Here is a 288358-nt window from a genome sequence, read left to right as displayed (position 1 = left end):
TATATATATATTAAGCCTATGGGATGAAAGACTATGGGGAAAATTTAGAACGTTTTGTTTTTCAGCTAAGTTGAGAAATAATCGACTGTTATAGTGCAAATACATGAAGCAAACCAGAAATTTCGGTCAAAAATATATGATTATCGAGTAAGTATTTTATATGAGGACGTCGTAACTTATGCCTCTGCCTCTATAAGTTTTTTTTTATTTTTATTTTTGTTCCGCAAGTTTAGCCATGACCCGGATGTTCTTTAGAAGAGGATTGCACATGCCTCAAGTATAAAAATACCTCATGATTGTTTTCAGCGTTGCGGCAATTACTCTGATGTGTAAAGCCGTCATTTATACCTCGATTCTCAGATTAATTGTGTGGTTCTAACAAAGAGTATATGCATGTATGCTGTATTCATTTTGTAGTGTCTTAATAAAGAAAACTAGGTCGATTATGTTCACCTCAATGCTGAGTTCATCTGACGCATTAAAACTTTCTGCACGTGATTGATTGACACTGTGCAGGACCGTGAGCACACGCGCGCACACACTCACACACACGCACACGCTCGCACACACAAGCACACGCGCACCCGCACACGCGCAAGCAAACGCACACACACACACACACACACACACACACACACACACACACACACACACACACACACACACACACACACACACACACACACACACACACACACACACACTCGCACACGCGCGCACACACTCACACACATGCACACGCTCGCACACACAAGCACACGCGCACCCGCACACGCGCAAGCAAACGCGCGCACACACACACACACACACACACACACACACACACACACACACACACACACACACACACACACACACACACACACACACACACACACACACACACTCGCACACACAAGCACACGCGCACCCGCACACGCGCACGCAAACGCGCGCACACACACACACACACACGCACACACACACACACACACACACACACACACACACACACACACACACACACACACACACACACACACACACACACACACACACACACACACACACACACACACACACTGCGCTATATGTTACATACTTGTGAACTTCGCGCCTATATACGACAACTAGAGCAACGAAATGGTTCACCGCGTAAACTGCGAATGTGAAAGCGTCCTTTCCAAAAAGCAATAATTTCATAAACCGCTATCTATTTTGCGCCCGCCGCGTGTCACGTGTTTCGTAGCGCTTAGTTAATGTTGCAAGCAACTTAAGAATTTAAGCTCATGCTCCAAGACATTCGGCTACGACCTTGTTTGTTGTAAAAAAACGGAATTGTGAAATGTGAAAAAATGGAATTGTGAAACGGCTGCGTTTTTATGGAGGAAAAACGCTAAGGCGCCCGTGTGCTGTGCGATGTCAGTGCACGTTAAAGATCCCCAGGTGGTCGAAATTATTCTGGAGCCCTCCACTACGGCACCTTTTCTTCCTTTCTTCTTTCACTCCCTCCTTTATCCCTTCCCTTACGGCGCGGTTCAGGTGTCCAACGATATATGAGACAGATACTGCGCTATTTCCTTTCCCCAAAAACCAATTATTATTATTATTAAATGTGCCGAATTGCATTTTGAGAGCCTTCGAACGCTCGACAATAGGAATTGCCTAACTATAGTGTAGTCAAAGGGCACTTACCTCACCGTTTTCTACGGTGCCCGTGAGGATAACAATCTTGCATACATTTTCCTGCCAAATCATGCTCCAAAAATTTTCTGCTGTGTTCTCCATCGCCCCTGCAAGAAAATATTTCAAATTTGAAGCAGCGGCTCCCGCTCATTTATTTTTCACGTAGTAGTATCGCTTAAAATTCATTTGCACTGGTAATCTATGTGTTCTTGCGGAAACTTTTTGTCAATCATCCGTCGCAGTCTTGGGGACTAGTGAATCCTGAGATGTCACTTTCTAATCCACGAGCCATCGCCCAGTGTTAGGTAAGACCAGAAAGTATTTGTCAGTTATAAATAAGTTACGCAATACCTTTAGTCGCGATGCAGTTTCTTTGGCCTGTAGCAGCCCTGAAAACAAAAAAAAATGACGTGAAATACAGGATTAGTGATCCAGCTAAACACTGATGGATGCATACTTATGTAAAGGTAGTTGGCATTGATGTAATCTGAATATGGAACACCAGGTATTATCTTAAGCTTGCCGCGGCCGTGGTCATCTAAAAGGCATGGAACATCGCCAGGAGTAGAACGGCTAGTTGTGGCCAGGCGTCCCAGTTTAGGCAGACAATCGGAACATAGGCGATAAATCAACGATTGATTCCGTGTCCCTACGCCATTATTGTCAGTTTTTGTTCGTTTCCGAAAACTAAAATAGGTAGCTTCGATGGTCTACTGTGTGTTCGATATTTTATAGCAGTAATTACCATTGCAGTCACATGCACAAAAACGTCTTGGCTTCCAGCTCATCAACTCCTCTGTTATCACTTTATTGTTTTGTTGTCAGCTGCGTTCCTTTAAATATCCCAACAAGCACTGTAGATACCGCTCTCGAATATTCTCTGTGAATTCAACCCCCCTACCTGCCCCTTGAATCAGTTCGTTTTTTTTTTTTGCGTCAAAAATTTATTGTCCTCTACAACAAACATATTTGTGATTCAAGACCACGTTTTTAATCTGTCCAATTTTTCTACGATGCTGCCTAAAAAAGGAAGGACGCCATACGAACCAGAGAAGGCATGTACTACAGCCACAGGTGGGCAACCTCATGAGGTCGACCTCAACCTCTAAATGACCTCAACCTCACGTCGTGAGGTGAGGTTGAGGTGAGGTCTCGAAATGTTGTGAGTGAGGACAGCAATTCAGACCTCAACCTCACGCGTGAGTTTGAGGTTGAGTGAGGTCGTCATTCAGTGATGTCGAAATTTTGAGGCCGAGATTTTTTGCAGTTGTCACGTCTTACTCCGAAGAGTGCCGCTTCCGAAGCGGTGTTGCAGCGCTTCACGCAATAAAGCTTGGAGCTCGGTTTTTCCTATTTGGACAACCGGATGCCACAGTTCTCAGCTTCCGGTGCTGCGCCGTAATGTCCGTTCAGACCGAGCCTACAGGAAGACGCACCCCTCTGGTCTTACAGGAAGTAGTGTTACTGCCAAAGAACGCCACTCTCCCTCCCCCTTGCTTCGCTGGAGTAGCACCCGGCTGGCAACCCGTCGGCTCAAACTCCCGGGAGCGCGCAAACCATGTAACTCACGTTTACCCGCGGAAGCTTTGTCTTATGCCGCAGACAAATAAGTTCAGTCCATCAAGCACACACTAAATTCGTCGCAGTGCGAATGGCCCTAAGCAAAACTGCTTCATGTTCATGCTTGTGTCCGGCACTGACGTCATGGCTCTTGCCTTGCCGTGGAATAAAGGGGATCCTGCTGCACGTTACCAGCTGGCTTAACAGAAACTGGAGTAGTCTGCACAGATGAGAGGATGTGATTCAGGTTCTTCCTATCAAGGACAACTGCTGATTTAATAAAAAAGCACGAAGAGAGAAAAACCTGCATAACACCGTCGAAACTTTTGATCGGCGGCTTCCCCTTTCGAATCTCACTCTAATTCTGAATATTCTCGTTCCGCAATGCAAGCATTTCCAAATATAATTTCGGCTTCTTATCCTTCCGAATAACCTCTCCTTGGTATATCGTTCATTGTTTCTTCTCGAAATTCGCTTATTATGCAGAAACTCCGCACTGCATATATCGGTGTCGCAGCGGAGAAAAAATGCAAAACTATAAGGAATGTATGCGGATGTGGCAGCTGATTCCTTTTCCTCTTTTTTTTTTGAATGAAGATGTGTGAACTGAAGTCATTACACGATCGCGCTGTGCTGCTGAGTCGAAGTTTCAAACCTTCTAATATGACGTTTAATGGTGCACGCTTTTGGTAGCTTCTGTTTTTAGTGTGCGATTTTCGTTTGTATGTTTGTAATCATTCTCTTTTATTTCTATTCTCGTATGGGACAAGTTATGTTGAAGCCTGCCTTGCATACGACCAGGCACTACACGTTATCTTTCCTTTAACTATTTTGCACAGACCTATCGTTCACCTTAAACGGCTTCGCAGAATGCTCGCATGGTGCTCGTGGGCAAAAAATGTCGAGGATGCTGGCGTACCATTGATTAATTCAGCTTGAAAGGAAAACAAGGGATTGACTTCAAGCAGCTTGTCTAAGACTGGTTGACGAAATGGTACCCAGAATTCTGTTGAGGCGTTTGAGTTTAGGCGGTTGTTTTCCCCCGCGGGGCTCTGAAAAAGATATCGCTGCGGGGAAATTTCAGCGGAAAGCCATGGTGCTCTTCACAGAGAGAGCGGTTCGCGCTGCATACTTGTGACCCAAAGTGTGCCCTATGTGGGAAAGGGCACATACTCGGAGACAGGAAGTGCCGGGAACTGTACAGAACCCCGCACATAATTAAGAAGCGACAGTGGAAGGAACGAACGCAAGACAATGAGAGCAAGGCAACAACAGACAGCGAGAACAACGCATCTGGACGACAGAGCAGACCAAGAACCAGGGCAGAAGGGGTATTTCACATGCGACAGGACTCCTTCCCGCGCCTGGTGTCGGGGACAGGCTCTGGTGGTCACGGCCAGTCCACGGGACGCTCCAACTCCCGAGGTCGCTCGGGTTCCCGGGACCGCCTCAGCTGCAAGGGCCCTTCCAGCTCCCAGGGTCGTTCCAGTTCCCGGGGTCGTTCCGGCTCCCGGGGTCGTTCCAGCTCCAGGGGCCACTCCAGCTCTCGCAAGCGCTCCGCTTCCAGGGGACGGGACAACACTGGCAAGAAATGGAACATCGGAGCCCGGCCCAAAATTGAGGGACGCTCTGAGTGTCATCAGCAAGGGTCAACGCCGCCCACGGACAAGACCAACGTGCCGGATGACCACAAGAGGGTGAGCTTTGTAGATAAGGTCTCCCATACTCATCCACCCGGTGGGTCTGAGGACATATTACAACTTAAACGCATGGTGGAAAAATTAACCGGGGCGGTTACGGCCCTTCAAAATGAAAACGCGGAACTTAGGAAGCAGCTGCCGCTTAAGATCCAGATAGATAAGAAACGACAGGAAGCCGAAAATCCTCCACATAATACCCAGGAGAGTACGATGGTGGTGGAGAAATCCCTACCATCACCCAGCAAGAGAAAATCGTTGGAGGGCGCACAACCCGAACTTACGCTGGAGGAAGTCTGCCATAAACTGGAGACCAACATTCAGACCCAGATTCAGGCCCTGGATACCAAAATACAAGCGCGATTTCAGGCATTGGAAACTAACATGCAAAACCAAATTCAGTCGATTCTCTCCGCAATACAGGGACTCACAGACGTAACACAAGGACACAGGAATGAGCTCTTAGCCATCAATATATGGCAGCAAAGTGTGGAACATACCATTCAGCAAATTCAACATGGCCATATACACAAAGAATAACAACTACTTGCTGTGGCAATGGAACTGCCGGGGGTATCGGCGGAAAAGGCCGATCCTCCAGCAGCTCCTTGCGTCTCTGAAGGTCCACCCAGAGGTTATCGCCCTCCAGGAGACTGGAGGCGCGTCAAAATTAATTGGTTATCAAGCTTTTAACGCCATAGGCGACAAACCTAATGTTACCACATTCGTTAGAAGGAACATTACGGCAATTGAACATGACACGGGCATCCGCCACATAGAGCACGTCCTCGTCGAACTTATTCCGGCCACAAAGACTCAACGCAGTCTTTTTATTCTGAATATTTATAGCACTCCAAGTCAAAAGAAAGTTAAATTCGACTCCCTCTTCAGGAAAGTGATGCGTATCGGCAACAAGCACGCACTGGGTATTCTAGGTGACTTCAATGCCCACCACCCAGCGTGGGGCTACCCGCGGCCCTGTACGAAGGGGAGAGAGCTATGGCTAGACATACAGCAAATGGGCTTCACCCTGCTCACGGATCTTCTTACCCCCACAAGAATGGGTAACAGCGTGTGCGCTGACACGTCCCCAGACCTCACCCTGGTGAAGAATGCGGGTACAGCTAATTGGTCCAACTCCTTGCTAAACCTAGGCAGTGACCATTACATACTTGTCACGGAAACTGACGTTGGCCCTGCCGAGCGCCAAACGCGCTCCCCGCATATTATCGAATGGGACGCTTTCCGCGACGCTCGTAACCAGGACGGGAGAAAGGCAGAAATCACAAACATAGAACAATGGGCGGAGGAACTCCGCAGGGATCCCAAGAATGCGACTAAAACGCTCGACGACAACGCGGAACTTGAAGTACTAGACAGCCGCCTTCTTCATATGTGGGAGGCCAAGGCTAGTATGGAAAAGCGATTAAAGAGACAAAAGTGGAATAGCAATCTCAGAAGACGCCTAGCGCGCCACAACAAAGCGATTGAGGCATATGCACTTAGCCTCTGCGATCAGAACTGGGAAACAATGTGCGACCAGCTTGAAGGCAATATCGGCCTCGCCAAAACATGGAACCTCCTTCGGCACCTCCTCGATCCAGAAGGTAGCAAATTAACACAGCGACAAAATTTACAGAAATTAGGTTATAAATTTGAAGGTTCGGAGCAGGAACTCCTCGATGCAATTCGTTGTCGATATATAGGCTCCGCCACCAAAACTACCTTACCGCGCTATGAGGGTAAATCCAACAGCGAACTAGACGCCCCTATTCACGAATTCGAGGTTCGAGCAGAAATACTAAAACTGAAAACCAAATCAGCCCCCGGACCCGATGGTGTAACCAACAAAATGCTTAGAAACCTAGATGACAAATCTATAACGGCGCTGACCAATTTCATGCAAGAATGCCGGGAGAAGGGTGAGATTCCCCAACAATGGAAAACCGCTAAGGTAATTTTCATACCTAAGCCAGGGAAACCTCTCAATCTAGAAAATCTAAGGCCTATATCCCTCACCTCTTGCGTTGGAAAACTGATGGAACATGTCATACAAACGCGACTAAACAATTTCGTGGAAGACAACGACTTATACCCCCATTCGATGATAGGTTTTAGATCGCATTTGTCCACGCAAGATGTCATGATACAGCTCACACATGACATATTAGACACTAAGTCGCTGGATGCGAAAGTAATAGTGGGACTTGATCTCACTAAAGCTTTCGATAATGTAAAACACGAGGCGATACTAGAAAACCTGGCTCTTTTAAACGTCGGGGAGCGCACAAACAACTACATTGCCATTTTCCTTTCGGACAGGATAGCGCGCATCCACTTTGGTGAAAGTCAGTCTCAAGGCATACACTTGGGCAGCATAGGCACCCCTCAGGGTTCGGTACTTTCCCCTATTCTCTTCAACGTGGCCATGATACGGCTCCTGACGAGACTGGAGGGGATAGATGGCTTGAATTTCTGCATGTATGCGGACGATATCACCATGTGGATGACCCGTGGCCACGACGCGCACATCGAAAGTACGCTACAGAAGGCCATAAATGAGGTCGAAAACTATGTAAGCCGTAGGGGCTTGCAATGCTCGCCGCAGAAGTCTGAACTTCTTTTTTATAGACCTCTGCATCAAAGACAAACTAGAACCATCCCTAACATCAAATTACAAACTCAAGGGGCGGAGATTCCTCATGTTGAAAAAATCAAAATTTTAGGAATGATTATAAAAAGCAACGGGTATAACGGTGATGCAATAACTAAGATGGAAAACTGCGCGCAACAAACTATGCGGCTCATACAGCGGATATCCAACAGAAGACACGGCATGAAAGAGCAGAATCTCCTACGGCTGGTACAGGCGTTCGTAGTAAGCCGCATCTCGTATGCTGCCCTCTTCCTTGATCTTAACGTTTCAGAAAAGGAAAAGATAAATAGAATTATCAGGCGATGCACGAAACAAGCTCTAGGATTGCCCATCCGTACATCCACTCACCGCCTCCTAGAGCTGGGAATGCATAATACCCTGGAAGAAATTACGGAAGCAGTGAGAACGTCCCAAATCGAACGCTTAGCCGGGACCACCACCGGCAGGGCCTTTCTAGAAAAACTCAATCTTAGCCGAGATAACAGAACAACCGCCAAAGTTGACATGCTCGGAAAAATTCGAGACAATATAGTTGTACCCCCATTACCCAGGAATATGCATCCTATTCATCACTCAGTGCGCCGGGCCAAGCGGGCAGAGGCGCTAGAGAAACGCTTCCGCTCCTACAAAGACGAGGACGTGGTCTACGTGGATGCCGCTGAGTATGGTAAGAACACGATGACCGTCGCGGTCGTCAATAATAAACAACTCCTCAAAATCAGTGCCCCCATACTCTCGGGTAACCCAGAGACTGCAGAGGAAGCTGCCATAGCACTAGCTTGTGTAGGCACAAAAGCGAGATACATCATCAGTGACTCCAAGGTTGTCATACTAAATTTCAGCAGGGGCCGGGTCTCCCCTCTAACGAATACAATTCTAAGCCGTCATGTAATAGACCGGAAAATTACGCTAATCTGGACAACAGCACATGCATCCCTGCCTGGTAATGAGACGGCCCACGAGTTCGCCCGAGGCTTTTCTTTCCGGGCGGACCCGAGCGAGGTGGTCTTTACAGACAGGAATCGCATGGTGACCTACAGAGAAATTACACAACACTATCGTTTGCAACGAGCTAGACTTCCTCCAGCGGATAGATCCTTGTCCAGATACCAAGCCATCAACTGGCGCCGGTTACAAACTTACACATTTCCAAACCCGGCCCTCTGGAGTCTTATGTACCCAGGGCAATTTTCAGAAAAATGCGCGAACTGCGAACTTAGGGCCACCTTGGACCACATACTATGGGAATGTCCTCATGCTCCCCGGGAGGGACGAGGTATTAACACAAAAGATCAATGGGAGACCTTACTACTGAGCTCCGACCCGGCGACTCAGTTACAGCTCGTCCGACTGGCCGAAGCCGCCGCCGAGAGTCAAGACCTTTCGGCCGTCGTCTAGGCGGGTAGCCCTCTGGCTACCCTCTTTCTGTTGGATATTAAAAGTTTTTCTATCCTATCCTATCGCGCTGCTTACTCTAGGCCAGTTATTTTGACCCGTGTGATTTTAATTGCTGGCACAGTTTTCGAAGACGCAATGTAGCCCTTTCTTTCAAGATTACGCGGGTTCATCGAGTCGTCGGAGATTTTCACGATTTCGAAACCATTATACCATCGCCACCTGGAGGGAAGTGGCGGAAAGGGGGGAGGGTCTTAACCTCCCAGGAACATCAACATCATCATCCTTAATTATCACCTGCAGGTATTCCTTTTTTCCGCTGAATAATTATATTCGGTGGCTTGGTAATGTAAAATATTTAATCAATATTATGGAAACTTTTAATTTGGTGGCGGATATCAGACTTCACCGGGCTCATGAGGACACATTGTTAGCATCATCATCATCGCCATCATCTCGAGAATCAAAGGCATGTGTCGTTGCATGATCTTGGCAGTATGATGTACATGAGAATTGGCACGTTTACCTGCTGGACAATCCGAATGTTATTAATGTGGACAACGTTATGGGCACTCTTTGTAATGCGTCATGCACGCATGTGTAGTAATGTGGGATGCGTATGGATTTTGAAATGGGGTGGAAGGGGGATAGATTGGGGCCAGGTATGACGAGAAATTACGTCGTTGGCACGTGAGTAGCCTATGATGTCATATTACAGTGTCGTCACGTGACTAGGTTTGATGGCACATTACATCGCTGTCACGTGATCTGATATGACGTCACACTCACATGACGAATTAAATAATTACACTTATTAGTCTTAGCGTTACCTAGTTATATTAATTAGCATTAATTTATTATGTGACGTCATCACCAGCCTCGCGTGACTCGTCGGCTCGTGACGTCCCTTGCCGCCGTGTTTTGCGGAAACATTTTTGCGGATACGAGCTTGAAAGTGAGCCATCTAATGCTTACGCATTAATAAAAGAAGCCGCTCGCTTCTACACAGACATAAATACAACATGTCTGTTTGTGTCGCAGCTTCTTAAGTGTTTACGAAGGCATCATATAGAGGACTGAAATGAGCATTCTCGCTATGCCGGATAGAGCCAGAAAATCGAAATATACTGATATGCGTCTGCATAACCGTCGCATTGGAAAGTACTTCGACGACCAGTCTCTTATATTTGGTAACTATTCTCAAGCCTGAAAAGGGTGTCGAGAATACCTCCTCCTCTTCCCAATTTTTGGTTGATGGGGTAGAAGGGCTGTGTTTGTCAATTGCCGGTTCGTGCGTGAATGACTGCGAGGCTTCCAATACGAACAAATATACACATATAAAGTACTCACCGACGTACTGGTGGTAACCGCGTATGGGACGCCCCTGCCCGCAGGCCATATACTCTATGAGGGTTCACCGCAGATTATAAGCTTCCCCTATTGCGTGCACATCAATAGTGCCTGTACACACATTAAGTAATAGCAACATTGTTTTGCTTTGCTCTGTCACAGGATTCTCAGAATTGGTTTTAACTGAAAAACTTCTGAATCGTTTTTTATTTTGTTGTTCGTTTGTTTTCTGAGGTCGAGCAGCCGACCTCAACCTCACAACTTGAGGTTTTGGTGAGGTTAACTGAGGTCAGCAGTGCTCTCGGGACAAATAAGGTGAGGGCGTCTAAGGAGACCTCAACCTCAACTGATGAGGTTGAGTGAGGCCGGCAAATTCTTTTTGAGGTTGAGGTGAGGTCCAGATTTTTGAGGTCAAATGTCGATCTCTGATTTCAGCGTATTTTGTCAGTGCCTAACTTGAGCAGGGCTTCTAGGTACCGAATAGCGAAGAAACCGGACTTTTACCGCTGTGGTAATGGCACTCTTTATCAGCCATAATGGCCATTAGAGTACCCGAAGAGTTTCATTTAGGAAAGATGTACTGAGAAGCGCCAGTCAATGAAAGTCGAGGAAGCTGCGCTTGACCCAGCTCTACAATCCTTGCAAATTTAAATGAATTCAGTAGTAGGAGCCTCAAAAGGAAAGCTGTGTTTAACAACGTTAAGCACTAGTCAGGTTTGGCAGGTAATCCTCAATTTTTGACACCAAACAGGGACTTTTATACACATGTCCGATGCTTTCTCTACACTTTAAAGCATGGCTTACAAGATTATAAAATTTCTCACCTTCTTAAGCGTCTGTGTGTTGAATGCTGTCGACCTTTCGTAAAATGCACAACTGTGCCTTTTGATCAGCGCCGTGCCATGGCACGTTCAGTCTTAGGCATCCACAGAGGCCATACTTTGTTAAGTGCAGCAGTTGCCTTATCCGAAGAAATGACAATCCGGTGACTGCGCAGTGACGTCAGTACCTATTTCTCAGAGCTAATGACTGTAAGCGCGAAGGGCTGCATGTAGAACAGGCAAATGATGATAACTTCGCCCGCAGTGTGAACAGGGCGCTAGGCAGGCAAGCCGTGCAATGAGCCGTTTCACTGGCTACACAACTGGCGTCCCTCTGGAGTTCGATATCGCGACGCCTTCATTAAAAGCGCAGGATGTGAGGGCCAATGCACAGTAGAGCCGTAGTGGGCGCTTCAAAGAAAACTATTGCGCTCTTGACCCTCACGCCTGTTTTTCACGTCGCAAGACAAACGGAGATAAAAACTGGAGCTCTTTCAGCGGAAATGAGCACGGCGATGTCGGCAGCATTTTCTGAAGAAGTAAATTATTTGGACTCACAAGCGAGTAAATTGCCGTAGCCATTCTTCTCAATGTTTTCCGTTCTTTGCGATCCTATCGTTGGATAGAGAAGTCCCTTGGGTAGGCTCGGAAATCAGTTTGCACACAATAACAAGTCAAAGATAGCTCTGGCCTGAAACAATATCAAACCACTTACCGTGCTCTAAAAGAGGTCAGGGCAAAAAGTAATAAATTTACAAGTGTGCAACGCGAAGACATACGCGAAATACAGAGGCAGTATATGTTTTGCCTGTACTGGTACCACTGTTTTTGCGCGTGCGTTCTTGTGTGTGGTTGGCTGCGTGTGCGAGTGCGTTTGCGTGCGTGTGTGAGCATGCTTGCGCCCGTGTGTGTGTGCGAATGCGCGTGCGTGCGTGCGTGCATAGTACGCTATCACTCTACTGTCGGATACATGTTCTGAGCGAAGCGGCTAATACCCACCAAACAAAGCTCTTCAATCAATAGCGCGAAACAGAGAGGAGATTCGGCCCGTGTGGTGGTATACAGACACTGGGCGCTTTGTTGCGCTTGGTACACGAGGCATCCATAGCCGGCAACATATGCACTACGTGTTCTCGCGAAGTTGCTTACGCAAGCTTCGCTCTACAGAACAAGACCAGTACAGGCTTGCCTCATGGGCACGTCTTGTAGGATATACAGGAAAGAAATTACGCCAAACTTTGCGCCCCCTAATGAGTATGTCGAGGGGCCGCTGCCACGACCACCTCTGCTCCCGAATATGCGCAAGCCTGTGCTTCGACATAAACTTTTCAATTCCAGGGAAACGCCAACCCGTTGATTAAAAAATTTCCCCTTATCTGCTCATTCTACTATTCGAAGCTCATTAAAAGAAGCCTAGCTATTTCTTTCCTTTCTTAATGTTTTAACACGTCATGTGCCCACAGAAAAAAACATACATCTTCTGTAGGCTAGAGGATATATTTAGGAAAGCTTCATTTTCATGCTATATTTCCTCGTAAACTTCTGAGGGTTTTTCTGCGGCCGTAAAATGCCGTTAAAGGCACACAGCCTCGCATTCACAACGCGCCTTTGCTCTCGAAATTTACCTGTAAGCTATACAATATTGGCTCAAAAATGTTGCCCCAGACACGGGGTGAGAGAATTATTGGGCGCTTAAAATTTTGGACGCTCTTGGCTCGGTTTTGAAAAATGAAGACGTCGAAAGCTACTCGACAAACCAGCGATGTCAAGATCGGCAGAATTTGTATTGAATGCAGAATTTCGTTGCCGTGTGGCAAAACAGACACAGGGTACTCTGGCTTGCCTTCCACACATCGTTCGGCACTATAATACTCTGACCCTAGCTTTGCAGACAACTGCACTTTTTTTAAGCACAAGAAATAAAAAAGAAATGGCACATGAAATTACAGAAGCGTACTAAAGCATGACATAAAAGAGTGCGCGCGGACACCAATCATCCACTGCGTTGCACGAGGCGGAATGCATGTACTTGATCGCTCTAAGAGAGAACGAGCTAGTCCGCATATATTGTACCTTGATCTGTTGTATTCTTATTGCGTACTTCCGTACATAACTGTTAAGATATACTGTACGGAATTTCAGCAGTGGGAGTCAGAGCTGGTAGGCACTGCTTTTGCCTGCCACTCATCTTGCGTGCACTGTTTTGCTTGCGCCATGAAACAAGGCGTTGCGACATCACTGCACTGCAGTGAAGGAGTTGCCATGTGAACTCTTAAGTGTTTACGATGTGACACCAGTAAATGTAATGCGCTACTCGCACGAAACTTATTCGTCTGGCCAGCAGAGGCCAGCATTCCATGCATATGTAGTCGTGCAAGTGCGACAAGGGTGGAGGATTCAGATTCATCTTGATGCCGCTTGTGGGTTTCATCTCCAACTAAACGTCGTCAGCTTCTTGCACTACAACAGACCTGCAAGTGTGAGAAAAAACAATTTACGTAATGTATTAGGGGATAAGAACGTTTATAACCATGAGCGCAAGTGATGCTTTCTCACGTGAATCGCGGGAATTTTATCGGTTTTTGAACAGAACAAAATCATGAAGGTTGCCGAGCATACTATTTCGTTCCTCTTAAATAATAGCAGTTAAATTTAAATAGGTTTATCAAGTTGCATTGACACAATCAAGGAAGGCTCACCATCACTGGCAGGCGCCGCATGCTTCTGAGGACACAACCGAGGCAGTTTTCCGATTATTTTCTTCCGCCACTTCCTAGGTTAGAAAAAGCATTAGCCTGGTGGTGCTATCTCTCCACCCCGAAGAGGACAAAAACTGGGTTCCAAAGGCCAGAAGAGCAGCTGACATACCAGAGTGCAGCCATGGTTGCAAGTATCAGAATGGGGACGCAAATGATGACTGCAGACGGTGTGGACCAACCAGGTACTTGCCTTCGCACTGAAATTGTACCGGGTCAGTCTTTACCTCATTAGCACCGGTAGGCACACTGCCCAAAAAGGGAGGCTGTCACTCGCATTTCACTGGAAATATGAAATGCTCATCCGCATTGAATAGAATCCAGGAAGGAAAAACGCAAGCTGCCTGTTCAATGCCGCCTTTTCGCACAAGGCAGCTAACGTACGTGTGATTATTATTAATAACACCCTCCAGACGCATTGTCCCTCGAGGTCCTCGCCATTGCGCATGCCCTCCAGTCATTTGCCCTCCTTCCCTCTCTCCAAGAGTACACAGTCTATTCAGACTCACAAGCCGCTATACACCACATACAGAAACGCACCCTGACCCCTTCTCTCCAACAGGAGGTCGAGCGAGCGGTCTCCGCACTGCAGCCTTCCATCGTTTTCCTCCGCTGGGTCCCTGGGCATTCAGGGATTGACGGCAATGAGCTGGCTCATCAGCTCGCCCGCGACACACTTTTCCGGGCACCGTTGATCCCCTGGCCCAAGCCCTTGGAGGACGGTGGGAGGCTCACCCTTCGCCGCACCATAAAAGAGGTCTACCTTGAGCTCCGCCTCGACAAACGCCTTTACCCTCCTCCTCATCCATCACTCACGGTGCCGGAGTCTCGCCTTCTTCGGCACATTCAGATGAATGCAGTTATCACCCCGTCCCGCCTCTTCCTCTATCGCTATCGATCGGACCCTTCCTGTCCCAACTGCCCCTGCATCTATGCGGACCTGGCCCATTGCCTCTTCTATTGCCCGGCTGCTCAGCAGTCGGGTTCCTTCCCCCCACCCTTTCTATCCATCACCACCTGGCTCGACTGGCTTGGCGCTGAAGGGGAAGAAGAACAGCGGCTTCTGGTCGCCCAGGCGGTCGACATGCTCGGCCTATAAATTATGGTCGAATAAAAGTCTTTACTACTACTACTACTACTACTACTACTACTACTACTACTACTACTACTACTAACAAAAAAGCTGTTATTCCTGAACGGTTTCTTTTAAAACGCTGTTTGCTACACAAAACTAGCCTTTAGTCTCATAAGGGACCACGTTCGGACTGAAAGACTGACTTACGCTTAAGAAATGTACACATAGGTTAACCTTATCAGGACATTGAAACGAAGGAACTTCACGATCGCAGTGCCTGCAATTTCTGATATGCAGTCTGCAAGTTGCGTATATTCATTGCCTTTTATTTAATTTTCATCAAGATAGACTAAACAAGAAAGCGTGTTTTCTTTAGGCTAACTAAATATACTATAAATATAAATAACTAAATATACAAAGCTCATGAGCCAATTTCAAAAATCAGCCGAGCTTTTCTGCTACCGTCTGTATGGTCCACTGGTCACATTGGCCGTAGTCATGCTTCAGAAGAAAAAAAAATGACCTCCTACGTATTAAGTAAGGAAATGAAAAGAAAAAATATGGGAGAAACGATACATTTGCTTGGCGGTTTAATTTGCGCTATAATGATTCTAAACTCAAGAGCTAACGAAACAAGACTCGCTCACCAGTGATCGGATCAGGCAAAATTCGATAGAAACTTCTGCTATCCTGAAAAGGAAAAGTTGAGTGAATAATTTTTGTGGATATTTTGAAAGGTTCTTGCGCGGCATCTTTGCATTTGCTTTCATGCGTTGCTACTGTGGGAAGGGAGCGCCCGCAATAAATGGTGATACACTCTCCTCTGTTGCAGCCACTCACATTTCTACCCTTGAGTGAATTTGAAAAAAACTTTAGTGCCTTTTTTTCGCCACTATTTGCAAATGAGCTTGCCGCAATGTAAGTAAACTTCTAGAACCTTAAAAAAGCTTAGGGCACGAGGCTGATAGTCAGGCAGGTTCCTTCCTTTATTTTGTTTTCCTCTCCTCCCGATTCAGCCAGACCACACCGAACAGTCCGATTCTACAGTGGCTAATTTATTCACATCTATTCACAACTGCGGTGACACGACTCTGCCGTCGGGATGCGGCCTCTCGTCTCGGCATCCACGACCCGTCTGTCCAGTCCTTCTTGGTCGTCTCTCCTCTCTTCCCGATCCTCCTTTCCAGCTCGCTCTATCTCGTCCTTGCTTCCCCGCTTCTACTTTCGATCGGCTCCCTGTTAAGGCATCTTAGCTGGTTCCCGTCGTTACGGAGGCGGCGCGCACACCTTGGTCTTATCGGATGATGCCCCCGTAACTGCTGTTCGGGGGGGTCTCTCGTCCGTCGCCGCTGAGCGGCAAGCACACACATAGGAACACAAAGCACCGGCTGTTTCCTGGGCGCGCCGAATCGCCCGCGCGTACACGCACGTAACCGCGGCGGCCGTTTCTTCCGGCTACTTTTGGATGCGATAAGGCCGCGCGCCCGACAGCTCCACCGCCACTGGGATGCATGCCTGCACGGAACGCATCACACTTCACACCACAACCACGTGCAGCCGGTGTACCGCGATCCGCCCGCGGGCACTACGACACCATTAAAACAAAGGACTAGGGAACAGCGTTACCCCTTTCACCCCGCTCCCCTTAGTAATGGAGCTGGTGATATAGGCGTCGGCAATCGCCCTTACTGGTCCTCTGCCACGGCGCGTACCTCCTGACGATTAGTGCAATTGGCCGTCCCCTGTCATACAGGGCGCCATCTGACACTCGTTACAATTTTGACCACGCGTTCTCTCCATAGAATCGCCAGTCGCGTCGATTTTATTTGTTGCGTCTCCCGCGACGCCATTTGCACACATGGTCGGCCGCTTCCACTGTCAAGCAAAACTTCACCTGCTACCGCATCATGAGCACGGACTCTCGCGCGTTTGCCAGTCTCTCTCGACGTAGCGCCGCCAGTTTGCTCGCGCCTCGGCTTTTCGCGCTCTGGGGCACTTGTATGCCTGCGGTACCCTCTTTCAGCATCAGCGCTACCGGTCTGGTCTACTGCGGTGACCGTTACAGCCGCAGCTGCGTCTGCGCGCTCCTCTTTGTTGTCACTATCCTCCTTCAGTGCAGTCACCACTTCTGACACGGCGGTTGCCCCTTCCCACCACTCCGGAGGTGTGACATCCTAGATGACCGCATCATCCCCAGATACTAGCCTGCTCGCTTCAGCGCAGAGATTTACACTGCCAAACTTTTCCTCAGTTCGCTTCAAATCATCAGAGCGTTCCTCTGACACCTTGACGCCTGCCTCCTGTTTCTCTATCGCGGCCGCCTTGTCACCACTCGAGCTTTCCAGTATCGCTCTCTGGCCTACCTCCTCTCTCACAATTGCGACCTCAGTGCCGCCACTCGAGCCTTCCGGTCTGCGGACTGTCTCTACCGCTCTCTGGCCTACCTCGAAATGCTCCGCGATGCCCGCCCCATTCTCCGGACGCACCCCCTCTTGTATTACATCGTCCACCGCCTCCCCAACCTCTCTCTCGTACCGCAATATTTCAGTTGCCAATTCTGCTTCTGAAATTTTCAATTTTAATTCCAACAACGCCATCTCATCGGCGAAAGACAACCCTGACCCTCCGCTGACGCGTGCTACCTCGGCGTTCGCAACCAGCTCCATCTGCCTCCCTCCTACTCGTCTGTTCCCGTCTTCCCCGCTCACACGACTGTCACAGTGCCCAGCGGAAGGACCTACAAGACACCAACCTGCTTCCCTGTAGGAGATGGCTTGGCCTGCTGGTCCACGCCCGGTACGGTCGCTCAGCCCTCGGCCCTTTGTTGCCGTCTCGATGAGTCCAGTGGTCGGTCCGCTTCCCGTCGGGAGATCCTGCCGACTGTGCCAGTCAGGCAGGTTCCTTCCTCCCTCCCCTATTTTGTTTTCCTCTCCTCCCGATTCAGCCAGGCCACACCAAACAGTCCGATTACACAGTGCCTAATTTATTCACATCTATTCACAACTGCGGTGACACCACTCTGCAGTCGGGATGCGGCCTCTCGTCTCGGCATCCACCACCCGTTTGTCCAGTCCTTCTTGGTCGCCTCTCCTCTCTTCCCGGTCCTCCTTTCCAGCTCTCTCTCTCTCGTCCTTGCTTCCCCGCTGCTCCCTTCGGTCGGCTCCCTGTGAAGATATATTGAGCTGCTTCCCGCCGTTGCGGAGGCGGCGCGCAGACCTTGGTCTTATCGGATGATGCCCGAAAACACATAGGAACACAAAGCGCCGGCTGTTTCTTGGGCGCGCCGAATCGCCCGCGCGTGCACGCACATAACCGCGGCGGCCGTTTCTTCCGGCTACGTTAGGATGCGATAAGGCCGCGCGCTCGACACTGATATTAGCAGCCACTGAAGCACCGATAAAAGATGCTTAACCAAGAGCGTTATTTTGTTATAAATGGCGGTTACCGGCAGGCAGTAAATCATACCTCAGGGTAAAAAACACTACTATTTCCAGGCCACGGCTCTAAATCTCATTTTTAGCTGCTGAATGCTGATAATCGCTAAGCAAGACTTTTATGGATGCCTCTTCACACTCTGCGAACCAGATGGGCTCAAGTATATGTCCCGGCGGTCCCATCAGCAGCGCCAGTAAAAAATGTCCTTTACGCGTCGTATTTTTGAAAGATTTATTCCACTTTCGCTTCATTGGATCTTCTGCCATCGGTCACGGCTATGTGTGACGCCGATCGTTACGCATAACGACACGCTGGCCTGCGAAGAAACGCGCCCATGACGCCACTTACTTTCATAAACGTAGTTTACACTCAAGCCACACTCGCGGGCAGGCACAGGCGCCGACAAATTGCAGCGAACGACGATGCGTTTCACATGCCTGATGAGTTTTTTGCGCGGTCCATCTGTCTTGAGAAAGAAACTGTGCGGTGATTGTGCGAAGAACTAGTGCATCATGGACCCCTGTGTCACGGCCGAACCGCATGCGGCGGCGTTGAGTCCAGACCAGCTGTGGCGGGTGATTGGTATTTTGCTTCTCCACCTTCCGTTGCTTTAATCACGACTGATGTCACGACCAGAAAAAAAAAATTGCTGTGGTTTAGCTCTGGTTAAACCAGGAGTGACGCGATAGCTACAGGTGGCCGAGTGGAACTTGGTCAGTTGAATTGCAATGCCAGTGTTTCGCCGCTCAGTTTCGCTCGGTGTTCCTTCTTCATCTTCGTCGCACTTGACACGGCGCATGCGCACAGCTGTGACAGCTAGGTTTCGCCGACGCACCGCGGCGCAGCAGCTACTCCGCACCAGGTGGCTGGTCACGTGAGCAACCAGGTGATGAATCACGTGATCAGCCCGGGCGCAGCGCCGCCGGCAGCTGATCCGCACCACGTGACCAACCACATGACAGCGTAGCGGCGCAGCCACAGGGTGGTGGAGCCGCCAGGCTGATGGGTCGAAATGCTACCGTACCGTAGCTATTGCTACAAAAAAAAAACGGTGTGAAATGAAACGCTACACAATGATCCATGCGCACTACTGTAACTTTTCCTACTTGTCTAAGATAGCTACAGAAAATCCTTCCTACATTGATCATTATAGCTGACAAACTGTTCTCAGGAATAGGGGTTGTTGAACCTAAGAAGGTGTAGAAAGAAACCTCAACTTCTGAGCGCCTTTTAACAAATTATCGTGTATATAGCGGTCATGTAAAATGAAGCAACAAGCTCATACAAACAGCTGGTTCTGCCCAAAGCAAACTCACGCCTTCGAAGTCGAACTCGGCGGCCAAGCCAACGCTGTAAGTGGTCTCGGGGACCAGAGGCGCGTTGTAGTATACGCCGCAGTAAAGGCCGTCTCCCACTCTGAACTCCCTGCCCGTACGCACTTCGTCGGGAGCCATCTTGGCTGCCATGTAGAAGGAGAGGTTCATGGCCACCGACTCGTTGTAGTCCGGGGTGCCGCCCGTCCATTCATTGAGGGCTCCATTGGCGGCTTGGCTGGAGCCGTCGATAGAACGTTTCGTGCGACTGCCATGGTCGTGCCTCTCTACCAGCACGTAGTAGGATCTGGAAGCATATCATGTGCGTCACCCTTGGCAACAGTGACGCGGCGACGTAAGACGACTTGAGAATTGCATGCTGTGATATGGTGGGTATGGTATGGTTTAGTATTATGTTAGGATGTGGTATGGTACGGCATGGCATAGTACGATAAAGGACGGGGCGGTAGGAGGGGTTTTATTTACCAAAGCAGCAGGTACTTGCGCGGCGTGTTAAAGGTGCCGTAGGGCCGCCGCGGTGGCTCAGTGGTTATGGCGCTCGGCTGCTGACCCGAAAGACGAGGGTCGATCCCGGCCGTGGCGGTGGAATTTTGATGGAGGCGAAATTCTAGAGGCCCATGTACTGTGCGATGTCAACGCACGTTAAAAGAACCCCAGGTGGTCGAAATTTTCGGAGCCCTTCACTACGGTGTCCCTCATAGTCTGAGTCGCTTTGTGATGTTAAAACCTCATAAACCAAACCACCGGCCGACCTCTCCGCCTTTCTTTCATTAAAATTCCCTTTCTTCTTCTTCTTCATAAACCAAACCAAAGGCGCCGTAGGAAAGAGCTCCGGTTTAATGTGGACTGCCGGGGTTTTTGAATGTGCTCTAACATCGCACATAACACGGGTTTCTGCATTTGTCCCCCCTCGAAATATTCTCGCCGCGAACAGGTTTCGATCACACGACCTATATGGGTCAGCAGCCGAATGTTAAAGCTAGAGCCACCGCAGCGAGTGGCTTGAGAGTCATGTCGACGTTTTACAGGTGACAGGTTGCATGTGACCCGTCATCTAGAGCCCTCAACTGTGCCTCTCTATGATCAAAATACGTGCCTAGAGGATCTTTGTTAGGACGAGAAGCACAACGTCAACGTGGTAGAACATTGAGTGCGTTTTTTTCTGTCTGTGCGTTTGCTGTCAAGGAATCTAAATGTGCAGTCAGCGCGAGGAGACCAGAAAGCGAAGCTATTTAAGCAAACTCCACGTAACATTTTTTGCATTGTCTCTGCTACGTCGATATTTCAATGTAGGGGTGATGGCACTCAGGCAAAGAGAGGCGCTGACTTGATGAAATATAAACTTGTTTTTTTTTGGGAGGGTGTGACGGGAGGTGTTCTAAAGTTTCGAGTTTTGCCCTAAGTTGTTCCCTAAAAAAATCTGGACTTCTCGGTTGCTGACGATAGCAGAAACGGCATCCTTTAAAGACGGAGGCAAACTTCTGACATAACTCGCCGGAATACACTGACAATCGTTTCGAACATTGTAGGAGTAGACCAGCATGTTCACGATTTTCCACAGTGCTCTGACGCTGTTTCGCGTAGCCAATAAAATGATAAGGACGCGTTCCGCTGGACTTAAAGAAAGGATGTAAGAAAAGAGCAAATAACAACAACGCATAGCCTGAGTATGAAGCAGGGCATGAAGTTATATATACGCAGTGTTTTAAAATGCAGAAAACCTTCACCGAATGGAACTGAAAAGAGTTATTCCGAAGAGCTTGAGTACATGTCTGTCGGGGCGCACAGGTTGCGAATTTCAGATTTGTATCGGCGGTTATTCAATACGCCCTATTTCTTTAGAACATCTGGGGCCTTTTTTTCACACCTTTATATGGTCTTAAGAGCCACGGTTCTGAAAAAAAAAGCCAGAAACCAAGGTGCGTTCACTGCAAGTACACTATAATGTTTCGTGTCTCCTTTGTAATCTCGTCATGAGCAGCGTTATACTTCCGTACTTGACAAACCCGACCACTGCGACTGGCGAATAAAACATACACCTTGAGGTAACGTACAAGTGGCCGACCTAAAATAGAATTTCGTTTGGTTTCATAGGCAGCCCCAGACATAATTTCCAACTCGAGCTAACTCCGTCTTACGGGAGTTACTTGATGTCCCAAGGTTCGTCTTCAACTGGCGCTAGCTGGAAGGTGATTGCAGTTTCATCCACAGTCTTAAACTCAGCCTTCATTCCGATGAATGGGACTGCGTGAAAAGCAAAAAAAAATAGCGACCTGTAAATCAATCTACTGCCTCCTGCCTCCGAGTGGAAACATGAAACTTCACACAAGCGTTCACGGTAGAATAGTTGAGAGAAGGTGGGCTTCCGGCCCACCACAGACTGCGACAGAATGCACACCAAGGATAAGTTAATCTGTTGCTTCGAATCTCTCGCCGTTTCCGAACACCTTGTTTTGTTGCCAGTAAAGCGACCATGCTTTGAAATTTCGGCTTTTGGACTTTTCGGCTTCCTCTTTTTGTACTGACTTTCGCACGGACGGAAGGTGAGGAAGCCAGAAACATCCAAAGCACAGCTCGAGTGGCTGGCTGTTTAACACGCGGGATGGGTTGCTGCGCCGACGGCGTCAGCACCAGGCTTGGATGGTTCGATAACTTTCGCTGTTTTCTCGGGCGCAAGTACGTTAACATGTTGCTTTCGAAGCTTGCCTACGTCCCACAAATTCTGCATTTTGTTAGGGAGAAGGTGCAGGTAAAGCACAGAATATCTGGGACCTTCGCGTGGCACTCTGAATGGGACCCCACTTGCTTTTTCAAAATGGCAAGCCACTCATTTCTACTTAGCTGCGTTTATCAGGCGTCTCAGTGCTCATTTGCCTTACCTATTCTCACCGACTGGACAGCTCTTGTAAACCAGCGCAACGGCTCGAAGCCAAAGGGACAAAACACAGCGCTGTACTAACAACAGAATATATTTATTCAGGGCACCATGCAGTGGTTAAATACACGCTGGTATCACAGAATAACGGAAAAACAGAGAAATACAAGACAAAATAAGAGAAAAATATCGTTTCACAGCCTATCATTGTGATTGTGCGAAAGCTTTGCCGAAGCACGTAATATATGACATTAGGTATCCGTGTTCCTTTTCCGAGATGGCAACAGAAGGGGTGCTTATGCATTGCGTACCTATCCTCATGATTTCTGATGTATTTAACCACTGCATGGTGCCCTGAATAAATCTATTCTGTTGTTAGTACAGCGCTGTGTTTTGTCCTTATGGCTTCGAGCCGTTGCGCTGGTTTACAAGAACTATGTCTGACCAACTCGCCCACCAGTTCATGTTGTACGACTGGACAGGCTTCTGAGGGGACTCTATGGCGATTCCTGAAGGAGGTTGCTGACACCTGCCATTTTCCTCACTGTGCACTTTTCTTGATATACCCGTGTAGCCTTTACAGAGAAGGCGGATGGCTTAGGCTCTTACTGAGTCGTTGTTCCCTATATCTATCTTTGTATCGGTATCGGTACCTGGGGTTAGTTCGCACCACTGTTTTAAAGCGTGTTAAGGAAGTCTTCATTCAGTCAGCTGCAAGAACATATTTCTTCTAAATTAAACACATTTAAGCTTAACGCTAAAGAGATGTTTCTTCTATGGACGGTGAATTGCCACCTGTGTACTACGTCAGAGGCCATTGATCACTGTTTTATTGAGGGCGTGATGCTACGTTGTGCTGGGACACATTACAACCAAAGCTTAAGGATGACATCGAAATGAATCCTAACAGAATCAGATTTCAGCCTGCTGAGAACAACCGTTTTATGGCTAGGGATCTCTTTGTGTTTATGGGACTATTAATTCATGGGAAGAGGCGTATGATTGACCGCCATGCAGAATCATCACGTTCACCGAAGTCGGTGTTCCGAGAGCAGTGCGCTTTAGTGCCCGGAATGTACGCTGCGCTGGAAGAACCTCCCAGCTGGCTGCCCTATATTGATGCATGTGTGTGCTTGCCATAATTTTGATGTTTTTGGTGGTGGTGAACAGGGGGTATGGGGGGGCTCGTGTTATGGGTTCCGGTGATTTGAGGCATATGGATGCTCGACTTTTTTCGTTTTAGACAGTTTTCCCACGCAACAAAGAAAAAAACTGCGGCGATGGCGCCGCCGTCGTGGATTTGAATCCCGCCCACGGCCAGTTTTTTTCCCCTTTTAGTTCGGATCCTGACTAAGTGCGACACCCGACGCCGCCAAACGATCCGATGAACTCCGTATGGTATCGCGTAATAGTTAGTCGTTGTGTTCCGCTTTTCTAATGCTGATACTACTGATTCTAGATAAATTGAAATAAAAGTAATTTCAGCGCTTCTTGAGATCAATATCTTATTTTTTCGAATAAAAAACACTGCGTCCTCTGCACATCGTCGTCCGGGTATGAAGAAGTTATACATATTATATATATATATATATATATATATATATATATATATATATATATATATATAAGAATAATTAGCAAACACTGCTTCAAAAAATGTATTTCACAACTTATGTAGCGTCAACTATTGTATCTCTAAACGCTGTTGCTGCCTGATGCTGTGACTCGGTATACTTTTTTCAATGAGCCATCTAATATGATATAATACTGTTGTTTTATAAATACAGTGCAGCTCGACCGTCATCCTAACCTAAAACAGACTGACGAAGGATGTCTTCGAATGCCACTTTGTCGGCAAAACAAACGCCTAATGTCATAGGCAACATAGTTTGCATCGGTCGCTGCATACTGATTTTTGGTTGACTGGAAGATTCATTAGATTAACTGATGGATTGACTCGTTCGTTGGGCTGATTATTGATTTAATAAATAATTGTTTATTTGATTGATTTCTTTTTTTATCGTGTGACAGCGACACGGTGGGCTGTGAGACAAGCCGTAGTGGAGAGCTGAAGTTGAGTTGAGTTGAGGTGTTGAATATTACGGGTGGGGTTAGCCTTGTTTTATCTGCCGGCAATTGCTCCACCGTAGCGTTCCTTCTATATTAATAATGTCCTAAAGCCTGTCAAATCTACCCCGCTATGCGCACAGTCTCTTATAATAGCACACATTGTCTCCCGCAGTCACCATCTATGCACAGAATCAATCCACACAGTCCACTCCAGGTGTCAGCATCTATGCGCATATCCACTCACAGTAGAACATAGGCCATTGCAGTGCCACAATCCATACACACATTCACTCACAGTACAACGTAGTCCATTCCGGAAGACACCATCTACGCATACATTCAATCACAGTAGGCCATAGTTCGTTCCCGCTGTCACCATTTAGAAACAAGATCCGTGTTTTGCAGAAATGTATCAAGAAGGCGTGCAGCCTCTCTTCTGCATGTCTGGTTTCCACTCGGGTAGACAATGTCCTTAACTGTGCTGTGACGGGTTCCTGTCTTCTAGAAGGAAGCGAATATCAAATACCTTGCCGCGTTGTACTCTGGGCAGTACATAATATAATGTTCGATATCCCCGCATACACCACATAAAGAACAGAGCGGAGACGATCCGTCTTCCAGGCAGGAGTGTGAGCAGAGGCCGTGCGAATTCGATGTAGTAGAGTCGCCTGGGATCTTCTCAGTCCCTTGGTCACACATGGCTTGTGGGGCGCCCTCCTGATCGAGCACCGTTTTCCTGTAGAGACTTTTCCAATCTTGAGATACTTTTTTTGGTGGACTCCTTGAGAGAGCATTATAAGCGAGATTGTCTGCCACCTCATTACCGTTGACTCCTATAAGAGGGGGCACCCATTGGAAATATAGAGTAAAGCATCTGCTGTGCAGATTCTGCACCAAGCGCAGGGAGCTTATAGAGAAGGCATCAGTAGGGAATCCGCGCTCTAACCTCTGAAGGGCAGATTTTGAATCAGTTAGGATGACAACAGGTTGAGCCGGACAAAACCCTAACTACCTTAAAGCCGCCTCAATAGCAACACTTTCAGCCGTTGTGGAGGATACGACAGCAGTAAAGCGTACGGACCACTTACAGTCCAAAGAAGGAATGTAAAAAGCCGCTGCGCTAGCTTGTTTGACTTTGTCCACAGAACCATGGGTGAAAATTTGAAGATAGCGGGCATACTTTGTTTCCAAATGTTCAAGTACCAGCGAACGCGTTGCTGCCAAAGGAGACCTGCGCTTTGCGCTCACATAGGGAATTGTGACCTTATAGTCGAGGGTCGGAAAAGACTAGGGGGGTTACAACGTTTCCTTTGCCTTCGGACATTAAGGCCTAAAGATCTAAGAGTATTGAGTGCCAAGTAAGCCTTCGACTCATATCTCTTGCAGAGCCGTTGGAGAAGAGATCGCCCAGCTACCGTCTCTCCTAGGCGGCCAAGATGCATTAGTAATCTCTGAGAAGCGACAACGCTAAGAGGTTTCGATGGAGACTCATGAAGTACTGCCTCATTCGCAGCCGCCTGAGGAACTACAATGGCTCTTCATATGCCTTTTCTGTGGAAAACTTCGAGACGTTCAAGTTGTGATGCCGAGGGGGAAATTAAAGGTAATTGATACATTATGTGACTGACAACCAGCGCTTCATGAAGTTTGACCATTGAAGAAGGATGGTTTCCCCATTGCTGACGTGCAATTCTACGAATCACATTGAGACGCGGAGATATAGATGAATCAATCGCGTCTACAGCTTTTCGCCACTGTAGACGGGAGTCAATAATGACGCCCAGAAAACGCGTGTGGTTGAATTGTCGGATGCAAGAGTGACCGATGTCTATCTTCAACCGTGCTTGACGTCTCCCTACACCTGGAAACAGAACAAAACCGGATTTTTCCACTGAAAGAGACAGTCCCCCACCTTGATGGTAAGCTTGGGCCGAAAGTAGAGCCTGTTGAGCTATCAGGGCTAATCGCTTGTGTTAGTCACCAGTAATCCAAATACAGATGTCGTCAGCATATATTGACATACGCACTTGCCTGCAATTTGTTTGCAACGAATCGGGAAGGCCAGCCATTACGACGTTAAAGAGCGTGGGGGAAAGAACACTTCCTTGCGGCACACCTCGTGATAGAACCCTTTCGGTGCTTAACGTACTCCCTAACCGCTCACGAACCGCGCGATCATTTATAAACTTGTAAATGAATCTTAACATATGGCCCTGTATCCCCATGCCTTGCAAACTGTTTAGAATTGAGCTCTGAAGCACGTTGTCGTAAGCTTTCGCAACGTGAAGAAAAATGCCTAAGGTGAAAAGACCGAAAGCTCTCTGGTGTTCAATGTGACTAACCAAGTCTTAAGACACTATCTTGGGCACTAAGACCTCGGCGGAATCCTGTCATACAAGTTGGCAGTACCTTGCTGCACTCAAGCCACCACAATAAGCGCTCATTTACCAGCTTCTCCATCAAATTAGCTACACAGGAGGTCAATGACAGGGTAGATACGAGGCAAGGTCTGTCATGTCTTTGTCAGGCTTCAGTACTGGAACTACATGTGCCACCTTTCATGACGGAGGAACATCGCCAGTCTCCCAAACTCGATTGATGAAGTTGAGGAGCTCCTTCCTGAGTTGCAAGGGCAGATTATTCAGCATTTGATTGGTGATGCCGTCAGGACCTGGTACACACCGGCGCCGCAGGCCACTGAGCGCATTCTGAAGCTCACGAAGCGTGAACGGGACGTCCATGATATACCCAGAGGAAGCAGGTGGTGTACATATATCTATTCCAGAATTAGCACGTACGAGTGCATCTGCAAATTCCTCTTCCAAGGACGCAATAGGTTTTTCCTTGCAAATTGCAAGAGCTTCAAAAGGCTTCGAAGGGCGAAATTCTCCAGCAAGGCTGCCAATACCTCGCCATATTCTCGTCATCGGTGTGAACACAGTCAAACTAGCGTAGAATGACGCCCATTGCGACCTGTACAGCTTGTTCGTGTGCCGTCTAATGGCAGAATTCAGCCTATTGAAGGTCGTCTTCAATTCTCTGTCGTCCTTCTTCCACACGAGTTGGTGCTCCGTCCTTCTCGCAGCGCAAAGGTTTCTGAGTTTTAAATCCGGGGCCGGAAAATGATCAGGTAACTTGACCGCCGTAGTTGCTGCCAGCTTACTAGAAATCATTTTGTCAAGAACATCACCAGAAACACGTTCTAAGTGCTCTCTGTACTTGTCCCAGTTGACCACATTGCTAATTTTAGGACCATGCATATGTCTGCAGAAATCACAAAAGTCGGATAATTATCACTTCCCTTGCGGTCAGGCGCTGTTGACCACCTCACGCGGACGTCAGGTGAATGCAGTGTCAGGTCTATAGCTGTCGCTGAGGCTGGAGGTCGGAAGAAAGTGGGGCTTCCGTCATTGGCAACACACAGGTCCAAACTGTCAATAACGTCTACGAGTTTGTGTCCATGGGAATCCGTGTTCCTGTCACCCCATACAGCATGAGGGCGTTGAAATCACCGCAGATGATTCGAGGAATTGGGCAGCGGTCACAGAGCTGCTGTAGAAACAAATCCAATGCTACCTTCTTCCCAGGGGACACGTACACGGATGCAATAGAAAGGATTCGAGAGCCGAGCTGTATTCTCAGAGCCGCTACCTCAATGTCATCCGTGCAAAGATCGGCAACGCTTAGAGAAACATGTGGAATTTCCCTTCTTATGTAAAGCGCGGCACTTCCTGCAGGAAATGTCTTTATGCTGCAGTTTTTATGGGCGACATATTCATTCAAACATCCCCCGCTTGGCAGGCCAGCTTCTGACAGGGCCAATACTGGAACACAAGTCTCTTTCAAGAATAGTTTTAGTTCAGCTAACCGACTTAAAATCCCAGCGCAGTTCCACTGCAAGAAAAACGGCACTTTTCGGTGCATATGAGATCCACGAGGTTTAACTCCATCCATATTAGATCGCAAGGAAGTTCGCTGCGAACGTGGTAATTAGGGACTCAAAAGAAAGCAACCCAAACAAAACATGAAAATGGTCAGACATACCTTGATTTTTGAGCTCCTTATTTTGCGCTACGCACTCACAACGTAGACAAAATATGCCGACGGGGCACAGTCTTGGCCGCAGTAGCTGGTTTTTTTGCCCCTTGTGCATATGAAAGTCCCCCTTGCCGTCGAGTCTGGCTGTGATCCGTTCACTCAGGAACATGGACACTTTTGCTGGAGGTCGAACAACCCACTCGAACGGTATAGACCTTGGCGTCTTGCTGGACTCAGGTCTCTTAGGGACCTTGTTGGGTAACGCAGCAACATCAGACTCAAACACTGGGAACTCGTGTAATCCTGGCGCAGGCGTCTCGGTCGGTTAGGTTTTGGGACCAGCAATAAAGGATATTCGACGGTGCAGTGCGTTCACACGGAAAGGGAAGCCTCCGAAACTCGCTGGATGATCGCCACCGCAATTGACGCAAGCAAAATCTGCCCTGCAGGTTTTAAAGTCGTGGTCGCCTCCACACCGCTTACAGCGTCGATCCTTTGTCCAAACTTTGGCCGCGTGCCCGAACCGTTGGCATCTATTAATACACCGTGAAGGAGCTTCAGTGAAGTCGGCAACTGCGTGTTTCGTGAATGCCAGGTCAATTTTTGCGGGGCGCTCTGAGTAAGGAGCGAATTTCAACCCGATAGTGTTGGTACGTTTCGCAGCCCATTCTTTTCCTGGAGACTCCACACGACGCACAAATCGTTTCACTTGCAGAATACCTTGTGGTTTCAGATAATCAATTAGGTCGCGTTCTGAACACCAATTTGGTACAGCCTTAATAACACAGGTGTTCTTCATGTAGAAATAAGGCAACCGCACGTTAACTTTGATGCCAAAAATCTGAGAGCTCTGCTGAAGCTTGTCAACCTTCTCTTCCGTCGAGACATCCAGCTGAACAGCCCCGTGCATGGTGAACCGACTTCGAATCGGAGCTAATCCCAGCCGTGATTGAATGGCCGCGAAAAGTAAGAGGGGATTCTTCTGTCTTAAATCAACCCCTTTCCCTGTGGGCTCAACCACTAACGTGATCCCGACCGTTCATTGCTTGCGATCACTCACCAACTTGAAGCCCTCGTTGTCCACGTCAGCCATATCGGCCACTGACTCGTCACCGTTCACAATCGTTGACTCATCCCCGCTGAACGATGAGGTCTCGCTGGACGGGTGGTCGTCTCCCTGTTCTGGTCGCTCCACAGCCTGCGAAGCTATGACCGCCTCTTCCGAACCAGCCTCCTTAGATTGGCGTGGTTCCTTTAGACTTTCCGGCTCCAGAGCAGCCGTACTTTTCCCATAGGGACAGTGCCACCTTGAAGATGCTGCCGTCCTCGAATATTGAAATAAAACTACGTAAATCAGGCCAAATAAACTAAACAAACAGAGCTGAGGCGACAGTAGATCGAACAACGTCTTCGTTTTCCTATTCCTCCTTGCCAGTGTCTGGAGAGCTGAAGAAAATATCCGACCAAGTGAGGTTCCATAGCATTCAGATGAGGTCGAAAGGCGGCAGTCATATTTTCGTCAGAATGGTATGCATGCGTCTAGCCAATCCAAAGAAAAGCGCCACTGAAAGTTAAAAGCAAACTGCCTAAACAAGACCGGGTCGCCTTCAATACTAATACAGCACGCAGTGACGGAAAGGCTCACCATGCCGTACATGGTACATAACATAGTCAACTGCACCGGACTACGAGGAGGGTGGTGCCTTCTCGGGGAGAGTCTGGGCGTATGTACGACGCCGGTCCCGCGATATATGCGCCGAGTTCAGTAACACTCGTTTGGAAAGCGGCAAGTATTGGACGCGCTTCTTTTGAAAAAAAAAATCAAAATGGGTTTTCAGGAAAGTAAATAACGCAGTAACTGTCTCACATTTATCGCTGGACGCCCGAGCCGTGCCGTAAAGCAAGGGATAAAGGAGGGAGTGAAGGAAGAAAGAACAAAGGTGCAGTTGTGGAGGTCTCCGTAATAATTTTAACCATGTGGGGATATTTAACTTGCACTGACATCGCACAGAACACAGGCGCCTTTTTGCGTTTCGCCTCCATCGAAACGCGGTTGTACGGCGCTAAAAACCAGCCAGCTCCGAGAGGCATCTGGCATGGATTGTTGTGCTGTCAGATGTGCTTCGAGAACACTTGCGGTAAGGTAGTACATGAACATTGAACCACTCGCATTAAAGGTGCCAACTCATATAACCAGCGTCTCCAGGTTAAATATCGGCACACTACGAAATGAAGAGGTGAACCGCAATAAATAGTTGAACGATGCTCAGCTATTCAACACCTAATGCCCCGACCCAGCCAGCGTCAGCAGCACAGGTGTTCAGAGCAAAACATGTATAGTGGTCTGGGAAGCTCCGGCCTCATTTTGGGTCGCCGCACAGAATTTTTCCACGACGAAAAAGTAGTCCGTTGTTGAAACATTTTACCTAAGCAAGACGCCAATAACAATAAAAAAATTATACGCGCTGCAATTTTGATAACTGTTATTTAATTAACTCAAACATTAAAAACTGAATTAATTTAGTGTTCCGATTGGCTAGCGGAGTAAGACAAGGCGCCACGAACTATGGACCAATGTTAACAACTGCTGTTTTTTTTAAGTTGTATCCTACTTAAAACTCCAAAATTTTCTCATTGTTCTTCAGATTAGAAACAAGCGAATTATCTGCTTGTGTTAGATTTGTCTGCAAAAATATGGGCAGCTCTCGGGAAATCCTAACCTTGAAACTTTGGAACCTCAGAGCGAGTCCTTTGGCTCTAACACTTACTTGAGCACACAAGGGGGTGTCAGATAATGACTCGGCCCAAAAAAAAGAGGAATAAAGAAGAACAGTGGACTCACTGCGTAGTCTTGTGTCGACAAGGGTTTCCACTGCCTCTTCGTAGCCGGCTGACGTCCGTGCTGAAACCGTAGCCACGTAAACTATGCCGGGTTCCAAGATGTCTGTCTGTGCTTGCCTCGCCGCGGTGGCTCAGTGGTTAGGGCGCTCGACTACTGATCCGGAGTTCCCGCGTTCGAACCCGACCGCGGCGGCTGCGTTTTTATGGAGGAAAAACGCTAAGGCGCCCGTGTGCTGTGCGATGTCAGTGCACGTTAAAGATCCCCAGGTGGTCGAAATTATTCCGGAGCCCTCCACTACGGCACCTCCTTCTTCCTTTCTTCTTTCACTCCCTCCTTTATCTCTTCCCTTACGGCGCGGTTCAGGTGTCCAACGATATATGAGACAGATACTGCGCCATTTCCTTTCCCCAAAAAACCAATTATTATTATTATGCTTGCCTGGCTTCCGCTGGAACTTTTATCGCGGTGTTGCGATCCGAAGGCAGTGAGTTTCACTTCGTCAGGGTGACCTATTAGACGTCCATATAAGAAGCATTTAACTTTTCTTACCAGTCAGCTCTTGCCCAAACTGGATATGTACGCTAACTGCTGTCTGAAGGGACCGAAGTCTCAGTCTTATGCCGCTCAAGGTGGGTCCACAGGTTTGTCTCTCATAGCTTACAGCACGACCTGCTCCTTCGAACGATTGAGACCGGCTAAGGCTCAGAGTGTTCTGAAAACTGTGTATTATTCGTTTTGTCTGTAGAGGCCACATTGATGTCAGGAAAGGGAGTGTGCATTTAGGGTGAATTTTACACGCGCATTGAAGTTTGTCGACATTTTATACCTGTTCTGACCTTCTTTACTGTAAGCGGGCACTAACATGATTGAAAATATTGCTCTGCTATTGCCTTGGCTGTTCAGGCTAGTCTGGAGTAGCGTGGATGTCTGTTTTTGTCAGGCTAGGTATCATGCTATGCTCAAGGATATACACCGCTTGATACACGTTGTATCCATGCATGTGACATATACACAGCAGAAAAAGTGTAAAAATGAAGGTGTGGTTAATATGCTTGGTGATAAAACGGATAATCTAAGGAAAACGCTCGAGCGAAACAATGAACCGCAAGTTTTTTGCACCGCCACGTTGCGGTATACACGGCCGATCCGCATTTCAGATATAGCACGCCAAAAGGAAAAAAACAAACAAAATATTCATCAGGTTCATTTTTTTTCTAAATTAAGCGCGAACAGCAGATTTTTGAGTATTCAGTGAAAGTAGAAATATGTGTGCGAAAGGTCAAGAGGCTGCAATCCCCAATTAATGTTTCTATGAGTTCCACGTTTTCGGCAACGCTGCCAAGCTATACTACACAAAAACCTCAGGAGGTCACTACATACCCTGTAGCCAAGAATAACGCCGTTAGTGATACTCGCCTTGTTCCAGGAGATGGTGAGTGCTGTCTCATGTCGGTCTTGCTGGTGTACTTGAGATGGCGGCCCGGGCTGTCACATATATTAAGGAGCCTAAATTAAATTTTAAAGGAAATAGGTGTGAAGAAGACGACGCGAATTAACCAAAGAATAAAGAAGAGGAAGAAGAAGCATTCGTTGAAGTGGGGAGAGATGATTGGTGGAGAAGCATTCGATGAGGTGTAGAGAGGTTATTGGTGGAGAAGAGGACGACGACAAGGCTTACGTGGACTAACACCGAGGCTATAAAAGGGCGAGTGAGAGCGAGGCACTGGGGGGAACAGCAGAGAAGCGGAGGCTCCAGCGGGTCAGGGACACTTTGGCTTCAAGAGAGCGACGCCGGCTACTGCTCCGGTGAGCTCGAGTTCTACGGATCGCATCGTGGACTTCCTGCCGTGCCTGAGCCCGTTCCGGGGTGTCAACGGAGGACGCTACCACCTGCTTCGGCCAGGGGTGTCTCCAGCGCTGTTGCCACCCATCCGGGTAGCGCCCCCGACGACAACAACACCGGCATCACCTCCACGGGCGCGCTTGGACCGGGAGCTTTTACGACGCAGCCAGCGACGCCGCCAGCAACGCCAGCCCAAGCACGCCGAACGCCGCCTCGACGCCGGATACTGGATCCATACAACGCCGCAGCTGCACCGAACAAACCGTGAGCACGAACGCCGACCGCTAATAATAGAACGCTAGAAGTAGACGCTGGTAGCAGTGTGCCCGGGTAGTGTTTTTATAGTATTTGTGTTTTGTGTTAGTTTTGTTAGTTTTGTGTTCTAGTGTGTGTGTCACGTAGGGTGTATTAAATGTGCGTTTGTGTGGGTACACCCGTCGCCTAGTCCATTCTTTCGGTCCGAGTGTTCGGAGAGATCCGTGACAAAGATGAGTGGCGAGCCTGTGCCAGGATACATTTCTTTTTCTTTTTTGCTTTGTCTCGGTTCGGTTCTTTCCGATCTCTCGACGGCAGGAAGTATGGATTTGGCAAGAACGTTAGAACTGGCGCTAAAGCTTGGGTTAAGCAAGGAACAGGCGATGCGTCTCTGCGACAAGCAGAAAAAGGAGGCAGATAGGCATTGAGAGGAAAGGGCGCAAGCACGCGCAGACGCTCGCAAAGCAGATGAGAGAGCTCGCGAGGCAGAAGAGCGAGAAGCTAGAAGAGCTCGCTAGGCAGAAGAGCGAGATGCTAGAAGAGCTCGCTAGGCAGAAGAACAGGAGAAAAGAAGGATAGAACGGGAGAAGGAGTTTATTTTGTGGAAACAGGCGCATGTCGCGGGAGGATATGAGGAGATCACGGACAATGATCAGCGTTCCGTAGCGGGTAAAGAATCTCCTAGACCGGCCAGAGTTTGCCCAAGAAAGCTGATGGCTCCTTTCAACGACAAAAGAGATGACCTGGATGCATATCTGCAAAGATTCGAGCGGATAGCTTTGGGGCAAGGCTGGGAGCGCAGTGAATGGGCCACGGCATTGAGCATGTGTTTAGTCGGAGAAGCGCTGCATGTGTTTGGAAGGATGCCTGCTGCTGATTCCATGGACTACGATGAAGTCAAAAAGGCACTCCTCTAAAGATTCAGGCTTACGGCAGAGGGTTTTCGTGAGAGATTTCGCACCGCGAAACCTGAGGATTCGGAAACCGCTAAGCAGTTCTCCTGCAGGCTATCCAACTATTTTGATAGGTGGCTTGATATGTCAAACACAGAAAAGAGTTTTGAAGGGGTGCGTGGCAAGCTGGTCACAGAGCAATTTTTAGCGTGCTGCAGCTCAAAGCTAACGCTATTCCTGAAAGAAAGAAAGTTGTGTTCATTGGAAGAGTTCGCAGACACTGCAGACCAATTGCTCGAGGCTCAAGGGCTAAGAAATTTGAGTAAGGCAAAGGAGGAAACCCAAAAGACACTAGAGACAGATGCGGCAAAACAAAGAGAATATGGCAGTGCATCTAAGGCACCAGTAAGGTGTTTTCTGTGCGGCAAGGTGGGACACCGGGCAGCTGACTGTCGGACTAGTAGCGCTGCCCAGAAAACACAGGTTGTGTGTCAAGGTTGTAAGAGGAGGGTTCATACTCTGGATGAGTGCCGATACAGAACGCTGGACCCAGCTACATGCGTTGTCAACTCTTGGGTAGAACTTATCACGCCATCCGAAGTTCCACAGCTGAAAGGGAGCAAACGCCGCTGGAAAATGAGGCAGTGAGGGGAACACCCAAGTCGAAAGCAGCAATGCCAGTGGTGGTTGGGCAAATAGGGGACCGTCCTATGTTGGTGCTCAGAGACAGCGGAGCCAACACAGTTTTGGTTCGGAGAAGCCTGGTGAAGGACGAGGATCTTACAGGGGAAGCGTCGGCCGTCACTCTTGTAGATAGCACAGTGAGGTACCTTCCTGAAGCAAGGATTCTAGTGTCCGCGCCATATTATACTGGACAGGTAGTGGCAAAATGCGTAGATCAACCCATCTACGATCTCATCTTGGGGAACATTACGGGTGCAAGAGGTGTCGAGGACCCCGATCCCGAGTGGAGGATGCTCGACCGTGAAGAACATCCAAAGGAGGAAAGGCCTGCGAGAGCTCAGACGGGTGCAGTCAGTTTCTCGTCGGCAGTGGAAGCAAGAGCTCAAGCGACAGCCCGAGCAACGAAGCGTCCGCTCTCTGCTCCTGTTACGATGTACCTGAGCGTAACACCGGGCGAAATTGCGATTAGGCAAAAAGAAGACCCGAGCTTGAAGGCTTGCTTCGAAAGAGTCCGGGGAAAGAGTGAAAAGAAAGAAGAGTCGGACATCATTCGAGTATCAAGTGGTAAATGGCCGTCTGCACAGGGAATGCATATTTAATTCAGGAAGGTGGGTCCAACAGCTGGTGTTACCGAGAGATATGCGAGAGACCGTGCTACGCTTAGGACATGACGCCATTATGGCCGGACACCAGGGTGTTAAAAAAGGCGTCTAGGATCACCGAGGAGTTCTTTTGGCCCAGTGTTCAGAGTGAGGTTAAGCGCTTTGTTCGCTCATGTGACGTGTGCCAGCGCACAGTTCCGAAGGGAAGAGTTGGTCCCGTACCCTTGTGCAAGATGCCAGCCATCGACCTACCGTTTCAGCGAGTGGCTATTGACATTGTGGGGCCAATCTCTCCAGTATCCGCGAAAGGCAATAGATATGTGCTTACTCTAGTTGACGTGGCCACTCGTTATCCTGAGGCTATTCCACTGAGAACTATTGGCAGTATCCAAGTGGCGGAGGGTCTTGTGGAAACGGTTTCGCGTTATGGGTTCCCGACGGAAGTTTTGAGTGACCGGGGCTCGAACTTCACATCGGATCTAATGAAGGATGATAACCGACTTTTGTCAGTGAGGCAATTACTGACAACGCCTTACCATCCCATGTGTAATGGGCTTGTAGAGCGGTTAAACGGCACCCTCAAAAACATGATCAAGAAAATGTGCCAGGAGAGACCTACTGATTGCGATAGATATCTCCGAGCTCTTTTGTTCGCGTACTGCGAAGTACCACAAACGAGTATTGGTTTCTCGCCTTTCGAGATGTTATATGGGAGAACCATTAGAGGTCCACTTACAACACTCAAGGAGCTGTGGGCTAATAAGGAGATTACATCAGATCTCAAGACAACATACACATACGTTCTTGAGTTGCGGGACAAGTTGGAAGAAACATGCGGGCTTGCACATCAAGGTCTGGAACGGGTGCGCGAACGCCATAAGGGCTACTATGACAAGAAAGCCACTCACAGGAATTTGAATCCAGGCGACAAGGTTCTCATCTTGCTACCCACGGATCATAATAAGTTACTGATGCAGTGGAAGGGCCCTTACCTTGTGACGCAAAATAAAAATTACATGGATTAGGAGTTATTGATAAATAACACCAAGAAGGTTTTCCATGCAAACATGTCAAAAAAGTACGAAGAAAGAGTTCCCGTACAGTGCACCCTCAAGGTAGCATGCAAGGTAGTAGCCGAGGAGACAGATGATGTTGTCGAGATGCCCACATGCAGTGGGAAGAAAACTGTAGGTTGGAATAAGGTGCTGATAAACCCCAGCTTGAATGAAGCCCGAAGCTCACAGATAAAGGCCCTACTCCAAAGCAAAGAGGGTGTGTTTTCAGATTTGCCGGGCAAAACGGATGTCATATGTTGCAGACTATATCTCTCTACAGATAGACCAATCAGCGTGAAGCAATACCCACTAACTTTGCAGTTCAAGAATCAATAGAAAAGGAGGTGCGGGATATGCTGGAGCTTCGTGTGATTGAGAGGTCGTGGTCAGCATACAATGCGCCTTTCGTGGTTGTCAAAAAACCCGATGGTACTAACCGACTGTGCGTAGATTTTCGTCGACGAAATGACATCATAGTACCCGATGCAGAGCCTATACCAAGAGTGGACGTGGTGTTCGCTAAGGTGGCTCACAAAAGGTTTTTTTTTCTAAATTTGACTTAGCTAAAGGATATTGGCAAATAGCAATGGAAGATTTGTCTAAAGAGAAGACTGTCTTTTCGTGCTCGGCGGGTTTATTCTAGTTTAAATTCATGCCTTTTGGTTTGAAGACAGCATCTGCAATATTCACGAAGCTAATGAGAAAGGTTTTGGATGGGCTCCAAAATGTAGAACACTATATTGATGACATCCTGGGGGCAACAGGTACGTTGGAAGAGCATATAATTACGCTGGAAAAGCTATTTGATAGAATTCAGCATGCCAGGTTGACCATAAAACCGGCAAAATGTGAGGTGGGCTTTGAAGCCATTTCTTTACTCGGACACAAGCTGGGGGTGGGCCGTATCGCGACGAAAGACATCTTGAACAAAATACAGCAGGCCCAGACAGCGATGACCAAGAAAGAGGTACAGTCGTTTCTGGGTTTAATGGGATACTACAGGGACTTTATTCCCTATTATGCCCACATAGCCGACCCGCTTGTCGAACTCACTAAGAAGGGGGCAAGCAATAAGCTAAATTAGACTGCTGAACATGAACATGCATTCGTGATGTTAAAAGGGCATATGGCAAGACCGCCCGTTCTGCGTACTCTGAATATGGATAAAGAGTTTGTGCTTTGCACTGATGCATCAGACCGAGCTTTAGGAGCCGTACTCTTGCAAGAAGAGAATCGCGTGCTACGTCAGGTATTTTTTGCAAGCAAGAGATTATCGGCTAGTGAACGCAACTACTCCAACGTTGATAAGGAATGTTTGGCGGTGGTGTGGGCGGTAAAGTAATTCCACATTTATCTGTATGGGAGACATTTCAGGACTCAGACAAGTCATCAGCCGCTTGAATACTTACCCAAGGCCAAAATGAACAATAGTAAAGTTATGAGATGGAGTCTGGCCTTGCATGAATACCCATTTCAGGTGGAATATATTAAAGGCAGAGATAACGTTGGAGCGGACTTCATGAGTAGAGCCAACTGAACAGCTCTAGGTATCTCTGGGATTTGTCTTGTTGTTGTTGCTGTTGTTGATGTTATGTGATTATACAAGGGAGTGGGTTGTGGACACGAACATGTTTATTAAGGACTCTGTGCGGACAGCGGCAGTGGTGTGTTAGTATTCTGGAAACGCAATTTGGTGTGCTGTGTTAGTGGTGTGCGTTTGGTGTGTGCTGGGTTCAGAATCGCCACAGAAGATAGTCGGTTGGCTGGATGGCTTGGAGATGAGGATGACGTGAGCAGTTTTTTATGGAAAAACTCTTGAGAGAGGGGGCCCTTGTCACATATATTAAGGAGCCTAAATTAAATCTTAAAAGAAAAAGGTGTGAAGAAGACGCGAATTAACCGAAGAATAAAGAAGAGGTAGAAGAAGCATTCGTAGAGGTGGAGAGAGATGATTGGTGGAGAAGCATTCGGTGAGGTGGAGAGAGGCGATTGGTGGAGAAGAGAAGAAGACGACGACAAGGCTTACGTGGACTGACACCGAGGCTATAAATGGGCGAGTGAGAGCGAGGCACTGGGGGGAACATCAGAGAAGCGGAGGCTCCGGCGGGTCAGGGACACTTTGGCTGGAAGAGGGCGACACCGGCTACTGCTCCGGTGAGCTCGCGTTCTACGGCATCGCATCGTGGACTTCCTGCCGTACCTGATCCCGTTCCGGGGTGTCAACGGAGGACGCTACCACCTGCTTCGGCCAGGGGTGTCTCCAGCGCTGTTGCCACCCATCCGGGTGGTGCCCCCGACGCCAACAATACCGGCATCACCTCCACGGGCGCTTGGACCGGGAGCTTGTACGACGCAGCCAGCGACGCCGCCAGCAACGCCAGCCCAAGCACGCCGAACGCCGCCTCGACGCCGGATACTGGATCCATACAACGCCGCAGCTGCACCGAACCAACCGTGAGCACGAACGCCGACCGCTAATAGTAGAACGCTAGAAGTAGACGCTGGTAGCAGTGTGCCCGGGTCGTATATATTTATAGCCTTTGTGTTGTGTGTTAATTTTGTTAATTTTGTGTTATAGTGTGTGTGTGTGTCACGTAGGGTGTATTAAATGTTCGTTTGTGTGGGTGCACCCGACGCCTAGTCCATTTTTTCGGTCCGAGTGTTCTCAGGTGAGATCCGTGACACGGGCTCTGCGAGAGACAGCGCGAGTCCCCTTTGTAGCCACTCCATCGCGGAGACGCTGAGGTTGACGCCAGAAAGTTACGCCATTTTTCTCGCTTTTGACCATCAACAGTAAAACGGTGTTAGCATGAATGGAAATTTATTTCCAATCTCTTTTTTTGTCTGAAGGAAGAGCAAGTGACAGCGATGACTTTATCGAGACGAAGGCTGCTCGAAGGTGATGAGTTTAATCCTGGTTCTTGAGGCTGATTGGAATAGAGGTGAACCGTAATAATCATAATAAATGAAAACTTTCAAGCGCTGAAATATCGGTGGCAGTACACGGGTGGTCGACAATAAGCTCGACTACTCCTATGAACCATGGCTCCCATCCTGAACAGTTACTTTGACAGGTAAAAACTCATCGATCAATCAATAAATCAGTTAACGAAAATTGTGAACTTGCGCTCATCAATGCTACGACATGTGCCCTGAGTCCACGCTGTGGCACTCCGCAGTAGGCAGACAAGACTCTCACGAATGAGCTGCCCGAACAGGCGGTCATTGACTTACTTGATTCTCTAGTCTCGGCAGTCACTAAATTCCTTCCCCCGCTCCATTTTTGCACGCCTTTGTTCTTGGCTACAACCTAAAAATGGCGAGAGGGTGGGACACAAGTTGAACTAAGCCGACTTGAGCGAATTCTCTGTGCTCCTTCATTTACCAGAAAGGGTTCCAAACCACTCAAACATTCAGATTACAAAATAGCAGCTCTAAAACCCGCGCATGACCTCTTCCTGCAGATTTCGACTTAAACACTCCGAGAGTTCTATCCTGTCAATAGCGCATCGCGATTAGCACTGTAAGAGTGGTATTTGATAGGTCCGGAGGTGAAAGTGTATCGTGATGACTGCAGACAGGGTCCTTAGACTCCCCCTTAATTGGTGCAGAAATTTGAATCACTAATACCACAGTACTCGGAAGTGGCGGAAGTGGCGTTGTCAGCAGACGCCTGAAGTATGTGTGTTTGTGTGTGTGTTTGTACCCTTGGTGGGTGAGCTATAACAGTAAATATTTGTTTTCAATTCTTGTTTATATTTTTGTTCGGAACCCTCTTCCTCAAATGTACCCTTGAATGTATGTATGTATGTACGTCACCGAACTGGCATGTAGACTTTTGGACGAGCTTTTCTCCTGTGTTCTCCTCTACTCCGGGCTACGACTCTCGCAGCAGGCTTAATTGGTCGAAAATGGGTACCGAATGGCCCACAATTCAGATCTACTAGTTTTGATTACCTTCTCTGCCTTTCCGTTACCTGCTAACTTTCGACTGCGTACTGGTTTGATAGCGGATCAGTAATGCCGATGGTTTAAACGGGGCTAGGCTTGCGAGTGCTTGCCGAGCTTCCTACTGCCGTTTCATTTCTCCACGAAAGACAGACCATTAGCATGCCCTTACAAGCATGTCGTATCTCCTGTTGGCAACCAGACCCGAGATGAGTGCGCAGTATCGTCCCTCCCTGGCTTCGCCCTCGCACACGGCCTCCTCAGTGCTCAGGACGAGGTATTTCAGGAATGCCGATTCTTCCACCAGCATGCAGCGGACCATGTAGACTTGGAGGATGCCGTGTGGAGGGTACGGCGGTAGCCACATGACCGCCAGCTGCTCACTGGTGACGCTGTACACAGTCAGGTTTCTGGGAGGCGGCGGCACTGGGTGAACAGAGCAGAGCGTCACATCAGTGAAGGTACAGGTTCATCAATGAACCACAAGTTGCCGCAGTGGGGCATTAGAACACGGATTAGTTCAAGTTGTTTGGCAGAATGTTTAGGTTTGGTTAATGTTCTACAACAGGGCCCAGAAGCCAATCTTGTGGCCTTGGGACTTTTTACCAATTCTGTGACAGCACTTTTTTCTCTTACCCTTTTCAACTCCTTAACCCTTTTCTTCATGGCACGTTTCAGCTATCCACCCAGTGTGCCACAGTTACAGCCCCTTTCCTGCCTTTTGAGTCCATTAGAATTAAAACATGATCCGTTATTAGGTTTTAAACTTTGCCTAAATCAACCGAAGCTGGTTCTACTGGACACGGCAATGTGAGCTAAATTCAGCATTCGGGTGGGGATGTTCATTGCAGATAAACGAATGCCTAACTACCAAAGAAACTAAATGAGCTCGGCAAGCATGCGGCGATATTCAAGCAAGAACTGCATACGCACCACTCGACGCCATTGTGAACGTAATGTTCGCGCCTGGTCCCACACCGACGCTGTTTTTTGGCCAAACGATAAGGGTGTGCTCAGTGAAAGGAATGAGCACGTCCGTTTCCATTTCAAGTACGTCTCATGGCACAACCTTCTGGTCATCGGCTGGCGCCCACTCGTCCGAGGACGTCCGGTTAGTCAGGTAGCCAGTGATCGGGCCGTTGATTAATTTGCAGTCAGGCTGACTCCAGGAGACTTTGGCTGATCTATCCGTTCTTTCAACTAGCCGGAGCTGTTGCGGTGGTCCCTCGGGAGCTGTGATGATCCCAAATGTCACTCAGAATGAAGGCGAGCAGAGCCAGTACTGTGGCAAAGCCTTACTATGTGAAGTAACTGTGGCGTTTCTGATGGGAGCATCGAAAGAATATCAGGTAATAACCTCTGATGCAGGATCGCAAATAACTGTATACATTCCTCTCCAAACACTATGCAGTGTATATGTTAAAGAAGAGCTACCTTTTTTGCGCCTTCGGGGTTTTGTGTTGCACAAGAATATTTTATAAAATGCGCTGAAATTGCTGCTCTCAATTGCCGTGGACATGTGTTAGCTAAAGACAAGACTTTCATTGCTGAAGGTAAATATTCTCTTGATGGTAAAGTGAAACATTGGTGAGTATAGCATTTTTTGCTAGAGGCAGCGCATTATTTTGTAAAGTGATTATTTTTAAGCATGAAATTTTTTTTGTCCAGCGTTCATGGCATTCAGAAAAATCGCGCGCACTAGGAACCTGACGACCTCCTCTTCGAGGAACACTGTTGTAAGAAGCTTCCCTTAACTCTTCGTTCACTGAGTTCAAGTTCGACTCGAACCACCAACCATCGCATGCACTGTGCCGGATTCAGAACTAATTGTGCAACATATCATGATTAAAGCATCGTTTCTCAAACACCTCTGATAATATCGACGGCTCTTTGCCTTTTCCTGCGGATGGCTCATCTCGACCGAGCGTCATTTCGACATTCGCTAGGGGGGCGACCAAAAAAAATAGAGGTAAAATTTCCTTCTCTGCACGTCCTATTCACAGCAGTGGCAGTGCTCCTGCTTTTGCGAGTCGTCTAGGATCGTTGCACTTCACGACCTGTTCGCAGAGGACGGATGTCCTGCAGTGAAAGTGGCACATCCATGAAGCAGAGCTCTGGCATATTTGCCCTTTCGATCAGTACCAGTTGTCCTTTTTCATGTAATGCAGCAAAAAGCGACGTGGGAGATTATTATCAATAAAACAAAAGTGGCTGCAGAGCATCCACTACTGTTTCTTTTTTTACCTTTAACTCAATTTATAACGCAGTGCTTCGCTTTGTCTAGGCTCTTCCTTTACGTGAACTGTTCATGTCCAGCGTTAGCTGGTGTGGGGAGGTCGCTTGAGCAAATCAGAATGAACGATAAACAAAAATGAAGTCTAATCAAATCGGAAATGGCATATTAGACAAGCCCTTTTCTAAAGATAAATTTTAGCGTGCGAGAAAGTGACGTACGATACAACCTATGTAGTTTGTGATTACATTCAATAATTAAAAAGTTTTATGTAATGAACAACTAAGGCCGGAGCTCAGCAACGTGGCAGCTGGAGCCAAAAAGCTTTTCATAGATCTTTAGCTTGTTGAGTAGAAGGATCAGATTCGATTCTTGCGTCGCTTCTCGAACGCTGGAGACATCACTCTTTTCAGCTGACGTAGACGATGCTAATAAAAGAAGAATCAGGAAAACAAGCATTGAAGATACTCGCCTTCTTCCACAGTCTGCAGGCGGAAGTGCTTCCAGGGCCCGTGTGCGACCGTCGTTGCTAGTACCGATACCTTCTACTTGGCGGAAGGCCTTATGCTATGAACCACTATGGATGCATCGTAGGCCGGAGTGGAGGCGTTGAGCTTCTCGTAAGCTATAAACTCGGGGTACCTAAAGCAGTTGAAGTCGAGCATTTGAATTTCGAGGCAGGCGGCAGGAGCGCAGTACGCCGTTCGAGGCATAAGGCGATTGCCACCGAAGCCGGTACGTCTGGGGTGACACGTGCTTCCTGGAAACACTCCCCGCTTCTCCAGAAGCTGGTCCGCGACGGTGTACCGGCAGAGTAAAGAGAGAGTAACGGTAAAGATAATGTTGATGTCGTTCTCTTCAATCACTGTAGCTAGTATAGTGGAGCCGCGTTATATTACGCTATAGTTACTTTGCATGTTGTGTTCTTGCCAAAGACTCCAGCCAAGTCACCCACTGGACACCGATATATCTTATGTGCGGAAAAAAAAATGTTACCCGCTGGTTTCATTCAACGGCGAGACTCAGATTTTCGCGGATAGGAGGCTTTGTTGTTGGCTTTGAAAACTAGTATCGCTTTTATTTGCTACGAGAGGAGAAACGGTGCGCTTTCTTTGAGTTTTATGATGGATGTTTCACAAGTAGCACGTTTTGTGATCCTCTAATCATTCCTCTTTTTCATGGCCAGTACCAAGTTCTTAACGTGCTGTTTTGGTATACTAACAAGAACGATGTGCATATCCTGAAAATGATGTTTTGTTCCAATCATCATCAATAAATTTCGATTTCATTTCATTTTATAACGCTGTCCACCACCTCTGGAGCGAAGGCAGTTCGCCATAAGGGACGAGACTGTGCCCGAATTCTGGTGCCAAGGGGTCTTTTCCCAACGAGTGATGACGTTAGCATTGTTAACCTCCTTTGATCTCCTCAACTTAGCCTCGCCATTACGAAGACGGTGAATGTACCACACCTTGGAAACAGCGAGATAGAGTGTCTTTTGTGCTTCGGGGAGCTCTGACCGACGGTACCAAAGCCAGACGTTCAAAACGCCAGAGGCGAAGTGCGATGCAATAAACAACACACTCAAGCTAACCCCCATTCAACGGCATTGACTGGTGACTCATTTTTTATGTGCGCTAGTGCGCGAAGGGGCATATTAAGAAAACGTCAGGAAAAAGGTGATTGCTGGACAATTACGAGGCCTGCGTCTGAAAGCAGCAGCAGGGATTCCTCCGTCGTGCGCCACATAAAGGTACAGGAATATCGGTGAGGTTAAGGAAGTGTTGCTGTTGCACAACGTTAGGCAAGTCGTGAGTGCCCTAAATGAGGACAAAAAATGCAGGATACACAAAGTACCTATTCATATTCTTCACGATCAGGCATGCACAATCGTTGGCACGTCAGAATGGTTGGTAGTCAGCCACTCGGAACACTGGCTATATTTTGTCGCCTGCTTCTCCGATACGCCTTACGACTTTCACTGCTTCGTTTCAAAGCTATGACAAGGGCGAAATAACGTTTTTGTATGTGTTTGTGTTGTGGGCTACTTCTCAGCGCCCTCACAGTTGTGCTTCTTTCGATGCTCCGGAGAGTGCGCACGGACGCTGATAGGCTCATGGCTCCGCTGTCAGTGCACCGCTTAGTGAATTGAACAGTCTACTGTCTTAGTTTGAAGCCATACCACGGACGCCTCAATCCCGTCACCTGACATTGTAACTTGTATTGACCGAGGGCATTTAGCCAGGACTGTGTGAAAAACCTGCGAAAGCTTAGCTTAAAGCTTGAAAGGTTATTTGCAAAATGCAGAAATGTGTCTTTAAAAATGGCCGAGGAGTACACCTGCATCCCGCGTGGTGAATTCGTAGGGAATAGACTAGTGCACGAACTTGCCCTGGCTCCCCATCAGGCGGACTTGGACACGGTACTTAGAGTAGCGTCTCGTCTGAAAGATGTGGTCGTGGATACTGATCGCAGCAAAACGGCCACAACCGATTGGACTGTTAGCCTCCACTTCGGAGCTCACGTTGTCGCATTGCCACTGGGACCTCCCTGGAGGCTGAGAGAAGCGTTGTAGTGAGTCTTACATAAACAGAGTGGCCTGCTGGATTGTTACTGCAAAGCCCGCGAAAGAGGGGACCGGACATGATACCCCATCGAGTATATCAAACATCAGTTGTAGCTGACTTTCAGTGCTTTCCTTTTGTTCTCAGCCGGTTCATGTGTTATATTTTTGCTTCCTTCTTTCAGACTTTATGTAATGTCTTACCGCTAAAAAAAAGCACTAGTTTATAGGTAATTACATTTACTTTTTGTACGATGGACAACTGCGGGTAGCCAAGTAATCACTGCAATGGTGCCGGCGTTGTGAATTTTTTCCATCTCGGGTGCTTGTCAGAGGCTGCTCTTGAAATTTCTCGTCCACAGTTTACGGCCAGAAACGTTTCAAAAAGTGGACACTTAGTTATTTCATGATGAATTAAAAACGCAGGAAGGGACCGCATTTAAGCTCCAGGTTATAAAAGCCAGTGTTATCAATATACTGTTGCAGGATGGCAAGTTGAGCTAGTTGGGTTACGTTCATTTTAAAAGAAGCGCTTAGGTTGTGCACCTAATCGTCCGTCGTCTCTGTTCGCGTTGTATTTTTTTGTTAGAGTTATCAATGTAGTTCAGGGTTTGACGGAATATCGTCTTCCGAGTAGCTAACATTGCGGAAACAAACATACGCTCGGCAAAAATTATTTAAGTAGAAGAAAAAAAACGACATTTCGGGACCGTATACGGGGCTTGTGGCTAGTGTATGTTTAATATTTCCGCAATGTTATCAATGTATCTAGTTATAATTGGAAGGGGCAATTTACTGCGAGCTTGTAGTAGAGAAATTGTCATTTTGAGTCTCTTTAAAGAGTGACTCAAGAAAAACATATCAACGATCATCATTATCTTTGGTCACTCTATAGATAAAAAAGCATTCTGAGGCTAAAATGCTTCAGTGAGTGAATCAGCAAGTTTTTTTTCTGTTTTAAATCTCAGCTGAGGCTGTCATTGCGGCCTGACGTCTCCTTCTGTCACACCATGCAACCATATCGCTGAATATTTAAGTTATAATAAACCCGGTCTTCCTCATCAAACTACCATCGGCTATTGTTTTTCAGGCAAAAAATATATGCTTTTCACCAACAATCAAGCGCATTGTACTTAAAGTTCGTTCTTTGACAGAGACATGTTCAGCAGCAATAAGTGGTAACATATTGGGTAAAAATATCTCACCTGCCACATCAGCTAAACTGTTCCATCCGTAGTCTCGTTATGGCTCAAGTTGTGCGGTGCAGACAGCGGTGCTGAAAAAAATTGTAAAATGAACGAGGGTAAGGGAGAGATGGGACGCTTGCGTGTGGATTCAGATCTGTCACATGAATACACCAACCTTCAATTGCAAATTAAGTTAGCCTATGATATTGGAAAAATCGTCTTTGAGTTTAGGTTTATTCGTCGAAACTCAATACCTATTACTTGATGCTTCTAAACCACTGTCCTGTGAAGACGTTCTTCCTCAGAGACTCCTGTACTTCTTATAGCGTAGAACACAAGACAAGTCTCTGCTTCTTGCTTCCGTTCTACTTTGGCTGCCGTCCGCAATGCCGTTATCTTAAAGGGCAATTCCACTACTTTTAGAGGATTCCGCGATATTCAAGGATTAAACTACTTATTGGCTCTAGGTGTATATTTTTGCGCTAGCATCTAAAATAGTACGCGTAATCGACGGGTGATTTTAGGCTTTTTCTCAGTGCCCAAGAGATGTGCGGGCAAGTTTGATGTGACGTCAGGGAAGGTGAGATTTAACATTGGCGCTGCCATCAACAACGCCCTGCTGTGCCTCCTTTGATGCTTCCAAACAATTTTCGGAGGGCGTTGCCTTAGGTGGCGTACTTACTTCCCCTCAAAGCAAGAGCTTATGCATTGGAAATTTACTGGTGCCTCGATGATGTCATCATGCGCCTCCCCCTTGGCGCTGTGTGCTGCGGAGAAGCTTGAACGCCATCACGATTGCAATGGACGATTGTGTCACCACTTCAGATGCTAGCCAAACAGCACTTGGCATGCTTTACCTGCCAGTTTCACACATTCGGCCACTTTAAGCACGTCGATTTCTAAAACATATGCGATTGCCCTTTAAACGAAGAGACGAAACTCGGTTGGAGCCTTATACCTAAGCAGGATTCAGCTTTTTTCTTAGTATTTGCTTTTGAAAAAGGAGCACTTTGGAGAACCATATCCAGGTTTCGTTCTGACTGAGATCACGAGATGAGCTTTCTGACGCCCTCCTGATGTTTGCGCGAAAGCAAAAGACTCCGTTTTCATTATTCTTTGTATATTAGTTGAAGCAGGAGTATCTTTCCCGCAGTTCTTAATATACTAGTGACTTTGGTAGTCAGATCTAGTCTTTGTGGTTCCGTTTGTTTCATTTTCCATATTCAGTTTTGTAGCGATAGCTGCATTAGGGTATCATTCTGACCCTTCAGCGTGGTGGCGCCGTAGCGATGGCGGCGCCACCACCGGTGTACAAAAATCCTAGGCCTCCGAATATCATGGCGCTCGTGCCCGTGCTTTAGTAGAATGGTGGCGACAACGCCGCTGGACTAACATATACCGTCTTAAGCATAGCATTGTAGGAGATAAGCATCGAAGATGGCGTTGCTCAACGCATTTCGGCTATTGCCAACCGCAGTCTGCTGCTTAAGTGCCTCTTGAAGCTCTGACTGTCTATCTGACGAATGGCTTTCCAGGCGTCGGAGAAACCGTCTTGGGTGCGAGTAGCGAAGTTGCTGTCGATTCTGGTCAATTCGTTGCTGTAACGGTCATCTGGCCAGATGATGGTGGCAGCCCCATGGATTGAACGAAGTAGCGCCGTTCTCCAGTCGTCCCCGATCAATCCAGGTTGCAAAACGAGGCTCGCTGTTCTGTTGAAGACCCTCTCGAGGAACTGTTCTACTGTGGCTCGCTGCTGAGCAGTGACTTGCTCCTTGTCGGCGACTGCGAGAAGCATGTTGCAGGCAGACTCGATCGGCAAGCTGCAGAAAATGACGTGAAAGTCTTTTTCCAAAGTATCAGGCATTTCCATGGCTTTAAGTACGGCAGCATTCGTCAGGGAACCCAAGACATGTGCTACACACAAGCTCACGTGGGCCATGACGTCACGTGGAGTGTGGTCGCGAAAGAGCCTTCCTACGAGTTTTATGTCTCTGAAGTCACTGGCCACAACTTCGTCTTCAACAGTAATTGGTGGTGAGGCGTTGAAGGCGCATTGCAGTGTGTCTGCTCAATCACGAGGAGAAAATGCTTGCACCACATCGGCGACACCTCTGACGTTGCTGATTCAGAATGTCACATCAGACAGCCCAGGGGCGTAGCTCAGCTCACGGTCAATGCTCCTGTGAATCACTCCACCTGAACCTTTTGGCCAAGATGAGGGTTTGATATTCTTCCGAAATACCTATTTGGACAAGATCTTCGTGTACAGATCGATGAGCTCCACATGGTCGAAGAGACTGTTCCATAAGACCGCTATTCTTGATGGCATCAAGCAGGCTGCACGATTGCTCACGTTGCCAGACGGTATGAAGGTCGATGTCAAACCGTAAAGGAAGCCTCCATTTGACGGCGAGGTTCATGAGCGAGCGAAGTGGTTTCGCACCACTTCTAGGCAGCGACTCAGATAGGTCGTCAGGCCAGAGCAGTCCCTGCGCCTTCATAAAGGCGCGAAGTCGCCTCGTCGACCCATGCTGGTCGGAAGTGCCCTTGTCCACGCACAGAGACGACATTGCAGATGCATGGTCGGCCATCGATGATGAAGCAGCGTTTTCATTTCCAGATCTTGGTGCGGCTAGCTTCCAAGTCCACTACACGGTGGCTTCCTCAATGAGGGTGCGCGTGAGAAGGTAACACGGTTGCCAGCCGGCGCACACGAAGCGTCCAAAATCTTCGCAGGGGTCTAGCTGGCTGCTCCGAAGAGTTATTCCAATGTGCAGCGCGTGCTCGCGGCAGTCAAACGAGTCACAGAAAATTCTCGCTCCGTCGGGTAGGGTACGAAACAGAGATGTCTTGAGGTGCACCAGGAGATACATCACGATGCCCACAGCGCACGATGCTAGAAGAGTGACGACGGCACCTCGCTTGTCGCTACTTGTCAAGTGTGGCGTATGTTCAAGAATCGGCTCCGCAGAAAGACGACCAGCTTCAGCCTGGAAATGACACGCAGAAAGCTGGCTTAGGTTGTGTGTCGAAAAGCTGGCCGTAAAGGCACAATTAACTTACGCGTCGTTATAAATTCGGGTTCGAAATGCGGTTGGATCCTCAAGTTAATGCCCTCATTGAAATAGGGTCCTCTTGGTGTTGAGCTAAAAAAATGATGGTTGATTTGCGCAGTAAGGCGAAATTCAAATTAGGTGTGCCAGCACTTAGGTTTTCACTTCGGTTCCAGTGTTCGGTAGCGATATTGGGTTAATGCCCATATATGCGGAATCGGTCGTTCTTCAGTTTACAATCACAGATGTGCCGAGAGTTCTCATACCACTCCTGGGCCCTGGCACAGTGGTACAGAGGTTAAGTGTTGTGATACTCAGGCCTTCCCTAGAAACCTTACAGTCACGAAGAAAGGCTTTGGACTGACAACCATTGGCGAGATCAGATTGGGGGTTTTAGTGCTCGCCAATAAAAATGACGGATGGTTTAGTGTGGTCACATCAAATCAGGTGAAACCGGCACTTAAATTATAACAGTTATCACTTCAGTTTTGGTTTAGATTCGAGGCTTGGTTGAGGGTAATCTGGTAGCGGTGTGTTCCGCATCCCACGGATGGAAGTTGATGAAGGCGACGGCATCCAAAGAACAGCACGAGAGACTGGCAGTTAAACACGCAGGATATTCGGCTGCGGCGAAGACATAGTGGTCAAAGGTAGTGGCCAGTGAAGCTGGTCTGTCTGCCAGGCCGCGGATTCGAATCCCACACGCGGCCATAAACTGTTTTGTCATAAACACTTTTGCATATTGGCCATAAAGCTTGCGGGCAAGTTACCCAGAACCCGGTGGACAGGTTGCCACCTGCTCACCGTTTCAGGTGGGCCTCCTGCGAGAGTCTTCAGAGAGAGAAACATTCGCGAAATCTGAGATCGGGGGTTATGGTGTTGCGCACTAAAAATGGAGTTGCTTAGGGTACCCAACGATAGGAATAGGCAATTGGTCACGTTAAGGGAAACTTAACTATCATCTACTGACTTCGTCTGACATTTTTTTTTTTGCGGCAATCGCAAGGTCTTTTCCTGAATAAAAAAATTAGGAGCGATCAATTGCATTCATGCAGAGGAAATGGAGTTGCTTAAAAATGTTGCTTTTTCTGCTCTCACTCGCCCATCTATTCCAGTTCTTCGTTGTTTTTCACTTGCCAGTATATTCCACTTCTGACTCTATTCCAATTCCGACTATGCAACTACACAAAATGTGTCACATTCATAGATTGCACAGAGAGAGTCCTCGAACCACTACCGGCGCAGATGCTAAGGGATGCAGTACTGCATTGAAGGGTGTCTATTCCAAATTCAACCTCCGGTGGGCTTGTGAAACCAATTTTGCTCTTCCCGAGCACTGCGAGAAGGAATAGCTCCCGAAAATCCTGATTTTTGCACTGATAGTTCTCTAGGAGGCGGTACATTTATAACGTAGGCCTGGTGTTGTCTGAGTGATTTTCTTCTAAGCCATATTCATTCCTGCTGAGTCATTCGTCTGGCGTCTCTTCCTCTCCCCTACAAGGGAAGAAGGGGGGGTTAGAAGCAGGACGAGAGATGCTGGTTAGGTGGCAGGTGGAGAGGCAAACTACCCTGATTTCACACAGACTCTGCCACGGACATTGAGGCCGCTGGAAAGTTTTCGCCATCATGGCGCTCAGAATACTATCGCATAACAAAATGTCCGCCTGTGATGCTCAGAAGCGCAGCAGAACAATTTAAAATATTTTTTTCCGTTTGTACTCTCGCTTTAGCATGGTAGACGGCGTCTGGAAACCTTTCATCGAAGATACGAAGCATGGTCAGGCACCGTGTCAGTGCAGTTACCGTACCTAGTACAGTGAATCTACCCCGTCGCCTAGGCGGCGTGCACTGATGATGATGACAGTAGCATTAACTGAAGCGCGTAAGTTTTATTTAGAGCACTAAGCTTTCGAGCACTAAGTTCGTTTTAAGAATATTGCTACGGACGCTGGGAGGACGACGAAGTGGTTGGTAACGAAGACGACACTGAGGTGCGCGGTTGTGTGCTGAGAGTCTACTCCAAGCCATCGGTTCCTTGCGTAGCAGGTTACCTCTGCTCTTTCTACTGCTGCTTCTAGCCGCCACGTATCATTTGGTGGAGGTTGCTAAATTCAATCCCCGACCTCAAGCTGGCTCTCTGTCGTGGCCGCCGTCTCGCCAACATGTCTACCGAGTCCGAGCCATCTCCCTCTCCGTCAACACGGCCAGCGGTCGTCGTCGCCCACCACCGCGAACCGGGCACGTTCTGCGGCATAGACGACGTTGATGCGGACGACTGGCTGGCCCTTTACGAACGCGTCAGCACGCATAACCGGTGGGATCCAACGCTGATGCTCGCTAATGTGATATTTTACCTGACCGGCACCGCGAGAGTGTGGTTCGAAACCCACGAAGATGACTTGACCTCATGGGACATATGTAAGCAGAAGCTCCGGGACCTCTTCGGAAAACCCATCGGCCGCCAACTCGCCGCCAAGAAGGCACTCGCGTCCCGCGCCCAAACTTCCTCCGAGCCATACATAGCCTACATACAAGACGTCCTCGCCTTGTGCCGTAAAGTTGATAAAGAAATGTCCGAAGCAGATCGAGTTGGCCACATACTGAAAGGCATTGCCGACGATGCCTTTAATCTGCTTCTATGCAAAGACTGTTCCACGGTCGCTTCTGTTCTTGAGGTGTGCCGCCGTTTCGAGCAAGCCAAACACCGGCGCATTTCTCACAGTTTCGACCGCCTGCCGAACACTGCTGCTAGCTCCTCCTGTGACGATCTGCCAACATTGCGGCAGCCTTCCGACCCGGCTAACTTAACCCGTATCGTGCGCCGCGAACTGGAGGCGATGACGCCCGCTGTTTCTTCCTTGCCACTGCCGGACAACACCTTGGCCCTCATCCAAGCCGTCGTTCGCCAGGAGGTTGCGAACTTGGCCGTCCCTTCTCGCGTCGTGGACAACGCTCATGCCAGCCCGGACCCTCCAGTGATCGCAGCTGCCACTTACAGTCGCCGCTTCTCGCCTCGGTACCGATATCGCAATCCTGCCGAATGGCGTACCTCTGATGACAGGCCGATCTGTTTTACCTGCTCTCGCGTCGGACACATCTCCCGTCACTGCCGCAGCCGTTGGTCCCCGCCACCTCGCCCCTACTCCTTCGTCGACCGCCGCAACGACTACGGCCCGCACCGCTTCACACCACGACCCGATCCACTCCCTGACGAGCCCGCTCCGCACGCTCGTGGTTCCAGCCGCTCACCTTCCCCATTAGGCCGCCGCTCCCGTTCTCCTCCCACACGCCGCAGCCCTTCTCCTTCGACCTCCCACCATTTCTCGGAAAACTAGCCGATGCAGCCCCCGGAGGTGACGCTGCATCATTGACCCGGCCTGAAAATCCTCTCTTGACCCCCGCTGCCCAACTTAATCTCTTGAATGTTCTCGTGGATGGTGTCCCGGTCCTTGCCCTCATTGATACTGGCGCCCAAGTGTCTGTCCTGAGCTCTTCTTTGCGCCGCCGTCTGAAGAAAGTTTTAACGCCTGCCGCCATGTCCATGGTTCGCGTCGTCGATGGCAGCCCCGCTGCCGTGATTGGAATGTGCACTGCGAGAGTCAGCATTGCCGGTCGTCATATACCCGTTCTGTTCACCGTCCTGACCCGGTGCCCTCAGGATATAATCGTTGGCCTTGACTTTTTAACCGCCCATTCAGCTCTTATTGACTGTTCGTCAGGCCTTCTTCGATTGGATCTGCCCCTGTGCAATGACCACTCCACCAGCTCACCTCGCCTTCAATCCACCGAGTTTGCTCGTCTCCCACCACAAATTGCTGTCTACATCCCTCTGTCGCCTTCTCCTCCCGTCCCTGATGGAGACTACGTCGCCTGCCCTATCACCGCTGTGATTCTGAATCGTAATATCCTCTTTCCCCACACCATTGTCCACATCACCAACAACTGCACCTGCCTCCCTGTCCTCAACTTCAGCCTGTCCCCTCAGGTACTTCCGACCGGCATTTCCCTTGCTGATCTGTCCCCATTGACCGACTGCACAGTTTCTGTCCTGGCTCCTGACCGAACGACTGCCGTCTCCGATGTCCCTACATCGCAACCCTCCCGTGAGGACTCGATTTCCCGGATGATCGCGGCCGATCTGCCCTCTGCTGATTCTACAGCTCTTCACAGCCTTTTGTCCTCCTACAGTGATATTTTTGACTTTGGGGATCGTCCCTTAGGTCAAACCTCTGTTGTCGCCCACCACATTGACACCGGCGAACCCGCCCTATTCACGGACGGCCCTATAGGGTCTCCCTCGCAGAGCGCCGTGTTATTCAGGCAGAGGTGGACAAGATGCTGGCCCACAACATCATCGAGCCTTCGAGTAGTCCTTTGGCGTCCCCTGTCGTGCTTGTTAAAAAGAAAGATCAAACCTGGCGATTCTGCGTCGATTACCGCCATCTGAACGACGCTCTCGACTGCTTGCACGGCGCCAGTTACTTTTCCTCCATCGATCTTCGCTCAGGGTACTGGCAGATCGTTGTCGATGAACGGGATCGGGAGAAAACCGCCTTTGTCACCCCGGACGGCCTATACCAATTTAAAGTTATGCCTTTCGGCCTGTGCAATGCCCCTGCGACCTTCGAGCGCATGATGGACTCCCTCCTGCGCGGTTTTAAGTGGACGACATGCCTCTGCTATTTAGATGACGTGATTGTTTTTTCGTCCACATTCCAAAGCCACCTGCATCGCCTTTCAGCCATCCTTGCCGTCTTCCGCCACGCTGGTCTTCAGCTGAACTCGAAGAAATGTACCCTCGGCCGCCGTCAGCTCCAGGTCCTTGGACACTTGGTCGATTCTGCTGGGATCCAACCCGACCCCGACAAAGTCCGCGCCGTGCGTTCATTTCCTACTCCGCGCTCCTCCGGTGATGTGCGCAGCTTTCTCGGTCTATGTTCCTATTTCCGCCGGTTCATCCAGAACTTTGCGGAAATAGCCCGACCTCTTACCACGCTCCTCAAGAAGGACATCCCGTTCTTTGGGGACCCCCCCAAGCTTACGCCTTCAGAGCCCTTATCAGTGCCCTCACTGCTCCACCTGTGTTGGCGCACTTTGATCCTTCAGCCCCTACGGAACTTCGGACCGATGCGAGCGGCCATGGCATTGGTGCCCTACTTGCTCAGCGGCAACGCAACAAGCTTCGCGTTATTGCGTACGCCAGCCGTCTCCTTTCTGTGTCAGAGCGCAACTATTCTATCACCGAGCGGGAATGCCTCGCTCTGGTTTGGGCTATTGCAAAATTCCGCCCTTACTTGTTTTGGCACCCTTTCTCTGTTATCACGGATCACCACGCCTTATGCTGGCTTTCTTCGCTCAAAGACCCTACTGGCCGGCTGGGGCGCTGGGCTCTTCGCCTTCAAGAGTACACATTTTGTGTCGTCCACAAGTCCGGCCGCTTGCACCAGGACGCGGATTGCTTGTCCCGTTACCCTGTCGATCCGCCTTCCTCCAACGAATGCGAGGCTGACGCCTGCGTCTTATCCATCTCGGCCTCCCGCAACATTGCGCAAGAACAGCGCTTGGATTCGTCGCTACGTTCCCTGATCGACCGCCTCACTGCCAACCGCTGTGATGCGTCCCTCGCCCCGTTTGTGCTCCATGAGAACGTCCTCTACCGGCGCAATATGCGGCCTGACGGCGCTGACCTCTTGCTCGTGGTCCTTCAACACCTGCGCAGCAGCGTCCTTAAACAGCTTCATGACGTTCCCACTGCCGGTCATCTTGGAGTCTCCCGCACCTACGACAGCGTGCGCCGCCGCTTCTTTTGGCCCGGTCTATACCGTTCTGTCCGCCGTTATGTAGCCGCTTGCAAACTGAGCCAACGGCGGAAGACGCCCTCGGTTCTCCCTCCCGGGCACCTTCAGCCGATTCCCATCCCCGTAGACCCCTTTTCCCGTGTCAGCCTCGACCTGCTCGGCCCTTTTCCGGTGTCTGCTATGGGAAACAAATGGATCGCGGTCGCGACGGACTACTCCACGCGCTACGCTATTACTCGAGCGATCCCAACCAGCTGCGCAACTGATGTCGCTGACTTTCTCCTGCACGACGTCATACTCCACCACGGTGCTCCCCGTCACCTGCTCACCGATCCCGGTCGCTGCTTTCTTTCCAAAGTGGTCGCCGAACTCCTCCGCTCCTGCTCCGTCCGTCATCAATTCGCCACGGCCTACCATGCGCAGACGAACGGCCTCACTGAACGTCTGAACCGTACCCTCACCTACATGATTTCCATGTACGTCTCCGACCATGACCGCAACTGGGATATTAGCCTCCCATTTGTTACATTCGCCTACAATTCTACGCGTCACGATACAGCCGGTTTCTCCCCTTTTTACCTTCTCTTTGGCCGCGATCCTTTGCTGCCCTTCGACAGTGTACTGCCCGCCACCGCCTCCACGAGTCCTTACGCTCGGGACGCCATCGCTCGCGCCGACGCTGCCAAGTCAATCAGAAACGACGTCATGACTGTCGCCGTCGTGAAGTCACTTACTCTCCTGGCTCCCTTGTGTTACTCTGGATTCCTTCCCGCCGTGTGGGCCTTTGTGAAAAACTGCTCCCCCGATATACAGGCCCTTATCGGGTCGTACGTCCGGTGACCGCGGTGACGTACGAGATCACCCCGCTACATCCGCCATCTCCGGCCGCTGCACCCCACACCGACATCGTCCATGTGTCCCGCCTCAAACCTTACAACTCGCCTTCTAGCTGGCCTGTGTAGTGCGCACCGGGACGGTGCTTTTGCCGCGAGGGGGGGTCATGCTACGGACGCTGGGAGGACGACGAAGTGGTTGGTAACGAAGACGACGCTGAGGTGCGCGCTTGTGTGCTGAGAGTCTACTCCAAGCCATCGGTTCCTTGCGTAGCAGGTTACCTCTGCTCTTTTTACTGCTGCTTCTAGCCGCCACGTATCAATATAAACAAAATAATACAGGTGATGTCATCACTTCCATATCTTGAACTTCATTAGACCCCTCCACGTAACCCTTTCTTCTTATTCTCCCAAATCCGTCCCATTAACGGAGCAGTGTTAGGAGAAAAACGTAATCAAATGCCGCATGGAATCTGGCGGAGTGACATGATCCGCCCCTGGCGCAGCTTGATTCCTACGAGAGCTTGTCTCCAAGCGAACTTGGCTATAGTGACGAAAAAGGAGACAGTATTCCAGTCCATGAGAGAGACACTTTAGCACGGATGGCAAATTTTGCAAATTATAACTAACGTGGCTTAGTGTACTTACTGTCATTATACTTTACTATTTTGTTATTATGCTTTATTCTCACGGCTGTCCTATAAGTACAGCGATTCATGTCCCCTGTTCCGTGAAAGCACGAGTAGAAGTCTCCGTCTTGCTAGTCGTGACCGCGCCTGCCGCGTGCCCAGTTTTAACGCGACAGCGTCAAAGACGCTCGTGTCGCAGAAAAGCCAATGTCGTCAGCGTCTTTGGCCGTGAGTGAAAAGTTCCGCATCTCAGTGGACACCTGAAGAGCGCCGTAAGGAAAGGGATTTTCCTTCCCTTACGGCGGGGTACGGCTGTCCAGCGAGAATTGTGAGACAGGCGTCCTTTCCTTTACTTAAAACAAATTTTCATTTCAATTTCCTTCTCTTATGGGCCCGTTCGCGTACTCTCTCAAGGTTCGCGTACACCAAATAAACATAGATAACCACGAGAGCAGCAGATTGGACATCCGTCGTCATAGCTCAGTTGGTAAGAGCACCGGAAGCGATATTCGGAGGTCGTGGGTTCGGATCCCACCGGCGACATGGTTGTTTTTTTTGTTGCTTTATAAGTAATTTTCTTTAAGCGATTTATTAATCTAAGTATTATTATCCCACTGACAAGCGCAACACATTAAAAAAATAAATAACGTTCCCCTATGCACCTTGCTTTTGGTGACTGTTGGCTCCCTTCATAAGTTTGTCAAACGGGACCCTCATTTACTTTACCTTGTCTGCTAATAGCTTAACGAGGGTCTCGGTTCCGGCAGTCTTGATGCCACAGGTTGCTTAAGAGGGCTCTCGCACAGTTTCCGCCCTCGCCGTTAGATGACGTTCTACGTCACACTCGCGGTATAACAGGACGTGCTACGTCCACCGCTATGGTCGAGGGTGGCGCTGGTGAACACTCTCAAGGTTCGCTTACACGCAGTAAACATAAATACCCACGAAAGCAGCAGATTGGACAGCCGTCGCCGTCACTCAGTTGGTAAGAGCACCGGAAGCGATATTCGGAGGTCGTGGGTTTGGATCCCACCGGCGGCATGGTTGTTTTTTCTGCTGCTTTATAAGTAATTTTCTTTAAACCGATTGATTGGCACTACAAATAAAAAAAAGATTAAAAACATTCCCCTATGCCCCTTGGTTTCCGTGACTTGGCTTCCTTAATATGTTTGTCAAACGAGCCCCTCATTTCCTTTACCTTGTCTGCTAATAGCTTAACAAAGAAGGCATTATCTTGTCGTGCCTCCAATCTTCACTCAAGAAGTCCTGCCATGAAATGATTGGGGAGAGCATTGCAGCCCAATCAAACAGATTAAGCGCGAATGGCTATCCGGCTCACCTCATTTCCAGGGAAGCGGAAAAATTGCTTAGGCACGTGAAGTATGGGGCTCGGCCGAGTGCAAGAAATGAAAATAAAAATAAAAATAAAAGGCCGGCAGTGGTTCCATATGCGCACAGCATGTCCCATGGGCTCAAAAAAGTGGCAGGCAGATATGGCGTTGACGTCGTATTTTCTGCCCCGAAGAAATTAGGCAGAATGTGTAGACAGGTAAGGCAGAGGCAGGAGGGAAACAAAAGGGCTTGTCAGGTGCGCCATGTTTCCCCTTATGTACCTTGCGAGGTAGGGGTAGTATACCAAATTCCCTTCTCGTGTGGCGCCACATATATTGGCCAAACAGGAAGATGCATCAACAAGCGACTTATGGAACATGAGAACACCAGAAAAAAAGACCCCCTGTCACACGTGGCGGTCCACTGTAGAAGGTGCAAATGCAAACACGAAAAAGAGTACGAAAAAAGAAAAACAGAAGGAGACCCTCTCAGTAAAGGTGCATTCCGTTGCAAGAAATGCAAATGTACCCCCGACTATAAGAACACCAATATCGTGTTTCGCCATTGTGATAAGATGACGCGAGACGTTTTTGAAGCTTTTCTTATACGTGAGAAAGGCGCAACGTGCATTAGTTGCCCATCGGTCGGCCTTTCCGAAGGGGAGATTGGATATCTGGCGTCACATGTGGCATGAGTTGACTATGGTGGCTATTAATCTTTCCTAACTCTGTATATATTTTGTGTGTTTTTTCAATAAACCCAGTTGTTAGTCAGCGCATGTTTGTCTTTACACCTCAGTTTCCACGTCCCGTCTTTGTTGCGCTGTTTCAAAATGGATACAAAATAAATAAAAGATGACATTGTTGGACTTGGTGGCATCGTCCCACTTGTTATCTGTGCTCACCCACTCGTATGATGTGAGCGAGTCTTCAGCGTCATGATCGTCAGTACCGCTGAAGAGTGCCGGGTCCCGCTGCCGGAGGGAGCCGGAAGGGAGGACTGGTGAGCCAACCTGCACGGCTTGATGGCGGGCGGCTTCAGGCATAGCGGGGGTCGGTAGCGTGCGGTTGCACAGGTCCAGGGTGGTACGAGGGTGTTAAACTGAACCTCGACTAAATGTAATGGGGGCTGAGGTTCACGCTCAGGCGGCGGCGAAACCACGGCGGCGACCAAGTATCTCGTCTGTTCAGGTCAGCAGGCGCTCGGTCTGATACTGCGGCTACTTCTTCTTCTACTTTTCCTCAGTAGATATAGGACGATGCCCTGTTTCTTCTTCACAGTAAATATATATATATATATATATATATATATATATATATATATATATATATATATATATATATATATATATATATATATATATATATATATATGCCATCGCTCCGAGCGAGACCCTGCTCAGCCAGACCGTCGGCGGACCAACGCTGCTTCACCCCTGCTTCCATCGTCCCAGCGTCACCAAATAAACCCCTCTTACGTTACCATTGCGTGTGTATATATATATATATATATATATATATATATATATATATATATATATATATATATATATATATATATATATATATATATATATATAAACCCCTCTTACGTTACCATTGCGTATATATATATATATATATATATATATATATATATATATATATATATATATATATATATATACACGCAATGGTAACGTAAGAGGGGTTTACTTGGTGACGCTGGGACGATGGAAGCAGGGGTGAAGCAGCGTTGGTCCGCCGATGGTCAGGCTGAGCAGGGTCTCGCTCGGAGCGATGGCAGTGCGGCTGGGCTAATGCCCATCTTCTACACAAATGCCCCGGTGAGAAAAGGAGCCATCCTGACGACTCAAGGTGCCGACTGTACAATCGGATCGTGGTACGGCTTTAGGCGTTGAATCTGCACAGTCTCGGGGCCACGGCGGCGGAGGTCGGTAGATGGCGTTAGTGGCTGAATAATGTACTTGACTGGTGAGGTGCGCTCTAGGACGCGGTAGGAGCCATGACATTGAGAAATAAGTTTCTGGTAGGGGTCTGGAGTACGGGAGGGTATCCAAGGCACACGAGTGAACCGGGTGGGAAGGCTGATACAAGCTGATCTTTGTCATGGCGGTATTTGTGGCGTCGCTTAGTGTCGGTCGTGAGCGACCTTCTTATCTGGTGGCAGTGTTCAGCGTGCTGGGCAGCTTCAGACATAGGTGTACACTCAGATGCGGCAGGGCGGTAGGGAAGAACTGTGTCGATGGGGCAGACGGATGCCGGAAGTAAAGCAGAAGAAACGAAGACAAGCCGGTGATGTATTGTGTAGCAATGTTATAGGCGTACGTTATACAGTGGAGACGGAGGTCCCAGTTCTTCTGTTTGGCAGCGATGTACATGGCCATCTTGTCACCAAAGATGCGGTTAAAGCGCTCGGTTAGGCAATTTGTTTGTGGATGGCATGTGGTGCAACTCTGATGAATTATATTGTTTCGGCAAGCAGAGCTTCAACGACGGCAGACAAGAAGACGCGCTCTCTGTCCCTGAGCAGTTCACGAGCAGCCCCGGGGTGAAGAATGAAATGGTGCAGAATGAACGACGCCACATCACGAGCGGTAGCAGCCGGGAGCGCAGCAGTCTCAGGATACCTTGTCAGGTGATAAATGGCAACAATGATCTAGCGGTTGCGAGCGGCGGTGTACGGCAAAAGGCCATATAAATCGATTCCAACCCGGTCTAAGGAGCAGCCAGCGGCGCGATGAGGTGGTTGCTTACGGCGTTATCAGGCCATGCACGAGCGGACGTACTTGATTATGAAGTTGTTGATGCCGCACCAGTGGTACCTGAGACGGATGCGAGTTTAAGTCTTGAGTACTCCGGCAGGACCGAATTGCGGGTCAGCGTGAAAACAGGTGCAGATTTGGGAGCGTAGAAGGTGGTGTGTGAAAAGAAGCCACTTGCGTCCATCAGGGTCGTAGTTACGCCGATAAAGGAGGTTTTCGCGAATGGCAAAATGTGAAGCTTGGCGCCGAACGGTGCGGGATGCGGGAACCGTAGATGAGTACGAGAGAAAGTCGAGAAGACAGGCAATCCACTTATCTCTACGCAGCTCTGAAGGCATGTCGCTGATGGTGAGAGAAGGCGCAGTGGCATTGGGGGCGGAGAAGCTGGCGATCTCGGCCGGTAGCGGGGGGAGAACGGGACAAGGCATCGGTGTTTTGGTGCTTGCGGCCCGACAGGTGGACGACGCGCGTGGTATATTCTTGGAGGCGGAGAGCCCATCCAGCCAGGCGGCCGGAGGGATCTTTTAACGAAGAAAGCCAACAAAGGGCACGGCGGTCCGTGACGACGTCAAAAGGACGCCCAATGAGCTAAGGGCTAAACTTGCCGAGAGCCCAAACGAGGGCCAAGCACTCTTTTTCCGTCACGAAGTAGTGGGATTCGGCTTTAGTCACGGTTCGGCTGGCGTAAGCAACTACATATTCTTCGCAGCCTTATTTGTGCTGAGCGAGCACAGCACCGAGCCCAATACCAGTGGCGTCAGTGTGCACTGCGGTTCGAGCTTTTAGGTCAGAATGGCGCAGGATGGGTGGTGCCGTCAGAAGATCGCACAAGGTGTAGGCATCGTCGCTTGCAGGCGACCAACTCGAGAAATTCACGTTACGGGCTTCACTATAGGGTGAGGAGCTTCACAATGCATATATATATATATATATATATATATATATATATATATATATATATATATATATATATATATATATATATATATATATATATATATATATATATATATATATATACACGCAAACTCGGCGTGTTGCAGAATCAAGCTGAGCCACAACCCCCTCTTACATTTATGGGAGTTGCTGGGTGACGACGGGGTGGTGCCGGCAGAGTTGGTAGTGGAACAACGGGCGGGTAGGGAGCAAGCCGTCAGGGCGCCGCGGTCTGGCGTCAACAGCACCACGTCACACGGCTTTGTCGACAACAGGCACCGAGTTTCCGGGCCGGTGCACTTCCATACAGCTACGACACTGCGCCTCCTTCGCTGCCTATTTCATTTAGCCCGTCTGCGGACTCCTTCCCTCTTGACTATTCTTCATATTTTCCACGCTGGTTGACTCACCAGGAGACGTATTCTGTACCGCTCTCTATCATAAAACGCGACTAAAACGCTAACAATGCCGCCATATTGCCCCACTCTTATTGGTCGGCCCCGGCCGACAATTTTCGCGTTATCGGCGTTTGCTATTTGCGTAGTGAACACGGCTGAAGTGATGACGTTGCGCACCTAATTATGCGGACGTAAAATTGAAAGCGAAAAAGGTAGCTCTTAAACCTCTCACAATCTTTGTGAGCGAAAATGGCGGCTGTTTACAGCGTCTAATACGCGGGTGGCCGCGCGAGCAACGGTGTCGGAGGGAACGACACGCGCGGAACGAGTTATTTCGACGCTTCGACTTAGGAAGGAGACTGCAAAGTTGCGGTGCGACGAACTCGCTGTTTAACTGGAAGTTGTGTGAGTGCGCTGTCAGTGGAGCGGCAGGTGCTGTGCGCGCTGCACTTCTTCCCCGCAGTAGAAAATCAAGCAAACGTCGGCGTGGCCGAACTGACTATGAGCAAGTGTTTGAGGCGGGTGGCGGGGACTATTGTCAACGTTGGCTCGCAGAAGGGGTGTGACTCTAGCGTCTAGCAACGACTCACCAAGCTGGCGTGGAGAGTCATATCAGTCACTTTTCATGTTGCCATTGTCATTGCCTCGTGTCAGTGCACAACATACATCTGCAAGTGTGTGATGTGGTTGTGTCCTTGGCCAAACTATGTGCGGCCAGCAGCCTGCAGTGACAAACAAGTGCCCCCATTGACTGCCACTTCATTGACAGTGTGTTAGCCAGTATACCTCCCAGTCACTCAGCAGCATGTTGCACAGTCTCTTCCTGAAGGCGGAAATGTGTTGAACAAGCTTGCCCATTATGTGAAAAGCATCATTGTGCACTCTCTTCTGCCATTGCTTATGTCAGCCCATCTGTCCCTTCCATGCTATCACTCCAGCTTGGTGGAGTGCCTGTGGTCATTACCAGTGTGACGAACATGCATGAACCAAAAGTGTAATTCTGGAATAAGGCACAAATTATTTGTGATGCTTGTACGAATCAAAAAGCACCGCCACAGATTTTTTTATTGCATCATAAATTCAGTAAGTGCATTTATTTTTTATTTGGGCACAGCATTTGAGACGAGTGTTTCTATTGCAGAAAAGGCGGTGCACACACAAGCATATTACCTTGATGTACAATTACCAAGTGGCATTTCCAAGTCCAGATAAGAAAAAAAAACTTGAAAAATTCAGGTCAAAGTGCCTGCTCTCTTTCATACAGAGGCTACCCGTACAATAAATACTGAATGGTACAGTCTACATAATGCATTTACAGGGCTAGAAAACATTTTGGCCCATATAGGATGTCTAAATACCAAAGCTAAGCTTTTAGCTTGATGGTATATGAGAAGGGGTTTAACTCTCTGCTAAAAGCTGTACCTACTGCAAGGAGACCGCTGTAAAACAATGCATAATAAATATCGTAAGGGGCAGTGGCTACAGTGACTGCTGAATCACTAGAACATCTTCACTGATAGACAAAGATGTGTAAACATCACAGACACATCATCGAGGAGATGGTGTGAGAGTAGAGGTTATTTTACAATAATAAAACATGCAACACCGTTACTGGGAATGCTCTGCAGCTGTTAGAATATACAGGCAGCTCCAGTATGGGAAATTTTCAGCACTGTGTTATTGCCCCATACCTGACACCTCGCTTGCTATGCGATAACACAAGGCTATGAAGTCTTGTCCATGATGACACGAGACGGTGACAATGCCAAATGATCTGACAAGCTCCTTATACTATCACATATGTGTGACAAGTGTAACTGTTTTCAAGCTACTTTTCCTCTACGTATTTAATATCCTAGTCATTTTCAACTGGTTGTTTCCTTCTCTACTGGAGTGGCCTGTATACAGGGTTCCTCAGATAAGATCTACCATAATTTAAAAAAAAAGCCAAAGTGTTCTCCCGACCTGAAAGGAAGTGCATGTTGTTAGAAGCTATGTAAAGTATTTAAAGCCCTTCCAACACTTCCTCGCCATACCCAGCTATACCAACATCACTCCGTAAATACAATAACACATTACACATTACTGCCCTGTCTACCTCCTACCTCACTGCCATGGATCATACGTAAACTTGTACATTGCCTCTACACATTCATTGTGGAGAATTCAAGCGCTGTGTACCAGCGAACGTGAACAAACTTGCTCAACTTTGAGGCCTGTTGCAATTTGCCTCTACACAAGCCATACAAGCCACTTGTTCTTGTCTGGGTGACCCCGGATCTATTGCAAGGTCAGCAAATAGCGTTAATGGAAAGAGTTTGTTCCCTCCTCGGTGACAATGGCAAAGTTATCAATTCAAGTGCTTCCTTTCTCTCTAAACAAACTAAGTGGAGCATAAAAATCGCAATTTCTGCGTCTTGCACAGGCAAAAAAAACAATACCGCAACACTGAACATCAACCGAACGGAGCAAACAAAAACACCAACAGAACATCAATCGCTTAGCCCGATGTGGGCGACATGACTTGGTTACGAGGCAGAAGAGTGATTGTTGCCACAGAGGCAGGCCGTGTCGGCTCTCATTTACGGCACCGACATTGCAAGCTATCAGCAGCTGCACCTGTCCGCTCTCGTCTGTCGGCAAATGCTTCTGTGTGATGCTTCACGGTTGTCTGGTATTTTTTTAAAGAGAAATAAACACAACAAGTTGTCACTCGGTCATCCTTAGTAGGCGCCTACCGAGAACACAGTTGTCTTCGTCGATTTTCGAGCCGAGAGCTCCTTGTAAGTTGATCTCGGCAGGCCCGAGCATTCACTGCCTTCAATCAGATTTTCCCGCGCACTTAAGACATCCGCAAAGTACCTTCATTTTAGACGAGACGCAAAAAAAACAGGAACTAGCCATGGAATCAGCTGTTTTCTTGTAGGCCGCCATGTTCACGCGATACCACTGCCAGTGCGCCTTCGTGGCAAGGGAAGTTACCATATAGCGAACTTAATTGCAAAACTGAGAACACTTCTTGTTTTGCTTGGTTAATAAAAATTGGTTTTTTGGTGAAAGGAAATGGCGCAGTATCTGTCCCGTATATCTTTGAACACCTGAACCGCGCCGTAAGGGAAAGAATAAGGGAGGGAGTGAAAGAGGAAAGGAAGAAAGAGGTGCCATAGTGGAGGGCTCCGGGATAATTTCGACCACCTGGGGATCTTTAACGTGCACTGACATCGCACAGCACACGGACGCCTTAGCGTTTTGCCTCCATAAAAAGGCAGCCGTTATTAGAGAGTTTAAGTTTCACGTACGTAGAGGCTTCACGTACGTAGAGTAGAGCTCTTACGGGTGACCAGTGCACACGCGCAGAACGCAAAGGGCATGCGCGAGTCTCACGTACGTACGTGAGATTCGGATTTTTACGTTTGGGGTCTTTGCGTTGCTCGCGTACATAGCGTTGACAAACATGGCGGCGTCCTGCCCGCCGCTTCACAGCGATAACAGCTTCGTCGCTAATCCCTTGACGCGATATCGTGTTCTAAACTGTTGTATTCGCCTTCGATTTGTCCAGTCTTACCCTAGCTTAAGGTTTCAAGCGAGGAATAGCTTTTTTTTCCGACAGAAGGGCGATTTTTGTGCTGTTAAGCCTGACGAAGTAGCGTTGGTCGTCGTCATAGCAACGGTGTCGCGAGATCTCGAACTGAGAGAGCTCCAAACCAGCCAAACATAGCCAAACCGCCCAACACGAGGGCTATAGTGAACCAGTATTCTAGTATAGTATTCTAGTTCACTGTAACGAGGGCAGACCGAATGGCTTGCCTTAAAGACTTGTCTTGGATGATTTAGGCTACAGCCAGTGTCTGTGTTTCTTAGTAGATGGCGCTAATAGTAACGCGCGGCGTGCGTCGCGTACGTGTAACTATAAGGGTTTCAAACGACCTGCGTGCAGGCTACGTAGACTTCTCACGTTTGCGTACGTGAACCCTCTACGTACGTGAAACTAAAACTCTATATTGAGTTTCAAATACCGTTTCTTAGCAAAATAAAACAATACTTACTTTATTCACTGCTTTTTTACAGGAAAACGTTAGCCTACGGTCCCTTGTTGTGCGAATAAACAATTCCGGGGCGGAACCACCACCACCGTGCTGCTAATTGGTTGATCCCGCGGTCGGCGTCTTGCGGTGCCGTCATTTTGACGTCACGGTCTCAAACTTGAGAGTAATTTAGAGAGCGGTACAGAATACGGCCTCAGTGCGCCGCCGCTCACCTTGCCGCCCTGAGGAAAACTAGCAGCCGCTGTTCCGTAGGCAAGAACTGCGCTTCTATCGAATTGTCCAAGTCCTCCGTGTTCCCCTGCCAATGTTCTCGAAGTGTTTGTCGATGGCGTCGCCGTTCTCGCCCTTGTGGATACTGGTGCTGCTGTCTCTGTTATTAGTGCCAACATTTGCCGAAGAGTATGTAAATTGACGACGCCTGTTCAGAACTTTTGCCTCCGCACTTCCAGCTCACACTACGTTCAACCTCTGGCCGAGTGCACAGCTCACCTTGTTATCCGGTTTCTGGATTAATTTCTACCACCTGGGGAAGTTTAACGTGCATTGAGGGGCCATATATTGGTTTCTAGGGAAAGGAAAGGACGTAGGAACTGCCTCATTCTTCAAGGTGGACACCCTAAGCGCGCCGTAAGGTAATGGACAAAGCAGGGAGTGAAAGAAGAAAAGTAAAAGAGGTGCCGTAGTGGAGGGCTGCGGAATAATTTCGAGCACCTGGGGATCTTTAACGTGCACTGACAACGCACAGCACATGGGCTCCTTAGTGTTTCGCCTCCATCGAAACGCAGCGGCCGCAGCGGCTGCGTTGTAGGATTTCCCTAAAGTGTGTCGTTGGTTAAATCTTGTTAGAGGCGCACGAAGCTAACACGTTTTGGCATGTGTGACGGTAAACGTTTATAACGCTTAACACCCCAAAGCGATGTAGGCTATGAGGGACGCCGTAGTGAAGGACTCCAGATAATTGGGGCCACCTGGGTTTTTTTAACGTGCGATGAAGTATGTTGGGGATATGCACTAATGTTAGACAACGATGTCCGTTGCAAGATATCTCGAAAGTGCATTGTATCTTTTCAGTCAAGAAAACTGTGCTCAATCGGTTCCGGAGCATCTCAAATGCAGCAAATAACGATGGTCACAAAAATGCCCCTTTCACTGCACCAGCACCTGAGCAGAACGCCCCGCGCGTTAATCTGCCGGGCCCTCTCGCTGGGTTTCGTGAGCTACATCGACATCCATTCGAGCGGTGCGAACCGGGCAGCTTCGCTGGCCGCTGCATTTAAGTAGTGCTCCATGATCACCGCAGCACAACACACCATGCACTAAACTGCCAGTCTTTCTTGATGATGATGATGATGATGTCCTAATGCCACATAGCCAGGTCTTCTTCATGAACTTCGATTGCGGCGGCGCGAACAGAGCAGCATCGCTGGTCACTGCATTAGAGTAGTACGCCATCGCCACAGCTGAACACCCAGCGTGCATGCTTTCACATCCACAGCACCTAAGTAGTCAGTGCCCTCCGTAATTTTTCTCTCTTAAGACCAGTCTTGCTGTTCTTTAATACTTTGCACAAAAACTTTTTTTTTTTGCGCGCGTCTAACATGCTGTTAAAGAGACGGCTGTTTGCCGTTCATTTCAGTTATGCTTCTTTTTACATTCGACGACACCAAAAACCAAGAAATCGTCACGCGTGCGAGCCCGCTTGGCTTAAAAAGCACAACCAAAAAGCAACAGCAAATTACGAATAGGAGTTTCGTATACTCCGCATGAGTCTTATACGTAATCCTTTGCTTGCACTCGTCTTGTCCCGCCTGCGTGCAACGAGACGGAGAATGACGCCACACAAACTACCGTCGTTAGAAGTTTTGTTCTTTTTGTTGACGAAATGACGCTCGAGGCGTTGTGCCTAGTACGGCAGATGTGCGCAGCTTTGCTGACTCCGCTGTCGTCAGAAAGAGCGCTGGCGCACACGGATGTCTCGTTGACTGACGCATTCCTGGATAGATAGATAGATAGATAGATAGATAGATAGATAGATAGATAGATAGATAGATAGATAGATAGATAGATAGATAGATAGATAGATAGATAGATAGATAGATAGATAGATAGATAGATAGATAGATAGATAGATAGATAGATAGATAGATAGATAGATAGATAGATAGATAGATAGATAGATAGATAGATAGATAGATAGATAGATAGATAGATAGATAGATAGATTAGATAGATTAGATAGATAGATAGATAGATAGATAGATAGATAGATAGATAGATAGATAGATAGATAGATAGATAGATAGATAGATAGATAGATAGATAGATAGATAGATAGATAGATAGATAGATAGATAGATAGATAGATAGATAGATAGATAGATAGATAGATAGATAGATAGATAGATAGATAGATAGATAGATAGATAGATAGATAGATAGATAGATAGATAGATAGATAGATAGATAGATAGATAGATAGATAGATAGATAGATAGATAGATAGATAGATAGATAGATAGATAGATAGATAGATAGATAGATAGATAGATAGATAGATAGATAGATAGATAGATAGATAGATAGATAGATAGATAGATAGATAGATAGATAGATAGATAGATAGATAGATAGATAGATAGATAGATAGATAGATAGATAGATAGATAGATAGATAGATAGATAGATAGATAGATAGATAGATAGATAGATAGATAGATAGATAGATAGATAGATAGATAGATAGATAGATAGATAGATAGATAGATAGATAGATAGATAGATAGATAGATAGATAGATAGATAGATAGATAGATAGATAGATAGATAGATAGATAGATAGATAGATAGATAGATAGATAGATAAAGAGGAGGAGGAAAAGGCAGGGATGTTAACCAGAAAGGAGTTCCGGTTGGCTACCCTGCACTGGGGAAGAGGAATTAGGGGACAAAAAGGAGGAAGAGAGAAGGGGAAAAGGCATAACACACACACACGCACAACGCTGTCACAATTTGTCACTCAATCTAGTCACACTCAAGTAGGCAAAGAGTGCCTTGTATGCCTTGAGGGCAGCAGACTGCTGTGGCCACGAACCGAGGATCTTTTGCTCGGTTAATAGGTGAGGATCTAGGCAGTACAGGGCACAACACAGTGTATGTCTTGTACTCGCAAATGCAGGGCACTCGCAGAGAAGATGAGTGCTGGTCTCCCCACAACCACAGCTTTCACAGGCAGTACTGTCGGCCATCCCCATCCGGAAATCATAGTGGTTGGTAAAAGCAACACCGATCCATAAACGGCATAACAGTGTTGCTTCGCGACGTGACAAGTTACGTGGAAGACAAAGACGCAGTCCAGGGTCCAGTGCCTTGAGACGGAGGTTGCAAAACTCTCCCGTGTTCCACGCTGAAAGTGTGAGCTCCAGCGCCAAAGGGCGAAGCCCACACGCAGCGTCCGGTCTTGATATTGGGATACTCACTGGAAGTCCGTCGTTGTGAGCAGAACGCGCAACCGCATCGGCCTGGTGATTACCGTTAATACCACAGTGTCCGAGGCATTCCTGGAGTTTGTTCCTTGGTTGCGTGAACAGCTGTCATGCCACACATTCACCATGCGCGCAAAGATGATCGGACCACTGACGTTCATCGCTGGCGATCGCGCCCTGAAACACGCCTACCTGCAGTTCGACAGTTTCAGCAGCCCTCTGTGCTCATGCATCGCATCGAGACTGCCTCCCGCCGCAAAGCATCCTCGACCCGTCAGGTGATGGTACTGACGAGCTGTCTAGTAAGACCATTCGAAAGTGTCGCGCTGGTCTCGAAAGACCATGCCCCTAGAAAACTACGAATGAAACAACAGACAGCATTTTACTATAGGTGCAGCCACTGCCACATTCTAAAAACGGCGCGTAGCGATGATTTCTCTCTCTGTGCGAAAGGTTTGCAAGGGGAGAGCAGCTAACGCCCTTATACGGCTGTGGATTTACGCCCTCACTGTTAGTGCTCCCAAAGGTTGCTTATTACAGATGTGCCATTATGACACCGTTTGACTGCCTCGAGCATCTAAAACGAGTCGTTTCTAATCTTTGTATTAGGATAAATTAATTCGTATTGAACTCTGGCGAGCTAACGTAGTATAAATACACATCGCTTTAGACATATCGCATAAGCATGAATTTAACACCTCGCAGCCATCCCTATTTTCGTGGCCATTTCCGCCAATGGCGGCACTTAAATATCATCATGCCAGTAATTATTTTCACTGAATTCTTAAATTGAGTGCAAGTGTTTTCCACCTCCCTCCTTTACCTTTCGCCCTCCACAGTCACTTTTTTTACCACCCAGGCGCCAAGAATCGCTCTGCTAAAGATTATTTTTCACGCCCACCGCATTCTGACATCAACGAAAAAGGTGGCTCCCAGAAATGACGATTTCCCAGCACTAGTTTGTAAACTCGTGACATGCACGTGCTTTTTCAACATGGCGCCGAAAAGAGAATGGGGAATATCGGCAATCAGGCGACAGGTTACCTTAATCGCAGGTGTTCGGGGGATTCAGTGCTATTCGAAATGGATGGATGGATGGATGGATGGATGGATGGATGGATGGATGGATGGATGGATGGATGGATGGATGGATGGATGGACGGACGGACGGACGGACGGACGGACGGATGGATGATTATGGGCTTTTATGGCGCAAAGGCATCTACGGCCCAAGAGCGCCATGGCACAAGCTATTTTCCATTTCTCAAGGTGGGGTCAAAGACCCATTACCCAAGCATTTCACCCTAAAGAAGCCGAGCAACAGACCAGGGGAAAGCTTGTACCCATTGTATCACCGGTGCATTGGTACCCGGCGGCACTGAGGATCGAACCCCAACCTCCCGCATGCAAGGCGGATGCTAAACCACTAGGCCACCGCTGCGGTACGGATGGATGGATGGATGGATGGATGGATGGATGGATGGATGGATGGATGGATGGATGGATGGATGGATGGATGGATGGATGGATGGATGGATGGATGGATGGATGGATGGATCCTTTAAATCGGGCGGTGGTTCAAGCCACCTAGCCATGACTTATGAAATTTTACTCTTGTCTTGCTTTTAGCCACCAATCAGATAACTTTCGCTTGTTTACTTCTACCCGCTTAAAATCTACTTTCCCTTCACTGTCCTTAAACCCCAATGCCTTGGATGAATCAGCCCATCTGCTTTCCACTGTAGGGTGGAGCCCTTTACAGAAAAGTATCTCCACATCATTTCACGCCACCTAGTGGCCTTCGCGAGAAACTGGCGATTGAGGCCCAGCGTTGTAACGGCGTTGTTTTACGTTAGTGGTGCACTGTAAAACTGCATCTGTGTTCTCTCACTCGTCCTGAGGCGTCGCGCGAAGTGCAAGAAACGATGAAGTGAACGTCGAAAGAGTTCTACTGCGTTCCATTTTGCTTGCCTTCTCGCTGGAAAGTGTACACAGTGTCAGCTTATTGTCTACATAGGGAACAAGACGACGCTCTCCCGAAAACATTAGGGAATAAAACAGAGCGGGGGAAAAAGAAGTGAAGCCGACCATGGCCATTTGTTGTTGCTGCTTACCTCAGTAGACATGGCTCATACGAGGGCGAATTGATTAAGGTTCGGTGGCGAATGCCAAGAAAGTATTTGCGCGGAAAAAAAAAGGCGTGAGGCGGCGAAGTGGATAGTGGAATGACTTACACTAGAAAAAAAAATAGACGAAAAATTCAAATGAATTAGAAATTTGATGTACCGGAAATAGTATAAAATACACTTTTTGGATTTGCGGCGAAATTTTATAAACAGTTAACAAGGTAACCAACCAGTTGCAATAATGTAATTATGAACGTATAGACACAATCACTATTTAACGAGGATTCCTTGGCGCTCGCACCGAACGAGAGAGAACTGGAAGAAACAAAGGGGAGTCCTGATCTCGAAAGAAAGACCTCCAAATACAGCTTTCTCTGAACTGCGAACCACCGGCAAGAAAAGAGATTATGTTCTATTGTTTCCACTTCCCCACATCAGTTACAAAGGTTTCTCGTGGCGAACCCGCATCTAAGTACAAATTTAGAGGGGTGATTCTGCACCGCAAGGCGTCATTCACACCTCACATAGCCTTGACTCACAGGAGAGGACATTGCATGGGTGCTTTAAGTGTTGAAAATCCACGGTACTGAGCAACGGATCACTCAAGCTAGCTAAAATATGTTTGAGCCATTGGAAACGGAAAGTCTCCAACAGAATTAGGTGAGGGGCGGAATAGATTACAGGGGCACTGAGTGCCGGCCTTGACAATAATTCAGCCACTTCGAACCACTTCACTCACAACAACTTCTTCCTTGCCGGTAGTCATCACTTGTTAACACTGGCTTAATGTCGCATGAGCATGTTCTCATAGCGGTTTCGGTTTCTAGGCGCACCGTTTTGACAACTGAAGTGGCCCTGAAACTTCTGGTGCGGTCCTCACCTGTTTTTGCGTTGGTGTAATTGCCGCTTTCCTCGACGGTTAACACGTGACGTTTACTGTATCTCGCTGAGTATAGCCACATGTCAAAGCAGCGGTGCACGCAGACGTGGGTACATATAATAACGGAGAAGTAGGCGATCAGGTTATTAGTGATGCACGCGTAGACAGCGCCTCACTAGATTATATCTACAGACACAGCTCTCGGTCATCGGTCTCCGACGGTGAATATGCCTGCGAAAGCAGATCGGTCTATGTAAATCAGCGTGAGCGAAAGCTGACTTCTGCATACGTTCCCCTCGATAAACTGTGTTTACCTTAGCTTGCTGTATTACGCACGCCACTAGTTTTTCTTTTAAATAAAAGCTATACAACTGCCTCTTAATTGTTCTACGGAATATAGTGTGGAATAATTCCCATGTTGCTCGGCTTCCACTGAAGGTGTCCAAACGTGGTTTCAGAATTCTTGGTGTCAACGCCTGGCTACGAAAATGCATATTTACAGCAAGTACTCATATCATGCGCGGCGCAGCACCCCACGCTTACTTGCTATTCAGTATTTGTACATAGTGTATATTACCCCCTACCCCTATCCTTTCTTACTATCACGCCCCTTTCTCTCTCTCTGTCCTCTTCCTGTCCTTTTATTCCCGCTAGCTGCAACCCAGGTGCGTCAGATTTTGATGGCAGATGCTGCGACTGGAGAAATCTTTTCCTTTCATTATTATTTTTATTATTCAAAGGCCACTAACATAGAGCAAGAGCAGTGATTTCTTAAGGAAACCGTAGCCGTCGGCACAGAAATTGAACGCGTCGCCAATCAAGTTGTTCAATAAAACTCGAAAATTTAACGTTTATTCATATATGCTCAATTAATTCATTGAAAAGCACAAACCGGCTCTCAATTACAACTACTAAATGCCGCACACACGTATTTGCAACTTTCAGAAAAGCAGGTAGTGCATTAGCACTGGGCTCCCAACATGTCTTGAGAGTAATCTCGTGTGGCTCCCGCTGCAATCCTTACGTATCTACGCACACTGCTGAACAGCACTGCGCGTAGACACGATTTCTCCGTTGCCTTGTTTACATAAGCCCAACGTTGCGGGTCGGGTAGGGGCGCTCCAGATGTCGGCCTGACTAGCCCGACGCGACCGCGTTTATATGGACCCGCTTTCTGTAGGGCAGAGATCGCCGCTGCCCCTAGCGTCGAGCAACCAAACCACGCGCAGATGCTAGAAGAGGAGGAGGGATGCACAGGCTTGTGCAGCGCCGCCAGACCAGAGAGGAGGCAGGAGATGAGGCGATAAGCCGACGCGGCAGCATATACATGCTCCTTCCAACCGGGTCGGTCAGCGTCGGGACGAGTCAACCTACCCCCTGCAGCCAGGCTGGCCCAGCTCGACTCGACGATCACTTATCTCGACCCCGTAGTGTATACATTAGCCCGACAGCCGCTTTTCTGCCCGACAGCCAACTTAACCCGACTTTTGTCGGGCACATATAAACCTCCAGGGGGGCTATTATCTCTTGAAGAACGTAAGTTTAACTGTCCCTTTATAACGCACCCCTTCGTCGTGTTCTCCTTCCACTTGTTCACCCGTTCACAAGTCTAATCGGTTAAATGCCTGGGCATTTCGCCTTGAATTCCCACCTGTCTTAAATGGGCTCAAGGCTACGATAAGTGTCCGATGCAGTATACAGCATTAAATATTACCCCCCAATGTCTTTCCGCTCAATGATTCTGCGAGCATTGGGGCAGAGTGTGCTTCGTTATGAGATTTCGTGTACGGTCAGCGCTCGAGTCGATGGCAAAAGAGAATAGTCTATCGGTCGGTCGATTGTGAACATTGTTAGTTAAGATTTAGGACTAGCCTCCACACTGACCTTTTCAGAACCCTAAAGTAATCAAATATTGGTGTTATTCTCATAAAAATGGCGGCCCTGGAGCATTCTGATCGAGCAAGTATAGAGTCGAATATCTTTTTGCTCGTTATCTCCGGCCTAAAGTTCGTTTTCTGTTGCCACGCTGTCTACCAAGTATGGTTAGAAAACTCATGGTTGCTTCATACCGTCCCACCCTAAACAACTGCCAAAAAGTGCCTTTCGAGCGAAAACCTTTCTTTCATTAATCTTCAACAGTCGAGCTCTCCGTGATTTTTTGCTTGTTGATTAAATTAATACATAATTCTCACGGTCATCGCATGTGCAAGATAGTGTACATCGAGCAACCAAACCACGCGTGGATGCTAGAAGAGGAGGAGGGACGCCCAGGCTTGTGCAGCGCCGCCAGACCAGACACACGAAACCTGCATGCATTTTACCCAGTCGCTGAGCGTCAGAAGTAACCCGACGGACGAATAGCTGAAGACCGTCCCGTTGCGGGGAGCGCACTGGCTAAAATGCAAATATGAAATAAACGGAGTATGCTTCGAGCATACAAAGCTACGTGTTTTTGTCCGCATGAAACGCGTGAACTTGAAAGAGTAAACTAGAATGCGCGATCTGTTCAAAACTAACCGAACTGGAACAACTTTTCCGCATCACTCGGCACATTAGGCCAGGACCTGAAGCAAAATTCTGGGGCGCACTTTGCTGGCCTAAAGTGCAGTCAGGCGAAAGCCCTTAACGTGGTGTTGCTGCTTGAGTCGCAGATGCGTGGTGACGTTGATTAAAGACTACACAATAGTTTCTGAACCTTAAATTTCCTTTATTCGACTCAATCGAAATCAGCTGGATCAAAGTAAGCTTTTTTATTGTCTATTAGTTTAGTTTTTATTTTTATTATTATCTTCTTTAATTTTTATTTGTATTTCCATTGATGTATTTTATTTATTTATTGGTTATTTTATTTGATTCATCTTTGATGTTTTTGCATTTTATTATTCGTTATTCAGTGATGTCATCAGTTTGATTCACAGCTGTAGTGTGACAGTTTTCAGCGAACATCCCCTCTGGCGAGTCATGAGCCAATGAAAAGCTGCGGTTTAGCTTCTGCTAAGCCTGGATAGAGAGCGAAAGCTGTGGTGTATTGGACAAGCAGACGCGGCTTGGTGTCTGTGCCTTTGATGCGTTCCGGACACTGGATAGGCCGCCCCCCGCCAACCTTGCAGGTAGCAGTTAATGGTTTAGCGCGAGAGGTTAGCCACCCAATGAACGCTGCGGCTTATTAGAGAGTTTTAGTTTCACGTACGTAGAGGGTTCACGTACGCAAACGTGAGAAGTCTACGCAGCGTGCACGCAGGTGGTTTGAAACCCTTATAGTTACACGTACGCGAAACACGCCGCGCGTTACGCCTAGCGCCATCTACTAAGAAACACAGACACTGGTTGTAGCCTAAATCATCCAAGACAAGTCTTTAAGCCAAGCCATTCATAGCGAGATGGTTGCTATGACGACGACCAACGCTACTTCGTCAGGCTTAACAGCTGAAAAATCGCCCTTCTGTCTGAAAAACAAAAGCCATTTGTCGCTTGAAACCTTATGCGAGGGTAAGAATGGGCAAATCGAAGGCGAATACAACAGTTTAGAACGCGATATCGCCTCGAATGATTAGCGACGAAGCTGTTATCGCCGTGAAGCGGCGGGCAGGGTGCCGCCATGTTTGTCAACGCTACGTACGCAAGCAACGCAAAGACCGCAACGTAAAATTCCGAATCTCACGTACGTACGTGAGACTCGCTCATACCCTTTGCGTTCTGCGCATGCGCACTGGTCACCCGTAAGAGCTCTACGTACGTGAAGCCTCTACGTACGTGAAACTAAAACTCTCTATTGCTGCAGTGCCGCGCGTCTGCCACAACGTTGTCAGCACTAATGCATGCAGCCCATATCTCAATAGAGAGTTTTAGTTTCACGTACGTAGAGGGTTCACGTACGCAAACGTGAGAATTCTACGTAGCCTGCACGCAGGTGGTTTGAAACCCTTATAGTTACACGTACGCGAAACACGTCGCTCGTTACGCCTAGCGCCATCTACTAAGGAACACAAACACTGGTTGTAGCCTAAATCATCCAAGACAAGTCTTTAAGCCAAGCTATTCATAGCGAGATTGTTGCTATGACGACGACCAACGCTACTTCGTCAGGCTTAACAGCTGAAAAATCTCCCTTCTGTCTGAAAAAGAAAAGCTATTTGTCGCTTGAAACCTTATGCGAGGGTAAGAATGGGCAAATCGAAGGCGAATACAACAGTTTAGAACACGATATCGCCTCGAGGGATTAGCGACGAAGCTGTTATCGCCGTGAAGCGGCGGGCAGGGTGCCGCCATGTTTGTCAACGCTACGTACGCAAGCAACGCAAAGACCGCAACGTAAAATTCCGAATCTCACGTACGTACGTGAGACTCGCTCATACCCTTTGCGTTCTGCGCATGCGCACTGGTCACCCGTAAGAGTTCTACGTACGTGAAGCCTCTACGTACGTGAAACTAAAACTCTCTAATCTTACCACTGGCGCGTACTACCTCAAAGCGCGATTGGTGCGTCCACTGACCAGGGGAGCAAGTTATGCGCACTTCCTTTCTTTAAAATAACCGGAGTTTAGACATTAATGTCAACGCCTATGAACACATTGAACGCCGACGACCTATATAGAAACAGAGGTGAGCCCTCTGTTTCGGCGGCGGTGACAGCTGAGTGACGTCATAGCTGCCACGTGGTTTCTCCTCGGTTCAAGCTGAACTTCACGCACAGGAAGAAGCTACTGAGGAGAGTAGTAAAGCTTGCGCTTTAATAAACAGCTTAAAAGGTGCCGGCATGAAACTATGGACGAAAGAGGGAAATGAAAATATGCTCGCGCAAGCGGGCATTGTCCAAGGCTGCGGATTTATCATATCCTGCATTGCGGAACCGCGGCACGTAGTGTTCCACACTTTTAGCCGCTCGAAATCGCGGAAGGTGACAGGTTTGCATACGAAATTACAGGCACCGATGCTCCTTTACTGTAAGTTCGTACAGAGATGGGTATAAGGGTGTGCTTTGCAAGAGTGAAAAAGCAGGAGGAGGATAGAGACCGCAAAGGGATGGATGTAAAGGAATGCCTGAAGAGGTTGCGTAACCTGATCGCAACCTGCTGTCTTAATATCGGACATTCAAAGCAACGCACATTGACAAAAGCAACCGCATCCAAGGTATAATGAACTAGAATCTAGTTCACTATATTCAACGGCGAGCAAACTTGGACGCGACCCATCGCGGCCCATCTGTTCAGGCTAGCTAGAAATTGACAACCAACAAGAGTCGCGGCGGCGAGCAATAGGAGGGTGGGCGGGGGTATCTGTTACACAAAAAAATGGTTTTTGTGTAAAGGAAATAGTTTGTATATACTACTTCTCCCTCTATCCTGGGCGCTGTGAGCGCGCGAAGCGAGTGGACATACAGCGCATCGTCTCCACCAACTTTTGGCTGGAGCCACGGTTCCTCGGCCGGAACCCCGTCAACACAGCCGCGTCTGTGTTCGCGAAGTCGACAGCTACCTGTGGACACCACTCACACACAGGTGGGGCAACATTTACGCATTTTAGGGCCGATCCTCACTTGCGTTTCGTGGCGACGGCGCTAGGCCTAACGCCTACGCCGACGCTCGGCCGTGAGTGAGTCGCCCACCCGTGTCAAGATGGCTGCCCAAAAAGTACAACGCGGCTACGACCCGGACGCCATGGCCTGGTCCGAGGTTCCTTCAGCTCCAACGCCTGAGAGTCCGGATTCTGCGCCCATCGAGAACCCCAGGCTCTTCAAACTAGTGGAACGCCGCTCCCGCAAGCGGGACGCCGCCTCCAAGAAAGCGGACGCCACGTCGGCAGGCCGCTCAACACGGCACAGCGCTGCTGCGCGCGCTGCAGCGCTTCACGGAGGGGCCCAGTCTAAGACCGGACCCTCTTGGAAACCAAAGCCACTGCCGCGTCTTCATCCAGAAGACATCGTCATCATCCTGAAGCCCCGGGTGACCGTCGCTCTCAGGGATGTCCACCAACATGGCGAGCTGGGAGCAGCGTTCGCGGACTACCTGGGCGCCAAGGCCGCAGCATCCCTCAGCCTGCTCCCCACATGGGAGCAAAACCTGATCGTCGCAGGCACCAGAGAGCCGCAAGTCGCGGACAAGCTTCTGCGGGATTTTCAACTAACATCACCGAAGGGCCAGCTCTCCATGTACGGCCAGTTGAAACTCACTGGAGACGTGTGCCGCGGCGTCATCACCGTGGCCAAGCACGAGACCAGTGAGTGCCTCCAAAACAAGATCCAGTGGCGTGCTGGAGAGCTTGCCGATATCCGCAAGCTTGGCAAATCCGACGTCGCGTCGCTCACCTTCGTGGGAAAAGTGGTACCGCGATATGTGCATTACAACTCTGAGGTGACCCTTGTGCGTCCGTACAAGAGAACCATTCCGGCCTGCGTGCGGTGCGGCACTGTGGGCCACCGAGCAGACACCTGCCCCTGCCCGGATGAAAAGTGCGGCCTGTGTGGCCAAACGGCGCCGACCGTCGAAGGAGTCAAGGCGCAGCATGAATGCAGTCTGTCCTGTGCAGTCTGTGGGCAAGCCCACGCTACCAACTCCCAAGACTGCACGGGAAAATTCCGGCAGCTCAAGGTGCATGGCCCCAAGGCTAAGCGCCCAGAGGTGCCAAAAAACCAGCGACCTGGCAAGCAGCCAAGTCTTTCAATGCCAGGTGCCGGTGGCGGAACGCCGCGTGGTGCTCACGGCACCGACCACAAGACATCGTCACCTTCTTCACCGTGGGTGAAACCAGCGCCCGGGAAGAAGACGGCGCCTCCACCGCCCAGCGGCAGAGACATTGGCCACTTCCCGGCCCTCAAGACAATTGGCGCTGCCGACGCCCGGGCATCAGCGCCTCAACACCACAAACAGGTGACCAGCTGGGCTGAGATCGCCTCCTCTTCCTCCCATCCCTTACCCTCCCCCGTAACCGTCTCCGCACTCGACGCGGAATACAAAAAGCAGATAGACGTGCTCCGGGCACAGAATGAGCTTTTGCTCAACAAAATTCAAAATTTAGAATCAAAATTGGCGTCCGCCGCACCGAGCCCGCAGAACTCGGACGCAATGGAGAGCGACGCGGAGATCTCGCCTGCCCTCGTGACAGCCATCTCTGCGATGGAGGAGCGCTTAACCTCTAAATTGCGATATATGATCGAGACCGCCATGGACCAGATCTTGACAAAGGTCAAATCTGCCGTCCCCGCGGTGGTCTCAAAACACATCTCGGACAACCCCCGCCTCCTCCGTCGGACGGGACCCATTAGGGACGTATCCCGCCCTTCAAAATTCACCCGTCTGATTATTGATTCGGACAATGAGGACAACTGCCCCGCTCCTTCCGTCATCACCCCCTTGATGGCGCAAGTAGCTGGCTCTGAGGCAGCCAATCCCTCCTCCTCCCCCCCAAGAATTTTAAATCATGGCGAGACACCTTAATCGAAGGAATTCCGCCATCTCCAATTCGGCCATGTCAACTTCAATAACACAGTGGAACTGTAGAGGCTTTAAGGACCGCACTAAGCGGGCCAATTTCCGCCTCTACCTTGAAAATTTCGAGTCCTTACCAGCCGTGGTTGCCCTCCAAGAGCCAGGCCTGGGCGCCACAATTTCAAATTACACGACGTTCCAACAGGATCCCGCGTCTTGTCTTCTTGTCCACAAAGACTACACAGCAAATCTAGTGGATCTCGACCTCCCACTAGAGTACTCTTATGTAATGGTGACCCTCCTACCAGTCCGCCGCAGGGACCCACCGTTGCATATACTCAACGTGTACTGCTCTCCCAAACTAAAGCGAGTGACTTTTGCGGACCTCTTTAGCCGCGCGCTAAGAGTAGCGGGCCGCGATCCCCTGCTTATTGTGGGCGACTTTAACGCTCCCAGTCAGCAATGGGGGTATCGCAAGGAGGAGTCACGCGGGCGTAAGCTGGCGGAGCTTGCGTCCACGTTGGGCCTCACCCTCCACACGGACCCTGTCCACCCAACCCGGCTAGGAAATTCCGTGACACGGGATACGTGTCCGGACTTAACCTTCACTCGCAACATACAACACGCAGACTGGCTCAACACCGAGGAGACCCTCGGTAGCGACCACTGCATCATTAACACTACACTACGCACACGCCCCCTCAAGCGTCCCAGAACACAAGCCCATATCCCAGATTGGACGAAATTCAGGCAAAATTTTAACTCACTTGATAATACACCCATTTCCGCGCAAGGCTACACAGCATGGTCCCAACAGCTGCTGGCACACCTTTCCTCGCATGAAACACACATCCAGCTCTCAGAGGCGGTCACGGACGTGGATAACCACCTTCTACACCTCTGGGAAGCCCGTCGCAGCCTCGTCCGCCGTTGGCGACGCCAGAAACACAACAGAAAGCTTAAAGCTCGAATTGCCGAGCTTACCCAGAAAGCGGCAGAGTACGCGGCCCAACTTGCCGACTCCAACTGGGTAGATAGATGCAACACGGCCGCGCGACAAATGTCCAGCCGAAACACTTGGCGTCTCTTTCGAGCCCTACTCGACCCAACCCAAACACGAACCGAAACACAAAAACATTTGCAGCGAGCCATGCACCATTTTCCTTGCAACACGACTCAACTGGCACAGAAACTTTGGGACCAGTATCTGTGTACAGCCCAACACCCCCGTGGATCTGCGTACTCTTATGCAGGCAGAGAGAACACGGAGCTGGATCAACCTTTCCAGCTCCATGATCTGCGGGCGGCTCTCGCCAAAATGAAACGGGACACTGCGCCAGGACGAGATAAGGTCACCGTCAAGCTTTTGACGAACCTGCCCGACTTGGCATACCAGTCCCTCCTGGAATACGTCAATGCGATTTGGCGCGGGGACACCCCCCTGCCAATCGAATGGAAAACGGCTTTGGTGACTTTTATTCCTAAAGCTGGCAAACCAATTGACACAGATAACCTCCGCCCCATCTCTCTCACCTCATGTGTGGGCAAACTAATGGAGACGATGGTGCGGGATCGGTTAGCTACATATCTTGAACACAAACAAGTCTTTGCGAGCACCATGTTCGGATTCCGCCCACACAGATCCGCACAGGATGTCCTCCTGCAACTCAATCGGGAAGTCCTTGACCCCCTCGAATGCCCCCATAATGACCGGGTAGTACTCGCCCTGGATCTTATAGGGGCATTTGACAATGTAACACATGAGATCATACTCACTAACCTAAGTCACACCGACTGTGGCCTCAACACATTCCAATACATAAGCCAATTTTTAATGGATCGTCAATCCTACATTCGAATTCAAGATAGAGACATTCGAATTCGAGATAGAGACCATGGTCCTTACCTACTCGACACGCGGGGAACCCCTCAAGGCGCGGTACTTTCCCCGCTGCTCTTTAATCTGGCCATGATGCACCTGCCGGCCCAGCTGAGCGGTGTCGCCGGCGTGCAGCACGCCCTGTACGCCGATGCCATCACTCTGTGGGCCACACAGGGCAGCACAGGAGACATTGAAACCAGCCTGCAAACAGCGGCGACGATAGTAGACCGCTACGCCCGCCGCTGCGGTCTTCAATGTTCCCCTCAAAAATCGGAATTTGTGCACCTCCGCCCCTCACAGAAGTGCACAACTAAAATATCTCTCTCTCTCTTGAGAGCGGTCCCATACGCGAAAGTGATGAGATACGGGTACTCGGACTCTACATCCACAAACACAGGCGGCCAGACACTACATTGGCCAAACTCCGTAAGGTGGGGGACCAGGTGGGCCGCATGGTCCGCCGGGTTTCCAACAAACGCGGAGGGTTACGAAGTAAGGATGCCTTGCAGCTGGCAAACGCCTTCGTAACTAGTCCAATTCTCTATTCGACTCCTTATCTCCACCTACGGCAACAAGAGGAGGACGCCCTTGAGGTCATCCTTCGCAAAATTGTTAAACGTGCCCTTGACCTCCCCATCACTACTTCAAACAGCCGGCTTATGGCTCTTGGGGTGGTGAACACTTTCCGGGAGCTCCGGGAGGCGCACCTTACAAACCAGTACACGCGCCTGCCGCTAACGGAGTCGGGTCGCCGCCTTCTTGCTCGACTCCATATCCAACACACCCCTCCAATGGAAGACAGGTTTCGCATCCCGGAACTGTGGAGACGTGCCCTCCACGTGCGGCCTCTTCCAGCAAACATGTCACACGAAGACCATAATGGTCGGCGCCTGGCACGAGCGGAAGCGCTAGCCCGATATTATGGCAACAAAACAGGTGTCTACTACGTGGACGCCTCCGGCCCTCACCACGGGGGATGGTACACGGCCGCGGTAGTTCACAACAGCAACACAGTTAACGGCCTAACTTTCAGAGCCCGCAGTGTAACACAAGCAGAAGAGGTCGCGATTGCTCTCGCGGCCTCGCATTCCAATTCAAAATACATAATCACCGACTCGCGAGGGGCCTGTCGGAACGTCGAACAAGGCTGCACTCCCTTCCTAGCCTATCGAATATACCAAAATTGCATACGGGATACGGACCCGGACACCGTTACCTCATATGGGCCCCTGCTCATCAGGGGTTGGCAGAAAACGAGGCAGCAGACGCAGCCGCCCGCGCGCTCTCTCACCGGGCTGTTTTCTCCTCCCCATCCGATCAGGAACCCGATTGTAATCCGGTCTATACATTCAAAGATATTACAACATATTATCAAAATTGTCATCGCCTTTACCCTAGTCCATGTAAAGGCCTGAAGAAGGCGGATGAGCGGTTCCTACTCCGCCTTCTCACCAATACATTGCTGTGCCCGGCAGCGCTAAAACATTTTGACCCCTCCTTTAGTGGCAGCTGCCCACACTGTAGTGCAGTGTCCTCTGACACCTATCACATGGTTTGGGCCGGCCCCTCCAACCCCGCTATTCCCCCCATCCCCAACCCAACCCGGGAGGACTGGGAGGCGACCCTGCTCGGCTGCCATGACTTACAGGCCCAACAAGCCTTAGTCGGGCGCGCCCGGGCGGCGGCAACCGCCACTGGGGTCCCATACTAGGGACCTCCACCTAGTGCTTGCACGGATCGGTCCCTTACGGGCTGATCCAAACATACCTCCTATTCATCCGTAATAAATGTTTTCACCACCACCACCCCCCCTATCCTCTCTTCCTGTCCCCTCACCTCTTTCATTTAATTTCTCCATTCTGCCTGCTATCCTTTATATCCGCTGCCCCAGCTCAGGTTCTTCAATATCGATGGCAGATGCCGGGGCTAGCAAAAATCTTTTCCTTCCTTTTTACTATTATTTTAATAAAAAAACCCTACCACCCACCACCAAGATGAGTGAGACAATTACTGAGCCATTTCCTTTCCTCAAAAACCAATTTTCTAGATGGAGCTTCGCGCTTTCGACCAGGATTAACCAGAGCAACAACTGCCACTTTTTTTGCTTGATTTTTGAAGAAAGAAATGCCGCAGTAACTGTCACATCTTGGTAGAGACCAGAACCATGCCGGAAGAAGGGTTAAAGAATAGAGGGGAAGAAGAAAGGAAGAAACAGAAAATTGAACATTGTTTTTTTAAGCGAAATTTATTGTCCCAGGGCATCAATGATGGGCGAAGGTGTGATGAATGATGTAGTAGAGATTGAATGAATGGAAAAAGGTTAGCATTTGATGAAGTGCAGTAGAGAACGATGGTACGGTCCCTGCGTCCAGGCAATGTATGAAGCAGGGTTGCTTGGTGAAAGACCTGCTACCATCAGGTGCCGGATCCTTGTAGGCTTGAGAGCTGGGAAGTTCCACAGTAAGTGATGAATGTCGGATTCAATGTCCTCGTGTTTACATATCGGACACCTTGGCCGAGGAAACAAATCTCGGTACTGAGAAAATTGGTTTTTGAGGAAAGGAAATTTCGCAGTACCTGTCTCATATATCGTTGGACACCTGAACAGCCTTTAAGGGAAGGTATAGAGGAAAGAGTGATAGGAGATATGCAAGCGGCGGCGACGTTGCCAAGGCTACGGCGCAGCTGCGGTCAAATGAAGGCCAAACAGCAGCCCACGGAGAAATCGGCGCCACCAGACCAGTAAGGCTGTAGCTTTAAAAGGCGCCCGTGTGTTGTGCGATGTCAGTGCACGTTAAATATCCGCAGGTAGTCAAAATTACCCGCCGTGTTGGCTCAGTGGTTAGGGCGCTCGGCTACTGATCCGGAGTACCCGGGTTCGAACCCGACCGCGGCGGCCGCGTTTTGTTAGAGCCGAAATGCAAAGGCACCCGTGTGCTGTGTTATGTAAGTGCATGTTAAAAATCCCCAGGTGGTCGAAATTATTCCGGAGCCCTCCACTGCGGCTCCGCTTTTTTCCTTTCTTCTCCTAGTCCGTCCATTACCCCTTCCTTTACGGCCCGGTTCAGGTGTATGCTAATATATGAGACAGATACTGCGCCATTTCCTTTCGCCAAAAAACATTTTTTTTTCACTTTAGCAATGTGCCAATCGGGGCCATCGAATATATGAAATTCGGAGTCCGTTCCTAATGCAGTCAATAGTGCACGAGAATTTCAGACGTTTGGCAGGTTCCTGATCACCTTGGGCACCAGGCCGCTCCCGGAGAATGCGGAGAATTTCTCATTCCTCTGAAGAGAACCGGCTCGGACGTGGCGTGGATCGGACGCTCGCGCGAACGCTCCTCGCTTCACCCATGCCCACCGCTGAATTCAGCGACGGTCAACACCGCTCTTGCCTGGATTTCGTCTTCGAAGCTCGGATAACGCCGTCGGACGCATCGGCAAGTCCCTTTTTGCCTGTTTCTGCGGACTTTCCTGCGTTTCGGCTCTCGCCGGTACGCACGGCCCGCTAGGCCCACGGCAGGCCTAGCGACCCCACTCTGACGGGGCTGTGCCGCATTATCTGAGTGGGAGCTTCCTCCAACATTGGACATGGAAGTCACCGTGGAGGGGACTGACATTAGCCCCGAAGAAGTTTCGCACCAATATGGTTGGTTCACCATCGGTGAATCGAAACCCTCCGGTCACGAACGCCAAAGGAATAACCCCGCGGCACACAATGGAACCGATCGCGCCCAGGGACAGGGCAGCATGCGGCACTCTGCCGACTCCTCTGCGAAAAAGCTTGGCCGACGACTTGCTCGACAATCGGTGGCGTCGAACCTACCTCGCCTACCCAACGGCCTAACCAAGGTGATATTCCGGCCATTGGGCGGCCTCCGTATACTCGAGAGCTGTGGCCAACTCGGCATCTTTCAACTCATCCGGGACGCCGCGGGCCTCACCTTGGCAGAATCATCTGAAGACTGCATGCTACTCAACTTCAAGCAACACACCATACTGGTGGCCACCCATTCCGCGGTACGAGTGGAACGCTACTTAAACATCAAGGAGCTCACCTACGGCGAGAACAAGATCGCCATCACCTCGTATGTCGCCACGCCGGATGGCAGTGGTAAAGGAGTGATCCAAGGCGTTCCGAAACATTTATCGGACGCTGACATCCTTGCGAACCATCAGCATCCAAGGAATCCTCCAATATGTGGAGTCCGGCGCATGGGTGCGCAGTCGCAGACGGTCCTCATTCTCTTCAACGGTGAGCGAGTTCCCCGTTGGATCAGCTTCGGTGGTGGCATGATTCGCTGCTGCCTCTACAAAAAAAAATACGAAGTGTGTTCTTTGTGCGGACAACTCGGACATCGCAGAGACGTTTGCCCGGACCCGAAAAACGCTCGCTGCCGCGGATGCGGCGTGGCCAATCCTCCTGAGACACATAGCTGCGAGCCTGAGTGTGCCTTGTGCGGTAAGGGCCATGAACTGGGAAGCAACAAATGCCGCGAAATCTACCGCACTCCATACATTGTCAGCAAACGCCGCTGGGAACAGGAACGCCAACATCTGACCCAGCATAGCCAAGAGTCGCCGCTGTCTAAAGAGCGACGCAGCCGCTCCAAAAGCAGGGGACGAACAAATTATAGACATCGATCCAGCTCCTTTCCACGACTGGAACCGAGAGGCCGGTCCGCCTCCAAATCCAGGACTCCTTCACACCAGCCACAGAACCCCGGTTTGAACCAGGACACCGTCGGCACGCAAAAGGTAGGCTGGGTAGATAAAGCCTCCCAGAAATCTCACTCCAACCCCTCTGAGCTCGCAGACCTGAAAGTGCTGGTAGGAAAATTACTTCGTGAGGTCGAGGACCTAAAGAAAGAAAATGCCGCTCTAAAACAGCAACAACTGCAGGCTGGGTCACCGCCTACGACCGATGGCGCCAATAACCCTACCCCCTCTACCTCCGCCGGAGCGGACATGCATGCTGAATCAACGCGGGCACCCCCGCCTAAGCGAAAAGCAGGCGATTCCCTGTCCGAAGGCCAAACACTAGCCGACACCATTCACAAAATTGAAGAAGCGCAAACGCAGACTAACAGCACCCTCATTCAAGTGCAGATTACAATGACTTCCATCATGGAAGAATTATGCAGACACCGGCAGGAATTAACTTAGGCAGCTGGCAGCAGGAAGCAGAGAGCAGGCTCCTTCCTCACAAAATTCGCAAACCCGCTTCTTCTGAAGCGGTATCCGACTAGCAACAACATGGCGCCACAACCCAATTACACCATCTGGCAGTGGAACTGCCGAGGATTTAGCCGCAAACGAGCTGTACTCCAACAATTCCTCAACAATACGGACGGACCGGACTTAATCGCACTACAAGAGACACAAACTAATAGCAAGCTAGCTGAGTATCAATCCTTTTCATCGGGGGGTGGAACGCTTGGAGTCACGACTCTTGTCAAACGAAATATTACGGTAGTACAGCACGATACCCCAGTCACAAATGTCACACACGTGCTAGTCGAATTAATTCCGCCTAGGAAACCCGACCACAGTCTGTGCTGAATGTCTATAGCAGCCCAAAGTTACGGAAAGCAAGCTTCGGCCCGCTTTTTCAGGCGACCCTGAAGCTCGCAGGCAATCACCCCGTCATTTTCACGGGAGACTTTAATGCCCAACACCCGGCTTGGGGTTACGCACGGAAGGACATTAAAGGTAGAAAACTGTGGCTCACCGCACAACAGTGTGGGTTGACTCTTCTTACAGACCCACTAGTCCCCACCCGCTGCGGTAACAGTGTTTCCAGGGATACGTCTCCCGACCTGACTTTTGCTAAAAATTCGGGCACTCCGACATGGATAAACACTCAACAAAATTTCGGCAGCGATCACTACATATTGGAAATAGTGACCTCAACTGGCCCCAAACGTCGTAGCGCTCGGGCCCCCACCCTTGTCGATTGGGACACGTTCCGCGCTAAAAGAGCCGCCCGAGAAGCTGATACCCCCGAAATACTAGACATAGATATCTGGGCACAGGATCTTTGTCAAGATGCCAAAGCAGTCACCCATACGTTAGACCAGGCTGACCACCTGGAGATTGCGGACAGCCGGCTTCTTCACCTATGGGAGGCAAAGAGAGGACTCGAGAACCGACTCAAACGACAGCGGTGGAACCGCAATGTGCGCAGAAGAATAGCTAGGCTAACAAGGAGATCGAGGATCATGCAGCTAAACTTACTCAACAAAACTGGGATGACATATGAAACCAAATGGATCGCAATATGGGAGTCTCTAAGACTTGGCACTTGCTCCGTCATCTACTTGACCCTACAGGTAGCAGAACCACCCAGAGGCAGAAGCTGCAGAAGCTTGTGCATGAGTATGCAGGCCCACCAGAGGACCTTTTCCTTGAACTTAAAGATAGATATATTGGCAATGCTCCTATCCAAGCCTCCCCAGATTATGCTGGTCCGGAAAACACGCAGCTCGACTCCCCCATTACTGTGGATGAGGTTAGGGCAGAGATTGCCAGGCTAAACTGCAAATCCGGCACTGGCCCAGATGCAGTATCCAACAAGATCCTCCGCAACCTGGATGAAGTGTCGCTACAATCACTAACTGAGTATATGCAGAAATGCTGGTCGGAGGGCTCCATCCGACAAATATGGAAAACGGCAGAGATCATTCTCATCCCAAAGCCAGGAAAGGCACTCAGCCTTGAGAACCTCAGGCCGATTTCGCTCACGTCTTGTGTAGGTAAGCTCATGGAGCACGTAGTTCATACCCGCCTCAACCGGTTTATTGAGGAGAACGAGCTGCACCCTCCAACCATGATTGGATTTCGACCAATAATTTCTACGCAGGATGTAATGCTTCAACTCAAACATCAAATTATTGAGGCAAAAACGCGGGACACCAGAATAATTCTTGGACTTGACCTGGAAAAGGCATTTGACAATGTCAGACATGATGCGATCTTGGAGAACCTTCATGAACTCGGGGTGGGAGCCCGCACCTTCAACTATATCCGCGACTTTCTCTCAGGTAGAAAGGCGCATTTTCAAGTAGGAGATCTCCACTCGCATGACTTCCCCCTCGGCAACAAGGGCACCCCGCAGGGATCCGTCCTATCACCATTTCTCTTCAACGTTGCAATGTTGAAACTTCCACACCAATTAGCGCAGGTTCCGCAACTCCACCACAGCCTCTATGCTGACGATATCACCTTGTGGACCGCCGAGGGCAATGATGCCGAAATCGAGGAGAGACTACAGCATGCAATAGATATCGTGGGGAACTATGTAGACCCTAGGGGGCTGCGGTGCTCTCCAGCATAATCTGAATTTCTCATATTCCGCAACATCAGATCCCTTGCGCAAACCCCACCGGCCATCGAACTCAGTATTCGCGGAGTCCCCATTCCTCGAGTGCCCAAAATTAAAATCTTGGGCATAATTCTACAAGAACACGGCTTCAATGGTGACGTAATTCGGAAGCTTCAGGGAACCTCGCAGCAAATTATGCGACTCATTCGCCGCATTAGTAACCGCCACTCGGGCTTGAAGGAAAGCAATACTCTCCGTTTAGTACAAGCCTTTGTGATAAGCCGCATAGCTTACGTATGCCCTTACCTACATCAAAAGTCAGCTGAAAAAGAAAAAGTGGAGGCAATAATCAGAAAATGCGACAAACAGGCAGTTGGGCTACCCATGCACACAGCGACTGAGAAAGTGTTAGGTCTCGGCCTTCATAACACCCTAAGCGAGATTATTGAAGCGGTAACCGTCTCGCAGTACGAACAACTATCGGCCACACCAACTGGCAGACACATTCTGTCCACACTAGGCATAACATACGAACGACAAGGCGGACCCACAACTGACCTTCCCAAACATATACGCCAGCTTCTGGTCATTCCTCCACTACCTCGGAACATGCACCGAGATTTCCCCGCTGAACGTCGTACAGAGAGAGCCAAATCATTAGGCAAACGCTTTCTTAATGATACGTCTGTGGTATATGTAGATGCGGCAGATTCTTCGGCTGACAAGATGGTAGCTGTGGTCACCACGGAACGTGGTACACTCATAACTGGGGCACTATACGAACTCAGCACCATCATGTTGGAGAAGAAACAGCCATTGCTCTAGCCATTGTGGGATCCTCGGCAGAAACCATTGTCAGCGACTCAAAATTGGCTATACGTAACTACACGTTTGGAAGAATCTCCCCACAAGCAGCACGGATTCTGCTAAATTATCAGCCCACGCGGCGCATTCGCCTAATCTGGACGCCTGCTCATGCTTCCCTTGCTGGTAATGAGGCGGCTCATAGCCTAGCTCGAGAACTGTCCCGCCGAGCTGGGTCGTGCAGCCCACCCGCCCTATACTCTGGCAAGGACAGGTTGTTTTCTTACAGAGAAATCTTGCAGCACTACAGGCTTGCAAGACTCAGATTCCCCCCAGCAGATAAAACGCTCTCCAAGCAACAGGCCAAAGCCTGGCGTAAACTTCAAACTAACACCTATCCAAATCCCCAATTGTGTAGCTTCTATTCGGAAGGACTCTACTCAAACAAATGCAAAAATTGTGATGCGAAAGCCGATCTAAATCATATGATCTGGAACTGCCCGCAGTCCCTACCCGCGAGTCACTTCATTACCGACTCTGCTCATTGGGAGGCTCTATTGCTCAGCCCCGACCCGGGGATACAGATCAAGCTCCTCCAGCTGGCTGAAGACGCCGCCGCTGCCCAAGGGATAGCGGCCGCCGTTTAACGGGGGGCGACTTCGTGTCGCTCCTCTATATCCGCTGGAAATAAAGTTTCACAACCAACCAACCAATTCCTGTGAAACCCCATACATTCAGCACTTTCTTTGATTCGCGGACGCAAGAGGTCTCGTCTTAGCTCGACCATCAGCTAACTACATCGATGCAAGCTCGCTTACTAAGGCTTCTGACCAATGCATTCGCTGCCGGCATGACCTCTTCGGCATTGTCTAGCGCCAGGCAGTTATGCATCGGCCTTCCGTCCTTCAGGAAGCTCTAAACTTCGATAGCGTCCTCAGACAAGCCCAGGACTAGTCCCGAAATAACGTACGCCTTTAGAAAATGCAGGACTGTTTCCGTCTATGCGTGACCGCCAAACTGCTCGATGACCATGTACGCAGCGAAGTTGTCTAGTCCGAATTCACTGATTGAATGGCGAAAAATAGTTTTGGATTCACCACACCCCACGAAAACAAGATATGAACAGGTGATCAGATAAGAGGAGACATGACTTCAGTCATGTTCCCTTCTGTCGGTGTACTTTTCCATGCGCAAAGAATGCAAATGGAACCAGTGAGCACACCGGGAGCGAGTGAGCACACCATTTTGTCCGAAAACAATGCACGTCTTATTAGTTACGTCTTAGAATTTACTGACCGTTCGTGGCGTCCGTTTGTGGCTGCTACTGCTTCATAACCGCCTGCGTGCTTCGTTTCCTGGTGGTGCCGGGCGTGTCCTTTGGTGAGGCCGTTCCTCGTTCGTGGGGTTTTTGCCAGGGTTCAGGGTAGCTCTGCTGCCTCGGGTGATGTAAGGTTGCCGGCGCGCTGTGCGCAGGCATGTCTTTCACCTCCCCGGGCGGCAGCCTGGTTCGCCAGCCTGTCGGCCGAAAGCTTGCCTTTAAATTCTTTTCTAAAAATGGGATTGATGCAATCCCTGTGGCACTTGTACCGATTGGAGATGGAATTCTCAAAATGAAGAATACAAAATCAATCCAGGAACAACTGAAAAATCTAACCGGTCACTATCTCATAATCTCGGAATTGCGACCTTTTGGCAGGCGTGGCATTGTTTGTAAGTCGGCAAACATTGAGTGTGTGTCGGACCTGCTCCGATGTAAAACCTTCGCTTCTATGCCGGTTAAAGCCTTCATTCCTGAGCAGCTTGCGTGCACTAAGCGCATTGTCCGAGGAGTGGACCCGTCATCTTCAATTCAAGAAATTTTGGAGGAGTTCCAAGAAGCCGGGGTAGGAATTATTGCTGTATACCGCTGCTCTCGTGAGATGGCTTGAGTACGTGTAGCTACGGAGTCAGTCATAACAAGTTTTGCTGGTCGCACATGCCCCTCGGAGTTGAAGGTTTGGCCAATTGTCTCCCGCGTGGATCCGCTGCATCCTCGACCCCAACAATGTACCAACTGTTGGGGATTTGGACATAGTGGTAGAGCCTGTCAGTCGGCGACCAGATGCCGGGTGTGTGGTGAAGGTCACTCTTCCGACAGCTGCACCACCGAACAGCCAAGCTGTTGTCTATGCAATAACAGTCATAGCGCCGATGATGCCACTTGTGAAAGTCGGTCTCAGGAGCAGAGTTTATTGGAATTAATTGAGCAGAATCGCTGCTCACGGGCAGACGCTTATGCGCTCCTTAACCGCAGGAAACATTCATATGCCAGCATAGTGTGTTCCTCTACTCCTGAACTCGAGGCCACATTGTCTTCCTCAATAGTGGCAACCGTCGAAAAAGCGCTCTCAGTGGTGGCCGAGCGCATGCTCAGCAGCTTCACGCAGGCCTTGTCTGATATTGTTACAAATCAGGCTATTTCTCAACCTAACCTTAAAGTTCCACCAGCTACAACATTACAGCAAGCCTGTGCTCAAAATTTCGTTGCCACGTCATCACCCCAGGTGCCGTCTCATATGCCGCCTCTCGAAGCGTCCCTGTAAGTCTTTCTCGCAAAACTCATTGCACTAATGACGTAGAAATGGCTTGTCCTACGCAGAAGCGTCGTGCTTCAACCTCTCCTCTTAAGTCTTCTGTTCCCCAGATTAAGACCAAAAAAGGCTCTCCTAGTGTATCTTCCAAGTCAGTTATTCTTCAAGAGGCTGTTTCAGCCTCCATTCTCGAATAGGCACCATGGCGGGTATAAAGGTTCTTCAATGGAATTGCCGCTCTATTGCATCTTCTCTTCCTGATTTAAAAATTCTTCTATCTTCTCATAACCCAGATATCGTGCTCTTGCAAGAAACTTGGCCAAATAATACGATGGGTCCGATCGTACAAGTTACTAGGTGTCATAATTGACAGGGACTTGTCATGGAGCCCACACATCATCATCATCATCATCATCATCATCATCATCATCAGCCCTACTACACCCACTGCAGGGCAAAGGCCTCTGCCATGTCTCTCCAATTAACCCTATCCTTTGCCAGCTGCATCCACCCTTTGCCTGCAAACTTCTTAATCTCATCCGCCCATCTAACCTTCTGCCGCCCCCTGCTACGCTTACTTTCTCTTGGAACCCACTCCGTTACCCTTAAAGACCAGCGGTTATCTTGCCTTCGCATTACATGCCCTGCCCAAGCCCATTTCTTTCTCTTGATTTCGACTAGGATGTCATTAACCCGTGTTTGTTCCCTCACCCACTCTGCCCGCTTCCGATCTCTTAACGTTACACCTATCATTTTTCTTTCCATGGCTCGCTGCGTTGTCCTTAACTTAAGCTGAACTCTTTTCGTTAGCCTCCACGTTTCTGCCCCGTAGGTGAGTACCGGTAAGATTATGCTGTTGTACACTTTCCTCTTGAGGGAAATTGGTAAACTGCCACTCATGATCTGCGAGAATTTGCCATATGCGCTCCACCCCATTCTTATCCTTCTAGTTATCTCCCTCTCATGATCCGGATCAGCTGTCACTACCTGCCCTAAGTAGACGTATTCCGGCACAATTTCTAGGCTCTCGCTGCCAATTGTGAACTGTTGTTCCCTTGCTAGGCTGTTGAACATTACCTTGGTTTTCTGCATGTTAATTTTTAGACCCATCGATCTGCTCTGCCTGTCTAACTCGTTGATCATGATTTGCAGTTCACCTCCTGAGTGACTCAGCAAGGCAATGTCATCAGCAAATCTCAGATTATTTAGGTATTCTCCATTTATTCTTATTCCCAACTGTTCCCAATTCTGGCCTCGAAATACCTCCTGCAAACATGCGGTGAACAGCATTGGCGAGATCGTGTCTCCTTGCCTGACGCCCTTCCTTATTGGAATTTTATTGCTGACTTTATGGAGGACTATAGTAGCTGTGCAGTTGCTATATATATCTTCCAGTATTTTGACATAAGGCTCTTCTACCCCCTGATTACGCAATGCCTGTATGACTGCTGAGGTTTCCACTGAGTCGAATGCTTTCTCGTAATCAATGAAAGCTATATATAGAGGTTGGTTATATTCTGCGCATTTCTCTATCACCTGATTGATGGTGTGAATATGATCTATTGTAGAATATCCTTTACGAAAGCCTGCCTGATCATTTGGTTGATTAAAGTCTAACGTTGCCCTGACTCTATTAGCGATTACCTTAGTAAATACTTTGTAGGCAACGGATAGTAAGCTGATCGGCCTGTAATTTTTCAAGTCCTTGGCGTCTCCCTTCTTATGAATTAAGATAATGTTTGCATTCTTCCAAGCTTCTGGTACAGTCGAGGTCATAAGGCATTGCGTATACAGGGTGGCTAGTTTTTCTAGCACGATGTCCCCTCCATCCTTCAACAGATCTACTGTTACCTGATCCTCCCCAGCTGCTTTTCCCCTTTTCATTGCTTCTAAGGCTTTCTTTACTTCATCTTTCGTTACTGGCGGGATGACGCATTGCTGTGCACTGCTGTCTTTCTCATTAGCGTTCTGATTACATTGGCTACTGTACAGGTCTGTGTAGAACTCTTCGGCTACGTTAACTATCTTATCCATATTGCTAATGACATTGCCCTGCTTGTCTCCTAATGCATACATCTGGTTTTTACCTATGCCTAGTTTCCTCTTCACTGTTTTTAGGCTACCTCCGTTCTTTAGAGCATGCTCGATTCTCTCCATATTAAACTTCCTTATGTCGGCTACCTTGCGCTTATTTATTAACTTTGATAGCTCCGTTAGTTCTATTCTATCGGTAGTGTTAGATGCCTTCATGTTTTGGCGCTTCCTAATCAGATCTTTCGTCACCTGAGATAGCTTCCCGGTATCTTTTCTAACTGTCCTACCGCCTACTTCTACTGCGCACTCCGTAATTATTGATGTCAGGTTATCGTGCATTGAATGAACATCAAGATCATCTTCCTCAGTTAAAGCCGAGTATCTGTTTTGCAGCGCTATCCTAAACTCCTGTGCTTTCCCTCTTACGGCTAACTCGTTAATGGTCTTCTTCTTCGCTAGCTTCTTCCGTTCCCTCTTCAAGTCTAGGCTAATTCTAGACCTTACCATTCTATGGTCGCTGCAACGCACCCTTCCGAGGACGGCCACATCCTGAATGATGCCAGGTTTAGCGCATAGTATAAAGTCTATTTCATTTTTAATCTCACCATTGAAGCTCTTCCAGGTCCACTTCCTGTTTTCTCGTTTGCGGAAGAAGGTATTCATGATCCGTAAATTATTTCTATCCGCGAATTCGACTAATAACTCTCCCCTGCTATTTCTAGAGCCTATCCCATAGTCACCTACCGCGTGGTCGTCAGCCTGCTTCTTGCCCACCTTCGCATTGAAGTCGCCCAATGCGAAGGTGGGCAAGAAGCAGGCTGACGACCACGCGGTAGGTGACTATGGGATAGGCTCTAGAAATAGCAGGGGAGAGTTATTAGTCGAATTCGCGGATAGAAATAATTTACGGATCATGAATACCTTCTTCCGCAAACGAGAAAACAGGAAGTGGACCTGGAAGAGCCCCAATGGTGAGATTTCTATCCGCCCACACATATACGTGAAAAAACGGTTGACAGGCATCTGCCACCTGTTCAAGTTTTTCGCTGGCAAGACCTGGGGAATGTCGCCTAGTGCCATGTTACAACTGTACAGGGTGCTTTTTCTAGGATTTCTACGATACAGCTTGCCAGCAATGATCAACACAAGCAAAACGAATCTACGCACAATACAAAGTCTCCAGGGTCAAGTGCTCCGGATCTGTCTAGGCCTGCCTCAGAGTGCTTCAACAGTGGCTACGATAGCAATCGCTAGAGACCACCTTGTCAAGACCCACATTGAAATTGAAGTACTCAGGACCCATATAAGGCATCTAGCCAGGAATCCTCGTCACCATTTAGCCTCTCTACCAGCGGACAGGCCGCACACATCTTTCAGCCAAACGATAACTGCATATGAAGAATCATTGCCAGCTTGTTTCACTCCGGCTGCGAGACCTTCGATCCCTCCATGGTGCCTCGCTCAGCCAAAAATCAACCTCGCAATACCTGGTATCTCGAAAAAAGCTGATCTGTCATCACCAGCCCTTAGACAGCTCACGCTACTACATTTGTACGAGAACTACCGTGACTCCACGCATATTTACACTGATGGATTTGTTCTTCCAAGCAGCTCCGCGGCGGCAATCGTCATTCCAGCGAAAGCTACAACAATCAAATTTAAGACGACCCACGCGACATCGACGGCAGCAGAGCTCGCAGCGCTCTTAACTGCCCTTCATCACATTGGTGATGAACCGCCACACAAATGGACAATATTCTGCGACTCGAAGCCGGCACTCGAAGCCGGCACTGTCACCTCTACGACGCGGACCGCACGAACAACTAATCTTCCATATTGCAGAAACGTTACACCCTATAAGTGATGCCGGCCATGAAATAACGTTCCAGTGGCTTCCAAGTCACTGCGGGATTATCGGGAATGAACGGGCGGATCACGCTGTCCGCTCGGCCCATACTGAGGAGCGCCACGTCCCAATTCTTCTTTCTAGAATTGACGCGGCACGGAAGCTCCGCCCACTTGCTCGGCAGTGCACCGAGTCGCAAGGGAATGAGCCACATTTAAGAAATACGCGACTGTACTCACTTGATCCAACATTAAGTCTTCGAGCGCAATCACAGCTTCGCCGTAGAGACGCCACGTTTTTATATCGACTTTGGTTGGGTGTTGCCTTCACTGAAGCCTATGCCTTCCGCATAGGGATGACCGACACCCCAACCTGTGACCACTGCGGCCATGAAGAATCAATTGGCCATATATTGTGCTCCTGCCCGCAGTACAGTCCACAGAGGGCATGCCTTAGCCACGAACTTGGCCAACTGGACGACCAACCGCTATCCGAAAAAAGAATTCTGCAACATCGCAAGGACCTACCGTCGCAGAAGAAGGCCATGCAAGCGCTCTTGCGCTTCTTACAATCTACCGGGGCTGTGTGAAAGACTAACTGGAACGCCTTGTGTGTGTGTGTGTGTGTGTGTGTGTGTGCGCGTGCGCGTGCGCGTGCGCGTGCGTGTGTGTGTGTGTGTGTGTGTGTGTGTGTGTGTGTGTGTGTGTGTGTGTGTGTGTGTGTGTGTGTGTGTGTGTGTGTGTGTGTGTGTGTGTGTGTGTGTGTGTGTGTGTGTGTGTGTGTGTGTGTGTGTGTGTGTGTGTGTGTGTGTGTGTGTGTGTGTGTGTGTGTGTGTGTGTGTGTGTGTGTGTGTGTGTGTGTGTGTGTGTGTGTGTGTGTGTGTGTGTGTGTGTGTGTGTGTGTGTGTGTGTGTGTGTGTGTGTGTGTGTGTGTGTGTGTGTGTGTGTGTGTGTGTGTGTGTGTGTGTGTGTGTGTGTGTGTGTGTGTGTGTGTGTGTGTGTGTGTGTGTGTGTGTGTGTGTGTGTGTGTGTGTGTGTGTGTGTGTGTGTGTGTGTGTGTGTGTGTGTGTGTGTGTGTGTGTGTGTGTGTGTGTGTGTGTGTGTGTGTGTGTGTGTGTGTGTGTGTGTGTGTGTGTGTGTGTGTGTGTGTGTGTGTGTGTGTGTGTGTGTGTGTGTGTGTGTGTGTGTGTGTGTGTGTGTGTGTGTGTGTGTGTGTGTGTGTGTGTGTGTGTGTGTGTGTGTGTGTGTGTGTGTGTGTGTGTGTGTGTGTGTGTGTGTGTGTGTGTGTGTGTGTGTGTGTGTGTGTGTGTGTGTGTGTGTGTGTGTGTGTGTGTGTGTGTGTGTGTGTGTGTGTGTGTGTGTGTGTGTGTGTGTGTGTGTGTGTGTGTGTGTGTGTGTGTGTGTGTGTGTGTGTGTGTGTGTGTGTGTGTGTGTGTGTGTGTGTGTGTGCGTGCGCGTGCGTGCGTGCGTGCGTGCGTGCGTGCGTGCGTGCGTGCGTGCGTGCGTGCGTGCGTGTGTGTGTGTGTGTGTGTGTGTGTGTGTGTGTGTGTGTGTGTGTGTGTGTGTGTGTGTGTGTGTGTGTTCCTTTTTTTTCGTTTTTTTTGCGTTTACCTCTCTGTCATCTTTCTAACCCCTATCCCCCATCCCCAGTGTAGGGTAGCAAACCGGAGACTCACATCTGGTTAACCTCCCTGCGTTTCCTTCATTCTCTCTCTCTCTTCTTTAAACAGGTTTCATGTTTTCCGTGCGGACCGCATAAATGGAAGGGTTGGCTGGTTGGTGACCCTGATTTCGTCAAAATTGTGCCACCGGGTTTCAATAACTAAAAGAGTAATGGATTCCGATTACGAGCTTCTAGCTATAGATTTCACTTTGCCGCACTGCTCTACAGTCACAGTTGCAAACGTCTATTTTCCAAATGGAGTATGTAGAACAGACCACCTAGACAGCTTACTTGCAAACTCGAGCAGGGTAATCATTGCTGTGGACCTTAACTCCCACCACGTAGTCTGGGGTTCCTATACTGATTGACATGGCCATACGTTATGGGCATGGATGTCTGCAAATGACGTGCGGTGTTGCAACTCTCGGGCCATAACCTTCACCCGCAGACACTCGCGCTCAGTTCTCGATTTGCCCTTGGCAACAAGATGTGCACTGGGTAGGCTACTACGGATAAGTAATAGGAAATTTCGTATGCGCCGGGATACGCTTGTACTTCTCTACAAAGCCTATGCCAGACCCATTTTGGAATTTGGCTGCACACTTTTTTTCTGGCTCCCCTAAATATAAGCTTCATCCGTTGCTGCTGCTAGAAAGGCGCGCATTGCCTAGGTCTCCCTCAATCAGTTTCTACCACAGTTCTGCACTTGGAGACTGGTATTCCCGACCTTAACTCCCGGTTTCATTTGTTAACTGTCAGGACTTTTTTGCGAGCATTTGAGTCGGCTCCTGGTGTGGCTACTCCTATTTTCGTCTCCCACCCTGCCCCTTTTCTCACTCCTCATTGGCAAAGGTTCCGCCTACCTCAGGTTGTATTTACTCAGAATCTGTTATCCAATATTGGTGTGCATCTCAAGTTTATATGCAGAGTTGGTTGGGCAGCGTCCGCTGTGAATATTGCTTTTGATTTCATTTTCCCAGATAATGCGAAGCATCTGCCTGCAAGGATATTAACTGGAATCCTCTTGGAACACCTTTCCCGGTACCCGCAACATCCTATAATTGCTACAGATGCGTCTGGGGCCGACAGGAAGGCAGAGGTTGGTGTTTTCTCAGAGTCTCTCTCGTGGAGCTTTTCGGTCAGCCCCAGATTACACAACCACATTTCTAGCAGAGTTCATGGCTCTGGGACTGGCTGCTTTGGCGATTCCCACAACTGTTTCTCATTTGATATTCCTCAGATTGTCTCTCTGCTTTGCTGGCGCTAGAGTCCACACGAGACGCTTTTTTGAGACGCTCACTAAACTTTTTCTTCCTGGATGAGTGAAAAAGGTGCGCTTCGTTTGGATACCAGGCCACTGCGGTATGTTACAAAAGGAAGCAGCACTTTTTGGCTAAAACAGCTCTAAATGCACTAGTTGCCAGTAGCGTCCCTAATCGGGTTCTTTTTGGAATGACTCGATTTCAGCGTTTTCAGTTTATAACCGCCGCATGCAACGATCCCTTACTCTCTACTGTCGACTACCAACATCTCATGTACCCATGGAAGACTCGTGCGTGTAAAACCCGGCAGTGTGAGGTAACGATGACACTCATGCGGTGCAGGATTCCCCGTTTAAATCTGTACTAATGTAGATGCGGGATCAGTCCCACAAACCTCTGTGCGGCTTGGGGCGAAGTAGAGACATTGGAGCATTTCTTACTCTCTTGCCGGAGGTTTGCACACCAGAGGAGAACACACCTAGAAATTCCTATTACAAAATTGGGTCTCGCCTTGTACCCGCCGTGGTGGCTCAGTGGTAAGGGCGCTCGACAACTGATCCAGAGTTCCCGGGTTCGAACCCGACAGCGGCGGCTGCGCTTTTATGGCGGAAAAACGCTAAGGCGCCCGCGTGCTGTTCGATGTCAGTGCACGTTAAAGATCCCCAGGTGGTCGAAATTATCCCAGAGCCCTCCACTATGGCACCTCTTTCTTCTTTTCTTCTTTCACTCCCTCTTTTCCCCTTCCTTTATGGCGCGGTTCAGGTGTCCAATGATATATGAGACAGATACTGCGCCATTTCCCTTCCCCAAAAAACCAATTATTATTATTATTCTCGCCTTGTCGGTTCCTCTCCTCCTCTCTTTCGGCGCGAGCGCCAGGGGTTTTGCATTGCATCAAGTTTACAAATACCTCCACAATTATATAACAGTTACCGGCCGATTCCCTTGCTAAATGTTTCCAAAAATTTCCGCATTCAAAAAAGCATTTGGGTATTTTCATATCTTTCAATATTTAATTCTCACATATTCTCTGCCGATATTTTGTTTCTTCTTTTTCTTTTAAATTACTCTGAAATTTCACCCAAAGTACAATCTTTAGCTTGACTCCAGTTTTTCCTATTTTAACCCGGGCCAATCCCCCGTCATGGGTATGTGCCATGTGACCAAGGCAACAACAACAACAACAACGTCTTATACACAGTAAGGCTTGCAGTCTGTATTTAAGTGATCACAGTACACAGAGGGATGGATAAATATTAACATTTTTCTTATTAGCAAATCCACATCCTATCCAAGCTAAAAACAAAGGTACTGAGCAACATACCTAAATATTGTGTAGTATGTGCAGTTTAGAGCGACACCCTGAAGATATGATAGTACGTGTGAGCAACATCTGTTATTTACAAATGCCTGACATTTCAGGTTGCCGAGAGGAACATGGGACATGGCGCTGAATACCAAATAAGCTTGTGATGCTCGCTTAAGGAAATAAATTGAAGAAAATATCGCTTCCGAAAACGGCCTTTTGATTAATAACAGTATTTCGGTCTCACACTCAACATATTAAAACCGCCACTTTCAATGTTTCTTGTACGTAAGGTGAAAATCGTTAAATTATAGCTTTTCGCCAACATGAGCTAGCGTCCCCTACGTGTGATTTGCAATTTTTGATCAGGGCTTAGACACTTGCAGACGCACTTCGTTCTAGAATGTTCTATAGGGTGCAGTTGTACGCAGTGTCCACTCCTGGCTCGTGGTGTGAAACATGGAATAAACAGTGTATCAGAAATTTCACTTATAACGCGCACAAACACTGAGGGCAGATCAGCTACCAAAACTTTTTTTTCTTCTTCGAAGAAACTATCCCTTCATTAAATTACCACGCACATATATGTTCAGAAGCAGGAAGCTTAAAAAAACAAGTCGCGAAATAATCTTTAAATATACATTCCTGCAGAGTTATGTGTGTCAGGAAATAGTTTCGCAGAGGTGCTTGCCTGTTCCATAGCATGGAAAGTACGTCGCTGTGCGAGCTCAACGTCCGACGCCGCCGCTCTAGTAGAAGTAAGTGTCCTCCTGAGAAACACACAGACACACATAGGTTACTTGGCAGGAGGGCTGCGCGTTGCGGAAAATAGCGTTGTACCTTGAGATGCAATCGACTCGTCTTTGAGAAGACATCGTTGAGGCTTAGTCATCGGCAGCCCAGAGGAACACTGGAATGCCCTCGCAAAGTCTTCAACGTACGTCAGCGGCGTGTTGAAGTAGCTGGCGGCAGCGGGCGAGGATTCTGTCGGGCAGCGGTGGTGGGCGCCGAAAAGGTAAAAAAACTGCGCGTGTGACAAGCGCCAAATATTCCAGGCAACTCTGGCAGTGTGCCAGCCGGAGCCCTCAAGAGCCCTGGCGACTGACGAAATGCCCAGTGCCCTGACGCTCAACGCTTCCACATTCTCTGGACTGAAAGTGTCGTCGCTCTCCAGATAATTACGCACGAAGCACTCTGTGAAGCGGTCTATGTTGGCCGAAGTCTCTGGTTTCCACTCCATTCCGTAGAGTACCATGACCCACAGGGCCTCCGCCAATATCTGGCCCAGAATAGCGGCATTTAGCAGCTGATTATCGCCGGAACTGGTGTAGATATGCCCGTATACGGCGGCCGGAATTATCAGGCGCCGTTCCCCGAGAAATTCCACGGCTGCGTAGGTGATGCTGCGAAGGCCGCGCAAGCCTCGCAGGCGCTCCCTGTTAACATCGATGTTGTACGCACGGCCTTTAAGCAGATTCTCCGCGAAAACGGGCGATGGTCTTGGAACCACGACTCGGCTGACGTTGTTTGGAGTAATCAGGGACAAATCTTTAAAGAATGCTTTAAGACGATCGGCGTCTTCAGCTTCGAAGAACGAGCTGCTCTCGCAGTCCGAATACACGGCTCTTTTCACGAAAGCGAACATCGCGATAGCCTCGGCGTCCTTTTCGCCGGTGGTAAACACTTCTGACGTGAACTTGTACCAGGCGTTTGTCATAACTTTAACGCTACTCATGCACACCTGAAAAAGCGCCTGGGCAGATGTGCCGTAAGCCCTGTAGAACCCCATCGCCGCTCGTGCGACGCTGTGCGACACGAGATACGCAGTCATCTTTGCAACGCCGGGGTCACCGGCGTCTCCGCTCACTGCGGCGATAAGATCGTGAATGAGCCGGATTGCCTGTACTTTGACTACCTCGACGAATCTCAGGTCTTGGAGCGAATAACCTACGGAGCTCAGGCCCACTTCGAGGTCGCCTATGCTCCAGACTTCTCGATTGAAGGTCTCGCGTCCTGACGGCATTGTGTACGTTTCCTCGTCACCATGGACTGCGGACTGGCACAGATCTTGTTCCAAACTGACTACGTCCTGTTGCGCGGCCTCGGTCGTGTTTACGTACTCCTTCAAGATTTTTGCGGTAGCGGCTACTGCATCGGAGAACAGTTCACCGATTTCGCATAAGGGAATGCCCTTGAGCGATATGGCTGACCTGTATGGCCTGAAGGAGACGAATATTGCCGAAGGGAGGTCATACTTTGCAGACACCGTGATCATGTAGCCTAACGCTCTTCTGGTGTCAAGTTGTCCTGGACTTTCCACAGCGCTCCGCACAAAAGCTGATGCCAGGGAAGTCAGGAAGTGCTCACGGTGCGGAATGGCGCCTACGCACGACTTGTAGTAGGCTGTGAGGAAATTTCCGGCATCGCGCGTCTCATGCCTCATGCCTTTGGGAATGAGGCCCGTGACCAGCGCATGCACGAGCTCGGCGTCTTGGTCGTGGCGCATGGAGTGTCCGTATCTAATGGCGACGGAGCACACGTAGGCGAAGAAGTTCTTGCAAGGTTTGAAGCTGGTGTTGACGTACGTGATCAGTTCCGCTGCTTGACCCGCACAGCAGAAGGCATCCTCCGTTTCGCCGCTGTCTGTCCTTCGGCGGTTGATGAGTAAGACGCTGACGGTCAAACCGATGGTCACTACCGCCGCTGTTACAGCTGCGCCGGACACGAGGAACAGCAGCTCGCGTGCAGCGTCTTTACTGCGCGGAGAAAAGGGCGCCTCCGGAGCAGGAACTGCCGTTTGCCTCTCCAAGAATCGAGGCCTATTGGAGACGTCCTCCATTACTCTTCGCCTTCTTCTTCCATCCTTGCCCTTGCTCCTTCCTTTTTCTTTGCAACTTCCTTAACCAATAGCCCTCTGTCGTGTAATTCAGTTTTCAATATTCCTCTCGTTACAGTGTAAACACTTAGTTTTGGTTGCATATTTTCTCATTTTTCAATGATATATATGTATAACGAAAACATTACTTGAGACAAGAAACAATAGCGCCCACAGACACATATAGCGGAAGAACGACGCAGGTCAAGCGCTTGTCCTGTATCATTTTTCTGTTGTTTTTGTCTTTGTAGGCGCTATTGTTTCCTGTCGCAATTATTATGCACCATCTGGCCCAAATTGAAGTGCTTCTATATTACTATAGATGGATCGCCACATGAAATCCCTCTACGACCAATAAATAATTTTTAATCGAATTTTTATCTCATGCTGTCTTGGATTCAACAGCACTATGATATCAAAGATCCGTAAAGATCTAGTGAGGCGTGAAATAAACTGCAATAAATTCGCTGCTTGTTCATTCGCTGTTATTACAGCTCTTGGGGCAGGCTGGCTTAAGCGTTTTGGTTAAAAAGATGACGGTTTGATTTAGCGTGGTGAGGAGAAATGCGAATCAGGTGCATTCGCACTGCAATTCTTACTTTGGTTTCGGTTCGAGGCCCGGTTTAGGATTGCAATGCGATATCGCTGCGTTCAGGATCCATTGCGCGCAGATCGAAGTTGATGAAAACGATAACATCCAAAGCAGGTTGTGAGAGATAGGCAGTTATAATTTTCAATAAAATTATTTCTTTTAACACAAAAATTCACCCACGCGAACCTTGATTGCCTCCATGTGTCACTACTGTTTGAATGTGCAAGGCACCCTAACCAATCCCTCCTAAGGGTTTGTGCTACTCGGAGGCTAACAGCAAAAACAACGTGGTTTGCTCGGCTGAAGTGATGAAGTCGTGGTCTAATTCAGTGGCCAGGAAGATTAGTTTACATTCCATGCCTCGCGCGATTTATACAGACTTTTGACGTCACAGCCATCGTTCTTCTGTGAAAACCGAAACTGAAACAGTATTACACAGAAATTTCATTATGAATTATTTAGCTGTCGTAAACGAATACCACGTTGTGATTGATTGCAACAAACAGCGCTAAAACACAATAGCGAAAATAAAGGGCACAAGACGAGCGCTGTCGTGTGTCCTCATTTCTTATCATCCTTGCGTTTTTGTGCTGTTTGTTGTAACAGATCGCTACTCGACTATCGCGCTCTATTTCTGCACGTAGTGATCCATGTATACTAATATCTCGCACACCATTCCAAAGAAGAAAACGCGCCAGCAAAAATTACGTGTCTATTCTTCTTTACTACTGGGATGTCCTAAGCCACATAGTAACGACTGGAAATTAACTGGTGCACGTCGGCTTACTACTGGCTCAAAAAGCCAGGCGTTTCAAAGTGTTTGAGGTGAGTATGTATCGACTCAACTGAGAACCTTTTGCTGTGATATGAGGTTTTTAAGAGCGCGAGCTCTTACTACGTCGGTGCGTTAAGGACGTATCTGTCCGCAGTCAAGGTGAAATCGATAAAAACAGTTACTCTATGTTACATAGCAACAGTGGGCGCGTATCACTTCAATTCATACCTACACTTTCAATCCGTTATAGTATATGTACCAGTATAGCGGCCATCGAAATGGGATCACCACCCCCCCCCCCCCTCCCCCCCGGGACCACCATTAGCATGAACTTTGGGGGCCACCCGTTTGACGCAGACTGTTCGAAGTGCTGTCAAGTGAGTTGGCACGTTCTTGAGGATGAAATTACTAATTGAGATGAAGCCCAAGATATGTGTGGGATTCACACCTACGACCTTCCCGCCCCCATACCGTGCATTTCGAGGACCTTCAGACTGTCATTACGGCCGAACTGGTTGTTGCAGGGGGTTCCGGATGGTGTCGAATGATTCGTGCTGTGGTGCACATGTTCATAAAATTTATTGACTGATATAACAAGATAATATACCGGAAATAGCGAGGGTGGCTGTAAATCGCTATAGGATTTCATCTTCGCCACGTTTGCTGAGCTCACCGATGCAAACACGTGAAGCACCCGCGGCTAACACTCTAAAGCCGAACACTGAGGCAGTGTTGGCGGGTAATTTCTTTAATGGCATTAATCTGAAATGACTGTCATGTAAATTCAGTACTGCGACGGCTTTTGAAATACAACTTAGAAGAACTTGGTTGTAGGCCGGTTGGAAGGACATCGTGAGGAGCAAAACCGCAAAACAAGACGGGACTGAGCCAGGCGAGAACAGAGGGTGGTATTGACCACTCAACATTTATTGGAAAAAACAGCAGAGCTTATATAGATGAGTCGCGCGTGTAATCTGGCAAACAATCAAAAATGGACATGAAGCATGAGAAAACAGTTCAATGGCAACCATAACGAAAACAATCGGTACGGCGAAGGGAAGGAAACCGAGCAGAATGTTGGGCTAGTTGGTTGATATGCATACTGAAGAAGTTGGTGCGGCAAAACGAGGACAACCGAGACAAACAAAGGCGAGCGCTACTCACAACTGAAGGTTTATTCCAGACATATGCTCTAATAAAGAGGAAAACCAACAAGAACCAAACAATAACGCCATGAACATCCCATGTTACCCCGTGAATCTCAATGAATCCTAGTGAGTTGCGATCCAGCCTTCCCAAACTCCGGGAAACAGAGCGTCGAAGTTTTGCGTCATAACATACGTGCACAGACTGGCACATGGACTTAAAAATGTAGCAGGGCGTTACGGCATTCCGATTGTGTTTTCCTCCCCTCGAAAATTGGGAACAATCTGTCCATAGGTGCACAGCCGGATGGAAGAAGGAGGCGAAAGAACTGCACGACAAACAAAAAATGAATGCAGCATCAAACACAAATCCCTGTTCGTTACCTGTGCCAGGGGGGTTGTGTACAAATTGCCGTTATCGTGTGGCCAACTATACATCGGCCAAACTGGACGATGCGTCAACGAAAGATTAGGAGAGCACCGAAGACTACTCGGGGGAGATTCCCTTGATAATCTCCCTAAGCATTGCCGGGCGTGTAGCACGAACGACAGGAAAAAGAACACCAAGTGAAAACCGCTTTCCGATAAAACGACCATCCTGTTCAGGCACATGGATCGACCCACGCGTGAGCTCACGGAAGCCTTCCATATGCGCATCAGTGGAGATAGGTGCGTTAGTCAGACTTCCGTCCGCTTCTCTGATAGGGAGTATCTGTTCGTGACCAAATCACTGGGATTCACGGGGTAACATGCGATGTTCATGACGTTATTATTTTGTTCTTGTTGGTTTCACTATTTATTCGAGCATTGTCTGGAATAAGCTTTCAGTTGTGAGTAGCGCTCGTCTTTTTTTGTCTCGCTTGTCCTCGTTTTGCCGCACCAACTTCTTCAGTATGGAAGGAAACCGAGCAAGGATGACACAACTAACCTGTACAAAACCAAAAAAAACCTAGTGAAACACTGACAGAAACGCTAATTATTTCTGAAAAATAGACCCAGAAGGCGTGCTGGCACACTTATCTGGCTCCGATCTCAGGATGGCAACAGCCTCGACAATTTTTCTTTCCAACTTCCCCTTTCTTCTTCCTATGATCTCTGTTCATAGCCGAGTGGTGGAGGAACGCTAGATGAGCGTCCCTGACGAGGTGCTTCGTGCCTTGGTGAGTGAGCTTATGCTGAAGCTCAATCCGGACATTGACTAGGATCGCCTGAAGATGCGAGTACAGAGTGTAGTCTAAGATTTGTTCCAATGCAGCACCAGAGGGCCGTGGGTATTGAAACGCATAGGTGGTGTCGCTAGGAGCAGTACTTTGCAACGCGTCATTTTCACATTCCTTTCTTACTCACTTCAATACTGGGTGGTGGGAGATATTGCGTATGAACTTAAACATGTCGTTCGCCAGCTGTGGTATTGAAGCCTGGACATATCAGTCGCAAAACAGCAAATAACAGGATGATAAAGATATTCTCAGAAAATATTGCACCAGAAGTAATTTCTACCACCTCTTGGCGTAAGCGGCTTCTGGAGACCTTCCGGCGCCTTTCGCATTTGATGTCAACATTTGGCCATCATGTCGTTGGACGCCCGAGTAGCCGCCGAGCTGCAGTGTATTGTATATTCAAGAATAAATGAGATCGTAGGTCAGCCAAGACAGCAGAGCCGTTGATTTATTACGAGCCATTCCTGATCAATAAAGGCCGAGTTTATAGCAAAATTTATTATTTATGCGATATTAGATCACGCTTATACTTTCCTCATAATGATGGTAATGTTTTGCCTTGCCCCCTACAATCTTGGCTTTTGATTTTAGCAGATTATTTTTGTATAGCACCGTTCTGATAACCATTTTATTGCTGCCCTCCCTAGTTGGATGTATGACGGCAGTTGGATGTATGCAATGTAATATAGACCCTCTTACTCGTTGACTATTTTAGCTTCATCTTTAGACAGGTGGCTAAAAAAAAAGAATTTTTAACTGTAGGTTTTCTCCAGTGATGATATTGCACATTATTTTCACATAGACATATTTTGGTAGATTTTTGTTGAGCTTGCCGCCATATTTATGAGATCCTTTTTCTAGTTTCCATATTTGATTACATACACGAAAATTTGTGTACCTTTGCCATGGCAGATAGGTGCTATATTTACGCTTTGTGCAATATAATTCTGTGGTTAGTGTTACACTGTGTACAGTTTCTGCAAGATTCGAAATTTTCTCGGGTGATAAAATTTCTAGTCACGTTGATAGCAGTATAAACTAGCGCCTTGCTCAGTGATGCTGCCTTATTTTAAGGCGTGAGTCAACAGCTCTGTGCTTGTGCTCTCGCAGCAGAGCATTCGTAGTACTAGATCTACAAGCCATATCTCTTAGTTTTCTTCTTTTAGCCGTGCCTTCTAATTTTAAACCAACTTAAACCTCTCATTCAGCATTTTATGCTTTATAAGGACAGCAGAATATTGCACTATTGCAACAAGCCTCTACTGTACGCATTTTCTCCATAATTTTGAAGCAAGAATTTTTCAGAGATGTTACTATTTACAAGGATGTATTTAAGGTAAGATAACAAGTGTTCTAATTATGCCAGGATGTGGTGGCATTTTAGGAGGTAAAAGTGGCTTCTTTTTTCCGATAAAGATATATTAAATAAAAACCAGAGATGCTGGGTAACCCGTAATTCTTTTTTAGGCTGGCGGAGCCGTACGTGTTTCCAAAGACAGGCACTTTTTTTTCCTTGCATCGCTGCACGGACTGTACAGAGTGAAACGGCCTGCGAACGCTTCAATTTTATCGTTCTGCTCCAGCGGTTCTCGTCTGTTGGTATACAACACAGGTCACGACTTTGCATTATAGAGAACAAAATATTGTAGCATACATTTCAGAGTGGCCGGTTGCTTATATTGTTAATAGATCGCACGTATAGGGCAATGTGAAGAAAGTGAATTTTTATTCTTGCACACTTCCTCTGAGGAATAACCTTGAGAACAATTTGCCAGCGGTTGTAAGAAAGGCGACAGTTGATTCCTCAACTCTTCTTATTGCTTAATAGACGAGACAAAAAACAGACTTGCACACATGAAACGCGAATACATGACTCTTCATGAGATATGCTTTTCTTACAAGTTAAGCTTTGCAACGCATGCTCTGCCCGTGCCATTTTTTCTTTCTGATGACACACGTATTTCCCGCTTTCTTTATACATATATTCTGTTTTATATGAAGTTTATTTCATCGTCTGTTAATGTAATTCAATGGTTGCGCGTACATTTTTGATACCCAGCTGAGTAAGCTGAGTCAATTGCAGACCACTCACTCAGGTTCTCTGGTAACGCAATGCCTTAGCCACAAGTGTTACCCAGTGCTCGGGGACACTGGTATTGCCGCCAGGTGTCCCCGGGCGGCGCCTTGAGGACAAAGAAGTGAGTCGCGCGTGCTCTTAGCAGCTGGACACTGCTTGATTCCTTGCGGCCTGTGCCTAGCCTCTTGATTCTGCAACCCATTTGTTACATTTTGTGGTGGAGGTGCTGGGTATTTCGCTCTGGAATATGTCGCACACCCCTCCGAACACCGAGGACCCCATACCTCTCCCTGTCGACGTGCCAGTGCACCGGGTCAGCAGCCGAAATCTTGGAATGCCCCCTGAGCATGGGCTATTGGAGACAACCTCGCCGCCTTGCCGACTGCCTCCTGTGCTCAGGCCATTCGACTCTCCCTCGGCGCCTACTCCTCAACCGGTCATACAAGGCGCCGCGTACTACACCCTCCAGAACCCACGGCGACCAAAGTCATTTCACGGGACTCAACAGGAGGACGTGGAAGATTAGATCCTCTAGTTTGAACGTGTCGCCGCATTTAACCAATGGGATGACGCCGCCAAGCTGAGGAACGTTTTCTTCAGCTTGGAGGACGGTGCTCGTACGTGGTACGAAAACCGTGAGGACACTCTTTCATCATGGCCTGGGTTCCGACGTCAACTGCTCGTCGCGTATGTAAGCGCTGATCGTCGAGAGCGAGCTGAACGAGCCTTGCAGTCCCGTATGGAAATGCCTAACGAAACAGTTACCATGTACGTCGAAGACATGACGCGGCTCCTCCGACGGGCTGATCGACCCAGCCATGTCGGAAGCCAAAAAGCTGCGCCACCTAATGCGCGGTGTTAAAGAACAGCTTTTCGCCGGCCTCTTGCGCAGCCCCCCCCCCCCCCAGCACTGTTGCCGAGTTTATAGCGGAGGCAGTCACGATGGAGCAGGTCCTCCGGCAGCGTTCCACCGCGTACGACCGGCCAGTCCTTGCTGCTTTTGTTACGGAGTCCCTCCCGGCTTTCAAGAACAATACCGACTTTCTCCGCGACATGATCCGCTATGTTGTCCGTGAGGAGCTAGAGCACGTCGCACGTCGCAGCCAGCGTCCAGCTCCCTTATGAGCGTTATCCGCGAAGAGGTGCAGCAAGCTATCAGGCCTCCGTTACTACACGCCGAACCACAGCCTACCCAGACAGACTACTGCCGCCCGACATACGCTGAAGCTCTGCGACGCCCCGCCCCAAATCCACCGGCATTTCCACCGCCCAACCAGACAGACTACTGCCGCCCGACCTACGCTGACGCGCTGCGACGCCCTGCCCCGAATCCAGCAGCAGTTTTTCCCAACCATCACGACGTCCTGCTACCCTCCGTGCAGCCAGGGCGGCACCGCATCCTGAGTGATCGAGAATCCCTGCGCAGAGCGGACGTCTGGCATGGCCCTGACCGCCGGTGTTTGTTCTTCCACTGTGGGGAGCCCGGTCACCTGTTACGCCGGTGCCCATATCGAGAGCTTGGCCTGCAGGGTTTTCCCTCCGATGCGCCAAGGCCCCGGTTTGGCCAACGGCCCCGTGAGATTGAAGAGTACCTGACCATCAACCTCAGTGGTCCATGGCGCGCCGTCAGTCCCGATCACCGTCACCTCGCCGCCCATCGTTTTCACCGAATATGCAGAACTCACGAGCGACGGCGGACCGCTCGCCCAGCCCTCGCCGGGAAAACTGAGAACAGCGACCTCCGGAGGCGTGGTCGCTGGATATCGACGCTGTAAAGACCCCTGACGATGCAGATGACGCAGATATTCGATGATAGAGCTTTGACGACGTCGACGACAGCAGCTGAACTTAAGGACCGCCTCTCTCTCGACATACCCGTGTTTCTCTATGGTCACAGCATTAGCGCGTTGGTGGACACAGGAGCGGAGTTTTCAATTACCAGTGACAAATTGGCAGCGCTTCTAAAGAAAGTTACAACCCTTTGCTCTGGCGTGCAGATCGGGACGGCGAGGGGCCATATCATTACTCCGCTTGGACAGTACACGGCTAGTGTCCAGATCAGCGACTCGACGTTCATTGTTAGCTGCCTGGTGCTCCGCGACAGTTCTCGTGACCTGATTTTGGGCGTAGATTTTCTCCGTGAGAATGGTGCTGTTATTGACCTGCGGCACAGAACCGTTACGTTTTCGACAGCGGAACCGACGACACCTCCGACGTTCGGCAATGCAGCTCCGCCTTTCGTACTTCCACTGAAAGTGTCTTGATCCCGCCGCGCTACAGTGTTTTTGCAAGCGTCTAATGCGATGATAGGCTACGTGATTGACCTGCAGTCGCAGAGGGCAACCTTTCCTTGCTGCTGACCCATGGCATTTGTGCGGCCCGAAGTGTCTTCCACCTCAGTGACGGTCGGTCGGAACTCCTGATTACTAATTTTACGAGCGAGCCTCGTCACCTTTTCTGAGCTACTGCCGTCGCGTGGGCCGACCGATTGGCCGATGTTACTGAGTGCTTTGTGTCCGAGGCCATGGACCGTCCGGACACGTCCCTGGATCGCATCGATATTAGCTCCGGGCTCTCAGCGACTCAACAGCGCGACCTGCGCGTCCTATTGGTACAGTACAAAACCTGCTTCGCATCCTCCTCAAAAGTGCGGCAAGCGACGATCACGAATCATCGGATCATCACTTCCGATGACGCTCGCCCCATACGACAGCAGCCGTACCGCATTTCCCCGAAGGAACGCGACACTATCCAAACGCAGGTGAAGGAGGTGCTTGCAGACGGCATTATTCAGCCCTCTCAGAGCCCGTGGTCGTCGCCTGTCATGCTTGTTAAGAAGAAGGATGGGACACTGCGTTTTCGCGTGGATTACCGTAAGCTGAACGCCATAACGAAAATGACGTCTACCCGCTCCCCCGCCTCGACGACTCCCTCGACAGACTTCGCCGCGCCAAGTATTTTTCGTCGATCGACCTAAAGACCGGATATTGGCAGATTGAGGTTGATGAACGTGACCGCGAAATAACGGCCTTCATCACGCCCGGCGGCCTATACGAATTTAAGGTGTTGCCCTTCAGCCTTTGCTCTGCGCCAGCGACGTTTCAGCGCATGATGGATACGGTCCTGGCTGGCCTCAAATGGCAAACCTGTTTAGTTTACCTAGATGACGTGGTGGTGTTCTCAGAAACCTTCGACCAAAATCTTGAATGTTTGCAGACCGTGTTGGATGCCCTGCGGTTGGCCGACTTGACAATTAAACCCGAGAAATGCCACTTTGGCTACAAAGAGCTCAAGTATCTCAGCCATGTTGTGAGCGCCGATGGCATACGACCCGATCCCGAGAAAACTGCCGCCGTAGCCAAGCTTCCCCGTCCTACTACAAAGAAAACGCTCAAGAATTCTTGGGTTTGTGCGCCTACTACCGTCGTTTTATCGCCGACTTCTCCAAAATCGCTGAACCCCTCACCCGTTTAACACGTGACGATACACCGTTCGTCTGGACTGCTGAGCAGCAGGCTTCTTCCACAGAGCTGCGCCAAGGGCTGCACACTACCCCTGTGCCGGCTTACTTCGATGAGGAGGCTGCTACCGAGATGCACACCGACGCTAGCACATCGGGCTTGATGCCGTCCTCGTTCAACATCAAGAAGGCGTGGAACGTGTGATCGCGTATGCGAGACGCACACCCTCGCGCACCGAAATCAACTACTCCACCTCGGAAAAGGAGTGCCTCGCTGTCGTCTGGGCCACGATGAAATTTCGGCCTTATACCTATGGCCGTCATTCTAAAGTGGTCACCGACCACCACTCCTTGTGCTGGCTTACCAATCTCCTGGACCCATCAGGCCGCCTAGCACGCTGGAGCCTTCGCCTTCAAGAATTTGATTAAACAATTGCCTATAAGTCCGGACGAAAACACGAAGACGCCGACACGCTCTGACGCGCACCTGTCGAGCAAGCTGATGACAGCGCAGAGGATGGCAATCGTTTCCAAGGTGCGATCAGCAGTTCGGACTTAGTGGAAAAGCATCGTGCTGACGCTGACCTGCGCTCTGTCATGGATCACCTGGAGGGCCATGCTTCCAACGTACCTCGACACCTTTCCCGCCACTTGTCCTCTTTTTGCATTCGCAATGGCGTACTGTTCAAGAAAAAGAAAAACTCCAGCAACAGTGACCGGCCCTACCTTCTAATCGTGCCATCAGACCTCCCTCCGCGACGACATCCTTTCGGCGTGTCATGATGAGCCCATCTCTGCCCACTTGGGATTTGCACGCACGCTCGCTCGAGTGCGTCAGGGCTATTATTGGCCTAAACTTGCAAAGACCATCCACCGCTACTTCAGAGGTTGCCGTGAGTGCCAGCGTCGTCAGTCACCACCACTCAAGCCCGCAGGTTTGCTCCAACCAATTGCGCCACCTCGCACACCTTTTGACCAAGTTGACATTGATCTTCTGGGTCCATTCCCTGTGTCGTCTTCTGGCAATATGTGGATTATAGTTGCGACTGATTATTTGACGCGCTATGCGGAAACCCAGGCGGTGCCGCGCAGTACATCCTCTGAAATTACGCGCTTCTTCATACACCACATCGTTTTACGACATGGCGCCTCGTCCTCCGTCATCACCGATAGGGGCACCGCGTTTACAGCGCAGCCATGCACGAGGTGTTCCAGCTCAGTCACACGAACCACCGCAAAACTACTGCATACCACCCGCAGTCAAACGGGCTCACGGAGCGCCTCAACAAAACCTTGCCGGACATGCTCGCATTGTACGTCGACGTACAGCACAAGACTTGGGACGAGATCCTCCCATATGTGAAGTTTGCCTACAGCACGGCGATTCAGGAAAAGACTCGATTTACGCCGTTTCGCGTCGTCTACGGCCGTGATGTCCACACGATGCTCGACGCCATGTTTCCGTGCCCCCCTGACGACCAGGCGCTCACGCCAGACGCCGAGGAATTTACCCGGCACGCAGAGGAAGCCCGCCAACTGGCCTGTATGCACATCCGCCGGTAGCAGGCAACGGATTCAGAACGCTACAACCAACGACATCGCCAAGTCGAGTACCACACCGACGACAAAGTGTGGGTATAGACCCCGGTACGTCGCCCCGGCCTGTCGGAAAAGCTCCTGTGCCGCTACTTTGGACCCTACACAGTGCTGTGCCGCATCACGGATGTGACGTATGAACTCCTCCCCGATGGCACTCTGTCCAGTTCTGCGCCGTCGACCGCAGCCTGAGGTCGTGCACGTACTGCGTATGAAGCCGTAATTTACGCAGTAACGGGCACCTCGTTCGCTCCAAGTGCGCCCACGTATTTGATTCCTTTTTTTGGATTGGGAAAGATTAATGCCACCAGGTGTCCCCGGGCGGCGCCTTGAGGAAAAAGAAGTGAGTCGCGCGTGCTCTTGGCAGCTGGACACTGCTTGATTTATAAAATGTACGTCCGCCCAATTTTGGAGTTCGGGTGTGTTTTATTCTCGGGAGCTCCTGCCTATATACTTCGCCCTCTTGTGCTGTTGGAGCGTGAGGCATTCCGCCTTTGTCTTGGGCTTCCAAAATATGTCGCCAATGCTGTTCTGCACCTTGAGGCGCGAATGCCATCGTTATCAGCTAGGTTTCGCCTTTTAACACTTCAAGCATCTTTGAAATTGTGCGACTCACCTCTTCACGCTTCCAGTATAATATTTCTTAGACAACCTTAGGCCTTTTTCAGTGCTGCCTGGTCTCGTTTTCATACCCCGCAGATATGCTACGTGCAGTCCCTCCTTGATCCCATAAAAATTCATTTCACAGATGTCCGCCAATTGTATAACAACTCATCATCTGTCCAGATTGAATTCAATGACATTTTCCCATCGAATGCAAAGCTGCAGCCCTTCCCGCTTCTTCAGGGTCTGTTGCAGGACTACCTAAGGTCCTTTCCCTCTCATGTTCTTACTGCTACCGATGCCTCGCAGGATCGCGAGAAGGCAGGTGTGGGAATTTTTTCGCCTTCACTGGATTGGTATTTTTCTCTCCGTCTTCCTGACTTCACTCCCATTTTTCTGGCTGAATTATTAGCAGTAATCTTAGCCTTGCGAAAATTAGAAACTACCGTTTCCCAGGTTGTGGTTATGACAGACTCTCTGTCCATTTGCTCTTCCTTATCCTCACCCACTGAGTCTCGGGCATTACGCCTCTTTAAGTTCCTGATTCCGCTCCATCTAAATTCGGTAAGGTTGCTTTGGGTGCCAGGTCACATGGGTTTTCACTTAAATGAGGTTGCAGATTCCTTAGTTAGAGCCTCTCTCTGCGGCCCAATTGTTGCTGTCCTACCAACGTGTGCATATACAGCTGCGGTGAGGTTTCGCCGCTACACAATATTTCAGGAATTTGCTGCCTCGACTCTTACACCATCTCCCGAATATCAGCATCTTCTGCATCCTTGGAGTAGCAAAGACTGGCGCTCACGCAGACTAGAGGTCTCTTTCGCGCGCTTGCGTTGCCGGGTTCCACTTCTCAATTTCTACCTTCACAGATCTGGCCTGGCGGCTTCCCCACTGTGCCCTTTTTGTGCCGAACCTGAGACAATAGATCATTTCCTGCTGTTCTGCCGCCGCTTCTCTCATTTGAAGAAGCGTCTTTTGCAAATTCCATTTCATCAACTGGGCTTGCCTGTGTCTTCCGCGGTTGTTCTTTCAATTGGCGCTCCTTTGCTTGGACGAAGCGACAGGACTGTGCGCTCTGCTGTGCAAAATGTTCTTCAAGAAACGCAGCGCCTCCCATTCTAATTTCTTCTTCCCGCTCTCAGTCAGTACGACATTGGAACATTACAGGCATTGTATACTATTATGCACATTAAGCCATTGTCCCGTCTTCGATCTCCAAGTTAACAGGACCCCTGTCCTTCCGTCTTCCAATCTATCAGGCTACATCCTAATACCACTCCTTTTCCCGTCAAAACTTTTCTGTATCCGGCAATTAACCGCCTGTGTCTTGGCCACTCCCCCGTAGTGGGTATGTGCCAGCAACGTCTGAGGCCTTCCTTCCTTCCTTCCTTCCTTCCTTCCTTCCTTCCTTCCTTCCTTCCTTCCTTCCTTCCTTCCTTCCTTCCTTCCTTCCTTCCTTCCTTCCTTCCTTCCTTCCTTCCTTCCTTCCTTCCTTCCTTCCTTCCTACTGCTTGATTCCTTGCGGCCTGTGCCTAGCCTCTTGATTCTGCAACCCATTTGTGACAAAAAACAGACTTGCACACATGAAACGCGAATACATAACTCTTCATATGATATGCTTTTCTTACAAGTTATGCTTTGCAACGCATGCTCTGCCCGTGCCATTTTTTTCTTTCTGATGACACACGTATTCCCCGCTTTCTTTATAAATATATTCTGTTTTATATGAGGTTTATTTCATCTTCTGTTAATGTAATTCAAGGGTTGCGCGTACATTTTTGATACCCAGCTGAGTCAATTGCAGACCGCTCACTCAGGTTCTCTGGTAATGCAATGCCTTAGCCACAAGTGTTACCCAGTGCTCGGTGACACTAATGTAATAAGATAAGGTAAAAGACAGTCGAAAGAGAGAGTCCGCAGCATATCTAATCCGCGCAGCTGGGTCTGAAATTATGCTAGCGACCCTTGCATTAACATTGCATTGACCCCTGCATTAGCAAACGGTGAGATATATCTCACCAAAAACAGAACAAATTGAGAAAGAAAGGGCCGACAATACGAGTACCCTAATAAAACAAAATCGAAGCAATTGTTGCGTTGACAAATGCATTACCAGCAAGGAAAACTTCTCTAATGCACAGTTGGGGGTTCACCGCTTAATATGTGGAAGCTCGTGTCTTGCTCTTTTTTTTCAGTGATCCTTTTCAGAAACAGTGGTAGACCATTTTAAATGCCTGTGGTGGCCACCCAACCAACCTTGTTTGACCAAGGGGCTGAAGAGAGCTCAGGCCACCCTGCAGTACCACGTACTCACAGGTTCTTCTCGTACTCCAACGTGGATGTATAATGCAGTGGTGACATGTTTCCACTGCATTCATCTGGTCATCTTTGCGGGTCTTACATTAACTCTACAGTTTCCCTCATCACGGCGCCAAATCGCAGCTCCCATTCGCCTCCCTCAATGGAATAGGGGCGCCACATAGGTCTTTGCGGGACATCGTTTACCCTTGTTAGAACTGGTCAATTAGGAGGGAGGCTTCCTGCCCTTCTCCTTCTCCAACTCAACTGGACTTCAGGACTAATTGCTTCAAGGAAATAAGCTGGATATCAGGTACTTCGCACATTCTAGTGACTCTTAAAAGAACCCATTCGATGACACGGCAATTTATCAACTTCAGGCGACATGTTCCATCATAGAGGTACCGACGCATTTCCGATTTATGACACATTCGTAGTGTGTACCTCGGAGAAATGTGGGTACCTATGAAAAGAACACCACAGTCAACAACTTCACATCCTTTGGATCGATCGTCGGTTGCGACTGCAATGTTTGTCGAAAGATTCATTTTGCTACACTCCAACATGACACTCAAAGTAAGGGAAAGCATAAGCTTAGCCTTATACTAGACGATGTCAACAATTGTAGCCTCAAATGAGTCTTCCGCTGCTCAGAAGTCAGAAGGATATCAAACATGGACGCATGTATGAGATCAAGGAGCGCTGTAATATTGACACCATGTACAGTATGTCAACAATACCAGTGGGTGCCACAGCAAGGGGATTGCTGAGAATTGACAGTACAGGTTTAGGTCACATTACGGATTTCCGCAGTCAGGAATCGAAACCGTAATCACAGGGATTTTGCCTTTTCTCAGAAAAAATGATGCCATCGGAGTGAGGGACCAAAAGGTCAAAACGCTAGTCTAAACTTTGGAGTATTCAGGAATCTTCTGAGATGACCCTTCTATAGGAAATGTCTGCCTCGTTACACTGGGATATAAAGAGTGTCGTCCACGAGTTGTCTCCTCTCTTTGGTGTAAAACCTGTCGCCGTGCCGAACAAGTGGCATCAGACACCAGCAGAAGACCACTGATGTGTGGACAGCCTAATCAACGGGGTAGCTGAGAAAGGAAAATTGTAGCTTGCTGCAGTTCTTACCACATTCAAGGTGCTCAAACAAGTTGCTTCACGTAAACGAACGGAATACAAGGTATAACCGCAGTTCACGAGTGATCCTAAATCGACGTCCAAATTCTCGACCTTCGTGAGAAACGGAATTGCAAGAGGAATTCGCCCATTACGAACAGGCCTACACAAACTCGTATTGCGGGGTGGATGCAGCCTAAGAAGAGTCTGCCGGAGATCCAAACTTTCCGATCACACAGGGTCAGTACTACCGTCTTCTCTCCATTGTTCTGGAAACTACATGCCTGCGACTAGCCCGTATTGTCCCGAGAGTTTTTTAACATGTCAGCCTCGGGAAACTAAAAGCATATCTCGTCCGCCTTTTGGTGGGCGCTGCCACTGTCGGGGCCCTTTAATTCACCATGAGGGCACACCGCGGCCGAGTGAACTCGTCCGCGGCGTGGTAGGTGGTATAGACAGAAAGGCGCCTTAGCAAAGCTTTCATGGGTTGCGATGTGCTGCAGCATGCGAGGAAGACACACATGCCGCCACAGGATTCCGGACGCCTATGTTGGCTCGCCTGACACATGGGGTCATCGTCCGCTGGCAGTGGGACTCCATGTCTTCGCTCGCAGAATGGAAACGTCAGGAAGCAAGAGTTCCCTGCAGTGTCGTGCTTCCACGCTTAAATATAGCAGCTGCCCGAGAGATGATTCTGCCTGCTCCTAGTCGAGTCTCTTGCGAAGCGGGCAATGCTCTTGTTTGCAACTCGTTGGTCCCAAGGACACGTCATGCAATTGTGTGCCACCTCCGATCATGGGTGAGCTTGTGGGAACGGTCTGGGTTGGTAAAAAGAGACTCGTTGGAATTATTTTAACGGAAGCAGTTATACGACTGTGACAGAGACAATTATATAAAGTTATACAAGAAGTTAGAAAAAACTCCTCACCGACAAGCTACACGTTTGTACACGAGAGCGTGCGAGTTGCTGCGCTTTCGAGCTGCTTTACAGTTGTCGCCTGCCCCTGTCAGATTCGCAGAAAGCAGCTGACACACCCTTTGCATGGCAGCAAAGCGGTTTCTTCCTCCGGTTAATCTCCCCACCTTTTATTCACCTTCTCCCTAAAATCTCCTCCATCTCTTCCTCCTTAACATAACATTAGCAGGCGCCGCAGTGGCTCAGTGGTTACGGCGCTCGGCTGCTGACCCGAAAGACGCGGGTTCGATCCCGACAGTGGCGGTCGAATTTCGATGAAGGCAAAATTCTAGAGGCCGAATGTACTGTGCGTTGTCAGTGCACGTTGAAGAACCCCAGGCGGTCGAAATTTCCGGATCCCTTCACTATACGGAGTCCCTCTTAGCCTGAGTCGCTTTGGAACGTTAAACAACCATAAACGATGTTCTTGAAGACACACAAGTATGCAGACTTATCCATCCTGAACCTCACAAATGCTGATAAGTACTCTTGTTTCTTAATACAGTTAGTGATTGGAACGCACTGACTCATGATTCTCCGCTGCTTGCCTGCCCTGATTAATTTCAACCGTCGGTTGGCGCTGCCTGTGACGCGCTATGTTTTTGACACTGCGTGTTACTTCTTTCCTCTTGTGTCTATTTGTATAAGTGTTGGTCGTCCTTTTTTAGTACTTGTTTCGTCATCAGTATGCTTTTTCTTCTTTCATGGTCGAAGTTTTGTACTTCACTGTTTTGTACTGTGCCTGTCCTGCTTGGAGCGTATTTGGTCCACAGTATGTGATAAATAAAAAAATAAATAACAGCTCTCCCTGTAAAACAAACTGTTCTGCTTTTCGGGAATGCACAGATATATGTCCCAGGATTCCTTAGAAAGTCCAGTTTTTGTGGCGTTGTCAATAGGATCCCATTCTTGACACTGGTAGCTGATATCCTAGCTGAAATCAAAATAATGAAATCATTTTAAGCAGGCTTCCAATGTACTAAAGACATGCGCGGTTATGTTTTATGTTGAAATTCGGACGCCAAGGGATCGGAAATGTTGTCACGGGTGGCAGAGGGTGACATTGAGAGATCAGAAAATTTACTGGTGTGCGGTGCTTAAAACTGGCGCACAATAGGGCAGGTTGGAATTCTATCGGAGATGCCTTTGTCGTTCAGTGCACTTTCCCGGGCTCTTATGTTGATGGTGACGATAGCTGTTACGGTGACAACAGCAACGAAACCTTTTTATTGCCGTCACAGTTCTTCTCTGGAAGACCGCAGGGGCGGTTCACTCGGGCAGCAGGTCGTCGCCGAGCTCGTCGTTGTCGAAGTCGTCATCGACCAGGTTCCTCGCCCTCGCTGCCGTTCGGGGCCTCTCCTCCAGGGGCCCCAGGGGGTCCTCGTACGAGGCGTCTGCATGGTGGACGCCAAATGGGTGTCTTTGATTAGCTGCCCGTGCGCCCACCAGTGTGCTTGTGCGCTAAACGGTTTCTCGCCTGGCAAGCGTGCATTAACTCTGGCGCTGGGTGTAGATTTATGGTTGCTTCTGGGTTGTCGCAATGTAAACGTGATATGGAAAGCTTTCTGAAACAACAAATTTTTCTTTGGCCAAACTGTTTCCAATGGTGATGCGTAAGAAGCGCTACATAATTTTTCACATGCTGGCTCACATAACCTATAAGATAGCTTACTGCCCCTGGCATCGGCGTAACTAATCAATCACTGTGTTAAAACAATATAAGTGAGCCGGTAACAGTACAGAAAGAATAAAAATTTACAAAGCGGCTTGTTGTTGTTTTTGTTGTCGTCGTCCTCCTTGCGGTTGTTGCTGTTGTCCTGTTCTTCCTCTTTTGCATCTCCCTCTTGGCACAAAGAAAGCAACCATCTTGTATGGACAGTTACCGACCCTGCCTACACGCGAGCAGGCTTGCACAAATTTCACCGTATTGTAACATGTTTTGCTGTCGTCAGTGGCGAAGAGCGTATTCTTTTAGTGTACGCACATATCTGCGATTACCGTGGGGCAACGCTCCGCGAGTTGCAGAGGTGGAGTGTGCCACTGGTCATCTTCGTCCGTGTTATGTACACACCCTGAAGGTCCCCCAACTAAAAGAAGTGCATGTTAGCAAGGCCGGTTTTGAAACTTGTAGCGATAAAACGCCTTCTCGGGCAGTGCACTATAATGCATTTTGTTTAGACTGCGCGACACCGGCAGTGCTATTACTGACGCAATAAATGTAATTTTAATCGTGAATATACACTAATACCATCACCGCCAGAAAGCAAACGACACAGCTACTTTTTTCGCCAAGCTGCTTTAAAGAAACTATTCTTGACCACGTGGCCCGGCTTTGTTTTCTCTTTCTGCTAGGCTGGTTGTTTCATTATGATATTTGGAATGCATGTGGCTTGACAGCGATGTCAAAAGACAGTATATGGATGATATAAGCGCTCAAATTCAGCATATGGAAGGGACAAGCGTTCAAAGGTAGTAAGCGTCAGAAAACACTTATAAAAGAACGTTTTCCCGCTCATCTCATTTCTTCTACGAGGGGTTCTTTCTTTTAAGCAAGGAAGGTTTCGAGACGTGAGGACAATAACAGGGAATCACACACCACTGAATGGCCAAGCGCGCACACCGTCAGACAATGTGCTGATATGGTTAGCAGCTTTCTCGCCAATTAAGCCGTACAAGCCACTCCTGTTTCTCGCGCTCGTGGGATAGCCAGGCACTTCAGCATTAGACTCGCCAAAGAAGGTAGCGGTGAATGAAGAGAAAGCGCGTACTTTATTCCGGTGGAGGACAGCCCGACAAATGCAGGTGTATATTATGGAGAAAGACCTTTGAGCGCTAGCTCTCAGCGTGAGCTCGCTTTTCTGAAAATAAGCAAGCGGCCCGGTAATATTGCCTCGCAGTTCGAAGCACAAACACATCACGAAAAAAAAAATCCGGCAGCTGTTGGCTCGATGAATTCAAGGACAAAGTATACAGGTTGTCTCAATTAATACGACACAATTTTTTAAAATAGACTTTTTAAATTATAAGAGCGCTCTTTTCGGCATAGCATTCTCAGCGATGTAACACATTAAAATACAGCTGTGCCGTACTAACTAGCAGGCTGATTAACTGATATTTAATAGTTAACGTATTAACTATTATCGTTATAGACTCCTTAATTGTTGAGGAGCGTGTAGGTCATCGTAATTAATATCCATATCAGTTTTTAGAGTCCCGAATACAGGTTTCCCTCGGCGCTGTGGCCTAGCAAATTCTAGCTATTTCGGCGAGTTACGTGCACTGAGAGGTCGCTTTGCCTGGAACCTTTTCGAAAGCGAATGTATTTTAGCGCGATACAGCAAAAATTATTTGGGCCACAGCGCCGAGGGTAGCCGCGTTTCGGAATTCTAAAAACTGATATGGACATTACCTACGTTGGGCTACACGCCTCTGAATAATCAGGAGTCTAAACGTCATAGTTGATAAGTAAACTATTTATTATTAGTTAACCAGCCTGCCAGTGATCACGTCTTAGAAGTATTTTAATGTATTACACCGTTGACAACGCTATGGCGAAAAAAAGCGCTCTTCTAAGTCAAAAACCCTATTTTTAAGAATTGTGGAAACTGTTCGGTGAAACAACGCGTATGTGCATACACTGCAACTTTGTGCCCCTGATTGTAATAAACAAGATTTGTGGTGTGTGCAAGTTGCTATTTCTTTCACAACAGGAGCATTGTAAATCAGGAAATTTTCAAAGTGCTGTAGTGCTTCCAAGTGTAACGAGTCCGACTGGAACTCTTTCTCTTAAAAATTCATGTTGCGTGCCTCACATCGCCTGCGCGATGCGCAGAGGATGTGCCTGGCAGTGCCTGGCCATAGCCTCCTATATTTTCCATGCCTGGGCGTCGGCACGAGAGCAGCCGTTAGAGCAAAATCAAGGCTACCAGCGCTGCTTGCGGGCCAAGTGTGAGGAGTTAAGGAGAAGGTTTCATTACGCGCCAATGGGTGCGGGCTGCTGGTTCGCGCGCACTTCAATCTGCTCCTCCATGGCCTCGAGCCTTCAATCTGCCGCACATCTGTAGGTTGCCCGCGATTCGAACGCCTCATCGCGGCCAGCGGCAAAACTGGGAGCGCCACGACGAAGCAGGCGATGAACGAGGTTTTAGGTATTTTGCGAAGCGAGCGCCCGTCGCCAATAAGCAGCGCTCGCAGCCTTGACGAAAAGTGCAACGGTCGGCATCCTTTGAACTTGGCGCCGAGACCAGGCAAGGAAAATATAGGAAGGTCATTCCACGCCAAACGCCCCAGACGCCGCGCTCGATCATCCCCAATTTCTTCAAAAAAATTCATGGAGACTTACCTTAATGCGCGTAATCAAAGCCTGCAATACTTTTGCCGAAAAAAATTTATTCGTGAGGTATTTAGAAAAGGCGACAAACCAGGCACTCCTCAATAATTAATGAATTATTCAAAGCTATAGAAAACACTTCACTCTTTTTTCACTGACTTAACACAGATTCCGGCTTTCTATTATTAGGAATGGCCGCCAGCTGGTATTAGGATTGGCGCCAGCATGTCTCGAGGATTGCCACCAAGACAGAATCTCTCGCCAGGTGTCTGCGGGGTGCATTTACCGCGCTCGCCCGGTCGTTGCTGCGTGGGACAAGCGGGAGCAGGGTTCTGCGAAAATCCCTTTAAGGAGTCGCTGTCACCGGCCGCGAAGTGGTTCCGGCTGTGTTCCGACTTTTCCCGACGTCTCCACCGATCCGACTAGCCCTGGCCTCACGGGCACAGCACCAGCGTGGGAATGGATCGCCATAGTGGCTTGTCTGGAGGCTTCGCCGGCCATGGCTAATAGCAGAACCACTGGGGATTATCTTCCGACGGGGCTGCGCCTCGGTTTCTTCAAAGTTCACCGACCGGCGGAGAGCGGGCCGACCACCAGACGTCGGTCGCCTGCCAGCCTGACGGGGTCCTGGCCGCACACCCCTCTCCCTCGGGCCCAACTTATGCCAGGGGCGTGTCCATATGTGCGGAGGTGTCTGTTTGTGTGTGATAGCGCAAATTTTGTCCACACCCACCACGGCGAGGGCGTCCCCTACCTGGGGAATCTAGGGAAGACGCAGTGTATAAAACTGGACAGCAGATGCAGTTGCAGCAGCTCACTTCAGAACTCAAAAGCTTGTAAATATGTAAAATAAACCAAGTCTTCTTCCTCCACTAACGAATCATTCACTCAGCGGCACTCCTGTCCTGGACGGAGCGGGCGTCATCTTGACCGAGGTTGTGTCGAGAAGCGACCCCGATCCCCACCTTCAACAACTGGTGGCAGCGGTGGGATGGACCAGGTGACATCGTTCTGCATATACGGGTGAGCGCTTTGTCTTTGTTCTATGATTCACCAGGCTTTGAACTCTGGGTAAAAAGTTTGAACTACTGGTAATCGGGTGTCTGTAGCACAGTGTAGTTTTCACAGAACCATAGAACATTAGCGAGTGGGCAAAGCCACCATTTGGGGCAACGATCATGGACTTCAAGAAGGTTGATAGGGAAGAGCTGTTGCTGATGTGTGATGAGTTGGGTGTGGAAGTGGAGGAAGGAATGAGGAAAGGGGCATTCATAAAAGCAATCAATAATAGCGATGCGGACGAAGAAGCGATGCAAATTGCGTCGGAAATGGCAAAGAAAGAGCTAGAACGGCGAAGAAAGAAAGCAGAGGATGAAAAAAAGAAAGCAGAGGATGAAATAAAAGAAAAGCAAGCCGCAGATCAGATACAACTGAAAATGATGGAGCTCCAACTCGAAAGCCAGCGTCTGGCAGCCCAAAACGGGGGAGCAAGCATTAGTGACAGATTAAACAGGGTAGAGTCACACCGTACAGACAATTGGATGTATCCCTACAAGATGGCGAAGACATCGGTCTGTATCTAATCAACTATGTAAGGGCGTGTCAAAAGAGCAAAATCGCAGAAAATTTGTGGTCACAACGCCTGCTAGGTCTTTTACCGTGCGAGGCGGCTAATGTGATCGCCAGGCTCAGCGAACAGGATGCGGAAAATTATGAAAAGGTGAAATCTGCTCTACTGAAGAAACACCGCCTTTCAGATGAGGCATTTCGGCAGCGTTTTAGGGAGGCAACAAAAAAAAACAATCAGGATTATGCGGAGTTTGCGTACACATTGAAAAGCAACCTTGTAGAGTGGCTTAAGGGGGCAGGCGTGTACGAAAGCAGGGATAAGGTAGTTGAGTGCGTCTGTCTGGAGCAGTTTTTCCGCAGCATTCCACCGTCCGTAAAACTATGGGTGCAGGACAAAGAAAAGGTAGAGACAGTAGAGCGAGCAGCTCAACTCGCAGACGAATTCTCGACGCGGAGAAAGGCGACTGCGGAGGGAGGCCAGTCAGACAGAGGAACTACCTCAAGAAAGTATTTTTCTTCTAGACGGCCGGCTCTAAATGGAAACGTGGGGCAGGGTGTAACACAAAAAAAAAGTCACCGAAAAGGCTCCAGAGAAGAGCGGCACTCAAACGAAGGACGAAGGGGTAGAAAAGGCGGGGAAAAAGAAGTTCGAGGCCAGGCAACCGTTGCGGTGTTATAACTGCCAAGAAACAGGGCACATCGCTGCAAGATGTAGAAACCAGCGATTGGTGTTCTCGCACGTAAACGGTAGTGATGAAAACCTAGAACTGCGGCGCCTGCATGCTACCGCGGAAAAGGGCATAGCGAGGCGCAACATCACGATACTCGAAAAAGGCGGACTGCTGTACAGGCACTACAGAGATCGCAAAGGCAAGACGTTTGATCAGCTGGTGATTCCGGAAAAATACCGGGCGGACCTTCTGAGATTGTGTCATGGGAACAGCTGGTCGGGACACTTGGGGGTCAAGAAAATGAAAGAGCGACTTTTAATGGAGTACTACTGGCCAGGGTGCTTCAAAGACGTGGAGCGGTAAGTGAAGTCGTGTGACGCATGTCAACGAGTCGGGAAACCAGAAAACAAAATGGAAGTGCAGTGGGAGGGTCCGGTAAAAGTTCAGCACAGGCTGTCAGAAACAAACTACGTCCTGAAAAAACGCGGCCAGAGAAATGAGGTTACCATCTACCACTGCAATTTGATGAAACCTTATGTAGGCAGGGAGGAGGTGGTAAATATGATGTTAAACGCACCCGAAGAAGTACAGGCTGATCTACCTGAGTTAGCAACAGACCGCGATGCGGATTGCAGCGTCCAGGACATTCTTGCGCGCTCTGCGAGGGCTGATGTTCTGAAAGAGGAGCAGGTAGATGAACTTAAGGGTCTTTTGGGGGAATTCAAAGCGATGTTTAGCAGTCGGCCAGGGAAAGCTGACCTGATCACTCACGAGATCGAGCTGACCTCCTCCGAACCGATCAGATCAAAAGCTTATCGAGTGTCATCACGTCAAAGGCAGATCTTGGAGACGGAGATTAAGCTAATGCTCGAAATCGGGGTAATCGAACCAACTGAAAGTGATTACACTTCCCCTATGATTCTCGTCGAAGTGCCAGGTAAAGAGCCTCGTCCATGCGTGGACTATCGAAAACTCAATGCAATCACCAGAGAACAGCTCTATCCGATTCCCAATATTGAAGAGAGAGTGGAGCGGGTAAGTGGGGCACAGTTCATCTTTACGTTAGATCTGGTGAGGGCATATTGGCAGGTTCCTCTCTCAGACACCTCGAGCCGCTATGCCGCCTTCATTTCACCCATTGGGACATTCAGGCCTCTAGTTTTAAGCTTCGGCCTCAAGAACGCACAGTATAGTTTCTCCAAATTAATGGATATTGTACTTAAAGACATGCAGAGCTATGCAGTCCCCTACTTGGACGACATAGGCATTTTTTCGAACAGTTAGGGGGAGCATGTCGCGCATCTAAGAAGCGTGTTGGCAAGGTTACGGGACGCTGGGCTCACACTGAAGTCTGAAAAGTGTAACTTTTGTTGTTCACAAGTGACCTACCTGGGACACATTGTAGGTCGTGGAACTAGGCAGCCTTCGGAACTAAAAATTAAGCCCATAGCGGACTTTCCAACGCCTCGAACAAAGAAAGACATCCGCTCTTTTCTGGGGCTTGTTGGGTATTATCAGAGGTACATTCCTCGCTATTCTCAACGAGCGAGTCCATTGACAGATGCGCTACGAAAGGGAGAGCCCGAAAGGGTTTTTTGGGATGAAGCAAAGGAGAGCGCCTTTCAAGAGCTCAAGAAAGTACTCATTTCACGGCCCGTATTGCGGACGCCTGACTACACCAAAGAGTTTGTAGTTCAGTGCGATGCGAGTGATAGGGGGATGGGCGTTTTATTGAGTCAGGTCGGAAAAGACAACGAAGAGCATCCCATCCTGTGCGCAAGCCGGAAACTGACGCTAAGGGAGAAAGCTTACAGCGCCTCAGAAAAAGAATGCGCATGCTTAGTCTGGGCAGCACAAAAACTGTCATGCTACCTATACGGATAAAAATTCGTTTTTGAGACGGATCACTGCTCACTCACGTGCCTGAGGCAGATGTCTCAAAAGAACGGACGCTTGCTGCGGTGGAGCCTCATCCTTCAGGAGTACAACTTCTCTGTGAGGTATAAGAAAGGGAAAATGAATGGCAATGCCGATGGTTTAAGCAGGCTACTCTGAAGTGCTTAAGGTGAAAATGGTCCTCCAGCGTGTGTGTGTGTGTTACTAGCGGACCTATATGTTTTTTTTTCAAGTTATCTACTTCGATCCATTTCATGAACGGCTCTGACTTTGTTGTGGCCCAAATATCCATGATACGTCGACTTAGATGGCGGAACCACTCGGAGTAGGAATTTGTTATGTTATTACCTTACCTGTTCTGATAAGCCTGGTGGATCAGGGGCACAGACTGGGTGCTTTCGCGTCGTGTGGAGCCTTGTTGCTGGGGCCGAACCGGCCGCTGTTTGCCATTGTGGGAGGTATGGGGGTTGTTTTGGGGCTCGAAGAAGATAAACGGTCATCCCATTCCCAAGACAAGCCCATCTCTCATCGGCAAGAGATTGCTACCACTGGCCGAACGAGATTTTCCTGGCCGCGGAGGAGTTATTACGAATGGCCGCCAGCTGGTATTAGGATTGGCGCCAGCGTGTCTCGAGGATTGCCACCAAGACAGAATCTCTCGCCAGGTGTCTGCGGGGTGCATTTACCGCGCTCGCCCGGTCGTTGCTGCGTGGGACAAGCGGGGAGCAGGGTTCTGCGAAAATCCCTTTAAGGAGTCGCTGCCATGCGCCGCGAAGTGGTTCCGGATGTCTTCCGATTTTCCCCGACGTCTCCACCGACCCGACTACCCCTGGCCTCACGGGCACAGCACCAGCGTGGGAACGAATCGCCACAGTGGCTTGTCTGCAGGCTTCGTCGGCCATGCCTAATGGCAGAACCACTGGGGATTATCTCCCGACGGGGCTGCGCCTCGGTTTCTTCGAAGTTCACCGACCGGCGGAGAGCGGGCCGACCACCTGACGTCGGTCGCCTGCCAGCCTGACGGGGTCCTGGCCGCACACCCCTCTCCCTCGGGCCCAACTTATGCCAGGGGCGTGTCCATGTGTGCGGAGGTGTCTGTTTGTGTGTGATAGCGCAAATTTTGTCCACACCCACCACGGCGAGGGCGTCCCCTACCTGGGGAATCTAGGGAAGACGCAGTGTATAAAACTGGACTGCAGATGCAGTTGCAGCAGCTCACTTCAGAACTCAAAAGCTTGTAAATATGTAAAATAAACCAAGTCTTCTTCCTCCACTAACGAATCCTTCACTCAGCGGCACTCCTGTCCTGGACGGAGCGGGCGTCATCTTGACCGAGGCTGTGTCGAGAAGCAACCTCGATCCCCACCTTTAACACCATATAATTCGGAGCATGCAGCTTCATAATAATAATAATAATTGGTTTTTGGGGAAGAAAATGGCGCAGTATCTGTCTCATATATCGTTGGACACCTGAACCGCGCCGTAAGGGAAGGGATAAAGGAGGGAGTGAAAGAAGAAAGAAAGAAAGAAAGAAGGAAAGAAAGAAAGATAGAAAGAAAGAAAGAAAGAAAGAGAGAAAGAAAGAAAGAAAGAAAGAAAGAAAGAAAGGAAGAAAGAAAGAAAGGAAGAGGTGCCGTAGTGGAGGGCTCCGGAATAATTTCGACCACCCGGGGATCTTTAACGTGCACTGACATCGCAGAGCACACGGGCGCCTTAGTGTTTTGCCTCCATAAAAATGCAGCCGCCGCGGTCGGGCAGCTTTATACGGCATAAATATTTTTTTAAAAATTGAAAAAAATGAAAAAGTGTCATTTTTGCCGATTTTTATTTTAAATCTCAATTTGCTCTCGGAAATTTTGAAATAGCCGTTTCGTTTCTTTAGATGTCTAGTACCTACAAAAAATGTTACAGGCGATGAAACTGTGTACATCGAGGTAAAACAAATACGAAAGTTGCAAAAAGTGAATTTTGAGTCAAAGACACCCGTTAATTTCAGCCTGAGGTGGTCCAAGTAAATATAAAAAGAATAGCGTGCTACGCAGAACAGCTTATTGCCTTTTTTTCTGAAATTTTTATCGAGGATATTTCTGTTCAAAGTGAGAAATAATTTTTCAAGTTGAGATCTCACGCCCCTAGTTGCGTCGTCTCTTAACGCCTCTTCACCGCAGAACATGCCACCTGGCAAGGCACGATACCTGCGGCTAGATAACCACTTCAATTTGCCGTCGTTCGCTGTCGTGTATTTTCAGGGATGAGGCTAAAGATATCGCGTGACATTCGGAGGACGGTATGCAATAAACGCGATCGTTTTCACACTCGAAGTTCGAACGGACCCGCTTTGGTGCGGGGCAGCCAAGAGAATAAAATCGAGGATATTCAGCGTGCTGTCTCGCATGGACCACGAGGAGGGCTGACCAGCTGGTATGGCAGGCATATGACAAGTGCTGTATTTATATCCGAGTAAGATCGCGCAGAGCGCGCGCCTCGGAACACAAGTGAAGGTGCAAAGTGCACACCGCAGCCTGCGGCGAGTAACACGAGATGCGCTAGCAGTGGACGCGGCCCGATCGCGCGTACGTGCGTTGCTCGCATGAAGGTGCTTCGCCAACATAGTGGCTTATCTACAGTCGTCGCTGGAATATGAATGCAGAAACTGCACCGATAAAATCAAATACAACCAAGGCATCCCATCGGAAACAACCGGGCATGAGCCTCTGACGGCCAGAAGGGTCAGCTATCACGTGGTGTCTGCTGCGTCGCGGATTGTTTCAAGACCGGATCGTTCTGGTCATTTCCAGATAGCCGTCTATCGAGCTCTTATGCTGGTGCTTACGTCTGTCATGGCGCTAGACAAGAATGACTGACTGCAACAGAACCACACCGAACAACTAGCCAAGTTGGGCATCTGCCGCCCTGGCAGCGTTAAGAAAATTTGTTTGCACACGTATACCTGTTCGACTACTCAACGTTCTCATGCCTACCTGTGGTGCACACCTCACTTAAGAACAAGAACTCTACATTTCGTCTGGCCACAATGTCGGCATTGTCGTACTCTGCGGTGAAGAGGCGTTAAGAGACGGCACAACTTGCGGCGCGAGAGCTCAACTTCAAAAATTCTTTTTTTTTCACTTTACAAAAAAATAAACTCGATAAAAATACCACAAATGAAAGGCAATGAACTGCTGGACGTAACCCGCTATTGTTTTTATTTTCACTTTAACCACCTCGAGGTGAAATTAACGAGTGTTTTTGGGTCAAAACACAGTTTCATCACCTGTAACATTTCTTATAGGTGCTAGACATCAAGAAAAACAAAACGGTCACTTCAAAATTCTCCAGGGCAATTTATGTTTAAAACAAAACACGAAAGAATGGTACATTCTCATACTTTTTTCCGATTTTTTAAAAATATTTGCCGTACAAAGCTGCATGCTCCGAAATATCAAAAGCCAGAATATGTGCAAATGTCAATGAAAAAATCGCGTTTTCTAAAAATTTGAATTTTCTCTCAATTATTCAACAGTGCCTGGTTCCACGCCTTTTCTAAATATACAGTGCCCTCATTCGGCAAAAGCATTCAGGCTCTCATTAGGCACATTAGGATGTTTCCATGAATTGTTTTGAACAAATTGGAGATGGTCGAGCGCAACGTCTGGGAAGATTGGCGTGGACTGACCCAGGAGGCTATGACCTGAAAGATGGCAGCACTGTGTCAGCTGGTGGCCGCAGTGACTGTGATAAGCGCGACCATGTTACGCTCACGAGAGAGGCGGAGTGGATAACGAGGTTTGCTCCACAACTGCCGTGCAGTGGTCAGTTCCCTGAGTTTCATGCGACGGGCGACGGGTTTCTTCAGGTTAGCGTAATGGACGGTACGAAAGCTTAACAGCATAGTGGCGAAAGGAAAGACGCACGCTTCTGCCTATCGTGGCGGACCGCATTGGTGACCGCTGCCTTTGATATCGAAACCAGCGCAAGAACAGCACCGGCACTGAGGGACGATTCGTGACCAGCACCCCAGCCAGCAGGTCGTTCCATACAGCAGGGTGCCGGCCCCAAGGCAACATAGCAATGCGACCCGGTATACGACTCCATGACCCGCCACTTCTCTCCCCGATACTTACTGCACCCTTCAGCGGGGCGCGACGTAATTTGCCGCGGTAATTTTCCCCCACTAATTTATCCAGCCTGCCTTGACCACCCCTCAACTAATTAATTTTCTCTTCACTGACTTCGATGGGACGCGCTCTATGTGCGTCGTCTTCCTCCAAAAGGCGCAAGTATCTGCGATTTTGTCTGCCAGGCGTAAATCCCCACTATGGCGTGACACAGTCATAAGGGTTATAATTCATTCACCCCGACGCACCGATTTCCCTTTGCGACGCCTTGTATGTCTCCTCGGCCTCGACCAGCGGTATCTGGGGCCTGCTCCGACCACTGCTGGTGGATGCACGGCCCTTGGTCGCAGCATGCTCCGATTGCACGCTCGTGCCTGCGTCAAGTGAAGAGAAACAAATGCGAGACAGCTCAGCGCACCCGTTCTTCGCTTCGCAGAGGTGGTCGCCATGAATGTTGCTGCTGTAAGCGGGCATTTCGTTTGCCTGCTGTTAAGTGTAGACCGAAATGAATAATAACAAGCACAACTTTTCTGCACAGTACAACGTGGCAGGGAAGAAACCAGGCGCGAATATTGAATTCGAACCTGGTTCACTGAAGAACAAAGGCGCGCAGTGACATGCACAAGAGTATGCAGGTTTACAGGGTGATTTTTGTTAACCTCTAGACATATTCAATTTAATATATATGAATGATACGTGACTTCGATCTGTTGATATGGATTGTACAGCAAAGGGGACATGATTTACCTCATAAAGACCAATAATTAAACGACAAATAATTTAAATTAACATCTTGATTCTCCGGGCTCGTTAGCTCATACTGAAATTAGGGTTAACTGCCCGAAAGGGTAAGTCAACAGGACGAAATACAAACGACGCTCAGAAGCTTATTTAAATAAATTAATAAACTTTTTATTATTGATTTTACGGGGCAAGGCTATACTGTGAAATTCAAGGCCAGCAATATCGAAGGTGAGCCGTTTTAAATTTTCTTAATCGCCATAGTGGTTTGAAACATCGAAGGTGAAAAGGAAGCACTGAAAGCTTGTCTAGTTGGTTTTCCCGCTTAACGTAATTGTAAAATGGCATCGTCGCGCGAAGCTCTGTCGCAGACATCAAGTTATAACTTCTTCTATATGAAATACACCAACTGCGCCTGCATTTGATGCGTAAGAAGTACGAGAGACGCCATTTTATAAATTTTCAATGCAGGAAATCCAACTCAACGAGCTTTCGAACGCATTTTTGACGTTCGATATTTTCGGAAGACGTTGCCGATTAAAATAATTAAAAACAGGGCCCCCTTTGGTGTTGACGGCCATCAATTCCGCAATATAATCATGCCCCCTAAAATATAAAAATAGTTAAGTAAGGTTAATTAGTCATCTTATTATTGTTAAGGTGCATAATGTCCGCAATGCTGCACAATCCAGATCAACAGGCCGCACCGACGTACCTCTCAGAGGTTTAGTACGTGAGTACTAATGCTTTATGTCTCGAAAAAACCGGTTGTTTATTTGTCTTTAGCCAGCGAGACCTCAAATGAATACGGCCGCGATTGGCTTGCGAACCCGGGACGGCGTGAACAGATCAGCTGCGCTGGCTACTGCACGAGATCACTATGCTAGCGCTACTTTTTTTTAGTTTCTGTTTGCGATAAAAAAAAGATGTTCAGCAGTAGCAGAAAAATTAAAAAAAAAACATAAAACAAAATTCAAAGTTGGCGCCGCAGTTGAGGCTGCGCTGTGACTCAAAAGCATTTCAAGTTTCCCGGAATATTCAACACTCGCCGCACCTATTCATGCTGCTCGCTCTGAGTATTCATTCACCCGACCATGCCTCGTGTATAAAGGGACTATGCAATAAATTAATTGCGATTACGTAAATCAGACTTGCGATATGCATTTCATCATTCGTCACCCCAACGCAAGAATTTTTAAGCCAGCATCAATAACAACGAAGATATAGACGATTAAAAATTACGCTCCTCCTCACCCCCCTCAACTCGTACACGCGAGGCACCAGACAAAAATAAAGAAAACAGGTATGGGACTGGGCTCCGCCCATGATTACGTCATCCACTGACGTTCGCTTTGCGACTTCCGGCTGTCGCTCCTAGCACCCCAGCAGCAGCGTCGGTGGCGTGCCGGCATCTCTCCGGTCTCTTCGCCTTCCTGGATTGCGGCGCGCGTCGGGTTTATTTGCTTGTCATCTGTGGTAATTAGCAGTAGTAAACCCGGACCTCGAGGTGCGACTGCTCGCTTTTACGGCCGCGATGGGCATCGAGCCCTATGCGTGCGCACGAAGAGCCGTGCGCGTGGCTCCGGAACTCCGAAGAGAAGGAGGCTGCAGAGGAAAATTGAAACCACATGCGCGAAGGCAATGCCCTGGCTCGCGCTTGCCCGAGAGGGTCGCGCGGCGGCACGAGCAGACGATTTTCACGGCTACCGGAAGTGTGCCCGTGACGTCGTGGCTGCCATGATTGCAGCGAATGAGAACTTGTGGTGGCCTGGCGACGTCATGGGTAGTGTGACGTCTTTATTCCACGATTTTAGTCCCAAAATCGGTCACTACGAGCACACCAATCGGCCCGCGAATTTTAAAAAACACGGCTTTTAAAAGTTCATAATAAATTGCCGGCTCACTTCTGAAGAATCATACTTGGTGTGAATGCTTCTTAGCATCATTTCTAAGCATTGAAAACATTTACAAGCGACTTTTTATTCGTTGCACAGTCCCTTTAACTGCCACCCTCTCGCGCTGTGCATTGCACTTCGTCGCCTTCATCAATTTCCATCCGTGCGCAGTGGACCCATATCTTGCAGCTGTCGCGCGTTAAGTGGTCCCAAAATTTCATAGCGCGCCACCACTATGGTATTCGATCACCGACATCGCCGATCTTTGCCTGAACCTGACATTAGAACTCTAGCCTCGAACCGAAAGCGCATATGAAACGCGACGTGCTAGCCCACATGCTTCGCATTGAGTAAGCAAAACCGGCTGTCATTTTTTTTAATTAAAAATCTGTAAAGGTTAACAAAATCACCTTGTATACGAAGTTTCAGGCGCCAACCTTAAGGGCGATGAAATGTCTAATCGTACCAACGGTATCTAGTCAGACTGTTGCAGCACTAATCACAGTTGTTCGGCAGACCAGCTACGAAAATCGAAATCGAAATCTGGACAGAACCTGCGGATTGAGAGGCCGCCTAAGGTCTCTCTCCCCTTAGGAATTGGCGGCGCCTCGCACCTTTTCCTTCTCACTCCAATGCACGTTCCGAGCTGTACGGAGCAGTGTGTGTGATTGCCGCAATGCGGCGTGACAGTCGGCTAACTTCTGAATTTCCGATCAGTCACTGCCGGATTTTGATGGACATACTTCGTGGAGAGTACTGCGACTGGTATGTGATCAAACAAGTGCGGTATTAATAGATCAGCACAGCCGCGCTCTCTCCCAGAACATTTTCGAAACAGCTAAGATAGTAGGTTAGCTAGTAGCATTTGGTTGCTGGAGTTCTCTAGTTGGACAAAAAGTTGCCGTAAATATTTATTTATTTAAATAAATACAGCGCCAACATGGGTATTATTATAGGGGGAAAAACAGAATTAACATAACAGGTACCACAGTGCAACATGAAAATGCAGTTGTATGAGTAGAAAGAGTGAGACATTCAACAACGTATTCACGCAAAAGGTGGTTACAAACACGACAAAAAGAATAAATACAAAAGCTTACAGTCTATTCACAGAAATGTGGAGGCTAATACTACAACCGTCTCAGCATGTAAATTAAGCACACAGGAAAAAAAGGCTACATGAAAGAGGAGCTTAAGGACAGCCGAATCGCACTTACTACTGCTGGCAGAGCCATCTCTCGACAGGCGACCGCTGCTTCGGTGGCTTCCGCTGCGGCTTCCGCTGCTGCTTGTTCTCTGCAAGGGCGTAAGGAGCTCTGTACGTACCCTTCAGCCACTGCTAAAGCGTCATTGAAATGAGTAGGCTTTAAACGAACTGCCTTACAGCAAGCCATCGAGCCTATATACAACGCAGGAAGACGGAACATGCGCAATCGGTAGTGTATCCAATCTCACGAGCAGAGGACGACTCGCTTCGAAGCAAGAGGGGAAAAAAAAACGTGGGAGCAAAACAGCCGTCCGTCTTTTTTTCCTTTTCAGACCACCCAGTTCTTGCGACTGCTTTACGAAACTCGGCGTCGTCCAAACCAACGTATGGCCAGGCTGCGGGACTACCACTCTGATACCACGTGCAGCAAATCATTTTAAAGAGGCACTCTATAAAAGGGTGTCCAGCTCTGCACCTGCTCCTTCATCTCCTTGGCCTTCTCAGCCTTCTTCAGTTTGGCGGCGTACTCGGCAGACTCGCTGAGGCCCAGGTCGCCGGTCAGCCGCACGAGAAAACGTAGGCCTGCAAAGGGACGACGAACGCGTGTATTCAGGAGCGAAAACGAAACGCACTCTAAACACCAATACGCCTATACGTCAGTAAGAAGGGAGTGAGCTGCCCTCTAGCGCACTCCTTTTTATAAAAGGGTTTGTGTTAGAGGACGGCTTACTCCCCTTTTCACACATGTGTGTTTAGATTGCTGCAGCTGACGAGTGAACCAGTGGGATAGATAAGTTACTGAGAAATGATGTGGTTTTGTATGCGAAACTAAAATGTTTTCTTTCTGAAGGCTGCTTTGTTTTTATGGCCAATATATACTGCACTCGCTTACACTGTCGCTCATAGCGGAAATACCAAGCAACCAAAGCCAACTTGGATGGGTTGTGTGTTTTTACGCGCTCACATCTCCGTAGTAATTTCGCTGCTTTTCGTTCGATGCGAGCAGGATAAAATGCGCCCTATTCTAAAAGCGAACGTTAACTTATAATGTGGTACGATAGAGCGCATATGAGCGGGCGACTCTTGCGAATACTTAGCCGTGCATTTGTTACAGTCACTAATGCTACTGTGCCAGCCTTATTAGCAGTGTGACGGTCGCCAAACCTAAATCCCGCAAGGTTGATGGTGCATCATTCGCTTTCGAAGGTTTTTATTTGACACAAAGATTTCACAACATTCGGCGATTATCCATCTAAGCTACAATTTCTAACTTCCTACATTGTAGTAAACCGTTTTCCAGCGTGCGGCGCGTGTTTCAGCATCAAAAGCCTGTAGGGCTCCTCCCAGCGCACGTGGCCGTGAAGGAGTAGCGCATATTCGCAGCCCGATCGAGCTTCGCTACGGAAGTGCTGTCAGTGCGCGTAAAAGTACGTACACTCGACGTTCTCGGGAAACTTTCGGTGCAGGCTCCGGTAAGTGGTCAGCGCCTGCTGGTAGTTTCCGCTCTTGTGGTGACAGCTGGCCACCAGGAGGGGCCACTTCACCTGGGTAGGTCTGCACGTATCGAAGCCGTACGCTCAAACGCGCTGGCGTGCAGTCGTAGTCATTGACCCACTGGCACCACTTTGTTAGCGTGGCATCCTGTATTTCGGGAAAAATGCCGTACGATTCTTCCTGGTGAACGTTTTGAGTGAGCGCAATGGTATTCGAAAACTAAAACATTTACACAGAATTGCCCGTCAGCTTTGGTTTGATGGCTTATAGCAAACTGGTACACATCTACAACGAAGACTATGGATTTAAATCCCAGCGTTTCGGAGCCAGCTAGGGTCTTTCTTCAGGGGTTACTGGGTGCTGTGACTCTTAAGTATACATGGCGGGGAGGAAAGAAGGAATGCGGCGATGTGAAGGGTGGGGGAGGGGGTAGGTTGTGGACATTGACACGGGGGGTTAAGGCTGCGGGTCTCGGACGGTCGCTGGCATCTTTTTTTTTTTTTGTGGGCTGGGGAGTGAAGTACACTGGAGAGATGTTTGGTTCCCTTCTGCTGTTGACTTTGTTTGAGGTCCTTTGAATGTGGCAAGATTCGAGTAAGAGCCTTTTTGGTAATTTATTTCGGTTCCGAGGACGGCGGTTTCTTCGAACTTGAGTCTATGGTCTGCGTCTTCAGAATGTTCGGCTACAGGATTGCACTCTCCTGCGAAGTTTGCAGACATCGTTTTTGTGTTGTCGAATTCTTTATTTTAGGCTTTTTGTTCCGCCGATGTGGCTTGCATCCCAGTCGGCGAAAGGAATTTTGTAAACAATTCCTTGAGCTCTTTATCTCCGTGGCCCGTCTTTGGGAACAGGGAGAAAAACCGCCTGGAACATAAGGTAGAGTGACTTATTTTTGTGGTGGGGTTAACTGCTGTCGAAAAGACGAAAGGCTGTCCGAATAAAAGCAGCCGTATAGTGGGTCCGAAACATTGGTATTTAAATTTAAAATTTTTGGTTGGAGATGTACACGGAACCTGAAGGATGTCGGCCATGTAAAGAACGCACAAACTCCAGTCCTCCAGCTCAGAAGTTTAAAGGTGCACCAACTGGCGTTCCTTTCCTGGCCTCTGTCTTGCGTGTTTTTTCAGTAAATCAGTTTGCATAAACATGCGCCAGCAGGCACAAATGACCGCTGTGCTGATAAGTGGATATAGCGTTCAGCTGCTGAGCCCAAGGTCGTGAGATGGAATCCCAGCCGGGGCCGCTGCATTTCGATGAAGGCGAATTGCAAATACGCCAGCGTGCTGTGCAATGACAGCGCCCGTTTTAAATAACCTTAGGCGGTCGAAGTGAATCCACAGCCCTCCCCTACGGCGTCTCTCATATATCATGTACATCGTTGGTAGATTGAACCCCACATACCATACTATACGTATAATAAAAAACCACCAGCGGAATTCAAAGGCACTGAACTCCATCCCATTGCAGACAGTCATAATTGCACACATGCAGCGAAAAGCAATAGATTCCAAAAAGTTCGCCAGCAAAACGTTGCTTACAACCTAAAAGAATGCGCACAAGATTTCCTCCGCCTTTGACGAAGTCAGAGTCGGAGAAGAAGCTAACGTGAGCACATGCACACAACAGGAAACCGATATATTCAATCAGTATGATTTATTGGTATCTGAGGAGAATTACATCTCGGTGGACACCAAACCGCTCAGTAAGCGAAGGCAGGAAGGTTAGAGTGAAAGAAGAAATACGTGTTTTAGTGGAGGGCTCTGGAAAAATTTCGAAAAGTTTGGGAACTTTATCGCGCGCTAACATCGCACAGCACATAGGCGCCTTCGAAGCGCGGCTGCCGCGGTCGGGTTCGAAACCAGGAAAGTAGCCCAGCACCCCAACCACAGTCACCGCGGCGGGTCTCAGTCAGTATGACCGTATCAAATTTTTTAAACCGACAAAATGAAGAAGAGTTTATTTGAAGTAGTTGAGGTATGTATAACCATCACCTTTTGTCGTGACTAAAATGTCCCGCGTCTAATGCCAATATAGGGACCGGGGAGTTGTCGCTACCATTTCCATGCACCTTCTCCACCGAAGAGACGGGTCTAGCTAGCCTTGGACCGGCTGGCCTTTGTGACTCTGGCTCGGGACAGCTTCAACGCTTAATGCTGCGTCGTAATAGAGTTTTTTTTGTGTCGTCTCTCCAAATAGTGTGACCTGCGTAGTCACATGATGACTGATGTTTATCTAAGCAGTGTGGCCCTTGCATTGGGTGCTCTCATTGGGAGAAGAGTGAAGAAATGGCTGGCGTTTTAGCATTGCCAAACACGAAATATTGTGCGAAAGCAGGGTTTTATTGAAGGTGAGCACCACCGCCACGTAACTCAAAGCGCGCCTGAGGTGTCCACCGACCCGGTGACCCAGTTAAACTTGCTACTCAGAGGCTGCACAGAGAGGGACACCGCTGAAACCCGGGTACTGCGGCTAGATGTGCTTTCGCACTAGTCACAAATCTATCGGCCTCCTATCTTCGCCCTGGTAGAGAGTTTCTTGCCGTTTCTGTCAGAAAAAGATGGAAAAAGCTACTGCGTTTATCAAACCACGTATTTTTTCTTCTGTTCAAACGTAATTGATACACAGAAAGAAATGCTGACGGGCGCTGATAGAACGTAGGGGACAAGATGCGCTGCTCTTCGATGCTCACGGCTGCCAAGCGGTAGCGCACAGATATAGCCAAAATGTGATAGCGCTTGAACCACTTTTGCGATGACGGAGGACCGGAACGCGCTCTAAACGACACGTTTGACCCTGCCGTGGAATGCTGAAATGTTTAGGGGAATCCCCCCTAAGTGGAGTATATTTGTAATAAGAGAGTAATTACTCTCTTATTATTAGTAGTAATTACTCATTGGCATCAACCAAAGCGCAGCCATATACGGCTACAAAGGAAAGCTATACAACTTTCACGGAAACTTCGCAGTTAAAGAAAAATTCTTCCTGGTCCGGGGTTCGAACCCGGAACCACCACTTTATCGGAGCAGTCGCTCTACCAAACCAGCTAACCGGGACGGCTAGCGGGACGGCTATTCGAATGTGCGGACAGACTGTGGTCTTGGTCGGACGTCAGTGATGCGCCATCAGAGTTCTCACTGCTCCCTAGGTCGTATTCGATAAAACCTGCGAGGTGCACCACAGCATATTTCGCAGTTACACTTTCTCAGAGGAGGCAGCTTGAAAAAATATTTAAGTGCGAATTACGACTAAGGTCCCCGGCCTGCAACGTGCTTATTCCACGAGATTGAGAGTTCAGAAAATCTAAAACCACGTCAGTGTGGTTAAAGAGGACACACTCACTGAAGAATGGCTGCCTTCTCGAAGTACTTGATGGCCTTCTCGTACAGCTGCGATTCGATGTAGTACGCTCCCAGCCAGTCGATGATCTCTATGTTCGAAGGGAAGTACCTGTAGGACTGAGAGAGCGAAGGGGCACATTTCGCGACGCGCGAGAGACAGGCGACCCATGATATAACATCTACATCACCAGTTGTTGAGCAGGTGCACTAAAGCGTGTTTTCCTCGCATGAGTATGACTTTTGTATGATGTCGTCGTTCTTGCAGTGCAGGGATCTTAGCTTGTTTTGTCTGTTTTTTTCAAAGAATGAGAAACGAAAATATGCCGACAGTACGGAACCACCCACCGGTCGTTGGCATTGACTGGAAGGGAGCAAGCCTGGGGTGAAGGCAACGGCTACAGTCACTAGTGGGTATAGGTGGTGGAAATAAAAATTCCCTTGCGAATGTCAGCGCTGGTGCGTTTCTCCTGCGCGACCTTTGTCTTGAGTGTGTTTGTTAGCTTCCATCAAGGAGATAATTGTATGGTGCGGCAAAGATGAATTCGGAGAACTGGAACAGGACGTTGAGTTGCACAAGATAGACTGTATTCATTCCTTAACAGCAACTCTCGTGTACATCATCTGCCGTCAGTTCCCTCTGTTCGCGCTTCAATTAAATAATGTTGTTGGAGCCTGCTGGACAGTACTCATTAGCAGCTTTAAAGACGTATGTGATAGGTCACAGACACAACATACTATGAGAGTATTTGAGCGCATGAGCAAACACGTAATTTCACAAAGGACTTAAGGGGGCTCTGAAAGGTGCCCTAATAAAGTTGCATTATGCCTGATATGTCAAAGCACGCCGCTTCACGAATATTTTGCAGCAATAATTTTTCAATGCACTTTGTACAAACTGAGTTATCTTTGATCAAAATTTGCATATCAGCGTCTTCATGCCTTTCCCTCTCCGCTCGTCACTTTTTGCACGCTGGGAGGTCGGCGCTCCGCTGCCGGCCCCACCTCCAGGCGCGGAGCTTCCTGACCTGCCGGAGCTACAAGGCTTATTGGCCGCGGCCTTGGTAGCTGCCTGACTGAGTAGAACATGTTGGGGGGCTAGTTGGCGCATATCAACCGAAAAAACTGGCTCCAAGTCGGACAACACACAGAAAGAAAAACTGGACAGGCGCAACTTGCAGCTGTTTATACACAGCGTGAGCGAGTGAATATAAGAAGGTGCATCAAGAAGGTGAGGAGAACCCACCCATGCGCACAAGGAAATGCGTTTCAGGAAGAAACAGCAGCACGTGCACGTCTCACCTCATTCTTTCCAACAACCCATTTTCATTCTTATACATGGTGATTGATGGGCACTGCTTTCACAATCACTACCCTTTTCTCTGATAAGGAAAGCATCAACCAGTTCAGGGGCTATCTTATCCTTACTCGTTTTTAAAATATTGGTGTCCTTGAGCCTCGTCAAGCAAATGTTCTCTTTTTTAACGCAGGCTTTGTAGTGATGAAGTTAATGCGACCCCGTACCATTCCCTAAATCTCGGTTATCTTCAGCTAGACGATCATAGGCCATACCAGTATGGCCTATGTATGCTTTCCCGCAACTTGGAGGTATCTGATAGACGACGCCCACGGCACACTTCACAAACGGAGCCGCGTGCTCCTTACTGCATTCTGTCATTCTTTGTCTTGTGGGGGTGTGTTTTCCTGTACAAGGGAGCCAGTTTTTTGGGGGCGGAAAAAACCACCGGCACTTTGTATTTTCCTTTCACATGTTTCAAACTGTGTTCCACCTTGTGAGTATAAGGGATCACAACAGGCCTATTTTTGTTTGTTAACCTCTTGAGTGTTTTTGATTGTTTCTTTAACATTTTCAGTAAGGTTTCTGCCATAGACCTTATGACGGCAGAAGCCTTATTACAGGAGGCACCTGCCTGTGAGGAGAAATGCGCGTTCCCTGTTAGTTTGTGAGCTGAGCGAGGGACAGTTCTTTTCAACCATTGTTCTCAGTAGAAATCAATTCCTTGGCTCTTTCCGGCTATGGCGACACTTGCCGTGAAGCCAAATATGCATTTATTGCCCAGAAAATTGGATTTAAACATCTTCCCGCCAGCCGATTCAAAGTTCCCACGTCCTCACTGAAAAGTGCGGGTTGCCGCAGTTTCGAAGAAAGTAGTCCTGCAGCATAGCCTCTGGGATCCGTGACTAAAAAGCGGTGCCGGCACAATCGTTCTTTTTGATAAATCGGGCGGGGAAGGCAACATCTGTATTCTGTTTTTAATGCGTAAGCTTTAGAAGCCTCATCAGGAAAAATAATGTGTGGTCGGTCGTAAAATTCGCCCACTGGCTTGAAGGAACTGACGTCCCCAGATGGGACAATCACTATTGGCTGGAGAGAAGTGACGTCACTAGACTGGAAGAGGTGTCACTTCCGGTGTAGGCACAAACAGCTGCTCATGCTAACGATGCCTTGAGCTGCTGAGCTCGGCCACTGCTATTTTTCTGGAAAGGGCAGTAGCACCGCCAAGTTTGAACAGTGTACTATACTCAAGCTGTCCCATGCTCCTTTTTGCGTAAAATTTTTAAAAGAAAGCATGTATCACCACATAGTTTCTGTGCAGTGTATGTGGGCTCGCCCATGCGGGAAACTTCATTCCAGCCTTAAATCTCCTGGTTATGTGGCTGTTTTGCGACACGGCCGAAGACGATACTGCTGGTCTTGGCATCGTCGTTGTTACTTATTTGTTATGTTAACACACCAAACAAATTGTTATTAAACTCAAGGCTTCCCTTCTGCTAGCAATTGCATACTGATCGTTCAGAAATATTTCCTGTAATGCGAGATACAGTGAATAAATGCTATTTAACTGCGCAACATACGTCCGACTGGTACTGGAAGGCCAGCTGCTTCTCCCCTTGTGAGTCATACAGCTCTCCAATCTTGGACAGCAGGTTCGGATCCGTGGGCACCAACGTCACCAGCTGCTGGTACCTGCGCGGGGAAGACACTGCGGCCGTCAGCTGGTTCCTGTTTTCACTGGTTCAGTCCTAAGCGGCCTTTCCATCTTATGGTGTTCAGCGAAGCGACGCTCGGACGGGGGTAAAATGCATCCTGCAAGAGCAACCACGATGTACTATCACATGCCTTCAGAGGATTACGAAAAATACGCAATCTAAAAATGAATAGACTAAGCTCATTTAGCTGTGTGGATGCACTACTTCACTCTTATCATCATAATCAGCCTGTCTACGCCCAACTGCAGGGCAAAGGGCTCTCTTATGTCTCTCCATTACCCTTCCCTTTGTCAGTTGCGGCCACCGCACCCTCGAAAACTGCTTTATCTCATCCGCTCACCTAGCTTTCTGCCGCTCACTGCTGCACTTACCTTCTCTTGGAATCCACTCCGTTACCCTTAAGGACAAGGGGTTATCTTGCCTTCGCATTACGTGCCCTGACCAAGACCATTTCTTCCTCTTGCTTTCGACTAGGATGCCATTGACCCGCGTCTGCTCCCTCACCCACTCTGCTCGCTTCCGGTGCCAATGTTACACCTATAATTTTTCTTTCCATGGCTCGCTGCGTTGTCCTTAACTTAGGCTGAACACTTTTCGTTAGCCTCCATGTTTCTGTCCCGTAGTGAGTACAGGTAAGATACAGCTGTTGCACACTTTTCACTTAAGGGATAATGGTAAACTGCCACTCACGATCTGAAAGAACCTGCCATACGCGCTCCACCCCATCCTTATGCTTCTCGTTATTTCCCTCTCATGATCCGGATCAGCGGTCACTACCTGCCCTAAGTAGACATATTCCATCCCCACTTCCCGCACATCGCCATCAGTTGTGAATTGCTGTTCCCTTGCGAGACTGCTGTGAGGCTTGCTGCATGTTAATTTTTAGACCTCCGTTCCGCTCTGCCTATCTAACTGAATGATCATCCTTTGCAGTTCATCTCCGGAGGCACTTAGCAAGGCAATGTCGTCAGCGACTCAGATTATTTAGGTATTGTCCATTAACTCCTATCGCCAGCAGTTCCCAATCCACGCCTCGGAACTATTCTAGTTTCTAACTATATCTAGTTTTTTTTTACCTATGCCTAATATCCTCTTCACCGCTTTTAGGCGACTTCCGTTCTTTAGAGCATGCTCGATTCTCTCCATATTAAACTTCCTCGTGCAGGCTAACTTGCGCTTATTTATTAACTCTGATACCTCTGCCGCTTTTGTTCAATTTGTGGAGTTAGAAGTTTTCATGTTTTGGTTTTTCATAATGAAATCGTTCGTCTCGTGAGACACCTTGCCGGTATCCTGTCGAAACAACCTATCGTATACTTCTACAGCGCTCTCCGTAATGGTAGCTGTAAGATTATCCTTCATTGTCTGAACATTACGATCGTCTTCCTTACTTAAAGCCGAATATCTTTTCTGCAGCGATAGCATAAATTCCTCTACTTTCCCACTTACCGCTAACTCGTTGATCGGCTTCCGCTTCACTAGTTTCTTCCGTTCCCTCGTCAAGTCTAAGCTAATTCTAGGCCGTACGTTCTGTTGTCGATACGCACCTTTTTGAGAACCTCCACATCATGCACGATACCAAGTTGAGTGCATAGTATAAAGTCTATTTCATTCTTAATCTCACCATTGCAGCTTTTTCACGTCCACTTACTGTTATATCGTTTGCCGAAGAACGTATTCATGATCCTTAAATTATTCTGTACGAACTCTACTCACCCTCCTATTCCTCAAGCCTATGCTATAGTCGCCTTCCCTTGCCTGCTTCTGGCCCAACTTCGCATTGAAGTCGCCCATCAGTACAGTGCACTGTGATCTTACTTTGGTATTGCTGATTCCACGTCTTAATAATATTAATAACAAAATAACAAAAATAAATGATTTTTGGGGAAAGGAAATGGCGCAGTATATCTCTCATGTATATATCGTTGGGCACCTGAACCGCGTCGTAAGGGAAGGGATAGGGGGAGTGAAAGAAAGGAAGAGAGAGGTGCCGTAGTGGAGGGCTCCGGAATAATTTCGGCCACCTGGGGATCTTTAACGTGCACTGACATCGCACAGCACACAGGCGCCTTAGCGTTTTGCCTCCATAAAAACGCAGCCGCCGCGGTCGGGTTCGAACCCGGGAACTCCGGATCAGTAGCCGAGCGCCCTAACCACTGAGCCACCGCGGCGGGTCGCCGATTCCACGTCTTCATAAAAGCCTTCAACGACCTGGTCATAATGGCTGGATGTAGGGTGTAGGCGTAGGCCTGCACTACCTTCAGCTTGTACTTCTTATTAAAGGGACACTGAGAACTCTATCAATTTTTTTGTTAGCAAAATCTGACAGTTCGCCATTTCATGGCTTTGTTGCCGCTTGTCCGGGCACGAAAGATGCATTTATTTCAAAGAAATTTGGATTCGAAGTTGAAACAGTTTTTCCCGCCCCTCTGATTCAAACTCAGGAAACTCTTATGACGCCACGGCAACTCTTATGACGTCACAGAACGGAATGACGTGATCGTGACGTAAACGCAGACTCCGTAATTTCTGACGGCTAGCGGTGCTGTGCGCAACCTTCCTTTGCAAGCCTCAGAGATTCGTGACTTCCATGAAGTAAGGAAAATTCCTCCAAGGTGGCGCCTCTTGTCCAAGGAAGTCAGAAGTCCAAGAAGTTTTCAGGTGGGGGACGAGGCTCGTCGATCGTACAGTGCTGTAGCGCAGCGAGCATTGAGTGAGAAAAATGAGAACGAAATGAAAAAGGTTAAAGCGGGCATGGAAACTCGCGACAATAGCGTACAGCGGCAGGAGAGTCAGCTAGAGCGATCCGGAGGCCAACAGATGGAATTAGGAAGCGAACGTTTGGGGCGCAGGAGAGTTCTGGTGGTCGGGGACTCGAATGTAGCGAGAGCTGAGGGAGGCGTTCTCACGGCAGTGAAGGCAGACAGGCGGGTGCAGGTGGAGGCTCAGTCGGGAAAGTGCATGGTGGATGCAATGGCCAGAGCCCGGGAGGTGGTGGTGGGCAGCATGGATGGCGAACACCTTGTCGTCATCCATGCTCTCAATGATGTACTGCAGGGGAGGAGCCAGAATCTTGAGACGCAGTTGGAGGTGGGGATGCGTAGGCTTAGAGAGGCCTCTGAGAGTGTACATGTGACCATATGCACAATCCCAGAGGTCCAGCGGCAGGCTGGCGAAACGGAAAGGAGGGTCGTTGAGACTAATCGGGTAATTAGGCTATTGAGTCGACGACTAAGATACGAGGTGATGGAGGTCAACAGGAAAGTGTACGAGGTTAGGCCCCACCCTTTTGCACAGGATGGCATCCACTACGGTGGTGCCACTGGCAAAAAGGTGGGTAGTAGGATAGGTCGCCAGGCAACAGCTTTTTTGGGGGGACCCAGAGCTCTGAAGGAACCAGTGTAGAGAAGGAAGAATTAAGATCAAACGGGCAATGGAACCACAGGGGAAGAAAGAGACGCAAGCACCAGGGCCAAGTTAATTCAGATATAGGTTTCATTAACATGCAAGGTGGCGGGAATAGACTGAAATGGGAGGAAATAGAAGAACAGTTAAGACAGGAGGAATTAATGGTATATGGTTTAGTGGAAACACATCTTAGAGACATGGAGCAACCACCCTGTAACCCAGACTACGCATGGGAATATTGCAATAGAACAGAGAGCAGCAGAAAGGGAGGTGGAATTGGGGCATTCATTCATAAAAGTATGAATTTTCAAAGGGTTAGACTGGGATGCAGGGAACATTTATGGCTAAAAGGAACAGTGGCAGGCAAGCAAACACTCCTTGGCTTTGTATACCTGTGGACAGGGGTTAATGCCAAAGAGGAAAACAGGAAAATGTTAGAATGTATTGCAAGCGACATTGATGAGCTAGGAGGACAGGGCGAGATAATTATATTAGGCGACATGAATGCACACATAGAAGACCTGGATGGGTACACGGATTCGACAGGAAGCATGCTGCAGGACATGTGTGACAGGCATGATTTAGTTGTATGCAACAGCACCGAGAAGTGTGAAGGGCTCATAACATGGGAGGCGGGGAGTCTGCACTCGACGATAGATTATGCACTAATGTCACAGAGGATGTATAATAGATTAGGGGTAATGAGCATAGATGAAGATGGTTCCAGAAGCCTAGGTAGTGACCACAACCGTATCAAGTGCAGCTTCAGAAGAAAAAGCGATGTAGGACTGAAGCAAGATGAACAATCAGGGGGAAATTTTAACTCAGAAAAGCAATTGGAAGCAGCAGCCAAACAAATCGAGAAAGTAATTTTTGAGGATAGTGAAACAGAATGGACTTATACCAAATTAACTCGATTACTGGAGCTACAGCTAGCTAAGGTGCGAGTAAAGCTAAAAGGGAAAAGATGCAAACCCAAGAGTTGGTGGGATGAGGAGGTAAAGAGGCCAATAGAAAAGCGCAAGGAAGCATCCAGGGAACACAGATATTCCAAGAAGAGGGGGGAACCAAAACCCGAAGTAGACAGAAAATGGGATACCTTCATAAAGTGTAGAAGGGACGCAACCTATTTGATTAATAAAGAAAATTAGAAGAAAGGGTGCCCAATGGATGTAAAAAGTAAATAAAAAGGATAGAAAAGCAGCCCAAAAATTCTGGAAACATCTAGATGCAATGAGTAATAGAACTAGGCTAGAACAAAGGTTTATTGTTACAGATTAGGGTATTCGACTAGAAGGGGATGAAGCAATAAAACACATAGGAACAAGGATGATGGAAAAATTTTCAGCAAAGCACGTGGTGCATAATTTATCGAAGGAGGACAGACCGGTTACAGCAATAGCTTCACTTGAGCAAGGAGAGTGGGAAAGGGCAGAGAAGAAGGTTCTTAGTGGCACATCAACAGGACCAGATGGTATCCCGATTATGTTGATAAAGAAGTTAGGACCAAAATCCAAGCAAACATTAATACAGGTAGTGAACAAAATGATAGTGGATGAGAAAGTCCCCGATGAATGGCGATTAAGTAGAATGAACATGATATATAAGGGAAAGGGGACAAAGCAGACGTAAGTAACTATCGCCTCATAACAGTGACATCCGTGGTTTACAGGGTGGTGATGCAAATTATAAAGGATAGACTGCAGGCTTGGGTGGAGAACGAGGGGGTGTTAGGGGAACTACAGAATGGGTTCCGGAAACAAAGGAGGTTGGAGAACAATCTATTTTCATTGACGCAGTGCATAGAAATTGCGGAAAAGGAACATAGGCCCTTATTGCTAGCATTTCTGGATATTAGGGGAGCCTATGACAACGTTACTCAGGAGCATTTGTGGGACATACTGGGCACATTGGATGTGGAAAATGGAGTAATTAATCTTTTAAAAGATATATAGAGAGGTAACAGAGTGCTCATAAAATGGGAAAAAAATGTAATCAAGGCCTGTAGAGATACAGCGGGGGCTTAGACAAGGATGTCCTCTGTCCCCTTTGTTGTTCATGTTGTACCTGCAAGGGTTTGAGACCAAGCTAGAGGGGAGCGGACTAGGCTTCAACCTATCTTTTTTCAAGCAAGGGGAATTGATTAAACAGACATTACCGGGACTAATATACGCGGACGATATAGTGATAATGGCTGACAACAAGGAAGACTTGCAGAAGTTGTTAGACATATGCAGTACAGAGGGAGATAGATTAGGCTTCAAGTATAGTAAGGAAAAATCTGCAGTCATGATATTTAATGAAGAGGGCGGCGAGCATAGAATACAGGAGTTCGTGCTAAATGTAGTGAATGAGTACAAGTATCTTGGGGTGTGGATAAATAACAGTGTTGAGTATCTGACAGAGCATGAAAAATATGTAATGAATAAAGCTAGTAGGAATGCAGCTGTCAGGAAAAATAGGGCACTGTGGAATTACAATAGGTATGAGGTGGTAAGAGGGATCTGGAAAGGGGTGATGGTCCCTAGCCTGACCTTCGGTAATGCGGTCCTGTGTATGAGGCCAGATGTTCAAGCAAGGCTGGAAATTAGGCAACGGGGAGTAGGAACGTTAGCTTTGGGAGCGCATGGCAATACACCAAATCAGGGGGTACAGGGTGATATGGGATGGGCGTCTTTCGAGAGCAGAGAGGCTAGCAGTAAGATAGCATTTGAGGAACGATTGAGAAAGATGGAGGAAAAGCGGTGGGCTAGGAAAGTTTTCAGATACCTGTACATAAAGAATGTTGACACGAAATAGAGAAAGCGAACTAGAAAATTGACAAGCAAATATCTGGACAGCAGTAAGGGGTCATATAAGCAATTATCGGTTAAGAAAAAGGTTAAAGGAACAGAGAGAGCTTTGTGGAAAACAGGGGTGCTGACGAAATCGGGACTGGAAACATACCGGACCTTTAAACAGGAAATTGTCAAAGAAAATATCTATGATAATTGTAGGGGAAGTTCTTTGTTGTTTGAGGCCAGGACTGGAGTTTTGCGGACTAAGACGTATAGAGTCGGGTACCAGGAGATAGACACTTTGTGCATTGCGTGCGGAGAGGAGGTGGAAACGGCTGAACACTTGATACTTTTCTGTAAAGGGCTTCACCCTACAGTGGAAAGCAGCGGGGATGACTTACCCAAGGCATTGGGGTTTAAGGATAGTGAAGGGAAAGTAGATTTTAAGAGGTTAGAAGTAACCAAGCGAAGGTTATCTGATTGGTGGCTAAAAGCAAGACAGGAGTAAAATTTCACAAGACATGGCTAGGTGGCTTGAGCCACAGCCCGATGTAAAGGGTTCAGCCGTATCCATCCATCCAGTCATCACGCTTGTACTTGCGAGATTGGCCTGTGGCGGCGATACCTGTATTTTGGTGCTTGCTATTTTCTACATTACAAGAGCTTTGTTTTCAGGAAGAGTGGCGTTTTTGTGATCAGGAGCTGCTATTCTAGGGATACAAGCCAACTTCAATTTCTCCTCAGTGTCCCTTTAAGCCTAATTAGGATAGCTGCCACCCTCTCGTTAATACCATAGAATTCATCTACGTTGTCCGCTATATTCTGATTCAATGAGGAATACCACACCTAGTTCTCGTCTATCCGCTAATTCGCATATGTGCCCGTCCTTTAGTACTTTATACGCCTCACCTGTCCTCCTAACTTACTGAGCCCTATGACATCCCATTTAATACCCGCTAGTTCCTCGAAAAGCACTGCTAGGCTAGGCTCACCAGATAACGTTCTAGCGTAGAACGTTGCCAGGTTCAGAATCCGGTGGCGGCCTGTCCGTAGCCACAGATTCTTAGCACCCTCCGCTGCATCACAGGTCTGACCGCCGCCTTGGTCAGTTGCTCCGGAGCCGCTGGGGACTGAGGGTCTGGGGTCAACTGCTTTGTTCGTAGAAGGTTGCGGCCAAGTAGTACATCAGGGTGCTCAAATCCTGATCTCGTGAGGGAGTAGGTTGTTACTTCCTGTCACCGAGACCAGGCCGCATCCCAGGTCTGGTTATGCAATTCCATCTACAAGCTGAGTTTTCTTTTTTTAGCCCGGTGGCTAATTTCGCGGCACCGGCAGTCGAGCCCTGGTCCTCTTGCACGATTGGTGGATGCTCTATCTCAACGCCACTGCTGCCGTAGGTTAATCTAGTGGACCAGAATGCGAAATAAACGAAAAGCACTACTGCATGCATTCTTCTACCTGTCGTGTTGTTTACATCTAGAGTGCAAATAAAGGCGAAAGGTCTTCGGCATAATAACGGACTGCGTTTTTATGCCGCTTATATTTACTTAGTCGCTGCACCACGGGCGCTTTTGTGAACGCTTGCTCGAGCGTACACACTGCACCATGTTTTGGTTACTTCGAGACGTGGCGTGCGTACTGCTCCATCATCGCGTCTGCTTCTGTGCGCTTGCAGCCGCCTGTGGGCAGCGTTGTTTGGAGTGCCCCGAATATGACAAGATAGCGCTGAGTTGGCCATCACCGTTTTAATTAAACAGTCGAGGTCCGATTCGTGACAACAACGCGCATGTGTTTTCGCATGTAACGAAGAAAATGTGTACCCTACAACGGACTCTTTTTCGGGACTGTTTTATTAGCCGTTATTTTAAATGTTTCGCAACAGTCCGTTCGGCAGCTTTCCATTTGGTGACAAAGGTATTTAAGCATGGACGCAGCCTTACCTGCTAAATTACGAGAGCAAAACGTAACAGGCTCTAGCAATAATAAGCACAAAACCTTCGGGCATGCACGCAAACTAATTCACATTGCCGGAATGGAGTGTAACGGCGCACTTTGTTTGAACATCCTTTCTTTTGCACTTCTCGATATACTCATCTGAGTTAACTGATCGGCGCACCATTAGCCGTGAATCGTTATTCTTAGCGGAACCGTACAAATCCGGCCTTATTCCTTTTCCTCTGCTTAAGTCTCGTCTTTGCCCAACGTCAGTGAAGGTCATCTTGGACAGCAGACCCAAGTGAAAGGTTCTCTGCCTTTCGTGGCATATTAATTCCAAAGAGTAGTGATTGTATCCGGGCAAATGCGTACAGGCAACGTCAAAAATACTCTCTTTATTCGCGTGAAAATATGATCCACACCGCTCTTCGAGCCATGTTAACACTGGGTGAAAGCGATATATTTATTGCCATTGGCTGTTGCATCATGCTTACCATTCCAGAGCTTCGTCCACGTTTCCTTGCAGCTCGTACCTTTCCAGGCATTAAGGCTTTAAACAAAAGCCTTAAGACTACATTGCGAACAAGTGCTCCGGCTGGGCCAGCGCGTTACTATTCGGGACACGCACTTTTGCTTATCTCACCTTGTTTGCACGAAGCCTGACAACTACCTATGTCGTTTTCCAAGATAGAATTTAATGACCCGATTGCAACGGGCACGTGCGTTGTTTCCTATGACAAACTAACCCAGAGATGACACAAAATGAACAGGGCCAAAGCAAGCTTCTTCGACGGGAAGAATTGTCTTCGATTTGGCGTTGATATTAGATCTCAACTGTATTGTCGCGGTAAGACTCGTTATTTTACAATGAGAACTATTTCGTCAGCAAGTTGCTATATACTTAATGTTAGACATTCTAAATACGCATGAGAAGAAACAAAACGGCGCAGGCAGTATGTCATGCTACTTCCTATATATTCTGCTAAGTTTGCAGTAAAATACGTTTAGGGCATTTGGCAGGCATGGGTCGAATTTAAATACAGTTGCGCCTCGTCATTACGGATACTATGGTTCACGAGAAAAACTGCCCAAAAAGCGCGTCGTTCGTAATAACAAATCTTGAGAAAATGTTAAAAATAAGAACTTTGTAATGAAAGTCTGTATCTGCGAATAGTGGCAGGCAGCGAAATGGAAAACGAAATCTTGGAAGTTCCAAATGCGGTTCTCAAGATTTTTTTTTTTAAATCTGGCGCAGTTTGGAGTGCCTAATCGTCCGTGAGATGCGTGATGGCGTCTCATGACGTTCTGGTGTATCTCCCACTATAGCTGTTCGCATCCCATACACTGCTTGTACGTATCTTTACTCAGTGAGCTAACAGCTGTAGAATGGAGCTTTCAATATAGGTAGTACTAGCTGCACAGAAAGTTATCTTCGAATCAGTTTATGCAATACATCCGATCGTAAGACACGTGAAATCGAAACGCATGTGGACTGACACCTTGGCACTGTAAAGCATAAAAGCACGAAAAAGGGCCATCATTAATTCATTTTCACTTTCGCACTACCTTTTGCTGAAGTCCTGCTTTCAAATTACAAAAAAAGGAAATATCTTGTTGGTGTTGGTTGGTTTTTGGTTTTTTAGGAGTGGAAATGACGCAGTAACTGTCCCACTTATCTCGACGGACACCTGAACCGCGCCGTAACAGGAGGGATAAAAGAGAGAGTGAAAGAAGGAAGGAAGAAAGAGGCGCAGTAGTGGATGTCTCCGGAGAAATTTCCACCACCTGGGGATCTTTAACGCGCACTGGCATCCCACAGCACACGGGCGCTTTAGCGTCCCACCTCCATCGAAACGCGGCCGCCGCGGTCGGGTTCTACCTCGGTTACTTCGGCTAAGTAGACGAGCGCCCTAACCGCTGAGCTGCCGCGGCGGGTATCTGGTAGGGGCAATCGAGATTTTGTTCTTATCACTGTCCATACTAACGCGTCAGAAATGTATGGGCCCCAAATGGCTCCGTGCGTTTTCGCCATGTCTATTGTTCAGGCAGCGAGTTTCCACAGTAAAGAGGCATAAATACATTGAAAAAGATTGGTTCCATCAAAAACTATATTTCGAGTCGGCCATGTTAACGTGGGTCGTATTAACGGGGCACGACTGTGCACAAATTGCTTGTTGATTTCGGCGGCTGAGATTACACGTACAAAACACGCTGAAAACACGAGATCCGTCTCTTGAAAACACGGATTGCGGCTACTTGTGCAGCGACGCCCCGCTGTTCCGATTGCTCTCTCTTGACCTTACCCACGCTCTACTCATGTCGTCTGTGTAATTTTCACCACCGCCGAGATCAATGTCGCTGGCTCCCTGCACGACCGGCCGCAGTGTTCAACTGCTTGAGAGTATGTCTCCACACCAGGCTTCGAGCTAAGCGGGCGACAACGGGCTAGTTGATTGTTTATGCTGCAGGTAGCCGCGTCAGACTGGTTATGAAAAGGCCAAGACCGGCATAAAGAAACGACTGGACAGACAAAGCGCGCTTTTGTCTCTCTTGCTTCAAACACGCACAAGAGAGTCCACGTTGGTAATTCTTTGCGCTCCCTCCACCACTTATCACGCACGAATTTTTTTCGCCGTCACGGAACCAAAGGATACGTTCGACCGATCTGGTAGACCACCTGAGGGATGGTCTTGACGATCGCCCTGAGCTTGAAGAAGCAGTCCAGGGCCTCCTCCAGGGAGCCGAGCTTCTGGTAGGCGAGTCCTACGGCGATGAACATCCGGGCACTTATTGTTATGCGGCGCAAAAAAAGAAAAAAATAATCGGAGACGAGCATAAGAAGCAACAGTTATAACTACTGAAACCGAAACTTGGCCTAAAGTTAAAATCAGCTAAATTTCATTACTCTAACATGACGCTCCCCAAATTCATCAGAAGTAATCCCCAGAAATTTTGGAATTTTTCAGGTAGGAAGAATAAGCAGTTGGAGTAAAGTACGAATTAATGATGACGTTGAGACTGGCTGCAAAACGAAAGCACAGTTTTAAATTGCGCTTTCAAAGAGTGCTTCTCACCGAGAGGGCAACCGCCGCTAGAATTCTAGGTGAAGATACTGGTAACGTACCGGCTATTTCTGTGAATGGTGTTCTGTTCATGCTGCGTAAACTTGACGATAAAAATATTCTGCTCCTGATGGGCATGCAAGTGCTTTTTTAAACGTTTATCAGCACAATTATCCGAGTTTTTAATAAAAATATTTCAAGTTTCTTTACTTTCTGGTGAAGACTGGGAAATGCCCCGCGTTGCACCAATCCATAAAAAAGGAGATAAGCTGACTATTTCTAAATACCACCCAATTTCAATCACTTCTTCATGTTGTAAGTTAATAGAACACACAGTATCTGGTCACCTTACTTCATTTCTAGCTGAAAATAACATTTTATCCCCTTTGCAACGCGGCTTATATCTCCACTGTGAGGCAGCTGGTTAGAACGGTTAATGAATTCCAAGTTGCTCTTGATAAATCAAGGCAGGCTGATGTTCTCTGTTCAGACTTCCGCAAGGCTTTTGACACAGTTTCTCATAGTAAACTCATATATAAATGGGTGTCCCTAATTAGCTTGTTAATTGGATTTATGCTTGTCTTAAACGCAGGAAACAATACGTAGATGTAAATGACTACAGATCTAACGAGCCTCCAGTTACTTCAGGTGTACCCTAAAAGAGTGTCTTGAGGCCACTGCTTTTCCTAAACTATATTAACGATCTGTCGCTTTCTATTCCCGAGAATGTCTCTTTAAAGCTTTATGCAGACGATTGCGGACTTTTTAAGACCATAAATGGACCAACAGAATGATACTACACCTTGGAAAATGCGCTTTTAGCTGTTAATCAGTGGTAATGGGGTGTTCTATTAAACGTAGCTAAAACTCTTCTCTTGCGAATTACGCGTAAAAAACATTTTAGCCATTTTTCTTAAAGCCTGCTAAATCATTTAATCCACGAGGTTACACATCATAAACATTTAGGGGTAACGTTAACACATGACTTAATATGGACTTCCCATATTGCAGACATTAAGGCGGAAGCTTAAAGATGCCCCACGTAAAGTCAAACTCCTTGCATGCTTAACATTTATTTGGTCCAAATTAGAGTTCGCTTCGTTTTTATGGGATCCATTCCTAAATAAAGACATATAGAGATGGTGCAAAAGAAAGCGCTTAGATTTATTTATTACAAAACAGGAGGTTAGACCACCTACAACACTAATAAAACCAACCATATTCCACTACTTGAAGTACTCATAAAAATTTCCCATGTATTGTTTATGCACAACCTTTAATACATAAATTAAACATACCCCGCCCCGCAATTCTGAAACAATTGTTGCGCCGGACACACCATTCACGAATTAATTTGCTCCAACCCATTTTTGCAAGGACTGACTCTTTCAAGCCCAGCTTTTTGCATGGACTGTTTCCGACTGGAACTCTCTTCCCGAGGCTATTTTCCAGTCCTCCAATTTCAGTAAAGATCTCTAGAAGCATTTTCTTGGGTGAATGAGCACTGCATTTTGTTGTGTTGCTCATTGATTGCAACCTCATGCATTCCTTTGTAATTTTAAATGCCTTCTACAGCCTCTCCTGCATCGGCCAATATATTGGCCTGTAGTGTTTTGAAATAATGAAATAAAGACGTGACAGACGGCGTACGAGCTCTTTTCGACAAGCTTCAATTCAATGTTACAAGTTTGACGCTAGGTGGATGACCGGATAGTTCGCATGATACATTTCGCTCAATTCGGCGCGAGTGTCATCACTTGAGGCCGTCGGGGGGTGACGCCGCTTTGCTCGTTATTGGCGTTAATACCCAGCACCGCTTCGGTGCGAGGCGAGGTAGGGGGAGTGTCTGAATTCTCTTTTTATTCGAAATTCCACAATACATATGCTTACTTATGAGGAAGAAGTAATGTTTCGAAATTCGTAACTGACGGGGACGCTAGTAGTCATTTTGTGTTCGGCACTTCGTCTGGGCAAGAGACTCAGTACAGAATACTATTGCTTACAACAAAAATATTACATAAAGGGTGCATTAGCTCCTTATGAAAACAGGATCTGTCATCTCCTCCATATTTCAGTAACAGGCTATTGACAAATGCGCCGATTCGCCCTCGAAAAAGGGGCTTAGCGTGAATGAATGTCATCCAGATGTGGCCATTTCAGGCTCAGAAAAACAAAAACAAAATATATTTACTATCTACATTGGAATAAGTATCAAAGATGCTGACTGCAACTGTTAAATTTAGAATTATTTGCTTTACGACCCACTTGGCTGGACCCTGGAGATCTGCGTCTCCGGCAACGCAATCAAAGACTTTGTAACACCATAACATAGTGTGGCGGACTCTTAACGATTATAACGAAGCCTTCTGCTCGTGTGATCAGCTGAGCGACCGTTAGCAGATTGCTCTTCAAGCCCGTTCAAGCAATTACACGCGAAAAGAAAAAAAACAGACGCTACTAGCAGACTGCCTCCCCAAGGTAGTGGAAAGTGGCGCAGCTAGTGTAACAGCCATAAGACAGCATGTAGCTCATCAGAGAACAAAAATTATATGCGCCTGTATTTCAGTGAGCGCAACGATTACCCACCGCAGACAGTTTCAGCTTCGTCTTTTTCTTGTAGCTTAACAACGCCAACCCACTAGCGCTTCTGAAAACCTTCTACAGCGTGCTTTGCACCAGCTGCGCAATTGTCTTCGGCCTCAAGTTACTTCGTTGTTCGCTCTCACCCTGGTTGTAGAGTGCCTCCACGCAGCCGGCCTCGGTGGTTAGGGCCTCCCTGTAGTACTCGACGGCCCGATCCAAGTCGCTGCTGGCGAAGCAACAGTTACCCTTGTTCACGAGCGCTGTAAATTGCGAAAGGAAATGCCACATCTTGACTTTTACCATTCTAACCATTGCGTGGAATAAAGGGCGGCTTTAAGAGCTGTTCAGTATGGTGCAAAATCTCCCCATCTTTTCTACAGGCGGCTTGCGCCGCACATCGAAAGATTTGCTGATCTTTTCTTTTAAGTGAGATTTGTTGCCTGAGAGCATAAATGTTGGGCGAAGGTGTGATGAAAGATGTAGTAGTGATTAAATTAATGGAAAAAGGCTAGCTCATTTTATGAAGTCCAGAAGAGAGCGATGGTATGGTATCTGCGTCCAGGCAATATATATATATATATATATATATATATATATATATATATATATATATATATATATATATATATATATATATATATATATATATATATAAAAAGCATGGTTGCTCAGAGGAAGCCCCGCTCCATTCAGGTGGCCGGATCCTTGTAGGCTTGAGAGCTGGGCAGTCCAACAGTAAGTGCTGAATGTCGCCTTCAATGCCCTCGCGTTTAAATATCGGACACCCAGGCGGAGGAAACAAATCTCGGTACTGAGGCCACTTCCGAGTGACGGCAGGTGTGAGGGCAATTCCGACCCGGTTCCTCCGAAGCGCAACCTCCTCTGCACGAGTAAGACAGCGGGGGAAAGTTACCGCACATGGAGGGATGAGAGCACGTGTGCGGCGCCGGAGGAGTTCCTTTCTTGATGAAAGGAGGGTAAAATTGTCCAAATGAAGCAGCTGAGGCAGTGATGAGTTTGCATTCGCAAGACGGGTCGTTAAATCTGTCTGGCTTTGAGAGGTCAGCAGATCCCGTGGGACCCACTCAATACGTACTGGCTGCGGGATGCCTGCCGCGAGCCGGTGGATGTCCTGACATATCGTTGGACAGTGGCTAACACGTCGTAGCAACCGGACAACTTCAAGGGCGTCAGTGCGGATGACAACGCGGGCCGCAGGGAGCATAGTTATGCCGGCCACGGAGCAGAGTGCTTCTTGAACTGCAACGAGCTCAGCACAAAATGACGAAGGAGGTTCCGTAAGCTGAAACCTAGAGGCTTGATTCAGGGCAGGTCTGCACGGGCAGTAGATTGCTGTTGTTCCTTCGCAGGCTTATATGATTGCGTCTACGTAGACAACAGTGGATCCTTCAGGCAGGCAAGCATCTTGTTCCTCAAATTTCTGTCGAAGCAATGAAACGGGAAACGGAAACGGAATTTGCTGACTTCTTCTCTAGCACACACAGAATTCGTCGCTTCTACATGCGACGAAATCGGAAGCCAATATAGTCATTCACCGACTCTGATAGCAACGATAACGCTGACCGATGAAACAGGAAGCAAAATAGTCAACCGTGAAAGCGAATCATTACGCAATATCATGTTTCAAAATGCTTACAAACCAGCTGCTCAGCTCCGTGCCACTGATACCTATTGAAGCTTATCTGCTGTGTTTCGCTTGCTGTGCAGAACTGACTGCAGACATTTGTATACACCCCAGCGGCAACCGAACGTACGTGGTCTTTTAAGTACGGCATGCCTGTTCATAGGTTTCTTTAGAGGATATAAACTTTTTGCCGAGATGGCTGTTTTTAACGCGTGCAAAGGCGAAACATGTGGTAGACGGTTTCCACTTACTCTCATTGAGTTGAGCTTCCCATTCTGGCCGAGAACTGAAACCTCAACGTCGTTTCCACCAGCAGGCGGGCTCGAGCTGACATCTTAAAAGTGTCAGTGGTGTGCCGGTCACAAAATGTTATTAGAGCGTTAAGTGGGGTTGCTTGACGGAAGCACATGACCACGTGGTGCGTATCTGATGAGCCGATATTTCGCCGTGACTGTGTTTCGTACGTACCTCCTGCGTTGTACCGGTCTGCTTGCACGGCGTCGTCTGCGTACTTATCCGCCTGGGTCAGGTCGCTTTGCTGCACAAGTTTCAAGAAGAGGTAATGAAGGACCATTCAGAGCTTAACATGCACAAAAAAAAAGAGTACAAATTATGCGTTCAAGCTTTCCTGCGCCTACAAAATATAATCTTACAAGCGGTGTCCACTGACACGGCTGTCGTTTTAGTGCGGCATATACCAGGTGTTTCAGGGAAGGTAACCACTAATTTTTAAAAATAGAACTTTTGACTTCAAAGGAAGCTTTCTACGGCATAGTCATACCAGTTTTGTTGGAAATCAACGAACAGGCGAATCATGTTAACTAGTGAAGTAGTTAACTAAGTTCTATTAGTTAACTTTTTAATATTACCGATAGGCACCTGATTGCAAATAGAGATTTGTAGCCGGCCGTTAGTAATAGCCATATCAGCTCTGAGAACTTCGAAAACGCGATAACCCTCGCTGCTGTGGCTCAGGTAACTTTGGCTACATTGTGCCAGAATGCATGCACTTTCCAGAAGCTTGCAGGCTAGGAAATCTTTCAAGTGCACGTAACTAGTTATACCTTCCGTTTGGCGCATGATGGCCTTAGCCGCCTGTGTGCCATAAAACCCAACACAACACAACGTAACTAGTCGAAATAGCCAATTGTTGTCGGGCCAAAGAACAGAGGATAATCGCGTTTTTGAAATTATGAAGTCTGATATGGCTATTACTAATGGCCGGCTACAAATCTCTATCTGCAATCACGTGCCTATCAGTAAAATTTAAAAAGTTAACTATTAAATAATCGTTATTCACTTTACTAGTTAACGTGAATCCCCTGTTTTTTGACGGCCGACAACACTAGTTTTACTATGCCGCATAAAGATTCTGTTTACCTCCAAAACCTTTTTTATTATTAGAGATCACCTTCCCTGAAACACCTGGTATATGTTTCTGCGGTTTGAGTGATCACTAGTCGGCATTAAGTGCCTCACACATTGCATTGTTTTATTTCACAAGACTGTGTATGTAGCCTACAGTGGATCGATTATGTCAAAGCGTCTCTGCCGGCCCACGAACAGCTGTCATGGGCTTCAAGTTGCTAAAAACGTCCTTTTGCCCTCCGTCGTCTGCTCTCCCATTTCTTATAATTAACAACGGAGTGCAGATTTCACTTCAGTGTCTAATAAAATTAATGCCTCGACGACATCCACGAAGAGGATATTTAGCATCACACAATCTTTCAACGAACACCCGCCAGCCGTGTTACGCTTTGAGCGCTGTTGAAAAAGGACATGAGTTATGTTATTACCCGGACGCTGTCAGACACACGCAGACACCAAAACGAGCAACGAAAAGAACGTGCTTACCGCTGTCCTTGGCCCTCAGAGCTGAGAGGCATGGATGAGCACGTTATTGCTCCATGCCTTCTTCGGATAGCCTTAATTTGTAATGCTAGTCACTGAACGCGTTGTAACAAAAAGTTGGTCAGTCCTAGTTAGGATAAAATTTCAGTCGTTTTGGGGTCGGATACGCATGCAGCAAAAGTCACAGCAGCATTCATGATGCACTGGAACAACCATCAGGAAAAGCTGCGATTCGTGAAAATGCCGCAAAGTGAGCCTCTAAACGAGTGGTCAGGAAATGCAACCATCTTAGTTTCAGACCACAACGCCAAACGCTCATTAAAAGGTCAGAAAAATCAATATAACATGTGCTCGGTCTTCCCGTGTGGTTTTTCGCGTCCCTTATTGCTTTCGTAACCAGAGTAGCGCACTGAGAAAGTCTGAAACAAGTATGAAACAAATTACCACAAGAGGCTCCTTCTGGAATCCTGGCATATCCAAACCACCCCGAACAATATCAACCGCACAAAAGGAAACCTGCCCCAGTATATGCCCAGGGACTTCGCTCTTCAACGCAACGAAAAAAAGTCGCCATTCAGCACCTCTATGCAGTGCGCCAGCGTGACTAACAGCCTAATACCCCTCCCCTCCCACGCGTCTTGCGCGACACAGCTGTCGTTCTTTTCACCCCCCCCCCCCTCCATACTTAAAAGACGCTTGCTAATGCCCTCAGTCACCCCTGATGAAGGAGCCGAGTCGGCTTCGAAACGTTGGGTTAAAGTTAACATTTTTGGTTGGAGATGTGCGGTTTGTTATGAGGAAGTCAGGCACGATAAAAATTGGCTGGCGACATAGCACTGCTAAGCGCGAAATGTTGTGCCAAAGAACAATAATTTAACGTCAACACCTCTGCACTTGAAAGCGCGATTGAGGTGTCCATTGACCCAGCGATCCAGTTAAGCGAGCCTTCAACTTTTTCATCGTCAATGCCGATTTATGCATTGTATGCAGGCGACCTAAGCAGCAGTGCCGCGTTTCTGCAGCAATATTGTCAACGCCAACGCGCATGGCTCTAGTACCATGTTTCTGACACAAAGTTGTCCACGCCAGCGCATGCAGCGCATATCTTCCTGGCACTACCGCCACATAGCTCAAAGCGAGAATACCAGTTTGACAGTAGTATTAGTTGGCGAAGAAGACGATGTGCAACGCACAGCTCAAGAGTGCATTGCAGTTTAACACAAGGCGTGATCAGATGCGGCGATAGCCTAGTGGTCACGTACAGAGTGGCCAACGAAGCCCATCTGTTCGCCCCGCCGCGGGTTACAAGCCTAGCCGCGGCAATATTTATTTATTTATTTATTGTTTGCCCAATGTCACTCCCAATATCAAGCTTCCCACAAGTCAGTGAGCCGGTTTGACCTAGTGAAGTAACGCTTTCGCATTAAGACTAACGGGGCCCATAAGCAGCTTTACTGACAGACCTTAAGGAGCCGTCTATTTCGATGTCTGTTTTCTTAACCATTCCGCCTCTTTGCCCTTTGCTCACTTTCCTTGCAAAGTAAATGATTTGTGTTTTTGTGCATAACCTATGCCGAAAATATATATTGTTAGTTCCAATTACATTTCATTTCTTCCCTTGGCTACTGCCTCAGGCGGAGCCACGATCTCACTGTCACCAGGTTAGGCTCATCTGGGCAGTAGACGATTCCCGCAAAGTGTACGGTCGAAAGATAAATATTGCACATTACACCATCGAAAAAACTGCGTTCAGTGATAAGTGTAAAAATCAGTATGCTTACCAGATAATACAAGAATGATAAATTGGTGGCGGCTGTGCTGGCAACCTTGGTGTCCTTCTTCTCGAATGCCTTGAGGGTTTCTATCGCCTGCGAAGTGCGGGGCCATATGTTCACTATACGTCGCTGCCAGCACCATTTCAGCTATGCAAGGGACCGAGGCGCAAACAGCGCAATCGTCAGAGAATTCATGCCAACCTGATTGAACTCTCGCTTTCTCAGGTAAGCGACAGCCTTGCTTATTTCCAGGTCATTGGCGATGTAGGCGTACGCAGAAGACTTGATTTGCTCTAAACACCTGCGAAGAAGATTGTTTTTCCAAAATGTATTATCGCTACCCCAGTCCAGAAAAACAAAACAAAAAACTCCCCATCTCAAGTTCACCAGGAGGAAAGTTAGACGCCAAAAGAAAAAATGGATAAATTTGCTCGATTTGGTTTATTTCTGCTGAAAGCCTTAAAGAGGCTCAGGCTATGAGGGACGCCGTTGTGGAGGGCTCCAGAAATTTCCAGCACCTGGGGTTCTCCAGTTAACGAGCACTGACATAGGAGAGCACACGGACCTCTTAACATTTCGCCTCCATCGGAATGTGACCGCCGCGGCCGGGATCGAACCCTTCAGGTCAGCAGCCGAGTGGCATAACCACTGAGCTACGGCGGCGGCTATGAATGAATTGGTGCATGTCACCGTGAACGCAGCAGTACACTCGACCTTAGGTACAAGGTCGCATGCTAACTTCGGACGTTGTCGGCAAATCACAGGCATCAGTGGTCGTTCAACAAAACAATTTAGAAACGAACCCACCCTCCTTCCCCTTTCCCCTGTGCATCGACATCCCGTCTTTGTATAATGCTGCGAAGGCCGCAAGACCGCAGACGACTAAATGGTACAGGTTCCGGCTTGCTCGTGAATCACAGGAACGGACGTACACCCTCATTTTCGTGCCGCTTTATACCCTGTCCAGCCTTTTTCTGAAGTGAAACTGCTTCGCTACCCCCTATGTTATTGACGTTACGGAGATTCGGCTGCATAGTAGCACTTTCGATTCTAAGTTCACTCCGCCCGGTTTTGTTGCCTTGCGCGCTTCTGCAGTGATTGTCCTACAGCTGGTGATGTGGCACTGCTTATCTGGTGGAGCCTAAATTTCTGCCAATTTTATCTGCATGACAAACATCAACGCTCCTGAAATCCACTAGCCATCACTCACTGCAATGAGTCATGACACAGAAATTTGGAACGAACTAATGAACATTTCCGGGTCATTTGGATTCAGGCAGGTTGCTCCTAGTGCAATAAGGTTGAATTCCGTCCTTGGCATAGATTTTCTAAGCGCTAATCTAGTCAGCAAAAAACTCCTCTTGTGAGGTAACTGATGGAATGAGACAGACCACAAAGGTGTTTTACTACTGCTCTCTTACCATATTTCGAAACCACATTATCCGTTTACTAGTTTTCCTCCTTTCACTCGTGAGGACGTCAAATCCATTATTGATGTCTTAACTGAGCGCGCTCTCAGTGCGCTCTCTGAGAGCCAGGACATAAACTGCCCGATTTAGACACGTCCTCTTGTGGAAACTTTGTCAAGCACCTTGAGGCTTTCCCCTCTTTTGTTCACTTTGCGTGTAAAGAGACCATCTGCCTGCGCTCTCTATGCCATTGACTGTTAATTGCTTTGAACTTTGTCAAGCATCTCGAGGGTTTCCCCTCTTATGTTCACTTTGCATGTGTCAAGAGACCATCTGCCTGCGCTCTCTTTGCCATTGACTGTTAATTGCTTTGAACTTTGTCAAGCATCTCGAGGGTTTCCCCTCTTATGTTCACTTTGCGTGTGTCAAGAACCATCTGCCTGCGCTCTCTTTGCCATTGACTGTTAATTGCTTTGTACTTTGCCAAGCACCTTGAGGGTTTCCCCTCTTTTGTTCACTTTGCGTGTGTTAAAAGACCATCTGCCTGCGCTCTCTTTGCCATTGACTTTTAATTGCTTTGTACTTTGCCAAGCACCTTGAGGGTTTCCCCTCTTTTGTTCACTTTGCGTGTGTTAAAAGACCATCTGCCTGCGCTCTCTTTGCCATTGACTGTTAATTGCTTTGTACTTTGCCAAGCACCTTGAGGGTTTCCCCTCTTTTGTTCACTTTGCGTGTGTCAAGAGACCATTTGCCTGCCTCTCTTTGCCATTGACTGTTAATTGCTTTGAACTTTGTCAAGCACCTTGAGGGTTTCCCCTCTTTTTTTCACTTTGCGTGTGTCAAGAGACCATCTGCCTGCGCTCTCTTTGCCATTGACTGTTAATTGCTTTGACCTTTTTCAAGCACCTTGAGGGTTTCCCCTCTTTTGTTCACTTTGCGTGTGTCAAGAGACCATCTCCCTGCGCTCTCTTTGCCATTGACTGTTAATTGCTTTGAACTTTGTCAAGCACCTTGAGGGTTTCCCCTCTTTTGTTCACTTTGCGTGTGTCAAGAGACCATCTGCCTGCGCTCTCTTTGCCATTGACTGTTAATTGCTTTGAACTTTGTCAAGCACCTTGAGGGTTTCCTCTCTTTTGTTCACTTTGCGTGTGTCAAGAGACCATCTGCCTGCGCTCTCTTTGCCATTGACTGTTAATTGCTTTGTACCTTGTCAAGCACCTTGAGGGTTTCCCCTCTTTAGTTCACTATGCGTGTGTCAAGAGACCATTTGCCTGCCTCTCTTTGCCATTGACTGTTAATTGCTTTGAACTTTGTCAAGCACCTTGAGGGTTTCCCCTCTTTTGTTCACTTTGCGTGTGTCAAGAGACCATCTGCCTGCGCTCTCTTTGCCATTGACTGTTAATTGCTTTGACCTTTTTCAAGCACCTTGAGGGTTTCCCCTCTTTTGTTCACTTTGCGTGTGTCAAGAGACCATCTGCCTGCGCTCTCTTTCCCATTGACTGTTAATTGCTTTGAACTTTGTCAAGCACCTTGAGGGTTTCCCCTCTTTTGTTCACTTTGCGTGTCAAGAGACCATCTGCCTGCGCTCTCTTTGCCATTGACTGTTAATTGCTTTGAACTTTGTCAAGCATCTCGAGGGTTTCCCCTCTTATGTTCACTTTGCGTGTGTCAAGAGACCATCTGCCTGCGCTCTCTTTGCCATTGACTGTTAATTGCTTTGTACTTTGCCAAGCACCTTGAGGGTTTCCCCTCTTTTGTTCACTTTGCGTGTGTCAAGAGACCATCTGCCTGCGCTCTCTTTGCCATTGACTGTTAATTGCTTTGTACTTTGCCAAGCACCTTGACGGTTTCCCCTCTTTTGTTCACTTTGCGTGTGTCAAGAGATCATCTGCCTGCGCTCTCTTTGCCATTGACTGTTAATTTCTTTGAACTTTGTCAAACACCTTGAGGGTTTCCCCTCTTTTGTTCACTTTGCGTGTGTCAAGAGACCATCTGCCTGCGCTCTCTTTACCATTGACTGTTAATTGCTTTGTACTTTGTCAAGCATCTTGAGGGTTTCCCCTCTTTTGTTCACTTTGCGTGTGTCAAGAGACCATTTGCATGCCTCTCTTTGCCATTGACTGTTAATTGCTTTGAACTTTGTCAAGCACCTTGAGGGTTTCCCCTCTTTTGTTCACTTTGCGTGTGTAAAGAGACCATCTGCCTGCGCTCTCTTTGCCATTGACTGTTAATTGCTTTGACCTTTTTCAAGCACCTTGAGGGTTTTCCCTTTTTTGTTCACTTTGCGTGTGTCAAGAGACCATCTGCCTGCGCTCTCTTTGCCATTGACTGGTAATTGCTTTGAACTTTGTCAAGCACCTTGAGGGTTTCCCCTCTTTTGTTCACTTTGCGTGTGTCAAGAGACCATCTGCCTGCGCTCTCTTTGCCATTGACTGTTAATTGCTTTGAACTTTGTCAAGCACCTTGAGGGTTTCCCCTCTTTTGTTCACTTTGCATGTGTCAAGAGACCATCTGCCTGCGCTCTCTTTGCCATTGACTGTTAATTGCTTTGTACTTTGTCAAGCACCTTGAGGGTTTCCCCTCTTTTGTTCACTTTGCATGTGTCAAGAGACCATTTTCCTGCCTCTCTTTGCCATTGACTATTAATTGCTTTGAACTTTGTCAAGCACCTTGAGGGTTTCCCCTCTTTTGTTCACTTTGCGTGTGTCAAGAGACCATTTGCCTGCCTCTCTTTGCCATTGACTGTTAATTGCTTTGAACTTTGTCAAGCACCTTGAGGGTTTCCCCTCTTTTGTTCACTTTGCGTGTGTCAAGAGACCATCTGCCTGCGCTCTCTTTGCCATTGACTGTTAATTGCTTTGTACTTTGCCAAGCACCTTGAGGGTTTCCCCTCTTTTGTTCACTTTGCGTGTGTCAAGAGACCATTTGCGTGCCTCTCTTTGCCATTGACTGTTAATTGCTTTGAACTTTGTCAAGCACCTTGAGGGTTTCCCCTCTTTTCTTCACTTTGCGTGTGTCAAGAGACCATCTGCCTGCGCTCTCTTTGCCATTGACTGTTAATTGCTTTGAACTTTGTCAAGCACCTTGAGGGTTTCCCCTCTTTTGTTCACTTTGCGTGTGTCAAGAGACCATCTGCCTGCGCTCTCTTTGCCATTGACTGTTAATTGCTTTGAACTTTGTCAAGCACCTTGAGGGTTTCCCCTCTTTTGTTCACTTTGCGTGTGTCAAGAGACCATTTGCCTGCCTCTCTTTGCCATTGACTGTTAATTGCTTTGAACTTTGTCAAGCACCTTGAGGGTTTCCCCTCTTTTGTTCACTTTGCGTGTGTCAAGAGACCATCTGCCTGCGCTCTCTTTGCCATTGACTGTTAATTGCTTTGACCTTTTTCAAGCACCTTGAGGGTTTCCCCTCTTTTGTTCACTTTGCGTGTGTCAAGACACCATCTGCCTGCGCTCTCTTTGCCATTGACTGTTAATTGCTTTGAACTTTGTCAAGCACCTTGAGGGTTTCCCCTCTTTGTTCACTTTGCGTGTGTCAAGGGATCATCTGCCTGAGCTCTCTCTGCCATTAACTGTTAATTGCTTTGTACGTCTTGTCAATCCATGTGTCTAACGCTTTGCTCCTAATAAAACTAAGAAAATAAATAAAGTTCTTTGGATGGCTCGTGTCGTCTTGCAAATGTCGTATTCGTAGGCTTGGGCGTTCCCGAAGAAGCAACGATCCCATAACCTCGGACAAATTTCTCACGGCAAAGAAAAACTTAATCTGAAGTTGCAACAGCCAACGATTTCTTTTTTGCGTTCATCTAAACGATCGTTCAAGAAATAAGCTCGGAAAATTTTGAACCTGTATTTCAGCTCTCTGCTTCACCCACTTCATTCAGAGCAGATAATGACAACACCAGCGGCCCGGTGGTAATAATACATGTTTCCAACGAGTATTTTCAGGCTCTCTTTGTTTCCGGTGACGATTTCATCCTGCCATTAAACAAATGAACTCTTCTGAAGCAACCGGTGACGTTGAAATACACAGTCAACTCATTCTGAGCTTAGTACTAAACTTGCATGCTAAGATAAAAGATTACCAACCCGAACGGGATATACAATGCGTTACTGCTTTGCTATACGCTGTGATCACCTAAATATGACGTTCATATTCAAAACGTCCTTACTAGTACTGGTCCTCCACCATTGGAGTTAGCCAAAGTGCTCCCTTTTTTGCAGATTTGGCGATAAGCTTAGAAGGGCTAGAGTTCTGGATAGTTGGTAATCGACATCAGGTTCCATAGCGCACAACACGGAAGGTACACAACACAAGCGCTCGTGTTGTGCCCCTTCCTTGTTGTGCGCTACAGAACCTCATGGCGATAAGCAGTGTTTGTCGGATCATAGGCCAAATTCACTTTTTAAGCGAAGCTTGTTCGCACTTACTCTAACTTTCTCTCCCTTTCTCATTATGCCTAATGCAAACATCTCGTAGAAGAAAAATTATATCAAAGCCACACACGATGCTGGAACACGTCATTCATAAGCACATTATGCTTTTTTGCAGTCAAATAACACACTGACACGCAACCTTGGTTTAGGCACAATTTTCGAGCCGCAACGCAATTATCTGAGTTACCGCTGCACATTCGTCCTCGGATAGCCAGTCGTAATTTTCTTGTTTGTTTACCCTTTTCTCGCTGTGCATTGTACTTTTTGTATAACAGTTTATTTGTGCACATCGCTGATACAATGCCCCCATATGTACCTTGTATATTTTTTTTCTTCAACCCATTCCTGCCATAGCGCGCACTGGGCGGCAGTATGCATAAATAGATAAATAAAAAGGGGAGGGGGCACGCAAGCTCCGCCATAAGCGTATGACACTGTAGGCTAATGGATTAATTAATGCCCATACATGCGGAATTGATCATTTTCTACGTTACATTTAAAGATACTTGAGAGTCCACATGCCACTCCTGGCGCAGTGGCGCAGCGGTTGAGCGATGTGCTACTACTCTGCAATGGCAGGTGCTGCCACCGGTGGGGCTTGTGCGACTCAGATCGCTGTTTCCGAGCAAATTCTAGCGACCCGCCGCGGTGGCTAAGTGGTTAGGACGCTCGTCTACTGAGCCGGAGTTCCCGGGTTCGAACCCGACCGGTGCGGCTCCATTTTTATGGAGGCGAAACGCTAAGGCACCTATGTGCCGAGCGATGTCAGTGCACGTTAAAGATCACCAGGTGGTCGAAATTATTCCGGAGCCCTCCACTACGGCACCTCTTTCTTCCCTTGTTCTTTCACTTACTCCTTTATCCCATCCCTTACGGCGCGGTTCAGGTGTCCAACGATATATGAGACAGATACTGCGCCATTACCTTTCGGCAAAAAACAATTATTGTTATTATTAGCGACCAATCGTCAACTGAACTGCCGCCTGCCACGGCGAGCAGTTTGCTCACAATCCGGTGAGCAGGTTGTGATGACGCCGCCAGGTCACATGACCGAGGTGGCCTACCCACGTGGCCCGCATAAGCTGCTTGTCTGGGAATTTTTCATGGACCTCTCGCTCACGGTCAACGACGCCGACGACGAAGCCGGCTTTCCTGCCACACGGGCTCTTTAAATCAGTCCCGTTAAAACAGAATGGGCCTACCGGGTATACCGCTGTTTCAAGGCGAGAGTTGCCCCAATAAACAGCGCCCAAAGCATCACCGTAGCTACGCTACCCCAGAAGGAAAAGCTTAAGAAAAATAGGAACTAGACTTCATCGAAAATAGAAATATTTGCACTTTATATCTGTGACTTACCACACAGCTTTGTTCTTGTGGTCCTATACAGAGAGGACAAGCACAACACTAAAATTTATAGACACTCTCGTCTTCCAGAGTAGATGTACGCATAAAATGCATTGCAGAAAATGCTAGCACGGATCATAGACCGCGCTCTGGCAATGGTCAGGTCTTTTGGCCCTCGGACATGCCGCCGCCTTCGCGCGCTTGTGTTCTTCGCGCTACAGGCGGCGCCCATGGTCTACCTGGCTGCTTTTGCGGCTTGGGGAATCGCCAACATCCAGCTGGACGGCGCAAAAAGGCTGATCATCAATTCTTTTGGTCCGCTACCTTCCTCTGCGTTCAGCCTTTTTTTTATGGCTTAGCAGCGCCCTTGGCGTTCCCTTGCCGCTTTCGCTCTTTATGGTGCCGTGGCCTTCGCTCACTCTTCAGCGGCCTTAGCAAAGTTATAGCATACCACGATTCGTGATCCACTACCGTGGCCCACTTCCACGCCCCACCAGTGGGCATGCGCGCATTGATTAGTCCCGACGCCGAAGGCGTGCGAGCAGCTAGCCTAGAGTTATTGCCTAAGCATTCTATAGCTGCGCGAAGGTCTGCCGAGTTTCCGCAGAAAGCATCCAAGTTATGCTGCAAAGCCGCATTTCGAGTTTGCAGTAGACGCTATACGGCGCAACTCGGACGGAGAAGTTATCCAGCGATTTCCTTCGGCAATCCCGGTCCACGTGTTTTAACATGGTCACTTCTGATTCATATAATTATACCGAGTAAATGGCTTGTAAAACTTGCCCCGCTAAGCGGCTTTGCCGCATAACTTGGATGCTTTCTGCGGCAACTTGGCAGACATACGCGCAACTCTAGGTACTTATATGCAGAAACTCTAAGCTGGTCGGACACATGGCGCCATCTGGCGCCCTCAAGGAGATCTGCGCATGCGCAGTGGTGCCCCGCGGAAGCGACTCGCGGATCGCGCTATACTATAACTCTCTATTAAGCGCAAAGAAAGAACGGGTGAACAATAAATAATATTTCCAACATATAGCACCAACGGGTACGAGTGAGAGCCTGGGGCGTGAGAGGCTATATATGATCATTCATTGTATAGATAATGCCACAGCCTAGTACAACCAGTGATTTCATCCTCTCCGTGTCTTGGATCACTGCTTCAATTGCCGCACTGGGAAGTTCTATGATTAACTCCTTCTGAATTGTTCACTATTTTCTTGTTTTTGAATGGCTAGAGCACATAGCTAACCATCTTTTTCAATAAGGTGCCGCAGCGGTGACTCAGTGGTTATTGTGCTCGGCTGCGACCCGACAGACGTGGGTTCAATTCAGGCCGCGGCGGTCGAATTTCAATGGATGCGAAATGCTAGAGGCCCGTGCGCTGTGCAATGTCAGTGCACGTTAAAGAACCTCAGGTGGTCGAAATTATGCAGAGCCCTTCACCACGGCGTTCCTCATGGTGAAATGAACGGCGGCGCAAACAAGGACACTAACAAGAAAGAGACACCACATGCGCACACTACCAACTGTTTATTACACGAAAAAGTAGCATATTTAAACATTCAGCTCAAGCATGATACTCAACCTGTAATAAACAGTTGGTAGTGTGCGAATGTGGTGTCTCTTTCTTGTTAGTGGCCTTGTTTGCGCCGCCGTTCATTTCATCATGCACCAACTCGCCCCTCAGGCCGTTATTCTGAAGTCCCCCATGGTCTGCGCTACTTTGGAACGTTAAAACCCATAAACCATAAACCACTTTCCAATAAGGCGGTGAAAGCCACCCACGAGCACTGACATAAGCGTTCTCGGCTTTTCAAGGACATTGTACGGGGGTAAACCTGCGAAGGATACGAATAACGGCGCTCCTTTCGTGACTTACCACTCGTAGCCTTCTGAAAATGAACCGCTGATCACGGGGGCTATGAGTTTGGCGGCGGTTGATATGCACCACTCAGCTTCAAGTTTCCTGCAGAAAGACAGCGCACCGTGAAACGCCATATCGCAACTGTAAGAAGCGCGGTGTGCGGTGGAACTCTGATATGTGTCATCCCAACGAACGAGATGGTCCGCTAATCTCTTAATATGCGAATCTTGCCATTAAAAAACACTGAATCGTAGTGAAGAAAAATCAAGCTGGCGTTATTCGAAGGCGAACAAAGTTGTACTGAAATGACCGGCGCCCATCCGCTCGGATGCGGCTCTTCCGGTGTGTTGTGGTGAATGACGGTGCAGTCGCCAAAAGAAAAGAAAAGGCGCTGCGTTGTTCGCGTTTCGTTCCATTGCGACAGTACATCGTACGATACTAGAAGCACTTTGGCCATCGAGCAGAACAGACACCAGTATTTCGCCTACATTCCTAATAAACGGTGAGAGGTTACTAAATGCACATGCTAAAAAGCATCGACTCAAATACTGTATCCATGACTTATAGGTATCGGGGGAACATTTGCCGAAAGCAGGGGAGGGGGGGAAGTCCTATTCGCAAAGAGCATGTCTATAACTTCCTTTGTAAAGAAAAAAAAAATTGCTTGCAATGGCGATTTTTCCTCATAACATTTTTTGTCTTTTCGCGCTTCCTTCTTCTAAAATCCGCTCCTGGCATAGGCTGTTTCGATCTTTCAGTCTGAGCTAATCTTTTTCAGAATCGCGCCTGCATCGAGTCTAATGCGCTACCGAGTTCCATCACCCCAGTGCTTGCGTTCGCATCCCCTGCAGTTCGGTTGTGTTAACAGTTTCATAGAAGTGGGCCTGTACCTACTTCTATGCCCACTTCTACAGCAAAGTGTAAATGCTTACCTCTCCCGTTCGATTTGCTGGAGGGAGTCGTTCTTTATCTCCTCGTAATACAGCATCTCTGCAGGGTCATCCTGAAAGTAGCAGGTATGCCACGAGGACGAGAAAATCTACAGGAGGTCACGAACAGTTATTGTGCAAGAGCGCGTTAGCGCGCCCAAATGCTCACCTGCCTCGCACTCATAGTCACTGAGTAAATTTTCTGTCATTGCAAACAAAATAACCCTAATTTTATAAACGCTGCATCAGCCACTGGTGAGTTAGTGACCGTCGGGTCTCACCTATATTTGACAAAGACGAGATAAGGGCATCAGTTATGAATACACTTTTATTTCATGCATAATATGAGGCAAAAAGTGACCCCCCCCCCCCCCCCCCCTCAGCTCGCAGTCTACAACGGTCGCGCCTCCGACACGCGTTAGTAAAAAAGAACTGAGCGCAATCACAATGAGGGCGCTTTATAGTGCGGTGCACCAAGATGTTTGCAAACGCTGTGCTCGTGTTGCCTAAAGAGATGTAAGCACGCATGAGTAATGATGACAAGGCACCTCCTACAAATTCGAGGAGCATCAGGCAAGTGCGGTAAAATTCCATAAAAATAACGACGGAGCCACAACTAGTTTCGTGACTGCACTGCTGACAAGCACCATACTTCAGTTCAGCTTCAGTCCAGGTAAAACATCAGCGAAAAGCGAAGCGTTGTTCACATCCGATGCGCATTTGTAGCGAGCATGTCAACATCTGTCATTAAAATGGAAAGAGACAAGTGCGGCTCTCCGATACAGCTTTCCTACCTAACAAACCGCAAGAAGTCGCAGTTTAGAGTCCCGCTATGGCCAGCCCCGCGGCAGTCAGTTTTTCTCAAATGGCCACTGGAGATGACCTGACAAGCACTCAGCTTTCTCACTGGGTGAACCGCTTGTGGATAAAGTCGTCGCCTTCCACTACCGTCCGCCAACTATTCTGGTCAAGGGCTCTTCTGTACAGTGTTTAACCCAGAAGGGAGCCGAAAACTATAGGCCGGAAAAAACTTAGTACCCATTGCAAAGTGGCTCGCTAGCTATTGCTACATATCGAGACAAGCGCCTCCTGTATACGAGACGGTGCCTCTAACCACTCGGCCAGCGGTGGCCCAGTGGTTGACCACCTATCACTTAAACCTCTAATTTTGCCTTTCCCGCACTCCTCTCCTTCCGTCTTTACCTCCCAAATTCCCTTCCCCGCGCAGAGTACCATGCCAGCAATTTTTAAACGTCGGCTAAATTCTCTGCTTTTTCATTAAAGGGTTCCTCTCTCTCTCTCAACATGAGGATCTGGGGGTACCCTATGTAGGGTTTAACGAACGAAAGCCGCACATGAGCTATGAAAGACGCAGGAGTGGGGGGCTCCGAATTAATTTAGAGCACCGAAGATTCTCTGGCGTTCACGGGGCATCACACAGCACAAGTGCGTTTTGCATTTCGCCTCATTCAAAATGCTGCGGCCCGGCCAGAATTGAATCCCACGACATTTGAATCAGGTGCCGAAGGCCGTAGCTAATAAACCATCGCGACGGGAACGCCATAAACACGAAAGCCTACTGGAAGAAATTTATGTCCTTCATATTGACACAATCCATTCCGCATGTTCACCTAGCGCTGATCTGGAGCACGCGCCGCCTCAAAAAAAAGGAAGTGGAAATGACAGCGATCTGGAGCTGTGGTTAAGACGTTCGCATGTGCCATAGTATGTGGACAACAACAACAACAACAACGTTCGTCCTTCTCGGTATCATAAATTGCAAATTCTAAACATTAATGACCGCAAACGCTGTTCGCGGCGCGTGGCAATATCAGAAATCAAAGAGATAGCTCACGGCTATGCAGGTGTGTCAGCCCGTTCTGGAGTGACGCTAAATTCGTCTATCTCTCAGGCAATAATGACTGCTGTGGAAGCCTTTATGGCTATAGGATGATTGACAGGATAGTGTCCACTGTCACAGAGTTCATATCTAGTGCTCTGGCAACGCAGATTACCCTGGCCACGCAAACTGGAACGACTTCTGCCATGTCAGCCATGCCTTCGTCAATGACCCAACATTCCTTGCCTGCGCTGTCTCAGCCCCAGGAACAAGTTATTGCTGTTTCTGCACTTCCTCGGGGTTAAGTAACCACGGCGCCGATGGGACGAACCCCTCCCCCCCCCCCCCCCCCCCATTTTCCCGGAACCGGTCGTCTCCGTGGGAAGCAGAGGGAAGTTTACTGAGAGGCGCGACGCCCGCGCTTAGGGTGCCTCGATGCCGGCTACCCGCGCAAATCCTTTCGGCCCAGGCGCCGACTCATCCGCTGCTGATCGGCAGTGCACGAGGGGTAGAACGGTGACAGTGCATCGCGCATTCCGGACGCTGCCCAAAGCCCTGGGAAAGCGGGAGAAATTCCTTTGCTGTCAGCGGCGACGGCAAAGCCGATGCGTGGCGCCTCGATGGAATGCACATGCAAAGAGCTGCGTACGCGAAACCGCGAGCCCTGCACGTTCCAGGAGGCGCGGAGTCCACTCGGTCAGGCTCTGGTGAGCCCTGGGCTCCGCTGATTTTAATAAAGCTCCGCCCAATTATCGAAGGGGTTAAAACCCGCTGCAAACAATGACTTGGGAGGGGCGCACCGAGAGTCAATCTCAGTCGCTTTTAAGCAGCCCTTTTTTTTAACTGCCTTATCCTCACAGCCTTGTATTTCAATCCCGTCTTTAATAAACAAGTTTTGTCTTAAGAAGTTGGAACTGCTGCCCCAACAGGCAACGTGTCGCCAGACGAGCGGACGAAGACCTGATGGCTCGTCGTGCCGCTAACCGCCGTGTATATTCGATTACCGGCCAGCGTGCCACCATCACTCACCGATCGCGACGAGCAACCAACCAGCCCAATACGGCCATCCCATCAGGGTAGGATTGTTTGGAACATCTTTACTGGTGGCGCGACCAGAGTCATCGGAATTCTTAACTCTCGGTCCAATAATTCAAATGATCTTCAAAGTATTCATGATGCACAGATGGTGAATTCGGATACGCGAATCCTCAAACGCAGTGGATCCCCATGTCTAACCCTTCTTCTCCACATCCTCAGCCGAAATCAAGGAAGCAACAGCTAGATTGGCTCTAAGCCGGAAGAAACTATTTTAGGGCAGGCAGTTGCTGCTTCCCCGATTTCTCAACCATAGGGGTGTTAAGAGTTCTCTAGTGGACCTGTCGGTCACTTCTTTTAGCTTCAACAGATTTGTTATACCTTATATCCCAACACAAAGCAGACATAATTATTTTACTAGAAACTTAGCTTACCTTTTAAAAACATTTCCATTTGCAGAATTATTCTTCATTTCGACAAGATCCACAGTCAAGAGGTGGAGGCTTACTCCTACTAGTTTCTTCTAAATTTTGTCACAGGGCTTAGATTACTTTTCAGTCCCCTACTACAGACTGTGAGTTATTGCCTTTAGACTTTGAAATTCCAGGGTGCTATCCCTTTTCATTAGTAAATGTTTATTTTCCTCACGGTGTGCAGGATACCAGGCTGCTAGATCTCCTGCTACTTAATTATCAGAAGTCAGTTCTTTTGGCCGGCGACTTGAATTCTCATCATGTGTCGTGGGGCTTTAAGACACATTTCTGTGGTAAGTGCCTTTGGGATTGGGTTACTGATAACAACCTTTCGTGCATGAATTAAGTTCGGCCACACTTCTCCGCGCACAAATTCGATCTGTGTTAGATTTAACTTTCACCAGCCCTTGTGTTCCTGTACTCAATTGGTCGACTGTGGATTGTGGAACATCTAGCGATCACATGCCTGTCGTTTTTCATGTTAATTTCCGCTTAACTCCGGCGTGCTCTCAGTTGAGGTCATATATAAACTATGACCAGTTTCAGTACTCTTTCCGCTCCACTCTTGCTTCAGCGGTTAATTCTGCTGAAGAGCATACAGCTAAAGGCATATGCTTGGCTATTGAAGAATGCCGAAAGATGTCCGAATATTTCGTACGTGCATCAAGAGGGAACACTTCGGCTATAGATGGTGGAATGCAGATTGCTCGCGGGATCACAGACGCCGAAAGGTTGCATGGAAGAAGCTCATACACAACCAGTGCCCAAAGAATTGAGATGATTATAAATTCATTGCGGCTACACTTAAACCCACAATCTCACAAGCGAAAGAAAATTATGAATCCAAGCATTTCGATTTCCTATCAAAATCAGGAAACCATCGCACACTTTTCGGATTCCTAAGATCACGGAAAAAGATTCCGGTTTCCGAAAATTTACCCTCATGTGTTTTTAACCCGCAAGAATCAATAGAAACAGTTGAGACAATTGCCAAAGAATTAGAGCAGCATTTCGCCTCTGTACTTCCTTTGCGCTCCGCGTTTGTAGCGTCAGTGGACCAGTTTCAGCATGTCCCCCCTATTACCCTTCCCGAGCTTTCCCCGATAGTGTTGAGGTTACTAACTGCTGCTCCTGGCCCTGATAGGAACACATCAAAAAAGTTAAGGATCCTCTTTGAGGAGTCCCCTACATTCTTATTGCAGCTGGTTAATATTTCAATCAAACATGTATGGATTCCTCCTGAGTGGAAAATCGCCAAAGTGATCCCTTTACCTAAAAACTATGGTGGTGGCTATTCTCTGGATAATATTAGACCCATTTCAATGATATCAAACGTAGTTAAGTTGATTGAAAGGGTCATACTCCTACGTGTTTCGGAGTGTGTGAACCGCAATAATATCCTTAGTCCCTGTCAAATTGGTTTCCGTCAAAAATGTTCCATATGGAATGCTGACACCGACCTTGAGAGTCGTATTCTTCTTGCGCGGCACCAAAAAATGCATGCTGCGTTGGTGACATTAGATGTAGCCAAACCTTATGTCAACGTAGAACACTACATAATATTGCAAAGATTATATACTCTGCAGTTTCCGAATTACTTACTTGCGTGGATATCTGCGTTCCTCGAAAACAGTTTTTTTTTGTATACTAAATGTCGTCAATTCTGGAAGATATAAACAATCTAGGGGTGTTCCACAAGGGGCAGTCTTGTCGCTTGTACTCTTTAATATTCTAATGAGCTCTATTCCCAGCCATCAACACATTCGCACGCACGTCTATGCAGACGACATTGCATTTTTCACTGCTGCAGCTGACATTTAATCTCTCTATGTGCGCCTGCAATCGTACCTGAATTTGCTTGAAAATTGGTTGTGTGCCTTGCGTCTCACCTCAAATGTAAACAAGTGCGCTGTACATGTTTTTCAGATGACAGATCCTCTTCATCTGTCTCTCGTTTACTAGCGACCAAATATTCATCAAGTTAAGTCATTAAAATATCTTGGTGTCATTTATGATGACCGCCTCACATGGCGCTCTCACACTGACCTTGTTGCAGCGAAAGGGGCTCGTGCTCTGGGCATGTTGCGTAGATTAAGTAATCCCCGGTCTGGAATGCAGAGAGATGAACTTTTGCTGATTTATGTTTTGTATGTCCGACCAAATTTAGAATTTGGATCTGTGCTGTTTTCTGTTACAGCTGCTTACAAAATTCTCCCGCTCGTTCTTTTGGAAGCGCTTCGGTTGTGCCTTGGCCTCCCCAAATTTGTGGCCAATAACGTGCTCTATCTTGAGGACCGTATTCCTCCTTTATTATCTATATTTAGATTCCTAACTGTTCAGACGTACCTAAGGATATATGAATGAGACTTACACCGCTCTTTGTCTGTTTTTTGTTGCCAGCCAACTTCCTTTTTTGGAGTCCACTGGCCTAGATTTCATACCCCGCAGGTAGTTATGGTACAAAATTTGCTTGATCCTTGAAATGCTGTTTTGTATAACATCCTTCCAACAAAAAACAGTGGGTCTACTGTAGGAACTGTCTACGATGACATTTTTTCGAAAAACGCTAAGCATTTACCACCCCACATTTTAAATGGATTATTAGAAGACCATTTACAAAGCATACCTATTAGCTTAACGATAGCTACTGACGCCTCCCAATGTGATGAAAAGGCAGGGGCGGGAATAAAATGCCCGCTTCTAGATTCGTCTTTTTCAGTGCGGCTTCCCGACTACACGCCAATTTTCCAAGCGGAGTTTCTGGCGGTGGTGCTTATTCTTCGCAAACTAGAGTCAGCTTTCTCTTCAGTGGCTGTCATTACAGACTCTCTTTCTTTGTGTTCGTCCCTTGCTTCGGCTGTGCATTCGCCAATCTTGAACACCTTCCATTCATTACTCCCTCCGCATTTGAGGCCTGTTCGCGTGATATGGGTGCCAGGTCATAGCAGTGTGACATCCAATGAATTTGCGGACTGCCTGGCAAAGGCATCCCTCAATGGCCCCGTGCTACCTATCGTTCCGGCTACAGCGTACATTACAGCAGCGAGGTTTCGAAGACAGAATTTGTTAAGAATGACAACTGGATCTCTTTTAAGATCTGATGATTACCTGCACTTGAGGTATTCGTGGAGCAGGCAATCATGCCATTCACGGCAGCTTGAGGTATCTCTATCAAGGCTCCGCTGCCGGATCCCACCCTTAAATTTTTATTTGCACAGGTATGGGTTGGCGCTTAATCCCGTCTGCTTATTCTGTGGTGAGCACGAAACCATAGACCATTGTTGTTTTGTCGCCGATACGCTATGATGAGAAGACGGCTTTTAGAGAAACCGCTACAACAGCTTGGCCTTTGTTTGAGCAGCCCAGACATATTGTCGTTTGGAGCCACCATACTTGGGTACAGCCACAAGTCTGTTTTTGCCGCCGTCCAAAATTTTTTAATGGAATCAAATCAACTACCTTGGTAACTTTTTTCAATATTATTTTTATTCTTACAATTATCATTATCATTTAACCACTTGGCTGCAAACCTCAGTGTCGATCTCCTATGTGCGTTATGCATTTCCCGTTTCATTTCGCTGTTTCTTTTTTTACTTCTTCTTTCCTGAGCATTAATTTTATTTTCGTCCAGGAAATATTTATCTGAAAAACACTCTGTTCCCCACAATTGTTGGCCAATCCCCCCATGTGAGCATGTGCCATTGTGTGAGGGTAACCACAACAACGTTCGTAGAATGTTGGCGATACCATGAATGTGGGCCACAGTGGTCCCAATACTGAGATGTTGGCGCTCACCTCCAAAATTCGTGAGCAGCACTTCGGTTGCTCCGTTTTCAAGGCAAACGACCCCTATGGCGACAGGAAGGCAGCGGTCGAAAAGCATAATTTGTTTGCTTTCGACGACGCCTTCAAACTTCCGCAGCGTCTTGGCGCCGACGGGTACCACAACGCTCGAACGGGGTGAAATGTCGACGTCATCAAGGATGTAAAGAGCCGCGGGACGTTCGGAAGCACTGCGGATTGCGCTCTCGGCGGCGAACGTCACTGACTTTGATTTAAGGTCGATGACCGCGCCATTTTCTGTTAAAAAATCCATGCCGAGGATTACCTCCCGGGAACACTAGTCGAGTACGACGATGGTGGCCAGGTACATTTCCTCTTCGATGGTCACTCGTGACGTGCACTTGCCAGCTGGGATGATCAAATGGCCCCCGGCAGTACGAAGCTGTGGGCCCGTCCAAGGTGTGGCCACATTTTTCAGTTCTGGCAAACCTGAAGTGGCGGACATGCCTCGTCTACCTTGATGACGTTGCGGTGTTCGCTCCAACGTTCTAGGAGCACCTTAAGCGCCTCGAAATTGTGCTGCAATCAAGAAAGTCTTCTGGGCTCACGTTAAAAAATGAGAAATGCCACTTTGCTTATACTGAGCTAAAGTTCTTGGGTCACGTCGTAAGTTATACGAGGAAGTTCGGCCGGAAACAGGCAAAACCAAAGCTATTGCCAATTTCTCTCAACCGCAAGACCAAAAAGCAGTCCGCCGCTTTCTAGGATTATGTGCCTACTACCGTCGCTTTGTGAAATATTTCGCTCGAATCGCCGAGCCCCTGACGCTTCTGATGAGGACAGACATGCCTTTCACTTGGGACGCCCCTCAAGCACAAGCCTTTGAAACTCTTCAATGCCACCTGCAAGCACCTCCAGTTCTGGCTCATTTTTACGAAAACGCAGATACGGAGTTTCATACTGACGCAAGCAATGTTTGCCAGGGTGCCGTGCTGGTTCAAATCCACAGCAGTCGAGAACGAGTCATCGCTTACGCCAGCCGCTCTTTGTCTGACGCTGAAGCTACCTGCTTGGAAACAGAGAAAAACTGCCTTGCGATAGTGTGTGTGACGGCGAAATTTCGGACCTACCTTTATAGAAAACGTTTTACTGTACTTACGGACAATCATGCCTTGTGGTGGCTCGCTACCCTCAAAGATACGTCAGCATGTCCTGTCAGATGGAGTCTGCGCATCCAAGAATACGACACGACAGTGGCGTACAAGTCCGGCCGGAAGCACTCGGACGCCGATTGCCTCTCGCGCTCCCCGGTCGATTCCCCAACGGAGGACGGTAACTATGACGACGACATCACTTTAAACGCGATCAGCATTGCTGAAAAGCAGTACCCGACCCAGAACTTCGGCAGCTCATGGAATCCTCGTGGAGAAAAATTTCACCGGAAACAATCAGCAATACCTTATTGTCATGCCGGCGAGCCTATACGTGACGAAATCCATGAAGCTTCACACGATAAACCGACTTCTCGACATTTTGGTGCAGCCCGCACACTTGCAAGGATCCAGGAGAAGTATTACTGGCCCCGCCTCAGTCGAACGCTGCACACTACGTCAGAACGTGCCGAGGCTGTCAGCGTCACAAAGTGTCCTCAATTTATACCAGCTGGATTCTTGAAGCCTATAGCGCCACCATCGCGGCCTTTCCAGCAGATCGGGACGGGCATGCTGGGCCCATTCCCTCTTTTTCATTCGCGGAACAAGTGGGTCATCGTGGAAACCGACTACCTGACCCGATACGCGGAAACATCAGCACTTCCAAGGGCCACAGCCCTAGACGTGGCAAAATTTTTCGTCCATCAGATCGTTTTGCGTCACGGTGCACCGGAGAGCCTAATCACCGACAAAGGTACAGCATTCATGGCTGACCACCTACAGCAGATTTTACGCCACAGTCATACAAACCACCGAAAGACGACATCCTACCACCCTCAAACGAAATGTTTAACGGGATGATTAAACAAAACGCTAGCTGACATGCTCTGAATGTATGTCGACGTTCAGCGCAGATCTTGGGATGAAGTGCTCCCATACGTCGCCTTCGCCTACACTACAGCCATACAGGAAACGACAAACATGCCACCGTTCCGTCTCGTTTACGGCCGCGACATGACCACGAAGCTGGACGCCACCTTACCGCATGTGGCCGACATCGACCTGAATCCGGATCTTCACACCTTCCTGCACCTCGCCGAAGAGGCTCGTCAGCTGGCCAGAGTGCGGATTCTCGACCAACAATGCCGAGATGCCCAACGCTATAAGCTCCGGCGCCGTGATGCTCGTTACACATCGGAAGATCGTGTGTGGGTCTGGTTGCCAATTTGCCGACGCGGAATTAGCGAAAAGCCCCTCTGCCGGTATTTCGGACCCTACAAAGTGATAAGGCCAATTGGAGACCTCAACTATGAGGTCGTTCCTGACGGCTTTCAGAAGTCTCGGCGATCCGTGCGCCCTGCAGTGGTACACGTTGTCCGTCTCAAGGCTTAGTATACGAGCTGTAGAGCTAACTTTCGCGCGAACATCATGCTTCACTTAGTGAACTTATTTAAACACACAGGCTACGCATCGGGACGATGCTCTTTCTTCCCGGGGTGTCAGTGACACAGTGCATTCCGTATATTCGCCTAGCGCTGATCTGAAGCACGCACCGCCTCAAAAATAGGAATTGACAGCGATCTGAAGCTGTGGTCAAGACGTTCGTCGAAACCCGCCGCTGTTTCTTATGACCTGTGATCTCTCTCATTCACGCGTGACAATATGAAGAATTTTTATGTATTCTCAATTTTCGATGATTGCCCCTTTTAACGAGATTACCTCTCCATCATCCTCCGCTCTGAGGAGCACATAGTGTTTAAGCATCCTAGATGAAACTCCGACTTTTCGGTTAGGCCTCTCTCTGTTCTCCCTTTCTCGTATTACCATTTTCGTTAGCCACAGCGCTGATGTTAAACATTGCTGCATGTTTTTAAGCACCAGATGCTGAACCCCAAAACGCGCCCAGAGCTTCCAGGATTCCCGAGTCGATAATCGCGATTGCCCAATGGGCTTCTCTCGTCACTAATCGCCCGTCGAAAAACGGTCCTGCGGACACCGTGGCCTATCAGTGTGAATGCGCCCCATATACCACAAGAACTCAGCCAGACAAGCGGCATGGTGCCCACAGTGCCCCTCCGATAAAGCCGGCGAGCGACTCAAGGCCCACCTGGTGCGGTTCGAACTTGTCGAACTCGTCGATATTGTCGGGCGCCACGTCCAACAGCTTAAGGAAGCTTCGCCGCACCTTGTCCGCCCCTCCGGCGCCGGCGACCGCCAGGTGATACTGGCAGACCACCAGGTGCAAGGCGGTGCGGAAGTCTGCCCTCTCAGCCATGATGTACTCAAGCGAGGTCACCGCGTCCACAAGCTGCCCCATGCGCACGAAGGCAAGCGCGATGTTCTTCATGATCTTCAGCCTGCGCCCAGATGCGTGCGCATGGCTCAAGTTTATACGAGCAGAACATTGTCACATTCTTCAGTTCCCCACTGCACACACGCAAGAGACATGGACGACGGAAACAAACACACCACATAGTGCTAGTCCTTCCGTGTCTCTTGTGTATGCGCTGTGGAGAATTCAAGCATGTTACAGCAACTAGCCCCGCAATTCGGCTTGAGCAAATGCATTTATCACCTTCTGTTATCGTCACGGGTGCTGTTTAAGAAATAGCAGCCCGCTAAGGGTAACAACGCCGCTAAGTGCACGGGTCGTTCAAATTCCTGTCCACGAATAAGCGCTTCCGTAAGAGGTGAAGCCGTCAATTCTCTTAACTAATTGCAGACTTCAAAGAAACGAGGCATGCCGTGTCCAAGCTCCTCGATTTAGCGCTTTGCTCCCGGCACGAAACTATTGAAAATGCCTCGCATCTCGTGCACTCTAAACACGAATACGCGTATACGGGACAAAAAGGGCGTAAGCTGCCCTCCAGCGCACACCTTTCTATAAAACGGGAGTGCGCTTACTCTTTTTTACTCCCTTCCGTTCTGAGTGCAGTTTTTCCCCGCTAGTATAAACAGCGAGTGAAACAAACTTGCTCAATAATAGTTCGCTGACCCTGATGCACAAAAAGATTCACCATTTTCAAAGTTAGCATGACACTATAGCGAAATTTGTTCGCTAGCGGAAACCTGACGAAAGGACGGAAGAACGGCGAGCCGACTTTCTGGACTATCGCTTTAGAGTAACCGCACTATTTTGCTTTTAGTGACATTGCAGAATACAGATAGGCAACAATAAGTCCACTCGCAAAGCGTGTCCACCGATATCCTTGTCACACTAACCTCATGTCCTTGTGGGTGTTGGGCACCTGGTCCAGCGCCATGCGGAAGAACTTGATGGCCTTGCTGTAGCTGCCCTGGTAGAAGTATATGTCGCCCATGTTCAGCTTCAGGCGACCTGGGACGCAAGGAGAGTGCAGGTACACACACATTATGCCATGTGCAGGCGCAATTGTACTTATATGGGCTCCTGAAGCGCACCCGTATGGGTGCTTCAAGCAGCGAACGCTGCCCTCACTCTGGGCAGCGGCTAGAGGGCATAACGCGCGTTCAGATTTCGAAGTGCAGCTTGGTTCCTGCTCCAGCCTTACGCCAGAGCGCCTGCACTTAGCTTCGGGCCGTCCGCGCGAACGCGGCCCTAACTGTTGAGGCGCAGTGTGGTGCAAAAGTGTCGATGAAGAGGAGTTCTTGCAGACAAGCGGAACTTCCACCGCACTCAGTACTTTCGTGACACGCATGTTCAGTCTTTACAATTGCTCGTAGCTCGTACGCTTTCGCTTCGGCGACGATGACGGAGATCATACGTGGGTTTAAGATGCCGACAATAAACAGCACCTGGTAAATCTGATCCTGGGAGAATGCACGTGCTATGAACACTAAGTACGCTTTATCGAAGTGATTCTGTGCTTTTTCACATCAGACATACACATCTTACACGCGGCTTCATTGCCATGAAACACGGCGAATTTGAAGCATGGTGTATGAAGTATGCGGAGGCATGGCCTAAGTAAACAACATTGTATATTCAGCCTCAATACTCGAGAAAACTAGGGAAAAGTGTTCCTCGTGATTTTATGACGAAGATGTGTTTTCACATCCGGCTTCCTTCTTGGAGACAAAGCTCTTATAGGTTCTTTACAAGTGCTTAGGCGCCTAAAGAAGCCAATGTTTTAAAGAAACTGTAAAATATTAAAAACCCAGCTTCCCTGGCGTGAGCACAATATGCACAACATATATAGCCTTCGCGGCAGCTATAGCCAAATTGTCATCGCACTTACAAAAAAGTGCCACACTACTGCTGCAGAAATTCCAAGGAATCTGGGGCATGCTGTCCAGAGACTGCTACACAGTGAATTAGACTTTGACATGAACTTGGTATGCTCTAAGGCTACGCCAACAGTCCTTAAGCAGCATTCGTAGCCCTCGCATTGCTACGACTTACGAGGCCACGAATAATCAGTGTACACATGCAGGGCCTGTGCGGTATTTTATATAAGAGTATCCCCTTTATTTTATTTTATGCTAGAAAAAAAACTAAAATACTAGAAATACTGGCGACAATTAGGAAAAATGGTTCCTCATGATTTTATGACAAAGATGTTCCTTCACATCCGGCCCCCCTCTTGGAGACAATGCTCTTATAGGTTTACTCTACTATTTTATACTCTAGTATTTTATGCTAGAGTACCTGCGTTCGAGAAGGCCTTGTTCTTGACGATGACCTGGTACGTGCCCAGGGCTTCGGTGTACATCTGGTTGTTGGTGTACTGCACGGCCAGGTTGAACAGCGCCTGTCGGAACCACATCGGACACAATTTACTTTTCTTGCTCCAAACGTCCTTTCACATCGCTGTGGCAGTACACGCACCTGGCTCACTGAATTCCTAAACTCAAATTTATAAATTAAACGCAATCTAATTTTGTTACACAGATCACTTCACTATATGTCCAAAAAGTCGCCCTCACTGCGAGCTGCGAATAAGGAAGGAACTGACATGGTGATCATGAAACCTGATGCCAGAATGCTGCGAAAGAAGGTGGACTTACCTTCAATGATTACTTTGATGTTTGTTTTATGCTGAATGCTTTTAATCTAAGACGACGCTTCACACACGGGACAGCATTTTTTCGGAAGGTGAACGTGGGCGGGTGGAGTTTCTGGAGGGTACAGATGGGGCGGGTAGGTGAATGGAGGGTGGTGCTTCTGGAGGGCTGCTGGTTTTCCCATTGCGTCTTTGAATTCGATTTCGCCATCGGTTTTTCGTTCCGCTGCTGCGTAGGCTTCTATAGTGGATAGAAGCCTGTCGGGGTGAAGGTGCTGGGTTTCTGGTGGGTGGCGCATCTGAAGGGTAGGCTTCACTCACCGAGGCTTAAAACTGACGCCACGGGCATTTTCAGTATCACCGATACTGCTAAGGCAGTAAAAGTGCAACTTTATTTGCCTTGTCTAGTGTGGGGCTCCATAGCTATGCTGCTACACCTCTTCTTCCGGCTTGTGAGAGAGAAGCTCACATCAGAGAGGAGAAATCAGCTTTACTCTCGAGCGCTGTCCCCGACGCAGCTTTGGGTGTGCGTAATAATAAATTATAATTGGTTTTTGGGGAAGGGAAATGGCGCAGTATCTGTCTCATATACCGTTAGACAACTGAACGCGCCGTAAGAGAAGGGATAAAGGAGGGAGTGAAAGAAGAAAGGAAGAAAAAGGTGCCGTAGTGGAGGGCTCCGGAATAATTTCGACCACCTGGGGATCTTTAACGTGCAGGCATCGCACAGCACACGGGCGCCTTAGCGCTTTGCCTCCATAAAAACGTAGCCGCCGTGGTCGGGTTCAATCCCGGATACTCCGGATCAGTAGCCGAGCGCCCAAACCCCCTTCTCATCCTATCTTTTAATTCATTCCTCCTTGCGAATTTGCGAACCGTCGTTACTCTATAGAGGAGACAGTTATAGCCCTGCGTCTCCCCGCTTTGACTACCCCCCTCCCGCCCCCCTTTTATATTAATTAACTATACCCCCTCTCCTCCGCCGACCAAACTACGGGAATTTCCTGGGTAGCGGAGTTTCCTGACTAGCCGGAGCGGCGCTGCTGACTGGCCACGGCCGTAGTATCTGCGTGACGCCTGAAAGAATCTAACCTCTTAACAGAATTACGCATGCGACGGAGGAGGGCATGAGCATGAAAATGTCGCCGGAAAGGGCTCGCCAACTTTCGCTCGCGATTGCGGGTCCTCCGCTGCGTGTAGAAGTATTATTCGTCTCAAGTGTTCTTGACGAGAAAATGTAGGGACGATAGATGTAGCAAATATAAGCGAATGTAGCCCGTTTAAGGCGGTTAAATAAAGCTGCGTAAATCGCAAATTGGTGATAACATATAAGCCAAAATTTTTCATGACAATCTACAACTTCTGAATTAAGAATTCATCCCCAAAGCCATTATACAGCTAATTATTATTTACTGATTAATTAACTTTAGAGACCAATAACGATACTAAAGGCTAGGCCACGAAGATCCAAACAGCCCTCAATCGGTTTGACGATGCTAGAACACTTTGCCTTTTTTAAAAGCTTACTTACCTACAGCTCGGACATCTGGTATAGGGAATGCTCAAGACGTGGCAACGGCGTACGTGAAATGATGTGCGCCCCATCACAGTTACAGAAGCCCGACTGGCTCAGCGACCACTAGCGCAGTGGCCAACCCGGAGCCCTGGCAACTACGAGCAAGACAGAGCGAGCGCAAAGAGCCCGAATGCAGCCCGGCCTCCACCACAGTGAAGCCATCGGACTCGTCAGCGACCAGTAAGCCAGCATAGAGAAAGAATTATTTCTCTATGAAGCCAGCTTCAGCATTCCACCCTGCTTATACCGGTAATAAACCGACGTCATGTCACTGCTCTCTCTCACTGGGCCTCAACACATGGTCTCACATCGAAGAGATCCTTTGAGACACTTGAGGGCGGTCGTCGAGCAAGCTTTTCGACCCTCCAAGGGCCGGTTCGATAGTGGGGAATTTAAAGGCAGCCAGAAAGAACACGTGGCCAGAAAAGATTGTGACTTGATGGGGATAATGCGACGAAAAATTGGAGGAGAATAAAGCTGAGCGCCAGAACATCCGGTAAGGCCTCTCAAATTACGAACATGCCGCCGCGGTGGCTGAGTGGTTATGGCAATCGGCTGTTGACGCGACAGACGCGGGTTCGATTCCGGTCGCGGGGGTCGAATTTCGATGGAGACGAAATTCGAGAGGCCCATGTATTGTGCGATGTCAGTGCACGTTAAAGAACCCCAGGCGGTCGAAATTTCCGGAGCCCTTCAGTACGGCGTCCCTCATAGCCTGAGTCGCTTTGGGGCGATAGGCGCCCGCAAACCCATAAACAGAAATTACGAACAGCGTATAAGCGATATCCCAAAAAAGTATAATATATGGATCATGCGCACGGTTGCTTGTAAAGCCGAAAATAAGTAGGCAGCGATGAGCCCCAAATCTGACAGCGCAAAATGAGCCCCAAATCTGACAGCGCAAAACGCAGTAAGTCATGAACTGGAAAGTGGCAGGTGTAACATTCAGGATCAAAGAACGAGCAAAGCTGATTAGAGATTAAGGTAGAGTCGGTGACATCCCACTAAACTAAGAGGAAGCATAACGTCAATTTGAGCCCGACATGCTTTGCGTACACCTGTTAGCCGGTGGTCTAGAATGAGTAGAGTAGATTCAAGGAAGGGGAAACGAAGTGGGTAGTGATGTGGTGTTCAAGCTGAGTGATGACGTCATTCCGCTGAGAGGCAGTGGCCGGACAGCTACGAGAGATCATAACAGAGGCACAGCTTTGCTTTGGGCTTCACGTCGCTGGTGGTCATAAGGATGGCTCGGTACACGAAACGCCCGTTTCCATCGTTTTCCTCAGTCTGCGACCGTTAGAACTGCGCCTCGCATAAGAAACCGCCAATATGAGACAGTTCATTTGCGCAACCGAGCGAGCTACCCGAATGCTCAGTCGCGTTTCTAACTCACGCAGTACATGAGGTCCAGGTTAGGCGGGACTTCGGAGGCGGCCTGTTCCCTCTGCCGCGACAGGTTCTTCTCCTTGGCCACCGCATCCTTGGCTTGGTCCAGCGCCTGAAAGTGGCAGGGGGCCCACACTTACGGTCATCGGGGAATGCGCTAGGTGATACATAATGAACAGCTTCCCGACCAGCTTGCAGACAGTATTTTGCCGACAGCAAACATAGGTGCCAGCAGGCAAGGCTCTCTGCCACATAGCTTTCTGCATACTGTTAGCGAAGAGCCGATGAGATGCGTCCAAGTGAAGCATGTAATCTCCGTGTCAGATGATTAGCCCTAAGTCACGCCAAGCCCTAAAGATTAACCCTAATACCACTTTCGCCCTTTCAGGTTTAGAGTGTACGCAAAACCTCTGCTTTATTCGACAGTTAGAGCACATCGGAAATCCGGGACCGGTGCAGAGTGCACGATACGCTCCGGATCAGATCAAACGCGCATGAGCACAAGCTTCTCCGAGTTGCCTATGCAGTGCGCCTTTGCAGTGGCACCACACCCTTAATCCGGGTGTGCTGTCGTCCCTTCATTGGTATGCGCGCGACATCTACAGGGCGATATTCGAAAAGCAAAGAGAGTGCAGCGACGATACGCGCAGCTCTTCGCTCGTAGGATTTCGTCGTGATTGGCCGGATGTTGCCTCACTCTACGGGCCAACCAACATCTACGAACAACCGAAAACCAATTTCTGCGTCAAAATTGTGACGCAACCGTTCGTCGTACAACCGTTGCGGGTGGTGTAATACAATTTCTCGTCGCATACAGCGTACGTCTCTTAGTCAGGTTGCAGGCTAGCTCGCGGCAGCTATTCAAACCAAGTGCCCGAGTGTTTCGCTCGAACCTTTGTGGAATAAGCGTTCGGAGGCGCGTCTTCGTTTCGTTTCTCAGTGCGCAACCTGCGCCGATGTCCAACACTTACGATGACACACGTATGATTTTGTCTTCGCAGCATGGAAGCAGTCTTTAAGAGCCCTCTGTTTGTGTATCCCGAAGACATTGACCGTTCGGAAAAGATTTAAATTTTTGCTTATTACCTCTTGATGTGTCCATGCTCAAATTTCGGAATCACAATTTGTTTTTATTCTACTATGTTTCACTATTTTCTAAACTCGTCGCCCATTAGTATGTCGACGACCTAAAGACGCTTGGTAATATGTATGCTTTCTCACTAAAGAGCTGTCTCTCTCTTACGCGTGGTGCTCTGCGGAGAGAAGACAGGGCAATTTCTATGAAACTGCTGGTTTTCTAGACAGAGCTTGAGCGCAAGCACAGCGGCAGTGTGATGGGAGCGACTCGACCGCCGTACTCCAGAAACAAGACCTGTGGTCCATGTCACTTTCGGAGCTCCACGCAGCTTGTACGTCCTGCTCGGTTGTGATCGGTAGTGCACTGCAAATATCTGCTGAAATATTCACATAATAACGTGAATGTTCGTAGCCTTCAACACATTTTGCATTGCTCAGCTATGTTTGAGAGACCCCCCCCCCCCCCCCGGACTAGCGTTGCCCTGGTGTTCTGTCACTTCAAAACAAAACGACGATGAGCACCACTCAGTGTGTGGTTCAAAGGTGCGCATTTCGCATGCGGTTTGTGAAAAACACGGGCCGTGCCAAAGAAGTGTACAGTCAGACACAGTATGAAAGGGAACACTAACTTGCATAACAGAACAGCTTGCTCTCATTACTGCGTTGAATTTAAAAAGGTGTAAATGATACTACTCGTACGAAAAAAAAGGCTATTTAGGAAAAATAGAAAAAATGTGCTTCTAAAGCAGTTTTTCGGAGTAATAAGTGCCTGAATTCTCACAGTGCGCTTCCGCTCGTGTTGAAGCTCCTTATGCCTTTAGTGTTATTCTTATAGACAGCCACGCAAACCCCAGGAAATATAGCAGTGGCAGTAAAGTAACTCAGGTAGCATACGTGCACATGGTCGCTGGCACTGGCAATATAGCAGACGTTGCCAAAAAAGGCTCTGAAACACTGCACGTTGGCGATTCGAACAGCCTTCCTGTCGCACTGGCCGCGTAACTGGGAAGCCCGTGCGTCACCCGCCACTGGGCGTCTGCTAGGCGCGCTTTGTGCGCATCAACCGAATTCTACGCAACAGTAGCACAGACAAGGCGGACATACAATGGTGGCGAAGGCTGGGCCAAAAAACGGTTTAGCGCGACTGCAGTACAGCCAGAATCTGGGGGCAAAACACACATATAAGAAAATATAAAAGTGCAAATTAAAATGCTATAAAACAGCTAAAAGAAATAAATATTTCAATGGCCGGTTTTTTAAAATAGGTAAATGATTTTAGCAGAACACTATGCCGACTTTTTAATTTTTTTGCAACGCTTTATTGCGCCCCCTCTTTATGAGTGTGTGGTGCATTTTCAGCGCGAGTTTGCAGACTTTGTTTCGGTCTGCGGCCAGTGGCAGGATCTTACGAAGCGTATCCTTATCGCCAGCTGTCTGCTACGGCTCGTCTGGGAAAGCGTATAATTTAAGCTCGCCGGTCCTCGCTCGTAGCGTCTCTGCCACCGCTTGGTAAGATTTGCACCCCGCTGCACCGCTGCGGTAGTTTTATTGTTTCGATCGTTTCCTTCCGTGTGCGGCCAGTGCAAAACCTTTTCCCGATGTTGTGTCACGCTTCGCGCTCTGGTTTTGTACCCCTAAGCTCTTCATTTCAAGGTGAGCTTGCGGCATGTGGAGAAACTTTGCTCCGTGACACATTGCGACAGCGTGGACCGTACCGTCTGTGTCTTACTACACCGCTTCCCGCTGGACTTTCACAGGTGAGCTCTTGTCATTGTCGGCTGCTCTAGATAAGCCTTTGCCGGGCTTTTCGCGCCTGTTTCGTAGCTGTAACCGTTTCATGCGTACTTGGCTTCATGTTATCGGGGATATTTAAGTAAACCGCAGGGAACGCATTTTCAGTCCTAAGGTGTGTGGAAGAGTATTATTTATAGTTAGTTTCGTACAACCGACTGTCACCAACGTGAACTTGATACCGGGATCTCAGGAGCAACCTCGTGTCTTCTACCGACCGCAAGGCCAATTTAAAACCAACTATGCTGCGTAACAGCTCTGAGCATGACATTAATGGGTTTTCCAACACCGTGAAGCCAATTTGTGGATCCCCTCGCAACTTATAGTATCGAAACTCAGCCACGTTTAAGTGCGGCGCCTTGACGGCGCCTTAGATGAATTAGGTCAGCAGTATAGTTATTGCCGTTCTACATATACATGACCGGCAATGTAGTTTTAAACTCATTTCGCTGCTTCGCTCTCGTCACTCTTTGAGTACAGAGAAGCAGGTAGCCGCGTGGTATCAGAGCGAGCGCAACCGCACTCTTGAGGCGCGGAGGCTCGGCGCGAGCTTATACTGTCATAGTTCAGATATAATGTACTGCATTTAGGTGAAAGGAATCATGGCATATTGACGTTTGGAGTATACGGTATTTATTTCGGTGCAGTTGTATAACGTGCATGCTGCATCATGTTCAGGTAAAAAACGCAGGTGCAGTTCTGCCGCAATCTCAGCCTGGAGAAGACGCCGTGCCAGCTGCGTGACCTGAGGGTTTGTTACAAGCACTCCGAACCGTCTGCGTATTACGAACTCAACCGTGTCATCATAACTACCACTCAGCGCCACTGGCTACAAAGCCATCCATAAACAGGCATGCTGCATCTCCTTGAAGTTTTTAGCACGATCTTTCGGAGCACAACGATATTACAGAATAAAACGCACAGAACAGCGCTTAAGCTTTATCTGACTATGCTATGACATACAGTACAATGATCACATCCTCTACTGCCATGTGAATGTCCTTGAACTTCACTGTAAACTGCACTTCATCTATGCTTTATCTTGATTAGAATTGCTTCAAATTACTCCGGTTAGCGACAAGAAGCACGTCTCGAGGTTGTCTGCAGGCCCTATGTATAGTGTAATGCTCTAGCATTCAGCAGGTTTGTTGATGCTAAAACCTAGTTTTTAATATTGTCATGCAGGTGTAAACATAGCTGCTATATTCTTTCAGTAGAAGAAATGTGATGTGAAGAGTAGTCCCAGTGCTCTTTGCCCCATGTGTATCTTGATGCACCTATTTGATGTCATTTCTGCCTCAATTGGAGTGGTCATAGCATGTTTTCTCTACATTTAAATCTTTCAACTGGCAACATCTGTTGCACTTCATGGCTTTTTCCTGTCTGCACTGCAACCATTGACATGATTAGCCAGCTTAAACAGTGCTACGGTTTGTGCTGCCTGTGACATGCATTTTTGTTGGTGTGCTTTATCACTGCATTTGTTTAGTTGATGTAATAAACCATCAATATGAAAACGATACTTGCCGTACATTCTGTTGTGAACTGTACACTTGAGCCAGTGCTTTGTGCATCATGCCTTGGCATACTCAAAAGTGTTTGCACTAGGAATCGTGCATGCTTAGCTAGTGTCTGGAAGTGTTGCTGCCTTTCTATGCTGCCTCCTTTGCCAGTCACTTTCATCGGGCTCCAAACTGCACATTAACAAGGCCATAACTAGCGCAAACTCGAGCAAATTTGACTGGCAAATGTTGGCGCGCGCTGAAAGGCAGCAACCTTCAAGAGATACGGGCTCCAATATGCGGATTATCAATAAGAGCGCTTTATAATTAGCGCCTAAATCATACGTATGCATGACGTCATTCAACCTCACACGTACGTAGGTTGCCCCCCAAAATCCAGGGGTGCTGGGGTGCCCATGAGCCGCCATTTTTTTGTAATAATGGGCATCTATGGAGCCTTCGATAGCAGTGTACATCAACCTTGGCACAGACGTGATACACGTGCCCTTTGTTTTACCGGGGCCGTTGGCGGACTGCCCTGATAGTGACAGTTGCCGCATGCTAGCTATGCCCTTCTGTGCACAGCGATGCACACTTTTCAATTTTGGAGCGAAAAGCTGCACTTCTCGCATCATGTAAAGCGAACGTCAAATGACGCTTGGATTTAACCTCTAAATTGAGGCTCGCCGCAAGTGTGGCTGTGAGGTCGTACCATGTGACATGTCGCAGCTATTACCTCTCGTCTCGCCGCTCCAACCGCTCGCTCTCTCCAGTCATGTGACTAACCACGCGATTTGCTCTTGCTAAATAAAGGCCAGCGCTCGCCGCACCGCAGAGACATGGATCCAGAACCAGTCACCGGGACGAGTTCGACTGAGCATTGGAGGCGCCGCCGGGCTGCTTCAAGCGATCCCTACAAGTCACGAAGCTGAGTTTCCTAGAGATAAGTCGCCAAAGCTGGCTTGTCGAGTTGATTAAACCGATGAAGAACGGGAAGTACATCTGGAGAAGCAGCGGCACAGGCAACAAGAGTATCTCAAGCGGAAAATGGTTTCCTCGTCGACATCGGCCACTGGTAGGGTTGCCTTCTGCTTCGTATACCTTGGCACAGCCATTTTTTTTCAAGTTTTTTCTTTCGCACCGTGTTAGCATTCGTACAAGGGTGGCCGGCAGGGTTCGAGAAACTTTTACTTTTCGTTCTTTTAACCGTCCCAACTTAGTATTCGTACAAAGGCGGTAATGTCTCGAGCACTCACTAGCTTGTACTGCTGCTTGGAGGCGGAGATGGAGCTCTGCTCCACCAGCTCCATGACGGCACCCTCCAGCTGCTTGAGCCTCTCCTCGGGGCTGCGGACAGAGGAGAGAAGGAAATGTAGGCGAGTAACACCGCGTGTTACCCGGTGGAGGCAACGTTTTTCTACCTGGAATACTACCGGACTGCAGTATTGCACGCGCCACATAAAGAAAATGTTGCCCAGGTGGGCTCCAGTTGTAACAGGCATGCAGGTGGACCGGGGAACAGGTTCTCCTGAAAGCTGATCAGAGATTAACTTGATCCCTTTAATCAATACCGAAATCTGGAGATGTGCGTTAAGTTGAGAATCGCAATGTCCTGTCCAAAAGCAGCCATTACGAAATTCTGCATCATTCGATGAAAGATTTCGCCTCTGCTAGGGTTGATAGACTCAAGGGCAGTGGATATCACAACCGTATAATCTTGACGGCTTGTGATAAGCTAGTGCGTTGAATTAAGCAAGGATGCCAACGAAGAAAGAAGGCGAGAAACAAACTTCGCAGCAACGCGTCTCATATTCAAATGCACGGGGAAAATCCACTGGCAGGAGCTCCAACACGTACCTGTAGCTTCTGAAATCTTGGCAGTTGCGTGCCGACGATCGTCGTTGACTTTTTGACAAACTTTTTCGACATACTCGTCGTTAGATTTGTTAACGGCGCCAAGAATGAGGATGATCTTCACTGATAATTTCTCTTATTTTTAACCGCGCAAACCAATCCAAAGCTTTGTACGACTCAGCACTTCTTCTCCAAAGGCCGCTTGAAGCATTTCATGTGCTTAGGTGGCTGTTTCTCCAGAACGAAAACAAAACCTCAAACTAATTATATCTTCTGTACGGTCAGGTATCACGATTTGGCACGGAGATTTGAACAGCGTTTGGGACAATTGACGACACCAGCCCTCAGAACCTCCTAAGGTGATGTCCGCCTGGTTACCGGCTCGTGTCAGATGCACTACGCTCACTTAGAGGGGGAACACTCAATTGCGATTAGGAAGAGCTATGCGAAATCAGTCCGGCTGGTGCTGACATTTTGCCAACAGCTGAGGCAAATACACTATTGTCACGCGTTCTTATTTAAGCTGTATCCAAGCTTTTGTTGTTTGTCCATCGCAGACATGATGCTCACATGCCCTTTCCTTTCCTTTTGTGTTGAGGAACCGATAATCTGTCACTGACCTGGTACTCTCCTTGGAACTGCTAAAGGAGGGCGTCGATGTTTTGGCTTGTGCCAAGGGATCGAAAGTGCTGCCCACCGGACCTGCGAAGGTAAAGAGACGTATAGAAGAACGTGTCAGCCAAGAAACGATAGCCTCTCGCGTACGTATTGTAATGGCGCCTCTCTGCGGATCTCAAGAAAGATTAGGATAACAATTTTTTTCGTGATCTATTCTCATAATGCAGTGCAATCTCAGGCACCGCTACACGGCAGCGAACAGCAATATCAGTGCGAGGTCCAGCACTAGACGCTACTCCAAACACCCCACACCGCCACTGGAGAAATGCGACTCCTCGCTGGTTGCGCCTCCTGTTACGCCAAATAAAGCTGGAATTCAGCGGCGACATCTTCTGCTCTTGCGCATGTACACCGCTGTGAAAAATTAGGAGACACCCCCTCCCCTCCTTTCCACTTCATTTTCAGCGCACGTGACGATATTGCATGCGTATATATAGGCTGTTGCCAAGGGTATCAACTAGAAAGCATATGATTATCATATTTGTTAGTTGAAGCGTAAACAGGGTTCTAGCCAACAGCAAGGGCAGGAGGTGGTGGAATCACTTATTTGTTGACGTATCTAAGCGCGCATCATTTGAGAATGGCCGCTGGTAGTGGACATCTCAATCAAAGGAAGGCCGAGTGCTCGGCCTCGTTTACGAATGAACCCCCTTGCCCGCTCCAGGTGGACCGCACAAATTTTACAACTGTAAGCGTGGAAACGCTACAAGGTGGAACGCAGGAGAAGGGGGAGCTCTCCGAGGAAGCTCTGTCCGGCCTATCGGTTCACTAATCTCTTGAGGAGTAGATTAGGCTGATCCATGCAGTAGCCATGAAGAGACCTCGATGTGGAACTTCATGCCGAAGGCCTGCATGGCGGGCACTAATAACTCCCCTCTTTTCCGTAAGCACATCCGACCTCGTGCTGGACTTCTTTCAGTAAAGATTATTCCTTTAATTCCGTCTTCCAAGGAATCCAGGCTATGCTGGTCAACTATGTGGGTCGCCTCTGCACCAGCGTTGTGTAGCGCAGAAAAAATAAAGATATGAAGTCAACCAGCACAGCACCCATAGGGCTTCTCTATTTCCGCAGCGGCAGGTAAACGACTATGGCCTCCGCTCAATTTACACCAAGATACAAGTAGTTCTGCCACGATGGTTTGTGGTTTGTACCATTCTAAAATGTGTTATTTGTCTACCACCGCCGGCACAAAACCCCATCACATCTCCTCTTCACGGGGACTAGTTGTATTCCGTACGGTCACCAGACGAAACTTGTACGTTGTTGACGAAGAGTCGCAATCACGTGCGACCAATTCTACAGCGCTCGCACATGGCCGGAAAGGGGGCGGGTGCTCAACCGAGTGATGAATTTTCTATTCCACAGAGCACCTCCTTCTAAAGCGACAGCGTTAAGGAGCTCGTACGTGTCGCAGAATATCCGGCGTCGTTGACCGTGAGCGAACAATCCACGAAAAACCCCCAGACGAGCAATATAGGTGGCAGGTGGGCCACGTAGATCACGTCACATTGCGGCGTAATGACAACCTACCCACCGGGTTGTGCGCAAACTGCCCACTGTGGCAGGTGGCAGTTAAATTAATGATTGGCCGCTCGCCAAGAGCAACCGGGGTCGCACAAGACAAACCGGTGGCAGCACCTGCCATCGCAGGGCAGTGGCTTATCGCTTAACCGGTGCACCACTTCGCCAGAAGTGGTACGAGGGCTCCAAGGGATATATTAATGTTAAGTAGAGAATGACCAATTCCGCACATATGAGCATTAACTCATTAACGCTGTCGCGTCATATCCTTAAAACGGAGCTTAAGTGTCCCTCGAAATTTTTTTTGTGCGAATAATGTTAAAGATGGACACTGCAAATATGACGCCCCTCCCCCTCTCCTCTCCATTTCCGCACAATTTCCAGCTCCACGAGTTGTCCAAGAACCTGCTCCGGCCTTCGGCAGTCTTCGGAATCGATGAGAGATTGTTATCTTGAATGTCTCGTGTCTGTTTAAAAAGGGCGCAGTCTGACCAGGGCAACAGCCCTGTGAGCTTATCACCATCTGCGCCGCCGAATTTCTTCCGTTCATTAAGAGCTCAGATACGCTCAATGACTAGAAACTTCCATCCTCTCCGCTAGCCTAGCCGTCTGTCATCTAGCCTGCTTCATGCCCGTGTCTGCCTGCCTGCCTGCCTGCCTGCCTGCCTGCCTGCCCTGCCCTGCCCTGCCCTGCCCTGCCCTGCCTACCCGTCTATCTGTCTTCGTGTGTCTGTGTCGCCGGCTTTGTGGCATACTACTCGCCTGCCCACCTTGTAAAAGCGGCAGCCCATTTAATTTTGTGAGGATGCTCTGTAAGAGCGACCTGAGTCTGAACGCAACCTAAGCAACCCATTCCTACCGATGGCAACACCTGCCATAGCACCTGCCTTGTGCCACTGCTCACATGTTCACCTAGTGGCTTTCTTGCCAATGTCTACCCGATAGGATAGGATAACTTTATTTAGCTCTAGCACAAGTGCTTTTATGCGGTTCAGGTGAGTCCATGTCCGCAATGGTCGGTTGCCCCTATTCCAGGGCTCCGCTGGATGCTGCCGTCAGCTGAGCTCGCCGTATCAGACCGATCTGGTCATCGCGGCAGTCGCTGGAGAGCATACCCTCCCGTAGCTCCGCACTTGGGTTTGGTATAATTGGAACGACGTCGACTTTTTGACATGCCCATGTTATGTGATATAATGTAGGTTTTTCATGGCACCAAGGACACTTGTTTTCGTAAAGTGTGGGGTGGATTTTACATAGTGTGTTTAGGTTTGGATATGACCCCGTTTGTAGTTGTCTCCAAATGACAACCTCTTCTTTGTTTAAGGATTTGTGCGGTGGTGGGTACCTCATCCTGCTGCCTTTGTAGTTGTTCAGTATGGCCGAGTATTCCTGAGGTACTGGCAGAGATTCCTGAAGGTCGTTTACGTTGGATGCTCGGTAGTTAGTATATCCTCGAGCTATCCTGTCTGCCTCTTGGTTTCCTGCCACCCCCGTGTGCCCCGGTACCCAGATGATCTTATGTTTGATCGGTTCTGCATCTGTCTGTTGTGTCTTGCAGTCTACAGAGCGGAGTACGCGGAGCGCTCTGTGACCGACTCTGCCGCAAAGATAGTTGCGGCAGGCTGCTTGTGAGTCAGTAAGAATTGTCAGTAACGGCCCAATCCGATAGCCCTCCGCTGCCGCTAAAGCGACGGCCGCCTCTTCAGCCTCGGCTATCGTGCAGTCCTGCAATGAGGCACTGGTAATCTTGTGTAACTCCTAGTTGACTACAGTTGCCACTGCGTTCTTGGTGTCGTGTCCAGTGGTCATCGCGTATGTGGCATCATCCACGTACATTGTTGTATCCTGGGATGCGTGTGTTTGCTGAAAGCGGTCGGCCCTTGCCTGTCTGCGGTCTTTGTGGAGGTTGCAGTCGATATTTCTTGGTATAGGTGCCACCCTGAGCGTGCTGCGGTACTCATCGGAGATCAGTATTTCCCAATTTTGCTCGGTGTAGCCCAGTTTCTTTAAGAGAACTCTGCCGGTGGGTGTCTGCTGCAGTCTGCGCATTTGGGCGACGTGCAGCGAGTCCCAAGGCTAAGAGCTTTTCAGTTGAGGTGTTATAAAGTAGTCGAAGCGCGATTTTATGCGCTTTGCGTAAAATCGCGTCCGCCTGTTGTATTTCACCCTTGATATGATTGCAGTACGGGAGACTGTACGTCACCCGGCTGACCACTAGGCTCCTGACCAGCTTGAGTGTGGTGTGTCTTCTTCGCGCATGCCATGCCGTCTATGTGAGATGCGCGTAATCATGCGGGCTACTTGGTGTGTAGATGCATTTAATAGCGCAAGGGTATGAGTACAGCGTTTATTTGACTGTATCCACATCCCTAGGACTCGTATGAGTGTTTTCTCCGGAATTGGTTCTCCTTCGAGGTAGACTTTTAGTCGAAGCTCTTTCCTGGTAGGGACTGTTCGGCTCTGTTTTCCTCTTCACACCCGTAGAAGCTGAGATTTTTCGGTCGGGCACGCTAACCCTCTTGCTTTGGCGTAGTTTTCCACGCAGGTGGCCGCTTATTTTAGCCTATCCTATTTCTCACCGTGTCAGCCAGTATAAGTTCATATGGTGATGTCGTCGGCATAAATGGCATAGTGTATGCCGCGATTTCTTTTAGTTGCTTCGCCAGTCCATGACCGACCCTTGAGGTGTTCCCTTGTTAGGCGTTCGAAACTTCTCCGACCAAGTTCTCCTATATCGATGGTTGCAGTTCTGTTTGATAGGAAGGCTTTGACGTAGCTGTGAATTCTTCGCCCGCAGTTCAGGTCGTTCAGGTCGTCCAGGCCCGTTAAGATTGCTTCGTCACTCATGTTATCAAAAACCCCTTTGATGTCTAGGGCCATTATTACGTTTGCTCCGTCCTTAGGAACGTTCCGAAGTACTCCATATAATTGTAGTAGTACGTCTTGAGTTCATAATTCTGCTCTAAACCCGAACATGCTGTGAGGGAATAGTTCGTTGTCTTCCATGTAGTGTTGAAGTCTACGTAACCACTGGCTCGTATAGTTTTCCCAGGCATGACGTAAGCGAGATCGGTCGGAGGTTTTCTATCAGCAGTTTCTTGCCTGGCTTGGGTTTTGTCACCACTTCTGCATGTTTCCACTCCTCGGGGACTGTTTCAGCTTCCAAATGCTTGTTGAGGAAGTCGGTCAGTTCGGCGACCAGCTCATCGCTGAGGTTGCGGGTGAGTGCGTTGTTGATCTTATCCGCACCTGCGGCCGTATTTCTGGTGGCGTTTCGTATGGCCGCGTAGACCTCTTCTCGTGTGATGGGTCTGTCGAGATTAGCGTTATTATCTCCCCGGCACTCCCCTGTATAGGTCGGCGGGTTCGTGCTACCAAAGCATTTGGCAAACACTCTGTCGAGGAGTTCCGAATCAGTGCCCTCGAATTGGTGAATCAACGGGTAGATAGCTTTATTGTTTTCTGCTTTTGTCTTAGTCGGATCAAGGAGCGATCTAAGGACATGCCAAGTCCGTGTCGTGCTTAGCGACCCACTAAGACAACCGCTGAATTGTTGTCAGTTTTGTTTTGCCAGCTGTGTGGCGTATCCCTCTGCTTTCGCTGTAATTTCAGCGATCTTAAAGCTTGAGTTTTCTTTTATGTTTTTGTTTTTTCCATCTCCTGGTGAGACTGCGCCTAGCATCCCAGAGTTTGAGTAGCCGAGCGTCTACCTCGGGTGCTTGCGCCGTTCGGTTTATGCTTTTGGTGTACTTGTCTTGCGTAACCCTTAGCATAGTTCCGCATTCCTCTATCGACTGTATGCCATTCTCGGTAAGGTTACTGTCGCATGCTTCTCGGAACGCATTCCAGTCCGTTATTTTTGCCGTGCCCAACAGGCGTCTCAGCCTGTCAGAGGTTGCTTGCGTCTTGAGTATGTAGTGGTCACTGCCTAAATTTTCCAATAGGTTCTCGCATAGTGTTTGTCCGATTCCTCTTACAAATGTGAGGTCGGGACAGGTGTCGATGCTGACGCTATTTCCAACCCTGGCAAGGGTTGCTGGGTCGGTGAGCAGGTTGCAGTTGAAGTTATCCGCAACCTCGGCTAGTGTTTTACCTTTAATGTTGCCTTTTGATACCCCCAGCTCTTGTTCGTGGCGTTTAAGTACTCCAAGATGATTAGCGTATTGTTTTTCTCTAGTTTGTGGGCACCGTGAAAAAGTTCAAAAAGTTTTGCTTTATTTGCTTCGGCGGGCTGTACACGTTGACGATGAATACACTTCCCCTTTCCTTTTCTCTTTCGGTATGATCTCTACTATCACATGCTCTATGTCAGTGTCGGCTAGGCTGTCGTGACTGATGGCCATGACTGCCTTGCTCACTGAGATCGCTGTCTTTCCCGTCATGCGGCTGTCGTAGCATGTGTATCTCGTGATAGTGGGTGTCGCGACCGCTTGTTGAAGTGCGATAACTTCAGGCGGTGTCAGTTGCGAGTGAATAAATTGTTTTATGAGGTCTTGCTTCTTGTGATAGCCCCTGCAGTTCTATTGCCATATGGCTAAGATGTCCTGATTGCTTTGGTTCCTGTTAGTCATAATTCAAGTTCTTGAGCTGGTGGAATTGTTAGTTCCCTGGGACGTTGATTGATTGGCGAGAGCTGCCAACGCAGTGTGGTGGTAGACCTTTTCTTTGATGTTCTCTGTGTGTTTTTGTTTGCGGAAGGCCCTTCTCAGCTCTGCTTATTGGCTTTGTACTTGATGCATCATCTGTTGCATCATTTGTTGCATCATCTGTTGTACTTCCATTTTGAGGTTTGAGCGTTCCTCGTCGCTCATTTGCATCGAGGAGTGCGTTTGTGTAGCGTTTGACAGCGAGGGGCCATTGGATGTTAGGTCGTGAACTATCTTTGTGAGTTCCCCAATTTGGCGTTCCAACTCGTTCTGTTTAACGCGGGAAAGTTCCAGTTCGCGCTTAAGTGCTTTCTCCGCGTCTCCATGCTCAAGGTCACAGTAGCGTCCGTTATTTGTATTGATGTTGTTTCTGTTACTTGTCCCACCCTAGTGCGGAGCAACGCCGGGAGTATCGGCTCTCCAGCTCACCTTGTTGCTGTTTTCCGGGCGGATCCGGTTTCTTCGTTCTTCCGTTGCTGGTTCCCGCCATTCGTTCCCGCGGGGGGCGGCAGGGGGCGAAACGACTGGGACCGCGAGCGGTTCCGTGATGAGCGGGATCCCGAACGGCTCCGTGATGTCTCCCCCTCCAAGCTGAACCACCGCAGCCGTCTGCTGCGGTCACCGTGGGTGCGGCGTCTGCTGTCGCGTTCGCCGCTGTTGCTGCTGTTTCCACCTTTATCGTTGCTGAGGGCGGTCTTGCTTCGCTGGTTTCTGAGTTTCTTTAGTCGTTCACGGCAGTCCTTCGACCCGGTAGCGTGGGCTTCACCACAGACCACGCACTTGGGAGTGCAGGAATGTCAGTCGGCGGGTTTTGCGTTCAGCACTCGCTACACACGCGCACATTCGGTGTGGAGTACACGTCGGAGGGGTGACCTTGCCGGAAACATACATAACACACTTGTCACGTTGGGCGGTACGGGTAGCATGCCGTCTCGCACCCGTAGTAGATAACGTATTTTGGGATAATGGGTCCGTCAAAGGTGATGACGGCTGTCTTAGTCTTTCGCAACATCCGGGCGCTGAGTATGGCGACTCCTTGGGTGCGCGCTCCTAAATGGGCCTTGAATTCTTCCAGTGCCGTCCCGGGATCTATTCCATGTATCACGCCACGTTGGACATCTTCCGGCGCGGCCACGTAGGTGTTCATCTCAAATGTGCGTCCCTCAAATTTGAGGCTGGTAATGGGCCTCACGAGTTGTGCTGCTGGTTCATGTGGGGTGCTTACGATTATGGCATTAGATCCCGGTCGGAGCCTGATGAAGAAATCTTCATCTTTGCATTGGTGGTCGCATGCTGCGACTACAACGCGGGCTACCTGGTGGATGTGAAGCAGTCTGACAGCCAGTCCCTTCTTCGGTCGTAGGATAATTTTGAAGTCATTTTTAGGAAGCGGAGGCAGCCTGCGCCTAGGCTGATGCCACATTCCTTGTCCGTTGGCGTTTTTGACGGCGGCGGCTGGCCCTCCGTCGATCGGGGTAACTGGAGTTGAGTTTTCTCCGCCGGGATTGTCTTGGGTGGTAGGGTTGTTTCCCGCAGCGATCCATCTGTTTTTCCTTTGGAGCTTCTTCTGGCGTTTGGACTAGTTATAATCCATAGCGCAGCAATAAAACAGAGGACAAACACAAGCGCTTGTGTTTGTCCCCTGTTTTGTTGCTGCGCTATGGATCATAACGCATACCCACTAGCCCGAACCATCACCTTGTTTGGACAAGGCCAATTCCCAGCTGGCATCATTGTTGTAAGGGTTGGGCGGCTCCTGCATGGCGGACGTCGCGTCATCACTGCTCACCGAGCTCTCGGAGTCAGTGGTGTCGAGTTCGTCCTCTACTGCGTCTGGGAAGTTTTGGGGCAATCTTTCCATGGTCTGATCAAATGTGTAGTTCGCAGAGCGGGGTCGATTTCAAGGCCGCACCACCGTTGCCGTGCTAGGCCGAGCTGCCGATGTGCTCCCGTAGTCGAAGCTAGGCCTACCGGTAGACTTGGCGGGACGCCGCCAGAATCGCAGCTTCCAAGTTCGATAAGGAGCAAAATTTGGTCCTACCATCCAGAATCTGGTGCCCAGGCGGTCCAGCTTGTGAGTTCTCTCAGCTACAAATAAAATTTGGTGGCGCTGTGGATTACGGTCCGGAATTGTCAAAAACTGCGGAGCCGATGCGACACACGTCCGCACCGCTCGGCAGCCATGACGGATCTCGTCTAACCGAAACGCATTATGCTAGCGCACATATTTTGGCCTAATTAGCGAAATCGACTTGCATTTTTATTTCCCAGAACAAATGAAAAATGAAAATTGGTTTTTGGGAAAACGAAATGGCGCAGTATCTGTCTCACAAATCTCGGCGGAGACCTTAACCGCGCCGTAAGGGAAGGGATATAATTGCTGATGGCATAGCTCTGTTAGGCCAGGATATACGTAGCCAATGCACGGAGACTTCTGCATCGAAAGAGTGCATTCACTAGATGCGCCTTTATTCATGGTTAAAGGTTGAGCCGTCGTGGTCCACTTGGCTTCATGGGCCTTGGTCGGCTGTCTCAGATGAGGCGATGGACAACAGTGCACCTTTGAATTGTCCTGCAGATGATGAGATGTGTGTCGATGGCGATGAGCACAAGGCACCTGGTGTGGTGGCAACGGGAAGGGAACCTCAAAACGAAGGGCGATGTCTGCCCCACAGGCCGCCGATTTGAAGGCCAGCCACCCCAGTGCAGGGGATGGCCTTCAATAACACAACCACCGAAAATGGCAGGCGTCACAGCATTTCAGGTCGCTACCCTTAACATTAGGGGTTTGCGTAATCGGGCAACATCAGTTACGTCATCTTTCAAACAAATGGGGTGTGAGTGTGGCAGCCATCCAGGAAACCAAGCTGTCCTCTGATGAGGAGACTGAAGCTGCTGTCGGGCCATTTTTGTCAGAATTCAATGCTATTGTTAGTCACTCGAGAGGCTTATCAGGTGGGTGCATGCTGTTCCTGGCCAACACACTGGGAATTACTGCCGTGTCGTATAGCACAGATGATGACGGGTGACTTATCTGCTGTTACCTCGCAATTTCAGGTGTACAGTGGCGAATTGTTTGTGTTCATGACCCTGTAAAGCAGCGTGATAGTAGGCTGTTTTTCCTGCCACTAGTCGACCATTTGTGCACGGATCGTAAAATTATGCTATTGAGTGATTTCAATTGTGTTTGTAGGGATGAAGACCGAGCAGTGTTAAGTAAGCGATACGACTCTAGTGCTGCTTAACTTACTGATTTGGCATGCGAATACAACCTGGTGGATGTTGGGCAAGATAAGGAACATAACATTCATTTCACTCTTTTTCAGGATTTACAGGATTTACGTTTCAGCAGACATGTTATCCAGCGTTTTTGGTTACTGCAGTGCAGCCCATATTCTTCAGTGATCACTGCATGGTGTCTCTTCAGATAGGGAGGTACAATCGGCGCATACTCCATCCTCGATGGGAGCTGTGGAAGATTAATACCTGCCTGCTCTCAGATGAAATCTTCAAAAGTGCTGTATTTACTTCCTTAAAGGTCAAGTGGTCACGCGGTGCTCTCAGTTTTTCAAAAATTGGACTTATTTAAACAAGAAACAAAAACATTGCTATCGAAGTCTTAGCAAGAATAGCGTTTTTGAAGAGACATCGCCTTCGAGAGCTCGGCCGTACTTTGGTTGAGCTACATGGGTTAGAGAGGACTGGCCCAGGTGCCTATGTAGAAGAATCACTGCCGTAAAAGCAGAGCTTCAGCAGTTTGAAACCGAAAGATACAAAGGGGCCTTGATAAAACCAAGGACCCGTAGGTTTCCGGATGAGCAACCATCTCATCGGGCCTGAGTGATGAAAGGCAGACTGCTCTAGCTAAAGAAATATTGGAAATTCAATATAGTGGTTGCACATACAGCGATGGTCCTGGTATTATTGAGGGTTTCTTTGATTATTATCGGAAGCTTCTAGTTCTAGTTCTAGGATAAGAATGGGGTGGAGCGCATATGGCAAATTCTCGCAGATCATGAGTAGCAGTTTACCAATTTCCCTCAAGAGGAAAGTGTACAACAGCATAATCTTACCGGTACTCACCTACGGGGCAGAAACGTGGAGGCTAACGAAAAGAGTTCAGCTTAAGTTAAGGACAACGCAGCGAGCCATGGAAAGAAAAATGATAGGTGTAACGTTAAGAGATCGGAAGCGGGCAGAGTGGGTGAGGGAACAAACACGGGTTAATGACATCCTAGTCGAAATCAAGAGAAATAAATGGGCTTGGGCAGGGCATGTAATGCGAAGGCAAGATAACCGCTGGTCCTTAAGGGTAACGGAGTGGATTCCAAGAGAAAGTAAGCGGAGCAGGGGGCGGCAGAAGGTTAGGTGGGCGGATGAGATTAAGAAGTTTGCAGGCAAAGGGTGGATGCAGCTGGCAAAGGATAGGGTTAATTGGAGAGACATGGGAGAGGCCTTTGTCCTGCCGTGGGTGTAGTAAGGCTGATGATGATGATGATGATATCGGAAGCTGTTTGGTGGTTGTACGGTCACAAATGTGACATCAGATTACAGTCACTTATTCGAAGCCTTGCCCCGACTTGGGGGTGAGCAGCGTGCTGTAGTGGAGGGGCCTATCACTTTGGACGAAATTAAATCTGTCATTTCGGACCTGATGGCTCAGAAATCTCCTGGGCCAGATGGCACTACTAACGAGTTCTATAAAACATTTTCCGCTTGCCTAGCGCCTGTCTTGATGGATATTTTCCAGGCTTCTTACGATGTTGGTTTTTCGCCTCCCACTTTCTATTCTGTGAATACTACATTAATTCCAAAAAGCACAGATTCAAATCGGTTGAAAACAGATGAGGGAAATCGTCCAATTTCCCTCCGAAATGTAGATTACAAACTTTTTGCAAAGGTTCTTTGCAATCGTCTGAAGATAGTTGTCGCTCACTTAATAGGCACGCATCAGGTCTGCGGTATCAGAGGCCGAAGCATCGAAACCCATATTCATATTGCACGTTCAGTAGTGGATACAGTATCAGATGAGATCGGACAACTAGCTCTAATTCAGATTGACCTTGAAAAGGCCTTTGATAAAGCTCGTCACAATTTCTTGTTTGCTGTCTTAGAGCATGCAAATATTGGAGATGTTTTGCTTAGGGCCTAAGACTGTGCTATAAGGAGTCCTATACAAGGCTAATTGTTAACCAAGAGCTAACCAAACCTATTCCATTGAAATTATCTGTTCGCCAAGGCTGTCCATTATCGCTTTGTTGTTTGCCATATTATTTTGAACCCCTTTGCCTCAGTATTATTAACTGCACGTCTATCCGTGGTTTCTCCCTGGCGCAGTGTGAAATCAAGATTTTAGCCTATGCAGATGATGTCGCCCTCTTTTGTTCTGACAAAAAGAGTGTGCTTGAGGCATTGCATCCGACTGAACAGTTTTGCGAGGTATAAGATGCGGCTCTTAATCTAGATAAATCCAATGGGTTTTGGTTGGGCCATTGGGGTACAACGCCAAGTCATTATGGTGGCATAAGCTGGGACTGCGGGACCCTTCAGTACCTAGGGATTCCTCTTCACCAAATTCGCAACAGTGGCGCCTACTGGGATTCACAGATAGTCTCCATGAGGCGACAAACCCAGGCTTGGATGGGTAGCGAATTGTCAGTGTTTGCTCGGGCTCAAGTCTACAACATTTTTTCATTTGCAAAACTTGCCTATGTCTTGCAGGTTCTCCACTGTGCGAGGAAGAAAGTGCAGGTGATGCACAGAATATTTGCGACATTCGTATGGCGTTCCCGATTGGAACCCGTGCGTCGCGATAACCTATTTCTTTCTCTACAGTCTGGTGGGATCGGTCTTGTTCACTTATTCGTGCATCAGCTTGTTTCATGTTTTTTTTCTTTTTCAAATCGTCAAGCCACCCTTTTTTGGTAGCTGTGCTTACTAGGCATCTCAGTGCTCATTTGCCTGTCCTATTCGCACCGACGGGACACACACGTGGGGTGCCTTTATGGGGATTCCTTAAGGAAGTTGCTGACACCTTCAATTTCATCAATGTGCTCTTTTCGTTAGACTGCCTGTATAGCCTCTGTATAGATGCCGCCACCGAATACGTTGGTTAGCGGTTAATCGCAGGCTCTGTTAAGGTGCGTTTATATTCCGGAGAAAGACGCGCGCGCTGCACGGCGACGTCACGTCGGCCAAAGCGAGACTCTCTATATAACTGCGCTTGACCGCCGACGCGTTCGGCAGCTTCGTCACACTCTGACCGTACTGGCTGAGGCTTGGAGCACGTCTCTATTTCGCGGCGAGTGCGCCAGCCACCGCCGGCCCGGCCACTTTAGGCCACACCGGTTCGGCTCCACGGCGAGGCGCGCGTTGTGACGTAATGTGCCTCCTCGGAGCACCGCCACAGCGAAATCGCTAGTTCGCGGCCAGTAAAGCTTTAAAAGGAGGAACTGTGAGAAGAAAGGTAGAGAGAGGTGCCGTAGTGGAGGACTCCGGAATAATTTCGGCCACCTGGAGATCTTTAACGTGCACTGACATCACACAGCACATGGGCACCTTTGCGTTTCGACTCCTTCGAAACGCGGCCGCCGCGGTCGGCTCGAACCCGGGCACTCCGGTTGAGTACACGAGCTGAGCCACCGCGGCGGGTTCCGAGAACAGTAGAAGATCGGAATTCGCTACCACCAGCTGTATTTTTGTCACGTGTTTTTGTTGGATTACTGGGCCGTCATTTTCCCGGCTGCCAACACTTGGGTGTTTCATTCTTCTGATTGGATTGAGAATCTGTAGTATTGTATAGTATCATACTGTATTGTATTGTATAATATTGCATTGTATTGAGAATGTGGTCTTGCATGGGCCAAACACACAGGTATGTAGAAGTTTGAAATAAAGAACCGGGAATGCGGGCTTGCTTCCTCCCCGTGACCACTGCGCGTAGTGCGCACGGGTGTCCACACCCACCTTGCAACGCTGCCGAGGAGTAGCCAGCTCCGCGCACGGCGGTCATGGGCCGCGAGCTGAAGCTAGTCGCCGCCGTGGTCAGCCTGGACGGGGGCACCACCGACGTCTGGCCGCGGAACTGCGCTTTGCACCGGGCGCAGGTGACGAGGAAGAAAGAATAGGCATGATTTCAATGCAGGTTTGGTTGCCATTGTGATATACCAGGTGCGCAGGGAAGACTTTACGTAGTGTTTACTTTAAGTAAAAAATTAGGTTTTCTGAAATAAAAATATGGCTTCTTCAGCATAGTATTACATGTGTTGGCGGACATCAGAAAACCGGTGAACCCTCTTAAAGAGTAAGCTGGTTAACTAATGTTTAATAATTATCTTCTTAACTATTAGAGTCAGGCGCCTAGTTGCAATTAGATATTTGTGGCTAAGTCGTTAGCAATATGCATATCAGTTTTTAAAATTTCAAAAACGCTAGAAATCTTTGGCGCTATGGTTCGACAAAATTTGGCTTTTTCAACTAGTTACATAGACTGGGGAGGTCACTTTGCCTGCATGGTTTTGAAAGCACGTGTACTTCGGCAAGATGTGGTCAAATTTTGTCGGTCCACAGCGCCGAGGATAATCGCGTTTTCGGAATTCTAAAAACCGATATGGCTATTAGTAACGACCGGCTACAAAACTCTAATTGCAACCAGTTGTCTAACTGTGATTGATAAAACGTTAATTATAAGAATTTACTTAACCAGCATAATACTTGGGATGATTCGCCGGTTTTCCAGTGTCGGCCAACAGTGGTAATACTATGCCGCAAATGTATTTTTACCTCGAAAAGCTTATTTTTGAAAATTGCTTAAAGTCTTCCCTGAAACCCCTGGTATATACCAACGTATCAGGCAAGGCAACTGAATCCCCCCGCAGCTATTCATCGCGTGTTGCCATGGTGTATTAAGATGGCTGGGTTCGGAATAGCTAGAAACTCAGGGAAAGGATCGCAAGGCATGACTGACCACCTAAACCCCCAAAAAACAAAACGGTAGCACTAAAAATTGGTGTGAAAGAAAGCTAAAGCATGACTCTGAAGCAAACCATTCAGCCCGGTTACTTTCGGCAAAGATTCGCCTTTCAATGGAGGCGAAATGTTAGAGATCCGTGTACTCTGCGGTGTCAGTGCACGTTAAAGAACCTCAGGTGGTCGAAATTATGCGGAGCCCTTCACTGTGAAGTCCCTCATACCTTGAGTCGCTTTGGGACGTTAACCAAACCAACTTTTGGCAAAGACAGAGCATGCTCCAGGCACGTGATACTGTCCTGTCGGAGACCCAGATCAATTTCCAGTGTTCTGCGGGACGCTGTAAAATTGCGGCAGCAACAGGCTAGGTGCTGAAGGTCCAAGACCGCTCCACATGTCGAGCGCAGTGGACTGCTACAGAATCCGATTATGTGGCCAGTAGAGTTAGTATACGAAACGTCTAGGAGAATTCGATGCCTGGAATCACAGCAACGTCTATATAAGTAGCGTCATGCGGACGTACGCCAAGTACCGCTGATGCAAAGTAGCGTATTGCACCACAGAAAGAGTTGAGGTCGCCAGATTTCAGCCGATGCAATTCTGGCTCCATCACTTCGAGAAAAATGAACGAGATAACCTCATGAATCACCGTGACCATGTGCTGGTTTTGCTGTGCAGACGGCGCAGTGGTTTACTGCAATGCTGCGGTGAACAGGTAATCACAGCAGCACGACACTGTGGTGCGGTGTAAATCATAGGCTTTCGGTGTGAAGCCTCTTTATATCGATGATAATCTGCTCCTGCATGCGTGGTGACCTCACCGATACCAGTGCGGCGCTAGAATCAGTGTAGATAGCACATGCTGTTAGAGGTTGCTTGTGAATGTAGGCAAAATCTGCTCCCAGAGCGGCTAGCTCTGTGGCAGTAGGTGATGCTCTGTCGCTGAGTGCAATCAAGATAGTGGTGCACGTGGATGGTATCCAGACACCGATTGCGGGTGGCATGGACGTGTCATCATCAGTGCCATCATCAGTGGCACCATCAGTGATGATGCGACTGCACACTGTAGCGTCTAGAGATGTGCTCAAGAGCGAAGTATGTAGAAGCAGCTCGGGGGTGTTGGCTTTGCTCTGAATGCAAGGAATCGTTGTGCTGATGATCGAGAAAAATTCCAGGCGGGCGAAGAAGAAATGACAGCGAGAACAAAAGTACAGGTACCTCCACCGGCCGTTTTCGACAGCAACAAACCGACGGTTAGGGTTAGTTAGTATAGCATTTTTGCAATGGAAGTGCTAACTTTGACAGAACGACCTCGTCTCTTTGTCCCAGGTCGCTCTGTCAAAGTTAGCGCTTCCATTGTAAAAATTCGACAGCAAACTGTGATCACCTCAAGAAAGCTTTTAGCGCGCGGATTTCTAAGGCTAGGCTACAGCGCTGTCGTCTTCCGATCACGGAGTCCTTTCCTGCCTTGACGTCAATCGTTTAAATCGAGTGGCAGGAAAAAACGTATTCATTACATTCATTTTTCAATCGAATTTTCTCGGCACATAATGCGTCTTTTGCTGCTGGCCAAACATCAACACAGCCAGCAAGAGCCGCAGAGTCGATTTTTAGTAAGAATAAAACTGGAAGCAACTGTGCTCAATGTCTTCTTAAACTGAGGTCAGCTTAGCGAGCCACGGGAAGGAGAATAGCAGGGCCGGTGTTTAAGATGTTCACTCTAACCAGAAAGGAGTAAAAAGGGGTGTAAGCTGTCCTCTAGAGCATACTCTTTTAAAGCAATAGCTTTTAATGGTTCATACTCGCGGTGACCGTCCGTCCGTTACATCGCCACCTAGATCACGTGAGATCGCAAGATCACGTGACCTAGGTGGCGATGTAACGGACGGACGGCCACCGCGAGTATGAGACATCAAAGGTCATCGCCTTGAAAGGGTATGCACTAGAGGACAGCTTACTCTCTTTTTACTCAAGGTCACGTGACCTTTTTACTCAAGGCCGCGTGATCTATAATTTGGGTAAGAATTGCTCAAAAATCAGGAAATGGCTTTCGCCTTCTCGCAGTTAAGAGATATCTATGTGCCTTCAATGAATTTCTATAAAAGGGTAGGGGACAGCTTATTCCCTTCTTACTCCCGTATGGTGTATTCGTGTTCAGAGTGTAGGAGCATAACCGCGTGCACACGAGTTAATGACATTCTAGCCGAAATGATCAAGATGAAATGAATGTAGCCAGCACATGTAATGAGGAAGAGGTATGCCCGAATGGTTTGCCCGTTTGTAGTGGAGTGTGCTCCTAAAGAAGTACCACCAGAGCATCAAAGAGTTGGGTGGGAGGATGAGATTAGGAAGTGGTACTGGGGCCAAGGGTGGTCACAGCCGACCCGTTATGTGGATGTAATTAAACATCACCGAGATGTCTTTTTTCGTAAAATGGACGAAGCAGGCTAGAGATCATGATGATGAGGCGGAGGAAGAAAAAAAGAAATACCCGCAACGGCCGAGACGACTGCTGAAGTCAGACGATCAAGCACAATGCGGTGGATTTAGCAACACATAATTAGGGGTCGGGCTTTTCGGTTTTTCTTTTTTTGAAAATTCGGCGGACGTTTTCTGATGATCATGCGATGGAGCCTCCTAAAAGGCTTCACCACATTTCCGACCTTCGGATAATTCAAGCGTTTCCTCCGGTGCCTTCAAGTCAGGCTTTATGAGGTTTTACTACGCACACTATTTTAGCTGCCAATCATATGCCGATTCATGGATTCCATTTTGTTACTCATTTTGCATGATCACATTGCAAGCTGCATGCTGTTATGCTGACTAATCAAGTAGTATGCATTTTAGAGGACATGTTTTTTGTACGGTGCTGAGTCAATCTAGTCTTGTTCATCGCAGTAACAAAGCCCGTACACTATTCCGAAAAACAAAGTTCACCTATTTATGTTTTTCTGATTTTTTTTTCGCACTAACCCATGTATTCGATATGCAGTTATATTCGAAGGTATTTTTTATTATTCGTACTCGATTTGTACTGTAAAATTTCACAATTCGCACAGTCGAAAATTGGTTGTTGGGGAAAGGAAATGGCGCAGTATCCCTCTCATATATCGTTGGACACCTGAACCGCGCCGTAAGGGAAGGGATAAAGGAGGGAGTGAAAGAAGAAAGGAAGAGAGAGGTGGTCGTAATGGAGGGCTCCGGAATAATTTCGACCACCTGAGAATCTTTAACGTGCACTGACATCGCACAGCACACAAGGGGGCCTTTGCGTTTCGCCTCCATCCAAACGCAGCCGCCGCGGTCGGGTTCGAACCCGGGAACTCCGGATCAGTAGCCGAGCGCCCTAACCACTGAGCCACCGCGGCAGGGAATATTCGCACTGTCCTACTAAAAGTATTTTAAATTTTGTCGTTATCTAGGCACACCTCAGCGTTTCTGTCCAGACTGGCTAAAAATAATTCGCTCAGAATGGGGGCGATGCATTAGAAAATGCTTCTTTCCGCTGATCATGAGCCTCACCCTAAAATTGAATAAAAGTGTTAAAAATATTAAACTTTGAAAGCGATAAAAAGTTATCCAAGGAAATTTCAGATTGATTTTCAAAGCCTATAGATTCCCATAGATTCGATGGACTAGCTCCTTCTGGGAGGCCATTTTGGGGAATAAAGTAAAACGAACCTTCAGAGTCAACGAAAAAAACTGGTAGGGTTTTAACGTAGCTAAACCTAGTAGACATGCCAAGGCATGTGTTTAGCCTGGTTAATTAACTGGCTCGTGGTTTTCCTTCGATCGCTGAGTCGCCGGCACGTCTGGCGACGATAGTAGACTAAGGCTAAGCTCTGATCGAGGTTAAGCTGATCTGAACTCTCTTCGCGGCGCAGATGGAAGTTGAAGACGACGATGTGCAATGCACAGTGCGAGTGTTTGTTGCAGTTTAACACGAGGCGTGATCGGCTACGGCGGTAGTATATAGTGCCCTCGCGCAGTGGCCAGCGAAGCTGAGCTGTTTGCGAAGCCGCGGGTTTGAAACCCAGTAGCGGCAATAGTTGTTTTATTTCTGCATGGGCTGTTCCTATGCTAGGTCTGGCCAAAGTCATTTTCAAGGTCAAGGTTCACAGAAACTCGCTAAGCAGGTAAGACCTCGTGAAGCGAAGTCAGCCCGCGATGACTTCCCTTCATCGGAGAAAACCTCAATCGACTGTTTTAGTTAGACGCCTGGCATGGGTCGATTACCGGAAGATGCTTAAAATTCTCGTTACTTGAAGAATTGCTACTGTCGAATTCAGTCTTGCTATTCGAAGCACCAACCAGTCAAACTGCTTTAAAGAGCAGCGCATCTCCGCTCGTCGGCTGCCGTTTTCTCCCTGTGAGGGCTCGGTTTACGTACGACCTGCGATAGGACTTCGGTTGCATAAATTGTTCCGACGAATCTCGGAGCCGTACAGCAACCGAAAAAAATGAGACTGGAAGCGTGCAGAAGAGCGCAAATCGAATACAACTCAAGAACTTATAAGTGGCGAATTCCCGACAAAGGAGGCCCTCCTGCCAAAGACGTCGACCGATTTATTTATTTGTACATACTGCAGCCCCCCCCCAGGGGCAATTGCAGGAGTGGGGACATAGAATACATGAAAAGAGTAAATATGTTCATAAATGCAAGCGTGCATACATAAAGAGTACAAACAAAACAGAATATAATATGAACAAAGCAAGGTGTCAGTAACATTCAATGGCAGCCAAAAATTGCAGAAATGAAAGTGAACGAATTTCCCCAGGCAGGGAGTTCCAGCACTCGATGTATGTGGGAAGGAGCTGAATTTGTACATGTCAGTCCATGCATAAAGTGGAGAAATGTTTAAACAGTGGTGGCGCCTAGTAGATAATGCAGCAGAAAAGGTAGCATGGGTGTTGGTTGTCAAAAGGTGCGTCAAGTTAATGATCGTGCAAATATATTTGAGGCACTCGATGTACCGGCGTGTTGAAAGCGGAGTTAGAGACAATGCGCTAAGATTAGACGAGGGCGAAAATTCTCTGTCATAGTGAGAATAGATCAAACGAATTGTCTTCTTCTGGACAGATTCAATTTTATCGCAGTATACTTGCCGATACAGATTCCAAACAACTGAGCCGTATTCGATAAGCGGTCGGATTAGCGCTTTGTAAGCTAGAAGCTCTGTATGACGTGGTGCTGCACGTAAAGTGCGTCGCAGATACCCGAGTCTCTGAAGTGCTCTACTGCATGTTAGATTGATGTGCTTCGACCAAGATATGTTGGCAGTGGAAAGCAGTCCGAGGTACTTATGTTCGGCTACTTTATTTAAGAAGAAGCCATTAAACGAATATGTGAAAAGAGAAGGAGACAAGGATTTGTTAAAAGACGTGGAGACCGTTTTAGTGAAGTTAATTTTCAGCTGCCACGCGTCGCACCACTGACTGAAGCTAGCAAAAGAATTATTTAAAAAGGTGTGATCCTGAGTGGAGGTGATGGGGTGGTACAGCACGCAATCGTCTGCACATAAGCGAATTTTAGTGCACATTCTAGAAGGGAGGTCGTTAATGCACAGAAGGAAAAGAAGTGGCCCTAAAACGGACCCTTGCGGAACACCTGACGAGACATCCACTTGACGTCAAGGTTAATCCCCGTTGACCTGCCAGCGTGAAACCGCAAGGGGTGGCAGATGAAAGGGGAGTAACCGCGGAGCCATGAAAATCCGTCGACGCCATTGACTGGAGGGTGTATACCTCCTTGAGGGGCATCTGCCGCATCGTTCGTGAGCTATATCCGACTATAGTTACTTTACAGTGCCATTAGACTGGACTGTGTCCGATGTGCTAATAAGGCACGCGTTCGCCCTGTATTCTATAGCACGCAAGCCATGCAGAGGGGGAAGTTAGGAAAAAAGGCAAATCGAAAACCGGGGAACAGCTATACCTTCGGAGAAAAAGTGTTTCACGACCCCTTTAATCTCCGGTTTCTAAGACACGCGCCGACCCACAAACGCCCAGGTCACTTACGCCCGTACTGGTGCTCGGCATGCCTGCGTGGAAACCGGAACTTGTCTGAAACGAGCAAACAAGAAGAGCACTTGTTACTTAGTGGAGACTACAGCGTTAACTTTCAGTCGACTCGTCGGCATAGGCGTGAAGCACGTACAGCAACTGACGCACCCCACCTTTGCTCTACGCTTAACTTCTTCGGAGTCCATATTTATCTTGTTAATTACTTTTTGTATCCCTCGTTTTCGTAACAACTACTGATAGTTTGTCAGCACTGGTGAAAAGTTTAGGGGAATCGCCCAAGGTGGAGTAGATTTGTAGCAAAGGAGTAATTACTCAATGGATTACCCTAAGCGCAGCCATACGGCTAGAAAAGAAAGCTATACAGCTTTCTCAGAAACTTCGAAGTTAAAGAAAAATTCGTCCTGGTCCGGGGTTCAAACCTCGCAGTTTGTCAGCATGAATGCCCATGCTCAAGCTGTTTTGTTGCAGAACTTTTTGTCGCCCACCTTCCTACCGCCTGCTATGGAGTTAATGTTCAGCGCAGCACCAGGGCAGGCAAATTAACAGTTCAGAACTCTGAAGGTGGCAAAAGCCAACCATGCAGAGGTGTATCGGAAACTAGCCGAACTCTCAGCGGCGTGTTGCCTCTTATCATTGTATCGTAATATTATGTCCCATGAAACGGTGGCCCTTTGCTTTTCTTCAAGGGATAGAAGTCCCTTTGCCTATTTTATTTATCTAATGTGCTTTTTGCTAAAAAAACAGGGACCCCGGAATAGGGGACGGAGGGGGCAAAAAGCCCCCCCCCCCCCCCCCCCCAATTATATAGTCTCCAATTGCTTCCACTTGTATCGGATATCTGACAATTGAACCACTCGAGTTCTAGGACTCTTTCAATGCAAAGCACAGTGGGGCTGAGCTACTTGACTTCGTAGCCAGTTGTAAAGCATTTCGTATATGAGCAACCTAAACCAGTCATGTCCCAGCAGAAGTCGACGGTCTGACCCGTGTACATGATCATGCATGATTAGCAGAATTTAAACAAACTATACACGAACTTTTTTAATGCAATTGATCACTCCTCGTGCGTACAGCTTCCCATTTGAATTAATTTTATATTGGTGTGAATCTGTGCACCATTTGTTCGTTCGCACTCAAAACCGCTGGCACGCGGCATTATCATTTTGATTTCTAATGCGAGATGCGATCAGACTTATCTCCATTGATCATGGCCAGGTGCAAATGCTGCCACATTTTTCCAGATTGTAGTAGTAGTTCCTTTTGGTTCTTTATCTCGAAGGTTCCTTGCCAGCTTTAAATTGAGCGCGGCCAAGAACTGCACGCATTCAGTCCGATGACCGCCGAGCACGCCGCGCCGAATCGTTGTGAGTGCGAGTCAGCCCCTAAAACAGTTTCTTTTGGAAGCGTTTTCGTTGCCTTCTTGACTGCTGGAGTGTCGTCACCACAACGTGGCAGTTTGCATCAACCTTTGAAATAGAAAAATATAAAAATGTTATGTAAATGAGCATTAAAAAATAAATAACAAATAAGCTCGAAGTATTGTCCCCCCCCCCCCCCCCCTGTCAAAAAAAAGTTCCGACGTGCCTGAAAACAAATAAGCCCAATCCTGCTGCATAGTGGTCTCTTTAAAACTCTGTTCAAGCAATACAGTTTTTCTTCGTTCTGTGCTGAACCATAACAGAAACAGTTTCACACTAATAGTTGCACACTAACGATGGCTTGGATGAAAAGAAATGAAGATCGTCCGGTAGTGTGGATTTAGTTTAAGAGAGCTCCGAGACATGGGAGAGAAAAGAAAAAGGATGGGGGGGGGGGGGGGGCATACTGGTGCATCACTTAATTATCCCGTCCTCTATTTTCAAGGAAGTTTATGCGCACGCTTACCGGAGGTCGACGGCTATAACTTGTCCTAGCAGTAGTCTGTTGGAATCCATCATCTCTTGTGAAGCCCTGCAAGCCAGTTTGAGGATATATTAATCCAAGAAAAAGAAATAGCATTGATATGTCGGACCAGAACCACAGAGCGAATTTCACAAAACTTTTTTAACATAAAGCACAGTTTGCCATGGCCGGAATTTTTTTGCCAACTGCCATGATTTGTCTATCACCTCGTTGTGTAGCCCACTTAGCCGCACCGGTACGCAGGATGCAATCCTAAATGAGGGTCAGTGAATCGGGCCCCTGCTTTGCGCGCGCCGCGATGCCAACTTACATCTGTGTCAAGTGACGGATCAAATTCGTTGTATCCCGAATATAGGTCATCGTCATCAGACGGCACCAGATGAATCCGCTCCATCGTTAGAGCCATCGTTAAAGCGGTTAAAACGGGGTAACCGCGAGAGTAACAGCCGTTCTCAACGGTTTTGGAATGCGCACGCACCGCGACGAACTGATGCTGCAGTTTTGTTTTCGGTATGACCGTTACCTAACGACGGTTGCGTGGCAACGGTAAATTTCAAATAAAAGTGATGACTAACATTTAAAACATTTTATTTTTAGTATAACAGAGTAAAAATTAATGTTAACGGATCTGTTTGTGTAATTAACAATGCTATTAATGTTCTCAACAAGTAAACAAAAACGTTTTGATGTCGCATCAATCCGATCCAATCCAAGAAAGCGTACATACGGCTAATAATTTTATTGATAAATCCCATGTGGTACTACAGAATGAGTTTACGCAGTTGAGATCGCGCCTCTTCTGAGCCCTGGACATGGGCAACCGGCTGGCATATTTCGCTAGCAAACCCGTGAGAAACTTCAACATCGAAAACCGCGTTGAGAAGGTTATCAGTGCCGCGAAACCGAAGTCGGCCCCACGCCACCCGAGTGCTGCCAAGCATGAAACCGAGATGGGACTAGCCGGTAAGCGCTTCCGAACCTCTAATTTGTGCTTCTTGTTTATCCGGTGGCTTCACAACCATAACACCAAGCGGAGGCTTTAAATTTTCACGTTTCCGATGTTCCTGCCGCGTTGGTGCTAAGTTGACCTTCAAATGAACTACGCGCATTCTAGAATGTTGTTGGCACAGTTTGTGGTTTTCAGGCACCATATTTTAGAGCCGTGCGTTACGAAAGTCTCTCATTTGGGCATGCTTGAGCAAACCACGGAAGATTGGTTGACCCGCGCACGACGATGCTTGCCCTCTCCAGATGCGTGTTTGCGTTTTTCTACAAAATTAATATTTGAAAAAGAAGCTGGAGACGTGGCATCTGACGAAAGGCCATCCATATGAAATAAAATCGCGAAACTAGGATACGCGAAAGAAGAAAAGCGAACTTAAAAGTAACATGGAAAGTGCCTACAAAACACGCCGCGTGTCCGAGTGAATGGTTTCCGAGTGTCACCGTTGCGCAATGAACAGATTTTTCGACTCCCGCAGACACGAGCAAGTTGCTGGAAAAGAGGGAGGACCTCTTGGAGCGCCTGCGAAGCGTTAAAGTGGTCTCTTCGGATCCAAATGCGCAGGTATGTACTACGCTCGCCCTTTTTTGTGCGTGACGTATGCTGCTATGAAGGAATTTTGTGGCCACAAACTGCGACCATGCGGAAGCAGCTAATCGATAAGTCCCTGTGTAGCATAACTCAGTGGTATCTGCCAGCTTGCACTATCCTGTGCCCATTCTTTGTGGTTGTTTAATGTTTGCAAAGCTTACCAACAAGAAGTTGAGATTGAGCAAGTCATGCTGACAAAAAAGCCTCCACTGTTTGTTTGAAGCAAGTGCACATAGAGGGCAGATTCATTGAACAAAATCTATTTTGTGCGCTTCCTCAGCACCGGCAGGCATTGTGTGCATCTGCAATTGCAGTGCGGGTTGAGTTGCCAACTGCGACTCCTAGTAGCTAAGGATGATGAGCTATTAATGTGGACAGCAAAGTGGCAGCTTTGATGCACGCATTTTCATATTGCATGAAGGCATTTCGCCATCACAGACCATGTTCGCGTACTGAGAAAGCTAGTAAAGCGCAACCAAATGCTTCTCATGCTCAACTATGCGGGTGACTGAAGAAATTTGAATAGTGCTAGGAACAGATGCGAACATGAAAGTGACAGGACTGGTATGAAATAGAAGCAAAGGCAGCTACAACACCAGAAAACAGATGCAGGAAACTCCATATGTGGAACATAAAAATTGGCGTCGACCTGGGCAGCGACCACTACATCCTCGAAATTACGATACCGAACCAATTCCGGGGCAACACCATTATGCACAAGTGGACGGACTGGGACGGCTTCCGTAAGGGACGTCCCACCACAGCACAAGACATCACAGACATCGAAACCTGGACGGAAGAGCTTTGCGATGCTGTGCACTCGGCCACCAAAACCATCGAAACGGACGAGGACGTCATCGCCATGGATAGCCGCCTGGCCCATCTGTTCGAGGCCAAACGTTCGATACAGGCGCGCTGGAAGCGGCAACGGTGGAATCGCAAATTGAGAAAGAAGGTAGCCGACTTAAACAGGGCCATTGAACACCACTGCAAGGTCCTGTGCCGTCAGCAATGGAACGAAATCTGCAACCGAGCTGACAGGCAACTGCATCCCGGTTGCACCTGGAATCTATTTCGGCACCTCCTAAACGAAACCAAGACCAAGTCACACCAGCGCGACCGCCTCGCCCGCCTCCTGCACACCACCACACAACAACAAGGAAAAGACGCCGTTATCAAGAGCCTGGAAGCCAAGTATCTGCCGGACACGCCAACGGAAATCCACCCGCCGTACGGGGGGCTGCCCAACGCGTGGCTCGACCGAGACATTACCGTGTCAGAGGTACGAGTAGCGCTGCACGAGCTCAACACCCGCTCAGCAGCCGGCCCCGATCTCGTTACCAACAAGATGCTACGAAACCTCGACAATGCATCGATCGAGGCACTAACCCGTTACTTCAACGAATGCTGGCGTTCGGGCAAGCTCCCCGGACAGTGGAAAACGGCAAGAACAATCCTGATCCCGAAACCGGGCAAACCACCGGACATCGGCAACCTGCGTCCCATCTCGCTTACATCCTGCGTGGGCAAGGTGCTGGAGCACGTGGTGGCCAACCGGTGGCAGGAATACCTGGAGAAGGAAGGCCTCTATCCGGACACGATGATCGGCTTCCGACACAGACTCAGCACACAAGACGCCATGCTACAACTAAAACAAGAAATCATCGACAACAAGACACAAGACAGCAAAGTAATTCTGGGGCTCGATCTACAAAGCGCATTCGACAAAGTCAAACACTCAGCCATATTAGCACAAGTATCACGACTCAACATGGGGGTAACGAGCTACAATTACATCCAAGACTTTTGACCAACCGCACGGTGGAACTGCACGCCGGAGACATCAGACTCCCCGAACGCAAGCTCGGTAGCACAGGTACCCCGCAGGGTTCGGTCATCTCGCCGTTGCTCTTCAACCTCGTTATGATCGGGGTAGCGAGGGCAGTAGCGGGGACCGGCGTCCGGCATACGATCTACGCCGACGACATTACCCTGTGGGCGGCCGGCGGCACCGACGCCAGCATCGAGCAACAGCTACAAGCCGCGGTTACCGCCATCGAGCAGCACCTTGACGGCACCGGCCTAGTGTGTTCGCCCGCCAAATCCGAGCTGTTCGTCCTCACACCATTACGACCGGGACGGAAACGCGCTCCCCCTCGGGAGTGCGATCACATCAAGATCATGACCGCATCGGGGCAACGCATCCCCGAAGTTCCCAAGATCAGAGTCCTGGGCCTGCTGCTAAACAAGAGCGGCCGCAACGACGAGACCATCAACAAACTTACCACCAAGGCAATGGACGCCATCCGGCTCATACACCGAGTCTCGACACGACGGGCGGGCATGCGTGAAGACAGTCTCGTGCGCCTCGTCCAGTCGTTCGTGATCAGTCACATCGCCTACGTTGCGGCCTACCTCAACTGGCAGGTCACTGACAGGAACAAGATCAACACGCTGATCAGACGGGCTTACAAGACGGCGCTGGGCTTAACGGAGACCACGAGTACGGCTCGGCTCCTGCAGCTCGGCGTCCATAACACCCTAGAAGAAATAGCCGAGGCGCAGCTCACCGCGCAAATGGAGCGCCTCTCTACCACAAGACGGGGCGCAGTATACTGACATCCCTGGGTTACAACCCCCGAACCCCCAGCCGGCAACCATGCGAGATCAGCGAGGAGGCGCGGGCTCACATCCATGTGGACCCCATCCCGAAGAACGTGCACCCCGAATACAACCAAGAACGGCGGCAGGCACGGGCCCAGGCCCTCATCGAGAAACACGCCCAAGACCCGCACGCCCGGTACGTGGACGCAGCGGAATACAAACGAGAAGGCTTCGCGGCAGTGGTCGTTGCGGCGGCTACCGGCACCACGACAACGGCAGCGAGCGTGCGGTGCACGGACGCCACAGACGCTGAGGAGGTTGCCATCGCTCTGGTGATCTCCGAGGCCGAGTGTCACACCGTGCTCAGTGACTCGAGGAACGCCGTGCGCAACTTTGCCAAGGGGCGAGTGAGCGCGCCGGCGGCCGCCATCATCGGCAAGCTCCAGCCCCAAGACCGCCGCAGCACCATCCGTATCAAGTGGTTCCCGGCGCACGCGGGCGAGTGTGCATCCTCGCCGAACCACAACGAGACGGCCCATTCGGCGGCGCGAGCGCTTACCCTCCGTGCCCCCGAGAGTGACCGTTCCGTGTGGTGGTTCGAAACTAAGGACCGCGTAACCAGTTATGGCGAAGTTACCATGTGTTACCGCCTAGCTCGACGGACAATGCCGCCTCCCCACCCGGCACTCAGTCGGGAGGAGGCCGTCATCCTAAGACAGATACAGACCGGGTCACTCCTCGCCCCGGCAGTGCTACACGTACTTCACCCAGAACTCTATCCGAGCGATGTGTGCAATGTTTGTGCAGCTGGTCCGGCGGACCAATGGCACATCATGTGGGACCTTGCCAGGTTCCCGACCGAGGCTACCTCCAGGATATACCCGCCCGAACTTCAAAGTGCAGTGCAGTCTGCAGACAAGGACATTCAACTATGGGCCGTCCAGCAGGCCCGGGGTGCGCTCGAAAAGCACAAGCCTCACGACGCACCACAAACGGCCCGAACGGGGGTAGTGCAGAGGAGGGCATAACCCCGGGTCGACGCTTGGCCAACGTCACGACGCGTCAAACCGTCGGTTGCCGGCATTTTCAATAAAGTTTTTCCTACCTACCTACCTGGCATTCATTTTCATACAGAAAAACATTTGGCTCACATGACACATTCAGGGCCTCTCAGTATGTTTACTACTTCTAGTACTTCCCAAGTAATGGCTTCTATCCCATTCCCCCCTCGTGATTTTTTATGCATGCCAGTGTGTGGTATCTCGGAGACACTGTGCTAGTAGTATCAAAGGTTCCTCTCTGTGGGTCATTTCAAGTTTCCATACCTTTCTCTACTGGTTTAGGATTAGAATTTATATAACCACTGATAGCGTGCTTAATTTTACCTGTATTGGGCAATATCATTTTATTTACGTCATAATTTCATCACATTGTACTGATTTTGATTTCTTTCACAGTGGCTGTTTTGCATATAATTCATGATGAATTAACACCACATCCATCAGATTCCGGCTGTGACATACCTTCGGCTGCTTTTTATGAACAGCAAGAAAAAAAAAAGTCTGTCGGTTGTATTTTTCCTGTCTTGTTATTTCATGCACATTTATGTACTGTTCTAACCAGCACTGCCATATGAAAATGTACTATTCTAACGCACACAGTTGTATTGCGGACTTTTGTCCATGCCACTGCGGTACAGTGTAAAGTCTATCTTTTCTGCACAGTGGTGAACATGGTGCTTTGGGTACCTCCGTGCTCCTAGCCCATGTTCCCTCAAGAATTTTTTCTGTCTGAAAAGAAACAGTAAGATATCAAATTAGCAAATTAAATAACCAACCTATGCAGAAGCTTGGCCTTTTGTTCTCATGACTTAAAGTGCATCTCGTCCCTCGTGGACATATAGGACTTGTCGGTGCACTGTGAACATTCTTAATTAAGCGTGCTTGGATCCCTGTGCGTCCCTTTTGTGCAGAAGTGCTACCTTCATACATTTTTGTTCTCATATCGAGTAACCTGCAGCTACAGGTGCCCACGAAAGTTTCAGGAACATGGAAGCCATCACAAAATCAATTTTATTGCCGCCTTGATGCACAGGATCAATAAGAACAGTTGAGACAAACATTCCCAGACAGAAATCTGAACAGTATTTTTTGACAGTATAGTCTCCACTGAGAAAATATTACTGAAGGGTGTCGGAGAAACATTTACAATGAGCAGTTTTGCACAAAGTAGCTAGGCTTAGTTGGCGCACACGGAAGTGAACAGCACATCTTTCAGGTCGAAGAAGTAAGCCTTTACGCGGATTCGCTGCTTCAAAAGCTTGTGTGGGCACCTGCACATTACCAGGTAAGTGTTTCCAGTCACCATTACAAGAGTGCCTCCTCATGTGTCCCAGGTCCAGGAGACTACACCTCCGCCCACGTCCGAGCGGCCGCTTCCGCAGAGCCGAACCACGCCGGAGCAACGCAAATACGGCTTTTTTGAGCCGAGCTTGGTGCCACGGGGCAAACTGACCCTGCGCCAGGCGACGCAGCTGTTGGCCGACGCACAGAACGACCCAGCCCAGTTCACGCCGCAGGCCCTGGCTGCACAATACAACCTGAGCGAACAGGACGTGCACAGCGTGCTCAAGTACTTCGGAGTGTTCAACATGTATGAATCATCAAAGAGCACCACCAGAAGCCAAGACTTTCTGCAGATCGAAGAAATGAAAGCTGAACTGATGCCATGGAGGTATGGCAAGGCAGCCGAGCGAGATGCGAAAAGTGTGGAGAAAAAGGACGCCTTGGTGGAAGGTGATAAAAAAAGTGTTGTGCAGGATGACAGGACACTTGACAGCACTAAGGGGCAGACAGGAGCAAAATAGGAGTGCTAGTGTATAGTGCATGCACGATTAGGGCTAGTGTGTTTGACAAAGAATGTGAATGCAGTGAGCACTAAACAAATGGTGCCATGTTCATGGAAGTCAAAGGTGAGAGAGGTGTGTGGAAAATAAGGTCTGAGGAAGCAGTGTTTGTGCTCCATGCCAAACTGGAGCAGGGGCTGCACTGGTGAAGTTGCCAGAGTGTTTCATGTGCATGTATACACACATAGGAAAACAACTGTTAAAGGGGCCCAAAAACACATTTTCAGTGCATTTTTTTGCCTGTTGTTTGCATAGAATGAGTTATAGTGATGCTATTAGCATCGGTCATACCGCTTATACTGTGGTTTTTAATATTTTAATTAACTCGCAAGAACAAATTCGTGGCGCTGACGGTGTCATCATACAGTGGCGGTTTTTAGCAGCGGATATGACATCACTTTGCGCCAGCTTGATGATTGGACAAAGAGTAAATGTACTGCAAATTGCGTTAATAACTAGAGATACGTTTTGTCAAGTTTTGTGTTTTATATTACATTAACAAAACCAACTTGTTTGCCCTAGATAAAAGCACTGTAAATCAAGTAAAACAAAAACACGCCACCAGAGGCACTGGCTACTTTTTGCGTCGAAGGACTTTGCGCCTCTGTAAACATCCTACGACCTAGCACTAAACACTTATGGCTACTCTCTATATATCTGAGAGCAGCTTTGCGGAATCGATCCGATCGAGCCATTGCACTCTATAAGCGTTCGTTTCGGTCGCAAGGAAGGATGCGTTCGTTTCACATTTAGCAGACAGTGCGCATCGTCAGTTTGTGGAGGATCACCGGGCGGCGGCGCCAGGTGACGCCACGTTCTCTTCAACGGCGCGCGGTCCTTGCTCGCCGTGACCAACCAGCGCACTGGGAGGGACGAGCGATGGTTGGCGATAAGCAGTAGCGGTACGCGCTATGCTAAATGTGTCTGATATCTTGAGTAGTCTGTCACACCGTCACAGTATCTCACGCTCGAGTTCGGATCCATAAGTAAGGGAACGTCACTGATCAGTGTTCCCTTCCGCGCCGTCGATGCGACGGTGAAGCATCGCTGGGTCAGCTGGGCGTTCACATGGTTGTTGTAACCATGCAAACGGCGCTGCCAGCCTTGGCATGAACGAGTTACAGAGAACAGGCAACCATTGTTGTTGTTGTTGTTCCCTTCACAAAATGGCACATACCCACAAGGGGGATTGGCCATAACCAGGCGGTGACTATTTAAATTGCAGATTGCATTTGGCAAGCGTGGGATGACCTAACAAAAATTGTGTAACTCTGTTTCCGTAGCAGAGGAGGTTGCAGGAGGTTAGGGCGACCTAACAAACTGAAAATTAGGTAAGGGAATCAGTAAAAAAAAAAAAAGAGTTTGAGAGAGAGCCATGGAGTGCAAGCTTCCGCCACTTGCTAAGATAGGCTGTTTTTATTGGTCGCGCTGGGTGTCGTCATTGGGAGAGTGAAATGGGAATGGGAAGCTGCGCGAAAATAGAGTTGAGGGCAGCATTTTGTTTGCTTTTATTTTGAAATTTCTTCATTGAATAACTCCCGTTCCTATGCATCAATTCTCGTAATTCCTTTTGAGTCAGCATCTGTGTGGCATAAAGAATCCATCTGAAGCGTAACCGGCATCTGCTCAAGCGGTGTTTCGCAGCCCCTTTAAAGGGACTCTAGAGGGGAATACTGAGTCAGGCTATACTGATAGCTTAGCATCGCATGATTGCAAATATGTAATTCTTGCAGGAAACAAGGCTTTTATAAGCTGTGTAAAACTGAAGCACAAGTATCAACGCTATGCGTGCATTTGTACAACTGCTGCTGGCAAGGTATTGATGCACGTCTCAAGGAACACTATTTCGCTGTCAATGGGCAGTTGCTGTCGAAATACGAGGAATGAAGTGAAGTGCTTATCCAAGAATGCAAAGAGTCTCGTATTGAAACAGCAAAATAGATGACAGAGAGAGACAAAAACAAGTGCCGAATCTTTCGGCGTGTGGCAGTTGTATGCTGCAAATTAAGAACCACGAGCATTCACGCTCTGTTGTGCTTGCTATGCGGCTGGTGAAGTAGTTTCATTCTCGCTTCAGCTGTCGAACCAGCTTCTCTGCGCAAGTTGCGGGCATTCCAAGATTGCAACCCACTTTTTTCTTTTTCGGTATGCGCTCATGCCTCCACACGTATGCATGGACGTCATTAACATGTGAGCGCAATGCAAGCTCGTTGCTTTCTATGTTTTCCGTGTAGTGTAAAAGCAAATATGCTTCAAGATATGCTGAAAAATATCGAAGTATCACTGCATGCACCATCACCTCTCATTTGGCTCGTTATAGAAAAGGAGTTTCCCACCACAGGTTATCATGCATGCAGTACGTGAAATACTGGCATGCAGGGCGTGATTTAGCTCGTTTTCATTTCAGTGCTCGTTCTCTACGGCAAAGCTGTAGATAACGGTTTACGCAGCTAAATTGTTAGTATGGTACACACGCTTCCATGAGAAAAATGCCCGCCAGCTGATGTGTGTTCATCGATTATGCGGACAGCTACAGCCAGCAAGTGGCGGGCTGCAGTTCGGTAGGATGTACCCCAGTTCTTTTTCTTTTAGAACCTACAGGAAGCAATTCACAAACATAGATATCCCAACAACCACAGCAAAATTAACCTGAAGGTCATTTGCGATCATACTTACTCGTAGTTAACAGAAATGACAGCACAGCGTGCTGTTCGATAAGCAATGCACATGCAGTTTTCCACTCAGATGTGTTGTTGAATGAAACACGTTAGAGCGCAAGTGCTGCTCACATGCGTTTGAGGATCCCTCAAAGCTTACGTGTACACTTGACATCACACAACGCATCGAAGGCCACAAGTTTCCATCTTCGCCGCAGTTGCGTGCATGAACGTGATCAGCAGTTTGTTCTGCAGTCTATTCTGCAGCTGCCCTTGGCAACCTCACGTAGTTTCTTTTGCACCAACGGAGCTTATTTCTACCTTGCACTTGCACTCCAATGAGACGCAGACATGTGCGATGCAGCAGAAAGCATTTGCGTTTTAGTGTGGGAAGGGGGGGCGGCATAGGCGGCCCACACAGACTGCACTTGCACCTTGCCACCGTGACGGCCGATTCGACCGGCAAGCTACGGTTCCGGTTTCTGGCCGTGTTTCCCGTCTTTGGACATGGCACCTCAGACTGATCAGAGATCTCTAATGTAAATGCGTCATAGAAATGACGTCACTGCACTTGTTTTAACGCGATAGCATTAAGGCTCCCGTTGTGCAGAAAATCCGGCATCGCGGCAGTGTTGCGAGCGAAAAATCCCGAAGAAACTGTCAGGTGGACCACCTAAGGCACGTAACCTTGTGATGTCAGCACAACCTGCCCACCGGATTTTAAGCAAACTGGTCACAGTGGCAGTTAAATTAATGATTGGTTGCTTGAGAAGAGCAACTTCGGTCGCAAGAGCCCCACCGGTGGCAGCACCTGCCATCACAGGGCAATGGCGCATCGCTCCACCACTCCACCAGAGTGGTTTGATGACTACCAGGGATCTTTGAGTGTGAAGTTGAGACCCAATTCTGCATGTGCGGGCATTAATTAACCCATTACACTATCGCATGATCCCTTATGGCGGAGCTTGAGTGTCCCCTCCAATTTTTTTGCGGCCGATTTGAATGTCGAGGAGTTTCAGGACTTTCATTTGCGATTTTCTCAGCAACACAGCCACCTTTCCGTGCTGAAAAAACGTCAGTAGTGCACCAGTACTGGCGTCTTATTCAATTTGCAAGGATTGCCGCGGCTCAAAGTGCAGTCACTTCCAAGTCGCTTCGCTTCGGCTTGGGACCCATACCGATGAGTCTTCTCACTTATGTATGCCGCCTTGCTGTAGCTTCTGCGGCACGTAAGGCAAGGTTGTTTTAACGAGGTGGACATTTTCACTCCCGATCTAGAGCTTGCCAGGTCATTTTGTGGCCTGAATTGGTCTTGCGTCCTCCATGACATTTCAGCAGCAGCAATCATCAGAGGTGCTGAAATAAGGCAGTGCTTTGGGAAAGCTGAGGAAAGAGCTGAATACGCTGCAAAATTGCACGGGAGGATCACCCTAAGCGAGTTGTGAATGACAGCAGCAGCTATGCCCAGCATATATTGTTTAGAGAGATACTGTTGAAGCAAACGGTTGATATATGACTTTGAGAGGTGGTTTACAAGGAGCATTTGAGAAATGCTATTGAAGCAGGGTTGTGAGATGCACTGCTGCAGAAATATTGTTATGCATTGTTTTTTACTATTTGGCCATTACGAGGCGGCCTTGTGATTCGTGTAATGTATGCTTGTATGTTTTTGCAGTGTTAATGCCGATGCCCCAGATAAAAAATATCTTGAGCTGCTTCGCTTCCACCCTTCACTCCCGCAACTAAGTGTGTGCCCTTCGTTGGCGCTTTAGCGATCGTCGGGGGTCGTGACGGCGCTCACATCCTCTCGTAGCACGCCGTTTGTAGGGAGCCCAAGTTAGTTTGTTCCACGGCACTAGCGCTGGATTTCTCCCCTGGTGGAGAGGTGCAACCCTACGCGAGCATCAGGGCTGAGCCCGTATCCGCAAACACGCATGCGCTGTGGAGAACGCATACACGGGGAGAGGAAGAGAAAAGTGTGCGCAGAGCTGGCGCTGTTCAGCTAGCACTGGCCTTTCTCGTATTTTTCGATTTCTGGGCTTACAAAAAGAGCATCCATCTCAGGTGCATGCACGCTTGACGAGCAGGAGAGACCCGTGGGAAACGGGCGCTGTTTGCCAAACACGGTTTTTTATTTTTGTATTTTTCTATTCCTGGCCTTACAAATAATCTAATTGGAAACTTGTTTTTATCTGTGGGCTCCAGAAAGCAAGAAGTAATGATGAATCTACAGTATGAATAACAACTGCATGCTACTTCAAGTGCCAAAAAACGAGCTACAAACAGTTTTTAAAGCGCGCGTGTGGGCCTCCGTTTGAAAGAAGGTCGTTCTTCACTCTAATGCACATGCTCTCCTTTGGCAAGTGCACTGACGTGAAATTTCAAGGGCTAACAAAAAATTTGAAAAGTAGCGAGGCCTCAGTGACTAGAAAAACTAAGTCCGATTAGCGATTGGCACAAACTTCAACCCGTGACCAATCGAGCATTGTTCCCCGCAACCGCATTTATTTGTCATACTCCTTGGGAATGTCTTCATAGCCTTGCAGCTTTGAATGTGTATCTTTACACCCGGCAAATGTCATCTATGAAGGCAGTTCCTCAGGCATTTGGCAGACTGGAACACGGCATCTCTCCTCCAAGGCAAAAAGCAAGCGCAGTAGCTGATGCGGTTGGGCTGGTGCTGTTTTCTTGTTTGGCTGCTCTTTGGCCAGCAATGACGGCAAAACTTGGATATTTAGCTAGCTTTGAGAGACTAGTTTTCTTATTTTCAAGGAGGCTGTGACCTTGGAAAATAGTTTCATATCAAGCACCAAATATGACTTTACAGGTCCTCTCATTTGAAGTTTTACGGGGAAGGGGCTGTGGGTTATTTGATATACATCATTCTTCAGAGCGAGAACTTCAAATTTTCAGAGACCAATGAGAACAAGTAAGCAAGGGAAGCACCATCTGTTGTTCGCACAGTGCTCTCTTGAAGAAACTGAAATATGGGAATGTGACTAGGTATTTCGAATACATCGCACAGAATACGCAGAGATTTAATTATGTGTTGTTATAAAACAATTTCTTATGTAACAGCAATATCTGAAGGTGCATAACTTTTGCTGGAATGATCGTACAGTTGTAAAATGTTAAATATGCCATGAAGTGTCTCTAAACATTGGTCATGCACAAAAAGCTTGTCTAATTGACTGGGCTTCAGAAAGTTTTTAAAAAGCTAGTATCCTGCTTAATTAAGATTGAAGACCCTGTAGAGTAGAGAGCTGGGTGAGGTGGCATATAGTTCTGTACATAGTTACAAGAATAAAGCCAGCAGAATGAATGAAGCCAGAGTGATCAACACAGGACATGTCATCGTGTAGAAGATTAGAGACCTTCTGGCTGTTCAGGGAAAGTGGCACCTTCTGTTTTGCTAAGCTGAAGGGGGTCAACAAATATGCAACAACACAGCACTGTCTCCTGCTATACCGAAGTAGCTGTGGAGTCTCTGTTCACAGAGGGAAAGCTGCAGTCTTTACTCACAGATGACCCATTGACGTGTTTGCACGCAACAACGGTGAGCGCTGGAGGTTGGTTTTATTTATGGGCTTCAACATCCCGAAGCAACTCGGGCTATGAGGGACCCTGTGGTGGACGGCTCTAGAAAATTTCGACTACCTGGGGTCCTTTAACGTGCACTGACATCGCACAATACACGGGCCTCTAGCATTTCACCTCCATCGAAATGCTACCACCACGGCCAGGATCGAACCCACATCTTTCGGGTCAGAAGCCAAGCACCATAACCACTGAGCAACTGCAGCAGCTGGCTGAGTACTGGAGAGGGCCCACTCATATACACTCTCTTTGACGACACACGTTTTCGGAAGCAGCCCGGACAGCGTCAACAAAACTACATTTACGTTATTGTAAGTCGACCCCCCCATATCACATTTCAGAGAAAAAAAAACTTGGCGGTCGTTTCAGCTTGGCCCTTAATAATAGAATGCGATAACATTATCCTGCAGCCGCCGCTCATCGCTAGCTGCTATCGCCTGCCGCGCACAGGCATGCTCGTGGGCACATTCCAGAACGAAAATGTATTAGTCACTGGACTACTCGTCCACACTAGCACTGCCGTTGTAATTGCTGCGTGTGGTCCCATAGCACGTCATTCTAACGTCGTCGTGCAGAAAAATCCCTCACTTCGCAAACAGCCACATCACGACATCAATGGAACAGCTGAAAATTTTGCCTCGCTGCAGCTGCCACACGTATCACTCAATGCCAATGTCGAACTAGCGGCCTGGCACGCAGTTGTTCATTTCTTCGACGTAAGGAATGTCAGCCGTCTTGAATGTAGTCGTGAATGAGCGCCGGTCGCTTACCGGATCGGGAGCATAATTGAAGACTTACGAAGCACTACATTAAAAACTTAAGAAACGCAGCCGGCAGCAGTCAAATGCGTGAGAGCCAAAGAGAAACCACACGTGAACAGCGTCAGCTCTTCCGTCGGCTACTGACACTCCCCTGCGCTGCTGCCGTTGTGAGTGGTAATGCCGCCGCGATTGAAACAGCGGCCCTTCCATAAACTATCAACGCTCCCTTCAGCGCCAAGTGCGCAGTCGAAAGTAAAAGAATACTTGGAGGACGCCTATGAAGAGTAGAACGCGAATGCAATATCAGCGCTTATCCCCAGCTGCAATCTGCAGCCACGTGTAGGGATTTTGGGGGGGTGCAGGTTTGCTGTTTATCAACAGCCGCCATTGGCCGCCGCGCGCTGGGAGGGGATGCCGGATCTGCGCGCTGACATAGCAGCTGCTCAAGGCCAGCACCAAGAGCGATGAAACGGAGCCAGGCAGCAAAAATGCAACCATGCTGCAGCATGCCTAGTATCTCGCTTGATTCGCCTTTATTTGTGGTGCCATGGTTTGGTTTCTATTGTAAGTCGACACCCCCAACTTCAGATTTTTAAATTTAAAAAAAAAAAATAGGTCGACTTACAGTCGTGTTACAGACGTTTCTGCTCAATGGCAGAGATTGGCAAAAGAAGCAATTCTCCTTTCTTCACATATGAGTTGCGGAAAAAGCTTGCAGAGTCTATGTTTTTTCGAAAGCGCGCCTTAATGTGGTCATGGCAGTTTTCTTCTTTGGACTGCAACGGTGGCGTGGACTTTGGAAGAAAGGGCACGAGTGGACTGGAGTGGCGGCGGCACATGGAAAGGGAGACAACACATATCACACGCACTCCAACACTGAAATGCTGCACGGAGCAGACGACGCAACTGCATAGCGCACTAGCTTTTTGGGTCTCTCCATGGAGGGTGCTGACACACGGGTGGCGCAGCGCTCTCCAGCCAGGGCCGTCTCCACTATAGACCTTGGGGCCATTATGCGTTTGTTGCATATGCTGGTTCTGTCGCTGTTGCATACGTGCTGGTTCCGATGAGCGATCAATGGCATCCACCTTCGCTTTCAAACCGCTGTGTCACCTCGTCTATTCTATTGAGCGCGTCCTATTAATCACAGCCAGCCCTCGGATTCCATGTGAACCTTGCATCGCTTGGGGATCTCTGATGATGTGCCAAACGTGGCAGAGCTATCGTATTTCTGTGGTGTCGGTGGTGACAAAGAAGAGCCAAGCGCCACAACAGATGGAAGACGCTCTGGCAGAGTGACAAAAGAGTTGCCGGGAAAGGTGCTTGAAAAGAAGTTTATTTCATTTTTAAAAATCTCGTGCATACGTAGTTTATCAGGGGATACAGATTTGAAGGTGTAAAGTCGGACGGCGTGCTTTGCCAAGGTATCGCGAAAACTTCTACAGGTGTAAAACGTTTCGTTTTGTAATCCGATTTTCTTAGCAATAAATACAATTTTAGGGCCACACAGACACCAACATAATCACAAAGAGCAAAACAATCAGTTTTCATGGAGAACAAATAATAGTAGAAGTTGTTCTCACTGTTCTTATAAAACAATGCGTATCGTATTTACACAAACATAACACGACTTTTTTTTCTAATTTTATCAGCTCCCAAATGCATAATATCGCATTATATCTGCAACCAAGGTACAAGTATAACGCTATTTTTTCTTTCTCACTTCTCAAGATAGGTCAAGCAACCTTCACCACCAGAATAATGAGCTATTAGAAGCCAACTTTTTTGACGGCCCCGCGTGCTGCTCGATGCATGCATGTGTGAGGGGGTGGCTATGAACGTGGAAAGAAAGCGGCATGGGCAGTCGAGAAAGAGAAGGCACTGAATGAGTTGAGTGGCATAGGTAAAGGAAAGAAAGGCGAATAGGCACAGGATTAGGCCGCACAAATCGTTGAAAAAGCAGTGAAATGTCGCTAACGGCAGACGCTCCATGGTGCGTGAGACTGTGTGCATTAATGATGTCTCGTACACTTCTGAAGTGTTGCATGCCACCTCAGTTTTTTAACTGAGGCAGAAGAAGTTGCCATTGCTCTAGCAATAATACAAAATGGTACAAGGGTGATAGTTAGCGACTCTAAGGCAGCCATTAAGAATTATGATATGGGCAGAATCTCTGCTGCAGCCACCAAAATCCTTAGAGAAGGAGAAGTACCACCAGAGCTCGTCTAACCGATCTGGCCCCCACCCCATCAGGGCCTGTGTGGGAATGACAAGGCGCACTCAACCGCCCCAGGACTCATCCACGCGAGGAACACCTCCCATCGGGTGACGAACTCACAACATTCCATGAAATAATTTCTCACTATAAGCTCGGTCGTAAGACCTATCCAGCAGGAAAGAGGAAATCATGTGGAGGAAATTGCAAACTGGGGTATTTCCAAACCCTCAACTGTACAGTAAACGCCATCCAGAAGTCTTTAACCCTAGATGTACGCACTGCAATAGCGTTGCAGATCTAGTCCACATGGTCTGGACCTGCCCCTTTTATAACGACCCGAATAGAAATGTGCAATCCTGGGAGACCTTATTGCTCAACCACGAAGCCGAAGACCAAAGTAAAGTCATCGATCTCGCCCAGACCGCTGCCAAGTCCCAAGGGATTCTGGCCGACGGGGTTTAGGCTAAAGCCTTCTCCCCCATCATTTTTGATGGGTGCAAATTAAAGTTATTTCTCTCCTGATTATGATGATGTAAAACTTTTTTTGCTCAATGACAGGTTTGCCCCATCTATGAAGGGTCCCCAGTCCAGGGCTCCTGCAGTGGCTGTCATGAGCCTCGCCCTGTCTAGCAGCCTGGGCTGGTCACCAGATCTGAGCTGGACAGCATGGCTTCCCATTCGGTGGGGTGACTGCTGTGTTGAGTTTGCATGCCCAGGTGGTGTGGTGTAAGAAAGGGTATTTGTTACAATGTGGGCACATGTTAGGGCAGTGTAGGAAGCGCAAATGAGTATAGTGTGCACTGGTTTGTAGCTTTCACCAGACAATAGCCTCACCGCGCACGAGCCGTTTTTTTCCCAAGCCCTTGGCTGTAGCTGGCTTGAACAGATTGACACCATTCCATAATCATTTTTTAGTGCGGAAAGCACAACTTCACTAGCAACCTGAAAAACTTGGGGTATGATGTGTGAAGCCTCAACCTTTTAACCGAACGCCAGTGGCAGAGGCCTCACGCAGCTCCTCCCTCAATGCGCAGAACTGTTACCACCCCCTATGTCGGCTGCTGATAGTGACTGATAAGCCTTTGAGGTGGTGCTGCCTCAAATACTTTCGCGTGTCCTACTTTAACTTCTATCATTTTTTTTTATTCTCATGAGATCTCAAGCTCCCATCCTCACGTTATATACGTGTAAACACGGTATTTTTGCTGCATCAAACTCTGCACAGATGCTTGTCCAAAGTATACAACACATCCAACACCTCAAGCCTGACAAAAACGGCTGCCACAGCTTACGAGCCTTGCCCACACGAGCATGAGCTACGCTAGTACACACAAAGCTTCGAGGTTTGAAATAATTGAATTGTGCTCTACATGATAATTGCAGTAAATGCATAAGCTTATTAACTGTGCACTACATTACTGCAGTAAATGCATAAGCTTAGCCGTTGGCACTTGCACGTTACAAAAGCAAAACAAACACATTAAACCAAATGCTGGAGCAAGTTACAGCAGCAGCCAAATGCATTTCTTGGTTGCCTATGCAGAACCACCCTCTTATTCATTTCACCTGAAAGAGTGAACTTCCAAAGGTCAAATTATCCACAGCATTACTCTAATAGGTCACAGTGCAAACCAACAGGGAAAATAATAATGGAGGGTGTGCTCCAATTTCATTTATCGACATGGCAGCCATCTCCAGTCCTATGTGTCGTGCAGGCTGCAACAGAGACAAGCCGAGTTGTTTATAGCACATTATCGACATAGGCTTTGCTGTTCAAGGCAAATGCCAACACTACTTTTGTACAGCAGAACAGCAGAAGCCCGCTGTTACATTCCCGGATGCTGCACTTACCCGCCTGCCATGTTGCTGTGAGCCAGTTCCGCTGTAGCTCCCACAGAACCCATGCAATAAAACTCCATCGTTACACTGCAATAGCAGCAGCGTCCTCGTAGAACACGTTGCACATGTCACCTCGCGATAGTGCTCTAACCCGTGCCAGCATTTCAACAGCCTATGTTCAGCACAGGCAGCATGACGACGGTACAAGGAATTTGTACCGATCAACTGCATTTTTCTTGTCCCCTACAGCTTGAAAAACGCAGTTTGTAGGTTCCAATAGACCGTTACAATGAAGGCTCTCTGGGCGTCATCATTGTGGTCGCTGGACTGTCATGTGTACCTCATCCCTGCATGGCAGAAGTGGCAGTGGAACCAGCTTGTGACAGTCCAGAGAGGAGGCGTTCTCCCTCGTCCAATGCAAATGCCTATAAGACGAGGATTGTGCATGGGATCAAAGCAGCTGCCGTGACAATAGTGTGGAACTGCTTGTGTGCCGCAACTTAGACCGCTCTTCGCAAGCTGCCTCCCTTCCACTGACTATTTCTCTGTCAGATGGAGTGTCATCGCAGGACTTTCTGCGCATGCAAAAAGATTACGAAAGCCATAAAGGCTTTGAATATTCTGTAAATGCATGTTGTGCTTCCAGGAAATAAATAAATAAAAAATTGGCACACAATGTACAATTTCTTCACGTGCTGTTTTCGGCTGCTGCAATTCCCTCCTTGTATATTATTATCCTGCGGTCCTGTAAAATATGTAACAGCGGGTTCTACTATTCAAACTGTTCCCGATCTAGAAACCATTACTTCTGGAGCGTCAGATTTGCTTTAACTCGGGAAACCCACAAGCATCACTAACATGCTTGTTTCACCTTCTGCAGCAAGGGCTGCAACTTGAATGACTGCCACATATGCTACTGAAGCTTAGTCATCCCTCCATGCTACAGAGGTTTCGAATACGGCCAGAGCAGAATTCCAGCAGGAGCACCAATCGCATCCTCACTCACACGGCATGTAAAGTGCCACATGAAGGTGGCTTGAAGTGCGAACAGGGCTGTTCCTGGGTTCCTGCTGACTTGTGCATGTGCAAAGGTCAGCCCGCTCTGGGACCTGCAGATGAAAGTGCTGGCACCAGCTGCGTGGACCCTGTTGTGGTAGTCTGCGAGGCTCCACCACCAGATAGTCTCCTGGCTCTTAGAAGGAAGACGGGGCGTGTTGTCAGCGCCCCACACGGTCCCACCTCCAGATGGTGGCGTCATCGCAGATGCACAGTAGGATGCTGCCATCTCTGTTGAGATTGGTCTGCCGCACTGGGCTCGTACACTTGGGGTGCGTGAGCACGGTGCTCCTGCAAGAAGGGCAGGAGATAATGGAAATCTCTGCTACGGTTCACTGAGGGTCATCATTGTCAGCCTAACTACGTCCACTTCAGGACAGAGGCCTCTGCCACATCTCCCGGATATACCCTGCCCTGTACCAGCTGCAGCCACTGAACCCCAGCAAATTAACTCTCGCTTTTTTCCTTGATTCACTCTTCTGTCTTCCAGCCTCTTAACGTTACGCACATCATTTTCCTTTCCATAACTCACTACATTGTTCTCAACTTAATTTTACTGAGGGTAATACACCTTATTTCACATTCCATTAAGAAGGGCTCCGAACGGCACACAACAAAAAAACATGTTTATGTACTCAGACCTCATAAGCATGGTTGATGTGTTCAATCTATAGGGATGTTCAGTTAACGAACGGTAATGCTTAGTTCATTTTTCGTAACTGTGAAAGCTGTATACAGTAACGCACCACTTCCAGGTCACCTGAGCGCCAAAAGGCCTTTTTCGTCACAAGTGTACAGATGTACTACATGAATATCGTATTTACACGACTGTAAATCGACTCGAATGTAGGTCGACCCCATAAAACACATTTCCGAAAAAATAAAAAAAAACTTCCGAGATTGTTTAAGCTTGGCCGTGAGTAGTTGAATGTGATAGCATTATCCAGCGGCCACCGTTTATCGCCAGCCGCTATCGGCTGCCGTGCGCGGGCGTGCCCATGGGCACATTCCAAAACGAAAATGTAAGTCACTGAACTACTCATGCACACTTGCGCCATTGTCCTCACTAGTGCTGCCGTCGTGATCGCTCCTGCGGTCCCACAGCACATCATTCTAACGTCCAGCGAAATCCCGCACTTCGCAAACAGCCACATCACGACATCACGTGGAACAGCTGAAAATTTTTTTCGCTGCAGCTGTCACACCTGTATCACCCGTTGCGAGCGTCGAACTTGTGGCCCGGCGAGCAACAGTTCGTTTCTTCGGCATAAAAAATGGCAGCCATCTTGAATGTAGCCGTGAACGAGCGCCGGTCTCTTCCCGGACCTGGAGTACAAATGACGACTGACGAAGCACGACATTAAAAACTTATGAAAAACACGGCAGGCAGTAGTCAAATGCATCACAGCCAAACAGAAACTACGTGTGAATAAATGTTGGCGTGAATGGCATCGGCTCTTCTGTTGGCTGCCGACACTCCCCGGCATCATTGCTGTTCCGAGTGGGGGTGCCGCATCAATTGGAACAGCGGCCCTTCCATCAACTATCAACGCTCCCTTGAGTGCTGAGCGCGCATTTGAAAGTAAAAAGGAAACCTGTTGGAAGCTTGAGCTTCCCGTAGAGCGCGATTGCGTTACAGTGCCGCCGCCGCTTATCAGCAACCGCAGTCAGCAGCCACGTGTGGGGTGCCAGTTTGCTGTTTATAGATAGCCGCCATCGGCCGCTGCGCGCAAGGGAGGGAATGCCAGTTCTGCATGTTGACATAGCAGCTGCTCAAGGCCACCACCAAGAGCGATGCGACGGAGCCGCGCAGCAAAAATGCAACCACGCTGTAGCATGCCCGATATCTCATTCATCTCATCTTTACTTATAGTGCAAAACAGCGGCCCTTCCATCAACTATCAACGCTCCCTTGAGCGCCATGCGCGCATTCAAAAGTAAAAAGAAAACTTGTTACACGATTGAGCTTCCCTTAGAACGAGATTGCGTTATCGGCTGCCGCCGCTTATCAGCAACCCCAGTCAGCAGCCACCTGTGGGATGCCAGTTTGCTGTTTATCAATAGCCGCCATCAGTCGCCGTCCACGTGCGCTAGGAGGGGATGCCAGTTCTGCGCATTGACATAGCAGCTGCTCAAGGCCAGCACCAAGAGCAATGCGATGGAGCCATACAGCAAAAATGCAACCACGCTGTAGCATGCCTGATATCTCGTTTGTCTCGCGTTTACTTATAGTGCGATGTTTCGTTCCGATTGTAAGCCGACCCCCCCACTTCGGATTTTCAAATTTTAAAAAATAGGTCGACTTAAAATCATGTAAATACGGTGCATAGCTGATTCCCTTCCTACGAATACGTTTGAAACCCGGTACAACGAAATTCAAGGGGTGCGCAAAAAATTTCGTTGAAGCGGAAATTTCGTTGAGGCGAAGTAAGCCCAAAAGCACTGTCAGATTGGACAACATAGTCCCAAAACGTCATCAGGATCATTGACAACGTGCTCTTTGAGATGCCGAAGTCCGCTGCAACATCTCCCTTTTTCTTGCCGCTGGATGTCGCCCTGATAATTCGTGCCTTCTCTTCGACAGAAAGGAACTTCCGCTTCCTAGACAAATTCGCCATGCTCGTGTCGATTGCAGCCCACAAGCACGAGTTGAAAAAACTATGGCAAGCTCGCTGCTGCTGTTGCCAGGCTGCTGTGTCCTTTGGCGACGGAATGGTTGCGGTTCTGGCTTGGAAGAAAACGGGACCATGCACACGTGCCTTGTCACAAGGCAGCCAGCCCAACTGTCATCACCACCAAGCAATGGTGGTCTTCATGGGCATTTGAATGAGTGGATCAATCGGTTCCAGCGAAAGTTTAGTGAAACAAAGCAGCGTGGACCTACGGAAGTACACAGATGGGCGGCGATATGCTTGTTTTATTGTAAGATAATTTTCAAACCAGCTTCGCATAGCAAAAATTTCGTTGAAGCGGAAACGTGCCCCAAAAATGGTTCGTTGTGATGAGAAAATTGTTGCATTACTTTCTATGGTGAGCTGACAAGGAATTGGAAATATTTCGTTGAAGCGACGTTCATTGCAGCGGGGTTCGACTGTAGCTCTCCGAAATGGTAAAGCTGGCTTCACCTCCTTGTTGCCCTTGTTGCATGCTCAGCTAATAACAGAAGAACTGGTATTTAAAACATAGCACATAGCCATAGTATGTGTGTTTTATGAAGTGGATTATGTCACCATGGTTCGCATGACAATGCTGTGTGAAGATGTCAACCAGTGCCATTTGCGTTCATCCCTTTATCCTTGTTTTTGCTAATGGCCAGCGTCACCATTATTACGGCAAAGTCCATGCGCGAAAGTCTACTTAGCAAACTATGAAAGGGTCCATTCCAGGTTGCTAGTACCCTCTAGTCTCCTGATCTTCTGATTAAGTCACCAATTGAATTTATTAACGAGGCATGAACAACTTTGCTCAGTTTAGCCACATAAAGGCAACAAGCATGATTGTACAGCAGAATCTTGATGATACCAACACGCTTAATACAAATTTCAGGGCAATATAAATTTGTGAAATTCCCTGGCCCAAGAGCATTATGTACAATGTGCACAATTTCGGATGTTCAGAAAACTCTGATGCTACTATGGATGATATGAATGCGCAAGCAACGACTGCACCTTTGAGCACCAATTGCTGCCTACACACCAGCAACGCCGTGAACGCCAGTCGCGCAGTATATATATCACAAGCACTGAGTGGTGGCACACAACTGTAAATAAATTTTGTCAGCCATAAACAAAACTGTGAGAATCTATTTCTGACATTTCTGCATGAGAATTTTAATCACTTTGGATTATAAAAATTTCAGCTGATGCGGATAATTTTCGTGGCCTTGTGAGATTCGTATCATCAAGGTTCTACTGCACCCATAGTAAGAAAACAAAAAAAGCTTTGGTGAAGCTTGGTACCACCCAGTTGAAAAGGAGACAAGAAAAATTAATGTAACACTGTAGAGCTGTATGCTTTGAAATCCAAAGCATTTATGGTCTCATCATCTCAACATGAGAATTAGACCATAGCGAAGCTATGGCATGAGCACTTAAGCATGCCAGGGTTCACTCGCACTGTCTTCAGGCATTGCAAGGAAATGAGAAATGGACATGAGTGGCACTCTGCTAGGATTAAAGATAAAGTGGCTATCATTATTGCACCACATTTACTCAAAGTAACGAGTTTCTTCGCCAAAAATAGAATTTAAAAGTCTACCCTCGCGTTATAGTCGAATACTATGCCGGTACAAAGGCACACTATGCCGCATTTACTGGCATGCTGTTTGACGCACCTTATAGGTCAGCCCCCTCATTGGGAAACGAGAAAGAAACAAACGAACAAAAGAGGTGAAATGTCGCATAGATTCAGGCTGCAAACATTCCACTAAGATGACTGGCACATTATATACTGGAGCAGTAGTGAGAAAATCGTCACCAGAGATGGCACTGCGCGAGTTCAACGCTTTGCCCTGAGTGAAGTGCACCAGAACTTTTCAGAAGTAAAGGCCCTCGTTTCTTTCCACTAAAGTTCGGCAGACACCTTCGATGTGCACTGCACCATTGATACTGTATGTTGACAGCAGTAATCTGCTTCGGGTGCACGGAAAGCTGGGCACTGCTATAGCATGCAAAAAGAGACTTGGCGCATTCCTTAAAATCCAATACCCTTTTCGGTGACAGCAAACTTGCATGCTGCCCCAAGATTTCTTGACGACTCATTTAAATGCTACCGACAACGGTCACCAATGGTCTGGAGGCACGAGTCGTCGTGCCGTTAAGGTGCTGGAAGAAAGTTTGTTTTTTATGACGAGACCTCTTGCACACAGTTCACGCGATGAAGGCATGGCGAAACTCCATGTTTATTAGTGCGAATGCACTGATCTGAAGGTTCAGAGCCTAGCAAAATCGTATCTTGTACCATGTGCACCTCAGAAGTAGAGAAAAAAAGCGGAAGAAAAAAAATCACATAAATATTCGCGACTACGATTTGAACCCGCGGCGCCGCGAACAGATCAGCTTCAAAGCCCGTTGCGCGAGACCACTAGGCTATCGTCACAGCCGAGGATGCCTCAAGTTAAACTGCACCACACTCTCGCGCCATGCATTGCAGAGCATCGTCTTCGTGAACTTCTACGTGCTCGTCAGGTGGCACTGCCCACTCACTGTCGTCTTCTACGTAGCACCAATCCGCGCTTCCACACCGATTCGAATGTGGCAAACATTCTCTGTAGCTTTTTTTCATATTCGTCTTATCCAAGAATCTTTTGCACAGTGCTCTTGAAAAAGCTGGGGGCGAGTGACACCTTTGTGCAATAAGGATGGTAGCAAATGCTGCACTCTGTTAAGCCCTGAAGGTGGCCTCTCCTTTCTGTGATGGTGAGCCACAGGCAAGTCTTTTTCTGAGCCACTTTTGTTCGTAAACTTCTCCGCAACTTGCAGCAGACTATGGCCACGTTCCTGCAGTTTTTCTTTCACCCGTTTCATGCCCGCAAATGCGAATTTCGAGTTACATTCATGTGCAGTGTCTGCACTAACGGGAACACTGAACACCCAGTGCATGTAAATGTACTGCACTGCAACCAACCTGCAAGTCGTTGGGTCATCCACATCGATGTCCCAGACATAGGTCTTGCCCACCTGGTTCCCCAGTGCCAGGATCTGGGCCAGAAACAGACAAGGTGAGGGCACAAAAGAAATGCTCTACTATGCTTTTCTTGCTAAGCAGGTGCATAGCAATAAATTTACAGAGGCACGAGAATAAATGACTACTTTTCTTGCGAATATTATGCTCAGTGCAATTGATAACAGCATCATGAAAAATAACACAAACATTGCACCCTTTCTCACACAGAAAGAACAATGTCGCAAAAAATTAATGGCACTCAATAGATCAACACTCAGTGGATCAAAGATCACAGTGGCACTTGCAGTGCTGCACAGTAAAATGCAATGTAATTTTAAAACGAAATCAATAACGATCAGACAAAATAACACAAACATTGCACCCTTTCTCACACAGAAAGAACAATGTCGCAAAAAATTAATGGCACTCAATAGATCAACACTCAGTGGATCAAAGATCACAGTGGCACTTGCAGTGCTGCACAGTAAAATGCAATGTAATTTTAAAACGAAATCAATAACGATCAGACAAAAACACAATGACACAAACACGTCTCAGTCAGTGATGTGCTAACTTCCACAATCTGCTGATCATCTCGCTGATCACAATAAAAACAACAATAGACTGCACTGCTCTCTACCAGCAACAAGATGCCATGGGGCACAAGGATCAAACAGTCACATTAAATGTTAACACTCTGCACAAGGAATTTCTAACCATTCACTTTTGCTAATTAATACCACTACTCATTATTATATATTAAAGTAAAGCCTCGTTAATTTGGCAATTCTGATAATTTTGGACTGCCGCTGGAGTCCTCCCAAACGACCATACAAGGCTATGGCGTCGGAAGCTTGGTTAATCGAATGCCATGGGGCTCACAATGGAAAATTCGGATGGGTCCCCAAAGGGAACTGTGTTAAGATATGAAGTACCCGGCAGGCGATCATCCAGACATTCATCCATAGGCCTGAACTGCATATTAGATTGTCTCCCGCGCCCCTCACACGCGCACACATGGGCAGGTGTGGATGGTCAGCAGGTTCCCGTCTACAGGCCGAGAGACAGTCCGGCCTCGTAGTTTCAGTTTCTAACTTTGCTGCTAGCCTGCGGGGATGGTGGTGATCTGCTACGCATATCGGCAAGCAAGCCAAGCTGCACACCATTTAATTAAGACTATTGCCTCACTGTTTATCTTTTCTTTTATTGTTTTTAGAAGGCGTCTAGCCGCTCCAGCACCAATGCACGCTTCTCTCGCTTCCGTCCACCTCATAATTCCGTTCTTCCAGCATGCCAAAACTCCGCACTCGTCACGTGCTGTTCGCCGCTTGTGCGGTGAAGCCTCCTTGCATGTGACACCACATGCGAAGAAGCTCCAGCGCTACCGTTTCGGACACTGAAAGGAGTCATAGAGAGCCTTACCATTGTGGAGCAGTTCTGTTTCCACCACTCCTGATAGCGTGCATGAATTAAAACATTTGACGGAACTGCGAGAAATTGCTTCTGTCGTGCAGTTTTCGCCTTAAGAGATAACACCTGCCCAGGTTTCCACAAAATGAATATCGTTTTCATAATGAATGGTTTTTGGCAGTATTGGGGGGGGGGGGGCATTTGATAATTGGACATTCGGATAATTCGTACATTTTTTCCATCCCCTTGAAGTCCGAATTAACGGGTTTTATTGTATTGGCAAGCAATACACAAGGAGTACAGGGAACTGAAGAGCGACTACATCACGGCAGCATCCACCACCACTAAACCACTTCTGAAGGTACCTGGCATAGAGCAGAAGTCTAGGGTATTAAACACCTAAGTGCATATCTTAGTCTTCGGCATCTACCAATCTACTTTCAGCTGTTCATCGCTATCAGCCACAGGGTGTAAATAAATGTGTGTAAGGGCTGTACCCGTGTAAGGGCCGCACCCAAACTTTTCACGACCCACGCAGGAAGAGCCTTCAAAATGCATGCACTGTGGCCTCCGCGATCCACTGCGGCTGCGAGCAACTGCACGCTTAATCGCAGAGGCCACGCACACGCACAGGAGCTTCCAGGTGCCACCCACATATGGCGCCCCAGGAAACGGCTCATCATCATCATCAACTTTTGCCTCCACCGCGAGCTCCCGCTATCGACACCAGTATCACAGCTCCAGCTGTCAAGGGGCATTTTCTTTTTTCTTCTTTTTATCATCCCACAGTAACTTTTGTCAAAGGCATGGGAGTGGTTGTAGTGTGTTGCTTCATCGTAGTTGTGGCTTTTGCATGCTGCCGCCGAGCATTGCAGTTTTAGCACAACGGGCAAGCACCTTAGTAGCTACGTGGCTGGGAGTTTGCTGTCGGAAACGGCAAGCGTGCAGCGGGCAGGAAATTTGCATGACCGAGAAGTGCATCTGACGATGGACAACCCAAAAGGATGCATTAAGGAACGCAGGCTGTAAAAAGTGCGCTTTTCGAGGCAAGTCATGCAAGTTTCCCGAACTGGAAGAAGAGTTGCTCTGCTAAGTGATGGAAGCGCGGTACAACAAATACTGCGCAACTTCTTTTGGGATGAGCGCGCACCAGAGCACAGCACCAGCTCGGAGTCTGAGTACACCGCGAGTGTCGTAGAACGTAGAATAAATGGCGCTCATTTCCTGATTGGTGTATTGGTACTTTAAAAAAGTTTTTTTTCCGCAAATCGCGCGTGTGAGCGCACCCCGAAAATTGGCCCTCAAATCTGGGAAAAAAAAGTGCGGCCCTTACACGCGTTTATACGGTACACTCCAAATACAAACAACTTCCCACTGACATTCGAATCACCGTATCCTGCATCAGCCGTTACCACCCAACTCTAGCACAGCTGACGACAGGTACCATCCTCTGAAATCCAACCTGCTGCCATGATCAGCAACCAGTTATCAGTTCTCCACGTTGCCCGTCCCACACCTGTCAATTCATTCTTTTCATTTCAGCTAGAATGTCCCGAACTTGAGCTTGTTCCCCAGTCCGCTGCCCTGTGCCTTTCTCAACAAACAGTCACATTTTTACACACTGCACCATAAAACTGCTCAGCGCCGCTTAGCAGTAACTCATGGCTCCAAACGTACACGACTGGCCAAGACTGACGACATTTGTTACAGCAATGCAGGGTGGCTGAGGGCAAGGTGTTGCATTCGATCGTTTTAAGCAAATTTGTTTTCTTGCATGATTTGATATAAACATCAAATGCATGCAGTTTTGGTTTTCCCTTCCTTTTTCACTTCTGGTTGTGCTTCACTACAGTTTTTGAAAGTAATAAGCTGCAACCACTCCTGCTTGAGCAAATTGTTTGGCCTGCCACATTTTTTGAACAAATAAAGAAAATTATTAAGAAACAGAGGTCCCCTGCTAGATGGGTGACAGCTCCCATAACGAGCGTGCGCCCACTCGTACATCACAGCATTTTAATGCAGTAAGTGGTCGTTCTGACTGCCTGTGATCACTTTGCAGGACAAGCGTAAAGTGTGGCACTAAAAAATGCTAGCTCATCCCGTTCCTGAGAGCAGGCACTAACATGGAATGCTCGGCGGCTAGTAGCTTCGCTCCATTTAGAAAACAATGCAAAACTTTGCACCATTACATAAGACATCAATGCTGCACTCCTATCAGAACTTCTGCTGCCATGACCCTCTCTTGCGATCTATCTTAGAGTGGAGCGTATGTAATTCACACGGCACTACTTTGATGCCATCACTCATAAGTTATTTAGGGCAAGCAGGTTAGCCCTGGGGGGCAGGTGCAGAGTTTTCTGAAAAGTTGTGAAATTCTCTCCGAGCATCTGCGGCATTTGTCCATTTCAAGAGTTCCCATTTCAATCTCCACACAACATATGTATGACATGCCAAGTGGCAAACAGAGCAAACTAGAAAGCAAGCAGTGTGGTGGTCCCTTGCCTTCTGTTCGAAGTCCATGGAGAAGCGCATGAACCAGATGTTGCACTCGCGGTACTCGAACCTGTGCAGCACTGTTACGTTGGTGTCTGTGTGCCGGACCTCCAGCTGCTCCAGTAGGCCGGGCTTCCAGCAGACAATGCAGTTCTCACACGACTGCATCACACACAGCCATGGGCCAGATGTGAAGGGGGGGGGGGGGGGGGGGGGGGGGGGGGGGCAAGACATGAGTGCCACTGTGCTCATTCTTCAGCACTGTGCCCCTTTTCTTGCACACAGTCAACTCAAAGTTCAAATCAATGTTACCTGTATAGAGTATTTCAAACTCACTTTAAGATGGAAGATGAAATCACATCCCACAACTTTAGGATACAACTTGAAAAAAACAGCAGTTACCAAAAAATAGCTCATGGCATGCAGGGTGCCATATTATTTAACTAACCAATCACAGCTGTAAACAGATTTTAAATTTTAATGTTTATCTTACTAAAGAAGTCAGAGGTATCAAAATTCTTCCGCTTATAATTTATTTAGTCTTCTAATTAACTTAAGTAACAAGAAAAGCCTCAGCAATGGACTATTTTATTTCCATGGGCGAACAGTGAGTAGCAGTCATGACTGTGGGCAGAGCTTCACTGCAGATATAGAGTAGGTCACCATCTTCGAAAAAAAGTTTACAATTTCTGTCCAAAAGTTTGTTCACTTTTTGGCATGTAAAGCTTAGGTAATTGGAACCTTAAGGTGTTTAAAATAATGAAACTGTAAAAAAAAATTCTTTACATGAATCAAAATATGAGTGTTGTGCCAACAGTCTGAACTACAAAATGGCAGGTGCACTATAAAAGCAACTTGGCAGGTGCGTACTAATGACAACATTAAACTGCGCATTTAATCACCATAATTGCAACATCCCTAAGCTAACCTGCATTATCAAAAAAAGGCTTATTAAGTTAGCATCCTGGAGGTTTCTTTTTCAAACCATTGCCCATAGTGAAAAAGTTACTTCTTGTTTTCAATTAATCTGCTTCACTGAACATCCTAATTATAAAGAAACGGCACAAAAAATTTCATGCATAAACATTTATATCAGAAGGAAAGTTATTACTGCTCACGTAACTAAAGGATGCAAAGAAACAAACATGTTTTTAGAAAAGCAGCTTTGAAGATCCGAGGCAAGAGTCTTATGATGGTAAATCACTTGTGCTGGCTGGCAGAGCCACCGTTGCTGTGGCCCCGCGCAAAGCTCAGAAAATCAAAACCAAAACTATGCAGTCTGAGTGTTCTCGGATATGGGGCTGCGCATTGGTCCTCAAGCCTGCAGTCACATGCACGTCAGAGGTTCTTGAGCGACCATGCGGCATGGAATTCAGGTTTGAGTTGGAGTACTTCGACCATCTCTTGCCGCACCATTCATACCTGAAGGTGGCCCCCCCTTCGGAATCCCATTAAAATTAACTGATGCGTCCGAATTAGTGAGTGTCCAATACCATAGGCTTACAAGGGCATCAGCCAGGGCCTAGCCGGCAGTTAGAATCTTCCAGCTTTACAAATTAACAAGGATCGAATTAACGAGTTTTTACTGTAGTATGTATACGAAGCAATGCTTTTCACGAGAATGCACATTGTGGAATCAGAAACTCCAAGTTTCGGCTTCAGATACATGCAGGAGGGGTTGGAAAAATGCTGACAACTTTTGAACGGCAAAAGATACCATAATTTTTATTGCTAAATAATCTTGAATGCAAAAGGAGCATAGAAATGTGCAGAATAAAATCTTTTTTTTTTTTTTCGAAAAATGCATTTTTGAAGGTGGTGATATACCTAATCCTTTCAGGTGCTTTGTACACAGTAGTATATGCTGCACCTAAAGGAGATTGCATTGTTTCAGTAAAGTTTGGCACCCTTCTTGTCACAAAAAAGTTTTTTTTTTTGTGCCATACAGCGAACGCAGTAAATGCTGTTCCACAAAACAGCGAGCTGGGCAGCAAGTTGCCCGCCATTTTTATGCAGTCAAATTTTGCCGCCAGTGATCACATCAACTGTTTCTGCTCTATGTCGAGCATAATGTGCATCTTAGAAAAACAATGATTTCATGAACCATTGGCAAGTCTGGGCATTTGATAATAATAATAATAATAATTGGTTTTTGGGAAAAGAAATGTATCTGTATCATATATCATTGGGAAGGGAAGGGATAAAAGAGGGAGTGAAAGAAGAAAGGAAGAAAGAGGTGCCGTAGTGGAGGGCTCTGGAACAATTTCATTTCGAAGCCACTATTTCTTACCAACCTGGTTCTTAGTACAGAATTTTGCGCATCCTTTTATGAACTTCCACAATGGGCTTTCACCCTGGAAAACTAAAAAATTCCCTTACTGGAGGCCTGGATATACTACTTAAACTAAAATAATTGTTTTTGGTAAAAAAAAAATGGAACCAGAAAGGGTTAATGCTGCATTTGACCATAACACCTACAGAACGTTTCAGTAGCAAAGTAGCTTGGACCAATGGCTCTGACTATGCTTTCTGGCTGCTTACTAAGCATGAAGTGTTGGTTTGTTTATAAAAGAAACAGTCAGAGATACCTTACCTCTAACACTTATTGCCCCTTTATGAGATAATTATTTATTTTCAGTTATCACATGTTATCACGCTTTCAGCGTCTTGTGGAAGTACTGCATTTGCATGACTATAATGCCAGTTTGATCACAGCGTCATCTTCCGTGGCCTTGGCATCATTTAAAGCGCCACCACACCTCCGCTACTTGCCGCTGCTTCCCCATGCTAAGAGTGCACACCCTTTTGTTCCCTTTTCTAGTCCTCACTGCACTTTTATACCCCTGTCACACGGGCACTTTCGATCCTCATTGAGTCAATGCTCATCGAACTCAATGCAGATCGACGGTTGTCACACGGCCACTTTCAAGCGCAATCAAGCTCGATCCTGCTTGACTCGATGCCGATTCCTCAAGAGTGCTTGAGGTTCCAAGCACAATCGAAAACACTCTCGCTCTCATGAAGCTATAAAAATAAACACAAGTTAACCACACCAAACCACAATTGTTGTTGTTGTGATTGATTAAAATGTAATACAGAACATTTTTCAGGTACTATGCGTGCTTATATGCAAACATTTGAAAATAATCTCTACACCACGCTCCAAGCTTCGCCGTCAGTGTAAACAAAGATGGCGTCCTCCTGCTCGTCGGCACGGAAACTGTGCAGCGAGCGCGAGACAGCCGCTCTCATCGACTGCTGGCAGGACCGCCTAAATGATTTGCGGCGCCAGAAGAGAAACGCCGCAGTCTATGCAGAAATTGCGGAGGCGTTGCGGACCCTCGGGTTCCATCGCACAGCAGCAGAGGTGCGCCACAAAAACCTGGCGCAGATACGCAATGTACCGATTTGGCTAAGGATTTGGCTGCCGCTGCCCCGGACTGCACAGTGTTGCCGAACATCGCCATGTTATGACTGTCGGCGGAACATTTGGCGCCACCTAACACACACGAGGGAAATTTCTCAATGAGCATTGAAGATGCCCGTGTAGCACCGGATGTTTCGAGCGTGCTCGAAAATCTCGATGCACATCCAGCTCAATGAGGATCGAAAGTGCCCGTGTGACAGGGGTATTACTGACTTTCCTTTCTCAGCGACCCGCACTGCCTTCTTTCTACGTTCATAGCCTGCTTTACTTTTCCCATGCATGCCACGCGCTTTGCCTCACAGCCTCAAGGTCTTCAAAAGTTGGCTTCTTCTAGAGGCTTTTGAGCTTAGCAGTGAAGCCACCTCAGACAGCACTATTTTATCGTATCCGGCATCTATGTACCTCGCGATCCTAGCCTTTGCGCGTGCCTCGATGTCATCATTCTGCAGAAGGTAAATCGCCATAGCAAGATGCTCTTTACTATAGCAGTTTCTTCAAAGAAAATATGAAAAAAAACTGAAAAAAAAAGTACAATTGTCTATGGAAGGCGAAATGGGACCACAGCTTTTACTATATCAGAGCTTTTACTATAATTGAATCTACTATAGCGGGGTTCTACTCTACTGGTATCTGTTCCCACTTGTCTATACATTCGTTTCACAATCTATTTCACGAAGACAAAACAGGATGTGCCCTAATGAACAGGGTGGAAGTGAAAAAAGAGACGTGGAAGTCAATAAAATAGGCAAGTTCAATGAAAACATAGGGCTATATACCGTATCTTTTTTCCAGGAAAGCCGACATCAATTTGGAGGGGAGGGCTCACTACACGGGGAAAAAAAGTTTAAAATAATTTTTTTCTCGCAGTTGAAATTTCGTATTACAAGTTCACCCTCCCACCTGCCAGCCCACCTACCTTGTCCGTCCATCTGTCTATCCATCATCAACAAAACCATGTGGTCAGCAGTCTTCATGTCCCGGTATTCAGCATCGCCCACTTCGAAAAGTACTTGCTGTATCATAGCATGATGCGACAATTTGGTGATAGTTGGCAGCACTGACTAATTGTAACAAAATAAAGCAAACATGCTGAACAACGCCCCTAAGGTCAAGTAAGGTTAAAAAAACTCGCAGGATAGTATGAGTGCGTAATATGAATCTCTAAGCATAAGCTGCGGTGTGACGAGAATCGGGCATTTTCACTCCCAATTTCAAGCAGGCCAAATCGCTTGGAGGTCCAAAGGTCGTGCTTCCTTCAAAGAATTTCAGTGCAGGGGTGTTTTAAAGTATTTTGGTCTAAACTGTTACGCTCCTCTCTGGTTCTTGAGCGCTCACCAGCTTTCTAAGCATACACTGGTGCAGCAGGCACCACCCATGCAGGAGCTCTCATCCATGGAGGAAGGAAAATTTATCTCTTCAAAAGATGAAGATAAACACGCCCTGATGTTATCAGCACACAGAAACTCTGCATGCTGCAGAGCTATCTGCACTGCAGGCAGCGCGAAACTGAGGAATGTGCTATGAAAAGCTGAAGTAAATTCTCAATGACAAAAGGGGGGGGGGGGCCATTATGCGAGTAAAAAATGCTATTACATATATGTATGCAAAAGAAATTTGCATGACAGATCCACTCGCATACCCAACCCCCCACCCCCTTTTGTTGTTGAGAAATTATTTTTCTGTCAAAACCTTACCATTCCTTAGAACGTTCCTCAGCACAGACCTCGGCAGCGTGCCGATAACATTATGGCATGTTGACCTTTTAAAGAGAACTCCAGGGGCGGGTGGCACACTGTCCGCCTTTGACAGGTCTGCCAGTGGTGGTAGCTTGCTTGGAGCAGGGCTGTGCATCCGGCAGCACCATTGTATGCTTAAAAAGCTGGTAAGCGCTCGAGAATCAGAGAGGAGTATAATAGTTTAAACCGGAATCCACACAACCTCTACACTGAAATTGTATAAAGGAAGTACGACCTCCAGACCTCCAAGACACTTGGGGGGTTCGAGATCAGGAGTGAGAATGCCTAAGGTCTCTAGCACCATAGCTAGCACTTATTGTAACCATCGTTCGAGTTTTCTAACTTCGTGTTAAAAAACGCACACCTGACACCGAGTGCTGGTGTTCAGCACGTTCAGTTTATCTCGCCGCCATTGGCCAGCACTGTCCACTGCCACAAAATCATTGCATAACGCAGTGATCCAGCAAATACATTTTGAAGCGAATGATGCCAAACACAAACGCGGCTGACCGCGTGCTTTTTACTCATGACTGATGGATAGACGGATGGGTGGGCTGGTGAACGTACAATATGAAATTTCAATTCTCACAAACAAATCTGACAAAACTTTTTTTCCCAGCGTAACAAACGCTGCTCCCAAACTGATGTCAACTTTATTGAAAAAAAAAGCAAGGTTCATTACACGAGTAAGTATGGTTGATACCTCTTCAACAAAACAGAGACATATGAATGAAAAATCAACAGTTAAAACAACACAACGCAGTATGGAATATTTACAGTGCGCTGCTGCTCCTACACAACTTGCCGACCATCTGGACCCATTTCCATTTGTTCACAAGTGGACTTTTCTGAAATTATGCAAAGCCCCAAGAGCGTATGGCTCTGCAAGCGCCATACCTTGGAGAGGACGAAGTTTCCCAACCAGCGGACACAGTCGACATAGTTTCGATGAATGTCGCGAGTGGTAAAGTCGGGATAGTGCTGCCGCACTGTGGGAAACGGCCTGCAGAAGAAAAAAAAAAGAAAGAAAGGAGAATGAAGCAGGGAAAGGGGGGTCGACATGATCAAAGCCCCAGATGAAGAATTCAACACCACGGAAAGACTGTTTCGCAAGCAATAACGCCCAATAACTTTGGCCTAATCAAACATAAGTAACAGCTAAAATGTTTACAGCAATGCTCACTAAAAACGATACAATTTTCAGTCTCAGGTAATAATCCTACATATGATAACGGGGTATGGTACCTTGTGCGATATTGAAGATATTAGAATAATATTGAGTGAACATAGGATGCAAGTTCAATTTTGTTACTTTGAATCACGAGATGCTTTAAGTTGACAAACCACAGCACACTAGCAACAAGGTGGATTTTTACTACCAAACTTGTCCCCATCTCAATAGAGAATAGAATGTGGGCCACTTAATGGGTTCATACAGATGGTTCTCTTGGCAGAGCCTTATGAGCACACTTGATTACAGGTTACTTAACTACTGTCCTGAAAGTGACTGCTCTGCACAACGCTATGCTTTAATGGGGCAAGAGAATGGAAGTGGTACACAAAACCAGAAGGCTGCCACAGTTTATTTTTGTTTGTTTTTTTACTTCCGTCTGTACCATTTGGCAATGACTTGTATTTGTTGCTGAATATGTTAACCCACCCCTTATGTAATACCCCCTGAAGGGGGTCTTTAAGGTGAATAAAGTGAAGTGAAGTGAAGTTTTACACCACGGACACTTCCGATATATCACACTAACAAACCCATCACACTACCCTGTTAAAAAATACACCACAGAGCAAACAACAAAACAAGACAGAAAATCTGAAACGTTAAGTGCCTTCGCTGTAATAACACATAAACAATGTGATGCACAAAAAGCATGAGCAAATGCAAAAAACCCACAGCGATGTCATCATAGGCAAAGGGTTCAATAACAGAGCCTTTTCCTAACATCTGACTTGACATTGCCAATAAATTTTGTGCAAAAAACAAGGATTCTGGCAAGGATTTGTGACTGCCTTAGCTGAAAAAATATCTGTCTGCAAGAAACAAATGGAAAAATTGTAAGGAGTGCAACTAGCTGAATAGTGTTGACGAAATGATACGGTCACGAGATGAGCTCATGGTATCCCTAAACAGAAAAGTGCCCTGTAAGAGGAGAGAGACTAGAGTGACCGCAGAAAGCAAAGAGCCGGACAGTGGCCACCACCTCTGTGACTTGGAGGGGCAGTAGACGTGTGATTCCCGGATGGCCTTGTGGAACTGGTCCGTGTCCAGCTTCCACAGCTTCAGGGAGTGGTCCATGCCGCACGACATGATCTTCTGCCCCAGCAGGTCAAAGTCCTGCACATGCACCCAAGCAAGGCACACGGAGCCATGAATCATCACGGAATTGCCTAACGCAGCAAGCAGTCAGCAATCAAGAGTCAAGGCTTTTCACACCTCTGCATAAACCTACCTTGAAAAAGCAGGTGCTAGGTTGATTCTTAAACAGAGAAAGTTCGGTTCATGGGATTTAACATTCCCAAGCAACTCAGGCTACGAAGGATATTGTAGTGGAGGCTCCGGATAATTTTCAACACCTGGGGTTCTTTAAAGGGCACTGACAACGCATAGTACACGGGTCTCTAGCATTCTGCCTCCATCGAAATGTGACTGCCGCAAACGGGTCTAATTCGTGCCTTTCGGGTCACCAGCTCGGCACCATAACCACTGAGCCAGCATGGCAGCTAAACAGAAGCGCTCATAATGTTGTCATGTATTGCATTTACTTGCGTAACCAACCCGCTTTTTCCCAGAAAAGATAATACCAATTTAGGGAGAAGGAGTCCATTCGTCCGTGAACTCTCATGCCTGCCTGCATGCCCGCATGCCTGCCTGCCCGCATGCCTGCCTGCCCGCATGCCTGCCCGCATGCCTGCCCACATGCCCACATGCCTGCCCGCATGCCTGCCCACATGCCCGTTCATCCATTATGTGCCTGTCTACCAAACCTGATAAGATGAACATTTCAAAGTAGCTTTTTGAGATTATTACGATCCTTGGCCGTCCACGCTGCTTCATCATCCTGCATATACCACACCCCTGTGTAGCCCACCATAATGCACCCAAGCTAAAGTATACAAATGCATAACAGTGCATGAATAGTAAGCGCCACGTCAGAAGCAGGCAATGAATCCAATTTTCTTTTGCATGAGACTTACAGAAAATGATGTTTTTTTTCACAATCGAGAAATTATAGCAAGCACACTATGATTTAAGGCACTCCATGTGCCATGGCTTTAAACAGATTCCAATAACACCCTGTTTTCGCACGCATTTCTTGGACTCTGTTGGTGGCAGAAAGGCACTAAATCAATATATCAGCATCCGGACTGTAGTTTCAGGCAAATTAGTTATAGGGATACAGGCCTGAGCAGAATAACAAAAATATCACTCCAGGCAGTGTCGCCTGACACCGTGCCACAGTTCACATACAGTTTGGTAAGTACCTGATCAAGTAATGAAGAATCCAACATAGTTCTTGCATCATGTATCAGATGGTGTTAAACTTTCTGAAAAGTACCAATGCTATGGGCCAAATACAGCATCACTTTCCAATCAACCGAAACATAACTTCTGGAATCTGCGGTACAAGCAATGGAGCAATGCATACCGTATTTACACGATTGTAAGCCGACCTATTTTTTTTAATTTGAAAATCCGAAGTGGGGGGGTCGATTTACAATCGAAACAAAAACATCGCACTATAAGTAAAGGCGAGACAAACGTGATATCAGGCATGCTACAGTGTGGTTGCATTTTTGCTGCACGGCTCCGTCGCATCGCTCTTGGTGCCGGCCTTGAGCATCTGCTATGTCAATGCGCAGAACTGGCATACCTTACCCACGCGCACAGGCGGCGGCCGATGGCGGCTATCGATAAGCAGCAAACTGGCACCCCACACGTGGCTGCCGACTGCAGTTGCTCATGAGCTGCGACGGCCCGATAACGCAATCGCATTTTAGAGGAAGCTCAAGCGCCAAACAAGTTTTCTTTTTACTTCCAAATGCACGCTCGGCGCTCAAGGGAGCAATGATAGTTGATGGAAGGACCACTGTTTCAATCGAGGCAGCACCCCCACTCGGAACGGCAGCAGTGCCGGGGAGTGTCGGTAGCGAACGGAAGAGCCGACGTCATTCACGCGTGCGTTCTGTTTGGATCTGACAGATTTGACTACTGCCAGCCGCGTTTCACAAGTTCTTAATGTAGTGCTTCGTCAGTCATCATTTGTGCTCCAGGTACGGCAAGCGACCAGCGCTCGTTCACGGCTACATTCAAGATGGCTGCCATTTTTTACACCGAAGAAATGAACAGCCGCGCGCTGGGCTGCAAGTTCGACGTTCGCAACGGGTGATACAGGTGTGACAGCTACAGTGAGAAAAATTTTCAGCTGTTGCACGCGATATCGTGATGTGGCTGTTTGCGAAGAGCGGGATTTTGCTGGACGACGACGTTAGAACGACGCGCTGTGGGTCTGCTGGAGCGATCATGACGGCAGCACTAGTGAGGACGATGGTGCAAGTGTGGACGAGTAGTCCAGTGACTAATACATTTTGGTTTTGAATTGCCCACGGGCACACCCGCGCGCGGCCGCCGATAGCGGCTGGCGATATACGGTTGCCGCTGGATAATGCTATCGCGTTCAACTACTCAAGGCCAAGCTTAAACCACCTCGGAAGTTTTTTTTTTATTATTCAGAAATGTGTTTTAAGGGGTCGACTTACATTCAAGTCGACTTACAATTGTGTAAATATGGTATTTAACTGGTCTGGTAAATGAGAGGAATTGAACGAGTATTCACGCACTGCACTCAAAACTTCATCACGGTGTCCCTCGACCCCACCAAAAATGGCGATGCACTGGTCAGTCTTGACATTCCACAGCCGGAGGGTGTGGTCTGCAAGATATTGAAAAGCACAGCACAAAAGTAGTAGGCACAGAGTAGATAACCATTGTCTCAATAGACCAGCATAGAAAACGCATAGCACACAGGATGCAAAGTGACTAATTTCACCATTGCACTCCGCAGTTCGGCACTGACAAGCCAATAACTAACAGGCATGCGACATACAAAGATTGAAGAACCATATACATATAAGGAGTAGCAACTCAATGCTCAAGTGTAGCCATACGGCAACAAGAGAAACCTCAGCAGCTTTCTCAGAAATTGTGAAGTTTTGCCTGAAAACAGCAGATAGTCCTGAATACACTAAACTAGTTCCATCTGCTTCAAGCGTTATTGTTGTTTTCTGTTCCCCTTTTACTGCAGTACCTTTGTGAAATATGATCAGTAGGGGTGTGAATATATTCAAAGTTCCGAAAATAAATTGAATATGTTTGTTATGCAGTTCATATTCGATTAGAGAAATTAATGTTCTAGAATTTCCATATATTCAGTAGAAATCAAATAATCAAATACCGTTCCAACTTTATAAATCCGACCACTGAAAAGCCAGATTTCTGGGTAAATTATGCGCCGATAGATATTAAAGGGTACAAAGGCATCTTTTCTACTGTCTCCTCAGTCGTTTATCACATGGACCAATCACATTTGGATGCTGTTAGGCTTGGACCTAATGCGAAATTCCACAAGTCGGCTTCCCGTCTATCTAACGTCGCGCAAACAAGACTGTATACCACCCACTTCGAACAGTCACAATGAGAAAGATTTCAGAATATTTTTTTCTAACTGAACATGTAATCGATTTGATATTCAAAGACATTTTTTTCCACAATCATATTAGCAAATTTTAATATTTGCATGCCCCTACAATATCAGCAAAATGTTGCGCATTAGGCACACAAACTCATCACTAGATTTAAGAAAACAAACTTTAAGTCACCAATAGTGAACTGCACAGACCAGTGCAGCACATCATGCAAATATATTTCTTGCTTGCAAGAAAGGAAAACGCTTCAGGTATTCTCACATATAATAGGGAGCCTAAAATAAAATTATGAAGAAAAGAGGTTTGAAGAAGACGAAGAGGTTGGCAATAAGGATGACGTGGATTAACCGAAGACTAAAAAAGATGAAGAAGAAACATTTGATGAGGTGGAAAGAGACGATTGCTGGAGAGGAGAAGAAGAAGAGGACGACGACAAGGCTTACGTGGACTAACGCCAAGGCTATAAAAGGGCGAGGGAAAGCGAGGCACGGGGGGAAGAACAGAGAAGCGGAGGCTCCGGCGGGTCACGGGACGCTTCGCCTGGAAGACAGCGACGCTGGCTACTGTTCCGGTGAGCTCGTATTCTACGGCTTCGCTTCGTGGACTTCCTGCCGTTCCTAAGCCCGTTCCGGGGAGTTAACTGAGGACACTACCACCTGCTAAGGCCAGGGATGTCTCCAGCGCTGTTGCCGCCCATCCGGGTGGTGCCCCCACGCCAATATCACCGGCATCACCTCCACGGGCGGGCGCTTGGACCGGGAGCTTGTACGACGCAGCCAACGACGCCAGCCCAAGCACGTCGAACGCCACCTCGACGCCGGCTACTGGACCCATACAACGCCGCAGCCGTACCGAACCAACCGTGAGCACGAACGTCGACTGTTAACAGTAGAGCGCTAGTAGTAGACGCTGGTAGCAGTGTTCCCAGGTCGTGTGTATTTATAGTCTTTGGGTTTCGCGTTAGTTTGTTAGTCAGTTTTGTGTGCTAGTGTGTGTGATAGTAGGGTGTATTAAATGTGCGTATGTCTGGGTACACCTGTCGCCTAGTCCATTCTTTCGGTCTGATTGTTCTCCGCGGAGATCCGTGACAAGGATAAGTGGCGAGCCTGCCAGGAGTCATTTCCTTTTTCTTTTTGCTTTGTCTAGGATTTTCCGATCTCTCAACGGCAGAAAGTATGAATTTGGCAAAAACGTTAGAACTGGTGCTCAAGCTAGGGTTAAGCAAGGAAGAGGCGATGCGTCTCTATGAGAAGGAGGCAAAGAGGAGGCAGACAGGCAGAGAGAGGAAAGGGCGCAAGCACGTGCAGACGCTCGCGAAGCTGATGAAAGAGCTCGCGAAGCAGAAGAGCGAGAGAAGAAGGACAGAACAGGAGAACAAGCTTCTTTTGTGGAAACAGGCGCATGTCGCGGGAAGATACGAGGAAATCACGGACAGTGATCAGCGTTCCTTAGCGGGTAAAGAATCTCCCAGACTGGCCAGAATTTGTCCAAGGAAGCTGATGGCTCCTTTCGATGACAAGAGAGATGATCTGGACGCATATCTGCAACGATTCGAGTGGCTATCTTTGGGGCAAGGCTGGGAGCGCAGTGAATGGGCCATGGCATTGAGCATGTGTTTAGTCGGAGAGGCGCTGAGTGTGTTTGGAAGGATGCCTGCTGCTGATTCCATGCACTACGAGAAAGTCAAAAAGGCACTCCTCCAAAGATTCAGGCTTACGGCAGAGGATTTTCGCGAGATTTTGCACCGCGAATCCGAAGGATTCTGAAACCGCTAAGCAGTATTCCTGCAGGCTGTCCAACTATTTTGATAGGTGGCTTGAAATGTCAAACACAGAAAAGAGTTTTGAAGAGATGCGTGACAAGCTGGTCAAAGAGCAATTTTTAGCAAGTTGCAGCTCAAAGCTAGCGCCATTCCTGAAAGAAAGTTGTGTTCATTGGAAGAGTTCGCCGACACTGCAGACCAATTCCTCGAGGCTCAAGGGCTGAGAAATTTGAGTAAGGCAAAGGAGGAAACCCAAAACGCCCTAGAGACACATGCGACAAAACCAAGAGCATATGGCGGTGCATCTAAGGCGCCAGTAAGGTGTTTTCTCTGCGGCAAGGTGGGACACCGTGCAGTTGACTGTCGGACTAGTAGCGTTGCCCAAAAGACACAGGTTGTGTGTCAAGGTTGTAAGAGGAGGGGTCATACTCTGGATGAGTGCCGATATAGAATGCAGGACCGAGCTGCATGCGTTGTTGACTCTAGGGTAGAACTTGTCACGCCACCTGAAGTTCCACAGCTAAAAGGAGAGCAAACGCCGCAGGAAAATGAGGCAGTGAGTGGAACACCCAAGTCGAAAGCAGCAATGCCGGTGGTGGTTAGGCAAATAGGGGACCGTCCTATGTTGGTGCTCAGAGACAGCGGAGCCAACACAGTTTTGGTTCGGAGAAGCCTGGTGAAGGACGAGGATCTTACAGGGGAAGCGTCAGCCGTCACTCTTGTAGATAGCACCGCAAGGTACCTTACTGAAGCCAGGATTCTAGTGTCCATGCCATATTATACTGGACAGGTAGTGGCAAAATGCGTAGATCAACCCATCTACGATCTCATCTTGGGGAACATTACGGGTGCAAGAGGTGTCGAGGACCCCGATCCCGAGTGGAGGATGCTCGACGTTGAAGAACACCCAAAGGAGGAAAGGCCCGCGACAGCTCAGACAGGTGCAGTCAGTTCCTCATCGGCAGTGGAGACAAGAGCTCAAGCGACAGCCCGAGCAATGCAGCATCCGCTCTCTACTCCTGTTACGATGTGTCCCAGCGTAACACAGGGCAAAATTGCAATTAGGCAAAGAGAAGACCTGAGCTTGAAAGCCTGCTTCGAAAGAGTCGGGGGAAAAAGTGAAAAGAAATAAGAGTCGTACATCATTCGAATGTCAATTGGTAAATGGTCTTCTGCACAGGGAATGCATATTTAGCTCAGGAAGGCGGGTCCAATAGCTGGTGTTACCGAGAGATATGCGAGAGACAGTGCTACGCTTAGGAAATGACGCCATTATGGCCGGACACCAGGGTGTTAAAAAAAAACGGTGTCTAGGATCACCGAGGAGTCCTTCTGGCCAGGTGTCCAGAGTGACGTTAAACGCTTTGTTCGCTCATGTGACGTGTGCCAGCGCACAGTTCCGAAGGGAAGAGTTGGTCCCGTACCTTTGGGCAAGATGCCAGCCATCGACCTACCGTTTCAAAGAGTGGCTATTGACATTTTGGGGCCTATCTCTCCAGTTTCCGCCAGAGGCAATAGATATGTGCTTACTCTGGTTGACGTGGCCACTCGTCCTGATGCTATTGCACTGAAGGCTATTGATAGTATCCAAGTGGTGGAGGGTCTTGTAGAGATGTTCTCGCGTAATGGGTTCCCGAGGGAAGTTTTGAGTGACCGGGGCTCGAACTTCACATCGGAACTAATGAAGGAGGTTAACCGCCTTTTGTCAAAAAGGCAGTTACTGACGACGCCTTACCATCCCATGTGGAATGGGCTTGTAGAGCGGTTAAACGGCACCCTCAAAAATATGATCAGGAAAATGTGCCAGGAGAGACCTACTGATTGGGATAGATATCTCCCAGCTCTTTTGTTTGCTTACCACGAAGTACCGCAAACGAGTCTTGGTTTCTCACTCTTCGAGATGTTGCATGAGAGAACCGTTAGAGGTCCACTTGCAATACTCAAGGAGCTGTGGACTAATAAAGAGATTGCATCAGATCTCAAGACAACATACACGTACATTCTTGAGTTGTGGGACAGGTTGAAGGAAACATGCAGGCTTGCACATCAAGGCCTGGGAAAGGCGCGTGAACGCCATAAGGGATATTATGGAAAGAAAGCCATTCACAGGAATCTGGATCCGGGCGACAGGGTTCTCGTCCTGCTACCCGCGGATCATAATAAGTTACTGATGCAGGGGAAGGGCCCTTACCATGTGATGCGGAAGAAAAAGGACATGAATTATGAGGTATTGATAGATGGCACTAAGATGGTTTTCCATGTAAATATGTTGAAGAATTAAGAAAGGTCCCGTACGGCGGTACGCCACCAAGGTAGCATGCTCGGTAGTGGCCGCGGAGACGGATGATGTTGCCGAGGTGCCCACGTGCAGTGAAAAGAAAAGGGTAGGATGGAGTAAGGCACTAATGAACCCCAATTTGAATGAAGACAGACGATCACAGCTCTACTCCTAATCAAGGGGGAGGTGTTTTCAGATGAGCGGGTAAAACGGAAGTCATATGTTGCAAATTAGGCCTCTCTACAGATAGAGCCAACTAAACGGCTCTAGCTATCTCTGGAATGTATCTCTTTTTTGTTGTTGGTGATTTGTTGTTGTTGTTGCTACTGTTCTATGATTATACAAAGGAGTGTGTTGTGGGAATTAACATGTTTATTAAGGACTCTGTAAGGACAACGGCAGTGGTGTGTTAGAGTTCCGAAAATATAGTTTGGTGTGCTGTGTTAGTGGTGTGCTTTTGGTGTGTGCTGGACATCTGCGGTAAGTTATGTGCTAGGTCCAGAATCGCCACAGAAGATAGTTGGTCGGCTGGATGGCTTGAAGATGAGGATGACATGAGCAGTTTTTCATGGAAAAACTCTTGACAGAGGGGGCCCTTGTCACATATAATAGGGAGTCTAAAATAAAATAATGAAGGAAAGAGATGTGAAGAAGACAAAGAGGTTGGCTATAAGGATGATGTGGATTAACCGAAGACGAAAGAAGATGAAGAAGAGGCATTCGGTGAGGTGGAAAGAGATGATTGGTGGAGAGGAGAAGGAGACTAACGCCAAGGCTATAAAAGGGCGAGGAAGAGCGAGGCACAAAGGGGGGGGAGAACAGAGAAGCAGAGGCTTCGGCGGGTCAGGGACGATTCGGCTGGAAGAGAGTGACGCCGGCTACTGCTCCGGTGAGCTCGAGTTTTACAGCTTCGCACCGCAGACTTCCTGTCGTTCCTGAGCCCGGGGAGTCAACGGAGGTCGCTACCACCTGCTACGGCCAGGGATGTCTCCAGCACTGTTGCCACCCATCCGGGAGGTGCCCCCAACGCCTGCAACACTGGCATCACCTCCACGGGCACTTGGACCGGGAGCCTGTACGACGCAGCCAACGACGCCAGCCGCAGCACGCAGAATGGCATCTTGACGCTGGCTACTGGACCGATACAACGCCGCAGCCGCACCGAACCTACCGTGAGCACGAATGCCGACCGCTAACAGTAGAACGCTAGTAGTAGACACTGGTAACAGTGTTTCCGGGTCGTGTGTATTTATAGTCTGTGTTTTTTGTTAGTTTTGTGTTCTAGTGTGTGTGTGTGTCACGTAAGGTGCATTAAATGTGCGTCTGTGTGGCCTGTCGCCTAGTCCGTTCTTTCGGTCCGAGTGTTCTCCGGGGAGATCCATGGCAGGTATACAAAATTGTGTCAGTGTCCAGACTGGCCTAGGCAGTTCACAGGTGCTACGAGATAGTTCAGCATTTAATGCTGAATCCCGAATTCGGCATCTATGCAGTACCCCATTTTCAAATACTGATCTTGCAGCCACCTAATCTTGCAAGCCACCCACCTTTGCTGACCGACAGAAGAAGGTTGACATCATGGGGGTGGAACTTGAGCTCATTGATGGCATTTCCATGGCCAACATAGTGCTGCAAAAAACAAGGTCACATCCTTTTTGTGAAGCACTAGACTGAATGGTGAGTGATCTACCTCACAGCATAGATTAATACGAGAACTCTTTTGGAGCGAAAGCTCCACCTATGTACAAACCATGAAGGTGATGTTGTGGCACAGATATGACCTTGAAGCAGCCTCAATTAAGAAAAAAAACACAATAAAACTGTGGTGTAGGTGGGAATCAAACCGGGCCTCTGGCATGCAATACCAGGATTCTTCCACTCTGCCACGACTGTTAGACTCTTGGAAGTGAATGAAGGTGCATCTAGTGAATGCACAGATGTCTAAGAAACGTATCTTCAAGATAAGTACTGAGGCGTGTATGAATAATTTAATTATGAGCACATTAATTACCAATATCCCAATTAAGCAAATAGTGAAGTACATTTCCGGTGAATTTCCTTCATGCATGGCATGCAGTCGTAGTGGCATCATGCGGCACTCACTGAAACCCAACATGCAATATACGGCAACGGTCCAGCAGATGGCGTGTGTCTAGTGAATGCATAGATGCCATGGAAACATATCTGAGTTTCGTGCTGAAGCGTTCATGAATAATTCAATTATGATCGCGTAAATTGCAGATGTTCCAGTCAAGCGAGTAGCAAAGTTGTCCGGAACACACTCAACATTAGACACCAAGCCACGTCTAGTTGCCCGATACACCATAGCTTTCGCTCTCTAACCAGGTTGAATAGTAGTTAAACCACAGCAAATTGTTTCTAAATGAGTCTAAATGAGAGTCTGCTGACTGACCGAATAATGCAAAATATTTGTGCCCACTTTCACTTTAGAATGGCTCTGCTTTTGTGAAATTTGCAGGCTGTGCTGCACTAGTGACTGGAAAAGAAGATATGCACCACTGACAAGTTCACGTTAATGCACAAAAAACCACAGCACTAACCATTTTGGCAATTTTTCTGCTTCAAGGCAATGCCTCAGCCTGCAAGTGCCATATAAGTAGACAAACTGCCCACCATGCCTATTGTAGAGATCTCGCCTCCGGTGATCTTTTTCAGTTTTGACATTTCAGGAAGTGCATTCCTGGACCCCAACTCTTGACATTGACAAACCTGCAGGTGCAGCTGAACAAGTGCTATGACAGCAGATATCAAAGGTTTTGTTTGACTCAGAAAGCACACATGAAAAGCGATGTCTGGAATGTGTGAGCATTTAGAAAGAGTTGGGGCTCTAAAACAAGACTGCGATCTCCATGTTAAAGTTCCTGCTTCTGTACTAAGCTTCATATACCGACCACTTTTCATACTTTCAGCAACACGCATTGCATGCCTCTTCCAAATAACCATCGATGAAATGCTGAAAACATATGCAATCAGTCAGCCAATTCATTACAAAACATACATCGATTTAGAAGTTCGTCATTTACACTAATTGCGGAAAGGTCCATGAATGATTTGTTAGATGTGAAAAAGAGAACACAGGGCACAAGTATGCAGCAGGCAGCCCTGAAAGCATCAACATCAATGCATTCACACCACAGAAAAAAAACTGATGCTGAATTCACTCACACCTTTATGATTGAGAATGGATTACTTTTGCAAAACAACAAAAACTTTACAAGATTACAGACATCAAATTGATGCTGGCACTTAAATTCGCTTACAGTGACAACTTTTTAAACTGCCCTAACACAAGTAAACCAGCCATAATGCCTAGAAAGTGCACTTATGCCCATGTGTGAGGCATGAGAGTTGCACTCTACGCTGCATCAGCCAAAGTCCAGCACTGATGGTAAACATAACAGCGCCTGACAATGTTTCGAGCTTCCAAAAGTGAAATCCATATTCTTGCCAAAGCCGTGGCTACTCTGGTTCTCAGAATTGGCTTTTTCAGCTGCTCCAACAATGCAGGGCTTCCACTTCATGCAAATTTCACAACATTATTCAAGAACAGCATCTCAGATACTTGTTTACCTAACATCTCGTAAAAGTGATATGCCATCATAGCTGTTAAGCTACCTAGAAATTCCATCATTATAGTACAGCTCTATTCAAAGGGATAGAGTTGAAAAACACTGAAAAACTATAAAGAAAAATGAATTAAGGAAAGCATCCGATTCCTATGCAGTTAATTCTGGTAGTTTTTTTTTTCAAGTTGATGTGCATAAAGATTGAATGCCAGGCAAAGGCAAGAAATAAAAAAGAAACAAGCCAAAGAACTTACTCTCCCCCTGTATGCATTCTTCCTGTGCCTTTGTAAAACTGCAAATATGTAATATTTTGCACACACTCTCAAAGAACTCTTGGTATAAGTTTCTTACAGGCTTGTTCTACCAAAGCACCACATTCTCTCTTCTCATCAGATTATATACAAAGCCTTAAAATCCACTGGTGTGGAACTATGTAATGCTTTCCAAATTTAGTTATTCGTGCCACGGATGTCATAAGGGCAGAACTATCTTCCTGCAGATACACTTGCCATTAAAAACTATCATCAGTTCCAAGTCCCAAGAACCTCACTACGATAAACTCACACGGAGTAAAACCACTGGCATAGTAAAGTGAAACTTCGCTCCTATTTCACCTTCCACAAACAACTGTACATTTTTTCTTCATTTATAGTTAAACACACACAATTTTAATCAAGAAATGGTTACAGTAAAAATTTTTGCCCATGGCGGTGTCCTTTCCACGGAATGATGACTCGCGGCACACATGCAGTGTACGGTACCTAACAGTAACACACACAACAGCGTAATCACAAGGCCAACAGTTGGAGGCAAATGGATATCAACAACGATAAAGCGGCGCATGTTGAGATGGCTTATCCACTACGCTTGCAAGCTGGGAGGAGAAGCCAACTTTCAAAAGACTTGGAGTCTCAAAGCAAAGCTCGCGGTCCGCAAGCAAGGAAAAATAATTGCTAGGTGCGATCAATTGAATTGATGGAGAGAAAATACGATAGCATGCCTTTTTCAGTCTCTGATCTATTCCAGTTCTGATTCAATTCCTATTCTTAGTTCATAGTGTTCCACTCCCTAGTCAATCCCTATCCTCAATCTTTTCCGATTCTGACTATGCAACTATGCAAAATGTGTCACATTCATAGATGGCGGCGAATCCTCATACCACTACCGGGACAGCGGCTAAGTGATGCGCCACTGCATTGGCAGGTGGCTGTTTCAAACACAGCCATCGGTGGGACTTGTGAGACCAGGGTTGCTCTTTCTGAGCAATGCGAGAAGGAATAGCTCCTGTAGGCTTCACTTTCGCACAGATAGTTCTTGGGGAGGCTGCACAGTCTGCAGGTAGGTCTTCTGTTGTCAGAGTAATTATCTTCTGAGCCATTTTCATTTTAATGCGGTAGCATGAAGGCGAAAACTGTCCGTCGGCGTGAAGCTGACACCTACCAGGTGGTGTTTGAAGAATTTGCCTCTCTCCATCTGCCACTTGTCAACCGTCCCCCTCTCCCCATCTTTACTCGCAGGGAAGAGGAGGGAGACACCGGATGAAGAATGACTCAACAAAATTCAGAATGGCTTAGAAGATGATGACCCTGACAACAGCAGGCCTATGTGCAAAATACACAGCGTACTGAAAATATATGATCAGAATGAGACTTGCAGGAAGTATTCATTTTCATACTTCTCGGGAAGAGCAACCTGGGTCTCAAATGCTTCACCGGTGGCTGTGTTTGAAACAGCTACCGCCAGTGCAGTGGTGCATCGCTTAACTGCGCATCACTTAACCGCTGTGCCACTGAAGTGGTAGTGGTATAAGGAACAATGTGACATTTTGCATTGTTGCGCAATTGAAATTTGAATAGGCTGGGGAGTGAAAGCCAATGGATTCAAAATAGAATCAGAACTGGAGTAGTGTAAGGGATCTGTGGATGCCTGCGGCTTTGTGGGAACCATCCGTCTTTTTGTTGCTGGCTCGGTGCCGTGAAGCGGCGGTTTCTCCTCGCTAATCCCCGTCCGTGTGCCGGCAAGAAGTGGACAAGGCGAGGTAGACAGACGGTGACCAGACGGGGCCCACGACAGAGGTAGGGGAAAGGAAGGGGCGTGTTCCAACAACTTTACTAGCAGAATGGCGAGTGAAAGAACGATGCTATCGCACTTTCTCCGCATCAATCCTATCGATCACCTCTGAATTTTTTCGCTGAGTCATTAATTGTCCCACATCTCTCTCATCTCCCCTTCAAGTGGAGAGGGGCACAAGGAGAAGGGGATGGTTGACAGGTGAAAAGAGGAAAATCCCCCCAAGCACCACCTGACAGACGGAGGCTCACACAGATCCCAATGCTGCTGGACAGTTTTTGCCTTTATAGCCCTTCTGATGCTATCACATTAAAAAAAGCTGGCTACGCAAGTGGAAAGAAGGGGGCGAGTGGTGCTCAGACAGAGAAAGCAGCAAAAGAGCAGTGAGTACAGAAGGAAAAAAAGTACGGCCGCAGCAGTCAGCAGTGCAAAGCATGAAGCTGTGTAACCAAGAACCACAGACGCGGCAGCACTGTGTGGGGGTCTGTGCTGAGCTTTAATTTTCATGTGGACTCAAACTCTCCGCTCGCGCTATAATCGAGGCCATGTTATATCGGTGGAAATAAAGAACTTGCACAAGACCGAGACGAAACAGAAAACGTAATAACATGAAGTGTGACAAGTGAGAACAACTCATTAGCCCACAATAGATGAGTAGAGCAAGACGGAAGGTATTGCCGAGTGTTTCTTTTCTAAACCAACGTAACAAGCATAGTAAGTAGCCAAATTATATCAGGTAGCATCCTAAGAGCCATGCCACCACCAACAACTGATACAGTAAACATCTTTTCTGGTCCAAGTGGCATTCCACTGCAATCGCACGTAACTCTTGCACCAACCCCTTGCTCTTACTCGGCCTGCCACTCCGTCAGCCTTCAGCTTTACTGTAACCCCTCCTTCTTATGCTAATGCCAAAGGCTCTAAAACACTTAACAAGTACAAAAATAACGCAGCACTTAAGCATTCCCTGTCAAGATGCCCCGGAGCCAGTAGCTTAAAAAAAACACTCGTATATTTCCAGCAGGAATAAAGAGTGACAAGTGGATCGCCCTTGGCCAGAGAACATGTGCAGAATTACCTTTAACTAAAAGAAAAAGAAAAAAATCTCTCTTCCAGCTAGTGTTTTTCTTAGCTGTACAGCAACTTTTATAGATCGCACAAATTGCCATAGGAACGCCTGTTGATGGCATAATCCATTTGTGAGAATTTCAATTGAAGCGCAGATACATATAATGATTGCTTTTTATCATCCCTTCCCTCCCTCATGCATGACACTAAGATGCAAGCCTTGCTCAAGCCAGCATGGCTGACTCAAGCACCTCAACTCAACGGCCAAAAAACCCTCATCTCTTAGACCATCAAAAAGTAGACGGGGAGCTGTCTGCCGTTGCAGCTCTGTAGGGCACTGCATGCGATATGCGAAGGTCGCGGGTTCGAACCCAACAGTGTGGCTGGGTTCTCTACTACTCTCTGTGAAATTATTTTCTACCAGAACGATTACGCAACTTATTCCCCACCCTAATCAACGCCACCACGAAAATAAAAGTTACATTCTGAAATGCCTTTCTTGGTTTCAGTGGTTACCTTCTCTTTTATGTACAGTATATCACTTCAGCAAATACTCGTAGCTCCAACACCGGACTGAGCGGTTGTTCAAATTGCTTTGTGCATAAATGAAGTTTTTCTTCTCCTTACCACATTTGTACTGCTATTGTTGTTCCCCTTTCTATTTCCCATTAAACAGTACCAGATGCACGCACCTTCGTGCATTTCATGGCTGCCGGACTGATGATGCGGACGACACCTCGTGACCCCGCCACAGCCAGCAAGGGGTAGCCAGTCACGTCGTCGTACGACCAGGCACAAGTGTAGAAGTTCTCCTCAGGCTGAGGCACACCGCGCAGTCAGAGTCAAGAGTCACAGCTTCATAATGTGGCCCCACAGAACAGGGAGGACCTGGTTAGTACTGAAACCAAACTTGCAGTCGCCTTTTTTAAAACTCTGAAGAGGTTACCATGCGGATTGCTTTCCATCACACAAAAATTAATAATGGACAATTTAGCATGGTTTAAGCCAAATGCAAATTAGGTGTTGGTATCAACTAAATTCTACTGTATTTTGCATATTGTGCAGGAGAATCCGTAAAATGAAACATTCTTTTCTTAAATTCTTTTACATGCCTGTCAACAACCATGCTGACTGGCTGATCTTGGCAATAATTGGGGTGAGGTGCTCTCGCAGCCAGTGATAAAGGGCAAAAAAAAAAAAAATTGGAATGGAATAGCAAAATCATCCCACTCCCAAGTTGTCGGCCTTCTACATAGCACATTTTAGTTAAATACATAAAAAATTAGAGAAGCTGTACTGTTGATTGGATGGCCCTTCTCATATGTGTAAAAGAAGAAAAGTGCACAGGCTCTTCCATTTTCAAAGTGACAGTACAAAAAAAAATCCTAAGAACAAACTGCCTCTCATCTGAAAAGCAGATTTCGCTGCTCCCATTAAAAAGCTTTAATGCCAATGCTTCAAATTCAGAAATAAGAAACTGATGTGCAGAATACAAAGCATGAAAATGAGCATCCCCCTGCTTTTCCTTTATAATATAACAGATGCTGAAAGCGAACTGCAGGTGGCAGTCACAGTACAAATCAGACAAGCATGAGCCATATGACCTCACAGTCCTAAGCAACGACAAAGGATACGTCAGGATCAGAGTATGACTGCAGTAGCTTGATGCCACCACTTTCCAAGCATTCGTAGAGGGTCACCTTGAATGAAAAGGCAAAGAAAAATGGAGGAATTCAATGAAAAGACACAACTAGCAATGTGTGAAGGCTGGCATGTAGAATGGCATAAGAAAAAATACCTACGGTCTACAAAGTTAACAAAAGAATTTGTGTGTCCTAAAACATTTCCCCAAAATAAGCAACGCAGAACAGAACAATGGAAAAGGGAAGCTGTACAAAACAAGACAATCAATAGCCGAAATTCAGAGCCTCTGTTTCCCTTACCACTTCCACACACAATGTCTTGGATAATAATTTCAGCCTGTAAGTCGGAAAATGTGAGATTCCTGCACAGAGTATTAGTTTCTCAGACTACCGATGGTGTCGCACACAAAAAGACCTCTTGAAGCAATAGACGGAGGTGCCCTGAAAACTTGTAAGCTAGGTCAGTACCAAATAGGGAATTTAATGGCTGCGTATGTCTTGGTACTACTACTCGGCCCTGCAAGTGAAGTACTAATGCAAAAAACGTACCTTGTCACTCACATACACACCTACATGTCCACCATTGGTCCCTCCACACCTGACATTCAAAGCTGCTCACCCTGTTACTGCCCACAGCAGCGAAGATGTACAGGCCGCCTTTGAGGTGTGGATTAAACTGGACACCAAACAACGGCTGGCCATGGTCCTCCTGGGCAGTCGATGATTGGTACAAAGGACCTAATCAGTGCTCGGCTTACCAAGCCACATTTCTTGCATGGGAACCACACTAAGCCCCACTTAATGCCCTTCGAGAACGCGCAGTATTGATTCTCATCAATATCTGCGTGCCAGCTGTCTTTGTAGTGCTATCAAAGAATCATGGCAGGCGGAAAAGTGAGGAACACAAGTTACAATAGGCACAGCCAAACATCTTTCTAGCTGAGCACAAGCTGCAGTCATTGCCATGAATAGCTGACATGACCACTCCAAGGCTGCACACATGCTACCCCTTACAATGAAAATTAACAACAAAAAGCCTTAACGGCAACATGCCCTAATGCTAGTGGAGTCAATTACTTGCCCCTAGGAAACTGATGGGATACATGAAAAGTATTGGATGTGCTTTCCACATGGCCACTGTCCAAGGCTTTCAAACACGCTTCAGTGAAACGACAAAACAAATGAGCCAAGGTCCCATGAATGGAAATTGGCAGTATTTGATTGAGTGATCTCAAATTTGATGCTGCCATCATTAAAGAAATCTATCTAGCCGCTAGCTAAGAGCTCACACCATAATTTTCAAAGCACAATCAGCAATATCAGTCAAAAGAATCGCATCCCACTTGTGAGAAGAAAGGACCTCTGCTTGTTACTGTTCACAGCATTTGTCGGCATTGGAACAGGTGGAATGAAATGATAACGGAGGAAGCTTGACCATCCAAGTCAACTTTTTGCAATGATGCTGGAATCCAGTCATATCACACAGTCGTTAATGCCTTGATTGAAAGTTATCTTTTCAGCAACTAGAGAGCCCAGCCCTCTGAAGTTCATCGTCTCAGCTCAGTCTGCCTCATGTACTTTAGCAAGAGTCGTTATGGCAAAGCAGTGCCATGGTTGGCAGGCAGTAAATGCAGGGATGTCCAAACATATAGACATCTAGAGCTTCATCAAAGACAGCAGCACAAAATAGGAGTTAGCACAGCGAGCATATACATCTCAAACAAACAGTTCACTGGCTAAAATTTTGGTCAGAGCTGGTTTGTTCATTGCTTGTTAATTGCTGGAGTTAGTATAGTAGACTCTGGTTAAAGCGAACTCGGTTAAGACGAATTCTCGAATAAAACGAACAATGCAAGACCACTTGGTTCATTCCCAATGGAACTCAACACAAAATAATCCGCTTAAGACAAACTTTCGCAGCGACCGCAAACCACGGTGATCTCGCGCAGCGGCACTCTCAGGGTGTCCGCGCGGCACTGTCAAAGAAATAAAACAATATATTAAATGTTTTCACGCAAAAAAAGTGCACCCTGAGAAGGTGGCTTCCGCGCACCTCTGCGCAAAGCTGTAGGGAACCCATCTTGCAGGAGCGCACTTTCATGTGAGTGTGGGAAAGGCAGGGCTCCATCGCACCTGCGTGCGTCATGTGCCGTGCGTTGTCTGCCACAGATTAAAAGGCACATATGCGCAACCCGCTTGTTTGAGTTGGAGCGGGGCAGCATTTTCAAATGACGCGGCGTTGCAACACGCGTTATCGCAGCACTTAGATGGCCAGATACCAGCGCCGTGTGCATTGTGTACAGCGTACGGAAAGGCGCGTGGAGTCCCTGCTCGCAGAGTTTGTAACAGATATGCTGCAGAAGGCGCGAGATAAGAGAGAGATGCATGGCTACCCAGCTGGGCACTTTCCAAGCACTCAGTGCAGGATGGGAAGCAAAAATCAGTAAAACGCACGCACGCACGCACAGAGACAGAGCCACTGTGCGATCCATGGAAAGTGAGAGTAGCGCAAAACGGGACAAAGGGACAGAGAAAGACAGACACAACAACATAGCGCCTGTGTTGTGTCTGTCTTTCTCTGTCCCTTTGTCCCGTTTTGCGCTACTCTCACTTTCCATGGATCACCGTTACCGACTCGCCCAAGTTTCTACCCTTGTGAACACTGTGCGATAGCGAGAAAAAAGATGGTGACCTCTCTCTTAAAGGTTACTATATTAATTTTTTCATCTAACGCATATACGGACACACCTAGCATGCTCACATATCTTTTCAGGGGAAACTTCTGTTAAGATAAACTTCTGTAAGAAACTAGTCTTGAGGTCCCTTAAAGTTGATCTTAAACGGTGTCTACTCTACATGAAAAATAGTGCTACCAGTATATGTTGCTTAAATTCTGTGAATATAAGAAAAAGTGCAACACATGAAATCTTCAAGCAGGCTCCTGGCTCTCATTTTGGAAACTGTGCCTAAAATTTCAGCCACCTACGATAGCGCTCTCAGTTGTGAGCTTCTGGAAGAGTCTGCAATAAAAACAAAATGCACAAAGCAAGGAAAACAGGTTCCTGCACAATCTCCAAAGATGAAACTGTCCGGTTTAGGTGCCCAACAACAAAAGGCAGCTCAGAAACCTGGACACACTAGGTGTGGTAGTTTAGACACAAGGGGCCCGAGGCCACAGGCTGTAAAAGAGCAGATTCATATAACCATACACAGATGAATAATGCTGCTCCTAAACTATGCCCACTCTCAGACGCCCACTTGGATTGCACTGATGCTGCATTCTTAAAAAAAAAAAAAAAAAGGCGCTACGAAAAAAAACTCTTTAATCTTTTTCCTCACCAAAAGTCCTTTTTTGGCTTTTTGTGAGACTGTTGACATTTTTCCTACAGCAAGACACAAATTTATGCTGAGAAAATTGAAAGTTCTAAATGGGCCATGTTATGCCGGCCAAACTCATGATGTCAGTGTTGAAAAGGACCCATGACCACAGATAGGAAGTAGATGGCAGTGTGATCCAGCCTCTCTGATTCATATACAAAAAAATAAGTGATGTATTTGCAATTTGCTTGAGGAAAATGCCAATGGGATGTTTAATTTTTTAGCCTTTTCTACCTTATAAAACCTTCGTTTTTTCATTACAGTGCAGTAATCTATCGATAAAAACCAGCTTCAAGTCACCCTAGGAGTCTCTTTGAGGCACATGCCTTGAGTGAGGAACAAAAAAAATGCAAGAAGAGCTCAGTAACATAGAGAGAAACTGCAAACACAGGCAAAGTGAAAGAAACGAAAGCTTTGGCGTCAAAGAGGGCAAGCCCTATTAAGTAAAAGTCTGCTTCTCACCTTGACAAAAGTGGAGCACTTGTAGATGAGTTTACAACGTTTGGATTTGCTTTTGCGCCGGCGGCCCCTGCGACCCTGTGTGGGTGTATCACTCCGCGAGGTGTTGTCTGCGGTTGATGCACTACCCACACTTGACGTTTCATCCTGCATGATTAGAGATGACAGGGAGAAATGGTTTAACAGGGTGATTCCTATACCAGCAGGCATGAACTGCCAGACAGCGAAGAAGACCCTGATTTAGCATTAAGTCAGGTTAACAACCAGCGATATTTTATTATTTATTTACACAAACTATTAGCCCTAACTCACACCAGATAGGGGTAGTCGCAGAAAACAAAAATGATGATAAGATAAAGTTGTCACACGGCTGTGTATACTGACATCTGGTGCGCTGTTGTAAGCAAAGCTTCATCAGTAAACACTTCGAATTGGGAACAGCAGTTGAATAATAAAAGAAAGCCCAGCATGAACTTGTGTTACTGTACACATCATCAAAATGTGACTGAAACTGTTATTGTGTAGACAATTTAACAATGTGTAGTGTACTAGAAGTTTATTCCTATCTCACTTTATTGATCGACAATATTGAGTGCTTGAAGAAATCTTTTGAAAATGTGTACATCTCTTGTACAAGTTGCTATTTCATACACATTGCTGTTCCTCAGGATAGAAAGAAAAGTAGGACAGAGCAAAAGTTTATGTTTAGAAAGTTCATTTTTTACTTAAGATTATGCCAAATTAATCGTTTCATTCATTTCTATTCCTATAAAAGCCCACTTTTAGGGTCATTACATGATGGGTAGGTAATTTTTTAATTAACAGATTAGTACTGATATTTTTATGTGGTTGACAAGACATTAGCAGTTTTAAACACTGTTTATAATGGTAATAGCACAGCTCATTATTACTAAACATACAGGCTTACTAAAGGAAAACAAATTACCAGCAAGTATTAAGAAATGAAATATCATGTGAAAGACAGAGACACCTTAATGCTGTGATCAAAAGTTCTAGGAATGAATAAATCAGAACTGGAATAAATAAGTGATGTAGAAACCTGGAACAAATGTGTCAAACATACTTTTCCTTGGATGACATGAGACACCCACCAACATTTTGGGAATTTTGTGTGACTACTAATGAACAAGAATACTTAAACTATTTTGAAAACAAAACTCACTATCAGCGAGGGATTCAAACAAAACACACGTTTTCAGAACTGAAGTGTTACAGGCATTTACGTTCCAACCACAGTTCTTTCACACACCCCACAAAGAACACCCTGTGGATATGTCAGCACTGACAATGGAGGCGGCACACTGCATCCTGCCGTTCGGACTATCAACGCCATTACTGGATGGAAGAACTCTGTCGTTGCTTCTTTTTGTGTGAGGCAGCAAGGTATGTCAATGGTGTGCACTATGCGAGCACAGTACAACAGGATGCCAGGAAAAAAAAAGAAACACTTGAAGAATAAACGATAGCCACACAGTATATCAATGCGTGCTCCCACAAGAGAGCAAACAAAGCTCTTCCTTCCTGTCACATAATTAGGGGAGACGGGCTGGGATATTCTGTTGCCGGAGGCAAAAAGAGCTGCGAAATGACTGCCGGTGATGCAGGGTGACATGAATATCAATTTGGTTTCAAACACCAATTCTGTCGGCAATACACAAAAGACATGCAAAAGTGCAGCGACACTACCAGTTACAAGCGGGATCACTGCTGATCAAATTGCGCGCGACTCAACAGATTCATGTCAACAAACACCACACGTGAATCACGTGTAGTACATAACATCGAAAGCGGGACAGAACACAAGGGCCACAAAAATCGAATACAATCTCTCCTTTACTTTTTTTTTCATTTTCACCTTTTCTAAGCCGCCCTACCCGAACCTGGCTGCGAGTCTAACGAAAACTGATTCTCTCTCAGGTCCGGCGACTGTTACGCTTCCAAAAAAGCGGTCGACACGCCAGAACGAGGGCTCATGCGACGGGCTTTCATTCGAGAGCGGAACGACACCCAATCGAACGGCGGGTTAAATAGACGTATTACCATTCTCGCACTACGTCCGGATAGCTTCAAAAGCGGCGTCGTGCCCCGGCGCGGAAAAGGGAGCTGAAAAGGAGGAACTCCCTGCACGGCCCCTCTCTGCCGCGTCCTCGAGTGGGCGTTTGCTCAGCGCGCCGGGGCCCTGATTACGGAGCTGAGAGATTAGCGCGTCACGGCGACGTAGGGCTCGGCGACACCCGCGCATCCGCTCACGACAGCAGGCTACGCCGCCGACAGCGTGTGGGTAAACGACGACAGGCGCGTGCTCTAGAGGGATTTATTATTTACTTATTCGTGTATGCACGCAGCAGGAGGAGGAGCCAGTTTGCGCGCAGCTTCTCCGACTACACCGGCATTCGAATAGAGAAAAAAAGAAAAGTAACAACAACGGCCCGAAACAGTTCACCGAGAAGAAGGCAAGTAAAATGCCAATGACGCAGTGAGGTTAGAGGTACTACCAGGTGCCTTGCAACGTAGTCGTTGCACACCGCATGGTGAAAAACACCTGCCGCATGCTTGGGGAGAAAAAGAGACGGAGGTGTGAACCGAATTCGCCACCATAAAGGCAAACTGTCATCATACGTGGTACAAAACTGACAATTAGAGCAGCGGGGTTGAGGCTTACGATGTCGTCCGGTGAATCGTCGGAATGATCGGACGGGTAGACAAGCCGGGACTGTCGTGAATGTTTTGCCGAGCTCGTGCATGCTGCCTGCTCGGCCACGTCCGAGTCCGACATCGCGCCACGCAGAAACGAAGACGACGTTCGCCGAGGAATATACTGTTCAATTAGTCCCGCCGGTGACGACTGTCAGCAGTTTGAAGTCACAGCTTCCATCGCAAGCAGATTCAATTCTTCGGTGCGAAGTAAAATTTTCCGCAATACGGGTCGCCCTCGCGATGCTTTTCAGCTCGCATGAAGTGCCCGCGAAATGCGTGTTGTGGCCCATTATGGGGCTTTGGCTGTCTGGCTTTGGCTTCGACGCTTTAATGGCTTAAGGTGTGGCGGCGCTGTTATCCTTAGTGATGCTACAATACAATACAATACAATACAATACAATGCAATACAAGGCCATGAAATACCCTGAGCGGCCGAATACAAATATCTCGGGGTATGGATAAACGAAGGGCATATGTACACGGAAAAGCACGAACAGTCTGTCGTAGCAAAAGGGCGAAGAGATTCCGGGATAATTGAACATAGGGCATTGCGGGGGTACAACAGGTATGAATTAGGTACTGAGAGGTGTTTGGAAAGGAATAATGGTGCCGCGGTTCACTTTCGGGAATTCAGTTCTGTGCTTAAGGGCGGAAATTCAGTCGATATTAGAAGTAAATTGAAGGGCTGTTGGAAGATTAGCACTATAGGTGCCCACGGGAAAACCACAAAAACGAGACAGTACAGGGGGACATGGGCTGGGCATCGTTCGAAGGACGAGAAGCTCAGAGTAAAATACTATACCAAGAACGCCTGAGGAAATTGGACGATAACAGATGGGCAGCTAAGGTATTTAAATACTTATACCGAAAGAGCGTTCACTCACACAGGAGGAAAAGAACTAGGAAGCTAACTAGTAAGTATATGCAGGACACAAGGACGCAGAAAGAAAGGGCATTAAACGACAGGTTAAAACGCGGAAGTTAAAAATTGGATAGATTCAATGCAAAAGAAGGTGCGTAGAACTATATCGAAACTGGAAAAGGCAGGTCAGGAAGGACGCGTTTTATGGTAACTTAAGAGGCACTACCCTACTCATTGAAGCTAGGTCAGGATGCCTTAGAACGCGCAGGTATAAAAAGAAACTTAACGGAGAAGATGACACATGTGCTGTGTGTGGTAAACCTGTAGAAACAATAGAACACCTCATACTAAAATGTGATGGTATCCATCCCGATGTCGATGCAGGCACAGTCACTCTTCCTGAGGCCCTAGGGTTTAGAGATAACGAGTCATGTAAACAAATCTGCTGCAGTACTACGGCGGACGTTGCGTCACGGTGAAGCTCCGTCACGTGAATTTGGACTTCCGGGTCGTTCCTACGGTTTCGTTTGTATAATAATAATAATAATAATAATAATAATAATAATAATAATAATAATAATAATAATAATAATAATAATAATAATAATAATAATAATAGTTGGTTTGGGGGAGCTGGAATGGCGTAGTATCTGTCTAATATATCGATGGACACCTGAACCGCGCCGTAAGCGAAGGCATGAGGGAATGAAAGAAGAAAGGAAGCAATGCCTCCTGAAGAGCATGCCTGAAGCGTCAGGGGTTTTTCTGCCCGCCGTAGAGCGCGCGTCCGCTGTATGGCGGCGCTGTCAGATGACCCTGACTGATGCAAGATGAACAATCAGGGGGAAATTTTTACTCAGAAAAGCAATTGGAAGTAGCAGCCAAACAAATCGAGAAAGTAATTTTTGAGGATAGTGAAACAGAATGGACTTATACCAAATTAAGTCGATTACTCGAGCTAGAGCTAGCTAAGGTGCGAGTAAAGCTAAAAGGGAAAAGATGCAAACCCAAGAGTTGGTGGGATGAGGAGGTCAAGAGGGCAATAGAAAAGCGCAAGGAAGCATCCAGGGAACTCAGCTATTCCAAGAAGAGGGGGGAACCAAAACCCGAAGTAGACAGAAAATGGGATACCTTCATAAAGTGTAGAAGGGACGCATCCTATTTGATTAATGAGAAAATTAGAAGAAGGGGTGCCCAATGGATGTCAAAAGTAAATAAAAAGGATAGAAAAGCAGCCCAAAAATTCTGGAAACATCTAAATGCAATGAGTAATAAAACTAGGCTAGAACAAAGGTTTATTGTTACAGATGAGGGTATTCGACTAGAAGGGGATGAAGCAATAAAACACATAGGAACAAGGATGAAGGAAAAATTTTCAGCAAAGCACGTGGTACATAATTTATCGAAGGAGGATAGACCGGTTACAGCAATAGCTTCACTGGAGCAAGGAGAGTGGGAAAAGGCAGAGAAGAAGGTTCCTAGTGGCACATCAACAGGACCAGATGGTATCCCGATTATGTTGATAAAGAAGTTAGGACAAAATCCAAGCAAACATTAATACAGGTAGTGAACAAAATGATAGTGGATGAGAAAGTCCCCGATGAATGGCGATTAAGTAGAATGAACATGATATATAAGGGAAAGGGGGACAAAGCAGACGTAAGTAACTACCGCCCCATAACAGTGACATCTGTGGTTTACAGGGTGGTGATGCAAATTATAAAGGATAGACTGCAGGCTTGGGTGGAGAACGAGGGGGTGTTAGGGGAACTACAGAATGGGTTCCGGAAACAAAGGAGGTTGGAGGACAATCTATTTTCATTGACACAGTGTATAGAAATTGCGGAAAAGGAACATAGGCCCTTATTGCTAGCATTTCTGGATATTAGGGGAGCCTATGACAACGTTACTCAGGAGCATTTGTGGGACATATTGGGCACATTGGATGTGGAAAATGGAGTAATTAATCTTTTACAAGATATATATAGAGGTAACAGAGTGCTCATAAAATGGGAAAAAAATGTATCAGGGCCTGTAGAGATACAGCGGGGGCTTAGACAAGGATGTCCTCTGTCCCCTTTGTTGTTCATGTTGTACTTGCATGGTCTGGAGGCCAAGCTAGAGGGGAGCGGACTAGGCTTCAACCTATCTTTTTTCAAGCAAGGGGAATTGATTAAACGGACATGGCCGGGACTAATATACGCGGACGATATAGTGATAATGGCTGACAACAAGGAAGGCCTGCAGAAGTTGTTAGACATGTGCAGTACAGAGGGAGATAGATTAGGCTTCAAGTATAGTAAGGAAAAATCTGCAGTCATGATATTTAATGAAGAGGGCGGCGAGCATAGAATACAGGAGTTCACGCTAGAAGTAATGGATGAGTACAAGCATCTGGGGGTGTGGATAAATAAGGGTGCTGAGTATCTGACAGAGCATGAAAAGTATGTAATGAATAAAGCTAGTAGGAATGCAGCTGTCATGAAAAATAGGGCACTGTGGAATTACAATACGTATGAAGTGGTAAGAGGAATCTGAAAAGGGGTGATGGTCTCTAGCCTGACCTTCGGGAATGCGGTCCTGTGTATACGAGGCCAGATGTTCAAGCAAGGCTGGAAATTAGGCAACGGGGAGTAGGGAGGTTAGCTTTGGGAGCACATGGCAATACACCAAATCAGGGGGTACAGGGTGATATGGGATGGGCGTCTTTCGAGAGCAGAGAGGCTAGCAGTAAGATAGCATTTGAGGAACGATTGAGAAAGATGGAGGAAAAGCGGTGGGCTAGGAAAGTTTTCAGATACCTGCATATAAAGAATGTTGACACGAAATGGAGAAAGCGAACTAGAAAATTGACAAGCAAATATCTGGACAGCAGTAAGGGGGCAAATCAGCAATTATCGGTTAAGAAAAAGGTTAAGGGAACAGAGAGAGCTTTGTGGAAAACAGGGATGCTGACGAAATCGGCACTGGAAACATTCCGGACCTTTAAACAGGAAATTGTCAAAGAAAATATCTATGATAATTGTAGGGGAAGTTCTTTGTTGTTTGAGGCCAGGACTGGAGTTTTGCGGGCTGAGACGTATAGAGTCAGGTACCAGGAGATAGACACTGTGCATTGCGTGCGGAGAGGAGGAGGAAACGGCTGAACACTTGATACTTTTCTGTAAAGGGCTTCACCCTACAGTGGAAGGCAGCGGGGCTGACTTACCCAAGGCATTGGGGTTTAGGGATAGTGAAGGGAAAGTGGATTTTAAGAGGTTAGAAGTAACCAAGCGAAGGTTATCTGATTGGTGGCTAAAAGCAAGACAGGAGTAAAATTTCACAAGACATGGCTAGGTGGCTTGAGCCACCGCCCGATGTAAAGGGTTCAGCCGTATCCATCCATCCATCCATCCTAGCAGACGACACGCAGGCAGCACCGAATTTTCTTGTGATTGCCGTTGCAGCAAAAAGTATGCCTTCTGGTGCATTGTTTCTTATATTATTTGTTTGGTGTGTTTAGTGTTACCGTTTGACAAGTGACGCGTCGATGACTGTAGTTGCTGAGGGAGCAGCGAGCGAAAATGCATCGCTGTTGCGTTCCGTTTTGCATGTCCAGTGAGCGAAACAAGAAGCCCGGCGTTTCGTTCCATGAAATTCCTGCCGTTGCAGCAAGAAGCATGCCTTCTGGTGCGCTGTTTCTTATATTATTTGTGTGGTGTGTTTAGTGTTACCTTTTGACAAGTGACGCGTCGATGACTGCAGTTGCTGGAGGGAGTAGCGAGTGAAACTGCATTGCTATTGCGTTCCGTTTTGCATGTCCAGTGAGCGAAACAAGAAGCCCGGCGTTTCGTTCCATGAAATTCCTGCCGTTGCAGCAAGAAGCATGCCTTCTGGTGCGCTGTTTCTTATATTATTTGTGTGGTGTGTTTAGTGTTACCTTTTGACAAGTGACGCGTCGATGACTGCAGTTGCTGGAGGGAGTAGCGAGTGAAACTGCATTGCTATTGCGTTCCGTTTTGCATGTCCAGTGAGCGAAACAAGAAGCCCGGCGTTTCGTTCCATGAAATTCCTGCCGTTGCAGCAAGAAGCATGCCTTCTGGTGCGCTGTTTCTTATATTATTTGTGTGGTGTGTTTAGTGTTACCTTTTGACAAGTGACGCGTCGATGACTGCAGTTGCTGGAGGGAGTAGCGAGTGAAACTGCATTGCTATTGCGTTCCGTTTTGCATGTCCAGTGAGCGAAACAAGAAGCCCGGCGTTTCGTTCCATGAAATTCCTGCCGTTGCAGCAAGAAGCATGCCTTCTGGTGCGCTGTTTCTTATATTATTTGTGTGGTGTGTTTAGTGTTACCTTTTGACAAGTGACGCGTCGATGACTGCAGTTGCTGGAGGGAGTAGCGAGTGAAACTGCATTGCTATTGCGTTCCGTTTTGCATGTCCAGTGAGCGAAACAAGAAGCCCGGCGTTTCGTTCCATGAAATTCCTGCCGTTGCAGCAAGAAGCATGCCTTCTGGTGCGCTGTTTCTTATATTATTTGTGTGGTGTGTTTAGTGTTACCTTTTGACAAGTGACGCGTCGATGACTGCAGTTGCTGGAGGGAGTAGCGAGTGAAACTGCATTGCTATTGCGTTCCGTTTTGCATGTCCAGTGAGCGAAACAAGAAGCCCGGCGTTTCGTTCCATGAAATTCCTGCCGTTGCAGCAAGAAGCATGCCTTCTGGTGCGCTGTTTCTTATATTATTTGTGTGGTGTGTTTAGTGTTACCTTTTGACAAGTGACGCGTCGATGACTGCAGTTGCTGGAGGGAGTAGCGAGTGAAACTGCATTGCTATTGCGTTCCGTTTTGCATGTCCAGTGAGCGAAACAAGAAGCCCGGCGTTTCGTTCCATGAAATTCCTGCCGTTGCAGCAAGAAGCATGCCTTCTGGTGCGCTGTTTCTTATATTATTTGTGTGGTGTGTTTAGTGTTACCTTTTGACAAGTGACGCGTCGATGACTGCTGTTGCTGGAGGGAGTAGCGAGTGAAACTGCATTGCTATTGCGTTCCGTTTTGCATGTCCAGTCAGCGAAACAAGAAGCCCGGCGTTTCGTTCCATGAAATTCCTGCCGGCTTAGAACTCCGGGAAAGACGGCTCAAGGTAATTAGAGGAAAAAACTGGCTGCCAAACACAACATCAAATTATTCTGCAGTTTGTAGCTTTTATTTCCAGCCAAGGAAATGCTACTGTAGACAGTTTGACTGCCCACCAAGGCAGGGGTGGATGGACTCTTTTATCCGACCTCAGCGCTCCTGATAGTGTTGCAGGGCCTCAAGAAGTTCGTCGATATCATGCTCAAAGACCGAACGCATCTTCAAAGGCCACTGGACACATGCTTGCTCCACAGTGTGAATAAAATCGCGGGTTTACCTGTCCTGACCTGTGAGAACAAGGATAGCGGCATATTACATGCAAGAAGTTCATCAAACCGTTGCTAACAAAACTATGCACTTGACATAACAGGCAAGAACGCAGTTGCGAAGATGTACAACAAGAAACATCTTTCCCGAAAATTCTTGAAACTTCAGAAAAAACAAATTCCGCCGCCTTCATCGCACCGACGCATGCCATTTTTCCTCGTAAGTGCGCGTGTGTCCGCGCCTTCAAGCGCAGTTTTTTTAATATTCACACGTCGCTCGCCATGTCTGATACTGCCCTTGTTCCAGTTGTCGCTTCATTAACGCATGTGCTTGTCATTTGGAGAAATCCTGTCAGTCAGGCCTGGTGTGTTACTCCCGACGTCACTGTGCGCGTGTGCATCACACAGGAACCTAGTGAGCTGCGTTTCTAGCGAAAAGAATAGAGAAGAGCGGCATGTGTTTATTTGAAATTTGTCAGCGTTATTCAAGAAGGTACCGTTTGGCGAAAACTCGTCGGAAAAATGACCAGAAACATCGCAGGCTGGGACCCCTGCTAAGATCTGCTTCACCCTATCGAAACATCTCTCGCAATGCTCCGCAGCAAGATTGTAACTGACGCGCGCTTCGCAAAGTTCTAAGAACATTAAATATGAGGGATGTGCCCCCTGCGGGCCAACGATTCCCCAGGCAGGTTAGCGCGACGTCTCCAGCTTCCATCCATTGAGCGCCATACAGTCCTCCTTTCCCACGGGTCACCTCTACATTTGAGAACTCAGGTAATTCCGGACTTCCTCCGGTCCTTATTCTATCTCACGGATTATTTTCCCGTTTTGCTTGTCCGAAGTAGTTGATTTCTTTCCATTGGCAACAGTACAATGTACAACAATGCATATACAGTGTAAATACTTAATTTGCGGCATTTCTAGCCACTACAAGCTCATGTTGCAATATGGATGTTTCGAACATGTTCATTTTGTTGTAAACCGTCCAAAAGTTACTGGTTATGCAGCAGACAAAAGGTCCTAACGGCATGACAGAACGGTGTACACAGCACGCTTTCAGATTTCGAAATCGAAACTGATGATCCTCTTTCCCCAACAAACACAAAACCTCCTCAAAATCTACCAGAAATATCCCATCAGGACATTTGGAATGTCCCCAGGAGGTCCTCATTTTTCCCGAAGACACCCAAAAACGTCCCCACAAGTAGCAGTGTCCAAAAAGTTGTGCGTCCAAGGGACGGCCCCAAAAGGTTAATTCTAGATTTCTCGGCTCTGGCTCAATAAAATTATTTCTTTTTTTTATGCAGACTTCAGGCATCTAAGCGCACATATGTGCCAAATTTCAGGCACAAGCTTACGTTACAGGCGGTGTAATACACCAGTCCACTCGCGTGAATGCTTGCTGGCTAGGCTATTCAGACTTACCGTTACATGAAAAGTGCTTTAAGAAGGAGAAAATTTGGGCTGGTTGGTGCATGATCTTGTGACGGGAGCAGCGCAGCGGGAAACAAAAAAGAGAGAGTCGGGACACAATGCTGAATAACAACCATATTTTTAATGCACGTTCGTCGAATATATACATCTTGCTCGTATAAGAAAGGAAAGAAAAAAGCATGAAAAACGCACAAGATGTAAACGTGGTGAAATATTAAGACATCGCACGCAGATAATCAATTTCTCTGTCACGAAGCGCTATTGAAGGTATGAAGACGCATACGTCGCTCTTTGGTCGGATGTTGAAGGCTTATTCAATCTCCCTGATTCGTTGATCAAAATATGACGGGATGACCATTGTGTTGATAAGCTGCGGAGCGCATTCATGTTCTCTGCAATGTTTTGCTAATTCACTGCTGATGGCGCCCTTTAGGGATCTTTTGTGCTCTCGAAGCCGTTTATTCAAACAGCGCCCTGATTGGCCAATGTAGGTGCGTCCGCATGAAAGAGGTATTTCATAAACCCCGCTTTTCACACATTTCACATGTTTTTTCCGGTGTTTTTTCTTGCATTGATTTTTTCCTTTGCTCGCTGTTGACTTTGGCGCACAGGCTTCTGAACTTGTTGGGTGCTGAGATAAACACTTTTACACCAGCTCTTGCTCCTACCCTTTTGAGCCTGTGGGAAATTACATTAATGCAAGGAATGACAGCGTACGGCTTCCTGTATTCTGATGTGGTTGTGACATATTTTCTGCCTCTAGGTGCTTGCAGAATCCCTTCTGCGACACTGGATAGCAGTCTCGTCGGGCAACCTGCTGCTTTCAGCCGACGGTTCTGGGTGTCAGAACTGCCTTGAACTTCATGATGACAGGATCTCGTCAATACGGCTCTCACTGCTGTTTTTTTCTACCCCCGCTTGATGATCTTGGAGTGCGCAGGCGTGTAGGGGAGCAGTCCCTTCTAGCTTCGTGGTCCGTACCGCCAGCATATGTGAGCGCCTAGAAAGGCTATCGTCAAGTCAAGAAATTGAAGAACGTTGTTTTCTGGAAGTTCACTTGTTATTTCTAGTCCTAGTTCTTCTAGTCCTTAGCAAAAGTAGAAATGAGAGCCGCATTGACGAGATCCTCTCATCATGAAGTTCAAGTCAGTTTTGACGCCCAGAACAGTCTGCTGAAAGCAGCAAGTTACCCGACGAGGCTGCTATCCAGTGTCGCAGAAGGGATTCTGCGAGCACTTAGAGGCAGAAATATGTTACAACCACATCAGAAGAAAGGAAGCCGTACGCGATCATTCCTTACATTAACCCTTTTGCTGCCGGGTTTTTTTCTCACCACTGCATACTCCCTGCCGGGTTTTTTTTTGCATACTACTTTCGTGGAAATTTTATGCTAGCAAGGCATTAGGATTCTCTGAAGGTCATGGAAACATTTTATTCATGATTAACATATAGATATTAGTTGTACCGAATACAAAAAATTGGCACTTGACTAATTAGCAAAATGAGTATCTGCTAATTAGGCTGTCCATGTGTTTAGAAAACTTTTTTGGTGTGGTATTCTTCAAAACAAGGTACCACACAAAGCGGCACCTCGCAGCTGGAACACAGATAGCGAGACTCTCTCCGCTGCTTTGGTCGATGCTGCGTGTTAGCACAGACGCAGCAGGCTCGTGTTGGGTTCTGCTTCGCGGTAGTCGGGGGTATTAGAGATAGGAAGTGGCGCGCTGTCAACCGTGTTGGATCTTCACTCTTCGAAGGGCGGCCTCCCTTTGACTTCGATTGTCCCTCATGGCACTTCTCGATTAGCTGGCGGACAAGTAGAAGTCGAAAGTCTGCCATGCTTCTTTTTTTGCCAGATGCTGTGATTTGCAGTAAATGGCTGTTTAGAATGGTAATGTCCAAGAGGTGAAAGAAGTACTTCTTGTACCACTTCATGGACTTCCTTGTGACAGTACCGGTCACGGTCACAACCATATCGACCTTATCCACAGCACCCATGCATAAGTTGTACTTGGACACGCACAGGGGAATCTTTCTGCTCTCGCCCGTTTTCTTGTCCACTTTCCCGGACTCTACCATGCCAACCTTATGCTTCGTTGTCAGCATGAGCACCTCACGTTTGTCTTTCCAGCGGACGAAGAGAAGCTGATCGTTGCACATCTCGCTGGATTCCCCTTCTTCCAGTCTTTTCTCCTCACGTGGGATACCCTTCCTGTTCCTCCGGACTGTACCGCAAGCGTTAGTCTTTTTTTCAAGAAGGTAGGTGAAGAGGGCGGGACTGGTGTACCAGTTGTCCACCCAGAGAACGTGACCCTTGCCCAGGTACTTGTCCAGTAACGTGAGGACAACTGATGCTCCATATCCCATCTCAGAGTCGTGGATCTCAGTAGAGGATCCGGTGTACAACACAATTTCTAGCACTAAGCCTGTTTTCACATCACAAAGCACGAATGATTTCAGGCCGAACCTGCTTCGTTTGGATGGGATATATTGTTTGAACGCCAATCGGCCTTTGAAAAGGAGCAGGCTTTCGTCAATACAAAGATCTTGATATGGTGATAGCACCCCTTGAAAGTTTTTCCGAAGCGTCAGGAGAACAGAGCGCACTTTGTGCAGCCTGTCACCACGGATCTGATCTTCATTATTGGAAAAATGAAGAAACCTCAAAATGAGCAGGAAGCGGTTGCGACTCATCAACTTCGAGAATGCAGGTGTGCTCAAGAGGGGATCCGTGGACCAATAGTGGGCAATAGTACCTTTTCTTGAATGAGCCATGAGCATTACGACAGCAAGAAATACACAAAACTCACGCGAAGTCATATCTTTCCACTGGTGTATGCGGGATCCGGCCGTCGGTGTGAGTGCGGCATGTACTTGGCGTTGGAAAATGTTAGTTTGATCCACAATTCCTTCCACAATGTCCGGCGTAAACAAACTTTCAAAAATCTCGAGCTCACTGGATGCTGCTGTGATGCCATTGCAGATTCCTGAAGAAGATGGGTCGAACGCATGGTCCTGAGGCGCAACGAGGCGCAGTCCTCGTTGCGCCTCTGCTAGACAGCGGCGCAACGAGGACTGCTGGCAGTTGGAGATGCCTGCAGGGACCGCCGCACCGTGCTGAAGTTGGAAACACTATAGAAGACTGGCACGTTGGTGACCGCCGCTCCCGGCGGTGCGATGAAAAGGCAGACCGCTGTCGCCTGCCTGCCTGCAGCATGGAGCCGACAGCCCACGAGAGAGATGCGGGGTGAAATGCGCTTCCTTCGGCTGTTCGAACAAAACTGTTTGATGTTTCAAAATGGCGAGTGCAAGCGCAAAACCTTCACTCCCCGTAGCTTTTGGCGCGAGGGAGAGAGAAAAGGGAGCGAGGAGTCAATTTCTATTGTTTGATGAAAAGCATTGGTCTCAAAAACGGGCTCCCAGTTATCTTTCTGGGACCAAAATGCTGATTTGTTTTTGTTTCTGCTTAGCACCCTCGAAAAAATGTTTCTAGGACATTAGTGGGCGCACGTTCCTTTTGCTTGTGTTTCTGTGTCCTGCCTCTACGTCCTGAAAATGTTCGATAAATGTTTTACTGAAACTGGGACATTCCATCCTTTCTGGGCGCACCTGTGGAGGTACGTTG

At 47.9% G+C, this 288358-nt stretch overlaps 4 protein-coding genes across 5 annotated transcripts; 2 read left to right on the top strand and 2 right to left on the bottom strand.

The window, feature by feature from the left end:
* Positions 1-52047: 52047 nt before the first annotated feature.
* LOC144098119 (uncharacterized) lies at positions 52048-61177 on the top strand. Its single transcript, XM_077630662.1, has 2 exons — positions 52048-52860; positions 60962-61177. The coding sequence occupies exons 1-2, from the start codon at positions 52048-52050 to the stop codon at positions 61175-61177; spliced, it is 1029 nt and encodes a 342-aa protein (XP_077486788.1).
* A 59980-nt stretch (positions 61178-121157) lies between these two features.
* nompB (intraflagellar transport protein 88-like protein nompB) lies at positions 121158-218905 on the bottom strand. The gene is made up of 25 exons (XM_077629452.1): positions 218737-218905; positions 218409-218474; positions 216519-216563; positions 209499-209616; positions 196307-196388; positions 195089-195179; positions 189470-189574; positions 186146-186248; positions 184741-184855; positions 183626-183875; positions 173240-173310; positions 172323-172409; positions 163456-163555; positions 163261-163347; positions 160097-160166; positions 158127-158243; positions 154993-155101; positions 152833-152871; positions 144084-144195; positions 141211-141326; positions 137812-137930; positions 136852-136958; positions 136387-136465; positions 132782-132907; positions 121158-121343 (listed from the first exon to the last, which is right to left on the bottom strand). Exons 1-25 carry the CDS (start codon positions 218830-218832, stop codon positions 121219-121221), a joined length of 2535 nt encoding a protein of 844 aa, XP_077485578.1. The 5' UTR covers positions 218833-218905; the 3' UTR covers positions 121158-121218.
* A 233-nt stretch (positions 218906-219138) lies between these two features.
* LOC144096632 (NADH dehydrogenase [ubiquinone] 1 alpha subcomplex assembly factor 4) lies at positions 219139-225987 on the top strand. The gene is made up of 3 exons (XM_077629456.1): positions 219139-219389; positions 219908-219993; positions 225020-225987. The coding sequence occupies exons 1-3, from the start codon at positions 219239-219241 to the stop codon at positions 225488-225490; spliced, it is 708 nt and encodes a 235-aa protein (XP_077485582.1). The 5' UTR covers positions 219139-219238; the 3' UTR covers positions 225491-225987.
* A 7875-nt stretch (positions 225988-233862) lies between these two features.
* On the bottom strand, positions 233863-277368 carry LOC144096631 (polycomb protein EED-like). 2 transcript variants are annotated; one of them, XM_077629453.1, is made up of 12 exons: positions 277025-277368; positions 274345-274488; positions 271124-271213; positions 270496-270561; positions 269554-269679; positions 263684-263765; positions 257236-257327; positions 254598-254731; positions 253285-253390; positions 247234-247386; positions 243283-243356; positions 233863-237948 (listed from the first exon to the last, which is right to left on the bottom strand). In XM_077629453.1, exons 1-12 carry the CDS (start codon positions 277136-277138, stop codon positions 237819-237821), a joined length of 1311 nt encoding a protein of 436 aa, XP_077485579.1. In that variant the 5' UTR covers positions 277139-277368; the 3' UTR covers positions 233863-237818. The 2 variants fall into 2 exon arrangements, with proteins under 2 accessions (XP_077485579.1, XP_077485580.1); XM_077629454.1 differs by lacking the exon at positions 277025-277368 and adding an exon at positions 276403-276525.
* Between the last annotated feature and the right edge of the window lie 10990 nt (positions 277369-288358).

The sequence above is a fragment of the Amblyomma americanum genome, chromosome 7 (genome assembly GCF_052857255.1).
Source record: "Amblyomma americanum isolate KBUSLIRL-KWMA chromosome 7, ASM5285725v1, whole genome shotgun sequence".
In the NCBI taxonomy this organism is placed as follows: Eukaryota; Metazoa; Arthropoda; class Arachnida; order Ixodida; family Ixodidae; genus Amblyomma; species Amblyomma americanum.
This window is presented reverse-complemented; position numbering and strand designations above follow the sequence as displayed.

Bases quoted from the DNA above. Each gene is read 5' to 3' on its own strand.
- LOC144096631 (XM_077629453.1), bottom strand. From the start codon at position 277,138: ATGTCGGACTCGGACGTGGCCGAGCAGGCAGCATGCACGAGCTCGGCA. The intron at 271,214-274,344 runs GTGAGAAGCAGA...TCGACTGCCCAG, and splicing joins AGTGCTCCACTTTTGTCAAG to GAGGACCATGGCCAGCCGTT. The intron at 254,732-257,235 runs GTGCGTGAATAC...GTGCATGTGCAG, and splicing joins GTGATGAAGTTTTGAGTGCA to GACTTTGACCTGCTGGGGCA.
- LOC144096632 (XM_077629456.1), top strand. From the start codon at position 219,239: ATGGGCAACCGGCTGGCATATTTCGCTAGCAAACCCGTGAGAAACTTC. The intron at 219,390-219,907 runs GTAAGCGCTTCC...CGACTCCCGCAG, and splicing joins AACCGAGATGGGACTAGCCG to ACACGAGCAAGTTGCTGGAA. The intron at 219,994-225,019 runs GTATGTACTACG...CATGTGTCCCAG, and splicing joins CTTCGGATCCAAATGCGCAG to GTCCAGGAGACTACACCTCC.
- LOC144098119 (XM_077630662.1), top strand. From the start codon at position 52,048: ATGTCTACCGAGTCCGAGCCATCTCCCTCTCCGTCAACACGGCCAGCG. The intron at 52,861-60,961 runs GTGATCGCAGCT...TTCGGCAAGCAG, and splicing joins ATGCCAGCCCGGACCCTCCA to AGCTTCAACGACGGCAGACA.
- nompB (XM_077629452.1), bottom strand. From the start codon at position 218,832: ATGGCTCTAACGATGGAGCGGATTCATCTGGTGCCGTCTGATGACGAT. The intron at 183,876-184,740 runs GTTAGTGTGACA...ATCTGGGCGCAG, and splicing joins AACACCCACAAGGACATGAG to GCTGAAGATCATGAAGAACA. The intron at 141,327-144,083 runs GTATGTTGCGCA...TCGCTCTCTCAG, and splicing joins CCTTCCAGTACCAGTCGGAC to TCCTACAGGTACTTCCCTTC.